The following is a 288,358-nucleotide window of genomic DNA, read 5'->3' on the forward strand; positions in this document are numbered from 1 at the left end:
GGGCTTGGAACTGGGGGCTAGGGACTGGGGGCTAGGGACTGGGGGCTAAGGGCTAGCGATTAAACAAAATCCAGACATTATCTCAGTTAGAAACCTCCAGGCAGCCAGTCTGACCAGTGATTATTAGTAATGTATCACACAGCCTTAGAAGACATCAAGAGGACCATGACAACCACAGGTGATGATATCACCAGATAAGTCCAAACACTGTGCCTACAGAGGGGTGCTCGCTCTGCTAATGACTAAAATGTGGTAAAGGCAGCTCCACACACACACACACACACACACGCACGCACACACACACACACACACACACACACACACACACACACACACACACACACACACACACACACACACACACACACACACACACACACACACACACACACCACACACACACACACCTCTTTAAGACTCAATGTGCCAACCACATGGTTCTACATGGTATAATGTGTTCCAGAGGCGGTGGGAGGTGTGTTTAGGGTCCCGGGAGGGAGCTTAGGACTCCTGATCTTCAACTGGGTCAGAATTTACAGGCAAATCCATGGGGTCTCCCACCTCTCACACTGGATAACCTGATGAACACTGGTCAACCATGGAGAAGCACAACAGTTTTGTAAATACCAATACAACACACACACATCTATACCTGTACATATTCTCACGGTACGCAGAATTCAGTTGAGACTGCATGTGAGTTCACAAATGATTGTCCAAAATGTTCCTGTAACACTGGCTATTTCCTATAGCCAGAAAAAAGTGACTTTTCACATAGGTAATAGTGAAATATGGATTGTTTTATGGACTCTGAGGGGTAGACATGAAAAATAAAGCATTTCTAGCAGGCCGTTGAGTCATGCGGAGTAGCAGTGTGTGAGCTTACTGGAGTGGCTGGTTACAGAGGAAAACATACATCAAGTTGGAGCAATTAGCTAATTACACCAACCTAGCCTCACCATGGTGCCCCATACTGTTCCACTATTACTGTAAGACAACAATGATTAGACCACTTAATGAACATGGCTAGTCCTGTACGGCTCCTTTCTATTCCGATCACGTTAGGGTGAGAAACCTGTAAACCTATGCCATAACCAGAATGGGGAAATAAAGCTATCCTATTCAAACATACAGTGCCTTGGGAAAGTATTCAGACCCCTTGACTTTTTCCACATTTTGTTCCATTACAGATTTATTCTAAAATGTATTAAATTGTTTTTTTCCCTCAAGCTACACACAATACCCAATTATGACAAAGCAAAAGCAGGTTTTTAGAATACATTTAAAAAACTGAAATATCACATTTACATAAATATTCAGACCCTTTACTCAATACTTTGTTGAAGCATCTTTGGCAGCGATTACAGCCTTGAGTCTTCTTGGGTATGAAGCTACAAGCTTGGCACACCTGGATTTGGGGATTTTCTCCCATTCTTCTCTGCAGATCCTCTCAAGCTCTGTCAGGTTGAATGGGGAGTATCGCTGCACCTTTCTTTTCAGGTCTCTCTAAAGATGTTTGATCGGGTTCAAGTCCAGGCTCTGGCTTGGCCATTCAGAGACTTGTCCCGACGCCACTCCTGTGTTGTCTTGGCTGTGTGCTTAGTGTCGTTGTCCTGTTGGAAGGTGAACCTTTGCCCCAGTCTGAGATCCTGAGTGCTCTGGAGCAGGTTTTCACCAAGGATCTCTCTGTACATTGCTCTGTTCATCTTTCCCTCAATCCTGACTAGTCTCCTAGTTGCTGCCGCTAAAAAACATCCCCACAACATGATGCTGCCACCACCATGCTTCACAGTAGGGATGTTGCCAAGGTTTCCTCCAGATGTGATGCTTGGCATTCAGGCCAAAGAGTTCGATCTTGGTTAATCAGACCATAGAATCTTGTTTCTCGTGGTCTGAGAGTCTTTAGGCGCCTGTTGGCAAACTCCAAGCGAGCTGTCATGTGCCTCTCTACCATAAAGGCCTGATTGGTGGAGTGCTGCAGAGATGGTTGTCCTTCTGGAAGGTTCTCCCATCTCCACATAGGATCTCTGGAGCTCTGTCAGAGTGGCCATTGGGTTCTTGGTCACCTCCCTGACCAAAGCCCTTCTCCCCGATTGCTCAGTTTGGCCAGGCTCTAGGAAGAGTCTTGGTGGTTCCGAACTTCTTCCATTTAAGGATGATGGAGGCCACTGTGTTCTTGGGGACCCTCAATGCTGCAGACATTTTTTAGTACCCTTCCCTCTAGGAACAATTCCTTCGACCTCATGGCTTGGTTTTTGCTCTGACATGCACTGTCAACTGTGGGACCTTATATAGACAGGTGTGTGCCTTTCCACATCATGCCCGATCAATTGAATTTACCACAGATGGAATCTAATAAAGTTTTAGAAACATCTCAAGGATGATAAATGGAAACATGATGCATCTGAGCTCAATTTCATGTCTCATAGCAAAGGGCCTGAATGCTTATGTAAATAAGGTATTTATGTTTTCACTTATGGGGTATTGTGTGTAGATTGATGAGGGGATAAGGCATTTAATCCATTTTAGAATAAGGCTTCAACGTAACAAAATGTGGAAAAAGTCCAGCAGTCTGAATACTTTCCAAATGCACTGTATACACCTATGCCCTCTGGGAAAATGAAGTTATTTATTTATCTATTCTATTATATTATATTATATACAACCAAAAGCTAGAAAATCTTGGCGATTTAATTGTTTATATCGGGCAACGTCTATTTTGAGTCCAGTGCAATGCAGTGCCATCCAGCATGTCAGTCAGCACAGCAGCCAGCAGCCAACGGCACTTACCTGTAAACCACAAGCCACCAAGGGGCTATGGCATCTCTGCCAAGTTATACACAAAGACATCCCTGGGCAACCACTAATTTCTAAATAAATGACCCCTGTCTATAAATTTGCCCAGGCCATAAACCTGTAATATAACACTGACCCTAACCAATAACCCTTATCCCTAACCCTAACCCCTAACCCTAACCAACAACCCCTAACCCTAACCCCTAATCCTAACCGATAACCCTTATCCCTAACCCTAACCCTTACCGATAAACCCTAACCCTAATCCCTAACCAATAACCCCTAACCCAAACCCCTAACCCTAACCGGTAACCCCTATCCCTAACCCCTAATCCTAACTGATAACCCCTAACCCTAACCCAAACCCCTAACCCTAACTGATAACCCCTAATCCTAACTGATAACCCCTAACCCAAACCCAAACCCCTAACCCTAACTGATAACCCCTAATCCTAACTGATAACCCCTAACCCAAACCCCTAATCCTAACTGATAACCCCTAACGCAAACCCCTAACCCTAACTGATAACCCCTAACCTTAATGATAACCCCTAACCCTAATCCAAACCCCTAACCCTTACCCAAACCCCAAACCCCTAACCCCTAACCCTAACGCAAACCCCTAACCCTAACTCAAACCCCTAACCCAAATCCCTAATCCTAAACCAAACCCTAAACCTAACCCAAATCCCTAATCCTAACCCAAACCCTAATCCTAACCCAAACCCCCAATCCTAACCAAAACCCATAAACCTAACCCAAATCCCTAATCCTAACCCAAACCCCTAATCCTAACCCAAACCCCTAATCCTAACCCAAACCCTAAGCCTAACCCAAACCCCTAATTCTAACCCAAACCCCTAATCCTAACCCAAACCCCTAATCCTAACCCAATCCCCTAATCCTAACCCAAACCCTAACCCTAACCCAAACCCCTAATCCCAACACAAACCCTTAATCCTAACCCAAACCCCTAATCCTAACCCAAACCCCTAATCCTAACCCAAACCCTAACCCAAACCCCTAATCCTAACCCAAATCCCTAATCCTAACCCAAACCCTAACCCAAACCCCTAATCCTAACCCAAACCCTAACCCAAACCCCTAATCCTAACCCAAATCCCTAATCCTAACCCAAACCGTAATCCTAACCCAAACCCCTAATCCTAACCCAAACCTCTAATCCTAACCCAAACCCTAACCCTAACCCAAATCCCTAATCCTAACCCAAACCCTAACCCTAACCCTGACCCTAACCCTAACCCAAACCCCTAACCCTAAAATAATATATTGTACAATATTGCATAGATCTTATATTGTAAATTGTTTTGTAAGACAATAAGACTAGATGGTAACACCGGTGAATACATACCAGGGCATCAAATCTAATCGAATCAAGCCTTATTTATTCAGACACATTTACAGGGAAAAAAACAAATAAAAAACATTGAAAATAAAAGCTGAAATATTTACAAACATAAGATAAAAAACAAAATAATGACACAAATTGAACAAGTTAAAAGCAACCTAAGGAAAAGCAAAGCAAAAAATGTGTTTTAAGATCTATTTAAAAAATGTCCACAGTTTCGGCACCGTCGAGTTCTCTGACAGGCTATTCCAAAGGCTGGGGTCATAGTAACTAAAGGCTGCCTACATGCCTCTTGGTCCTAGGCTTTGGGATTATTAAAAAGACTGTGCCAGAGGACCTGAGGGACCTACTGGGTACATAACTTAAAAGCATGTCTGACATGTATTGGGGTGCACAATCGTGGATTGATTTAAAAACCAATAGAAGACAAGTAATTCTAAAACTCACAGGCAGCCAGTGCAAACCCCTTCAAAGCGTGTAATCTGTGCTCCCCGCCTGGTCTTGGTCAGTACGCGCGCCGCAGCATTCTATATGTTTTGCAATTGTCCAATGGCTTTCTTGGGTAGACCAGACAGGAGAACATTACAGTAGTCAAGCCTGCTTGTAATAAAAGCAGGCTTGCAGGCTTGTAATAAAAGCAGTCTCTCTGTATAAGCCTGAGAGAGGAATGGCCACACCTTGGCAATGTTCCTTGGGGTATAAAGCTGTTTTTGTCACATTCCTAATGTGTGATTCGAAATTTTGTTCAGAATCTAAAATAACATCTAAGGTTTTTACCTGGTGTTTTATCTTTTTTGCCTGTGAATTCAATGTGCGGCTAGATTCTCTCTCTGTCCTTTGGCTCCAACAATAAGTACCTCGGTGTTGTCTTGATTTAGCTGGAGGAAGTTTTAAGCCATCCAAGTGTTTAAATCACTAATACAGTCTAATAATTTATTAGGGGAGCTAAAAATCCTCTGGTGACACAGAAATGTAACACGGAACCAAAACCGGCTGCGCGTGTGTGCCCTCGTGCGCCATCGTGCATAAATGTATTTTGTCCCACCACAACAAACGCGATCACGACACGCAGGTTAAAATATCAAAACAAACCAATTATATTAATTTGGGGACAGGTCGAAAAGCATTAAACATTTATGGCAATTTAGCTAGTTAGCTTGCACTTGCTAACTAATTTGTCCTATTTAGCTAGCTTGCTGTTGCTAGCTAATTTGTCCTGGGATATAAACATTGAGTTGTTATTTTACCTGAAATGCACAAGGTCCTCTACTCCGACAATTAATCCACACATAAAAAGGTCAAACGAATCGTTTCTAGTCATCTCTCCTCCTTCTAGGCTTTTTCTTCTCTTGACTTTATATTGCGATTAGCAACTTTCATAAATTAGGTGCATTACCGCCACTGACCTCGTTTGTCTTTCAGTCACCCACGTGGGTATAACCAATGAGGAGATGGCATGTGGGTACCTGCTTCTATAAACAAATGAGGAGATGGGAGAGGCAGGACTTGCAGCGCGATCTGCGTCAGAAATAGAACTGATTTCTATTTTAGCCCTTGGCAACGCAGACGCTTGTTGGTGTGCAGGAGCAGTGTGGGTGCAATAATTGAATAACATAGATTTCAAAATATATTTTCCAACGCTCGCGCACGAGAGGTGAGCGGTGTGGTCAGCCTATATGGTTGTGTATCGTCTACGTAGCAGTGGAAATCAATGCTGTGCATTCTGATAACGCTGCCAAGGGGTAACATATAAACTGAAAGTACCGGACCCAAAATTGAACTGCCACGTGATATGTATTTTCTATGAGTTATGTTCACCAAGGGTGACAAAAACCTCTAGCTACCAAAAAAGCTTCCAACACTCTACTCAGCAAACTGGATGCAGTCTATCACAGTGCCATCCGTTTTGTTACCAAATAACCTTATACCACCCACCACTGTGACCTGTATGCTCTAGTCGGCTGGCCCTCACTACATATTTGTCGCCAGACCCACTGGCTCCAGGTCATCTATAAGTCTATGCTAGGTAAATCTCCGCCTTATCTCAGTTCACTGGTCACAATAACAGCACCCACCCGTAGCACGCGTTCCAGCAGGTATATCTCACTGATCATCCCCAAAGCCAACACCTCATTTGGCCGCCTTTCCTTCCAGTTCTCTGCTGCCAGTGAATGGAACGAATTGTTGTCTGTGTCACACTGCTTTGCTTTATCTTGGCCAGGTCGCAGTTGCAAATGAGAACTTGCTCTCAACTAGTCTACCTGGTTAAATAAAGGTGAAATTAAAAAATACAAAATAAAAAAGATCCTAAACCTATTTAGAACTGGACCGGAGAGGCCAATCTACCTCTCCAGTCTGTCCAGAAGGACATCATGGTCAACAGTGTCGAATGCAGCACTTAAATCTAAGAGTACAAGGACAGAGAGCTGTTTGGCATCTGTGTTGGCTCTAAGATCATTTATCACCTTAACTAAGGGTGTCTCTGTGCTGTGGTGGGAATCTAGATTATTTTTCTTCAGAAGGGGTTTCACCATAGCAGTTTTTAGTGCAGTGGGGAAAGTGTCTGTGAACAGGGAGTGATTAACAATAGCTTGCACTTCTTCAGATATGCAGTTAAAAACTGCTTTGAGGAAGGTGGTGGGGATAGGATCGAGAAGGCAGGCAGAAGGCTTAAATTGTGATATTACTTTCCTGAGCAAGTCTGTGTCAACCAGGGAACATAAATCCATAGTGCCTTTGCGTGGTAGGCTAGGGCACACAATCATCAAACTTCTCATCATGTCTTGCTTGACTGATTTCCAGCCTAATGTTCCAGCCTAATCTTATCTCTGAAATATGCCACAAACTCATCAGATTCAGAAGTGGAGGAAATTTCACATAGGCTTGTGCTGGTAGGATTTATCAGGCCATCAATGGTTGTGAAGAGCACTCTCAAATTATTTGGAATAATAGTGATCAAGTTAGAAAAATGAGCCCGTCTGGCATTTCTAATTGCTGCGTTATTCAGTGCATTCGGAAAGTATTCAGTCCCCCCACAAAATAAAAAACATCAATACCTTATTTACATAAGTATTCAGACCCTTTGCTATGAAACTCGAAATTGAGTTCAGGTGCATCCTGTTTCCATTGATCACCCTTGAGATGTTTCTACAACTTGACTGGAGTCCATCTGTGGTAAATTCAATTGATTGGACATGATTTGGAAAGGCACACATCTGTCAATATAAGTTCCCACAGTTGACAGTGCATTTCAGAGCGAAAACCCAACCATGAGGTCGAAAGAATTGTCCTAGAGCTCAGAGACAGAATTGTGTCGAGGCACAGATCTGGGGAAGGGTACCAAAACATTTCTGCAGCATTGAAGGTCCCCAAGAACACAGTGAAAGAAGTTTGGAACCACCAAGACTCTTCCTGGACTTGGCCGCCTGGCCAAACTAAGCAATCGAGGGAAAAGGTTATTGGTCAGAGAGGTGACCAAGAACCCAATGGCCATTCTGACAGAGCTCCAAAGTTCCTCTGTGGAGATGGGAGAACCTTCCAGAAGGACAACTCCACCAATCAGGCCTTTATGGTACAGTGGCCAGACGAAAGCCACTCCTGAGTCAAAGGCACTTGACAGCCCGCTTGGAATTTGCCAAAAGGCACCTCAACAAGATTCTATGGTCTGATGAACCAAGATTGAACTCTTTGGCCTGAATGTCAAGCATCACGCCTGGAGGAAAACTGGCACCATCCCTACGGTGAAGCATGGTGGTGGCAGCATGCTGTGGGGATGTTTTTCAGCGGCAGGGACTGTGAGACTACTCAGGATCGAGGGAAAGATGAACGGAGCAAAGTACAGAGAGATCCTTGATGAAAACCTGATCTCCAAATACAGGTGTGCCAAGCTTGTAACATCCTACCCAATAAGACCCAAGGCTGGAATCTCTGCCAAAGGTGCTTCAACAAAGCACGGAGTAATGTGTATGAATACTTATGTAATTGTGATATTTCAGTTTTTTATTTTTAATACATTTGCTAAAATGTTTAAAAACCTGTTTTTTTTTTCATTATGGGGTATTGTGTGTAGATTGATGAGGGGGAAACTATTTAATCCATTTTAGAATAAGGCTGTAATGTAAAGAAAATGTGTAAAAAGTGAAGGGGTCTGAGTACTTTCCGAATGCACTGTATAGGCCAAGTTTCTTTCCCAGAATAATCATAATATAATATCACAACTTTGACTTTCTCCAATTCCGCTCTGCCTTACTGCATTTTCTCTTTAATTGATTCGTTTCCTCACACATCCAAGGGCCTCTCTGTTTGGATGTGGGCTTTTTCAACATTACTGGAACTATGGCATCAAGGGTTGCACTTCATTTTCTATTAAAGTTATCATCTAATTTTTTATATATTTTAAATGTATTTATTTCACCTTTATTTAACCAGGTAGTCCAGCTGAGAACAAGTTCACATTTACAACTGCGATCTGGCCAAGATAAAGCAAAGCAGTGCGACAAAAACAACTTAGAATAACACATGGTATAAACAAACGTAGTCAATAACACAATAGAAAAATGTATATACCGTGTGGGCAAATGTAGTAAGATTATGGAGGTAATGCAATAAATAGGCCATATTGGCGAAATAATTACAATTTAGCATTAACACTGGAGTGATAGATGTGCAGATGCAGATGATGATGATGATGATGACCACCTGGCCTGATGACTCCTTGCTGTCTCCAGTCCACCTGGCCGGGCTGCTGCTCCAGTTTCAACTGTTCTGCTTGCGGCTATGGAACCCTGAGCTGTTCACCGGACGTGCTACCTGTCCCAGACCTGCTGTTTTCAACTCTCTAGAGACAGTAGGAGCGGTAGAGATACTCTCAATGATCGGCTATGAAACGCCAACTGACATTTACTCCTGACCTGTCGCACCCTCGACAACCACTGTGATTATTATTATTTGACCCTGTTGGTCATCTATGAACATTTGAACGTCTTGGCCATGTTCTGTTATAATCTCCACCCGGCACAGCCAGAAGAGGACTGGCCACCCCTCACAGCCTGGTTCCTCTCTAGGTTTCTTCCCAGGTTTTGGCCTTTCTAAGGAGTTTTTCCTAGCCACCGTGCTTCTACACCTGCATTGCTTGCTGTTTGGGGTTTTAGGCTGAGTTTCTGTACAGCACTTTGAGATACCAGCTGATGTAAGAACGGCTTTATAAATCAAATCAAATCAAATGTATTTATATAGCCCTTCTTACATCAGCTGATATCTCAAAGTGCTGTACAGAAACCCAGCTAAAACCCCAAACAGCAAGCAATGCAGGTGTATAAATACATTTGATTTGATTTGATGTGCAAGTAGAGATACTGGGGTGCAAAAGAGCAATAATAAATAACAATATGGGGATGAGGTAGTTGGGTGGGCTATTTACAGATGGGCTGTGTACAGGTGAAATGATCGGTAAGCTGATCTGACAACTCATGCTTAAAGTTAGTGAGGGAGATATGAGTCTCCAGCTTCAGTGATTTTTGAAATTCGTTCCAGTCATTGGCAGCAGAGAACTGGAAGTAAAGGCGGCCAAACGAGGAGTTGGCTTTGGGGATGACCAGTGAAATATACCTGCTGGAACGGGTGCTACGGGTGGGTGTTGCTATGGTGACCAGTGAACTGAGATAAGGCGGGGCTTTACCTAGCAAAGACTTATAGATGACCTGGAGCTAGTGGGTTTGACAACGAATATGAAGCGATGGCCAGCCAACGACTGCATACAGGTCGCAGTGGTGGGTAGAGGCTTTTTTGCAAAATAGGAAGCCGATTCTAGATTTATTTTTGGATTGGAGATGCTTGATTTGAGTCTGGAAGGAGAGTTTACAGTCTAACCAGACACTTAGGTATTTGTAGTTGTCCACATATTCTAAGTCCGAACCTTCCAGAGTAGTGATGCTAGTCGGGCAGGCCGGTGCAGGCAGCGATCGGTTGAAGAGCATGCATTTAGTTTTACTTGCATTTAAGAGTTGGAGGCCACGGAGGCCACGGAAGGAGAGTTGTATGGCATTGAAGCTCGTCTGGGGGTTAGTTAACACAGTGTCCAAAGAAGGGCCATAAGTATACAGAAGGGTGTCGTCTGCGTAGAGGTGGATCAGAGAATCACCAGAAGCAAGAGCGACATCATTGATGTATACAGAGAAGAGTCGGTCCAAGAATTGAACCCTGTTGCACCCCCATAGAGACTGCCAGAGGTCCGGATAACAGGCCCTCTGATTTGACACACTGGACTCTATCTGAGAAGTAGTTGGTGAACCAGGCGAGGCAGTCAATTGAGAAACCTAGGCTATTGAGTGTGCCGATAAGAATGCGGTAATTGACAGAGTCGAAAGCCTTGGCAAGGTCGATGAAGACGGCTGCACAGTAATGTCTTTTATCGATGGTGGTTATGATATCGTTTAGAACCTTGAGCGTGGCTGAGGTTCACCCATGACCAGCTCAGAAACCAGATTGCATAGCGGAGAAGGTACGGTGTGATTTGAAATGGTGGTCGATATGTTTGTTAACTTGGTTTTCGAAGACTTTAGAAAGGCAGGGCAGGATAGATATAAGTCTGTAACAGTTTGGTTGAGAGTATCTCCCCCTTTGAAGAGGGGGATGACCGCGGCAGCATTCCAATCTTTAGGGATCTCAGACGATACGAAAGAGAGGTTGAACAGGCTCGTAATAGGGGTTGCAACAATTGTGGCGGATAGTTTTGGAAAGAGAGGGTCCAGATTGTCTAGCCCAGTTTATTTGTAGGGTTCCAGGTTTTGCAGCTCTTTCAGAACATCGGCTATCTGGATTTGAAGGAGAAGGAGAAGCAGGGGGGGTCTTAGGCAAGTTACTGTGGGGGGTGCAGACCTGTTGGCTGGGGTAGGGGTAGTCAGGTGGAAAGCATGGCCAGCCATAGAAAAATGCTTATTGAAATTATCAATTATCTGAGATTTATCGGTGGTGACAGTGTTTCCTAGCCTCAGTGCAGTGGGCAGCTGGGAGGAGGTGCTCTTATTCTCCATGGACTTTACAATGTCCCAAAACTTTTTAGAGTTTGTGCTACAGGATGCAAATTTCTGTTTGATAAAGCTAGCCTTAGCTTTCCTAACTGACTGTGTATATTGGTTCCTAACTTCCCAGAGAAGTTGCTTATCGCGGGGGCTATTCGATGCTAATGCAGTATGCCACAGGATGTTTTTGTGCTGGTCAAGGGCAGTCAAGTCTGGAGGGAACCAAGGGCTATATCTGTTCTTAGTTCAGAACAGAGCATGACAGAACTCTGCAGACTATCTCTGCAGTTGATCATCACAAGGGGAAGGCTGAATAGGTGGTGCAGTATTGTTCATACGCTCAACAAAATCTGTAGCAACTTCATGTAAGATAGTGTTTCTTTATAATGCGTTCAGTATTACCTTTGCTATGGGCAAGAAGGTAGTAAAAAAATCTGATAAAGCAACATCAACAATAGAGGATATGTCAATAAAAAGCCCCTTGGTTATAACCAGGTCCAGATTAGTGCTGCGGTTATGGGTGGGTCTAGTAACATGTTGGATAAAGTCCATAGAGCTCAAAAGAGTCCAATTCAGTGACCTTGGAGTCAGTCTCTTTGTCAACATGAATATTAAAATCACCCAACACAATGATTTTTGAATAGTTCAGGTAAATCAGTAAAGAAAGTGTGGCAGCGCTTTGGTGGCCTATACAGGGTTATGGCCAGCACTGGTGGCTGACATTTTAACAGTGTAGCATGACGCTCAAAAATGCCCAAAGTAGCCAAATGAAATGTCCTTACAGCTGAGAGCATCCCGCTATGAACTCACATCTTTTACAAAATGTATTTATCTAAACTATCCCATCAAGCAAGGACGACTGTCCTGTTGTGCCACAGATCCCAAGCAAGGAAATGTAAATGGTAAAAGAGACCAAAAGTTGCTGTACTTTTTATTTGGGGATTATTTATTTGGGGATGCTGTAATTAGCTCACCATTTGTTTCCTCTCAAACCCAAGAGGGGAGGGACTACAGGCCCCATATCTGATTGGCCCAATCCCATGTTATGTAGAAGGAAAAGCAGCAGCTCTCCTTCTCTTCTTCTCTTCCCACACATGCTATAAATGGATGGTACCCAAGCATGCCACGTGTTTCTGCCTTCAAACAAAGCACAGTATACTCTTATTAAGTGCAACAGAGTTTAGTCTTCAATCTGCACCTCAAACTATACAGTGCAGAGGGGGTAACAGACTCCGCTGCCAGGGCCTCATTCAATCTTTTTCCTCCCTCTGCTAGCCTTGGCCCTGTAGGTTGTTTTTCTCTGGAAGCCAAACTCTAACATTTGGACTGGCTCTCCAAAAGCGAAAGATTCAGACACGTTGAGCAGTAGGGAAAGAAGAAAGACAAAGGAAACAGAGAGAAGAGGATAGATGGTTATGATATTCAACTAGCATCTTTGAAAAAGTTCAATGCTATATTTATAGGGTGAGAAAGAGACCAAGGAAATCAATGAGAGAGAGGATAGAGAAAGAGAGAGAGGGGGAGAGAGAGAAAGAGAGAGAGAAAGAGAGAGGGAGGGAGGGAGGGAGGGAGGGAGGGAGGGAGGGAGGGAGGGAGGGAGGGAGGGAGGGAGGGAGGGAGGGAGGGAGGGAGGGAGGGAGGGAGGGAGGGAGGGAGGGAGGGAGGGAGGGAGGGAGGGAGGGAGAAAAGAAAAGAAAAGAAAAGAAAAGAGAAAATAAAGAGAAAGAAAGAGTGTGTATGAGGCAAATGATAGCAGTAACCCTACATGCACCCACAGCTTCAACCCTCAACACAAACCCTCCTCTTCCATCTGGCTTACAGGCTGGAAAAAATTACAGACACTGGTGGTAACTCCTCACAGACTTCACTTCAGAGACTCTTCAGAGACTCTGATACTCATAGACTACGTACAGCAATCCTTAAACAGCATTAACAGTATAGTAAAACACTGAAATCGAAAAAGCAGAACAAAATTTTTTTTATGCCCCACACAGTTTTTCTTCCAGCCCTATAGGTCAGGCCTCTTTTACAGATCTAAACTCATATACACCTCCTTATACAAATAAACTGTGCATTACATCTTGACTTTTAAAAGGCATTGTTGACGCTTGAACGTGTTTTTAAACACTACAGTACATAGTTTTCTTTCTAGGCCTGAAGATTTTGTTTGAATGCCTCTACACTTCCTCTCCAGTCGGAGAAAGAGAACAGAGACGTGAAGGATAAATAAAGAATCACATCCTTGACTGTGAAACCAAAACATTCAGACGAACCTGCAGGCGTAAAGACATACTGAGACAGACAGATGGGAGCTGAACTTCCTCCTCTATTGAAACAGATGCAGATACAACCACACATGCCAAGCTTGTCTTTGGGAACAGCACATTTTCAATGGAAGAAGATTCTTGTATCAAAGAAATGGGGTCACAATTACAAAGTGATCCAGTGACTTCGCAGTGTATGAAAGCTAATGACTGAGGAGGACAACGTTTGGGATTACATGTGGACAGATTTGATCTGAGTCAAATATATTTTTTCCATACTCGGTTTAGGTAGGAGCTTTAGCTATGTACCCTGTGGGTCAGTTTCCTGGACAGAGATTACTCCTGGAATCTCCATTGAATGTGGTTTTTAGTCGAGGACTAGGATTAATCTCTGTCCAGGAAACTGCCCCTGTATGTTTACCAATCATTTGGTTATCACTATCTTGACACCAACATACCTGTGCAAGGCATTTCTCATAAAAATATCAAACAGGTACAGTAGCTAAAAGAAAAGCTAACAACAACTTGCTAACAACAGTAGCAATGCTAACAACAATACACTATTAGAAAAAGGGTTCCAAAAGGGTTCTTCGACTGTCCCCATAGGTGAACCCTTTTTGGTTACAGGTAGAACCTTTTGGGGTTCCATGGTACTACACGTCTGCACTGGATCTGTCTAAGTGATAAGTTTATCACAAGCTCAGAGATGTTTAAAACCAGAGTGTCCTCAACAAGTGCCCTCACAGGTTTTATATAGCTAGCAGGTGAGGGTTTGATTTTAAACTGGCAGAAGATGTTGGAGCTTCTAGTTTCAGCCCATAACCCTGAAATGGAGGGTCAGATGCAATACAATTAGATGGTTAACTTAACCCAACTACACTCCATATGTCATAGTAATATAACAACAATTCGTCATACAATCACTACAGACCTGGGTTTCCCAAAACACCTGTGCCTGTTCCAGAGTGAGTGGTACTACCAGGGGTCTTTCCCGTTCATATGTCTCATTCTTGAGAGGCCATTTTCTTTCCCCCATCTCCGTCTGTAAAACTACTCACACAGAGAGAGAGGCCTGGAGGAGTCATTTTCTTTCTGGGATGTAGGTGGCTACAGCAGGAGGCTGGATCCTCACCCCTCGGGGAGGGATACACACAGACTGCAACAGGAAACCTGGGATTCTTAACATTAATAATAGTTAGAAAATATACATATAAAATAGATTGTGTTCAAACAAATCTATGTCTGAATTCCTTTAATTGGATAAATTGGTGAATTTGTGGTGATGTTGAATATCACTCTCAGCACTTTCAGATGGAGCTGGTGGAAAATAAGTAGAATTCTCTCAACTGTGGTCTTTCCAGTCTAAGCCACAAATTATACTTGACTTTTCTATAATGTTTCCTTTGGTAGAATAGGAGTGAAGGGTGATGTGCTCCGGTCCATTCCAATGAAATCAGATCGCAACAGACAATAGAGTTTCTTCTCTGAGGCCATTAATTATGCATGCAAAGTTTGCCATGCTGTTAGATTGTGGGACAATTGATTAAATTACATCTGAGTGAAAAGGAAGAATTTACTCTAGATGGGATTGGTTGTTCAACCAAGAGAAAGAGAGAGAGAAAAAGAAAGAGGGGGAAATAGAGAGAGAGAGGCAGGAAGAAAGCACAAGATGAGGGAGTTTATTTTAGGGTCTCCACAGTCTCCACGAACCCTTCAGTTGTGAACAGGAAGTTACAGAAGGGTGTTGGAACATGAGCTGATGCAGGGGTTTCTTGTTGTTGTTTTTTCTCATCTCTGACCTCCCCTCCATAACTCCTGATGGTGACCCACCCTCTCCAGCTGTTTACATCTGGGTGCAGAGAAGAGACCCTCTGTGGGGGTGGGGAGCAGATCTGGTGTGTTTGCGTGTGCATGCTTGCGTGTGTGTGAGTGTGTGTTGGGGAGTGAGAAAATATTAGGCTTTGAAAGGGGATGATCCTGAGACACCTCTCTGCTTTCAATTTTTTTCATGAAGGTACATTTTCACCATATTCCAACATTGTCTGAAGTAAATATGGGACAGCAGGTAGCCTAGTGGTTAGAGCGTTGGGCCAGTAACAGGAAGGTTGCTAGACCGATTCCCTGAGCTGACATGGTAAACATTTGGTGTCCTGCCCCTGAGCAAGGCATTTAACCAACTGTTCCCAGAGTGGTGAAGACGTGGATGTCAATTATGGCAACTGAAATGTGTCTTCTGCATTTAACCCAACCCCTCTGAATCAGAGGTGCCTGTGCAGAAAATACACTCAGTTGGACAACTGACTAGGTACCCCCCTTTCTCTAAAGGCTGAGTCTTTCCCTAAAGGGTCAGCAGCACTGCAGTTATAGTTGAAGTTGAGGAAAGGATATTATTGTGGTATGTGTCGCTGAGACGGCAACAACATTTTCCATATTGTAAAAAATAGAGGGGAAAACACTTCAACTCTTCAACTTCAACTGTTCAAATGAACAGACACACATTCCAGACACATGAAAAGAGAGCGGAGAAACCAAGGCAACCACTTAAAGGGGGAGGAGTTATCAAAGAGAATGAATATGAGGAGGCAAAGAGCAGGTTCTCAGATTCCCATCAACGTTAATATTAATGATGCCATCTTTCCCTCTCATGATGTTTTGCGTACAGACGAAGAAGGCGGAGCCTGATGGCAACCTCCCTTCTACCTTTTATAAAAGACAGCACAGTTGCTGTGACACAACCAATGAGAACAGGCCCTTATGACTCATCCTAACCCCCTTAACAACCTCACCAGCTATCACTACCGCCCACATAATATTGGATCACAAATGGATGTAATTTAGCAAGTTTATGGAGTTCAATACAGTATTAGTCACTCATTTACAACCATCTACTTCACTCTACTCTTCTATGTCTATTGGGCTTATCTTTTCAGCTCTAGATTATTTTTCATAAAAGCTGGTTACGGATAGAGCGCATTGTCTCTTCTCTCTCCTGTGTCTTCCAGCCCAGTTCAGACTGCCTTTCAGTCCATGTGTTTCTTGCCCCCTATTGCCAGTGAGAGAGTCCGTGATCCAAATGGCACCCTATGTAGTGCTATGGGTCCTGGTCAAAAGTAATGCACTACATAGTGAATAGGGTGCCATTTGAGACGCATTCAGAGAGACGCTCCAGACAGCTGGACTCACTTAAATCTGTTCCTCATGTGTGCCGTAATATGGAAAAAATGTCCGCGTTCGACTTCTCTCACACTGCCTTGGCTTGACTTAACCCTTTCATGGTACTGCAGACACACACCTATTCCATACCGAGGCCTATGTACAGTAAGTACATCCTACTGTAACCTACATTCATTTGACCATCCATTATAAATTGATTCATGAACAGACTCCTAATATTCTCAGAATTGCCAGTATTCCTCCAATAATTAACTATATTCCATATCCAAAAGTGATTTCCTCTCTGCCAGCTGGCTATATCATGTGTGTAGTAATTAATGGGAGACAACAACTGGTAGAATTGTTTGAGCTTTTTTTTTGTATAGCCTATATGAAGGTAAAAGGAGCAATTTGTTTCAAGCAGCAACGTTTTACATCAACTGTTCTGTGAACTTAAACTGTATCATTGACATGAACTTAAACCGCAACTTAAATGGTAAGCCAACAAGATCTCACGGTTTAACCAATTTGACTTCAGATCCAGACGTTTTTTACATGTTTATCCAAAAGTCACATTTTGAAGTTGCTGCAAATGTCAACATTTGAATTGTTTTAGACACGCTGGGTTGATGCTCTTGTTGCAGCTGTCCCCTGGGTTGCTGCCCTTGTTGCAGCTGCCCCCTGGGTTGCTGCCCTTGTTGCAGCTGCCCCCTGGGTTGCTGCTCTTGTTGCAGCTGCCCCCTGGGTTGCTGCTCTTGTTGCAGCTGCCCCCTGGGTTGCTGCTCTTGTTGCAGCTGCCCCCTGGGTTGCACCGCTTCTGTCACTCATTCCAAATGGTTGAGTCACTCATTCATTCCACCGCTCGTGGCTCCGCCAACTTCGTGGTGCCTCTGGTGCGGGGATCGTCGCTGGAAGCTCCGGACCGTGAATCATCGCCGGAGGGATCGAACCGTGGATCGTCGCCGGGGACTCCGGACCGTAGATTGTCGCCGGGGACTCCGGATCGTAGATTGTCGCCGGGGACTCCGGACCGTAGATCGTCGCAGATAGATCCGGACTGAGAACCATTGCTGGAGGCTACGGACTGGGGACCGTCGCTGGAGGCTCCGGACTGGGAACCCTCGCTGGAGGCTCCGGGCCGTGGATCATCATTGGAGGCTCCGGGCCATGGAACATCATTAGAGGCTCCGGGCCGTGGATTATCACTGGAGGCTCCAGGCCATGGATCATCACTGGAAGCTCCATGCCATGGATCATCACTGTAGGCTCCGGGCCATGGATCATCACTAGAGGCTCCGGGCCATGGATCATCATTAGAGGCTCCGGGCCATGGATCATCACTGGAGGCTCCGGGCCATGGATCATCACTGGAGGCTTCGGGCCATGGATCATCACTGAAGGCTACGTGCCATGGATCATCACTGAAGGCTTTGTGCGTGGAGCTGGCACAGGACGTACCAGGCTGGAGACACGCACTGGAGGCCGGGTACATGGAGCTGGCACAGGGTATACTGGACCGTGGAGGCGCACTGGAGGTCTGGAGCATAGAGCTGGCACAACACGTCCTGGACAAATGACCACCCTCGCACAGCAAGTGCGGGGAGGTAGCACAGGACGCACTGGGCTGTGAAGGCGCACTGGAGGCACAATACGTATGGCCGGTGCAGGATATGCTGGGCCGTGGAGGCGCACTAGAGGTCTAGAGTGTAGAGCTGGCACAACGCGTCCTGGACAAAGGACCACCTTCACACGGCAAGTGCGGGGAGCTGGCACAGAATGCACCGGGCTGTGGATGCGCACTGTAGACAGTGCGTATCACCGCAAAACATGGTGCCTGACCGTTCACACGCTCCCCACAGTGAGTACGGGGAGTTGGCTCTGGTTCAAACCCTGGCTCCACCAACCCCCCCCCCCCCATCCACAAAGCCCTAGCAAAACCAAAGCGTACTTGATGGTAATAGCACTCAATGTTTCCCCTAGTGGCCGGTTTTGAAGGCATCTCCCAAAGTCCTCGAGACATGGATGGACGTCCAATTTCGAAGTGAATCTTGAGCAACCTGGCTGAGGCTATAAGTGAGACTGACATGCTAATTTATGTTTTTGTGTCACGCCCTGACCTTAGTTATCTTTGTTTTCTTTATTATTTTGGTTAGGTCAGGGTGCGACGAGGGTGGTATGTGTGATTTTGTCTTGTCTAGGGTTTTTGTACATCTATTGGGTTTTGGTATGTCTAGGAAATGTAGGTCTATGGTGGCCTGAATTGGTTCCCAATCAGAGGCAGCTGTTTATCGTTGTCTCTTTTTGGGGATCCTATTTAGGTAGCCATTTCCATTTTGGTTTTGTTTGTTATTGTCTATGTGTAATTGCATGTCAGCACTCGTGTTATAGCTTCACGTTCGTGGCGTTATTTTGTTAGTTTGTTTAGAGTTCTTCGTTTAATAAAGAAGAATGTATTCATATCACGCTGCTCCTTGGTCTCATCAATACGACGAACGTGACATTTTGACTTAGACATTCTCACAACCTGTCAGAATTTGGATTGATAAAATTGTAACATTCTATCTAGTGCGGGCACAATCCAAGCAAACTTGCCCCAACTACCCTTATATCCAAAGAGTATGTGAACTTCATGTCTGTGGATGTACAGCAAGACAATAGTAAGGCTTTGAACCCTTGTAAAATCATTGACAGTCTTTGAACTTGAACTGGGACGCCCTTTTTGTATTTGTTCATGACCGCTAGACTTTTATAAATGCATCTCTTATTGGACAATCCCATTATGCGTTGCAGGTTTTCTCTCTGAAACCACAGACAGAGCTATCCACCAATTTGCCTGTTGCTCTGGACTCCAGTGACATTGTGTGGGGATATTTCTGTCACGTTTATTATGCCTTTGCTGACCAGACCATGAGTCATGTGGACACAGAGGAAGATAACTATGTGTTAGGCAGAACCAAGGGTGGTTCCCAACTTTGATTTTCTTTCACGACACACACGTTCTCTCACTAAAATTCAACTCTCACAGACAGGGATAGGGATAGTTAGCATTTTGTTGATGGATCACCATTGGATACCCTGGGTGATATTTTGCCCAATCAAAGTGAACGATTTTCTTTGACTGTGAGCTTACAGAAAAGCAAGCAAAGCAATGAGCAAAAAATCTGACAGCTGCAGGGATCCGAGAGCCCTTTTAACATTGGGGAGGAAAAACAACTGTGTTCTGAGCCTCCAACGGGACAATCAAGTGTTCCCAGTCTGCTCTCACCCATGTTTATGTATGTTGACTCATTTTTATACTCACAGGCCCTACCCCCACCTCATCCTACGGTAATAACTCCTCAATAACCCCAACCCCCCCACCCACTTAGAAACAGCGCTCTGAAGCATTTTAGAGAAATATGTTCCACTGGAACAGCCTGCAGATGTGGTAGCCACAAGCAGCAGAGAGAGGGAGAGGGAGAAAGAGAGGGGGAGGGAGAGAGAGGAGAGAGAGAGAGAATTGGGGAGGTAGAAGAGGCCACTTATGGACTTAGAGTTGTATAATTTGAAGCGTATAAAGTAAATGAGTGCTCTTTAAAATGTGTGGCGTTTTTTTAGTTTAGTTTTTAACCCTGGTTCCTTCCTTCCTGGTCTATGTAGGTAGAGCTGGGAACAGAATTCCAGTGGCCCCAGCATTCTGATATGCGCTCAGGCCTGTTGGTCTAATGCGTTGAATTCTTTGACAAACTGTTTGATGGTGCATGTGCCAGCAACCTCCTACAGTACAGTAGGTACGTTATCAGAGGACCTACCTTACTGAACGGATATCAAATGAATGCAGGGGAATATTGTACAGCTGATAATCTATTAATGACTTTTGGTCTATCTTGGGCAAAGGCAACAAATCATTTTTACAAAATGGTACAGTATAACTGTTAATATAGACTTAAGTACCTAAAGTTGCATCTTGTTGAAATGTCATGCATTCTACAGTGCATCCAAGTACTGCCAAAAAGGTGCTGCCAGAAGTACTGCCAAAAAGGTGCTGACAGAAGAAATTTGAATGAATATTGCTTCAATACACAGTTTCACAGTAGACGCTTCCTTGCAGATTCTTGTCTTCAATATATCATATTGAAAGTTTATCACTACAATGTCCAGAGCAGAGAAAGATAATATATGTCTTGGAGCATAGCCTGGCATTTATAAACCTCAGCTGCCCTGGTTGTTGTTTACTCTCTCTCTCTCTCTCTCTTTCTCTCTCTCTCTCTCTCTCTCTCTCTGTCTTTCTGTCTCTCTCTCTCTCTCTCTCTCTCTCTCTCTCCTGCTCTCTCTCTCTCTCTCTCTCCCTCTTGCTCTCTCTCTTTCTCTCCCTTTTGCTCTCTCTCTCTCTCTCTCTGTCTCTCTCTCTCTCTCTCTCTCTCTCTCTCTCTCTCTCTCTCTCTCTCTCCTGCTCTCTCTCTCTCTCTATTGCTCCAGTTCTCTCTCTCTCTCTCTCTCTATCTCTCTCTCTCTCCTGCTCTCTCTCTCTCTATTGCTCCAGTTCTCTCTCTCTCTCTCCTGCTCTCTCTCTCTCTCTCTCTCTCTCTCTCTCTCTCCCTCTTGCTCTCTCTCTTTCTCTCTCTCTCTATTGCTCCAGTTCTCTCTCTCTCTCTCTCCCTCTCAAGGCAGTGAAATAAGTCCATCATTATGGGTGTGTGCTCCTCCTCTTTAATCACTGACTCTCTCTCTGCCCTGTGTCTCTCTCATCCTTCTCCCCCTATTGCGAACTTCTTTTCAGGACCATAACTACATATGAGGTCCGGACCTCGGTAATAATAACAAAATGTTTTTAGGAACTCAGTCAGGGTCTCAACTTACTGTTGAGAATTAGAATAGTAGAATAAACATGGTACAATTTTGAAACTTAGTTTTGTAACAGCAGTTTTCCTCTTGTTACAGCCACTTAATTAGCCCATATCAATATGATTATTTTTTTTATGGTAAATTATGGTCCGATTCAATCAGATCCGCTTTAGCTGACATCTGCATAGGGGATGTTTTGATGGTGTCTGAGGTGGAACTGCGTTAGAGCTGTCAAATCCACAACCAGCTCCCGGCATTATATCTAAAGCGGAAATTGCCATTGGCTGCACTGAGACGCATTAAGAGAAATCACATGCAGCCTTGTTTACAAGTTCGAACATTGGAATGTGAGATGTAATCTACACCTCGATTAGGCTGATAGAAATCCTCAGTATTTAGTTAAATATTCTATTTGGGTGTTAATTCTACACAGCCTACACTTTCTTGTTCTGATTCTCTAATGTGAGTGGGGCGGGTGTGGCTTTGTGACAATGATCAAGAGAAACTTCTCACCGATTTGACAGCTCCAGCTCAGTTACACCTTCGACACCGCCAAAACATTAAACCCCATGGAAAAATGTGTAGAAATGTAGGAATTTAGCATTAAACTGCAAAAATGTATCCAAACCCCATGGCAAAATGTGTAGAATTGTAGGAAATTAACTGTAAACCTGCAACATCAACAAAAAAATCTGTCAAGCGAACTCATTTGTTTACTTGTTGTTAATATAATATATCTTTTTTGCTAACAGATCCTTCTGTACTGTAGGTATTAAATTATAGTGTTTAATCCCAGTTCTGAGTTAACGTAAGTTAATGTATATCAGCTAATGGTATAGCTAATAGGATGTGTGTTCGTCGATCAACTGAGGTAAATAAAGCTACAGAGGCCATTGTGATAATGACTGGGGTCGTTTTTGCGTTTCTCCAAATAGCATTTTAGAGGTTTTTTTTTGTATAGAAATGCAGTCGAGATTCAACTTTCTAAAAATCTCACAAAAACTCAGACCCTGGTTAGGGCCCTGCGCTGCACCTGTCTGCTGTTTGTGACCCTGACTTTGCCTACGTGCATCTACACATATAAAATCAAGAGCTTAAGACTAATAAGGTTATATCTGCAAAAAGAGGATTCTTGGATAATTGGCGTTAAAATTCCGAACCCTCATTGGTTTGAATGGTGCCAGCAATTGTTATCTTGTATTCTTTTGAACTTAACAACATCAATTGGGGATATTTAGAGTACTCTATGGGTAGAGAACATTGAACAGAACAAGGCTACGCCAATAACTACATTTTGACAGATATGCAGATAGAACCTTATAGTCTCAAGTTCTCGAAATGGCAAACAATGTGGGCTCAAATGAAGAAATCAATCACACAATCAAAATAACTTCATGCTTTCTTTCATCCATTTCTTTTGAACATTGTGTTCTATGCATCACACATTTCCCCCCAATGTGAAATTCTATTTCCCCCCAATGTGAAATCAATCTTAAACCAACATGATCTCACAAAGTCACTGCTATACACTCTTATCTAGAACCTAAAAGGGTTCTTCGGCTGTCCCCATAGGAGCACCCTTTGAAGAACCCTTTTTGGTTCCAGATAGAAACCTTTTGATTCCAGCTGCTCCTCTCTCAGACAGAGAGGAAGGGAGGGGCTGGGTGGGGTTATCTTGTTACCTTCCACAGGAAACAAAAACACAGTTTAACTGGTGTGTTTAAGACAGGCTACACTATTAGAAAAAATAGTTCCAAAAGGTTCCATATGAGAACCCTTTTTGGTTCCAGGTAGAACCCTATAGGGTTCCATGATGAAATCTTTCCCCAGAGGGTTCTACATGGAACACAAAAGAGTTCCGCCTGGAACCAAAAAGGGTTCTACCTGGAATCAAAAAGGGTTCTCATATGGAACTTTTTGGAACTATTTTTTCTAAGAGTGTAGCCTGTCTTAAACACACCAGTTAAACTGTGTTTTTGTTACCTGTGGAAGGTAACAAGATAACCCCACCCAGCCCCTCCCTTCCTATATGTCTGAGAGAGGAGCAGCTGAGCAGCGGAGAATGGTTCATGGGTTCATTAGGCATGCCTCCTTAGGGTGTGTCAATGAGTGTCAGCCCCAGTGCTTAGAGGAAGGAGTATACAGGGGATACCCCAGGCTAAATATTCACTCTAACAACACAGTCAGGTTCAGGAACTAAGAATCAGCTCTACTGGCAGTCTTAAATAGGCCCCCTGCAGGCATCCTTTGTGAGTATGTCTTATGTGTGTATGAAAACATATGGGTGTTTCTAAACACACTATTGTATCCATTGTCAAGCAGAATGTGCTTTAAAAAAGATCATAGGTTGATGCCTTGTTTCCTTTCCTTTTACTAATGAAAGTTTGAGGCTGCAGAAGAAATGTTCCTACTCAATTAACCAGGTTGTTTTAGTAGATGCATATCAACGAGTCCAATGTCTTGGCATCCAAGCTACATCATCTAAAACTGATGAAAGTCATGTCTTATAAGATTTTCTCTAGCTTCTTTCTCGTGTCCCAGCTGGCAGGTGTACAAACACCACTGACTTGGAGGTATTCATCCATCCCATAATCCTCAGCGCCTGCTTCTGGATCTGTGGGAAATATGAGACACCGTGATAGGGGCCAGCGAGACGAGAATGCTAGCCAATCAGAACACAGAACATCTGGAATCTGACTACAGGCAGTTCTGGCAAGCCTGACACAGAGATAGAGGTTGGAGGCAACTTTGGAAAAGAAAAAGAAACGTTTCAGCAAAACGTCCGACAGCAAGAAGAATAGAATGAGGGAATTCTCCATGTTAACTTATAGTAGGAGAGAATGTGGAGTTTAGCCTGGAACTCTTTAGCTAATCAATTACATTAAAGTGATCAATTATGTGCTACAAGGGGATGAAAATCAGAGGGAGTTTTTCACCCATTCAAATGAAAGGGCTAAATCTATACTTTACAATGTATCATTTATACTGTGGACATTCAATTCCCATCTGTGACCAACATGTACCACACCCAGGAATTAAACCCAAGGTTTAGTTTTCATGGGTCAGAGAAATCTTCACATACTCCTCAAACACAGACTGGACATATTTGAGTGATGACTGATTGTTGCATTAATGTTTGAAGGGAAACAGTTGGGAATCCTGGGGAGATCTTCAACTGTGTGATAAACTCTCTGGCCCTTAGGATACCTCACATTCCAGTGCTTTAGGCTGGACCAGACAGCCACTATCCACTATCCAATAGAGACCTGAATTCAAATTCTATTTCAAATAAATAAATAAAAATCTGCGTTTGCTTTGGCTGCCTGGATGTGCCAGATGGGTGGGGTTTAATATTTTGGGACTATTCTATTGGTCCATTAAGCCAGGAAAGCCCAGAAATGATTTGAAATAGTATTTGAACACAAGTCTTATCCACTAGTCCTCTGAGAAAGGCTTTTGTCTGAACAACTATCAAGACATGGTGACTCACTATTCGAATTTCACTATTGTTGAAAATTAATGTTAAGGTGCATTACCACCTATGGTGACTCATATACAGTACATTAGGTCTTGACTTAGTCCTTTATGAGCATCTCTTGATTCCACTACTGGATGCTGATGCTTGATGTTCAGACGGGTCAAACACTACACATAGATATCAACAGAACTCTTGTTCTAAGTACTACTCAAACGAGGAGTAATGTTTTTACACGTAGACCTGTAATTGTTGTCAACTGCGGTAGAGTCGTAGCCACCGTTGTTGTATGTGTCATAATGAAAAGATACTGGAGTCTTGCAGGCAGGGAGCATCTTTCATTTCATATTCATGGATGCAGGCTGGTCTCAAAGTAGTTCAAGATTTCCAGCGTCTCAGTCAGAGAACATGAGCCATGTTCAGCTGCAGTGCATTGGGCGTGCAGCCATCAACACATTTCATCCCAGCAGCACTCTCCCCTCCCCTCTCTGATCTCTCCGTTCACTCAGGGAGAGAGAGTTGAGTGTGGGTTGTCTGGCTATTCCAGTGATGACTCATTCTTTTCTGGCACTGCTCAGGGAGGAGAGGGGAGGCCAATGGAGGAGGCCCACGGAAAAAGAAGAGCAGCGCTTCGGGCATTTTGAGGCAGACTAGGCAACTTCACGAGCTAGATTAGGCCCCCAACACTCATACCCAGTTAATTTTCTCTGTTTTAAGACTGTTGGCACCATTATATTGCATGGTCCACATCTTCCTAAATTGTTAGCACTGCCTGGGCTCATTAGGGATAGCACAGATATCAGAGGAGGTATTCCTAATTGAAAATAGGGCATCCTGTAAATTATATCTGCTTTGTTGAAAAAATAACTGTGTTCTTGTTTGACTTCTGGTTGAATAACGGTTTAACTGCATGAATCAATACATGAACACAATGAATAAACCAGCACATGAAAATACAAGTGGAATATTGTCAGGTTGGAGAAAGGCCACGGATGTCATCAAGAGAGAGTCAGGATATGGGCCGACACTTGTAAAACATATAACTGCCAAACCGTTGGCAACTGTGGTTAGTTAGATCAAGTTAGAACATATGAGTATTTCTGATATGAGAATCTGAATAGATGTTACTGTAATCATTTTCCTCTCTGGTGAAGTTGAACACGACGGCCATACAAAGTATTCCCTCATTTCTCTAAGGGGACGTATGAAGTCGTATTGTAGGACTGTGTGTCTTTGGAGTGTCTGTGATGTGTGATTCACTCTTCTTCTCCGAGAGAACCGTCTTTATAGCCTACTTTTGATTCTTTCCAAACTACATTAAACTAAGTCTGTTTTACTTTACAGGGTATGCAGCTTCCATAAATGATATACATATGTAGACTTTCACAACTTGGATGTGGAAAGGACATGTCGGTCTTTATAGTAACCACGTATTTACTGTTCAATGTAAGATAATATCAACATCTTTAATGTGCTAAATCTTTAAAGAGGCCAAGTGACTGTGAGAGGTACAGATAGCAATATTGAGGTAGTAATGTGACTACTGACATGTCTGGTCATGTGGCCATCTGAAATTAGATCCCTCTCACCTGCCCTTTGTATACTCCCATCTAAGCTGTCGACTCCCTCCATTTCATTCCATAGCAATGCACAGGCTCTTCCTAAATACAGGGCTTAGTACCGGCTCCATCAACACCTGTGTTATAATGTATTAATTCATTAACAGATGTGTTATAATTTATAGCAGCAAAACTCATATACTCTACTGTAATGAATGTTGCTTGGGTGATCTGTCATTAAACGTGGGATTTTATTCATTCAGATAGACATGTCAAATGTTTGGAAACTAAATGCTATTCATACATTTTCTGTTTGAAATAGATGAAATTGCTTTATTTTAGGTAGGAGTAATTTAGACCATTTAGGGAAGCTTTACAATGTTGTCAGGCAGGGAGAGGCCTGTGTGTGAAGTCAGTTAAATGATTGTGCAAACAGTAAATAGTGATTATAATAAACAAAACATAATTTAATTAAATAAAGTGAATACAGACGGCTTTTGTAGAAAATAAGTCAAATATAAGCTAAATCCGCGGTAATGTACAACTTGAAGTACAAACAGACCACTTCGACATGAAATGAGTTATAAAGAAAGAAACATCTCTTGCATCCTCTCCCTGTATGGCATTTGCTTCTTTAAATCCTATTGAAAGAGATGCAAGGCCCCGATGCCCATGCATTCCTGCGCGCACCCCACTGGACATATTACGCACCAGACCCGAACCGGGCAATGCGCAAGGTGACAGTCGGATGCCCAACGCGCCCTCACTCAGCCGCGACGCACTGACTGAACTTCCATTTCCCTCTCGACTACACGTCCAGTGAGATGAACCACCTTACAAAAAGTCTGAAAAAATGCAGGTCTTGCTCCTTTTAAAACGTCTACATTGTCCACGTCCTCAAGAATGGATCTAATTAAACCGTTGCACTCGTCATCATCGCCGAAGCATTGCCAACGTTTCTGAGGGAAGGCTGGAGATGAAGGACCACATGACTTATTGGGGCTGGGATGGGATGGGAGTCATATGATTTCACTTCTCCTATTGGTCCAGGGGCTGACTCTTGACACGCAGACAAAGGAACCTCCTGCCATATAAATAGGACTGATTAGTCTTTATTATTCTAGCATCACGGCAGCAGGTTTCCAAGCTTGGAGTTATTCTAGTCACCACAACTGTATGCCTGCTTGAAGTAGTTAAAACAGGGCACTGCAGCACAAGGAGTCTGCATGTCTGCATAGACATGCTCAGCTTTGTGGATAACCGGATTCTGTTGCTGCTTGCAGTAACTTCATTGCTAGCATCATGCCAATGTAAGTTTGATATCTGCTTTTTGTCTTTTACCGAGGATTTTTGGTCCCGTTTTAAGAGTTCGGGAGGACTCTTATGCTTGGGTTTTTATTTGGAACTTACTTGGAAATCAACCCGAGGACAGCTAAAAGTTCTTTTGAGGGCTTCCCTCTGGCTATCCCATATAAAACCGATCGGATCCTGGTCATTTCGGTGGATTCTTCATTATTCTTCCGTGGATACAATTGTCAATTTGATTAGTCTCAGAGAGAGAGAGAGAGAGAAACGCCCTGATGAGAAAAAAACAGCCTTGAAGGAAGTTGTTAGTTTAGTGATTTTTGAATAGATTTTAGCACAGTGGAACTACCAACATTTAGACTACAAATGGAATTTATCTGTAAACTCCTAGTATGAAAAGTTTGGGGCGTTGTACATATTGTTTCAGGAGTCCAGGGAATGAACTTTTATTATAGGGAATTGAAAGGCCGCCCCCTAGTGGTCATATTGAATAGGATCCCTATTGGCATCAAGCCTCTTCGATTTATTTTCTATAGAAATACATACAGATCTTTACAAAAATATAGATTTTCGATCCCATAATTATTTCTACATATTATTGAAGTTATGTGCGAAGTATGGCTTATTTTCTGGGCATTGTGAAACATAAGGTTTTGCATAGTTAGGGTTAGGGCTAGGGCTATTTAGTTATTATCAGTATTATAAGAATATAATGCATTAGTTTCAAGCAATACATGACATTTCATTTATATTTACAAGTAATATAAATTGAAACAATATTTTCCATTATTATTTTATTTTTAGTGTCCAAAGGCGCCTCCTGGTGGTGAGGACCTGACACCGTAGTATTTCAGAGGAGGTGCAATGCCACTCCATCATCAGCAGGGCAGGACCAAATGTAGAATAAATAACCAGTTGTTATGCCACATCAGATTGAGGACACCACTGAGGCTTAGTCATTTATACCAAATTGAACTCCTAAAAATGAAGGTATTGTAAAAAAAGAAACTTCTATAGTAGTTGTGCATCCACATCTAAAAACACAATACTTTTTTCTGGTCTCTCCACCACAATGCCAAGTTGTTGTCCTTATGGGATGTGGCAGTACAGACCTGTGTTCACCTGACTGTTTGCTCGTTAGCTAGTGTTCGATTCACACCGAAATGAACAGTCAGTGGGATGTTGTGAACAATGCAGAAGATTCTAATGGTTTTTAGATACATTCCTGAGAGACAACTGCTGTTTAACTGTAGAAGCTAGTTTATTAGCAGTGTGTGTATTGAGCCAATGCTTACAGTACTATGGGCCCTAAAGAAAACTTCAGGCCTCCTGAAACCCAAATGTGTTGACTAACTGAATTAGCACATGTATGTGGCCAGCTTCGATATCACTTTCACTTCTTGTTTATTTTGTCAGATAGGGTTTTAGATCTAATGATAGGATTTTAGCATCTAATGTTAATCTTTATTCATACATTTTGATATAGGCTAATATCAGTTCCCTTGCATTTCATTGATTAGATCCAGTTCTGTGTATATTATACAGAATTCATAACAGTAATTTGCTCTGAAGGAAAAGAAGAGGGCAACTTGAATTGAACAAATGGTTGGAACATAGAAAGTGGATACAAATGTAGACTGCTACAAAAAAAACGATTGTACTTCAAATTTCAGACATTTGTTTTTCCTAAAGTTATCATGTTCTAACTGAGTATCCCTTTTTCCCCTCTCCTCCTCTTCCTCCTCTCCTCCTCCTCCTCTTCCTCCTTATTGCAACATGACAGCGGTTAGTACATGTGCATGATATTATCTATCAAGCAGCTTTTAGAAGATATTTTACCTTTTACATCTTGTCTGTTCCAAATTCCAGCTGATATTCGGCGAAAAGATCCCTCTGTTGACAATTTGAGCGATCTCAACTATAGCAGACTGTTACCGTTTCATTTTAGACTACCCCTTTTTTATTCACTTTCTGCCAATGAATAGGTGAGGGTCCTATTGGTCAGGGCTAGTGTCAGTGAAAGTTAAAACCGCCCGTGCTGGTGCTGCTTTACCCATGGGACCACTGGGCACAAGATGTCCTTTAATAGGATCAGGAAGAGGTTTGAAAGCTAAACATTGCAGATACATTCCAGGCCCGTATTCACTAGGTCTCAGAGAAGTGCTGATCTTGGGATCAGTTTATCCTTTTAAATCATAACAAAAAACATTATGTGGACAGGGGGGACCTGATCCTAGATCAGCACTCCTACTATGATAACTTTATTTTAGACATTTTTTTATGAAGGAAGTTTGGCCTGTTCAGAATTGCCTGGTATAGTTGAGATTGCTACAAATTGCTCACCTGGATATTGTATCTCAGCAGTTATATTGGCATTCTGATGTTTTAAAGGGGCAGTGGATCTATAAGGTGAATTGATTATGATAGATTAGGGTTGATTGATTGACTGATTGGACTATCCACCTGCATAGCCTACTGTCATCCAACATCAATCTGGATTTGGCATTCAGCCAGTTAAACCAGCTCCATAGAGTGCTCTTTTAAACATCTCTCTGCAATTGTGAATAAGATAACATTAGATCTGTATGTGGTGTTATGTGTTTGATATTTGTTGTAGTTATCTGCACGAGCATGTGGCTTATAATATACATGTATGCATGCAATAATGTTTTATGACACTGCAAACTAATATGCTTTGTTGGCAAATAAGAGGGATGAAAAAAGCTGATCTATAGTAGATATGGCCAACACGTTGAATGACATAAGAAATGTGGTGGAAAAGACTGAATAAATAAATCTTATATTTATTTATCTTATTTTCTATCCAGGGGGGACTCAAGGTGAGCAAACATGTTCTTATGTGTCATTTACTAGTATAGAAAAGTGTGGCATATCTGAACTTTGTGGCTCGGGCTCAAAGGTCAAAGATCAAATGTTGAGACCTAGTCAGCATGCACTGTTGACTCATACAGTAAAGTTCATGTGTGGATATGCTTGTCCTTAAACCGTAAGGTCAAGTTTATGTACACATTACGTACACATACGTACACATTATGACACATATTGTGATACTACCTTCAAATGCTATAAATGTATCAACATTGATGCAATCATTCATTTGAGATTAGGGTCTATGACTTGCTCTGCTAGAGGCACTGATAAGCTTTTAAAACATATATTTCAGTCATCTGTCTTGTATGTTTGTCTGATTGAGATATTTTCCCACCATTAGGGCCCAAGAGGAGCTAAGGGGCCTCGAGGTGACAGGGTAAGCAAATTAAACCCAGCTGTTTTGTGTGAACTTTAAAAATGCTTAGACATTTTCCTTGTTCAATAATTATTGTAATGTTCCATTGGTGTGTAGAGATTGTATGTTATGTGTCTGTAAGTCACTACACTTGTTTAAATGGACATTTCTGAGAGGGCTACCCCGTGTGGCCACACCCCTTGTTGTCATGGCACAGAGACCTAGATCCTCGATGTTGACAACAATATTATTGATGTATTTTTACCCAGCTATATTATGAACATATTAGCAATTACATATTATTTTATATGATTTTTTAAAAAGTATACATTATGTAAATCATAATTGTGTAATAATTTAGCTTATGTAATATGTTTTCCCATTTCTCCATAGTGTAGGAGTATAGCACTTACAGTATGTCGCAGGACAGTGCAATCACACCAGAAAACAAAAAATCAACAACAACAGAAATATGTATAGAATATAAAGTATTTTAGCTCAGACTTTCTTTAATAGTAAGTATTTCTTTCTGTCTGATAGGGTCCCCAAGGTCCTAATGGAAGAGATGGTAAAGCTGGACTCCCCGGCATTGCCGGCCCCCCTGGTCCCCCTGGACTTGGAGGAGTAAGTTCACCTATATTATTATTTTTACCACAAATGTCCATACTTTTCTCTAAATGACTGACAGTTCTGTTACTTTAAAAATGTCCCTAATTTTCCCTAATTGACTGACAGTTCTGTTACTCTGAAAATATCTGACAGATCTGTAACTGAAGATTACCCTCATTTTCTCACTCAAAAAATTACTGACAGTTCTGTAACTCAGAAAATGTCAACCATTTTTTCACTGGCTGTAATTTTTCCCTCAGAAGATGGCAGACATTTTTCACCCAACAACACCCATCTGCTCTGGTGTGTTTATCAGGCATGGCACTTGGTTCCTCTTTCAAATCAGCCATGTTAAGTGTTCAAAGTGTGCCTTACTCACTAGGGATGGGTTCAATTGGGTAGTCTTGACCCCATGACCTCATGCCCTGATGAACTCATACCCTGTTGACCTTTGACCCTGTGGCCTATGACCCTTTGACCCCACAATGACCCTGTGGCACAGTAAAACATAAACATAGCTGCCAGTGCTGTTGTTACATAGTTACTACCATGTTATTACACACAACATGGTGATTGTAGGTTCAGTGAGTTTATATTATGACATTATTTCGTTTTAGACCAAAAATACATGTTCAATACTGGTAGAGTTTGTCAATATTGTTCATTGTGGTTCATCATGCTTGACACTAAGGACTACTACTCTCATGTCTCAAGACCCTCAACCGAACATCTGGGATTAACCAATGGAATTTATGACTACTATGCAATTATTATTTGTCACAATACATGTATATTATCATAATTACCTAGACATGGCTTTTACTCCTTGTTAATTTGTGTGCTAATGATTTGTGTCCCTTTTTTTCTTTTGCCAGAACTTTGCTGCTCAGTTTGATGGAGGAAAGGGCAGTGACCCCGGACCTGGACCAATGGTGAGGCCCCAAATACAAGAGGGAGAGGGTGACCATGAATTAACCCCAAATTAAACCCTCACCCCTAACCCCTTGGCACTATCCTGTAGCCACCACCTACAAGGCACCAGCCCCTGGCACTGTCCCTATTTAGCCCATAGGCATATTCCCTTGGCGCTAGTCCTTGCCTAGCCCCTGGCCCCTAGGCACTTGTGTGGATCTGATAAGATGGATGTAAGCAAGTAATGTTGTGAAAATTCCACCTGGCCTATGAGAGGGCAAGGGAGAGTTATAACCGTAAGGCTTCTACCTATTCCCAATCTTCTCAGTGCCTATGGGTCTATATTGGAATTCAGCCAGAAACAACGTTGTGGAATAGATCATTGTAGATCATGCACTGTTATGCCACTGATCATAACCTCTTCATCGTCCTGCATGGAGCAGCTGCCAGAATATTACACCAAACTCTGGACATGATAGGTGCACTGCAGTTATTTCTTTATCTGCTGTGACCCCTCTCATAGCTAAGTGTTTACCAATAGATACATAGATAGCTAAGTGTTTACCAATAGATACATAGATAGCTAAGTGTTTACCAATAGAATACTAATTGGGTAACCAATTACCCTTGGGCAACCAATTACCCTTATATTCTCTTCAAATTGTATTCCCCTTCCTCCCAAATCCTTTAAGATTTCATTTCAGATAAGATCTCATACATTTCATTTCAGATAAGACCTCATACATTTCTCGATTTTTATAGGCATGCGTTCCCCGATTTTCTGCAAACGTTTTTGGGTTGCCATATTTCCATACACATATTTATATCTACATTGGATGTGCACTTTCATTGAACGGTATTGAAATGATGTAGGTGCTTTAGTTTGATCTTATTTGAATCTGATTTGTCTTTCTCTCCTCAGGGTTTAATGGGATCTAGAGGACCCAACGGACCTCCCGGATCCCCTGTAAGTAGTTCACTAATGTAATATGTCAAATGACTCAATGTTGTGTCTTTCTCTCATATAAACTCAACACAAAGGCCAGGAGGTCTTCTTGACTAAGTGACCTGGTCAGATCACATGGTCAGGATGGAATAACTCCTGGTTCTGCTCCTTACACCTAACTGATATCATTGTTTTATTTCTGTGTCATTTGGACAAAATGGCTCACTGATGTGTCTTCCCATCAACAGGGACCCCAAGGATTCACAGGACACGCTGGAGAGCCTGGAGAGCCCGGACAGACTGTAAGATGAAACTCTAACCTAAACTGGCACACCTAATTTCATTAGTCAACTAATCATCAAGCCTTTTACTAATTGACACTACTGCACAGAAAGGCAATTTATAACTTAGAACCTAGAACTTAGAATGTGAAAGTGACCTTAACTATGAACCCTGACCTCTGACCTGTGACCTCTCTCTCATCCAAGGGCTCCATTGGTGCTCGTGGACCCACTGGATCCGCTGGCAAACCTGGTGAGGATGTAAGTAAACAGTTAAAATCATCTGCATTATTTTGGTCTAACTTTTGAAATAATTAACTGTGGCACTACTTGCCTACTGGGGCGATAAGTGAATGTGGAAAATCTACAGACTACAAATGCTACAAATGCTTTCATGATTGTGGACCTACAGTATACACATCTAATGCAGCTTGTCTGTTCACTTGTAGGGTAACAACGGCAGACCTGGCAAGCCTGGTGACAGAGGTGGCCCCGGAACTCAGGTAAGGGCAATGTCCGGAGCTGACAGATTTGTAAACTAAATATACATTTGACACTAAATACACTAAATATGCATGAACCCACTAAGTGTTATCACTTAAAATTCTAACCTCTTCTCTCCCTCTGTAGGGTGCTCGTGGATTCCCCGGAACTCCAGGACTTCCTGGAATGAAGGGACACAGAGTGAGTATTTACATAAATACATGCTAGACCCTGCCACTCCTAATGTCTTCCCAACGCCTTCAGGTGGGTGCAATGCTCTGAAGGTTACAGATAGAGGTGACTTATATAGAGCTGATGTGATTCCCTATTCCACATGACAGAGAAGCGTGTCTATTCTACGTAATACATTTCTATCTGGATGTTCTGTGATGTTGCACCTCACTGAATGTGACCCTGTCATGTTCTGAAAAGATGTATCTCACGGTATCCCACACATCTCCACCTGCTTCCTCTTGCACACATATCCCTCATTTCAAATGACACCCTATTCCCTATTTAGAGCACTACTTCTGACCTATGTGGCTCCAGTCAAGGGCACTATGAAGGGAATAGCTTGTGATATGAAGGTAAAACTGTGGTGATTATGGGAAGTTAGGAGGAGTTGTATCCCATGAAGCTGAGCGAAAATGCATCCCATATCAAATAGAATGCAAGAAGCAGAGATCTCTAGATAATGATCAAACCAAAAACTCCCTCACCAGTTAATCAATATGCTCTGAATGATATGGGGGACAAAATATCATTTGATATACATATTTTACAGTTTTAATTGATTTTAGACTATAATAGTTGTGTATTGTCTCAGGATGCTAACCTGTTCTCGTTGTGCTCCAGGGTTACAATGGTCTGGATGGACGCAAGGGAGAGTCTGGTACCGCTGGTGCCAAGGTAACGTTGCAGCCACACCTTCCTCCATCACAGTGTATTCTCTTACCGCTGGCAAATCTAACATATTTCACAAGAGGTCTAATACAGAGGTGTAACAGAGATTTAGCTTTCATCTTTGTGGGCTGGTTTCCCAGACGCAGATTAGGCCTAGTCCAGAACTAGGAAACACTTTCAATGGAGAGATCCATTGTGCACACTTTTTATTCCACATATAGGATTAATCTGGGTCCAGGAAACAGGCCCTGTAACACCTAAAAGTAAAGTGAGTTTCACATACAGTAGCACACATTTAGTCTTGATCACTATACATTGATAGCAGTTACTCAAAGGTCAGTTCTTGTTTATCCACTAACATATATAGTACTACATATTTTTTCTAAATCTCAGAGAAAAAATTTTTTTAGGACACTCATGCTTACCAATCTAGATATGTCCCAGAGTTCAAACTCATCGTAACTTTCTACCTCCTATGAGTGCCTGTCATCTGAATACGTGTTCTTCTGCTTCTCACATAGGGTGAGACAGGTGCCCATGGAGCTAACGGAACCCCCGGACCAGCTGTAAGTTCACACACGACGTCACCCTTGTCTTTTCCCTCGTATTGTTCCCTAGAGCGAAATGTCAGCATCAGCATGTTGTCAGGTGCCAGGCAAGGCATATGTACATGTATCACGAATGAAACATGTCACCTGCATAGAGTCTGAATGTACCTCACGATGATTCTTTACCATTTGTCACATTCAAAAGACATTCACATAGCTGATTGCAAAGGACACACACAGTGGAGATGAGGATATCAATTGTACAACCAGGAATACATTATATACAACACATTCTCAGTACATACAGACACATTACAAAATCCCAGTGCACTTGTCCTCAACCATTCTCTCTTTCTCTCTCTCTCTCTCTCTCTCTCTCTCTCTCTCTCTCTCTCTCTCTCTCTCTCTCTCTCTCTCTCTCTCTTACCCTCGCCCCAGGGTTCTCGTGGTCTGAATGGTGAGAGAGGGCGTGCCGGCCCTGCTGGACCAGCTGGTGCCCGTGGTGCTGATGGAAGCACTGGACCCGCCGGCCCTGCTGTGAGTCCGGCTCCCCGTTTGACCCAATAACCTCTGACCCCTTAACCTAATGGATCACATGCATGTGACCCCTCTGTTGTGTAATATAATGCCAGATAGAAGTCACTGTGCCTTTAGGCCCACATCTGATCCCTCCCCTAATCATAACCTAAATCATTACAGGTGGAAATGCTAAAACTGAAGTTAAATCATCTGCTTCTAGGGGTAGCTTCATCTAACACCCTTTACTGTAACCCTTGACCTCTATTTAACTATGTCCTCTCTCTATTTCCTGTTTCACAGGGTCCTCTTGGAGCAGCTGGCCCCCCTGGTTTCCCTGGTGCCCCTGGCCCCAAGGTAAGTGTGATGTCATCATGGTCATCTCCAGAGCAGTTCTTCATTATCACAATCCTTAGTATATCATCCTTGGAACATCACCTGTAGAATGACATCTGTAGAATATCATAGCTGTTATTAGTGTGGACACCAAGGAAGATTCACAGATTCACAGTTCTGGGAACTGTAAAGGCACATCTAAGAACTTTTCTCCACACCCAAAACATCATAACTCTCTAATTGGTTATCACTATCCGGTAATCTGATTGGTTTACTGTAAAGGGGCCAATCACATTGACCAAACTACTGATTCCAAACATAGTATTCCCATGAAGATTTATATACCATAAAACATCTATACAACATCTATATAGCATCCTAAAACAGCCCACTGGATGGTGTGACTCTATTACAGGGAGAGATTGGAGGTGCTGGATCCAATGGCCCATCCGGACCTCAGGGAGGCAGAGGAGAGCCCGGTATCAATGGAGCTGTTGGCCCCGTCGGTCCCGTTGTAAGTATACACAGATACCAATAAACCACAACATTCTCACAGTGTGAAACATGTCTCATTGAAGGCTCTATCTTGTTTTCTGGTTATCTTTTCCTGATGTACTGTATGTAGCGTCATTATTTTGCACCATGGTTTCTTGTCGTCTTGGCACCTCCACACCCTTGTCAGCAACACTCTCTTTCCTTCTCCTCTCCTTGTAGGGTAACCCTGGTAACAATGGTATCAACGGTGCCAAGGGAGCTGCTGTAAGTATTCTGGCCATAGTTGCATTGTGGGTAGACTAGATTGACAGTTCAATGGTAATTTAGGGCCAGACAAGGGTCAAGATGTAAAATCTAGTTCACTTGAACTTGTACAGAGTTATGAATGTAGCACAACAGCAAATATCACTCAAATAACATCAACAATGAATCACTTTAGCTTTGGAATTCATGATGTACAGAACTTATTTCAGTTGTTCCCACATTACATACATGTGATATTAGCCATAAGTAACTGTTATAGTGAAACCATTGGATATTGGGTAATGTGATTAGGTAATGGTATGGTAATGTTTATGCAGTAGGTCCTTCAGCTGTCTCCTTACTCATCATTCCTTCCATTCTGTGTGTGTGTGTTCTAGGGTCTCCCCGGTGTTGCTGGAGCCCCTGGTTTCCCTGGCCCAAGAGGAGGTCCCGGCCCCCAGGGCCCCCAAGGATCCACTGGAGCTAGAGGCCTTGGTGTGAGTACTGCTGGACCTAAAAACCAATGCAACAACACTTAACTTTATTCACAGAACATTTACTTTATTCACACAATCGGTATGAATATTGAGTGATTTGATCATGTTTCTGTGTTTCTTTGAATGCAGGGTGACCCTGGACCCTCTGGACAAAAGGGAGATTCTGGTGCTAAGGGAGAGCCTGTGAGTATCCATACTACTGCTATTTAGCAGTATAGGTATGCTCTAGCATTATGTCAGTACATGGTGTGTGTTTGTGGCAGTCTCTAATGTCTCTGCTTTCTCCTTCAGGGTCACTCTGGTGTCCAGGGTGCCGCTGGTCCCGCTGGTGAGGAGGGCAAGAGAGGCTCAACTGGCGAGGCTGGTGCCACCGGGCCCGCTGGTCTGCGTGGAGCTAGAGTGAGTATATTATCCCAGACCCAGTTTACCAGACCCAGGCTAGGGAAATATTTTGTGGTGTGTTTGATATAAGTTGCAGATGAGTGGTTATAGTTGAATAATGTCTCTCTCTGTGTGTGTCGTAGGGAGGTGCTGGAACTCGTGGTCTGCCTGGTCTGGAGGGAAGAGGTGGTCCCATTGTAAGTTACCAAAAATATGATTTACCATGATGACAATTGTTCAAAGGCAGAAAAAAATTGACTTTTACCTTTTAATTTAGTGACTGTTTTGTACTCATGGGTTGCTCTTCCTCCTTCTCTCTCTGACAGGGTATGCCCGGAGCTCGTGGAGCCACCGGCCCTGGTGGTATCCGTGGAGCCCCTGGTGATGCCGGTCGTGCTGGCGAGTCTGGTCTGACTGGAGCCAGAGTAAGTGTCACACACACCTGTCAATCAAAATATTTGTATCAGATGTGTAATGGATTCTCTGATTGTCTAATCTCTGAACCAAATATAGCATGTGTTCTCTAGCTGTGATGCTGAATGACTAACAAGTTCTGTCTGTTTATAGGGCCTCCCTGGAAACTCTGGACAGGGTGGACCCCCAGGCAAAGAAGGCCCATCTGTAAGTGATCAAACATGTCATCTCCAATATTGATCCTTTCAAATGCTCTACATCATTTTAAAAAAAAGTATACAATAAAACTGGTGCCATGGTAATGGATTGGTTTAAAGTACTTAAATTGTGTTGGTGGTACCGTTACCCACCCCATCCACCACCAATGTTAACACCCACCTGGTGGTGGTGTGTCATATCTGATTCCCGTTGTTTTGTGTGTGTCCTCTTCCAGGGTGCTGCTGGTCTGGATGGCCGCACTGGTCCCCCTGGCCCAACTGGACCCAGAGGCCAGCCCGGTAACATCGGATTCCCCGGCCCCAAGGGACCTGGAGTAAGTAGAAACTGGAAGTAGAACCAGCAAGTAAAACCAGGAAGGAGATCTGCTAGAGGATGACTTGATAGCATGAGATTGGACCGTGAGAGGGACAGCTAGGGTCTTGTTGCACTTCGCTATGGACAGATTATGATCTAAAGAGTAAAAAAGAAGTGATATTGAAGGATAAAATAAAATATGGACAGAATGATTTTAGGAGTAGAAAGAGTTGTACTTATCTTGATGATGGTCTGTACATCAACATGATGTCCATCTGACATTTCCATGCTCTCTTCTTCCCTTTCACCCTCCAGGGTGAGGCTGGCAAGGGTGGTGATAAGGGACCTACTGGTGCAACTGGTCTGAGAGTAAGTATCCGACAACATTCATTACATTATCAACTCAACTGGTCTGAGAGTAAATACCCCCGCATCCGACAACATTCATTACATTATCAACTCTCTACTAGTCTGAGAGTCAGTACCCCCACATCAGACAACATTCATTACATTATCAACTCTCTACTGGTCTGAGAGTAAGTACCCCCGCATCAGACAACATTCATTACATGATCAACTCTCTACTGTAAAAGGGAATTAATTTACCATTATGGTAGATATCTCTCAAATTTGCGGTTGGTAACGCTGAGTATCCTAAATCTGTGACCTCGTAGGACTGACAGGACGCTAGCCAAACAGTCCAAACAAATGTATTACTTACTCTAGATTTATCGTCAGTCATTACAATAGAGTTGTGTTTCCTCAAATCATGAGTTCCAGGATAAACTCTGACCAAACTATCATGGATCATTGATCATTCACCTACCTCTCTCTTCCTGTCTCTGCTTAGGGCGGCCCCGGTGCTGATGGCAACAATGGAGCTCCCGGCCCAGCTGGAGTCGTTGTAAGTAGTCTGCACTATTTCATTTAAATACACACATGTAATAACTAGAATCTTATCTTACAGTGAACTGTATTTGATTTGATTGAACTTGATGCCATCCTCTTCTACAGGGTAACGCTGGTGAGAAGGGAGAGCAGGGACCCTCTGGTGCACCAGGTTTCCAGGGTCTACCCGGCCCTGCTGGACCTGCCGGTGAGGCAGGCAAAGCTGGCAACCAAGTGAGTAACCAAACCTAAAACCTGTAACACAAACCCAGTGTACATCAACAAACCTAGAACCTTGATCTGTAACACAAACCCAGTGTACATCAACAAACCTAGAACCTTGACCTGTAACATAAACCCAGTGTACATCCACAAACCTAGAACCTTGAACTGTAACACAAACCCAGTGTACATCCACAAACCTAGAACCTTGACCTGTAACACAAACCCAGTGTACATCCACAAACCTAGAACCTTGACCTGTAACACAAACCATGTGTACATCCACAAACCTTGACCTGTAACACAAACCCATTATACATCCACAAACCTAGTGTACATCAACAAACATAGAACCTTGACCTGTAACACAAACCCAGTGTACATCCACAAACCTAGAACCTTGAACTGTAACACAAACCCAGTGTACATCCACAAACCTAGAACCTTGACCTGTAACACAAACCCAGTGTTCATCCTCAAACCTTGACCTGTAACACAAACCCAGTGTACATCCACAAACCTTGACCTGTAACACAAACCATGTGTACATCCACAAACCTTGACCTGTAACACACACCCAGTGTACATCCACAAACCTTGACCTGTAACACAAACCCAGTGTACATCCACAAACCTTGACCTGTAACACAAACCATGTGTACATCTACAAACCTTGACCTGTAACACAAACCCAGTGTACATCCACAAACCTTGACCTGTAACACAAACCATGTGTACATCCACAAAGCCATAACAAACCAACATCCACAAATGCATATATATATTTCCACAATCACTAACAGCAAAATATGTTTTTGTTTATAGAAATGTTACCTCTTACTGTTTATTTCAGTATATTTTATTTTAATAGTATTCTCACTATGTAATATTTTGCACTAACAAAGCATTCATCTCTCAACAGGGTATGCCCGGAGACCAGGGACTCCCAGGACCCGCTGGTGTCAAGGTATATCCACTCATGAATCCCTCTCACAGAACATTAAGTATGATCTTCTAACAGCTGTTAGAAGATCAAACACAACCAAACACATGTTTCTGTTCACCCATTTACCTGTACTCTTAAGTAGGACGAAGGCCCTATATAGGCCTTAACTAGACCCTGTTTTTACAATTCACATCCACACACTTGTAATGTGTACATACTGTGGTGTGCCCATGACAGAGCCCTGGAGCTGACTGTTGCCCTCTCTCTCTATGTCTGTACCTAGGGAGAGCGTGGAAACTCTGGTCCTGCTGGTTCTGCCGGATCTCAGGGAGCCATCGGTGCTCGTGGACCTGCTGGAACTCCTGGCCCCGATGGTGGCAAGGTGAGCACAGCTCTATGAAGGGCTTAGTAAACAAGGCCCAGAGTTTGTCCTGTTCATCTGGTCAGGTCATGTGGTCTGGAAATCCTCCTGGCCCTACAGTCGGTATAAACAAAATATATGAACGATAGATCTGATAGTACTGGTGTATTCTGTATGAGAAATAGACCACTGTTCTTGTAAGCACTGTAGGCAGATGAAGCTCCTAACCACTCACGGGCTTGCTCCATGAGTTGGATAGCTTATAGGTGGAACCATTCTTCACCAATGTCTCTGTTTCAGGGAGAGCCTGGTTCTGTCGGCATTGTTGGTGCCGCCGGACACCAAGGACCCGGTGGTATGCCCGGTGAGCGCGGTGCTGGTGGTACTCCCGGACCCAAGGGTGAGAAGGTAAGTCCCCCCCAGAATATGCCGCCTGCAAACATATAAAAAAGTTACCTTTCACAAGAAAAACAGAAATCATGTGAAAAGTTGCATAAAAGCTATAATTGATGTCAATTATAATTTCTGATATGCTGATGTGAAATGCAGTGCTTGATAAAGTTGTCCTACAGTACAAACACTGGGAGAATTTGAAATACTGATTTTATCTGATAGACCTAGACTAAAAACAACTGTATATAATGGCTATTTTAAAGGAGTGACTGTAACATGTCTTTTCCCCCTTTCCAATCTAGGGTGAGGGCGGACACAGAGGACTTGAGGGTAACATGGGAAGAGACGGCGCCCGTGTAAGTTCCTCTCTCATTTAATGTGGTCACTTTCACAATGAAAACAACATCCAATTCATTGTTATTCTGTCTCTATTGGGTTTTAGTCTGACTTTACCTTGTATCTCTTTCTAGGGTGCCGCCGGACCAAGTGGACCCCCTGGACCTTCCGGTGCTAATGGTGAAAAGGTAAACAGCCTGAATATCGGCTCCTTTAACTTCAACACATGAAAGGATATCTAAGGATGAAGGAAATACGTTGGTTCGGATGATGAAAAATATTGTGGGGCTCACTTAGGGAAGATTTGTCAACGATTGTGCATTTCCAAGACATCCAAGATGGAGTAGGCCTAATGTTCACTGATCTTCAGAGGTGCAATGATGTCCATGGCCATTTCAAGACTCTTTGGCTTGACCTTCAGAGGAGCAGTGATGTCAATGGCCATTTCACTCTTTGGCTCTCCACAAGTGATCAAGATATGGACTGGACCATATTGTCGAGTGTGGTCATTCTGAATATTTGGACAACAACAAATGCCTGTCTACTCCAAACCAAAGAGAAGGACTATGAGCACACCACTTGCCACAGCTTGTGAAGCTAGAATCTCAACCTCGCCATCTGCTGGGCAGTTTGCAGTTGCACACTGCTGAGGTTACAGCAGCTGATGTCATCTCCAAAGGATGGAAACCAGGGTCATGTTCAGGAGGGTACACCATACCGCTCACCCATATTTTTTTTTACATTTTGCATCGGAAAACAGAAAGTACCATTTCTAATTGGACAATCACCACCCTGTTTCAAAACGTTTTTGCTGGACACTGCCTGGACACCTGCTCCATTATACATCATCATACTTCAAACTCATCTACCAGCATATGGCAGTTGATGATGGTAGTCATAGTAACAACTATTTTGCATTTTTTTGGAAACAAATAGTCAATACACTTAAATACTGGATATTCTGTGGAATTTGAAGGTCTAGGGTTGACTGATAAAAGTTATACACACTGGAATGATTCAGCCCACACATTCTCATCTTTGCTCTCTTTCAGGGTGAGTCTGGCTCCTTCGGCCCTGCCGGACCTGCTGGTCTTCGTGGACCCAGTGTAAGTACCTACAAACACTTATATAACACATTATCACACATCTATAACACATTATAACACGTCTGCTCATCACCCCTCATCAAAGGAATTAAGGACTAACATGATCTAATATTCAGAATGTCTACCCAATATAGACGCTATATCAGTCAACACTATCATGTTGTTAGGTTCTAAACAAACAGAGTAAAAACTCAAACAGACGACTAGAAAAATCTCATACCAAGTTCATTCAACCCACTGGGTGCTTCAGCAATAAACACAGCATACAAGTCGCACAAGCATATTTATGCCTTCTGACTAGGCGGAGTCACCTCCTGGTATGTCTAAGATAAACAATCTGTCTCTGTTGCTAGGCAGGAACTCAGCCTGTTCCTCTTACTGCTGTTGTCATAGCCGTGTGTGTGTGTGTGTGTGTGTGTGTGTGTGTGTGTGTGTGTGTGTGTGTGTGTGTGTGTGTGTGTGTGTGTGTGTGTGTGTGTGTGTGTGTGATAGGACTGTAGTTAGGTGGGCTTCGGGCCCCTTTGCCCCCCTCCCAGAGGTTTCTTCTCTCCAACTGTTGACCTTATCTTGAGTTGAGTTCCACATCTCTCCTTGTCCTAGTTCTACAGAAACTGGCCTGCCTTTATCAGGAACTGAGACTAGACTGTTGCTCTTTACCTCCTTCTGTAGAAATATTCATTTTTAGCAATAAAATGTTTAAACAGACGGAAACGTTCTGTACTGCCCCTTGTCTCACACAGTAACTTTCTGTACTGCCCCTTGTCTGACACAGTAACTTTCTGTACTGCCCCTTGTCTCACACAGTAACTTTCTGTACTGCCCCTTGTCTGACACAGTAACTTTCTGTACTGCCCCTTGTCTCACACAGTAACTTTCTGTACTGCCCCTTGTCTGACACAGTAACTTTCTGTACTGCCGCTTGTCTCACACAGTAACTTTCTGTACTGCCCCTTGTCTCACACAGTAACTTTCTCTACTGCCCCTTGTCTGACACTGTAACTTTCTGTACTGCCCCTTGTCTGACACAGTAACTTTCTGTACTGCCCCTTGTCTGACACAGTAACTTTCTGTACTGCCCCTTGTCTGACACAGTAACTTTCTGTACTGCCCCTTGTCTCACACAGTAACTTTCTGTACACAGAGTTCCTATTCACCCTTCATTGACCCCAACATATACATTTCTTATAGATGTAAAGTAATCAATACATTCTAGTATGGCGACAGGAATAAGTATATTTCAAGATAGTATCCAACAATGTCATGTTTTATCAGTGTCTAGTTGATGCTTGATTATCTGTCTGGATGGTTGGATGGATGGATGGATGGTTGGATAGATGATCGGATGGTTGGATGGATGTGTATATCTCTACTGTACATGGATGGGCTCCTCTGACCGTTTGTCTCTGTGTTCCTGTTCTGATTTAGGGAGAGCGTGGAGAGGGTGGACCTGCTGGGCCTCCCGGCTTCGCCGGACCCCCTGTAAGTACTCATTCGGTTGATACCCTGAAACCACACACAAACACGTCACATACATGTATGCATCAAAATATAGTGATGTTCTTTAACATGGAGACATACACACAAACTCATTCCTTCACTGACCGATGCATGGAAACACACACGCAAACACACACTAATTCACTGTCTGACAGACTAATACACACACATACACAAACTTGTGTGCACACACCTTTACACACATATACACACACTACCTTGTGTTTCTGCAGCCTTTGTTCTGTGGGCTCTGTTCTGACCCATGTCTGTGCATCCCATGCAGGGTTCTGATGGTCAGTCTGGCCCTAGAGGAGAGAAGGGACCCGCTGGTGGAAAGGGAGATGTCGGCCCCGCCGGCCCTGCTGGACCTTCTGGCCAATCTGGACCTTCTGTAAGTCACTTACTTAGTTGGTCCTCTTAATTCCAGTGTGCGACACACGGCCCATTCTTACCACCTACTTCAATGGGAATCAACTGAATCATTCACACAGACAATTATATGCAGTACATGGTCCTGTTTGGCTTAGGTGGTAGAGAATGGTGCTTGCACTGCCAGGGTTGTGGGTTTGATCCCGGGGCCACCAATATGTAAAATGTATGCAGGCATGACTAAGTCGCTTTGGATAAAAGCCTCTGCTAAGTGGCAAATGTTATTATTACAAGATGTACATCCTCACTGGGAATGATATCCTCTACTTGTGAAGATGATGTAAACTGACTTCCTGTGCTTGTCTAGGGTGCTAGCGGACCCGCTGGTCCTCCTGGTGGTCGTGGTGATGCTGGACCTTCTGTAAGTACTGTCACTGACATCACACACACACAACGACACTCCATATCTCTGTGACCTTGGCTGCTTTCTAACCTTTGACCTTTGTGTGGTCTTTCTCTTCAGGGTCTGACCGGTTTCCCTGGTGCTGCCGGTAGAGTTGGAGGCCCCGGTCCCGCTGTAAGTGCGGCAGTAGTGTTAACACACACACACAAACACACAGAGGTGCCATTTTGTACAGATGTAGGATCTTCATTTGATCACCCTGTTGCAGGATAACTTTTACACATTTAAAACGTGTGGTGTGTTTGAGGTTTAAAAAGGCTTCTTAAGTTTGTAATTTAGACTTTGACATTCCCTTACAAAGAAATTATCAACCTCTACAAAAATGTGCATTCATAATAATCCACATTTCCTGTTGCTGCAGGTTTATTTTCTTGCTATAGCAAATTGGCTCGAATTAATAGCCTACATCTGTACTTAGAAGCAATATCATGCTGTCTAGACATCATGTAGTTATTCAAACCCCTTGTGTTCATATTTCACTCATGTCAGTCTCTTATCAGTGATAACATCCTGGCTGATTCTGAACAAACATACACAGATATTCCTCCCACTTTATATTCTCATCGACCACCTGTCCTCTTCCCTACATACAGGGTATTGCTGGGCCCCCTGGCTCCGCTGGTCCCGCTGGCAAGGATGGCCCTCGTGGTCTCCGTGGTGATCCTGGCCCCGGTGGACCTCAGGGAGAGCAGGGAGTTGTTGGACCCGCTGGTATCACTGGAGACAAGGGACCCAGTGGAGAGAGCGGTCCTCCCGTAAGTCATCATAACTCCCATTGAGGCCTCTCAGTAAGCTTCTCCTCAATAAAGGATTTATGCAGTGGCTTTCACTAGCCTGGTTCCAGATCTGTTTGTGCTGTTTTGCCATAGGACCATAGGAGTTGGCAAAACAGCACAGAACCATTCTGGGACCAGGCTAGCTTTTCATTAGGTCTCAAAGCGTTTTACATTGTTTGGGCTGCATAACAAAACACCCCCATTCACCACTAAAGGCGATGACGGGGGAAAGTGATTGTGTTTCTTTCTCTGTTCTCTGCTTTTCTCCACTCTCACCTCCTGATCTCCTGTCCCTGTTCAGGGTGCTCCTGGTACCGCTGGACCCCAAGGTGTGCTCGGACCCTCTGGCTTCGTTGGTCTGCCTGGTTCCCGTGGTGACAAGGGTCTTCCTGGCGGTCCTGGTGCTGTGGTGAGAACATCACACCTTCTGTTTCAAAACATTATTCAAACTGCCCTAGCAGACACATCCGGCCACAGAACAAACAAGAGGGCTCTGTAAAAATAGCAATTTGTCATATTTTATGGGAATGATTTTGATCAAATGGGGCAAATCACAGTTCTATTCCAGACAGGTGGAGCCCAGACAACCAGATTTGTTTGCGCTGCGATCCATTGAGTTATGGATACAGTACATAGTTACTTACTATGGTATGTGTTTGTACTGTGTTGACCCTGTGATACTCTGTGCCATTCAGGGTGAGCCTGGTAGACTTGGACCCGCTGGTGCCTCTGGACCCCGTGGTCCCTCTGGTAACATTGGCATGCCCGGTATGACTGGTACTCAGGGAGAAGCTGGACGTGAGGTAAGGATTGATTGTTTGATGTGTTAAACAAGTACTCAGAGCCTGTATTCTAGACACATGGCCCAAATCCTACATTTTAGTTCACCCACAGTTCCCATGGCAACAAAATTAACATGCTATTGTGTCACCCCACAGGGTAACTCTGGCAACGATGGACCTCCCGGTCGTCCCGGAGCTGCTGGCTTCAAGGTACACTCTCTGTCAGTTATGCTGTAGGGTGAAGTTGCCCCTAGACGCTAATCTGGGGTCAGTTTAGCATTTTCCCCTCTAATGGTTAAGGTTATGATTGGTAGAGGGGAAGCTGATCCTAGATTGCTACCTTGGGAAAACTTCACCCCGGAGTGGAATTTATACCTCACAGTACTTAAGGCACCGTTCACATGAGCTGAATTCAGGACTAAATCCATTTTGTAGTGGAGTGTAAATGTTCCCTTGGGCTTCCATTTTACTAACTTCATCTCAGGAACATGTTAAGTTCATATGAATATCAGTTAAAACTATAATATCTTGAACTTTCAACTTTGAATCTTTAACTTTGCCCCCTTGCAGGGTGACCGTGGTGAGCCTGGTTCTCCTGGAGCCCTTGGAAGCTCTGGTCAACCTGGACCCAACGGACCCGCTGGCTCCGCTGGCAGACCTGGAAACCGTGGAGAGTCTGTAAGTGCCCCCCCCTACCCGATTTGGACCCCCTGAACAGAGTTGACGAAGGGCACGTTTTACCTGGTTTCTAGGAAGACGGTGGAGTCCATGTTAGCAATGTCATGGTGTTACAGTATTTCCGCAAGCTTTCCCATGAGAGGCTCCTTCTTCACATACCCATATAACCCCTGCAACTATTCCCCAGGTCATTACTGGAAATGAGAATGTGTTCTCAGTCAACTTACCTGGTAAAATTAGGGTTAAATAAATACTACAATAATTATAGAAAAAAATCATTCACATGAAACAGAAACATCACTTCTACTCTACACAGAAGAATGGTTCCTGTGTTTCTATCTCTAGCATGCTGATGTGGATATATCTTCTCCCTCTCTGCCTCTATAGGGCCCCACTGGAAATGGTGGTCCCGTCGGTGCTGCTGGTGCCCGTGGTGCCCCCGTGAGTACCCTGTCTAACCTCATCTTGACTCGGACTGCTGAATTAGAACTCCGCTAATCATTTCAACTATCTTAGTGCATCACCGTAGCCTAGTTGTGCCTATACTGTAGACTATACTGTAGCCATAGCCTAGTTGTGCCTATACTGTAGCCATAGCCTAGTTGTGTCTATACTGTAGACTATACTGTAGCCATAGCCTAGTTGTGCCTATACTGTAGACTATACTGTAGCCATAGCCTAGTTGTGCCTATACTGTAGACTATACTGTAGCCATAGCCTAGTTGTGCCTATACTAAATGTAAAATAACACACCTGTGTTATGGTTCTGTGTCTCTTTGGGTTGTAGGGCCCCGCTGGTCCCCGTGGAGAGAAGGGTGGCGCTGGAGAGAAGGGAGACAGAGGCATGAAGGGTCTGCGTGGACATGGTGGTCTCCAGGGAATGCCCGGACCTAATGTAAGTCATGATGACTGCTGTGACCATCCATTCTCCATCCATCAAGATCAATTCAATATGATCTAATCTCATATCCTTAAATATCCCACCCCATATGCCCAAGTTTGTATTGGCTTCACCATTTCATTTATAGACGCCTTGTAGCCACTTCACGTAAATATCTGAATAATTTGCAGTACGACAATGTTCTTATGCTGTAGCTACTCCTGAGCTAACCGTATCTCTCCGCTACAGGGACCAACTTCAGCTACCCCTTAGCTCTCCTGTCTAATCATATCTCTCCCCTACAGGGACCATCTGGTGAGACTGGCTCTGCTGGTATCACTGGACCTGCTGGACCCAGAGTAAGTAACTATTACTATCCACATCAAACACTTCCTCCATTGTATCTTCTTCCAACTAGACAGATAAATGTATTTGACACCTCTCCTTGTCTCTAGGGCCCCGCCGGACCCCATGGTCCCCCTGGTAAGGATGGTAGAGCTGGAGGTCATGGTGCTATCGGACCTGTTGGACACCGTGGTTCCCCTGGACATCTTGGACCTGCTGTGAGTATATCTAGTACTCACATAACTGCCTCAGTCAGCCAGTCAGCTAAATGCCACAGAATTGGTGACAAAGGGGACTGATTGTTTAAGGTGTGAAGGCAGACACTAGCTGTTAACCTAGCAACTCCCTTCTCTCGCCCACAGGGTCCCCCCGGCTCTCCTGGTCTTCCCGGACCCGCAGGTCCCGCTGGTGGTGGATACGACCAGTCTGGTGGATACGATGAGTACAGAGCCGACCAGCCCTCTCTCAGGGCCAAGGACTACGAGGTGGACGCCACCATCAAGTCCCTGAACTCCCAGATCGAGAACCTGCTCACCCCCGAGGGCTCCAAGAAGAACCCCGCCCGTACCTGCAGAGACATCCGCCTCAGCCACCCCGAATGGAGCAGCGGTGAGTTGGTGGCACAAACATCGGTCTTTCTCTTCATTGATAGTTTCACTCACCGAGTTGCCACAGAACCCTCACACTCTCTTTGTAAACTCTTAACCACTAAAATCTCTAGTTCATTCTAGTCTCAACACAGACTAACTTTCCATATCTTTATCTATCACCCTACATGTCACTATCAATACTCTCCTTGAGCGATCAAACCCATACAATAGACAGTATCATGTTGAATAGTAATAATAACCTGAAACTCAAAACACAAACAACACCTAAACACAGAAGTATTACTACTAGAAATAATAACATTATCAATGATAATCAATGTCATTCTTTCTTGTACTCTCCTGCAGGTTTCTACTGGATCGACCCCAACCAGGGCTGCATCGCTGACGCCATCAAGGCCTACTGCGACTTCTCCACCGGACACACCTGCATCCACCCTCACCCCGAGAGCATCGCCCGCAAGAACTGGTACAGGAGCTCTGAGAACAAGAAGCACGTCTGGTTCGGCGAGACCATTAACGGTGGTACTGAGGTGAGCGGACTGAACCTGCACTGATTCTAATGACAAAAGCAGACAGTTTGACCATCTGAGAGGAAGATACATTGATTTGATTGGTACACCAGTTTGATTCTAGGCATATTTTAGTAGTATTGTATAGACCCATGTTATTGGCTTAATTCATCTCCAGCACCATAAACCTGATTGCATTGGTTCCATTTGAAAGAGATCATCAGATCTCTGCTTCTTCACCTAGGTTTTTCTCTAAATGCTTGATACTGCACCTTGACAGTGATCCTGTCTTAACTCCTCCTATGTTGTTTCTCAGTTTGCTTACAACGACGAGACCCTGAGCCCTCAGAGCATGGCCACACAACTGGCCTTCATGCGTCTCCTGGCCAACCAGGCTACCCAGAACATCACATACCACTGCAAGAACAGCGTGGCGTACATGGACGGAGAGAACGGCAACCTGAAGAAGGCTGTGCTCCTGCAGGGTTCCAACGACGTGGAGCTGAGGGCCGAGGGCAACAGCCGCTTCACTTTCAACGTTCTGGAGGATGGCTGCACTGTAAGTCCCCTTTCTTTTACACTGCAATGACTGGAACAATAGCTTTGTTCATTCTCTCTCTGTGTTCACTCAAGTAGATACAGTGCATGGTAGAAGGGTGAACTCAGGCTCAGGGTAGTTTTCTGTAACTTCCTGGTTAGTGAAAGAGTTAGGAACCTGACTCTTTATTTAAAGTATCATAGGTTTCTACTGTAGGGTGTTATTGTACGTTTTCAAGATATGATATACTGAGTGCACTATTCTGATACATGGTTTCTCTTTTTGTCCTACCTCTGCAGAGACACACTGGCCAATGGAGCAAGACAGTCATTGAATACAGAACAAATAAACCATCTCGCCTGCCCATCCTCGACATTGCACCTTTGGACATTGGTGAAGCTGATCAAGAGTTTGGTTTGGACATTGGCCCAGTCTGTTTCAAATAAATAGACTCATGATAAATTAAAAAAAAGGGAGAAAGAAAGAAAAAAAGAATCTCTGCCCTTCTTTGTGTGTTTTTTTTTTTTATACTGAATGCTCATTTCCTCTGCGCATCCACTTGCTTAAGCTGGGCTCTATCGGAGAGAACCAATGGACTGAACGGAGCGTTGTGCAATGCAAATTAATACAGCAGCCCAAAGAGACGCGGGAAAACACCATGTTGTGGGACATGTCAACATTTTGTAAAAAATCTAAAAAGTGTAATAAAAACGCTGAAAGTATGCATCACTTTGTGGTCTCTGTATATCTTCCAAAGAGGAGGTTTAAAACCACAATTTTTTTTTTTTATAAAAAAAAAAAGGTTGAAGCTACCTCATGCCTGTGTTTTAGAAAATTCTATTGAGAAGCTGTCTGATCCACAACGTAGATGTTACGAACTCTACGGCTTCAAGCTCTGTCCTGTATCAAAGGTGCTGAATTACTTGAAGCAGAGATCTATGGTGCTAAACATGCAGCTGTGGAAAAGCAGGAAACCACTCATTCTCACTGTGTTACTTTGTATTGACTTTGATGAGTCTTGCACAGGTCCCCCTGATAAACCCCATTTTAAGCAGGTGGAATTTTCCTAAATCTGGTCTGATGTTTGTCTGGTTTTGACTTTGTTTCTGGTTTTTTAAATATTTTTTTTTTGTCTTGGAAGTTTTGTTTTCTTTTTTGTTCAGACATTTTACTCCTTCAATTCCCCCTATCAATGCAGTGTTCATGCTGACAGCACATTATTTGATCCATTTTTAATGGATTTTAGGCGGCCTCTCTCTCTCAAAACCACAAAGTTTATTGTACCTATTTTGTATATGTGAGATGTTTAAATAAAGTGTGAAAGTTCTGAAATAAAGCATGTCCAATGTTCCAAAACGACACCATTCAATGACTAAAGTGCTTTCATGTTTTACGATGATGATATTATTAAATGAGGTTGGAGTTGAAAGATTGTTTTGTGTTTTTGGTGATATATAGAACTTAACTCTTCCTTCCACATCATCTTCACGACCAAGAGGAGAATACAGAGACCCTGCCAGTATGCAAGTAGCTTCTTTAATCCTCATTATGTATTTTCTATCTGTAAACCAAACACCTTTTTTCAATAGATTAACAATCAAATAGCCCAACAAGTACATGAAAAAAGATGTCTGTTAACAAATGTAGCGTTCACCACAGCTAACACAGGCCTACAGTAGGCTACAACATTCACCATAGCTAAAACAGGCCTACATTAGGCTACAACATCCACCACAGCTAATACAGGCCTACAGTAGGCTACAACATTCACCATAGCTAAAACAGGCCTACATTAGGCTACAACATTCACCATAGCTAAAACAGGCCTACATTAGGCTACAACATTCACCATAGTTAAAACAGGCCTACATAAGTCTACAACAACCACCACAGCTAACACAGGCCTACATTAGGCTACAACATCCACCACAGCTAACACAGGTCTACATTAGGCTACAACATCCACCACAGCTAACACAGGCCTACAGTAGGCTACAACATTCACCATAGCTAACACAGGCCTACATTAGGCTACAACATCCACCACAGCTAACACAGGCCTACATTAGGCTACAACATCCACCACAGCTAACACAGGCCTACAGTAGGCTACAACATTCACCATAGCTAAAACAGGCCTACATTAGGCTACAACATTCACCATAGCTAAAACAGGCCTACATTAGGCTACAACATTCACCATAGCTAAAACAGGCCTACAGTAGGCTACAACATTCACCATAGCTAAAACAGGCCTACAGTAGGCTACAACATTCACCATAGCTAAAACAGGCCTACATTAGGCTACAACATCCACCACAGCTAACACAGGTCTACATTAGGCTATAACATCCACCACAGCTAACACAGGTCTACATTAGGCTACACCATCCACCACAGCTAACACAGGCCTACATTAGGCTACAACATCCACCACAGCTAACACAGGCCTACATTAGGCTACAACATCCACCACAGCTAACACAGGCCTACAGTAGGCTACAACATTCACCATAGCTAAAACAGGCCTACATTAGGCTACAACATCCACCACAGCTAACACAGGCATACAGTACTGTAGACTACAACATCCACCACTCTTAATACATGGCTACAGTAGGCTACAACATCCACCATAGCTAACACAGGCCTACAGTACTGTAGACTACAACATCCACCACTCTTAATACAGGCCTACAGTAGGCTACAACATCCACCACAGCTAACACAGGCATACTGTCTGTAGACTACAACATCCACCACTCTTAATACAGGCCTACAGTAGGCTACAACATCCACCACAACTAGCATAGGCCTACAGTAGGCTAAAACATCCACCATAGCTAACACAGGCCTACAGTACAATAGAATACAACATCCACCATAGCTAACACAGGCCTACAGTAGGCCACAACATCCACAACAAACACAGGCCTACATTAGGCCACAACATCCACCAGAGCTAACACAGGTCTACAGCTAACGCAGGCCAAAAACATCCACCACAGCTAACAGTAATATGGTTACAATGGATAATGATGATTATGTCATGGTTCCACCTGTCACCAGAGGGCGGCAGAGACCGTCCTAGAGACATTAACGACACTCGGGTGAATGCTGTTTTCTCATGATTTCCCTAAAAGAGGTGTGTTTTCTGTAGTCCTTTACAGAAGCTTGGTTGTTTCTTGAGTGAATTTTTGAGATGTGGGGTTTGTTGTTTTTCAAGTGTACTGTGATTCTGTGGCTACCGTTTCTCATTAAAGTATTACATTTATCCTTAACCACTGATTTCCTCGTCTGGTCTCTTCTCTGTACCTGGGTCCAACCTCACCACATCACAGACACATTAAAATGTCTGTGCTTTGCTCACAACACTAGAGTAGGGAATTGATAATACTTGGTCATGTTAATCCTTGTAAGAACAATTTTCTATAAATTTGTCAAAAATGTGTGCTTATGCTGCACTGTCTGGCGTGAGCAGGGCAGTGAGTTAAATGAGTGTCTTTTGGAGTCTGTTCCGAGTCTGTTATTGTTATTAATGTGACTATCTTGCATACACTCAGAAAAAAAGTGTTCTTTGGCTGTCCCCATAGCAGAGCACTTTTGGTTCCAGGTAGAATACTTTTTGGGTTCAGGTAGAACCATTTTGGGTTCTATGTTGAACCCTCTGTGGAAAGGGTTCTACATGGAACCCAAAGGGGCTATACCTGTGTCGTGTCTTTGGCTATGCCGGATTAAGTGATATGACATGCTATTCTATAAAATCATTAATATTAATTAATATTAATTAATATTAATTAATCATTAATATTACCTGATTAAGCTAATCATGTAAATGTAATTAACTGGAAAGTTGGGGCACCACGAAATAATGTTTATAGAGCTGTTATCTTCCGAATAAACTCTTAAAGACCTGGTAATCTTTTACATCAATAGCAGTCAATATTTAATCGTCGCCTTATTCAGTCTCATCTGAAAGTTGTAAATTCTTGGTTATCTTCACGAACCCTGGCTAACAAGTTGAATCAGCAATGCAAAATTTGGTTTAATTATTTATTTACTAAATACCTAAATAATCACACAGAATTACATCTACACAGAATAATTTTGCACGCCCAATTGTTCAGTTTTTGAAATGTTAAAAAAGTTTGAAATATCCAATAAATGTCGTTCCACTTCATGATTGTGTCCCACTTGTTGTTGATTCTTCACAAAATAATACAGTTTTATATCTTTATGTTTGAAGCCTGAAATGTGGCAAAAGGTCGCAAAGTTCAAGGGGGCCGAATACTTTCGCAAGGGACAGTACCTTCGCCCAAGATGGCCCTTTAAATACTGGAAGAGCAAATGGGCATGTGCTCAAATAGGTAGAGCCCTATCTGTGCACCACAGGAGGTTGGTGGCACCCGGGCTCGTGGTAATAGATGAAGCGACTGCTTATCTGCCACTGCTCTTCTCTTTCTATCACCAGGAAATTCCTATTACATTACACTACAACACCCACAACACCTGTGAACCTAGAACAACTTGTCAAAAGAGCCATGAAACAATACAGAGGACCCAGCAACACACAGAGGCAGAGCAGCTGAAAGGTCAAACTACATGTATATTTCAGGGTGATTAGTGTGCATTCGTTGGTTATGAACATGAATCAGCTGGGGGAAAAAAGAGCTGTGAAGCACATACTCAGTCATACATACAGCACCTTTAGTAGGCCTACAATAGAGGATGGAAGTGATTGTATATCATATTTTAACAAAACTGCAAGTGCTATGCTGTTGTGCAAATATGTGTGTACAAATGTAAAGCAAATCACCTAACCCTAATGTGGAGGAGTTAAAGGAGAAATCCACTCAAAAAAATCTATTTAGGAATTGTTTTCATTAGTCCACTGTTGATACAGTCCCAAAATGTTTTATATGTCAGCAGTCAAGTTTTCAGGATATAGTATTTTCAAGAAGCAAAGTGTCACTTGCCACATCAACATGATGGTGTGTTCTTTTTATAAAAAATAAACACAATATCACTTACAGTTTTGTTAATATATTATATACAATCATTTATTTGGGAAAGGAGTAAAAAAACGGCCAATTCTTCACACATAGGTCACTAAACCTAATTAATTGAATGAAACGCAGCAGAGTGCTCAATTGGCCTGCAGGCCGTCTGATCCAGACAATATTACTAGACCAAGTTGCACCACAAGTTTGACGGGAGTATTGATTAGGCCTACCGTCTCAGTGTATAACACAGGAGAAGCATTCAAGTTAAGTCACCCTCAAATGACTGTCCCTTTTTAGCAGCACTTGTCCTTCGGAAGGTAGACAGTTCGGTAGACAGTTCTTATTAAATCGGTATCGCTTACATCACCGAGCAGTGCACGAGAAAGAGTTGAATCATGATGACGTCATTGATCTTCAGGTCGTAGCTCTAGAAAGAGGCCCGTGTTTCTGACTTACAATTCCGAGTTGGATGACCGTTCAAAACGTATTTCCCTGCTGGAGCTCGTTTTTCCAGAATTCCCAGTTGTCTTGAACTCACTGAAGTCAAGTTTTTTGCAGTTCCGAGTTAACAGTAGTCTTGAGCGAGGCACAAATAATGCTTCATTGACAGCATGGCCCATGTTGAATGTTTCTCATTTTAAACTTGGAAAAGAGACACTTAATCCCAGATTTGGGACCACACAGCCACTCCACTGAATAGCAGTTTGGAGATTGCTTTGCAATGCTTGCAGTTAGCCACTCTCACTGGTTCCTTCCAAACCACTCATTGTTGACTTTGCAATTTCCAACTTGTGTAATGTTTATGTCCAATGGCCGATGAGCACCGATACATTTGACCTATTACCTAAGGTAACTGAGCTAAATGACTACCGCCCCGTAGCACTCACTTCCGTCATCATGAAGTGCTTTGAGAGACTAGTCAAGGACCATATCACCTCCACCCTACCTGAAATCCTAGACCCACTCCAATTTGCTTACCGCCCCAATATCAAATCAAATTTCAAATCAAATTTATTTATATAGCCCTTCGTACATCAGCTGATATCTCAAAGTGCTGTACAGAAACGCAGCCTAAAACCCCAAACAGCAAGCAATGCAGGTGTAGAAGCACGGTGGCTAGGAAAAACTCCCTAGAAAGGCCAATACCTAGGAAGAAACCTAGAGAGGAAACAGGCTATGTGGGGTGGCCAGTCCTCTTCTGGCTGTGCCGGGTGGAGATTATAACAGAACATGGCCAAGATGTTCAAATGTTCATAAATGACCAGCATGGTCGAATAATAATAAGGCAGAACAGTTGAAACTGGAGCAGCAGCACAGTCAGGTGGAAGTTGAAACTGGAGCAGCAGCATGGCCAGGTGGACTGGGGACAGCAAGGAGTCATCATGTCAGGTAGTCCTGGGGCATGGTCCTAGGGCTCAGGTCAGTTGAAACTGGAACAGCAGCATGGCCAGGTGGACTGGGGACAGCAAGGAGTCATCATGTCAGGTAGTCCTGGGGCATGGTCCTAGGGCTCAGGTCCTCCGAGAGAGAGAAAGAAAGAGAGAAGGAGAGAATTAGAGAACGCACACTTAGATTCACACAGGACACCGAATAGGACAGGAGAAGTACTCCAGATATAACAAACTGACCCCAGCCCCCCGACACATAAACTACTGCAGCATAAATACTGGAGGCTGAGACAGGAGGGGTCAGGAGACACTGTGGCCCCATCCGAGGACACCCCCGGACAGGGCCAAACAGGAAGGATATAACCCCACCCACTTTGCCAAAGCACAGCCCCCACACCACTAGAGGGATATCTTCAACCACCAACTTACCATCCTGAGACAAGGCTGAGTATAGCCCACAAAGATCTCCGCCACGGCACAACCCAAGAGGGGGGCGCCAACCCAGACAGGATGACCACAACAGTGAATCAACCCAATCAGGTGACGCACCCCCTCCAGGGACGGCATGAGAGAGCCCCAGCAAGCCAGTGACTCAGCCCCTGTAATAGGGTTAGAGGCAGAGAATCCCAGTGGAAAGAGGGGAACCGGCCAGGCAGAGACAGCAAGGGCGGTTCGTTGCTCCAGAGCCTTTCCGTTCACCTTTCCACTCCTGGGCCAGACTACACTCAATCATATGACCCACTGAAGAGATGAGTCTTCAGTAAAGACTTAAAGGTTGAGACCGAGTTTGCGTCTCTGACATGGGTAGGCAGACCGTTCCATAAAAATGGAGCTCTATAGGAGAAAGCCCTGCCTCCAGCTGTTTGCTTAGAAATTCTAAGGACAATTAGGAGGCCTGCGTCCTCTGACCGTAGCGTACGTGTAGGTATGTACGGCAGGACCAAATCAGAGAGATAGGTAGGAGCAAGCCCATGTAATGCTTTGTAGGTTAGCAGTAAAACCTTGAAATCAGCCCTTGCTTTGACAGGAAGCCAGTGTAGAGAGGCTAGCACTGGAGTAATATGATAATTTTTTGGGGTTCTAGTCAGGATTCTAGCAGCCGTATTTAGCACTAACTGAAGTTTATTTAGTGCTTTATCCGGGTAGCCGGAAAATAGAGCATTGCAGTAGTCTAACCTAGACAAAAGCATGGATTAATTTTTCTGCATCATTTTTGGACAGAAAGTTTCTGATTTTTGCAATGTTACGTAGATGGAAAAAAGCTGTCCTCGAAATGGTCTTGATATGTTCTTCAAAAGAGAGATCAGGGTCCAGAGTAACACCGAGGTCCTTCACAGTTTTATTTGAGACGACTGTACAACCATTAAGATTAATTGTCAGATTCAACAGAAGATCTCTTTGTTTCTTGGGACCTAGAACAAGCATCTCTGTTTTGTCTGAGTTTAATAGTAGAAAGTTTGCAGCCATCCACTTCCTTATGTCTGAAACACATGCTTCTAGCGAGGGCAATTTTGGGGCTTCACCATGTTTCATTGAAATGTACAGCTGTGTGTCATCCGCATAGCAGTGAAAGTTTACATTATGTTTTCGAATAACATCCCCAAGAGGTAAAATATATAGTGAAAACAATAGTGGTCCTAAAACGGAACCTTGAGGAACACCGAAATTTACAGTTGATTTGTCAGAGGACAAACCATTCACAGAGACAAACTGATATCTTTCCGACAGATAAGATCTAAACCAGGCCAGAACATGTCCGTGTAGACCAATTTGGGTTTCCAATCTCTCCAAAAGAATGTGGTGGTCGATGATATCAAAAGCAGCACTAAGGTCTAGAAGCACGAGGACAGATGCAGAGCCTCGGTCCGATGCCATTAAAATGTCATTTACCACCTTCACAGGTGCCGTCTCAGTGCTATGATGGGGTCTAAAACCAGACTGAAGCATTTCGTATACATTGTTTGTCTTCAGGAAGGCAGTGAGTTGCTGCGCAACAGCCTTCTCTAAAATTTTTGAGAGGAATGGAAGATTCGATATAGGCCGATAGTTTTTTATATTTTCTGGGTCAAGGTTTGGCTTTTTCAAGAGAGGCTTTATTACTGCCACTTTTAGTGAGTTTGGTACACATCCAGTGGATAGAGAGCCGTTTATTATGTTCAACATAGGAGGGCCAAGCACAGGAAGCAGCTCTTTCAGTAGTTTAGTTGGAATAGGGTCCAGTATGCAGCTTGAAGGTTTAGAGGCCATGATTATTTTCATCATTGTGTCAAGAGATATAGTACTAAAACACTTGAGCGTCTCTCTTGATCCTAGGTCCTGGCAGAGTTGTGCAGACTCAGGACAACTGAGGTTTGGAGGAATACGCAGGTTTAAAGAGGAGTCCGTAATTTGCTTTCTAATAATCATAATCTTTTCCTCAAAGAAGTTCATGAATTTATCACTGCTAAAGTGAAAGTCATCCTCTCTTGGGGAATGCTGCTTTTTAGTTAGCTTTGCGACAGTATCAAAAAGGAATTTCGGATTGTTCTTATTTTCCTCAATTAAGTTAGAAAAATAGGATGATCGAGCAGCAGTAAGGGCTCTACGGTACTGCACGGTACCATCCTTCCAAGCTAGTCGGAAGACTTCCAGTTTGGTGTGGCGCCATTTCCGTTCCAATTTTCTGGAAGCTTGCTTCAGAGCTCGGGTATTTTCTGTGTACCAGGGAGCTAGTTTCTTATGAGAATTTTTTTTAGTTTTTAGCGGTGCAACTGCATCTAGGGTATTGCGCAAGGTTAAATTGAGATCCTCAGTTAGGTGGTTAACTGATTTTTGTCCTCTGGCGTCCTTGGGTAGGCAGAGGGAGTCTGGAAGGGCATCAAGGAATCTTTGTGTTGTCTGTGAATTTATAGCACGACTTTTGATGTTCCTTGGTTGGGGTCTAAGCAGATTATTTGTTGCAATTGCAAACGTAATAAAATGGTGGTCCGATAGTCCAGGATTATGAGGAAAAACATTAAGATCCACCACATTTATTCCATGGGACAAAACTAGGTCCAGCGTATGACTGTGACAGTGAGTGGGTCCAGAGACATGTTGGACAAAACCCACTGAGTCGATGATGGCTCCGAAAGCCTTTTGGAGTGGGTCTGTGGACTTTTCCATGTGAATATTAAAGTCACCAAAGATTAGAATATTATCTGCTATGACTACAAGGTCCGATAGGAATTCAGGGAACTCAGTGAGAAACGCTGTATATGGCCCAGGAGGCCTGTAAACAGTAGCTATAAAAAGTGATTGAGTAGGCTGCATAGATTTCATGACTAGAAGCTCAAAAGACGAAAATGTCATTTTTTTTTTTGTAAATTGAAATTTGCTATCGTAAATGTTAGCAACACCTCCGCCTTTGCGGGATGCACGGGGGATATGGTCACTAGTGTAGCCAGGAGGTGAGGCCTCATTTAAAACAGTAAATTCATCAGGCTTAAGCCATGTTTCAGTCAGGCCAATCACATCAAGATTATGATCAGTGATTAGTTCATTGACTATAATTGCCTTTGAAGTAAGGGATCTAACATTAAGTAGCCCTATTTTGAGATGTGAGGTATCATGATCTCTTTCAGTAATGACAGGAATGGAGGTGGTCTTTATCCTAGTGAGATTGCTAAGGCGAACACCGCCATGTTTAGTTTTGCCCAACCTAGGTCGAGGCACAGACACGGTCTCAATGGTGATAGCTGAGCTGACTACACTGACTGTGCTAGTGGCAGACTCCACTATGCCAATAGGTCCACAGACGACGCAATCGCAATCGCAATCACACTGCACACTGCCCTAACCCATCTGGACAAGAGGAATACATATGTAAGAATTCTGTTCATCGATTACAGCTCAGCATTTAACACCATAGTACCCTCCAAACTCGTAATTTAACTCGAGACCCTGGGTCTCGACCCCGCCCTGTGCAACTGGGTCCTGGACTTCCTGACGGGCCGCCCCCTCCACTTCGCTGATCCTCAACACGTGGGCCCCACAAGGGTGCATGCTCAGCCCCCTCCTGTACTCCCTGTTCACCCATGACTGCATGGCCAAGCACTACTACAACTCAAGTTTGCAGACGACACAACAGTAGTAGGCTTGATTACCAACGATGACACAACAGCCTACAGGGAGGTCAGGGCTCTGGGTGTGTGGTGCCTGGAAAACACCTCTCACTCAACGTCAACAAAATGAAGGAGATGATCGTGGACTTCAGGAAACAGCAGAGGGTGCACCCCCCTATCTACATCAACAGGACTGCAGTGGAGAAGGTGGAAAGCTTCAAGTTCCTTGCCATACACATCACTGACAAACTGAAATGGACCACCCACACAGACAGTGTGGTGAAGAAGGTGCAACAGAGCCTCTTCAACCTCAGGAGGCTAAAGAAATGTGTCTTGTCACCTGAAACCCTCACAAATGTTTATAGATGCACAATCGGGCTGTATCACGGCAAGACAGTGGTGCGGTCTGCCCAACACATTACCGGGGGCAAACTACCTGCCCTCCAGGACACCTACAGCACCCGATGTCACAGGGAGACCAAAAAGATTATCAAGGACATCAACCACCTGAGCCACTGCCTGTTCACCCGCTATCATCCAGAAGGCAAAGTCAGTACAGGTGCATCAAAGCTGGGACAGAGAGACTGAAAGACAGCTTCTATCTCAAGGCCATCAGACTGTTAAACAGCCATCACTAGCACATTAGAGGCTGCTGCCAATAGGCATAGACTAGGAATCACTAGCCACTTTAAGGAATGGAACACTAGTCACTTTAATAATGTTTACGTATCTGTCATTACATTACATCTATCAACCAAGATGGCATAGCAGTTCAGACGTCTTTTTGTCCTCGTCTTGTCGTGTCCTGTATATACATATATTTACAACTTTTTTCACATACATTTTATTTTTATTTTCCATCAACTCATCTTCAAAACACTCTCCTGCAACCCGCCTCACCAATTTATATTTATAAAAAAGTATTATTTACCTCAAATCTGTAATCCTCCAAGAAGCTAGCCAGAAACTCCAAGAAGCTAGCCAGAAACTAGCCAGGAGCTAGCCAGAAGCTAGCCCAGAAGCTAATCCAGAAGCTAATCAGAAGCTAGTTCAGAAGCTAGTTAGCTTCTTTACTGGCAAATCGTTAGTATTCAGCTAACCACGGTTTGTGGTCATAAGCTATCCTTTAGCTCAAAAATCTATCGCCAGTTTTGTACGGCGCAGCGCGGCTCGGAACATACCGGACCAATTTTTCTCTCCATGTCCCTGGATTTCAACTGCTCTCTGGACATTCATACCCGGATCTCACAGCTAGCTAGCTGCTATCCGTGTGACTATCGGCTTTCGTCGATTCCGGAGCAAACATCAATTATTCCGGAGCTAGCCAGCTCCGTCAATCACTCCTGAGTTCCATCAATCACTCCTGGGCTGCAGTCACCTATCCAGACCCGTTTTACTGCCTACACAACTGGACTGCCGACGTTATCTACCCGAAGGAGATCCGGCTGGCTCCTCCGTCACGACGTTATCTGAACGCCCATCTGCGGCCTGCTAACCGTTAGCTGTCTTACCGGCTGCTATCTGAATAGACAATCGGACAATTTATTTATTTTTATTATTATGTTTTCTTCTTGGGCCTCTATAACTATATCTATAGTTTTTATTTTTGTTGTTGTTGTGTGATTTGGATTAATCCCCTCTACCACACGGAACCACACTAATCTACTGACGGAACGCAAGAGGTGGCTAACAACAGACCTCCATCCTATGCTAGCTTGCTACTGATGGCCTGGCTAGCTGTCTAAATCGCCGTGACCCCCAACCAACCTCTCCACTCACTGGACCCTTTTGATCACTCGACTAAGAATGCCTCTCCTTAATGTCAATATGTCTTGTCCATTGCTGTTCTGGTTAGTGTTTATTGGCTTATTTCACTGTAGAGCCTCTAGTCCTGCTCACTAAACCTTATCCAACCTATTAGTTCCACCACCCACACATGCAATGGCATCTCCTGGTTTCAATGATGTTTCTAGAGACAATGTCTCTCTCTTCATCACTCAATACCTAGGTTTACCTCCACTGTATTCACATCCTACCAAAGCTTTGTCTGTACATTATACCTTGATGCTATTTTATCGCCCCCAGAAACCTCCTTTTACTCTCTGTTCCAGACATTCTAGACGACCAATTCTTATTGCTTTTAGCCGCACCCTTATCCTACTCCTCCTATGTTCCTCTGGCGATGTAGAGGTGAATCCAGGCCCTGCAGTGCCTAGCTCCACTCCTATTCCCCAGGCGCTCTCTTTTGACGACTTCTGTAACCGTAATAGCCTTGGTTTCATGCATGTTAACATTAGAAGCCTCCTCCCTACGTTTGTTCTATTCACTGCTTTAGCACACTCTGCCAACCTGGATGTTCTAGCTGTGTCTGAATCCTGGCTTAGGAAGACCACCAAAAATTCTGAAGTTTTAATTCCAAACTACAACATTTTCAGACAAGATAGAACTGCCAAAGGGGGCGGTGTTGCAATCTACTGCAAAGATAGCCTGCAGAGTTCTGTCCTACTATCCAGGTCTGTACCCAAACAATTTGAACTTCTACTTTTAAAAATCCACCTCTCTAAAAACAAGTCTCTCACCGTTGCCGCCTGCTATAGACCACCCTCTGCCCCCAGCTGTGCTCTGGACACCATATGTGAACTGATTGCCCCCCATCTATCTTCAGAGCTCGTGCTGCTAGGCGACCTAAACTGGAACATGCTTAACACCCCAGCCATCCTACAATCTAAACTTGATGCCCTCAATCTCACACAAATTATCAATGAACCTACCAGGTACCTCCCCAAAGCCTTAAACACGGGCACCCTCATAGATATCATCCTAACCAACTTCCCCTCTAAATACACCTCTGTTGTCTTCAACCAAGATCTCAGTGATCACTGCCTCATTGCCTGCATCCGTAATGGGTCAGCGGTCAAACGACCTCCACTCATCACTGTAAAACGCTCCCTGAAACACTTCAGCGAGCAGGCCTTTCTAATCGACCTGGCTGGGGTATCCTGGAAGGATATTGATCTCATCCCGTCAGTAGAGGATGCCTGAATATTTTTTTTAAATGCCTTCCTAACCATCTTAAATAAACATGCCCCATTCAAGAAATTTAGAACCAGGAACAGATATAGCCCTTGGTTCTCCCCAGACCTGACTGCCCTTAACCAACACAAAAACATCCTATGGCGTTCTGCATTAGCATCGAACAGCCCCCGTGATATGCAGCTGTTCAGGGAAGCCAGAAACCATTATACACAGGCAGTTAGAAAAGCCAAGGCTAGCTTTTTCAAGCAGAAATTTGCTTCCTGCAACACTAACTCAAAAAAGTTCTGGGACACTGTAAAGTCCATGGAGAATAAGAACACCTCCTCCCAGCTGCCCACTGCACTGAAGATAGGAAACACTGTCACCACTGATAAATCCACCATAATTGAGAATTTCAATAAGCATTTTTCTACGGCTGGCCATGCTTTCCACCTGGCTACTCCTACCCCGGTCAACAGCACTGCACCCCCAACAGCAACTCGCCCAAGCCTTCCCCATTTCTCCTTCTCCCAAATCCATTCAGCTGATGTTCTGAAAGAGCTGCAAAATCTGGACCCCTACAAATCAGCCGGGCTAGACAATCTGGACCCTTTCTTTCTAAAATTATCTGCCGAAATTGTTGCCACCCCTATTACTAGCCTGTTCAACCTCTCTTTCGTGTCGTCTGAGATTCCCAAAGATTGGAAAGCAGCTGCGGTCATCCCCCTCTTCAAAGGGGGGGGGACACTCTTGACCCAAACTGCTACCGACCTATATCTATCCTACCATGCCTTTCTAAGGTCTTCGAAAGCCAAGTCAACAAACAGATTACCGACCATTTCGAATCTCACCATACCTTCTCTGCTATGCAATCTGGTTTCAGAGCTGGTCATGGGTGCACCTCAGCCACGCTCAAGGTCCTAAACGATATCTTAAACGCCATCGATAAGAAACATTACTGTGCAGCCGTATTCATTGATCTGGCCAAGGCTTTCGACTCTGTCAATCACCACATCCTCATCGGCAGACTCGACAGCCTTGGTTTCTCAAATGATTGCCTCGCCTGGTTCACCAACTACTTCTCTGATAGAGTTCAGTGTGTCAAATCGGAGGGTCTGCTGTCCGGACCTCTGGCAGTCTCTATGGGGGTGCCACAGGGTTCAATTCTTGGACCGACTCTCTTCTCTGTATACATCAATGAGGTCGCTCTTGCTGCTGGTGAGTCTCTGATCCACCTCTACGCAGACGACACCATTCTGTATACTTCCGGCCCTTCTTTGGACACTGTGTTAACAACCCTCCAGGCAAGCTTCAATGCCATACAACTCTCCATCCGTGGCCTCCAATTGCTCTTAAATACAAGTAAAACTAAATGCATGCTCTTCAACCGATCGCTACCTGCACCTACCCGCCTGTCCAACATCACTACTCTGGACGGCTCTGACTTAGAATACGTGGACAACTACAAATACTTAGGTGTCTGGTTAGACTGTAAACTCTCCTTCCAGACCCATATCAAACATCTCCAATCCAAAGTTAAATCTAGAATTGGCTTCCTATTTCGCAACAAAGCATCCTTCACTCATGCTGCCAAACATACCCTTGTAAAACTGACCATCCTACCAATCCTCGACTTTGGCGATGTCATTTACAAAATAGCCTCCAATACCCTACTCAACAAATTGGATGCAGTCTATCACAGTGCAATCCGTTTTGTCACCAAAGCCCCATATACTACCCACCATTGCGACCTGTACGCTCTCGTTGGCTGGCCCTCGCTTCATACTCGTCGCCAAACCCACTGGCTCCATGTCATCTACAAGACCCTGCTAGGTAAAGTCCCCCCTTATCTCAGCTCGCTGGTCACCATAGCATCTCCCACCTGTAGCACACACTCCAGAAGGTATATCTCTCTAGTCACCCCCAAAACCAATTCTTTCTTTGGCCGCCTCTCCTTCCAGTTCTCTGCTGCCAATGACTGGAACGAACTACAAAAATCTCTGAAACTGGAAACACTTGTCTCCCTCACTAGCTTTAAGCACCAACAGTCGGAGCAGCTCACAGATTACTGCACCTGTACATAGCCCACCTATAATTTAGCCCAAACAACTACCTCTTTCCCAACTGTATTTAATTTATTTATTTATTTTGCTCCTTTGCACCCCATTATTTTTATTTCTACTTTGCACATTCTTCCATTGCAAAACTACCATTCCAGTGTTTTACTTGCTATATTGTATTTACTTTGCCACCATGGCCTTTTTTGACTTTACCTCCCTTCTCACCTCATTTGCTCACATTGTATATAGACTTGTTTATACTGTATTATTGACTGTATGTTTGTTTTACTCCATGTGTAACTCTGTGTCGTTGTATCTGTCGAACTGCTTTGCTTTATCTTGGCCAGGTCGCAATTGTAAATGAGAACTTGTTCTCAACTTGCCTACCTGGTTAAATAAAGGTAAAATAAAATAAATAAATGACTCCTCTCATATGTATCTACTGTATTCTATACTATTCTACAGTATCTTAGTCACTTAATAATGTTTACATATCTTGCATTACTCATCTCATATGTATATACTGTATTCTATACTATTCTACAGTATCTTAGTCACTTAATGTTTACATATCTGGCATTACTCATCTCATGTGTATATACGGTTTTCTAGACTAATCTATGGTATCTCATTCACTTAATAATACTTACATATCTTGCATTACTCATCTCATATGTATATACTGTTTTTCTATACTATTCTACTGTATTTTAGTCTGTTCTGCTCTGACATCGCTCGTCCATATTTAATTAATTCCTACTTAGATTTGTGTGTATTGGGTATATGTTGTGTAATTTGTTAGATATTACTGCACTGTCAAGGCTAGAAGCACATGAATTTCACTACACCCCCAATAACACCCGCAATTTGATTTGATCTTCATTGCAGCCAATTGCTTTATGTGTCTTTCTGATCATTGTACCCTCAGTTGATATCAGTCTTTCAGATCATTGTACCCTCAGTTGATATCAGTCTTTCAGATCATTGTACCCTCAGTTGATATCAAAAAGCCATGGCAATCCAGAAAGTCAAATCACCACAATTTCTATAGTTCCAGGAACGGAATGATTTTAAAATTTAACTAGGCAAGTCCAGGAACAAATACTTATTTACAATGATGGCCTACCCCAGTCAAACCCGGACGACGCTGGGACAATTGTGCGCCACCCTATCCCTCTTGCACTGAGATGCAGTGTCTTAGACCGCTGCAGCACTCTGGAGCCCCTGATGACAACACAATGAATACAATTCAAACAACTGATACGATTTTGCAGCATACGTTTTCAGGATCCTTTAATTGCACTGTTGATTTATTTAAATCATGTTTGCATTGACGATGGAAGGTGAAAAGCAGATGCAGGTGTCTGGATCAACCGCAGGTTTAGTACAGCGTCGGAAATCGCGCACCGGCTATGGCCCACACAACAGTGCCAGACAGCGGATGCGTGGACGCGCGGGTGTACTCAGCCCCCAACCACCCCGCTGTATCCTATTTGTCTACTTGTTGTCATGGAGGAGCCAAGATGGCGGTCCTGGCCTATAGCCTAGGCAAACGGGAAATAAATCAGTATTTTTGCATTAAAAATGCTAAATTATTATCTCTCGTTGCCGTCATCCTACTCACCGTGTTTCACACAGTTTCTCGGTATTATGGAGGTAAGCGACTGGCTTAAATATGTTTGTTAGATAGCCAGGTAACGTTACGTTAGCTAACAGACACTTGACTCAACTGTGTTCGGGGAACTTGTAGCTAGCTAACGATAGCTTCCCTCTTTGCTCGCTGTTAGGGCGTTTACTAACACAATCTTACTAGTTACAACAATATGGTATTTGCAAATTGAGAAAACATAATAATAAAACCGCAAGGACTTAACTACAGCCAAGCAATTGCAAGGAAGCATGAATATACTTGCAGGAGCCTGACTTAACTACAGCCAAGCAATTGCAAGGAAGCATGAATATACTTGCAGGAGCCTGACTTAACTACCTAACGTTAGCTACATCGTTTTAGCACAGATAGAACAATGATATATAACATATTTGATGCATAGCTGTGATGCATTCAACCAAGAGACAGTCAAGCACAACGTGTAAAGTATCCTAGTCGCGAGCTAACCCATGTTTAATTACATCATTGTAGTAGCTAGCTAGTAACGTTAAGCTCTTACTGGCAAACTAGCCTACTGTATTAGCTGATTGCAACTAGCTTGTTAGTGAATATGTCTCTTATCTGTCATCAACCTAAGCAAACGTTAGTTAACTGGTCAGTTAACGTTAGCTAATGAGTTAACGTAAGTAACCTACTGCGCATGCGCATAACTAGCTAACGCTACTATAGAGCGTCATTTATTTTTTATTTTTATGGGAAGCTCAAATTTGACATTACTGTTGATTTGATAGTGGGGATAATAAATCCATAGCTAACTGTGTAATCTAATGTATGTCTTATGATTGTCAAGTATGCACATACAGCCACAGAGGAGGCAGGAGCCTAACTGGCCATTTATAAATTATTGTTTGTATCTGGCAGGCAAGCGCTCGCCTCCGGGATGATGGCTTGCATACAGTGATCTTTGTTTATGGAAGGCATAGGACACAGTGGGCTCTCTGTGTGTACACTGAGAACAGCTGCTGCTGTTGTCTGGCTGGTGTTGACATTGGCTGCTCTTGACGCCTTCTCTTGTCACCCCACATCTTTTGCTCGTTTGCATTGATTAATTGCCAGATGGTTCTATTCAATTAGAACACAAGTGAACGTCATGAGATGTGTGTGCTTTAGTGGAAAATGTCGATGGCTTAATTTGTACTGCAGGCTGCAATGGTGTCTTGGCTGAACCTTGCATTGCGCACACTGCTGCATTTGTAGTGTTGAAAACCGTGTAGAGGCAGCAGGTTTCATTGTGTGTGTTTTTTTGTTATGGCTTACTGGAATGTTCTCTCTGTCTTCCCCTCAGGCGGAGACACATGTGAGTGGTTGCTGTCCAGTGGTCGGTTCTTAGGAGAAAACGTATGGCAGCCCTATGGCTGTATGATGCACAAATATAAAAGCATGTGAGTCACACCAATGGGGGGAATCTATGTATGTTGTGTGTGTGTGTAAAATGCATTTTAACCAAGCCCAAAACTACACAATTACCAAATTGTTTGTCAGTTGTTGTTACTATGTGCGAGTGAATCATTAGTTGTTTTTTTCCCCACAGTGAAGCAAAGACTTGCCTTGCTGAGAAAAGGGTGGCCTTCATTGGCGATTCCAGAATACGGCAGCTATTTTATTCATACATACAAATAATCGATCCTACACAAAAAGAGAATGGAAGAAAGGTAAGCTAAATCCCCCTGGCATAAAGCACACACAAACCTGAATCTCTGAGCTTATGGCTGAATCTTAACTTGAGATCTCTGCCCTTAAGTGACTCTCAAAGCTCCCATTGACATCAATGCAGAATTCTTCAAAAGTCAGTTAAGCCAGGATTCACCTCTTAAGTGTGTAACTAATTACTCCTGGAGATTATTCTGGATAAGAGCGTATGCTGAATTGCTCAAATGTAAGTGTGTGTGTATATATACACACACACACACACACACACACACACACACACACACACACACACACACACACACACACACACACACACACACACACACACACACACACACACACACACACACACAGTGGGGCAAAAAAAGTTTAGTCAGCCACCAATTGTGCAAGTTCTCCCACTTAAAAAGATGAGAGGCCTGTAATTTTCATCATAGGTACACTTAGCTATGACAGCCAAAATTAGAAAAATCACATTGTAGGATTTTTAATGAATTTATTTGCAAATTATGGTGGAAAATTAAGTATTTGGTCATTAACAAAAGTTTATTTCAATACTTTGTTATATACCCTTTGTTGGCAATGACAGAGGTCAAACGTTTTCTGTAAGTCTTCACAAGGTTTTCACACGCTGTTGCCCGGGCGGTGTGTTTGGGATCATTGTCATGCTGAAAGACCCAGCCACGTTTAATTTTCAATGCCCTTGCTGATGGAAGGAGGTTTTCACTCAAAATCTCACGATACATGGCCCCATTCATTATTTCCTTTACGGATCAGTCGTCCTGGTCCCTTTGCAGAAAAACAGCCCCAAAGCATGATGTTTCCACCCCCATGCTTCACAGTAGGTATGGTGTTCTTTGGATGCAACTCAGCATTCTTTGTCCTCCAAACACAACGAGTTGAGTTTTTACCAAAAAGTTATATTTTGGTTTCATCTGACCCTATGACATTCTCCCAATCTTCTTCTGGATCATCCAAATGCTCTCTAGCAAACTTCAGACAGGCCTGGACATGTACTGGCTTAAGCAGGGGGACTGCAGGATTTGAATCCCTGGTGGCGTAGTGTGTTACTGATGGTAGGCTTTGTTACTTTGGTCCCAGCTCTCTGCAGGTCATTCACTAGGTCAACCCGTGTGGTTCTGGAATTTTTGCTCACCGTTCTTGTGATCATTTTGACCCCACGGGGTGAGATCTTGCGTGGAGCCCCAGATCGAGGGAGATTATCAGTGGTCCTGTATGTCTTCCATTTCCTAATAATTGCTCCCACAGTTGATTTCTTCAAACCAAGCTGCTTACCTATTGCAGATTCAGTCTTCCCAGCCTGGTGCAGGTCTACAATTTTGTTTCTGGTGTCCTTTGACAGCTCTTTGGTCTTGGCCATAGTGGAGTTTGGAGTGTGACTGTTTGAGGTTGTGGACAGGTGTCTTTTGTACTGATAACAAGTTCAAACAGGTGCCATTAATACAGGTAACGAGTGGAGGACAGAGGAGCCTCTTAAAGAAGAAGTTACAGGTCTGTGAGAGCCAGAAATCTTGTTTGTAGGTGACCAAATACTTATTTTCCACCATAATTTGCAAATAAATTCATAAAAAATGCTACAATGTGATTTTCTGGATTAGTTGAAGTGTACCTATGATGACAGGCCTCTCATCTTTTTAAGTGGGAGAACTTGCACAATTGGTGGCTGACAAAATATTTTTTCCCCCACTGTATATATATGATCTTTAGCCATGGTATTCCTAAAATAAGATGGGTAGTTGCTGCACTCAGTCAATGCTCTAATCTTGAGTAGAGAAATAGAGGGACAGTGACTGTTTTATCCCCTGTTGTGATGTCTGTCCACCAGCACGAGAACATTCCCTTCGAAGATAGGAGCTCTTCAGTCAATGTGGTGAGCTATTTGTGTATCTCTCTCTCTTCACATCTCCTCTGTCTCAGTCAACAATAACAATGTCAAAGCCCAACATTTCCTTTTTTTTATTTGGCGATGTAGATTCACCTCCCAATTATTTTTTTTCTTCCTTCAAGGCAAACAGCATGTTTATTTTGGGGATTGTCCTGATAAGATCGATTGTTTCCTGTTTTGTTGTTAGGACTTCCTGTGGTATGCAGAGGTGAATAACTCTCTGAAGGAGCGCTTGATGTCATGGACAGAGGTAAAGGCAAGCACATGTACTGTACTGTGCCTTGCAAAAGTATTTTTTCCTATTTTGTTGCATTACAACCTGTAATTCAAATAGATTTTTATTTAGATTTCATGTAATGGACATACACAAAATAGTAAATATTAGTGAAGTGAAATTAAATGAAAAAAATAACTTGTTTAAAAAAATTTAAAAAATGGAAAAGTGGTGCGTGCATATGTATTCACCCCCTTTGCTATGAAGTCCCTAAATAAGATCTGGTGCAACCAATTACCTTCAGAGGACACATAATTAGTTAGATTGCGCACAGGTAGACTTTATTTAAGTGTCTCATGAGCTGTCACATGATCTCAGTAGACAGTTTAAGTCAGAAGTTTACATACACCTTAGCCAAATACATTTAAACTCAGTTTTTCACAATTCCTGACATTTAATCCTAGTAAAAATTCCCTGTCTTAGGTTAGTTAGGATCACCACTTCATTTTAAGAATGTGAAATGTCAGAATAATAGTAGAGAGAATGTTTTATCACATTCCCAGTGGATCAGAAGTTTACATTCACTCAATTACTATTTGGTAGCATTGCCTTTAAATTGTTTAACTTGGGTCAAACGTTTCGGGTAGCCTTCCACAAGCTTCCCACAATAAGTTGGGTGAATTTTGGCCCATTCCTCCTGACAGAGCTGGTGTAACCAAGTCAGGTTTGTAGGCCTCCTTGCTCGCACACGCTTTTTCAGTTCTGCCCTCACATTTTCTATAGGATTGAGGTCAGGGCTTTGTGATGGCCACTCCAATACCCTGACTTTGTTGTCCTTAAGCCAAGTATTCTTAGGGTCATTGTCCATTTGGAAGATCCATTTGCGACCAAGCTTTAACTTCTTGAGAATGTAGGCCATGAAATACATCCACAGGTACACCTCTTGAGATGTTGCTTCAATATATCCACACAATTTTCCTACCTCATGATGTAATCTATTGTGTGAAGTGCACCAGCCCCCCGGCAGCAAAGCACCCCCACAACATGATGCTGCCACCATCGTGCTTCATTGTTGGGATGGTGTTCTTCGGCTTGCAAGCCTCCCCCTTTTTCCTCCAAACATAAAGATGGTCATTATGGCCAAACAGTTCTATTATTGTTTCATCAGACCAGAGGACATTTCTCCAAAAAGTATGATCATTGTCCCCATGTGCAGTTGCAAACCGTAATTTGGCTTTTTTATGTCCGTTTTGGAGCAGTGGCTTTTTCCTTGCTGAGCAGCCTTTCAGGTTATGTCGATATAGGACTCGTTTTACTGTGGTGATAGATACTTTTCTACCTGTTTCCTCCAGCATCTTCACAAGGTCCTTTGCTGCTGTTCTGGGATTGATTTGCACTTTTCGCACCAAAGTTCGTTCATCTCTAGGAGACCAAACACGTCTCCTTCCTGATGGCTGCGTGGTCCCATGGTGTTTATACTTGCATACTATTGTTTGTACAGATGAACGTGGTACCTTCAGGCGTTTGGACATTTCTCCCAAGGATGTACCAGACTTGTGGAGGTCTGAAATTTTGGTTCTGAGGTCTTGGCTGATTTCTTTTGATTTTCCCATGATGTCAAGCAAAGAGGCACTGAGTTTGAAGTTAGGCCTTGAAATGCATTCACATGTACACCTCCAATTGACTCAAATGATGTCAATTAGCCTATCAGAAGCTTCTAAAGCCATGACATAATTTTCTGGAATTTTCCAAGCTGTTTAAAGGCACAGTCAACTTAGTGACTGTGGAATTGTGATACAGTGAATTATAAGTGAAATAATCTGTCTGTAAACAATTGATGGAAATATGATTTGTCATATACTAACCGACTTGCCAAAACTATAGTTTGTTAACAAGAAATTTGTGGAGTGGTTGAAAAATGAGTTTTAATGACTCCGACCTAAGTGTATGTAAAATTCTGACTTAAACTGTATATACATCTGTTCTGAGTGGCCCCAGAGTCTGCAACACCACTTACCAAGGGGCACAACCAAGCAAGCAGCACCACTAAGACCAAGGAGCTCTCCAAACAGGTCAGGGACAAAGTTGTAGAGAAATGCAGATCAGGGATGGGTTATCAAAAAATATCAGAAACTTTGAACATCCCACGGAGCATCATTAAAAACCATTATTAAAAAATGTAACAAATATGGCACCACAACAAACCTGCCAAGAGACCCATTCAACTTGAAATAGCAGGCGCAGTTTTGCCTTGAAGAATGGGCAAAAATCCCAGTGGCTAGATGTGCCAAGCTTATAGAGACACCCCAAGAGACTTGCAGTTGCAAAAGATGGCTCTACAAAGTATTGACTTTTTTGGGGGGGGGGGAATAGTTTTGCACACTTGCTCTAAATTCATGTTTGTTCCATAATAAAAAACAAAAGAATTGCATCTCCAAAGTGGTAGACAGGTTTAGTAAATCAAATGATTAAAACCCCCCCCCAGGTTGTAAGGCAACAAAATAGGAAAAATGCCAAGGGGGGGTGAATACTTTCGCAAGCCACTGTATCTAACACGGGTTTGAGGTCAATTCAAAAAGTAAACTGAAATTCCAGTTTATTCATTTAAAAACAGACATCCATTTTCAATTACTTATCAACTACCAGCAATACTATACCTGCACCTGTCGACGACACAAGTTGTTCTGCTTCCACGAGCACATCCAATGCTAGCATCATTAATTCTACATTTGTTGTTAACCCAGCTAGCATGGACACTGACAGTTGTGAATATGATGCAGACGAAGAGTTACTGCTTACTTACCTGGGAAAGCACAGAACAACAGACAGGGACGTTGGACCATCGAAGAGGCGTAAATATGAGAACTACATTGATTTGGGGTTCACTTATATTGGGAGTAGTGCCTTTCCTCAGCCACAGTGCGTTTATGTGCAAAAGTACTTTCTCAGAACTCGATGAAACATTCCCTCTTGCGCAGACATTTAGAAACAAAACCTGCTAATTTGAAAAATAAGTGACATGGCAAGAGATGTTTTGAAACAATTACTGCTTCGCATACAAGCCAGTAAATTCTATGCGTTACAGCTGGATGAGTCAACAGACTTGGTGGGCCTGGTATATGTCCGTTACGTTTATGGGGAATCAATTAAGGAAGACATCCTCTTCTGGAATCCAGGACAACAGGATAGGATATTTTTAAAGTACTGGACAGCTTTGTAACATCAAATGGACTTTGGTGGTCAAGATGTGTTGGTATCTGTACTGATGGTGCAAAAGGGAGGCATCGTGGAGTGGTAATGCGCGTGCAAGCAGTTGCTCCCGACGCCACTTGGGTACACTGTAGCATCCACAAGAGGCTCTTGCTGCCAAGGGAATGCCTGACCGCTTGAAAGACGTTTTGGACACTACAGTGAAAATGGGTAACTTTGTTAAAGCATGGCCCCTGAACTCTCGTGTATTTTCTGCACTATGCAATTATATGGGCAGCGACCATGTAATGCTTTTACAACATACAGAAGTGCGCTGGTTATCAAGGGGCAAAGTATTGACACGTTGTTTTATATTGAGAGACGAGCTTAAAGTTTTCTTTACTGACCATCATTTTCACTTGTCTGACCGCTTGCATGATGTTGAGTTTCTCACACGACTGGCCTATCTGGGTGGTGTTTTTTCTTGCCTGAATGACCTGAATCTAGGATTTCAGGGACTATGCAACTATATTCAATGTGCTGGACAAAATTGAGGCTATGATTAAGAAGTTGGAGTTCTTCTCTGTCTGCATTAACAAGGACAGTCCTCCATGCCCGGCCTACAGTCCACTTACCGATATCTGAACAGGAGAGCCTCATCGAAATTGCAAACGGAATTTAATCAGAAGCCACTGCCAGATTTCTGGATTGGGCTGCGCTCAGAGTATCCTGCCTTGGCAAATCTCGCTGTTAAGACACTGATGCCCTCTGCAACCATGTACCTATGTGAGAGTGGTTTCTCGGCCCTCACTAGCATGACAACTAAATACAGGCACAGACTGTGTGTAGAAAATTATTTAAGACAGACTGTCCAATACAAACCAACATTGCAGTGTTATGGGCATCTTTTCAGGCACATCCTTCTCATTAACCTGTGATGAGTTAATCACCATTTTTGATGAACAAGTAAAGTTTTATATGTAATTATTGATTATTATTTGTGCCCTGGTCCTATAAGAGTTCTTTGTCACTTCCCACGAGCTGCGTTGTGACAAACTCCTACTCATTCTTATGTTTAATAAATGTATCGTACAATGTGTGTGTGGCAGGCTTACAATGATGGCAAAAAACTACATTTGAGAGTGCGCTGACCCTGGTCCTAGAGGGGGTACGTGGCTGGAGGTTGAATGTTTTGAAGGGGTACAGGACTATAAAAAGTTTGAAGCACTGATCTAATCCCACATAATCGTAATCACATCTTTGTTTACACCTCTTCTGTCCTCAACATCCTTATTCGTGAAAGTGTGTACTTAATGAGAGATTTTTACAATGTATTTTTTTGTTTGACAATGCATATGCAATATGCAAGAGATTAGATTTAAGTGCTACTGTATAAATACTGTGATTTATTTAGGTTTGATTGAATTGAGCCCTTGGAAGAGCCCTCAGCATTAGGCTATTTCTGTTGCCTGTAAGCAGACGATACATAGCAACAGTTTACTGCGATTTTAAAGATCATTCCCAAATAGTAACATGGCATGATTTAATGACTTCTTGACTGTGTTTCAGGATCCTTCTGTAAAACCAGATGTCGTCATCATCGGAGCTGCCACTGTTAGTGAAATATGCTCACTCTCAAATCGGTTTACCACATATTTATCACATTTCCTCCTGCATAGTTTAGATGGATTTCATCATAGAGATTTCAATCTTTCCCATAGTGGTCCATCAAGTTGCGTAGTGGCAGCAGCGAGGCGCTGCAGCAGTACAGGGCCAACCTTACAGCCATCTCCTTGCCTCTGGAACAACTGGCTGAGGATGGGGAGGTCTACTGGGTTTTACAGGGTTAGTTCTTTACTGTTCATCTACCAGTCAATCAAAAGGAGACATGTTGATGAGTGCTTTGAAAATGAGGAATTTATATTAATTAAGCATTTCTCTCTCTCCTCTCCGCTCCATCTTTCTTTATTTTCTCTCTTCTTCCATCTCTTTCCAATCTCACTGTCCTCCTCCCCCTCCATCGCTCTCTTTCAACCCCCCCCTCTCTCATGCCCCCTCTCACTCCCTTTCTCCTCCAGACCCTGTCCATGAGGAAGTTCTGAGTGATAACAGGAAGATGATTACTAACGAGCAGTTGGATCTGTACAACGAGGCGGCGCTCGGCACTCTGAACAGCAACAAGAAGAACGCCAAGGCCAGAGTCAGGTTCTTGGGCGCCTCGCGCCAGGCTGCCATGGAAACCATTGCCCAATCAGCTGATGGCCTGCACCTGCCCGAGAACACCCGGAACGTGGTAGGCTTTTAGGTGGTCTGTCTGGCCTGGCACCTCTACCTGCATCTGTATGATCAAATAACAGCTGGCTTAAGACTAAAATAGAAACAAAAATGAAATAAGTATGGTTTGAAACAGTTAGTGCTGAAAAATCGTCCGGCTTTATGACTCTCTTAACCAGCACCATGTCAAATTACACTGTCCATCCTGTATACCTTGCACTTTAATTCATTGAACATTTGACAGCTTCTATGTTCATCTGCATTTGCCTAGTTAGTAGATTGGTGTGCTCCCCTTTATAGTCTTTGAGGACAGGGTTCAAAGTACAAACAGAAATCAAATCCAAGTTTATTTGTCACCTGTGCCGAATTCAACCGGTGTAGACCTTACAGTGAAACGCCCTAACCAACAGTGTAAATTTTAAGTAAAAAAATTGGTATTAGGTGAACAATAGATAAGTAAGGAAATGAAATATATATATATACAGTAGTGAGGCTGTATACAGGCACCGGTTAGACGGGCTAATTGAGCTAGTATGTACATGTAGGTGTGGTTGAAGTAACTATGCATATATGGTTAACCGAGAGTAGCAGTAGTGTAAAAGAGGGGGTGGTGGGTGGCGGGACACAATGCAGATAGTCTGGGTTGCCAATGTGCGGGTGCACCAGTTAGTCGGGCTAATTGAGGTAGTATGTACATGTAGGTGTGGTTGAAGTGACTATGCGTATATGATAAACAGAGAGTAGCAGCAGTGTAAAAGAGGCGTTGTACACACAATGCAAATAGTCCGGGTAAAAGCTGTTGAAGCCTTTTGGTCCTAGACTTGGCACTCCGGTACCGCTTGCCATGTGGTAGTAGAGAGAACAGTCTATGACAGGGGTGGCTGGGGTCTTTGACACCTCCAGGTGAAGAGGTCCTGGATGGCAGGCAGCAGCTTAGCCCCAGTGATGTACTGGGCCGTACGTATAAGGTTACATACCTTAAGACTGCGGTAACCTGCGAGTCTGTTACAGCACGAGCCGCGCATGGCTCATTCTAACCTGCCCTGGGTATGAAGTTTCCCAAAGGTACAGGTCTAGGATCAGCTTCTCCTCCCCATAATCCTAACCGTTAGTGGGGAAAACGCAAAACTGACACAAGATCCATGTCTAAGGGCAACTTCACCCTATACCTGATAACCCTGTCACAGTAAACCTAACCTTTACCCTTAATCCGGAGCCAGGACAAGGCTTGCACTGTGCTGGAGTCTGGCGCTCTATAATAATGTCCCTCTCCCCTCCACCAGGGTGCCATGATCCTGATGAACGCTGTGTGCAACAAGGTCCTGCGGCCCATCCACGGCTCCTGCTGCCAGGCCCTGCCGGCCCCCAGCCTCCTCCAGAAACTGACGGCCTGTGTCTTCCTGGGCTCAACACTGGTATTCCTGGTGCTTCATGCTCTGGGCCACAACAGGTACACGCTCCCTTGTGGTTCATGGGTTCTATTCCCGCTCGGGCCACATATACTGAAATATATACACCCAGACTATTTTGTGTTGTTCAGATCCAGGGCTCTAAATGAAAACATTTCACTGGTGGTCCCAACGTAAATGATGTTAGGAGCACCCCATGAAATGTAGTAGCACCAGAAAGTGTTTTTATTGATTGAGATACAGCTTACATTGAGCCTATATGAATTCTAGCTGCTTTTGAAGCCCATGTTGTGCCCTCGAAAATATGTAACACTGTAAACACATGAGTTTATTATAAAAACTCAGTTGTTGATACGAATCCCTGTCATTAAAATTAAAGTAATTTGTAGAATATTAGGTTTCTACATTGTGTAAAAGCACTATTTTCCGATTGAGATGCATTACATTCAAATGTGTTCACTGTCTCTTTAAAAAAACGTCAGGTTTGTGATCGGGATGCACCGATATGACATTTTGGGCTGATACCGATATCCAATATTTGACTTGCCAATAACAACAGATACAGATAGCGATATTTAAAAATGTATCAGTCTTTTAAGCATTCTAGTACAGCTAAATAGTTGAAACAAGGCGTCGACTAGCAAATGCGAAATTTACAACACATCTCATCTTTCATTTAGGAAATTGTTATTTTTTACAAAAGAACAAAACTGCTTTGTTTTAAATTCAATAAAAACCTTGACCATACCAGCCATGAATGAACAACAGAAAAGCAACTGGGCTTAGTCAATTTTTTCCAGTGCCATTAGATGGCTGGGTTACAAAATGACTGCCCATTTACAATTTTAACATTTGGGGGAGGTTTTTCTTCGCAAAGAGGACCTGCTCAGCTTTGTCACGAGAGTCTGTTTCTTTTTTCGTCTACAATGTGTGAAGCTGCACTGAAAAAGCGCTCACTGTCCACACTAGTACAGGGAGCACCAAGATACTTGTGAACAGCTTTAGCTAGGATGGGGAAACAGTGCTTGTTACTTCTCCAGTATCCAAGTGCATCTTCATTCCTGGTAGGTTCTGTCAGGTATCCTAGGATCTGCAAATAATGGGAAAGGGGGGGTTAGTACATTTAATACACCATATTGCATTATTCTTGCATTCCAAAGGATCATTAGGCATAGATCAAATGTGGCAAATGTTGGCTGATGTAGTAACAGAAAATGAAAATACAACGCATCTCTCTCACAGAGACAGACACACACACTGACCAAAAAGTTATTTTGTTTGCATTTACGTATGTCCCCATTACTAGTAAAACATAGTCAAAACCTATTTCTTTCACTTACTTGCTGTGCTGTTTCGTTATTCATTTGTTGAGTCGTTTCATTCTCACAAAGGATTTCATCATACATGTCAAGCAGTGAAGTTGAAACATATTAACAGGCACTGGAAGTCCCGGCCCACTCCCCCCGACGTGGAGAGTGGCGAGGAGAAGCCGGCCACGGCGGCGTCGCCTCTCAGCCACAAGGCTCCGTTCCAGGCCATGTGTAAGATGGGCCTCATCATGGCTTACTTCTACCTGTGTGACCGGGCCGACGTCTTCATGAAGGAGCAGAAGTTCTACACCCACTCCACCTTCTTCATCCCCCTCGTCTATATGTTTGTTCTGGGAATCTTCTACAGCGAGAACAGCAAGGAGGTGAGACGGTTTGGGATGGAATGTTTAAGGGAGTTGGAAAAAGTGGTATGTTTCTTGGAGGTGGAAGCCTAGGCCTACATGAATTCAGAGAGGTTTCTGTTTTAAATGAGTTGTCGTTGACTGCTAAATTCAATTGTCCATGTGTGACCTGATAGAGCCTTCTATCTCAGTGATTTTCTATTTCCCACTCAGACCAAGCTGCTGAACAGAGAGCAGACTGACGAGTGGAAGGGCTGGATGCAGCTGGTCATCCTCATCTACCACATATCTGGAGCCAGCGCTGTGAGTTTTACCATTACCTTTATATTGATGTGTTAACTGTCGCTATGAATATAAACTCATTGACCACATGTATAATTGCATTAGAAAGCATTTACAGCCTCCCAGGTGGCGCAGTGGTCTAGGGCACTGCAGCGCTAGCTGAGACCATGTAACCTATTTAATTATTTTTTTACTGCGATGTGTGATCAAGTGAAGGGGGGTGTGTTTTAAAAGTCAATCTTCCTTCCCAGTTCATCCCGGTGTACATGCATGTTCGGGTCCTGGTGGCAGCATACCTCTTCCAGACAGGATATGGACACTTCTCCTTCTTCTGGCTCAAAGGGGACTTTGGACTCTACAGAGTGTGCCAGGTAACTAATAGGTTTTATTATAGTTAATAAAATGTTACTGTGATACTGATTCGAGCTGCTTAGACTAAATGTAACGTAAAATACACAACTGCTGACATGTCATTGTTTCTATGGCACCACATTTTTTAAATCAAAAACCAAAACATGGATAGTTAGCAACAATTTACATAAATAACATTCTTTTTTTAAGAAAGTTCCATGTCTGTTCTTTTAGAATACTTTGTTAAAAGTGAGAATGGCCATTTCCTGTTTCCTGTATCTGTATCTCCGGGGTGAAGATTCCCCTAGGTACAGAACAAGGATTAGCTTCCCCTCCCCCAATCCTAACCTTTACCATTAGTGGGGGAAATTATTGGACCAGGTCTCTCTTGGAAAAGAGATATTATCTCAATGAGGAAAAAAACTGTATAAATAAAGGTCAAATAAATCCATAAAAGATAAATGCAAAACTTACCACAGATCAGCGTTTAGGTGCAACTTCACAGTATTCCTGTCTGTTTCCAGGTCCTATTCCGTCTCAACTTCCTGGTCATAGTTTTGTGTCTGGTGATGGATCGGCCGTACCAGTTCTACTACTTTGTGCCTCTGGTCACTTTCTGGTTCGTCATAATCTACGCCACCATGGCCATGTGGCCCCAGATACTGCAGAAGAAAGCCAATGGTCCGTATGGGTCAGCCATTGTACTGGACAAGTAGTGGTAGAAGTAAAGATAGTAAATAAACCAGTGTTTTAAAAGCTAAGAAATGCTTTGATTTTAAAAGTGATTCATTCAGAAGTGATTCATACTAGTGTTGAATTGTGAAGAACTTCTGTCCAGCACAGTGAGTGTTTAGTCATTTGTCTTTTTACAGGTAGTGGGATGTGGCACATTGGAATTCTAGTGAAGCTGCTTGGGCTACTCCTGTTCATCTGCTTCTTTGCGTATTCACAGGTGAGTTCATCATCCGGTTTATTCACTCATTTAGAGCCTTTAACTCTCTTGAGATTTTGAATGGAACTAAAAAGTTCTCAACTGGTATGGGTCAATGTTTCATTCATAAATAAACTCATTAATTTAATGTTTATTCATAAAGCGTCTCAGAGCAGGAATAGTGATCTAGGATCAGGGCCCCCATGTCCATGTAATCTGATCTTATTTTATCGAAAAGGCTAAACTGATCCTAAATCAGAGGATGTTTAACTGTCTATCTCTTCCAGGGGTTGTTTGAGAACATTTTCTCAGTCTGGCCCGTCTCCAAGCTCTTTGAGCTGAACGGAAGCATTCACGAGTGGTGGTTTAGGTGGAAGCTGGATCGATTTGTAAGTAGATATTTGAACATATTTTTACACCCTTTAAGTTGCCAGGTCGCAATTGTAAATGAGAACTTGTTCTCAACTTGCCTACCTGGTTAAATAAAGGTAAAATAAAATAAATAAAATAAAGTGGCTCTCTCCTATCAAATGTTCTTGATAAGGTATCAAAACATCACAGTATCACATCTCTTTAGGAAGTTGCACCAATAACTTGTCAAATGTTTTTTATTGTCATATACACCTGATAGGTGCAGTGAAATGTGTTTTGTAGGGTCAGCCATAGTAGTACATTTCAACTTGGTGTTGCTGGTATTAGAACCAGCAAACTTTTGGTTACTGGCCCAACTCTCTAACCGCTAAGCTAACTGCCGCCCTAGATGAATCTGTTGGTTAATGTTTAATGTTGGTGATCTAGATGGTTCTATTGGTTGGTCAGTGTGAGTAAGTGGTACTGTGTGGTTGTCGGTAGAGCAGGGTGCTTGTAACATCAAGAGTGTGGGTTTGATTCCCACTGGAGACACCCATACAAAAATGAATACACACACTACTAAGTTGTTTAGCATAAAAGCATCTGTGAAATGGCATTTTTTTATTGTTATTATTGTATATATTTGTATCTGAATGTGTGTGTTTTGACTGTGTGTGTTTTTTACTGTGTGTGTGTGTGTCGTTCAGGCCATTATCCACGGGATGCTGTTTGCCTTTGTCTACCTGTTGCTGCAGAAGTGCCAGGTCCTCTCTGAAGGGAAAGGAGAGTCTCTCTTCTCCACAAGAATCTCCAACATCCTACTCCTCATCTCTGTGGTCTCATTCATGGTAAGAAGACCATTTTTGATGTACTTATTTAACCATTACTAATACTACACTCTAAAACCACCTCTCCTTGTACATTGATCCTTGAACAACACTTTCCTAACCTCTCCTTGTACATTGATCCTTGAACAACACTTTCCTAACCTCTCCTTGTACATTGATCCTTGAACAACACTTTCCTAACCTCTCCTTGTACATTGATCCTTGAACAACACTTTCCTAACCTCTCCTTGTACATTGTGATCCTTGAACAACACTTTCCTAACCTCTCCTTGTTTCATCTGTTCCAGAGCTACTCCATATGGGCCAGCAGCTGTAAAAACAAGACCGAGTGCAATGAGATGCATCCCTACATCTCAGGGCTCCAGGTAAATAGAGCAGGAAGTCAGGCCTTGCTTACTGTTGGTCTCACAGACAAAGCCATGCTCACAGTAGTTTTCCCATACACATTTAAGTTGTGTTACTTGTCAAGTAGTTACCCCGAAGCTAAGGAGTTAGTGAACATCAATAAACAGTTAATGCACACCTTCTACCTTTAAACAGTACGGAACGTACTGTAGTTGACACAGACATGGATTTCATTATTTTATAAATCATTAGCCCTTCTCTGAAGGCCCATTGTTCCCCACTGTGTTTGGGTTAGTAATCATTTGTAGAGGGGCTATATTTCCCCCCAGCATGCATTTATTCACTATTCTGAATGTCTAAAGAATCCAGATGTTGTTCTGAAATATGAACACAGAAATAATTAACATTTTCAAATCTTATGGTGGTGATTTGACAAAATTCCAATCATGGTCTTGAATTGGACTTGCATTCTTCTGGTCTCGGTCTTGACTCGGGTCTCCCTCCCGGTCTTGACTTGATTTGCTCTGGTATTGGGCTTGTTTTGGTCTCGCTTTAGGTGGTCTCGAACCCAACACTGTGATATAAACTCAGCAAAAAAAGAAATGTCAGTTTTTCAGGACCCTGTCTTTCAAAGATAATTCATAAAAATCTAAATAACTTCACAGATCTTCATTGTAAAGGGTTTAAACACTGTTTCCCATGAACCATAAACAATTAATGAACATGCACCTGTGGCACAATCGCTAAGACACTAACAGCTTACAGACGGTAAGCAAATAAGGTCACAGTAATGAAAACTTAGGACTCTAAAGAGGCCTTTCTACTGACTCTGAAAAACACCAAGAGAAAGATGCCCAGGGTCCCTGCTCATCTGGGTGAACGTGCCTTAGGCATGCTGCAAGGAGGCATGAGGACTGCAGATGTGGCCAGGGCAATAAAATAGATCAGGACACCTGATCATCCTCGCAGTGGCAGACCACGTGTAACAACACCTGCACAGGATCGGTACATCCGAACATCACATCTGCGGGACAAGTACAGGATGGCAACAACAACTGCCCGAGTTACACCAGGAACGCACTATCCCTCCATCAGTGCTCAGACTGTCCGTAATAGGCTGAGAGAGGCTGGACTGAGGGCTTGTAGGCCTGTTGTAAGGCAGGTCCTCACCAGACATCACCGGCAACAACGTTGCCTATGGGCACAAACCCATCGTCGCTGGACCAGACAGGACTGGCAAAAAGTGCTCTTCACTGGCGAGTCGCGGTTTTGTCTCAGCAGGGGTGATGTTCGGATTTGCGTTTATTGTCGAAGGAATGAGCGTTACACCGAGGCCTGTACTCTGGAGCGGGATCGATTTCGAGGTGGAGGGTTCATGGTCTGAGGCGGTGTGTCACAGCATCATCACACTGAGCTTGTTGTCATTGCAGGCAATCGCAACGCTGTGCATTACAGGGAAGACATCCTCCTCCCTCATGTGGTACCCTTCCTGCAGGCTCATCCTGACATGACCCTCCAGCATGACAATGCCACCAGCAATACTGCTTGTTCTGTGCATGATTTCCTGCAAGACAGGAATGTCAGTGTTCGGCCATGGCTAGCGAAGAGCCCGGATCTCAATCCTATTGAGCAGGTCTGGGATCTGTTGGATCGGAGGGTGAGGGCTTGGGCCATTCCCCCCAGAAATGTCCGGGAACTTGCAGGTGCCTTGGTGGAAGAGTGGGGTAACATCTCACAGCAAGAACAGGCACATCTGGTGCAGTCCATGAGGAGGAGATGCACTGCAGTACTTAATGCAGCTGGTGGCCACACCAGATACAGACTGTTACTTTTGATTTTGACCCCCCTTTGTTCAGGGACACATTATTCCATTTATGTTAGTCACATGTCTGTGGAACTTGTTCGTTTTTTGTCTCAGTTGTTGAATCTTGTTATGTTCTTGCAAATATTTACACATGTTAAGTTTGCTGAAAATAAACTCAGTTGACAGTGAGAGAATATATTATTTTTTGCTGAGTTTACGATACATAGCCTAAAATGTCTTTCTCCTCCTCCTCTCAGATCCTAGCCTTCATCCTAATCAGAAACATTCCCGGATACGCCCGCTCTCTATACAGCTCATTCTTCGCATGGTTCGGGAAGATCTCCCTAGAGGTAAGATGGATGCCACTTGCAGGGATGCTGCACTCACTGTTCATCAGCAGAATCTCTGTATGATACTTGTGAATTTCATTTATTGCATCGTACTCCCTCCCTTTCCCTCTCTTTCCGACCCCCAGCTGTTCATCTGCCAGTACCACATCTGGCTGGCGGCGGACACCAAGGGCATCCTGGTGCTGATCCCAGGCAACCCCTCGCTCAACATAATTCTCAGCACCTTCATCTTTGTGTGTGTGGCCCATGAGATCTCCCTGATCACCAACGACCTGGCCCAGGTGGCCATCCCCAAGGACGGGGCCGCCCTGCTCAAGAGGCTGCTGGCTGCCGGGGTCTTCACCTTGGGTCTACTTCTGATGTCCAAGAGCGCTGAAGGGAACCAGGGAGAAGGCCACTGAGATGAGGGGAGGGGGTACCACTGTGGGGGAGAGGTAGACTGATTTCTAGACTAATGAGAGTGACTGACTGGTTAGTCTTCCATGACCCCAGGGTCGTATTCATTTGGCACCAAACTGAAGAAAATTGATAGACCTTTTGCTATGGTTTGCATCAATGAATACGACGGAGTTGAACAGGCCAAATCAAGGATATGGCACTGCTGTCTGTCTCTCTTGACTGCTCTGCTCTGAGTACTGGGGTGAAAGTCATACACTGAAGAGGATGAGGTCCCAACTTGGGCCCACACATCACTGAACAGCACATTAATAAGGTACTGACTCCATACTATAGACGTTTACAATGGAAGACGGGTGAGGTGGGGGTGGAGGATCGGGGGTAATGGTGGGTTTGATGATGTGTGGATTTTTTAAACGAATTGCTCCCCAGATGACTCCCTATGCAGTGTACTAGCTTTGACTGGGCTCTGGTCTAAAGTAGTGCACTATATAGAGAAGGGTGCCATTTGGGATGCAGGTAGAAACAAATAAAGTTTGCCTTGTGCTGAAAAGTGAGGTCAGCAGTCACCTAGCTTTGAAATCTGTTTTATGCACATTATTTAATTATTTAAATGAAGCTTCTATTTTATACAGGGTTATTTTTGTTGTTGCTTTTGTTTTTCCATTTGTTGTGTGTGTGCCCATGACTGCTGTTTGTTTGTGAATGAAGTATTGCCTAGATATTTTCCGTTTATTTTGTCACCACCTCAGACCACAGCCAGGCCATGGAGAAGATGCAGTAATGAATTTTCATTGCAGAATCCTGTTGCATTCTGGGTCTGACACGAGCCTATCCTATCGGGGTGAACAACCACTGGTGTGTGTGTGCATCTGTTTGCGCAGGTTCAGTTTCACCAATTTCTACTAGTATGTTAAATGAGAAGTGTGGATGTTGTTTCTGTGTTAGTCATCTTAAAGCAGGCTTCTCAGAGCTACATTAGAACAGGCACTGCTTTGTAAATACATCTAACATACCGTGGCAGGACATCGTCAAAGCATACTTACCACTATAACGAAGCCACTGCTAATGAGTGGATGGATGATATGCACCTGACTTAATGCCTTCGTTCTACTCCCTACAGTTTTCTCTTCAGTTGCCACACGGCATCAGTGCCAAGTTTGAATTGAAATCTGACGCGTCGTGATCAAGGTTGGAACTTAAGGATTTTGGGCAGTGGCTTGCTGGGCTAGTAGACTGTAATTTCTACTATCCCGGTTGGTATTCTGTGCTATATTGTAAAACACCTAATTTCACTCGCCGCCGGGCTAGTTAAGCACATTTTCTACTAGCCCAGTCTGAAAAGTGCTAACATCGGGGCTAGCTTAATTTCCATCCTTGGTCGTGATACTTCATGATGTATTTTAAAAGGGGGGGGGGGGGGGGGGTGAATGAATGGGAATTATTGCTAAAGAATAAAAAGCAGTACTTCGTGTTGAGCCTGTCATTTACCTACAGATGGACAATATACACCAACCGTTAAGCCTTCTTTCAGCCAACGAGTCAAGCCCATGTTCTTTGTGTGTATTTTCCAATTCTGCCATGTAAGGTTTTTACAAGGGAAGGTTATTTAATTTGACATTTTAAATGGCATAGTAAAACTACGATTTTTGTATATCTGCTACTTCATCCATTTTGTACCTCACCTTGGCGGGAGCCTAAATACAACGGCCAAAATTGTATGGATTTAAGGAAACACTGAATCGCTTCATATCCAGTTGTTGAATCATTTAGATACCACTTTGATCCATTGGTTATAGTGCCCATTATTTAACACCCTTCACAATGTGTAAATCACCTGCTTAAAGCTGGATGTTAAGGCAACTTAGCAGATATTGTAAGTGTACATTAAGAAGACTGCAAATTAGTTAGTTATTTTAGTTTAATCGCATATGAATTTTATCTGTATATTTTCTGTGCCGTGGAAAGGTAACTGAATGGGGTGTACACTGTAGAATTATTACAGGTTGATGTAGCTTCTCAATTAAATTAATTCAATACCATAGATGGGTCTGACAGGTCTTGGCACTATTCAAAAGTCTGTATCCCAAATGGCACCCTATTCCGTATGTAATGCAAACCTCTTAAACCTGAGCCCATAGGGCTCTGATCAAAAGTAGTACACTTTGCAGGGAATAGGGTACCATTTGTTTGTTACGATTTGCTTGAAAGTCAAAACATTACACATTTTGATAATTGGATTGATCAAGGATTGGATTGATCAAGGAGATGACGAAATTGCACTGACTGTAAATGGACGGCAATTGTTCTGAATTTGGTTGTCAGGAAAATGGTTATCTACCTTGATTTAAAGTATCTTACAGTATGTTATTCACAATTTTAGATTTTTCTGTTTAAATTAGTTTTGGTCAAATTAAAAGAAGCAACAACTATATATATACCCAGAGAAGTTTTATGTAAATTATTTTGTGACGTCTTAAAAATGTGAAATGTACCCATTTTATTTATAAATGCCTTTATTCTGTTGTACATTGTCAATAATACATACCTTCATAAAAATATTGTCTGACTTCTTTGTCCCTTCCTTGTCAACACCGTGAGGTTAATCACTAGGCTTAATCTGTGTCCGGGAAGCCGGCCCCGAATGTTTCGTTTTTGGTCTTTATGTTAACACTACTAAAATTGCCCTCGGGTGGACACCAGCAAGAAAGTGGAAGCGAGGCAGACTAAAAACGCCATGGCAGCGGTGGCAGAGCTGGAAGAGACGGGTCTCTCTTAGAACGGGATAGTGGTGGCTGAGCTGGAAGAGACGGGTCTCTCTTAGAACGGGATAGTGGTGGCAGAGCTGGAAGAGACGGGTCTCTTAGAACGGGATAGTGGTGGCAGAGCTGGAAGAGACGGGTCTCTCTTAGAACGGGATAGTGGTGGCTGAGCTGGAAGAGACGGGTCTCTTAGAACGGGATAGTGGTGGCAGAGCTGGAAGAGACGGGTCTCTTAGAACGGGATAGTGGTGGCTGAGCTGGAAGAGATGGGTTTCTCTTAGAACGGGATAGTGGTGGCTGAGCTGGAAGAGACAGGTCTCTCTTAGAACGGGGTAGTGTTGGCTGAGCTGGAAGAGACGGGTCTCTCATAACAGGACACAAGCTGTGGCCAAAGACAGGCTCCAGTGCCTTATGTCCGACCCGGGACTAAGAGGATTAAGGAAGTACCTAATTCATACAACAAGCTGGAGAACGATGAAGAGGGAGTGGGTCCTCCTGGCCTGCCACAGGCCTGGTTCTACAATTGACACCAAACAGCAAATTTAAATAAAATGTATTTTTACTGTTATGTGACAGAAAATGAACAGTTACACATACATGGTCAGACATTAAACATAAAAGCATCTCTGTCTCTTCATCTAAAGAGTGCAAGGCCAGTAAAAATACAGATATATCGTTAATGGCATATCATTTCTAGAACAAAATATTTAAATAAAATCCTATAAACATAGCATTTTAATATTTATTATTAAGCTTGAATACACACATTCATAAACTCATCAACATGTATAGTTGACTACTGATAAATGCAACTGCTTGGTATTGTGGTGAAAGTGTGCACAAAAATATGTAGGGTCAAGTGCCTTATTCACGGGCACATCAACAGATGTTTCACCTTGACAGCTCAGGTATTTGACCCAGCAACCTTTCAGTTACTGGTCCCAACTCTCTAACTGATAGACTACCTGCTGCCCCAAAGAGCATATAGTGCAAGATCTGAAGTGTAATTGTTTTTTCAGGCCCAATCAATTGGTCATCTTTTTAACCAATACTACGTGCACTTATCAGGAGTCTACTGTACTCTGCAACACTCGCTCACATATATAAGTGCACACGGAAAGACAATAGCGTCGAGTATGAAAGCACTGCTTGGGCATGCAGATTGGCACAGATGTAGTGTTTGTTCCAAATGGCATCCTATTCCCTACATAGTGCACTACTCTATGGGCCCTGGTCAGAAGTGTGCACTATATAGGAAATAGTGTGCTATTTGGGACTTAGAAATAGAAAAACACTTGGCTAAAAAGGATAGAGACAGACAGACAGCAGCTCCAGCACTCTGGGGGTTTTCTCTCGTCACAAATTCACTGCTTCAGCCACATTCCTCTCCTCAGGAATACCATTTACCTAGAATGGAGAATAAAATACATGAATCAATATATTGCATAATATAATGTATTGGTATATAAGAGAAATATAGACTGTTTACAGGTTCTGAGAGGGAATATTGTAACTGCATGGGAATATGGTCACTATATTGTAACTGGAAAGATGAGGGCACTCAACCTACTTGAGTCGAGGTGCAACCCAAAAATGTGATCATTGAATGAAGGCCAGAACGTCCAAATCATAATAGTTGTTTAAGTAAAATAATATGATTTGAATGCTGAGCGAGCGTAGCACCTTCTCCTTTTCAACTGTTATATTAAGTGCAAAATAAAATATTCTCTCCTATAGTTGAGAGATTCCTTTAAACAAAACCAGACCAGTATACTTGCCTCCAGTCTCCGAAATGTCGACATACAATAATTCTCTCTATCTCCTTTGTTAGCAGTAAAAAGAACAACAGAGCAGTGATTTACACAAGAGTAGTGATTTAGACAGAGTAGTGATTAAGACAGAGCAGTGGTTTAGACAGAGTAGCTAGTTAGACAGAGCTGTTAGACAGAGCATTGATTTAGACAGAGCAGTTAGACAGAGCAGTTAGACAGAGCAGTGGTTTAGACAGAGCAGTTAGACAGAGCAGTGATTTAGACAGAGTAGCTAGTTAGACAGAGCAGTTAGACAGAGTAGTGATTTAGACAGAGCAGTGGTTTAGACAGTGTAGCTAGTTAGACAGAGCAGTTGTTTAGACAGAAGTGGTTTAGAAAGAGCAGTTATTTAGACAGCAGTGGTTTAGACAGAGTTGTTAGTTAGACAGAGCGATGATTTAGACAGAGCAGTTAGACAGAGCAGTTAGAGGGCCCTCTTGTAGTTCATTGACATGCACACAAGCGGGAGCCATATTCTAGTTAGACACAGTAACTACAGAACAGTAGGTGGGTGGAAGAATGTACAGTGCCTTGCGAAAGTATTCGGCCCCCTCGAACTTTGCGACCTTTTGACACATTTCAGGCTTCAAACATAAAGATATAAAACTGTATTTTTTTGTGAAGAATCAACAACAAGTGGGACACAATCATGAAGTGGAACGACATTTATTGGATATTTCAAACTTTTTTAACAAATCAAAAACTGAAAAATTGGGCGTGCAAAATTATTCAGTCCCCTTAAGTTAATACTTTGTAGCGCCACCTTTTGCTGCGATTACAGCTGTAAGTCGCTTGGGGTATGTCTCTATCAGTTTTGCACATCGAGAGACTGACATTTTTTCCCATTCCTCCTTGCAAAACAGCTCGAGCTCAGTGAGGTTGGATGGAGAGCATTTGTGAACAGCAGTTATCAGTTCTTTCCACAGATTCTCGATTGGATTCAGGTCTGGACTTTGACTTGGCCATTCTAACACCTGGATATGTTTATTTTTGAACCATTCCATTGTAGATTTTGCTTTATGTTTTGGATCATTGGAAGACAAATCTCCATCAGGTTTTCTTCCAGAATGGTCCTGTATTTGGCTCCATCCATCTTCCCATCAATTTTAACCATCTTCCCTGTCCCTGCTGAAGAAAAGCAGGCCCAAACCATGATGATGCCACCACCATGTTTGACAGTGGAGATGGTGTGTTCAGGGTGATGAGCTGTGTTGCTTTTACGCCAAACATAACGTTTCGCATTGTTGCCAAAAAGTTCAATTTTGTTTTCATCTGACCAGAGCACCTTCTTCCACATGTTTGGTGTGTCTCCCAGGTGGCTTGTGGCAAACTTTAAATGACACTTTTTATGGATATCTTTAAGAAATGGCTTTCTTCTTGCCACTCTTCCATAAAGGCCAGATTTGTGCAATATACGACTGATTGTTGTCCTATGGACAGAGTCTCCCACCTCAGCTGTAGATCTCTGCAGTTCATCCAGAGTGATCATGGGCCTCTTGGCTGCATCTCTGATCAGTCTTCTCCTTGTATGAGCTGAAAGTTTAGAGGGACGGCCAGGTCTTGGTATATTTGCAGTGGTCTGATACTCCTTCCATTTCAATATTATCGCTTGCACAGTGCTCCTTGGGATGTTTAAAGCTTGGGAAATCTTTATGTATCCAAATCCGGCTTTAAACTTCTTCACAACAGTATCTCGGACCTGCCTGGTGTGTTCCTTGTTCTTCATGATGCTCTCTGCGCTTTTATCGGACCTCTGAGACTATCACAGTGCAGGTGCATTTATACGGAGACTTGATTACACACAGGTGGATTGTATTTATTATCATTAGTCATTTAGGTCAACATTGGATCATTCAGAGATCCTCACTGAACTTCTGGAGAGAGTTTGCTGCACTGAAAGTAAAGGGGCTGAATAATTTTGCACGCCCAATTTTTCAGTTTTTGATTTGTTAAAAAAGTTTTAAATATCCAATAAATGTCGTTCCACTTCATGATTGTATCCCACTTGTTGTTGATTCTTCACAAAAAATACAGTTTTATATCTTTATGTTTGAAGCCTGAAATGTGGCAAAAGGTCGCAAAGTTCAAGGGGGCCGAATACTTTCGCAAGGTACTGTATTTGATTGAGGTGAATAAAAAGGAAAAATCAGGAAAGAAAACTATTGCAGTCAACATTAACTATGTTATCAGAAGTGAGCCTCCATGTTATTTAATCTAAAATGTGATAGGTTAGATGATTGAGGATGACCATGATTAATCTATGTCCAAGGTAGTTATGTTACTTAGTGAGGGCTTTACTGTATACATTTTCATTGGTCCATGAGATAATAGACCAATCGTACTAAAGCAGAACTCAATACTAACCTGATGGCTGTTGCTGTGGTATCTGAATCTGGTTCTGCAGGTTTCTGAAATTAGAGGTCAACAGATTATAAGGACATTTGCGCCAAGTCTAGGACCAAAAGGCTCCTTAACAGCTTCTACCCCCAAGCCATAAGACTGCTGAACAACTAGTCAAATGGCCACTGGACTATTTACATTGACGCCCCCCTCAATTGTTTTTACTTTAGGTTATTTGGTAAATATTTTCTTAACTCTTCTTGAACTGCACTGTTGGTTAAGTGCTTGTATGTAAGTAAGCATTTCACGGTAAGGTCTACAGTCGTGGCCAAAAGTTTCGAGAATGACACATTAATTTTCACAAAGTTTGCTGTTTCAGTGCCTAGATATTTTTGTCAGATGTTACTATGGAATACTGAAGTATAATTACAAGCATTTCTTAAGTGGCAAAGGCTTTTATTGACAATTACATGAAGTTGATGCAAATAGTCAATATTTGCAGTGTTGACCCTTCTTCTTCAAGACCTCTGCAATCCGCCCTGGCATGCTGTCAATTAACTTCTGGGCCACATCCTGACTGATGGCAGCCCATTCTTGCATAATCAATGCTTGGAGTTTGTCAGAATTTGTGGGGTTTTGTTTGTCCACCCGCCTCTTGAGGATTGACCACAAGTTCTCAATGGGATTCAGGTCTGGGGAGTTTTCTGGCCATGGATCCAAAATATTGATGTTTTGTTCCCCAAGCCACTTAGTTATCACTTTTGCTTTATGGCAAGGTGCTCCATCATGCTGGAAAAGGCATTGTTCGTCACCAAACTGTTCCTGGATGGTTGGGAGAAGTTGCTCTCTGAGAATGTGTTGGTACCATTATTTATTCATGGCTGTGTTCTTAGGCAAAATTGTGAGTGAGCCCACTCCCTTGGCTGAGAAGCAACCCCACACATGAGTGGTCTCAGGATGCTTTACTGTTGGCATGACACAGTCCTCTGATGGTAGCACTCACCTTGTCTTCTCTGGACAAACGTTTTTCCGGATGCCCAAACAATCGGAAAGGGGATTCATCAGAGAAAATTACTTTACCCCAGTCCTCAGCAGTCCAAACCCTGTACCTTTTTGCAGAATATCAGTCTGTCCCTGATGTTTTTCCTGGAGAGAAGTGGCTTCTTTGCTGCTCTTCTTGACACCAGGCCATCCTCCAAAAGTCTTCGCCTCACACCTGCTGCTGCCATTCCTGAGCAAGCTCTGTACTGGTGGTGCCCCGATCCCGCAGCTGAATCAATTTTAGGAGACGGTCCTGGTGCTTGCTGGACTTTGTTGGGCGCCCAGAAGCCTTCTTCACAACATTTGAACCGCTCTCCTTGAAGTTCTTGATGATCCGATAAATGGTTGATTTAGGTGCAATCTTACTGGCAGCAATATCCTTGCCTGTGAAGCCCTTTTTGTGCAAAGCAATGATGATGGCACGTGTTTCCTTGCAGGTAACCATGGTTGACAGAGGAAGAACAATGATTCCAAGCACCACCCTCCTTTTGAAGCTTCCAGTCTGTTATTCGAACTCAATCAGCATGACAGAGTGATCTCCAGCCTTGTCCTCGTCAACACTCACACCTGTGTTAACGAGAGAATCACTGACATGTTGTCAGCTGGTCCTTTTGTGGCAGGACTGAAATGCAGTGGAAATGTTTTTGGGGGATTCAGTTCATTTGCATGGTAAAGAGGGACTTTGCAATTAATTGCAATTCTTCTGATCACTCTTCATAACATTCTGGAGTATATGCAAATTGCCATCATACAAACTGAGGCAGCAGACTTTGTGAACATTCATATTTGTGTCATTCTCACAACTTTGGCCACAACTGTACACCTGTTGTATTCAGCGCATGTGACAAATAAAGTTTGATTTGATTTGTATAGCTTGTATAGAATGTGCGTTCTATAATTATCATAGGAAAGCATTTTTACTTGAAACTATTAACAGGACCCATTTGCTCTGGTTTTCCTGAGCCATGCCATACTAGAAATCATATGACAGATTTAGCGTTTAGAGTTTAAACCAGTTTTACTCGGAGCGCTTCGACAAAAGTCTCACTATGCTGGTTGTAAACATGGTATAGCTCAATACATACTGTATTAAACATTGTGAATGCATGTGTGTGTGTGCGCACGTGTATTGTTTGTGTGTGTGTGTGTGTGTGTGTGTGTGTGTGTGTGTGTGAGAGAGAGAGAGAGAGGTGCAGAGGAAATATAGTGTGTGTATCTGTCCTTGTATGTGAGTATTTCTACATGTTTCCCTGCATGTGTGTGTTTGGACACCCCAGCCACTCAGTGTGTTTGGACAACCCAGCCACTCGGTGTGTTTGGACAACCCAGCCACTCGGTGTGTTTGGACGGACACCCCAGCCACTCGGTGTGTTTGGACACCCCAGCCACTCAGTGTGTTTGGACAACCCAGCCACTCGGTGTGTTTGGACGGACACCCCAGCCACTCGGTGTGTTTGGACACCCCAGCCACTCAGTGTGTTTGGACACCCCAGCCACTCAGTGTGTTTGGACACCCCAGCCACTCAGTGTGTTTGGACACCCCAGCCACTCGGTGTGTTTGGACACCCCAGCCACTCGGTGTGTCTGGACACCCCAGCCACTCGGTGTGTTTGGACACCCCAGCCACTGGGTGTGTTTGGACGGACACCCCAGCCACTCGTTGTGTTTAGACACCCCAGACACTGGGTGTGTTTGGACGGACACCCCAGCCACTCGGTGTGTTTGGACACCCCAGCCACTCTGTGTGTTTGGACACCCCAGCCACTCTGTGTGTTTGGACACCCCAGACACTGGGTGTGTTTGGACGGACACCCCAGCCACTCTGTGTGTTTGGACACCCCAGCTACTCTGTGTGTTTGGACACCCCAGCCACTCGGTGTGTTTGGACACCCCAGCCACTCAGCCAGGACTCACGTCTGTGTCTGCATCAGGGGCATGCTTGTTGTCTCGTAGTTGTCTGGGTGTAGGGGGGGCACCACCTCTCCACTTTGGCTGAAGACAGGCAGGGTGGAGAGGGGCCAGGAGATCTCCCTGTTCTTAGACATGCTCCGCAGCTCCTTGGTCGACTTCTGGATGGAGCTGTGATGCACTAACTGGATACTGAGGAGAGAAGAGAAGGACAGAAAATAAATCAATCATATTTAAGTAATACAGAAATAGATCTTAAGTCTTAAAGTGGTACTTTAGCAGTCAGATGTAGTCATGGATACCATTTGTATGTCTTTGTGTCCAGTATGAAGGAAGTCAGAGGTAGTTTGTTAATGCAATGACTGGAAGTCTATGGGTATCTGATAGCATTCAGTAGGCACCCATATACTTCCAGTCTTTGTGCTAACACTAATTAGCATTGGCTTGCAAAACTACCTCTAACTATGAGACACAGAGACATACAAATGGTATCCATGAGTTCATCTGACCCTGGGGAAGTAGATATCCGGACTCATTGTATCCCTAACCTTGTTGTATCCTTAACATCGCAGTCAACACGCACACTCTAGTGTAATGTACACACATGCATTAAGGTATATATTATATAGGAAATATTTTGTAGACCAACAGCATAAAGAGTGTTTCTCTTTGACAGGAGGGAACTGTTTTGTTGTTACTATTGGTTATTTGGCTGCTGAGTCTAATGGAGTTTGTTTGAGAGTGTCTCCACTCCCTCTCATGCTGTCATACTCACTCTCTTTTCTCCCCCCTCTCTCTGTTTCTCTCTCCCCTCTCCCGATCTCTGTCTCTCTCCCTTCCCCCTTCTCTCTCCACCCTCACTATCTCTCTCCTCTTCTCTCTCCCCCTTTCCCCCTGTCTCTGTGTCTCTCCCGCTCTCTGTCTCTGCCTCCCTCACCTCCTCTCTGTCTCTGTAAACAACACTGGTCTGATATTTCTCTGCTTCAGGTACAGAACTATATAAGTTCTCCTTAACCACAGATGTAGGATAAGATTACTGTATCTCCCAATCCTCCCCCATTAGAGGTGGTGAGTCAATATCTGGCCCTGGATCAGTTAAGGTCTACTTCCATTCTAACACCTCCCTGCAGCTTTGAGCAGCTCATTGGATGACGGGATGTAAAACACACAGATGACAGTATGAATGGACATGAGGATGTCACCATGGCGATTGGAAAGCAAAAGGTGAAAGGGCAAATTATTTGAAGGGGAGATCCAAACTAAGAGGAACCAAAACTCAAAAGAAAAAAAACACAGGAGAGAATTAACACTTACTCTGGTGTTTGCATGTTTCTTTTATCCCTAGAAACAAAACAAAATGAATGAATTAAATACTAATATTAATAGTTAAAAGACATTCACACAGACGCGAATGGAGAGCACGTGATGTTGGATGGATGAATGGTGCGGGCGAAGGAACAAACAGTACTTCATGGACACACTGAGTGGTGGGTGGAGGGAAACAGTCTCTCTCAGCCTGTAAATGAGGGTTGGAGGAGCAATATAATGGTTGATTGACCATCAATGTCATAATGATTATGCTAATAACCATCAAGATGAATATGAGAAATCAAAGCTGAGACAGAACAGTGTAACGTATGGAGAACATACATCGACCATAAGACTGGATGGTCATTGACAAGCTGTGCTTCCAGAATATTAAACCTCTTGACGTCCATCTATAGTGACTAAGTAGCACAACTAAACATCCCTTAACTGACTGGGCCTGTGACACTGCACTCAGAGTAATCAGTCTATCCCTCAGAATCTGAGAACCCCTACGTGACAACTAGAAAGAACAGTGTCTGTGTGTGTCTGTTTCTGTCAGAAGAGAAAGCAGCACACTTACACCCCTTCCCGCCGGCAGCACATGGAGTAACCCAGGACGCTGAAGAGGACCATGGCCACGGCCGAGGGCACCGCCAACGTGATGAGGAAGTCGGCAAAGAAGTCCCTGCTCTTCAGAGACTCTGGCGGGGGGTTGTACCCCCCGATGTCAGGCAGGACCCCCGTCCCTGGGTCCGGACGATTACTGTGGATCATGATCATTTTAGTGATGTCCACCTGGAGAAGACAAGAGGTTCAATCAGCACTTCATTTACTATAGATATTAGGGTGGTAAATTCTGGTAATTTCCCCAAAATTGAGACGTTTTCCAGAAATCCCAGTTTGAGGATTCCCATTTCCTTCTTATTCCCTCCAGATTTCAGCCAAATACATGTTCAAATATACCTAAATGTAATTGTTCTTATGGCGAATGTGGAATGGCTTCTCCAAATACATGATGCTACTGTCAATGTAAAAAAGCACCTAGCTTGTGAACAACAATCAACAACACCTCAGAATCTCTGATCTATAAAAATGTGTGTGTGTGTTTTACATTGTTTGTCTGTTTGGCATAGTTTTGTGTGGGTTTGTGTGTGTGTGCATATGACACTACAAAAACACACTAACATTTTTGAAAGGCATGGTCAGAGAACAGGTCAAGAGGTCACACCATGGTTCCAGGGTCCTGTCCAGTCCTCACCAGATTGATCTTACACCAGTCGATGTCGAACTGGGCTCTGAACTTCTTGTCACAGCTGATGACAGGCTCCATCTCCTGGCTGCAGCGGAGCTGGTTCTGGGAGTTCTCCACCTCCCTCAGGCAGGAAGAGAACTGCACGTCAGCTCCCACCATCACATAGACACTGGAGAGGGAGGCAGTGACTTAGACACTGTCTTATAATACAGGTGGCTGGTGGCCCCTTAATTGAGGAGGACGGGTTCATTTTAATGGCTGGAACGGAATAAATTCAATGGTACCAAGCAAATCAAGAATGTGGTTTCCAGGTGTTTGAGAACATTCCATTGACTCCATTCCAGGTATTATTATAAGCCGTCCTATCCTCAGCAGCCTCCTGTGGTTTACAGGTATAATGACAGACAGACAGTTAGTGGTATATCTGATAATACAGGTAGAATGATAGACAGACAGACAGTTAGTGGTATATCTGATAATACAGGTAGAATGACAGACAGACAGACAGACAGTGGTATATCTGATAATACAGGTATAATGACAGACAGTGGTATATCTGATAATACAGGTATAATGACAGACAGTGGTATATCTGATAATACAGGTATAATGACAGACAGACGGTGGTATATCTGATAATACAGGTATAATTTTTTATTTTATTTTTTATTTAACCTTTATTTAACCAGGTAGGCAAGTTGAGAACAAGTTCTCATTTACAATTGCGACCTGGCCAAGATAAAGCAAAGCAGTTCGACAGATAAAACGACACAGAGTTACACATGGAGTAAAAACAAACATACAGTCAATAATGCAGTATAAACAAGTCTATATACAATGTGAGCAAATGAGGTGAGAAGGGAGGTAAAGGCAAAAAAAGGCCATGATGGCAAAGTAAATACAATATAGCAAGTAAAATACTGGAATGGTAGTTTTGCAATGGAAGAATGTGCAAAGTAGAAATAAAAAAATAATGGGGTGCAAAGGAGCAAAATAAATAAATAAATAAAAATTAAATACAGTTGGGAAAGAGGTAGTTGTTTGGGCTAAATTTTAGGTGGGCTATGTACAGGTGCAGTAATCTGTGAGCTGCTCTGACAGTTGGTGCTTAAAGCTAGTGAGGGAGATAAGTGTTTCCAGTTTCAGAGATTTTTGTAGTTCGTTCCAGTCATTGGCAGCAGAGAACTGGAAGGAGAGGCGGCCAAAGAAAGAATTGGTCTTGGGGGTGACTAGAGAGATATACCTGCTGGAGCGTGTGCTACAGGTGGGAGATGCTATGGTGACCAGCGAGCTGAGATAAGGGGGGACTTTACCTAGCAGGGTCTTGTAGATGACATGGAGCCAGTGGGTTTGGCGACGAGTATGAAGCGAGGGCCAGCCAACGAGAGCGTACAGGTCGCAATGGTGGGTAGTATATGGGGCTTTGGTGATAAAACGGATTGCACTGTGATAGACTGCATCCAATTTGTTGAGTAGGGTATTGGAGGCTATTTTGTAAATGACATCGCCAAAGTCGAGGATTGGTAGGATGGTCAGTTTTACAAGGGTATGTTTGGCAGCATGAGTGAAGGATGCTTTGTTGCGAAATAGGAAGCCAATTCTAGATTTAACTTTGGATTGGAGATGTTTGATATGGGTCTGGAAGGAGAGTTTACAGTCTAACCAGACACCTAAGTATTTGTAGTTGTCCACGTATTCTAAGTCAGAGCCGTCCAGAGTAGTGATGTTGGACAGGCGGGTAGGTGCAGGTAGCGATCGGTTGAAGAGCATGCATTTAGTTTTACTTGTATTTAAGAGCAATTGGAGGCCACGGAAGGAGAGTTGTATGGCATTGAAGCTTGCCTGGAGGGTTGTTAACACAGTGTCCAAAGAAGGGCCGGAAGTATACAGAATGGTGTCGTCTGCGTAGAGGTGGATCAGGGACTCACCAGCAGCAAGAGCGACCTCATTGATGTATACAGAGAAGAGAGTCGGTCCAAGAATTGAACCCTGTGGCACCCCCATAGAGACTGCCAGAGGTCCGGACAGCAGACCCTCCGACTTGACACACTGAACTCTATCAGAGAAGTAGTTGGTGAACCAGGCGAGGCAATCATTTGAGAAACCAAGGCTGTCGAGTCTGCCGATGAGGATATGGTGATTGACAGAGTCGAAAGCCTTGGCCAGATCAATGAATACGGCTGCACAGTAATGTTTCTTATCGATGGCGGTTAAGATATCGTTTAGGACCTTGAGCGTGGCTGAGGTGCACCCATGACCAGCTCTGAAACCAGATTGCATAGCAGAGAAGGTATGGTGAGATTCGAAATGGTCGGTAATCTGTTTGTTGACTTGGCTTTCGAAGACCTTAGAAAGGCACGGTAGGATAGATATAGGTCTGTAGCAGTTTGGGTCAAGAGTGTCCCCCCCTTTGAAGAGGGGGATGACCGCAGCTGCTTTCCAATCTTTGGGAATCTCAGACGACACGAAAGAGAGGTTGAACAGGCTAGTAATAGGGGTGGCAACAATTTCGGCAGATAATTTTAGAAAGAAAGGGTCCAGATTGTCTAGCCCGGCTGATTTGTAGGGGTCCAGATTTTGCAGCTCTTTCAGAACATCAGCTGAATGGATTTGGGAGAAGGAGAAATGGGGAAGGCTTGGGCGAGTTGCTGTTGGGGGTGCAGTGCTGTTGTCCGGGGTAGGAGTAGCCAGGTGGAAAGCATGGCCAGCCGTAGAAAAATGCTTATTGAAATTCTCAATTATGGTGGATTTATCAGTGGTGACAGTGTTTCCTATCTTCAGTGCAGTGGGCAGCTGGGAGGAGGTGTTCTTATTCTCCATGGACTTTACAGTGTCCCAGAACTTTTTTGAGTTAGTGTTGCAGGAAGCAAATTTCTGCTTGAAAAAGCTAGCCTTGGCTTTTCTAACTGCCTGTGTATAATGATTTCTAGCTTCCCTGAACAGCTGCATATCACGGGGGCTGTTCGATGCTAATGCAGAACGCCATAGGATGTTTTTGTGTTGGTTAAGGGCAGTCAGGTCTGGGGAGAACCAAGGGCTATATCTGTTCCTGGTTCTAAATTTCTTGAATGGGGCATGTTTATTTAAGATGGTTAGGAAGGCATTTAAAAAAAATATCCAGGCATCCTCTACTGACGGGATGAGATCAATATCCTTCCAGGATACCCCGGCCAGGTCGATTAGAAAGGCCTGCTCGCAGAAGTGTTTCAGGGAGCGTTTTACAGTGATGAGTGGAGGTCGTTTGACCGCTGACCCATTACGGATGCAGGCAATGAGGCAGTGATCGCTGAGATCTTGGTTGAAGACAGCAGAGGTGTATTTAGAGGGGAAGTTGGTTAGGATGATATCTATGAGGGTGCCCGTGTTTAAGGTTTTGGGGAGGTACCTGGTAGGTTCATTGATTATTTGTGTGAGATTGAGGGCATCAAGTTTGACAGACAGAGAGTGGTATATCTGATAATACAGGTATAATGACAGACAGAGAGTGGTATATCTGATAATACAGGTATAATGACAGACAGACAGTGGTATATCTGATAATACAGGTATAATGACAGACAGACAGACAGACAGTGGTATATCTGATAATACAGGTATAATGACAGACAGACAGTGGTATATCTGATAATACAGGTAAAATGACAGACAGACAGTGGTATATCTGATAATACAGGTATAATGACAGACAGACAGACAGTGGTATATCTGATAATACAGGTATAATGACAGACAGACAGACAGTGGTATATCTGATAATACAGGTATAATGACAGACAGACAGTGGTATATCTGATAATACAGGTATAATGACAGACAGACAGACAGTGGTATATCTGATAATACAGGTATAATGACAGACAGACAGACAGTGGTATATCTGATAATACAGGTATAATGACAGACAGTGGTATATCTGATAATACAGGTATAATGACAGACAGACAGTGGTATATCTGTTAACACAGGTATAATGACAGACAGACAGTTAGTGTTATATCTGATAATACAGGTATAATGACAGACAGACAGACAGTGGTATATCTGATAATACAGGTATAATGACAGACAGACAGTGGTCTATCTGATAATACAGGTATAATAACAGACAGACAGACAGTGGTCTATCTGATAATACAGGTATAATGACAGACAGACAGTTAGTGTTATATCTGATAATACAGGTATAATGACAGACAGACAGTGGTATATCTGATAATAAAGGTATAATGACAGACAGACAGACAGTGGTATATCTGATAATACAGGTAAAATGACAGACAGACAGTGGTCTATCTGATAATACAGGTAAAATGACAGACAGACAGACAGACAGTGGTATATCTGATAATACAGGTAAAATGACAGACAGACAGTGGTCTATCTGATAATAAAGGTATAATGACAGACAGACAGACAGTGGTATATCTGATAATACAGGTAAAATGACAGACAGACAGTGGTCTATCTGATAATACAGGTATAATGACAGACAGACAGTTAGTGTTATATCAGATAATACAGGTAAAATGACAGACAGGCAGTGGTCTATCTGATAATACAGGTATAATGACAGACAGACAGACAGACAGACAATGGTATATCTGATAATACAGGTATAATGACAGACAGACAGACAATGGTATATCTGATAATACAGGTATAATGACAGACAGACAGTGGTATATCTGATAATAGAGGTATAATGACAGACACACAGTGGTATATCTGATAATAGAGGTATAATGACAGACACACAGTGGTATATCTGATAATAAAGGTATAATGACAGACACACAGTGGTATATCTGATAATAAAGGTATAATGACAGACAGACAGTTAGTGTTTTATCTGATAATACAGGTATAATGACAGACACACAGTGGTATATCAGATAATACAGGTATAATGACAGACACACAGTGGTATATCTGATAATACAGGTAAAATGACAGACAGTTAGTGGTATATCTGATAATATTGTTATGACTAGGTGAATCTTAAGGCAAAGATGTAGATGTACAGTGCATGCACACTCACATGTGCACACACGTGCAGTCACACACACACACTGGGGAGGAAGGATTTGAACACCTTAATCTACACACAAACACGCAAGCGCATTAGAGGTAGATGAGAGGACAATTTAACAGCTAGGTTACACAGTCATATCTTGCTAACCACTCACATACACTTTCACAATCCCACTATGAACCACATAGTGTTTTGCCCCTCCTGTCTCAGTCAGCATGGAGAGCTTCCTGATATTGTACTGTCAGGGAACCTTAGTCTTCCTATGGGGCTCTCCTCTATCTTTATCTTCCCAAATGGGGGCCATGCATGTTACAATGTATGAACAACATGACAATTCATGTGGGGATTCATTCTCTCTGACTGTTACAAACAGCCTGCCAGTGTCTCTCTGAGGCTGTAATGTCTAATACACTCAGTGTGTTGATCTGGATCGCTCCCTCTGTCTCCCTCTTCCTCTCTCTCTCTGCCTCTCTTTGCCTCTCACTCTCCCTCTTTCACTCTCCCTCTCTGCCTCTCCCTCTCTCACTCTCCCTCTTTCACTCTCCCTCTCCCTCTCTGCCTCTCCCTCTCTCACTCTCCCTCTCTCCTCTCTCTCTCACACACACTCTCTGCATTCCAATTAAAGGAAACCTCAACAGGATGCGACAGTGAGACAGGCTGTAAAGTGAGAAGAAAGGACGGGAGGTCATGCATTGCATAAGCATATTTAAGTGCATGTTTGTGTTGCAACTGATGCACAAAATGTTATGAAGGTGCTTATTCAAAATACAAGACTTGACTGTAGACAAGATCATACAAGATCATGACTGTAGACAAGATCATACAAGATCATGACTGTAGACAAGCCATTCTAAAGCTGCTATAGTACTTTCTGAGGATGAATATTTAGGTAACAAACCATCCTGTTATGTCTTACATCTACCAGGCAATATTTAAATTCATCATCAACCTCTCTCTTGTTTCTGTAAGGGCTGAAGATAATGTACTTGAAGTCATCATCTGCTTTCAACTGAAGATACTTGAATGAATCATCCTCTATCAACTGAAGATACTTGAATGAATCATCCTCTACCAACTGAAGATACTTGAATGAATCATCCTCTATCAACTGAAGATACTTGAATGAATCATCCTCTATCAACTGAAGATACTTGAATGAATCATCCTCTACCAACTGAAGATACTTGAATGAATCATCCTCTATCAACTGAAGATACTTGAATGAATCATCCTCTATCAACTGAAGATGCTTGAATTCATCATCCTCTTTCAACTAAAGATACTTTAATTCATAAATTCATCAAACTATGTATCAAACTGCTCTGGTCCTGTAAGGGCTGCAGAGGGTGACCCTGTCCCTCACCACTCTGAGGTTGTTGATGGGCAGGGGAACGTGTCGGCCCCTGTCCAGGGCTGAGATGATGTTTATATGTAAATTTATCCTCATACTCGGTTAAACCATGTTTTGAACTGTGCTAAAGAGGGTCACTCTCACCCATAGAGAGATGTGTTTCTAATTCTATTTCTATGCCCTCACCCCTCTTTGAGGTTGTTTATGGGCAGGGGAACACGTCCGCCCCTGTCCAGGGCTGAGGTGATGTTGACGGCGTTGAGGCGTTCGGGCTGCCACACGTTCTTCACTGCCCCTAGGAAGTCTCCCAGAACCTCGCTTGCCAACATCTCCTCCACATTCATGTTCTTTATGTAGAACTCTGCCTGGTACGGCAGTGGGTACTCTGAGAGAGGGAGGGTGAGAGGGAGGGAGTAAGGGAGCGAGGGACGGAGGGAGACAGAGAGAGCGAGGGAGAGAGGGGAAGAGAGAGATTACAGATACAGAATCTGTTCATTTTCAAATGTGTGTTTATTAATTTACACAGATGTGAGTACCGCATTATAAGGTGTTAACTTGATTTAGAAATTGTCGGTTTGGTTGAGTGTGTTGTGTTGCCCTTTTAGGGGGATGTCATTGTGGATATGTGAATGATATTCAGCCACTCTTGAAAGGAGTGTTTACTAAAATGTAGATGTTAGACCCTGATATAGCTGTAGACTACACAAGTTAATTTAGCAGACAAGATTTGCCTAGAATTCCATGGCATTAATTTATAGTATGAAGAATACAATTGAACAGAGCTGAATAAAATAGAAAGAATATTTTCTCCAAATGATTTGAGGGAGTGTCACATGTGGCTATTCTGTGTTGAGTGGTTAACAAAGAAGCAGGTCCTCCTATATGCTTCATTTAGGGTTATTTATGCAACTTTAGTTGTGATACAAACGTTGGGCTGTATGTTTTGATTTTAACACATTCCAAGGCTGCATGATGTGACTCTAATGATGACTTGAAAACAGTTGCATGAAAGGCATGAGCTCTGCTTTGTTTCTTGTGCAGGCTGCACACACTTAAGGACTCACATTTCCCAGTGGCATCCCCTTTCTGTGGCCACAATGCCCCCTAAAATAATCCATGCCTTTTGAGGCCAGTAGCCGTTGTGCACTTTGGCTGAATATAATAATTATAATTCCCTTATCCCGGCTGCATGCCCCCGAAGCACTCACATGGCTCTCTCAGAAATCTGGGTCCTTCTCACAGGCTACAAGTGAAGACAGACATATCGGGGACGTGTGCGTCCTTATCGAATTCCGAGGTGCATATTGAAGATGTTGGAAGAACTGTCCACATTTACTTTTCGTCAGCCAACAAGATGAGTAAGCCTAACGAACAGCAAAAGCTTGAGCCTATGTCAATCTACTATCCCCCATAGTACAAAAGTTTACCTATTCTATTCTGTGCAATAAATAAATATTCCAAACATAGTCTGGGACAGTTGTGGGATGCGATAGATCCCAAATTAATACAACCACGAGCATAAAAAAACACCGGGTAAAATCAATTAGGTTGACGCAACAGGTCAGAACGTTTAGCTTAAAATTTTGCTAAACTATTAGGCTATTTCCTCACATTATAAGTGCAGCAATGCACACACGGCAGCAGGCTATAAGCACAAATGTGTCACGCCTTGGTCTTAGTGTTTTGTGTTTTCGTTATATATTTGGTCAGGCCGGGGTGTGACATGGGTTTATGTTATTGTATTTCGTATTGGGTTGTAGTATTTGGGATCGCGGCTGATTAGGGGTGTTGTATAGGCTTGGCTGCCTGAGGCGGTTCTCAATCAGCTGTCAGGTGATTCTCGTTGCCTCTGATTGGGAACCGTATTTAGGTAGCCTGAGTTTCGCTTTGTCTTTCGTGGGTGATTGTTCCTGTCTCTGTGTAGTGTTCACCAGATAGGCTGTATTAGGTTTCACGTTCCGTTTGTTGTTTTTGTATTTATTAGTTATTTTCATGTATCGCACTTTTCTTCATTAAAGACATGAGTAACCACCACGCTGCATTTCGGTCCGACTCTCTCTCAACAAACGAAGAACGCCGTTACAGAATCACCCACCACACACGGACCGAGCGGCGTGGTTACAGGCAGCGACCGCAGGAAAAGCGAAAGGAGGAATGGACATGGGAGGACGTTATGGACAGCAATTGCATGGAGTATACGACGTGGGAAGAAATCGACAGGTGGGCGGCCGACCCAGAGAGAGTGCAGGAGCCCGCATGGGATTCGCTTGAGCAGTGCGAAGAAGGCTATAGGCGAATGGAGTCGAAAAGGAAAACACGGCGGCGCAGAGCGAAACCCGAAAGTCACCCCAAAAAATGTATTGGGGGGGGGGGCTCAGGGAGAGAGTGGCTGAGTCGGGTGTCAGACCTGAGCCAACTCTCCCTGCTAATCGTGAAGAGCAGTTGCAGTGGGAGAGGCTGCATCACTTGGAGAATTGGACATGGGAGGAGGAACTGGACGGAAAAGGACCCTGGGCTCAGCCTGGAGAATATCGCCGTCCCAAGGAAGAACTAGAGGCGGCTAAAGCAGAGAGACGCTGGTATGAAGAGGCAGCACGGCGACGCGGATGGAAGCCTGAGAGTCGGCCCCAAAAATGTATTGGGGGGGGGGCTTACAGGGAGTATGGCTATGCCAGGTAGGAGACCTGCGCAAACTCCCTGTGCTTACCGGGGGGCTAAAGAGACCGGGCAGGCACCGTGTTATGCTAGTGAGCGCACGGTGTCTCCAGTGCGGGTGCATGGCCCGGTACGGTTCATACCAGCCCTTTGTATTGGCCGGGCTAGAGTGGGCATCGAGCCAGGTAAGCTTGGGCAGGCTCGGTGCTCAAGAGCTCCAGTGCGCCTTCACGGTCCGGTCTATCCAGAGCCACCTCCACACACCAGTCCTCCGGTAGCAGCTCCCCGCACCAGGCTTCCTGTGCGTGTCCTCGCTCCAGTATTACCAGTGCCCGCACCACGCATCAGGCCTACAGTGCGCCTCGCCTCTCCTGCTCTGTCGGAGTCTCCCGCCTGTTCAGCACAGCCAGAGCCTTCCTTCCCTCCTACGCTGTCGGAGTCTCCCGCCTGTTCAGCGCAGCCAGCGTTTTCCTCCTCTCCTGCGCTGTCGGAGTCTCCCGCCTGTTCAGCGCTATCAGAGCCTTTCTTCTCTACAGCGCTGCCGGAGCCTCCTGCCTGTTTGAAGCAGCCTGAGCTGCCAGTCTGCAGGGTGCTGTCAGCCTGCATGGAGCAGTTAGAGCTGTCAGTCTGCAAGGAGCTGTCAGTCTGCAGGGAGCTGCCAGTCTGCAAGGAGCTGCCACTCTGCAAGGAGCTGTCAGTCTGCAAGGAGCTGTCAGTCTGCAAGGAGCTGACAGTCTGCAAGGAGCTGCCAGTCTGCCAGGAGCTGTCAGTCTGCAAGGAGCTGTCAGCCTGCATGGAGCAGTCAGAGCTGTCAGTCTGCATGAAGCAGCCAGAGCTGCCAGTCTGCAAGGAGCTGCCAGTCTGCAAGGAGCTGCCAGTCTGCAAGGAGCTGTCAGTCTGCAAGGAGCTGTCAGCCTGCATGGAGCGGTCAGAGCTGTCAGTCTGCAAGGAGCTGCCAGTCTGCAAGGAGCTGTCAGCCTGCATGGAGCAGTCAGAGCTGTCAGTCTGCAAGGAGCTGCCAGTCTGCAGGGAGCTGTCAGTCTGCAAGGAGCTGTCAGCCTGCATGGAGCAGTCAGAGCTGTCAGTCTGCGAAGAGCTGCCAGTCTGCAAGGAGCTGTCAGCCTGCATGGAGCAGTCAGAGCTGTCAGTTTGCATAGAGCAACTAGATCCGCCAGTCAGCCATGATCTTCTAGATCTGCCAGTCAACCAGATTCTTCCAGATCAGCCTGTCAACCAGAATCTTCCAGATCTGCTAGTCAACCAGAATCTTCCAGATCTGCTAGTCAACTTGAATCTTCCAGATCCGCCAGCCAGCCAGGATCTACCGGAGCCTACTACCTACCTGAGCTTCATCTCAGTACTGGGCTTCCTCTCAGTACTGGGCTTCCTCTCAGTACTGGGCTTCCCCTCTGTTCCGGGCTGCCCCTCAGTTCCGGGCTGCCCCTCAGTTCCGGGCTGCCCCTCAGTTCCGGGCTGCCCCTCAGTTCCGGGCTGCCCCTCAGTCCCGAGCTGCCTCAGTCCCGAGCTGCCTCAGTCCCGAGCTGCCCCTCAGTCCCGAGCTGCCACTCAGTCCCGAGCTGCCCCTCAGTCCCGAGCTGCCCCTCAGTCCCGAGCTGCCCCTCAGTCCCGAGATGCCCCTCAGTCACGAGCTGCTCCTCAGTTCTGTGGGGTTCTGGATGAGGACTATTAGGCCATGGTCGGCGGCGAGGGTGGATTATCCCAGGACGCGAAGGGGAGGAACGAGGACATTAATGAAGTGGGGTCCACGTCCCGAGCCGGAGCCGCCACCAATGACAGACGCCCACCCGGACCCTCCCTTTGGTTTTGAGGTGCGTCCGGGAGTCCGCACCTTGGGGGGGGGGGGTTCTGTCACGCCTTGGTCTTAGTGTTTTGTGTTTTCGTTATATATTTGGTCAGGCCAGGGTGTGACATGGGTTTATGTTATTGTATTTCGTATTGGGTTGTAGTATTTGGGATCGCGGCTGATTAGGGGTGTTGTATAGGCTTGGCTGCCTGAGGCGGTTCTCAATCAGCTGTCAGGTTATTCTCGTTGCCTCTGATTGGGAACCGTATTTAGGTAGCCTGAGTTTCGCTTTGTCTTTCGTGGGTGATTGTTCCTGTCTCTGTGTAGTGTTCACCAGATAGGCTGTATTAGGTTTCACGTTCCGTTTGTTGTTTTTGTATTTATTTGTTATTTTCATGTATCGCACTTTTCTTCATTAAAGACATGAGTAACCACCACGCTGCATTTTGGTCCGACTCTCTCTCAACAAACGAAGAACGCCGTTACAAAATGTTCCAAAAGTGACCGCAAATCTGATTATGCATGTAATACTTTTATTAAAAAGGTGCATTTTTATGGTGAAAATGATCTTCACCAAACTAGAAACTCACGTGCTGCTTATGTATACCAGTTAGGCTCTACACTCGTTGTAAAGCGGATTAATGTGCTTAATTTTAAGATTTTTTGGGGTTGTGATACAAACCTTATCAAAACATATAGGCCTATTGGCTAGGCTACATGAGGTGTGCAACTATGGTAGCCTAGGCGGCAGGTAGCCTAGTGGTTAGAGCGTTGGACCAGTAACCGAAAGGTTTCTGTATTGAATCCCTGAGCTGACAAGGTAAAAATCTGTTCTGCTCCTGAGCAAGGCAGTTAACCCTCTGTCTGCCGAAGACGTGGATGTCGATTATGGCAGCCCCCATCACCTCCCTGATTCAGAGGGGTCGGGTTAAATGCGGAAGACACATTTCAGTTGAATGCATTCAGTTGTACAACTGACTAGGTATCCCCCTTTCCCTATGATGTGAAAAAGTTGTAAAAAAAAGGCATGCGATATTTCTTGCCTTACTGCACACAAGCTGGGCATCATTCACAAGTGATGAATTAATATTGTCACCCATCAGACTATTCTTGATATAATCTTGTCTTAACATATATTAAATAGTATATGTTTGAAATTTGTTTTGATTTAGAATGGACTGTTATCATGCACCAGTCTCTGAACAAGGACAGGGGAAAAAATACATGTTATCTATGCACTTAAATAGGGAATGGAGGACATTCATGCCAGCCAGGTAGGTTTATACTGCTGTTGTAAAGAGAAGCAACGTGCTTAATGTTAGGAAAGTTGAGAAATACATATAGTTGATCTAGCCTAAACAAAGCTGATGGGCTCCTCCTCTTTTTAATAGAGGCCATCGAAACTCTGTTTTTTGTCACGCAATTGCATAGCCTATAGAAATTTTGTACAACATGAATTCATGGCTCTAATGAAGTGTTTGATTAGATTTTTGATTATATTTCCATCGATGTCAGAGTGATTAGAGGGACAATAGAGTGCTGAGTACCAGGCAGTTAGCAAGTTTGGTAGGCTACTAATGACCATCAGCGGCATTAGAGCTTGGAGAAGCCTGATTACTGTGACTAAACGGTCACGTGGAATTTGACTGCCATCATGACTCGTGACCGCCGGTGTGGCAGTAATGCGGTCACCGTTAACAACCCTAATCAGGATTCATGGGGGTGTCATCATTGAAGGTGACCCTTTAGATTTCAATAAAGAACATCCTGCTTAATAATCTCCTCACTAAGCCTGTCCTTTGTCTCTCTCTCTCTTTCTTACCTTCTGTGGACATGATGTTTATGACCAAGTTGTGCCGGGCCGTTTCGAAAGTGCGTCTGTTATAGGCAATAATCTGGAACACATAAGGGGAAAAGTTTAAGCCCAGATCAGTGCAGCTTATGCCCCAGGCTGAGGCTCGCTGGCGAGGTCTGAGCCAGATGCAAACATATACCATAGTAGAAGGCTCAGAGGAAAGCGGGACTTGGGGTACTGCCATCCTATAGGAACATTCCTACAAGGAACATAAAGCCTTTGGGAATATGCTACAGTAGGTTAGGTACAGATAAGCCTGAAACACATAATGGTCGAAGCCTGCCTGTACCTTACAGACTAGACATGTCTAAAACCCTAGGAAAAAGCTATATCACAACCATATGACAGCTACTATGAGCAAAAAACACATTGTTCTACCTGCTGGACTATCTACTGTAAATAATAACTAACCACTACTATGATTATTACAGGTTGTGCCGACATACAGTACCAGTCAGAAGTTTGGACACACCTACTCATTCCAGGGTTTTTCTTTATTTTTACTATTTTCAGCATTGTAGAATAATAGTGAAGACATCAAAACTATGAAATAACACATATGGAATCATGTAGTAACCCAAAAAGTGTTAAACAAATCTAAATAAACGGACACTTTTCAGGACCCTGTCTTTCAAAGATAATTTGTAAAAATCCAAATAACTTTGTAAAGGGTTTAAACACTGTTCCCCATGCTTGTTCCCATACTTGTTCAATGAACCATAAACAATGAATGAACATGCACCTGTGGTCGTTAAGACACTAACAGCTTACAGACAGATGGCAGGCAATTAAGGCCACAGTTATGAAGACGTAGGACACTAAAGAGGCCTTTCTACTGACTCTGAAAAACACCAAAAGAAAGATGCCCAGGGTCCCTGCTCATCTGCGTGAACGTACCTTAGGCATGCTGTAAGGAGGCATGAGGACTGCAGATGTGGCCAGGGCAATAAATTGCAATGTCTGTACTGTGAGATGCCTAAGACAGCGCTACAGGGAGACAGGACGGACAGCTGATCGTTCTCGCAGTGGCAGACCACGTGTAACAACACCTGCACAGGATCGGTACATCTGAACATCACACCTGCGGGACAGGTACAGGATGGCGGCAACAACAACTGCCCGAGTTACCCCAGGAACGCACAATCCCTCCATCAGTGCTCAGACTGTCCGTAATAGGCTGAGAGAGGCTGGACTGAGGGCTTGTAGGCCTGTTGTAAGGCAGGTCCTCACAAGAAACCACCGGCAACAACGTCGCCTATGGGCACAAACCCACCGTCGCTGGACCAGACACAGGACTGGCAAAAAGTGCTCTTCACTGACGAGTCGCGGTTTTGTCTCACCAGGGGTGATGGTCGGATTCGCGTTTATCGTCAAAGGAATGAGCGTTACAGCGAGGCCTGTACTCTGGAGCGGGATCAATTTGGAGGTGAAGGGTCCGTCATGGTCTGGGGTGGTATCTCACAGCATCATTCGACTGAGCTTGTTGACATTGCAGGCAATCTTAACGCTGTGCGTTACAGGAAAGACATCCTCCTCCCTCATGTGGTACCCTTCCTGCAGGCTCATCCTGACATGACCCTCCAACATGACAATGCCACCGGCCATACTGCTCGCTCTGTGCATGACTTCCTACAAGACAGGAATGTCAGTGTTCTGCCATGGTTAACGAAGAGCCCGGATCTAAATCCAATTGAGCACATCAGGGGCCTGTTGGATCGGAGGGTGAGGGCTAGGGCCATTCCTCCCAGAAATGTCTGGGAATTTCCAGGTGCCTTGGTGGAAGAGTGGGATAACATCTCACAGCAATAACTGGCATATCTGCTGCAGTCCATGAGGAGGAGATGCACTGCAGTACTTAATGCAGCTGGTCGCCATACCAGATACTGACAGTAACTTTTGATTTTGAACCCCCCCTTTGTTCAAGGACACATTATTCAATTTCTGTTAGTCACATGTCTGTGGAACTTGTTCAGTTTATGTCTCAGTTGTTGAATCTTGTCATGTTCATACAAATATTGACACATGTTAAGTTTGCTGAAAATAAACACAGTTGACAGAGAGAGGACGTTTCTTTGTTTGCTAAGTTTATATTCTATATTTGATTCTCCAAAGTAGCCAACCTTTGCCTTGATGACAGCTTTGCGCACTCTTGGCATCATTACAACACTGTATATAGACATATTATTTGAAATGTCTTTATTCTTTTGGAATTTTTGACATTTTTGTAAGTGTAATGTTTACTGTACATTTTTAGTTGTTTATTTCACTTTTGTTTATTATCTATTTCACTCTCTTTGGCAATGTAAACATACAGTTGAAGTCGGAAGTGTACATACACCTTAGCCAAATACATTTAAACTCAGTTTTCACAATTCCTGACATTTAATCCTAGTAAAAATTCCCTGTATTAGGTTATAGTTAGGATCACCACTTTATTTTAAGAATGTGAAATGTCAGAATAATAGTAGAGAGAATGATTTATATGAGCTTTTATTTCTTTCATCACATTCCCAGTGGGTCAGAAGTTTACATACACTCAATTAGTATTTAGTAGCAATGCCTTTAAAATGTTTAACTTGGGTCAAAAATTTCAGGTAGCCTTCCACAAGCTTCCACAATAAGTTGGGTGAATTTTGGCCCATTCCTGACAGAGCTGGTGTAACTGAGTCAGGTTTGTAGGCCTCCCTGCTCGCACATGCTTTTTCAGTTCTGCCTACAAATGTTCTATAGGATTGAGGTCAGTTCTTTGTGATGGCCACTCCAAGACCTTGACTTTGTTGTCCTTAAGCCATTTTGCCACAACTTTGGAAGTATGCTTGGGGTCATTGTCCATTTGGAAGACCCATTTGTGACCAAGCTTTAACTTCCCGACTGATGTCTTGAGATGTTGCTTCAATATATCCTTATCATTTTCCCTCTTTATGATGCCATCTATTTTGTGAAGTGCACCAGTCCCTCTTGCATCAAAGTACCCCCACAACATGATGCTGCCACCCCCATGCTTCACGGTTGGGATGGTGTTCTTCAGTTTGCGAGCATCCCCCTTTTTCCTCCAAACATAACGATGGTCATTATGGCCAAACATTTCTATTTGTGATTCCTCAGACCAGAGGACATTTCTCCAAAAAGTACAATATTAGTCCCCATGTGCAGTTGCAAACCGTAGTCTAGCTTTTTTATGGCGGTTTTGGAGCAGTGGCTTCTTCCATGTTATTTATTTGTTTTACTGTGGTGATAGATACTTTTGTACCAGCATCTTCACAAGGTCATTTGCTGTTGTTCTGGGATTGATTTGCACTTTTCACACCAAAGTACTTTCATCTCTAGGAGACAGAGCACGTCTCCTTCCTGAGTGGTATGACGGCTGCGTGGTCCCATGGTGTTTATACTTGCGTCCTATTGTTTGTACAGATGAAGGCGTTTGAAAATTTCTCCCAAGGATGAAGCAGACTTGTGGAGGTCTACAATTTTGTTTCTGAGGTCTTGGCTGATTTCTTTTGGTTTTCCCATGATGTCAAGCAAAGAGGCATTGAGTTTTTTTTAAATGTACCTTTATTTAGCCAGGCAAGTCAGTTAAGAACAAATTCTTATTTTCAATGACGGCCTAGGAACAGTGGGTTAACTGCCCGTTCAGGGGCAGAACGACAGATTTGTACCTTGTCAGCTCCGGGGTTTGAACTTGCAACCTTCCGGTTACTAGTCCAACGCTCTAACCACCCCGCAGTTTGAAGGTTGGCCTTGAAATACATCCACAGGTACACCTCCAATTGACTCAAATGATGTCAATTAGCCTATCAGAAGCTTCTAAAGCCATGACACCATTTCTGGAATTTTCCAAGCTGTTTAAAGGCACAGTCAACTTAGTGTATGTAAACTTCTGACCCGCTGGAATTGAGATACAGTGAATTATTGTCACGCCTTGACCTTAGAAAGCCTGTTGATTTCTGTATTTGGTTAGGTCAAGGTGTGATTTGGGTGGGCATTCTAGTTTTCTATTTCTTTGTTGGCCGGGTAGGGTTCCCAATCAGAGGCAGCTGTCTATCGTTGTCTCTGATTGGGAATCATACTTAGGAAGCCTGTTTTCCACCCTAGTTTGTGGGAATTTGTTTTTGTATAGTTGCGGTTTAGCACTACAGAGCTTTACAGTCGTTTATATTTTGGTGTTCATTTAATGAAGTACGATGAACACTTTCCACGCTGCGCTTTGGTCTCACTCATTCAACGACGGACGTAACAATTATAAGTGAAATAATCTGTAAACAGTTATTGGAAAAACGGATTGTGTCATCCACAAAGTAACTGACTTGCCAAAACTATAGTTTGTTAACAAGAAACTTGTGGAGTGGTTTTAAAAAACGAGTTTTAATGACTTCAACTTAAGTCTATGTAAACTTCCGACTTCAACTGTATGTTTCCCATGCCAATACAGCCCCTTCAATTGAATTGGAATTGAGAGAGAGCTCTGCAGACAATATACTCCAGCTGCATTAGCAGTAAATGGAGCCACACACCTCTATGATGGTGGCCTTGCCCACGTGTTCGGCAGTGGGGGATCCGTAGAGCACCCCATCGCTGTGTGAGGTTCTCTGGATGTAACGCAGCCAGCCTGGCCGGTCTGGGTAGCCCATCAGGTTGGTGTTGAAGGTGATGGGGTCGTTGCTGGAATCCCCTGTACGGACAGACGTTGGTACATGTACAATAAACGCACCCAGCCTAGTAGTTAGTCAACTAGACCCTGATAGTGTGAGATGTAAATGCAACTCTGACACTGACATTTATGCATTTACTGTATTGTAGCTTAGCTAAATATATTTTATTACTGAATAGATGAGTATTTATTATTAGTATTAATAATAAATAGGTACTAGTAGTAATAGTAAAATGAGTCATCTGGTTATTATTGAATTGAGTGATCCAATGAGGAACACAGACCAGGTTTGGGATAGGGGGGAAACTCTCCTTTGAAGTGCTCTCTCTCCAGGACGTGGACAAACAGCACACCTGCAGACGGGTAAACGTTCCGGTCGGCGTGCAACGTCGACAGGATGGTGACCACTGTAGCACAGAGAGAGAGAGGACACCGAGGTAATTAGCTGGGGGTCCTGTGTGTGGGGGAGGCAATGCGTGTGTGTCATCATCATTACAGCCCCTACCAACGGCATTCAGGAGGGAGAAAATGTCCCTTTCCAAGGCGAAAATCTCCATCATGTGTACATTGTTCAAGTTCTTTGTTTCTGGCCATATTGAGCCTGTAATCAAACCCACAAATGCTGATGCTCCAGATACTCAACTAGTCTAAAGAAGGTCAGTTTTATTGGTTCTTTAATCATAACAACAGTTTTCAGCTGTGCTAACATAATTGCAAAAGGGTTGGCTCATGATCAATTAGCCTTTTAAAATTATAAACTTGGATTAGTTTACACAACGTGTCATTGGAACACAGGAGTGATGGTTGCTGATAATGGGCCTCTGTACGCCTATGTAGATATTCTATTAAAAATCAGCCATTTCCCTCTACAATAGTACTTTACAACATTAACAATGTCTACACTATATTTCTGATCAATTTGATGTTATTTTAATGGACAAAAAAAAAGTTTTCTTTCAATAACAAGGAAATGTCTAAGTGACCCCAAACCTTTGAACGGTAGTGTATGAGCTTAGTTCAACTGTCGTACCCCATCGGAACCCAAATTCTTGTCAACAATGTACATGATTAAAAGTATAATCTTAATGTAATGGATGGTCAGTCCTTTCATCCATACCTCTGTCTATTCATTTGAGAGTGGTTATATTTCACCAGCCCCATTCCTCAGCTTTTTTGTTGTTTCAACCTGATTCCCACTTTAATTGATCTAGAAATCTATTTGGAGGCTGCTGGCTAAATTGGGAGAGCTGGTACATTCGTTTTGTTTCCTTGCCAAACAAGGCCAGTAGTATATAGCCAGAGAAGTTTAAGCTATTCAGTCTGGTCTTTGATATAGGCTGAGCCTAGTGGTGATGTGCAGGAACAGTCAGCCAGGCTACAGTTGACCTGTCAGTAGTTATTAAAGGCCTATGATATCAGGAACCAGAGAGTCGGAGTGCCAGAGCAGTGAATGGTTGTCAACGGCAGTAGGGAGCTGCAGTACTGGGACTCAGTCAGCCTCTTAAAGATACAGTCTGGGATTCCAACAACCAAACAGCCGCCCCGCCTCTTATTTTGGTAAACAGCTGTCGGATGGGGGTTCTGAAAGGGTTAGACAGTTTTGCTCAGCTCATTTATAAGCTATGTTCCACAATAATGAATGGCTATATATAATGAATTTAAAAGTTTTAAAAAATGATCCCAATCCCAGACTGTTCTGGAACCTAGTGTACCTTCTTCTCTGTCTCATACTCCCTGACTCCATTATACCACAACCTACTGTTTAGACCCTCTCCACTTAGAACACAAACACACATATTCTTTATTCAGGAAGTGTTGCAGAGGCAAATGGAAGCTCTTAAGATGCAAGATAGAGCTAGAGGTGTTGTGTGCCATTACTCTCTTTCTCCCCCTCCTCTCTCCTCCCCCTCTTCTTCTCTGGTTTGACAGTGTTTCTCTTTCTCTACCTCTTCTACCTCCCCCTCTTCTTCTCTGGTTTGACAGAGTGTTTCTCTTTCTCTCTTTTTCCCCTCCCTCCTCCAGTGGAGCTACGTATTTTATCACTATGGGAAAGGGAGTGCGCTGGGAAGGGAGGGAGGGGGTAGAACTGCAGTACAGTGTGTGTGTGTGTGTGTGTATGTGTGTGCGTGTGTGTCAAAGAGAGAGACAGCTCCACTGTTCATGACTGCAGACAAATAACTTAAATTCCATTAGCAGGAAATGGAGCCCGGAAGAGATGAACATATACTACATGACCAAAGGTATGTGGACACCTGCTTGTCAAACATCTCATTCCAAAATCATGGGCATTAATATGGATTTGGTCCCTCACTTTGCTGCTATAACAGCCTTCACTCTTCTGAAGGCTTTCCACTAGATGTTGGAACATTGCTGCGGGGACTTGCTTACATTCAGCCACAAGAGCGTTAGTGAGGTCGGGCACTGATGTTGGGCGATTAGACCTGGCTCGCAGTCAACGTTCCAATTAAATTCAAATCAAATCAAATGTTATTTGTCACATACACATGGTTAGCAGATGTTAATGCGAGTGTAGCGAAATGCTTGTGCTTCTAGTTCCGACAATGCAGTAATAAACCAACAAGTAATCTAACCTAACAATTCCACAATAACTACCTTATACACACAAGTACAATATGTACATAAAATATATGAATGAGTGATGGTACAGAACAGCATAGGCAAGATGCAGTAGATGGTATAGAGTACAGTATATACATATGAGATGAGTAATGTAGGGTATGTAAACATTACATTAAGTGGAATTGTTTAAAGTGGCTAGTGATACATTTTTCCATACATTTTTCCATTATTAAAGTGGTTGGAGTTGAGTCAGTATGTTGGCAGCAGCCACTCAATCATAGTGGTGGCTGTTTAACAGTCTGATGGCCTTGAGATAGAAGCTGTTTTTCAGTCTCTTGGTCCCTGCTTTGATGCACCTGTACTGACCTTGCCTTCTGGATGATAGTGGGGTGTACAGGCAGTGGCTCGGGTGGTTGTTGTCCTTGATGATCTTTACGGCCTTCCTGTGACATCGGGTGGTGTAGGTGTCCTGGAGGGCAGGTAGTTTGCCCCCGGTGATGCGTTGTGCAGACCTCACTACCCTCTGGAGAGCCTTGCGGTTGTGGGCGGAGCAGTTGCCGTACCAGGCGGTTATACAGCCCGACAGGATGCTCTCGATTGTGCATCTGTAAAAGTTTGTCAGTGCTTTTGGTGACAAGCCGAATTTCTTCAGCCTCCTGAGGTTGAAGAGGCGCTGCGCCTTCTTCGCCATGCTGTCTGTGTGGGTGGACCAATTCAGTTTGTCTGTGATGTGTACGCCGAGGAACTTAAAACTTACTACCCTCTCCCCTACTGTCCCGTCGATGTGGATAGGGGGGTGCTCCCTCTGCTGTTGTTTGATGGAGTTGAGGTCAGGGCTCTGTGCAGGCCAGTCAAGTTCTTCCACACCGATCTCGACAAACCATTTCTGTATGGATCTCACTGTGTGCACGGGGGCATTGTCAAGCTGAAACTGGAAAGGGCCTTCCCCAAACTGTTTCCACAAAGTTGGAAGCAAAGAATCATCTAGAATGTCAATGTATTGTATGCTGTAGCATTATGATTTCCCTTCACTGGAACTAAGGGGCCTAGCCCGAACCATGAAAAACAGCCCCAGACCATTATTCCTCCTCCACCAAACTTTACAGTTGGCACTATGCATTCGGGCAAGTAGCGTTCTCCTGGCATCTGCCAATCCCAGATTCGTCCCTCGGACTGCCAGATGGTGAAGCATGATTCATCATTCCAGAGAACCCGTTTCCACTGCTCCAGAGTCCAATGGTGGCGAGATTTATGCCAAACCAGCCGATGCTTGACATTGTGCATGGTGATCTTAGTCTTGTGTGAGGCTGCTTTGCCATGGAAACCCATTTCATGACACTCCTGGCGAACAGTTATTGTGCTGACGTTGCTTTCAGAGGCAGTTTGGAACTTGGTAGAGAGTGTTGCAACCGAGGACAGATGATTTTTACGCGCTTCAGCACTTGCTTGACGGTCCCATTCTGTGAGCTTGTGTGGCCTACAACTTTGTGGCTGAGCCGTTGTTGCTCCTAGACGTTTCCACTTCACAATAACAGCACTTATAGTTGCCCGGGGAAGCTCTAGCAGGTAAGATATTTGACGAACTGACTTATGATGGTGCCATGTTATCCTATGATGGTGCCATGTTGAAAGTCACCGAGCTCTTCAGTGCAGGCCATTCTGCTGCCAATGTTTTCTATGGAGATTGCATGGCTGTGTGCTCGATTTTATATACAGTGGGGAGAACAAGTATTTGATACACTGCCGATTCAGCAGGTTTTCCTACTTACAAAGCATGTAGAGGTCTGTAATTTATATCATACGTACACTTCAACTGTGAGATACGGAATCTAAAACACATTTTTTTTTAAAGTAATTTTAAGTAAGATTTTTAAGTAATTCATTTGCATTTTATTGCATGACATAAGTATTTGATCAGATTTTGGTATTTGGTGAGAAGGCAACAACTGTTGGCGCAATTATTAGAAAATGGAAGAAGTTCAAGATGAGGGTCAATCATCCTCGGTCTGGGGCTCCATACAAGATCTCACCTCGTGGGGCATCAATGATCATGAGGAAGGTGAGGGATCAGCCCAGAACTACACGGCAGGACCTGGTCAATGACCTGAAGAGAGCTGGGACCACAGTCTCAAAGAAAACCATTAGTAACACACTATTCCGTCATGGATTAAAATCCTGCAGCGCGCGCAAGGTCCCCCTGCTCAAGCCAGCGCATGTCCAGGCCCGTCTGAAGTTTGCCAATGACCATCTGGATGATCCAGAGGAGGAATGGGAGAAGGTCATGTGGTCTGATGAGACAAAATTAGAGCTTTTTGGTCTAAACTCCACTCGCCGTGTTTGGAGGAAGAAGAATGATGAGTACAACCCCAAGAACACCATCCCAACCGTGAGGCACGGAGGTGGCAACATCATTCTTTGGGGATGCTTTTCTGCAAAGGGGACAGGACGACTGCACCCTATTGAGGGGAGGATGGATGGGGCCATGTATCACGAGATCTTGGCCAACAACCTCCTTCCCTCAGTAAGAGCATTGAAGATGGGTTGTGGCTTGGACTTCCAGCATGACAACGACCCGAAACACACAGCCAGGGCAACTAAAGAGTGGCTCCATAAGAAGAATCTCAAGGTCCTGGAGTGGCCTAGCCAGTCTCCAGACCTGAACCCAATAGAAAATCTTTGAAGAGGGCTGAAAGTCCGTATTGCCCAGCGACAGCCCTGAAACCTGCAGGATCTGGAGAAGGTCTGTATGGAGGAGTGGGCCAAAATCCCTGCCTCAGTGTGTGCAAACCTGGTCAAGAACTACAGGAAATGTATGATCTCTGTAATTTCAAACAAAAGTTTCCGTACCAAATATTAAGTTCTGCTTTTCTGATGTATCAAATACTTATGTCATGCAATAAAATGCAAATTAATTACTTAAAAATCATACAATGTGATTTTCTGGATATTTTTACATGTATTTGTAATATTGACAATTACAGCCATACTGAATGAACACTTATTTTAACTTAATATAATACATTAATACAAATCAATTTAGCCTCAAATAAATAATGAAACTTGTTCAATTTGGTTTAAATAATGCAAAAACAAAGTGTTGGAGAAGAAAGTAAAAGTGCAATATGCCGTGTAAAAAAGCTAACGTTTAAGTTCCTTGCTCAGAACATGAGAACATATGAAAGTTGGTGATTCCTTTTAACATGAGACTTCAATATTCCAAATTAAGAGGTTTTAGGTTATAGTTAATATAGTATTTATAGGACTATTTCTCTCTATACCATTTATATTTCATATACCTTTGACTATTGGATGTTCTTATAGGCACTTTAGTATTGCCAGTGTAACAGTATAGCTTCTGTCCCTCTCCTCCCCCCTACCTGGGCTTGAACCAGGAACACGTCGACAACAACCACCCTCGAAGCAGCGTTACCCATCGCTCCACAAAAGCAGAGCAAGGGGAACAACCACTCCAAGTCAAGGGCAACAACCACTCCAAGTCTCAGAGCGAGTGACGTTTGAAACACTATTAGCGCACACCCCGCTAACTAGCTAGCCATTTCACATCAGTTACACCAGCCTAATCTCAGGAGTTTATAGACTTGAAGTCATAAACAGCGCAATGCTTGAAGCACAGCGAAGAGCTGCTGGCAAAATGCACGAAAGTGCTGTTTGAATGAATGATTACGAGCCTGCTGCTGACACAATTTTACCTAGTTAATATTGCCTGCTAACCTGGATTTATTTTAGCTAAATATGCAGGTTTAAAAATATATACTTCTGTGTATTGATTTTAAGAAAGGCATTGGTGTTTATGGTTAGGTACAGTCGTGCAACGATTATGCTTTTTTCGCAAATGAGCTTTTGTTAAATCCTCCCCCTGCGTTGCATCGATTATATGCAACGCAGGCACGCTAGATAAACTAGTAATATCATCAACCATGTGTAGTTAACTAGTGATTATGATTGATTGTTTTTTATAAAATAAGTTTAATGCTAGCTAGCAACTTACCTTGGCTTCTACTGCATTCGTGTAACAGGCAGGCTCCTCGTGGAGTGCAATGAGAGGCAGGTGGTTAGACCGTTGGACTAGTTAACCGTAAGGTTGGAAGAATCCTGGAGCTGACAAGGTAAAAATCTGTCATTCTGCCCCTGAACAAGGCAGTTAACCCACCATTGCTAGGCCGTCATTGAATAGAAGAATGTGTTCTTAACTGACTTGCCTAGTTAAATAAAGGTGTAAAAAATAAAATAAAATACAAAATTGGTTTAAAAAAAATCTGTGTCCAAAAATACCGATTTCCTGTTGTTATGAAAACTTTAAATCGGCCCTAATTAATCGGCCATTCTGATTAATCGGTCGACCTCTAGTCCACATACTTATGTAAATATAGTGTAGGTCCCTACTCCCTACTGGAAAACATGTTACCATCATCATCTTCCTTCTTCATCATCGTTATTACATACTGGGAGATTTGGGCCGCTTTCCCGGACACAGATTAGGCCTAGTCCTAATTGGACTAAAAATCACTTTCAATGGAGAATGAACATACTTTCTAGTCCAGTACTAGACTTAATCTGAGTCTGGGAAACTGGAGAAAAATAAACACGAGTCCACATAAAGGGTTAAACCACTCTGGGACAGAAGAGATTAGACAGCACAGTCAGATTACGCTAGCCTACGTCCTATCCAGTACACACAGTTGTCTGAAGCCCATTCAAAATCAGACTGTGAACAAATGTCTCAATGGACTTTGACTACTTTAACCAAACAGATCTAGGATCCCCATCTGAATCAAAACACTAAACATTAAAGTGTCCCAGATATCCTTTGTCCCCGGGGACCTGGTCACAGAAAAAGGCGGTCAATGATCTAAATGGTTGTATAGATGTGAAATAATCACACGCTTGGGATCAGTGGACTGTGACGAAGACATAGAAATAGAACCGGCCCAGCAACCGCTAACCTGCCCGGCAACCACTACTGAACATTGAGCTATGATCTAGGCTACTCCTGTAGTTGGCTGAATGTTCCAATACACCAGTACACCATAAAACTAATGTTGCATCCCAAATGCCACCATATTCCTTACATAGTGCGCTGTCCCTATGGGCCCTGGTCAACAGTAGTTCATTATATAGGGTATAGGGTGACATTTTGGGAAGCAGCCCAGGTCTGTCAGTGACCCTCTCTTAAATCACACTTAAGTATATTATTCTATCAGGCGTCACACTACAAACCCCATGGTGGTCACAGCCGCAGCCACGGTCAAGCATCGACCCTTCCTTTCAGAGATGCTTGATGCGGTTTAATTAACACACATTGCACACAGACGTGTCAGCCCATAGAATGAGACTTACTAGAATGGAAATCCCCATTCAAGTCAACATTCCAAATTCTATTTCTATGTGTCAGCCCAGATGGCCTTTCCCAGGTCACCGTCAGTCTATTTCTTAGAGGCTCCAAGAGGGCTGCATCCTAACTTGAACCCTATTCCCTACATAATGCAATACACTCTTAGAAAAAAAGGTGCTATCTAGAACCTAAAAGGGTTCTTAGCTGTCCCCATAGGAGAACCATTTTTGTTCCATGTAGACCTGGAACCCAAAAGGATTCTACTTTGGGAACAGCCAAAGAACCATTTTGGAACCCTTATTTCTGAGAGAATACTTTTGACCAGAGCCACATGTGCCCCGGTAAAATGTAGTGCAGTAGCCTATATTGGTAATAGGGTGGCATTTGAAACGCATTTGAGAGACTCCAGCCAAAGAAAGCAGATATAATTTGCTAATTTAATGACAGGCCGTGCTAATAGCATCAGATCTGCTTACACCTGGATCTGTGGGCACAGCAAGGCCTTCTGGAGATGAAGAACCAACAGCCTACTCTAATACATCACCCATTAATGGTTAATGCTAAACTCCCTAACCACGGGATAATCCCGCGGGAGCCATCACACGCACACACATACAAACATACTAACACATACACACACACACTCACATGCATATAGGCTAGTGTACACACACACAAAACACACACACACCTTGCCATGTTCCCTTGCTGCAGATCACTAACAGAATGGATAACCCTTCTTTTATGCATTTATGGACCAACCCGACCTTGGGCACACAGCAGCCTCAGCCAAAAATAGTCTTTATTAATGTCATTGGCCACACAGAAAAAAGAGCTTGTCTCCTGAAAGGCTGGCTAGGCAGCAAGGGGATGTCCTCTGTCCTGTTATTCTTTCCAATCAGCAGTGTAAGGTGGAGGAAGGTGGATCAGTCTGTAATTTCCGGTCAGGGGGAATGCATGTGCATTTAGTTCTCATTAAAACTACACAGACTTATGGGAGCGCTATTAGATTTGATCTAGCCTTTGGTCTCTCTCTCTAGACTGGAGTGATCCTACATGGAAGTGAAACTGTGCTCTGTGTCTGCCTCTATAGGCAGTGATCCTACCTGGAAGTGAAACTGTGCTCTGTGTCTGCCTCTATAGGCAGTGGTTGCTAGCAGGGGAAACTGTGCTCTGTGTCTGCCTCTATAGGCCGTGGTCGCTAGCAGGGGAGGACCACAGCAAACTCAGATGTCCCTACTGTACCTAACCTGAACTTGGAGCACAACCATTCTGGACTAAGGTAACAATGAGCATATTTTTTCGTTCCAGGGAATGGGGTCTTTTGGAGAAGTTAAGAAAGAAGAAGTTGGCTGTTGTCTGGGATTTTCAAAATGTTATTATTTTCTTGGTCTCTCGATAGGCGGGCTCTATAGGTTGACAATATTGTTGCATTAAAAACTCAGTGAGCATCAACATTTTAACTATCAACTGAAAGTCTCTTAACAATACAAAGGTTATAGTAGTTAGGTAACCAAGCAAAGGCTAATTTACAGTAAACTCGAATTTACAGTAAACTTGAATTTACAGCCTCTCTAAATAATACAGTTATGGCTAGTCATGATTAGACTGTGACTCAAGAAATCGAAAACAACCGAAGAGAACAGATTACAAACAAAGCATAAGAGGTTACACCACAGTCTGTTACATTCAAGACAAATGTGTCCATTAATGGGGAACTATTTGAGCATATCTTCATGTTATGATGAGCGGCTGGGCTCAGTGGGGAGTCACAAGATATGCACCACTGCACATGCCCACTCACCGTCTTGAGGGCAGCTCTCAGCTTCAAACCCAGATTATCCTGTAGTTGGCTATTTCTTCCAATCACATCATAATAATGTGTGACACGGGAGACAAGCACAATGAAAACTTAATAGGCCAACAAACACAAACAAAAGTAATATTTGAAACCTTTTCTCAAACTGATTAGAATATGTTTGCAAAACAATTACTATTCACATTATATTAAAATATTATCATTTTAATTCAAACACTGAATGCCTCCCTCTAATGTCTAGCACATCTAGCTAGATACGATGCACAATTAATCAATTCCCAACGTTGCAGCTGTGATGAAATAATATTCACGTGGTGAGGAAAGATGTTTTCACACGTGATTACTATAGTATTCAATATGGCTTTTGTAGCCTAGGCTACATATAGCAGACTAAACTCCACTCCAGGCTACATGTCATGCAAAAATATAAGAAATGTATATGAGAAATATATGAGAAATGCAAGATGAAGAGTAACATCTTCTCATGAATTGCAGGACTGATGACATACTGTAGCACAGACGTACTAGGTGTAATAATATTGGTAGTTTATTATACATGTGTAACACCTGGGCTAAATAAGGTGATACGTTGTGTCAGTGAAACAGAATGTTGGAGGAACATGCTAACCAACAACACATCCTTGGAGAAATAGCAACATTGATGCAAAATAACGTTTAATGGTAAAATAGTTATATTGTAGCTACTAATAACTAACAATACCATATCCTAAATAGCTCGTTTGCTATCTAGATAAATACAAGTAGATTTAAACGACAAGGCACCTTTTTCCCTGAATAACTTGATAGCAAGCTAACGTTAGCTATTTGTTCCATGACAGTGTGAAGAAATGACGAGCCCACCAACCACATAGCTGTACCATGCTAGCTTGCTACTAGCTAACATTCATAACATGAAAAGGCGTGCATATTTATCAATATTTCCATTTTAAATCTATACATACCCATATAAATCCATACAGGAACAACCTTTGTGTCCATTTTTCATTGGAGTCGGGTGAATTTTACATGGAAAAATATGTTTTTCTCATCGCTAGTGGTTTGACAGCCATAACAAGCATCCCTGAAATTCCAGCCTCCGCCTCCTCCTTCCCGAGCGCTTTCATTGGTTGGAACATCTGGCGCAGAAACTGGAAAATAAAATGAGCAGTCAAACGATAATCTATAGCAAATTATGCAAATCAGTGGGGCAACTCCTATCATAAAAATGGGAATGATGCAATTTCATCTAAGTTAAAAAGCATCACAATTTCAATTTACATAATCGAGTCACTAAAACAACGATCTGTCCGTCTGTGTTTCTGACTGTCTGTCTCTCTCTCTCTCTCTCTCTCTCTTTCCCTCCCTCCCTCCCTCTCTCTCCCTCTCTCAATTCAATTTCAATTTAAGGGGCATGGGAAACATATGTTATTGGCATGGGAAACATATGTTTACATTGCCAACCAAGTTAAAATCATAATAAACAAAAGTGAAATAAACAATAAAAAATAACATTAAACATTACACTCTCAAAAGTTCAAAAATAATAAAGATATTTCAAGTGTCATATTATGTCTATATACAAATAGTTAAAGTACAAAAGGGAATAAACATACATTTCGGTTCTATTTACAATGGTTTTTGTTCTTCACTGGTGGCCCTTTTCTTGCGGCAACAGGTCACAAATCTTGCTGCTGTGATTTCACATTGTGGTATTTCAGCCAATAGATATGGAAGTTTATCAAAATTGGATTTGTTTTCTAATTCTTTGTGGGTCTGTGTAATCTGAGGGAAATATGTGTCTCTAATAGGGTCACACATTTAGCAGGAGGTTAGGAAGTGTAGCTCAGTTTCCACCTAATTTTGTGTGCAGTGGACAAAAAAAATGGTGGAAACTGAGCTGCACTTCCTAACTGCCTCCCTCGCTCTGTGTCTTGCTTCTAAAATGATGTTGATGTGATATTGACCCTGCGTGACCAACACAACCCCTCCATCCCTACCACCCCTCCTTGCAATGTGTAAGTCCAGCTGTAAAGAGGGCAGTGAGATGTCTGAGAAGTCTATTAAAATCTGTTCTCCCCCTGTGGTGAACCAGAGCAGACAGATGGCCATGCTCAGCCCCTCAGCCCCCTTTCCTCTTTGGGCTATTCAGCTCAGACAAGGGTCCTGAAGAAGGAAGAAAGGGTCAGTCACTCTTAAAGGCCCAGTACAGTTAAAGTTCCTGTTTTTCTGTGTTTTGGATCACATTGTGAAACAGCTGATGAAACTAACACTGTAAAAGTCTGAAAATATTTTATCCGTGTTATTTTCTGGTTGAAAATCCAATCTACACAGGACCGTCTAATTAGCAGGTTTTCATGGGCGGGGGTTTCGGCTATCCATGGTGACATCATCATGCAGTAAATTAGTTAATAGTCAAATAAAAAACGTAGTTCCAAACCTTTCTACCAATGACAGAACGTTTTCAGCCCCCCCCACTCAGATCACTCCCAGACAGTCCAACAAAATGATTTTTTGCCCATTTTAATGGAAATCTATTACAGTAAGGTACTTAATTGTTACCCAGAAATGATTTGATATTGATATAGAAACAGCTGCGTTGGGCCTTTAAGTCTCCATCTTGCTCCCTTGGAGTTTATTATGCTGGGCACAGATACAGCAGGACACACTGGTAATGCTTTTTCCACCACAAGTCTTTAGAAAGGTTCTGTTCCGGCATATGTGATCAACGAGTGTGATCAACGATACGGTAGTATATTAAATGTGTAGAGATTTTTTATAATGATTTTGATTGGGTGCATTCAATGCACTGTGAAGAATAGCATAGCATCTCCTGTTCTCTGTAGTTCCCGGATGTTTTTCTTTCTCAATTTCCAATAAAAAAAATGGTTGCTTAGCAACATGTAGAGATTTGAGGTGCTAGTAATTGTGGGTGGAGATGGTGAGTGTATTTCATAATATAGCCTATATACTGTAGTCTATATGGGGATTCCCATTCATTGGCCAGTTGAGGACTAAACACTGTAGTCAGTGGGGGAAACCATGTTGGTCAATACAAGCCTTCTAGAATTCGGCTGTATTAGCACATGCCTTTACTCTGCCCGGGATCTAATTTTCTAAACAGACAAGCCTTTGATCCAGGTGATCATCATGCCAATGTGAAATCTATTTATCTCATAATGAACTGCATTAAACCTGATCCTCTCCCCTTTCTTCATTGCATCCCCAATATGATCATGTCAAGTGAATAGTGTACTAAATACAAAATATGACTATAATAACTTGTTGTGATAGTGAAGTGTCCATGATGTTGATATTAGTAAAACGGCATCCCCACATTAAAAAAATGAATAATGAGCCCCTTTCAGATCCCAAAGATCCCTAGGTTCTTAATCACATGGCCCAGTCAGCTGCATATGCTATAAGCTGGCTCCTTTGACGCAATACTTTTATTCTAATATGTTGTGTTCTTAGATTCATATGGTGTGTGGTGGTACATGTAACCCATTAGGTACTGTAAATGGTAGGATAAGTAAGTTTAACCGAACACTAACCCTAACCTTAACCACACTGCTAACCTTAAGCTTAACCCTAACCTTAAATGAAGACCAAAAAGCACATTTTTGTTTTCATAAATTTTTATGATCAAGTCCATTTGGACTTTGTGGCTGTGGTAACTAATGACAACCATAGTAAAGCCAGTGAAGTTATTTGTGGTGGTATTTTTGCCAGACTGCACTTTACTGGACCGAACCATTACTGCGATAAGGTTAAACATCTGCCACATGTGTATGCCATTTGCAAAACATCATATTTCCTAAATGTAAAATGTGTTTTTGTAACTAGTTGATTAAGATATATAAGATGTTTTCACCTTAGAAAACATCCAGTTGCGCACCCTTCATTGAGATGGAATATTTAATAGCGTCGGCTCCCACATTGTGCACACGGCAGCATCACCCTTTGCCTGCAATGGCGTTGTTTAGCGGTGTTTAGACCACGGCTTGTGTGTCAAAGTGTCAATAGGGCGACATAATACTGGACTATCGACGGGCTTGAATGGAAATGTCGTATTGGAGGGGATTTATAACGATAGCAGAGTATTTCATGTGAATTTTTACTGGACTATTTTATGTCGCGGTCATTCATCACATGAATCAATGAACGAACGTAAGTCACTCTTTTGTTTTGTGCTTTGTGAAACATCGAGAGTAGCCAGGTGGAAACAGTTAACTTCTGCTTTTTCTATACATGATAAACAACACTATGCAGTAGCCCTATCGTTTTCCTTTACATGGGCTACTGAAATTAAATAATGTATTATAATATATAGAGTTCAAGTGGAGCTGACAACCATGCCTGTGTGGGTGATGCGCGTCTATCTGTTCGACGTAGGATACAGCTCGAGCGGGCGGAAACAATGTTACACGTTCGAGTTTTATCTTCTGCATCTAGAAGTTTACCATTTATGTCCGACGTTGATAAAATGGCTGGGCGGATAGGCTACTGCTTTCCGAAAAATATTCTAGCACGTTTATCTTGTTTATCATAGCAGCAACGGGTGCATTTGCAGAACGTTGCAATTGTGCATTTTTGTTGACCAGCTGATGATGAAAACATTTTGTCAAATTTATCCGATATCTTCTCACTTTGCAACATTTAAAAATGTATCTTTGTTCTCGTGTATCCTAGTGTTTTCCACCTGATACCCTACATAGCCCATGTGGGATTTTTTTTATTAGCAAATGTGAATTTCACAAACAGGGTGGTATGATGAAATTATATTAATATAATAGGAATAACACATACAAACACATTTGAAATAAGGGCATTTTATATTGAAATGAAAATTGCGTTGTTCATACTAAATTATATAAACATTATGACAAATGGAATGCACAGTGTATTTGGATCGTTTTTATCAATGGATTATATCACAGTTATGTGTGTGGGGTGTAAACAACTCCCCCTTGCACCCTTTCCCAAAAACCGCCCGTCTAGCCTGCATTTTTCTGCCTGCCTGTCTTTATGAGCTGAACTGTCCTTCAGTCCTTGACTTAATCGAGATGATCATGCAGAATGCCTCGGGCTGGGGCGGTGGGGAGACAGTAAACTACATGGTCAGACCTCAGGTTTAGGATAGGCTTCTATCCTGCACGGAAAATATTAACATTAGCTACATAATGGAGAGAAGGCCTGTCTCTTTCACACAAACATTGAATTTATGTTACAAGATGCTATAGTTCACATTTGTTCATGTATTCAACAATGTTCAAGATGTTTCATGTTTAGTTGAGTCTCTATCTTCAGATGGCCCACACATGATTTCAATCACCCATATTGATCAGTGCTTGTTTTAGCTTACACGTGAGGAAGTGAGTATTGATTAGATAAATGGGTCAACTCACTGCTTTCTAAACAGAGGCATCATTACCATCAGAATGGGTTTTAGTATTGATGGGTATAAATCCATACAGTTGAATATCGGGATATTATTTTTGACAATATTTCGTATTGTATCGTTTTGACAATATTGCAATATTTTTTTGGGCACTAGTAAAACTCCAGTACTTTTCCTTCATAGATTGTTCTCCATCTTCTTTTTAAATAGGGAGCCAATTTGTTTTCAGCACTTTTATTTCCATGACTGATCAAAAATAGTTTTCTCATGGCTCTCTCTTGTCCCTCTGCAGCAGACATATGGTGATCAATATGTTTGGACTACGGAATCGCAATAAAATCACAGTATTGAATCGCAATACATATAGAATCGTGATAATCTCAATACATATCGTATTGGCACCTAAGTATCACGATAATAACGTATCGTAAGGTCCCTGGCAATTCCCAGCCCTAGCAAATATAATTTATATTCAGTGCATTTCTTGTGCTAAGAGCTTTTAACAGATAAGGCATCGTCTATGATTACGTTGATTACGTTCATTCATGCTAGGAATGAATGGTGTTTATGAAATGTTCTAATGCTTGATTGCAATTGATCTTCACCTCATATTGTAGTGTAAAGCATAATTATGACAGTTTGGTTGGTATCTCTTGTATCTAACAGGCATCGCCTTTTCTCTCCCAGGTGTCCATGGCCCCTAATGAAGTGTGAAATCAAATCACAGTGATAATCACACAGGCAGGAAACTCGCTGGATACTACAGTAGTATATGTGAGATGAAGGCCCAGCGATGCTGCTGAGATCCCCTCCGCCTCCTCATCTCTGACGCCATCATGCTGAAGACGGAGGCCTCAGGGGAGAGGAGCAATCTCCGGAGCGCCTCTCCCCACCGCAACGCCTACAGGACAGAGTTCCAGGCCCTAAAGAAGGCCTTCGACCAGCCAACCCGACAGGACAGCAAGGAGCCCCAGCTCAAGGACACTGAGCGGGTCACCCAGCGCCGGGGACGACAGTATGGTGCCCACGTTAGCCGCATCAAGGACATGTTCATGCAGATGCAGGGCACAGAGAGCTCCAGTACTTCCACCAGGCGGGAAGACCCGTCGCCTCAGAAGATGACCAAGCCCACCAACTTCATCAACAAGGTTGATGGCTCAGTCATCAAGCTCACGCAGCACCCTATAGCGGACCGGACCAGCGCAGGGTCAAAGGTCGTAGAGGCCAGGAAGCTGTTTGAGCAGCAGTCACGTGATGCGTCCCAATCGCCTGTCTACTCCTATGGCCGGGAGAAGAGGGGTTCCCATGAGCACCTGGATGACTGGCGAGGGTCGCGCTCCAACAGGGGCAGCACAGACTCCCTGGACTCACAGTGTTCCAGGACGGAAGCCCAGTCGCCCACCGTGAGCCAGCTGAGCGCTGTGTTTGAGAACGTCGACCACCAGGGAGGGGGAGGAGGGGGCCCATTCCGGCGAGGACGGGCACTCTACTCCCCTGATAACTTCCACCGGCACGGCGACCTCAGCGAAGATGACTCGCGCCAATCCCCGGTGCGTGGTGGAGGGTACAGGAACCGCGTGGGCGGCAAACTTCCCGTGTCCTCATCCTCAGAAGACCTCCTCAGCCCTAGCCCGCTGTCGGAGACGGTGGAGCTAAAACCCTTCCTGCATGAGGAGGAGCCCCAGGAGAGAGAGGAGACAGCAGGGGAGTTAGGACAGAGGGACAGAGAGAGACATCCCGTAAGGGCCACCACCAACGGAGGGGAAGTGAACGGATCGTATGAGGAGAAGCAGGCGGAGGAAACCGACACCTCCAGAGAGACGTCGGGAGTCTGCACAGACTCCAGGCCCACAAATGATGCCACCGTCGGGGACAAGACTTCCGAGGACACCTATGATACCCCAGCTACCCCAGCCCAGGATGAAGCCCAGGATGAGGCAGAAGCCCGTGGGGAGGAGGTGGAGGTGGAGAATGCCTCCTCCAGGCCCAGGGTCTTTCCAGAGGACCAGGCAGAAGAGCCCAATGAGGAATACAGTGGGAACGAGAGGGTGATTTTTAACGCGGACGGAGACGCTTGCTACCAGGGATGGGGGGAGAGCTGTACTGACCCTGAGGATGACCTTTACGGTGATGATGACTTCATCTATGACCCTGGGAATGATCTTACTGAGATCCCTGGTCTACCAGAGGAAGAGAAGGAGGATATCCCTCCGAAGAGGAAACTACGATTCAGCACCAAACCCATGATGGTAAGTCTGTTTTTTCATGTTGTGGCCTTTGACCTTATCAGTGTTGGGTAATATTTCTGGGTGTAAGGTGCTGGGTCAGTTTCATATTTCCCCCACTATGCTTAAGGTTAGGATTGATGGAGGAAAATGTGACCCTAGATCTGTTAACATTTAATGTTTTTCGGGTCATATAATTATGATGATGTCCCAAAATACCATTTATAATACCATTAGTCAGGTAATACCGTCAGTCAGATGATACCATTAGTCAAGTGATACCATCAGTCAGGTGATACCATTAGTCAGGTGATACCATTAGTCAGGTGATACTATTAGTCAAGTGATACCATTAGTCAGGTGATACCATTAGTCAGGTGATACCATTAGTCAAGTGATACCATTAGTCAGGTGATACCATCAGTCAGGTGATACCATTAGTCAGGTGATACCATTAGTCAGGTGATACCATTAGTCAAGTGATACCATTAGTCAAATGATACCATTAGTCAGGTGATACCATTAGTCAGGTGATACCATTAGTCAGGAGATACCATTAGTCAGGTAATACCATTAGTCAGGTGATACCATTAGTTAGGTAATACCATTCGTCAGGTGATACCATTAGTCAGGTAACTTGTATTTGGAGATTTGAAAATAGAACACTCCTCAACCTACAGCACCAATGGTAGCTATGCCTCTCTGATGAAGAAGATGATGATGATGATGATGAGCAGTAATAGCCATAAACTTATTTAACTATCTAGACAAAGCCTGGGGGTCTGGTAGCAATGTGGTATTCGGGGCAATGTGGTATTCACTGCTGCCTTCTGGGTAATGTGTGCATGAAAAGCTAACCGTATATTCGTCATCATTCTGGCTCAGCGGCCAGTCGGTCTTCACACCGGTAGAGACCTTGAATGTGTTTTAACCTCCATTCCATGAGTCTGTCAGTCAGTTTATCAATGTTCTTGGTATTATTCACTAGCCACAAAACGGAAGCAAAGTGGCTGAAGTGGGCAGGGGCTACCTGAACTTGTTTTGGTTTAAGTTGTAAATGTTTTCCTACGGTGTGAACTAATGAATATGACCCAGGTCTCCAAGTGAGAAATGGTGTGGATTGATTGGGTAACATTGTGAGCTGTGCATTAGATGTGTGTATCCTGCTGAGTCATGTTAAGTACATTTCTCAGAATATGAAACAGGACAAGGAATTATGTTGATGTAGATTTTTAGAATATGTTTGCATCACATTTATCCATAGCAGGACAGATGAATTCAGCAAATGTATTCTGAATATATAAAACTCTTTATGTTATTACAGTTCTTTTTTCAAAGGATTACATCCAGTTTATAATGGGTGCGTCTCGATTCAAATTCCTCCAGTTGGTTTATTTCCTTGTTCTTGAAGATCTGTTAACTCTCGGGGAAACAATGACTTCCCTGTCTGTGTTATTGCTACTGATATGAACAATAACACTGATCAAGAACTGTGTGTGTGTGAGAGAAGGGAGTGTGTGTTGTGTGTTAGTGTGTGTGCGTGTGCGCGTGCTAGTGTGTGTGTGTGAAGGGAGTGTCTATCAAGATCAGAGGCTAGCTAAGACAAACATTCCACAGGTTTGGGATCGATCCTATTAACATGCTGTAACGGAGTAGAACAATTACCCCAGTTATATGTGATGTTGGACCGCTAATCTTCCTCACACACTTACACACACACACAGGAGCAGCCGGAACACACACACTCATGGAGGCACATAAACGCACACACCAGCACACACACATATATACACATGTGTGTGCTGTGGCCTTTCCCTTACCGAAGAGGATAGGATCAGCGAGGTTTACTTTTTCGTACAGTATGAAGTATATCATATTCTTTGAATACCATTATCAGATCACATCCCCACGCTACGCAAAAATGTTATTCTCAGATAAGCCAGATGATTGTAAAGGTGATTCTGTATATAGGTCTGCCAGCCGTGATGCCCAATGTATTATAATGATGCAAATAAACCATAACCAGCCATCACAATATGTAACAGTGACTGCTTTTAAAACATGAAGTTCAACCATTTCGTCCCACTGCTCCTATTAATATACAATATAAGAACTCAAAACATTTCCAAAGAGCTATAAAGAGGTTATTGTTCCAAGACAGTCTGTGTTTGTGCATGTGTGTGATACAATAATAGAATATACAAAAACTACACATTGTGGACCATTCAAATTGAGTTTTGAGACTCTAAAACCAATCATGGTCAAACGTGTGTGTGTGTGTGTGTGTGTGTGTGTGTGTGTGTGTGTGTGTGTGTGTGTGTGTGTGTGTGTGTGTGTGTGTGTGTGTGTGTGTGTGAGTTGAAATGTTAAGCAGCTCCAGACATCTGTTCTCCCAGAGAAGGTATTACCTCTTGCTCTTGAATCATATATAATATTAAACCGAGGCAGTGTTTCTTTCTCCTTCTCTCTCTTCCCTCTCCTCTCTCTCTCCCCTCTCCTTCTCTATCTCTCTCCCCTGTCTCTCTCCCATCTCCTTTTCTCTCTCTCCCCCAGCGAACAAACAGTGTTCTGTCTTTTGTTCCGGCTCATGAAAGAGACCGAGATATTTCTCCCTGAGCTTGGCCCTTCACTGGGGCTGACCACGCAGGAGACCCGCTTGACCCAGAGGCAGGCAAACTTACAATGAAGAACATTGAAAAGAATAGATGTAGTCAGTTAATCTTACTTAAAAAAATATATGTAATATGTCTTGGTGCCTCTCAAAGTGGATAAAATGATCTTGACATCCCGTTTCTAAACCTTAAAGGGACAATCTGCAGTTGCTACATTCATTTTTGGAGTTATAAATGAATTATATTTACCTATTGATTCTTGAAGAATTTTACTTATGAATAACTCATGAGTTTAAAGTACTACTTGATATTGGTATTTTGTTAGGATGCGAAAGCAGCAGCTATTCTTCCTGGGGTCCACACAATACATATCATACCTCATCAGAACCCAAAATGTTTACTCCAATGTTTGTAAACAAAGTAAATGTAAACACGCACTATATAGACTATAAACATGGTTAAAACTATAATCTTGATATAATGGATGGTCAGTTCTTTCATTCGCTCTCAGTCCTTTTCATGTCTATTCATTTGAGAGTGGTTACATTTATTGTGCTCCAGTCCTCAGCTTTTCTGTTGTTTCAACCTCTGATTCCTGCTTTAATAGATCTGAGAATCTATTTGGAGGCTGCTGGTGGCTTGGGGAAAACTGGTACATAAGCTTGTGGCGGCTGGCGATATAAAAACACACTTTGTTTATTCCTTTCTGCATGGATGCACACAGATGCAGAAATATCTATTTATGCCGATATACGTCTCTATACAAACAGAATGCTTGTTTAACTAACTGATTTTTATTGTATATATCTAGGCACCAGATGATCTCCATACACCCATTTATCTGTCAGTGTGTGGAGGGACATTGCTCGGCTCGTCTGAGGCAGAGCCAGCCTCTTCTCATGAAGGGTCTGGGTCTGACACATAGGACATCAGTCTTACTGGTCATTGGAGCCACTCAGCTTATCCTTGGCATCATGGCCTCCTCAGCCAGTCATTGCATCCAAAAAGGTTGCCTTTTGCCTACTTAGTGCACTACTTATGACCAGGGCCCATTGGGCTGTAAAGAGAATAGGGTGCCATTTAGGGCGCATACATGGCCAGGCTACGTCCCATCTCAAGACTCTGCTGTGCTGGTGTGTTACTGTGCAGCTCCCTCTGTAGCTACCAGGTTCTACAGTCACAGTTCATATCATATAGGATTAGAATGGTCAATCCAGAACATGAGAAATGGGATGCTTTAGGATTCTTTGATCTATATAGCTCACCCTTAATCCACATTGAATCATTCTGGGGAATAGCAGAATACTTACACAGAGAACTACAGTACTGTGTGCCTTTGCACCAAGGACTTTTTAACATTACCCTTAGTAACTAACTGTCTGTTCTAATTGAATGGTAATTTGCTCTTGTTCAGGATACTGGTAATCCAAACAAGGGCCTCTACCACCTCTTTCTGAGATTCTCTCCCTGTCACTGTCCCCTCTCCTCTTTATTGCCTTTAGTAAATACTGGCTCTTGTGACAGCTTCCTTGCCTGAGACCTAGAAACCTATGTGAGCTCTCCAAGCTATCACAGAGGCTTTAGCTCAATGGGCTACCACAGTCATGTGGTCTGAAGGAGACTCTGGTTCAAACCCAGTGGGTCACACCTACTGTTGTGCGGGACATATAGTCCCTCGCTTTCTCTGATTCCTTCCCTATCTTCCTCCACTTGAATGGTGTTTATAGCAGCTGTAATGAAATGTTTGTGTCTAATATGGAAAAGTTGTTTTTGCCTCAGCTGTGACATCTTGATTTCCTAATGGAATGAAGCACATGTGAAGGACTGACTGGTAGGCAGAGGCACTAGTGAATGAACATTGAAGTGATTGTGTAATTGTATCCTCTCTGTGCTGCACTTACATCAAATAGGCTAGCGTTTAGTCCGTTAGGGTTTTTGCTCACCGTTTAGCCTACTGTACTCAATCAGTTACATGCTGAGTAGTGAAGAATGTAGCTCTGAAGAACCAAAGGCATATTAAATCAATGTGGAGAGGAGTAGGTCTATTCTGAGAGGGGCTGAATTTATTGAACAGTCAGCATTACGGAGAAAGTATGGACAGTTTTATGTTGTACCTTTGTTTTCATTTGACTCTGATAAAGGGTTGGGATTGTCTAGTTCAGGGTGTTAGTGTGCATTCCTCTACAAATGAATCCAACCACTATCTCTCTTTCTCTCTACATGATTTGACAGTCCATGAAATAACATCATCATCTGAAAAGCCTTTTCCCCATGGTATGGTATGCAATTGGCAGTTACAGTCTTGTTCCATCGCTGCAACTCCCATATGGACTCAGGAGAGGTGAAGGTCAAGAGCTGTGCATCCTCCATAACACAACCAAGCCGCACTGCCCACATAACTCGGAAGGTAGCCGCATCAATGTGTCAGAGGAAACACCATATACCTGGCGACTGTGTCAGCATGCATTTCCCCTGGCCCACCACAGGAGTTGCTAGAGCGTGATGGCACAGGAACATCCCTGCCAGCCAAATCCTCCCCTAACCTGGATGATGCTGGGCCATTTGTGGGTCTCCCAGGAACAGACCGCTGCGACAGAGCCTGGACTCGAACCAGGATCTCTAGTGGCACAGCTAGCACTGCGAGGCAGTGCCTTAGACCACTGTTCCACTCGGGAGGCCACTTCACTTTAGCCTCCTCTAGCCTGGCTACAGATCTGTTTGTACTTGAGCCAACAATGCAGACTATCAAAGGTAGTCAGAGGATTAATAATTGTCTAAAGCACATCTGGACAAGGCTATAGCATAGGGGCTAAAGAGCCTCCGGAAGAGGCTGATATTCAGTGGGACAGAGAGACTGAGGATTTTGTTCGTATACAGTTGAGAGGTTGTTTTCCCTTCTAAATATTCAGAGAGAATTTGGTGGTATTCTTGTGTGAACAAAGCCATCGCACACAGGTCTATGACAATGTCTCTCTCTCCATCCCCACTCTCCCTCTGACTGAACTCAGTGAAGCAGTGTGACTCCCTCCCGTCAGACTGAACAATCTGTAATCTGTGTTGGGCTGTAATGAGACCGACCATTTAATCTGTGTTGGGCTGTAATGAGACCGACCATTTAATCTGTGTTGGGCTGTAATGAGACCGACCATGTAATCTGTGTTGGGCTGTAATGAGACCGACCATGTAATCTGTGTTGGTCTGTAATGAGACCGACCATGTAATCTGTGTTGGGCTGTAAATGAGACCGACCATGTAATCTGTGTTGGGCTGTAATGAGAATGAATATGTAATCAGTGATGGGCTGTAATGAGACCGATCATGAAATCTGTGTTGTGCTGTAATGAGGCTGAATTTGTAATATGTGTTGGGCTGTAATGTAATCTGTATTCTTCCACATTTTGTTACGTTACAGCCTTATTTTACAATGGATTAAATTAACAAATGATCCTCAGCAATCGACAAACAATACCCCTTAATGACAAAGCAAAAACAGATTTTTTGAAATTTTAGCAAATTTATCAAATATTTTAAACAGAAAGACCTTATTTGAATAACTATTCAGACCCTTTGCTATGAGACGCGAAATTGAGCTCAGATGCATCCTGTTTCCATTGATCGTCCTTGAGATGTTTCTACAACTTGACTGGAGTCCACCTGTGGTAAATTAAATTGATGTGGACATGATTTGTAAAGGCACACACCTGTCTATATAAGGTCCCACAGTTGACAGTGCATGTCAGAGCAAAAACCAAGCCATGGGATCAAAGGAATTTTCCGTAGAGCGCCGAGACAGGATTGTGTCAATGCACAGATCTGGTGAAGGGTACCAAATCTTTTTTTTCAGCATTGAAGGTGAACACGGTGGTCTCCATCATTCTTAAATGGAAGAAGCTTGGAACCACCAAACTTAGCAATCGGGGGAGAAGGGCCTTGGTCAGGGAGGTGACCAAGAACCCGATGGTCACTTTGATAGAGCTCTAGAGTTCCTCTGTGGAGATGGGAGAACCTTCCAGAAAGGTCCAACTCTGAAGCACAACACCAATCAGGCCTTTATGGTAGAGTGGCCAGACGGAAGGCACTCCTCAGTAAAAGGCACATGACAGCCTGCTTGGAGTTTGTCAAAATGCACCTAAAGACTCAGACCATGAGAAACAAGATTCTCTGGTATGATGAAACCAAGATTGAACTCTTGGCCTGAATGCCAAGCGTCACGTCTGGAGGAAACCTGGCACCATCCATACGGTGAAGCATGGTGTTGGCAGAATCTTGGGGATGTTTTTCAGTGGCAAGGACTGGGAGACTAGTCAGGATCGAGGCAAAGATGAACGGGTCAAAGTACAGAGAGATCCTTGATGAAAACCTGTTCCAGAGCGCTCAGGGTTCACCTTCCAACAGAAAAACAACCCTAAGCACACAGTCAAGACAACGCAAGAGTGGCTTCAGGACAAGTCTCTGAATTTCCTTGAGTGGCCCAGCCAGAGCCCAGACTTAAACCTGATTGATCATCTCTGGAGAGACCTGAAAATAGCTGTGCAGCAACGCTCCCCATCCAACCTGACAGAGCTTGAGAGGATCTCAGAGAGGAATGGGAGAAACTCCCCAAATACAGGTGTGCCAAGCTTTTAGCGTCATACCCAAGAAGACTTGAGGCTGTAATCACTGCCAAAGGTGCTTCAACAAAGTACTGAGTAAAGGGTCTGATACTTCTGTAAATGTTTTCTTTTTAAGAAATTAGCGGACATTTCTGAGGTATTGTGTGTAGATTGATGAGGGGAAAAAAATCTATTGAATAAGTTTCAGAATAAGGCAGTAACCTAACAAAATGAGGAAAAAGTCAAGGGGTCTGAATACTTTCCGACTGCACTGTTTATCCCTCTGTGTGTATTATTCATGATGTGGTGTTTTTTTTTGCTTGTTTCGGTGACACCCAACCGTCTGGGGTTACATTTGTAATGATCCAGGAAACCTGAGCCGAGGCCTGTGGTTATGGAGGCCTCCTGCCCAGTCCGTCGTCAGTTGTTGGTCGATGATGTGTAGAGAGGTCCGTGTCAGTCGCCTTTCGTCCCCTCCTGTGACTTCACTGTCCTCTCACAGAGGCAGAGCGCGTCGTATTGTCCCGATGCCCTGTTCTTACAGAATACCAGAGGAACATCCCAAATTGCACCCTATTCACTAGTGCACTACGTAGGGAATGGGGTGCTGTTTGGGACTGAACCTAGGAGGCCTCTTAACAGTGACACAGTGTTCAGTGTTGTGCAGAGCCACCCAGCCAAGAGTGTTACTGCCATCTCACGCCGTGCTCTCACCCGTTGTGGGTCAGACACTAATGCATCAGAGATTCTCTGAGGCCAACACGTGGAAAGTTAAAAACACATACAATACAGTATGTTACACTGTATACAATGTTCAAGTGAGCTACTGTCATCAACCGAGTGAAGGAATGATGGAATGGTTGAAATTCTCTATGACAGTTTCCATGATATTGTCAGTGTAGCTCACAATATATCAGGCAACCAACCCAGTCATTCTAACTAGCCTAATGAATAACATGGGATTTGAGAGGGCGTATGGATTGAAGAGACACATTATAGTAGTTAGTGCCTTAACAACCATGGTGCTTTTGTTAGCATGGAGAATGTATGCCCCTCCTGCCCACACATTGAATGCGTTCCAAATGGCACTCTATTCCCTATATTGAGCCCTATGGTCCCTGGTCAAAAGTATTGCACTACAAAGGGAATAGGGTGCCATTTGGGACGTTACCATTGTATATGAAGGAGGCGAATGCATGACATGAAGGAGACAATTATTGACTTCCCATTCAGGGTCTGTCATTCTTTCTTGGGCAGATAAGCTGCCAACAGGGTCAGCGATTTGGTTCATGTCAAGTAACAAGCCAAGCAAGGAAAAGTAACCTGGATGGATTTATAGGCCTGTATGCAAACATTTCTGGATGGGTTGTCTTTATAGAAATGTCTACCGCTGTGCTTGTCAAGCTGGAGATCTGTTGTTGTGCGTCCCAAATGGCACCCTATTCATGATGTAGTGTACTACTTTTGACCAGGGCCCATAGTTCTGACTCATCACATTCTCTCTCCACAACAACATGCTCTTTTCACAGAGGCCAATGTTACTCTGCTCTGCTCTGCCTGCAGGTTTTGGAAAAGACTGAGGAGGAAACATCTCCCTTCTCTTTCTCTCTTCCTTAGTTTCTCTCTCTCTCTCTCTCTCCATTCTCTGTTTCTCTCTAACCCCCCTTCTCTCTCTCTCTCTCTCTCTCTCTCGCTCTCTCTCACTCTCTCTCTCTAATGATGTAGGCCATCATTGTAAATAAGAATTAGCTCTTAACTGACTTGCCTTGTTAAAAAAGTTTAAATAAAAAATGAAAATAAATAAAATAACCCATCTTCTCTCTCTCTCTCTCTCTCTCTCTCTCTCTCTCTCTCTCTCTCTCTCTCTCTCTCTCTCTCTCTCTCTCTCTCTCTCTCTCTCTCTCTCTCTCTCTCTCTCTCTCTCTCTCTCTCTCTCTCTCTCTCTCTCTCTCTCTCTCTCTCTCTCTCTCTCTCTCTCTCTCTCTCAAATCAAAGGACTTTATTGTCATGGGAAACATATGTTTACATTGCCAAAGCAAGTGAAATAGATATAAACAAAAGTGAAATAAACAATACAAAATTAACAGAAAACATTACACTCACATATGTTCCAATGGAATAGACAAGAAAAAAAATCTAAATAAACAAGGGAAATATTAGTAAACATTAAACTCACAAAGGTTTTAAAAGAATATTGACATTTCAAATGTACAGTGTTGTATCAATGTGCAAATAGTTGGAGTATGATCAGATCAGTGTGATCTGTGGAAAATGTGTGTCTCTAATGTGGGTTACATTTGGCAGGAAGTTAGGAAGTGTAGCTTAGTTTCCACCTCAGTGAGAAGTGTGCATATACTGTAGCCTGTAATCTCTTGAGAGCCAGGTCTGCCTACGGTGGCCTACGGTGGCTCAATGGAAAGGCTATGTTCACTGAGTCTGTACATACAGTAGTCAAGGATTTTCTTAATTTAGGGTCAGTCACAGTGGTCAGGTATTCTGCCACTGTGTACTCTCTGTTTAGGGGCAAATAGCATTCCAATTTGCTCTGTTTTCTGGTTGATTCTTTCCACTGTGTTTTTGCTTTCTCATATTTTGGTTGGGTCTAATTGTGTTGCTATCCTGGGGCTCTGTGGGGTTTGTTTGTAGCCCCAGAACCAGCTGGCTGAAGGGACTCTTCTCTTGGTTCGTCTCTCTCTAGGTGAGGGCTTTGTGGTAGAATGTGTGGGCATTGCTTCCTTTTAGGTGGTTGTAGAATTGAACTACTCCTTTCTGGATTTTGATAACTAGTGGGTACATTTCTAATTATACACTGCATGCATTGTTAGGGGTTTTGCATTGTTCACAAAGTATATTTTTGCAGAATTTTGCATGCAGTCTTCATTTGGTGTTTGTTCCATTTTGTGAATTCTTGGTTGGTGAGTGGACACCAGACCTCACAACCATGGAGGGCAATGGGCTCTATGACTGATTCAAGTATTTTTAGCCAGATCCTAATTAGGATGTTGAGTTCAATGTTCCTTTTGATTGCATAGAAGACCCTTCTTGCCTTGTCTCTTAGATCGTTCACAGCCTTGTGGCTGTTACCTGTGGTGTTGATGTTTAGGCCGAGGTAGGTATTCTTTGTGTGCTCTAGGGCCACAGTGTCCTGGCTGACTGGCGGATCCTGGCAGACTGGCGGCTCTGGCGGCTCCTTGCAGACTGGCGGCTCCTTGCAGACTGGCGGCTCTGGCGGCTCCTTGCAGACTGGCGGCTCTGGCGGCTCCTTGCAGACTGGCGGCTCTGACTGGCGGCTCAGACTGGCGGCTCAGACTGGCGGCTCTGGTGGATCCTGGCTGAATGGCGGCTCTGGCGGATCCTGGCTGAATGGCGGCTCTGGCGGATTCTGGCTGACTGGCGGCTCTGGCGGATCCTGGCTGACTGGCGGCTCTGGCGGATCCTGGCGGCTCCTTGCAGACTGGCGGCTCTGGCGGCTCCTTGCAGACTGGCGGGAGACTCTAGCAGCTCTGGACAGGCGGGAGACTCTAGCAGCTCTGGACAGGTGAGGCCCACTGTAGGCCTGGTGCGTGGTGCCGGCACTGGTGGTACTGCGCCTAGGACATGCACCTCAGGACTAGTGCGGGGAGGAGAAACAGGGAGTACTGGGCTCTGGACATGCACAGGAAGCCTGGTGCGGGGTGCTGCCACCGGAGGACTGGTGCGTGTAGGTGGCACTGGACGTGCAGGGCCAGGGAGGTGCACAGGAGGCCTGGTGCGTGAGGCTGGCACAGTCTTCACCATACGACTAGCACGCTCCTCAGGACGAGTATGGAGAGCTGACCCAGGTGCCATCAAATCCTCTACACGCTCCGTCGGGCGAATGCCGTGCCTCATGCACCAACACAGCACCTCCCTCATAACTCTCTCTCCTCCAATTTCCCCATTAACTCCTTCACGGTCTCTGCTTCGCTCACCTCCAACACCAGCTCTGGTTCCATCCTTGGCTCCTCACGGTAAACAGGGGGAGTTGGCTCAGGTCTGACTCCTGACTCTCCCTGTGTCCCCCCCCCCAATACATTTTTGGGGCTGCCTCTCGGGCTTCCTACCACGCCGCCGTGCTCGTTTCGCCAACTCCATTCTCCTGTAACCCTCCTCGCACTGCTCCAGCAAATCCCAGGCAGGCTCAGGCCCACCTGTCTATCTCTTCCCAAGTTGTATAATCCAGATTCAGCTCCCATGTCCAGAAATCCTGACATCGCTGCCTCTCCTGCCCGTTACCACGCTGCTTGGTCCTGTTGAGGTGGGTGGTTCTGTAACGGTTTTCTTCCTGGGAAGGAGAGGAGGACCAAAATGCAGCGTAGTTCGTGTTCAACATATTTAATGAAAGACAATAACGTGAACACTACACAAATACAAAATAACAAATGTGGCAAAACCCGAAACAGTCCTATCTGGTGCAGAGAACACAAAGACAGGAAACAACCACCCACAAAGTACCCACAGAATATGGCTGCCTAAATATGGTTCCCAATCAGAGACAACGATAGACAGGTGCCTCTAATTGAGAACCAATCTAGGCAACCATAGACCTAGAAATTACCTAGAAATGAAACAGCCCCATAAACATACAAAAAACCCTAGACCAGACAAAACACATAAATCCCCCATGTCACACCCTGACCTAACCAAAATAATAAAGAAAACAAAGATAGCTAAGGCCAGGGCGTGACAGTTTGTTTGTCAATAAGGGTGTGCAGGGTGTATACATGGTCTGTCGGACGGTATTTTGGTAAGAAGCCAATTTGACATGTGCTCAGGACATTGTTTTCACAGAGGAAATGTTGGAGTCTGCTGTTGATGATACTGCAGAGGATTTTTCAGAGATTGTGCTGACTCATATGACTCTGTATTGGTTTCAAGTGGATTGGGGTGATCAGGCCTTGGTTCCAAATATTAGGAAGATGCCAGAGCTGAAGATGATGCTGAAGAGTTTAAAAATAGCCTATTTGTGGTCTGTGTATTTTATCATTTTGTTTAGAAAAACATCAACACCACAGGCCTTTTTGGGTTGGAGGGTTTGTATTTTGTAATTGGAGAATCCAGTGGGTTCTGGTAGGCTTTAATAGTTGATTCTAAGTTTAGTATATGATCATGGGTTTTTGCTTTTGGTTCTTTGTTAAATGGTCGAAAAGGTTGGAGAAGTGGTTTATCTGATTCTATGAATTCTTCAATCACAATGAGCTGTTTTCTGTCACGCTGTTCCTTCTTTTTTCTTAGTGTATTTCTGTATTGTTTTAGTGTTTCACCTACTGTAGGAGTTCCCTCGAAACCTACAATTGACTATTTACATACACCTTAGCCAAATACATTTAATACAGTTTTTCACAACTCCTGACACTTAATCCTAGTAAAAATTCCCTTTCTTAGGTCAGTTAGGATCACCACGTTATTTTAAGAATGTGAAATGTCAGAATAATAGTAGAGAGAATTATTTATTTCAGCTTTTATTTATTTCGTCACATTCCCAGTGGGTCAGAAGTTTACATGCACTCAATTAGTATTTGGTAGCAATGCCTTTAAATTGGTTAACTTTGGTCAAACGTTTCAGGTAGCCTTCCACAAGCTTCCCACAATAAGTTGGGTGAATTTTGGTCCATTCCTCCTGACAGAGCTGGTGCAACTGAGTCAGGTTTGTAGGCCTCCTTGCTTGCACATGCTTTTTCAGTTCCACAAATTTTGAATAGGATTGATTTCAGGGCTTTGTGATGGCCACTCCAATACCTTGACTTTGTTGTCCTTAAGCCATTTTGCCACAACTTTGGAAGTATGCTTGGGGTCATTGTCCATTTGGAAGACCCATTTGCGACCAAGCTTTAACTTCCTTACTGATGTTTTGAGATGTTGCTTCAATATATCCTTATCATTTTCCTGCCTCATGAAGCCATCTATTTTGTGAAGTGCACCAGTCCCTCCTGTAGCAAAGCACCCCCACAACATGATGCTGCCACCCCTGTGCTTCACGGTCGGGATGGTGTTCTTCGGCTTGCAAGCCTCCCCCTTTTTCCTCCAAAGATAATGATGGTCGTTATGACCATACAGTTCTATTTTTATTTCATCAGAGCAGAGGACATTTCTCCAAAAAGTACGATCTTTGTCCCCATGTGCAGTTGCAAACCGTAGTCTGGCTTTTTTATGGCAGTTTTGGAGCAGTGGCTTCTTCCTTGCTGAGCTGCCTTTCAGGTTATAAGTCGATATAGGACTAGTTTTTACTGTGGATACTTTACTGTGGATACTTTTGTACCTGTTTCCTCCAGCATCTTCACAAGGTTCTTTGCTGTTGTTCTGGGATTGATTTGCACCTTTTGCACCAAAGTACGTTCATCTCTAGGAGACAGAACACGTCTCCTTCCTGAGCGGTATGATGGCTGCGTAGTCCCATGGTGTTTATACTTGCGTACTATTGTTTGTACAGATGAACGTGGTACCTTCAGGCATTTGGAAATTGCTTCCAAGGATGAACCAGACTTGATGAGGTCTGCAATTTCTTTCTGAGGTCTTGGATGATTACTTTTGATTTTCCCATGATGTCAAGCAGAGAGGCACTGAGTTTGAAGGTAGGCCTTGAAATACATCCACAGGTACACCTCCAATTGACTCAAATGATGTCAATTAGCCTATCATAAGCTTCTAAAGCCTTGACATAATTTTCTGGAATTTTCCAAGCTGTTTAAAGGCATAGTCAACTTAGTGTATGTAAACTTCTGATCCACTGGAATTGTGATATAGTGAATTATAAGTGAAATAATCTGTCTGTAAACAATTGTTGGAAAAATGACTTGTGTCATGCACAAAGTAGATGTCCTAACCGACTTGCCAAAACGATAGTTTGTTAACAAGACATTTGTGGAGTGGTTGAAAAACTAGTTTTAATGACTCCAACCTAAGTGTATGTAAACTTCCGACTTCAACTGTACATACCCAGCGTGCGACAGAGCTGCAGGAGTTGCGACCTGTTTTTGTTGGTTATCTTGTCGTAATTGTGCCTAGGGGGGGGGGGGGGGTAGGTGTTTGGCCCCCTGTGTGCTGAGGGTGTCAGGTTCTTGTCCAGTTCTGGCATTTAGATCATCCCAGAATAGTACATGCCCCTCTGCCTGGAAATGATTGCTCTCCCCCTCTAGGATGGAGAAGCTGTTTTCATTAAAGTACTGTATGGGGATTCTAGTGGGGGTATATACAGTAGGTAGACCACAGGAGGACATGTTTCTCTGTTGAGATTATTTCCTTTTGAATTTCTAGCCAAATGTAAAATGTTCCTGTTTTGATGAATTTAATAGATTGAATTAGGTCTACCTTATACCAAATGAGCATACCCCCTGAGTCCCTTCCCTGTTTCACACCTGGTAGTTTGGTGGACGGGACTACCAGGCCTCTGTAACCTTGAGGGCAACCAGTGGGCCCATCACCTCTATACCATGTTTCTTGTAGGATGACAACGTCTGTATTTATTTTGTGAAGTCCAGGTTCCTGCTCTTTAGGCCAAAGGCAGATGACCTCAGGCCTCAAGATGAGATGGTGAAGGCTTGGTCTTCTATAAAGGGTCCAGTGTTGTTAGTGGTGTTGTTTGGCCTCAGACCAGTAAGTGTGAGTGGTGCCTGCTGAGCATCTGGTACATTCTATTGGCTTGGGCTAGTGTAAGAGTGGGGGTTTGGCATGTTTGCCTGCTCACGGCCTGGGCTTATGTGTAACTTTCATGTTGAGTCCCTTTTTGCAGGAGTTGGGAGCATGGAGTGGGCAGGAGGGGCAAATGTCAGATCTGAGGGGGCCTATATGGGGTGTGGGCATGGTTGGTTTGGGGGGAGGTATTGATTGGTGTGGATGGGGATGTGGCTGGTGGTGCTGTGTTCTGGGTTTACAGTAGGTCCTCTAGGTGTAGGTCTGTGTGTGTGGGGGGGGGGGGGGGGGTCTGGTGGTGCTGTGGTCTGGATATACAGCAGGTCCTCTAGGTGTAGGTCTGGGGGGGGGGGGGGGGGTCTGGTGGTGTTGTGGTCTGGTGGTGTTGTGGTCTGGATATACAGTAGGTCCTCTAGGTGTAGATCTGGGGGGGTCTGGTGGTGTTGTGGTCTGGATATACAGTAGGTCCTCTACGTGTAGGTCTGGGGGGGGGGGGTCTGGTGGTGTTGTGGTCTGAATGTACAGTAGGTTCTCTAGGTGTAGGTCTGGGGGGGGGTCTGGTGGTATTGTGGTCTGAATGTACAGTAGGTCCTCTAGGTGTAGGTCTGGTGGGGTGTGGTCTGGTGGTGTTGTGGTCTGGATGTACAGTGGGTTCTCTAGGTGTAGGTCTGGGGGGGATCTGGTGGTGCTGTGGTCTGGAGGCTGACCAAGTCCAGGGGGGAGTGGTGGGCACTGCTGCCTTGTATAGGTGGATCTGGTTGTAAAGGCTGACCAAGTCCAGGGGGGAGTGGGGGGCACTGCTGCCTTGTATAGGTGGATCAAATCAAATCAAATCAAATTTATTTATATAGCCCTTCGTACATCAGCTGATATCTCAAAGTGCTGTACAGAAACCCAGCCTAAAACCCCAAGCAGCAAGCAATGCAGGTGTAGAAGCACGGTGGCTAGGAAAAACTCCCTAGAAAGGCCAATACCTAGGAAGAAACCTAGAGAGGAACCAGGCTATGTGGGGTGGCCAGTCCTCTTCTGGCTGTGCCGGGTGGAGATTATAACAGAACATGGCCAAGATGTTCAAATGTTCATAAATGACCAGCATGGTCGAATAATAATAAGGCAGAACAGAAACTGGAGCAACAGAACAGTCAGGTGGAAGTTGAAACTGGAGCAGCAGCATGGCCAGGTGGACTGGGGACAGCAAGGAGTCATCATGTCAGGTAGTCCTGGGGCATGGTCCTAGGGCTCAGGTCAGTTGAAACTGGAACAGCAGCATGGCCAGGTGGACTGGGGACAGCAAGGAGTCATCATGTCAGGTAGTCCTGGGGCATGGTCCTAGGGCTCAGGTCCTCCGAGAGAAAGAAAGAGAGAAGGAGAGAATTAGAGAACGCACACTTAGATTCACACAGGACACCGAATAGGACAGGAGAAGTACTCCAGATATAACAAACTGACCCCAGCCCCCCGACACATAAACTACTGCAGCATAAATACTGGAGGCTGAGACAGGAGGGGTCAGGAGACACTGTGGCCCCATCCGAGGACACCCCCGGACAGGGCCAAACAGGAAGGATATAACCCCACCCACTTTGCCAAAGCACAGCCCCCACACCACTAGAGGGATATCTTCAACCACCAACTTACCATCCTGAGACAAGGCTGAGTATAGCCCACAAAGATCTCCGCCACGGCACAACCCAAGAGGGGGGCGCCAACCCAGACAGGATGACCACAACAGTGAATCAACCCACTCAGGTGACGCACCCCCTCCAGGGACGGCATGAGAGAGCCCCAGCAAGCCAGTGACTCAGCCCCTGTAATAGGGTTAGAGGCAGAGAATCCCAGTGGAAAGAGGGGAACCGGCCAGGCTGAGACAGCAAGGGCGGTTCGTTGCTCCAGAGCCTTTCCGTTCACCTTTCCACTCCTGGGCCAGACTACACTCAATCATATGACCCACTGAAGAGATGAGTCTTCAGTAAAGACTTAAAGGTTGAGACCGAGTTTGCGTCTCTGACATGGGTAGGCAGACCGTTCCATAAAAATGGAGCTCTATAGGAGAAAGCCCTGCCTCCAGCTGTTTGCTTAGAAATTCTAAGGACAATTAGGAGGCCTGCGTCCTCTGACCGTAGCGTACGTGTAGGTATGTACGGCAGGACCAAATCAGAGAGATAGGTAGGAGCAAGCCCATGTAATGCTTTGTAGGTTAGCAGTAAAACCTTGAAATCAGCCCTTGCTTTGACAGGAAGCCAGTGTAGAGAGGCTAGCACTGGAGTAATATGATAATTTTTTGGGGTTCTAGTCAGGATTCTAGCAGCCGTATTTAGCACTAACTGAAGTTTATTTAGTGCTTTATCCGGGTAGCCGGAAAATAGAGCATTGCAGTAGTCTAACCTAGAAGTGACAAAAGCATGGATTAATTTTTCTGCATCATTTTTGGACAGAAAGTTTCAGATTTTTGCAATGTTACGTAGATGGAAAAAAGCTGTCCTCGAAATGGTCTTGATATGTTCTTCAAAAGAGAGATCAGGGTCCAGAGTAACGCCGAGGTCCTTCACAGTTTTATTTGAGACGACTGTACAACCATTAAGATTAATTGTCAGATTCAACAGAAGATCTCTTTGTTTCTTGGGACCTAGAACAAGCATCTCTGTTTTGTCCGAGTTTAATAGTAGAAAGTTTGCAGCCATCCACTTCCTTATGTCTGAAACACATGCTTCTAGCGAGGGCAATTTTGGGGCTTCACCATGTTTCATTGAAATGTACAGCTGTGTGTCATCCGCATAGCAGTGAAAGTTTACATTATGTTTTCGAATAACATCCCCAAGAGGTAAAATATATAGTGAAAACAATAGTGGTCCTAAAACGGAACCTTGAGGAACACCGAAATTTACAGTTGATTTGTCAGAGGACAAACCATTCACAGAGACAAACTGATATCTTTCCGACAGATAAGATCTAAACCAGGCCAGAACATGGATCTGGTTGTAAAGGCTGACCAAGTCCAGGGGGGAGTGGTGGGCACTGCTGCCTTGTATAGGTGGATCTGGTTGTAAAGGCTGACCGAGTCCAGGGGGGAGTGGGGGCACTGCTTCCTTGTATAGGTGGATCTGGTTGTAAAGGCTGATCAAGTCCAGGGGGGAGTGGTGGGCCAGGTTGACATTTGGTTTTGAGGCACAGTCGCAAGGAATACTTGCTTTTACCCGCTGTATGGTGGCAATAACTACTTGTGATGTGGCCACTAGAGGTCGACCGTTTAATCGGAATGGCCGATTGATTAGGGCCGATTTCAAGTCTTCATAACATTCGGAGATCGGTATTTTTGGGCGCCGATTTGCCGATATATACATATATTTTTTTACACCTTTATTTAATCTTTATTTAACTAGGCAAGTCAGTTAAGGACACATTCTTATTTTCATTGACTGCCTACGAACGGTGGGTTAAAAACAGATTTTCACCTTGTCAGCTCGGGGGATCCAATCTTGCAAACTTACAGTTGACTAGTCCAACGCAATAACGACCTGCCTCTCTCTCGTTGCACTCCACAAGGAGACTGCCTGTTACGCAAATGCAGTAAGCCAAGGTAAGTTGCTAGCTAGCATTAAACTTATCTTATAAAAAACAATCAATCATAATCACTAGTTAACTTCACATGGTTGATGATATTACTAGAAATTATCTAGCTTGTCCTGTGTTGCATATAATCTGACTGAGCATACAAGCATACAAGTATCTAATTATCTGACTGAGCGGTGGTAGGCAGAAGCAGGCTCGTGAACATTCATTCAAACAGCACTTTAGTGCGTTTTGCCAGCAGCTCTTTGCAATGCTTCAAGCATTGTGCTGTTTATGACTTCACACCTATCAACTCCCGAGATGAGGCTGGTGTGACTGAAGTGAAATGGCTGGCTAGTTAGCGTGCATTAATAGCGTTTCAAACTTCACTCACTCTGAGCCTTGGGGTGGTTGTTTCCCTTGCTCTGCATGGGTAACTCTGCTTCGATGTGGTGGCTGTTGTCGTTGTGTTGCTGGTTCGAGCCCAGGGAGGAGCGAGGAGAGGGACGGAGGCTATACTGTTACACTGGCAATACTAAAGTGCCTATAAGAACATCCAATAGTCAAAGGTTCATGAAATACAAATGGTCTAGAGGGAAATAGTCCTATAATAACTACAACCTAAAAACTTCTTACCTGGGAATATTGAAGACTCATGTTAAAAGGAACCAAAAGGAACCACCAGCTTTCATATGTTCTCATGTTCTGAACTGAACCATGAACTGAAACGTTAGCTTTCTTACATAGCACATATTGCACTTTTACGTTCTTCTCCAACACTTTTTGTTTTTGCATTATTTAAACCAAATTGAACGTTTCATTATCTACTTGAGGCTAAATTGATTTTATTGATATATTATATTAAGTTAAAATAAGTGTTCATTCAGTATTGTTGTAATTGTCATTATTACAAATACATTTTTTTTTTTATTTTTTAATCGGACGATTAATCGGTATCGACTTTTTTGGTCCTCCAATAATCGGTATCGGCGTTGAAAAATCATAATCGGTCGACCTCTAGTGGCCACCCTTTGAGTGCTGTGGCCACCCTTTCCTGCTGTGCTCTCAGGTTGTTTGTGCCTACAGCGGGGCAAAAAAGTATTTAGTCAGCCACCAATTGTGCAAGTTCTCCCACTTAAAAAGATGAGAGAGGCCTGTAATTTTCATCATAGGTACACTTCAACTATGACAGACAAAATGAGAAAAAAAAATCCAGAAAATCACATTGTAGGATTTTTAAGGAATTTATTTGCAAATTATGGTGGAAAATAAGTATTTGGTCAATAACAAAAGTTTATCTCAATACTTTGTCATTGCCAACAAAGAGTATGTAACAGAGGTCAAACATTTTCTGTAAGTCTTCACAAGGTTTTCACACACTGTTGCTGGTATTTTGGCCCATTCCTCCATGCAGATCTCATCTAGAGCAGTGATGTTTTGGGGCTGTTGCTGGGAAACACGGACTTTCAACTCCCTCCAAAGATTTTCTAAGGGGTTGAGATCTGGAGACTGGCTAGGCCAGTTTTTGTTATTTCTGGACCTTTTTTGGAATATCATTATATTTGTTTTTTTTAGGTTAACGGTCAGAGCCCAGGTCTGTGAAGATGATCTAGATGCTGCTGTAACCCTTCTTTAGTGGGAGACAGCAGCACCAGGTCATCTGCGTACAGCAGACACTTGATTTCAGTGTCGTGTAGGGTGATACCAGGTGCTGCCGATTCTTCTAATGTTTTTGCCAATTCATTAATGTAAATGTTAAATAGTGTTGGACTTATTGGCCACCCCTGTTTCACTCCCCGTCCCTGAGAGAAGTAGTCTGTTTGCTTGTTGCCAATTTTAACCGCACATTTGTTTTTAGTGTACATTGATTTAATAAAATCATATGTTTTCCCTCCAATACCACTTTCTATTAGTTTATTTAAAAAACTTTGTGCCAAATTGAATCAAATGCTTTCTTGAAATCTACAAAACACGAGTAGATTTTGCCTTTGTTTTGGTTTACTTGTTTATCAATTAGAGTGTGGAGGGTGTAAATGTCGTCTGTTGTACGATAATGTTTTAGAAATCCAATCTGGCTTCTGCTCAGGATGTTGTGTTCGTCAAGGAAATGATGTAGTCTGCTATTTATAATACTGCAGAGAATTTTCCCAAGTTGCTGTTAACGCAAAATCCTCTGTAATTATTTGGGTCAAATTTGACTCTATTTTTATAGATTGGTGTGATCAATCCCTGGTTCCAAATATTGGGGAAAATACCTGTAGTGAGGATAATGTTGAAGAGTTTGAGTATAGCCAATTTGAATTTGTGGCCTGTATATTTGATCATTTCATTTAAAATACCATCAGCACCACAGGCCTTTTTGGGTTGGAGAGTGCATAGTTTTTCCAATAAGTCTTCTTCTGTAATTGGGGTATCCACAGTATAGTGATAGTCTTCGACTGCTGATTCAAGGATTTGTCATTTTTATTGTATATCTTTTTGTTCTGGGCTCTTTGTTATATTGCTGTAGAGGTTTGCAAAGTGATTTCTCCACACAGCCCCATTTTGGTTAGCCAATTCCTCATGATGAGGTTTGTTTAATTTATTCCAATTCTCCCAGAAGTGGTTTGATTCTATGGATTCCTCAATTCCATCCAGCTGATTTTTAATGTGCTATTCCTCTGTTCTTAGGGTGTGTTTGTATTGCTTCAGTGTTTCCCCATATTGAAGGCCTATATTTTTGTTGTCTGGTTCTCTGTGTTTTTGATTAGATATATTTCTCAATTACTTTCTTAGATTTTTGCAATCAGTATCAAACCACTTTTCATTATCTGTTATTTCTGGTTTGCTCTTATGCTTCTTTAAATTAGCCAAGGAGGCTAATTTGTCAAATATAAAGTTTATGTTCCAAACAGCCAAATTTACACCTTCATTGCTGTAGGAGAATGTTAAGGCTTAAAAAGTTGTCAAGGAGAGATTGTATTTTTTGGCTACTGCTTTTTGGTAGATGTCTGTACTGTTTGCACTCCATCTATAGGCCTGTTTAGTACCATGTAATTTATTGGGCCGTGATGCTTCATGGTTGGATTCTGCTCTTCTCAGATGCACTGAGATTTTAATGTGGTCTGAGAGAGGTGTTAGTGGGCTGACTGTGAAGGCTCTGAGAGAGGTGTTAGTGGGCTGACTGTGAAGGCTCTGAGAGAGGTGTTAGTGGGCTGACTGTGAAGGCTCTGAGAGACTCTGGGTTTAGGTCGGTGAGGAAGTCTACAGTGCTGCTGCCAAGGGATGAGCTGTAGGTGTACCTACCAAAAGAGTCCCCTCTCAGCCTACCATTGACTATGTACAGACCCAGTGTTCGACAGAGCTTCACGAGCTGTACTCCGTTTTTGTTTTTCACTTTGCCATAGTTTCTGTGGGGGTATGTGGGCAGGGAAAGGTTGTTGCTTCCTGGTAGGTGTTTATCCCCATGACTGTTAATAGTGTCTTGTTCTTCTGCTGTTCTAGCATTCAGGTCTCCACAGACCAGTACGTTGCCTTGGGCCTGAAAGTGACTAATTCCCCCCTCTAGAATGGAGAAACTCTCTTCATTGAAGTAGGGTGACTCTGAGGGGGGAAGGTATGTGGCACAGAGGAAGACGTTTTTATCTGTCAAGATAGTCTCCTTGTTGATTTTTAACCATGCAAAGAATTCTCCTCTTTTGATCAATTCGATTGAATGAATTAGTTCAGATTTATACCATATTAGCATTCTCCCTGAGTCTCTGCCCTGTTTGATTCCTTTTAATTTAGTGGATGGTATGATTATCTCACTATAACCTTTTTATTTTATTTTTTATTTCACCTTTATTAAACCAGGTAGGCTAGTTGAGAACAAGTTCTCATTTACAACTGCGACCTGGCCAAGATAAAGCATAGCAGTGTGAACAGACAACAACACAAAGTTACACATGGAGTAAACAATAAACAAGTCAATAACACAGTAGAAAAAAGTAAAAGAATTGTCTATATACATTGTGTGCAAAAGGCATGAGGAGATAGGTGAATAATTACAATTTAGCAGATTAACACTGGAGTGATAAATGATCAAATGGTCATGTGCAGGTAGAGATACTGGTGTGCAAAAGAGCAGAAAAGTAAATAGATAAAAACAGTATGGGGATGAGGTAGGTAAATTGGGTGGGCTATTTACCGATGGACTATGTACAGCTGCAGCGATCGGTTACCTGCTCAGATAGCAGATGTTTGAAGTTGGTGAGGGAGATAAAAGTCTCCAACTTCAGCAATTTTTGCAATTCGTTCCAGTCACAGGCAGCAGAGAACTGAAAGGAAAGGCGGCCAAATGAGGTGTTGGCTTTAGGGATGGTCAGTGAGATACACCTGCTGGAGCGCGTGCTACGGTTGGGTGTTGCCATCGTGACCAGTGAACATGAGATAAGGCGGAGCTTTACCTAGCATGGACTTGTAGATGACCTGGAGCCAGTGGGTCTGGCGACGAATATGTAGCGAGGACCAGCCGACTAGAGCATACAGGTCGTAGTGGTGGGTGGTATAAGGTGCTTTAGTAACAAAACGGATGGCACTCTGATAAACTGCATCCAGTTTGCTGAGTAGAGTATTGGAAGCTATTTTGTAGATGACATCGCCGAAGTAGACAATCGGTAGGATAGTCAGTTTTACTAGGGTAAGTTTGGCGGCGTGAGTGAAGGAGGCTTTGTTGCGGAATAGAAAGCCGACTCTAGATTTGATTTTAGATTGGAGATGTTTGATATGAGTCTGGAATGAGAGTTTGCAGTCTAGCCAGACACCTAGGTACTTATAGATGTCCACATATTCTAGGTCAGAACCATCCAGGGTGGTGATGCTAGTCGGGCGTGCGGGTGCAGGCAGCGAACGGTTGAAAAGCATGCATTTGGTTTTACTAGCGTTTAAGAGCAGTTGGAGGCCACGGAAGGAGTGTTGTATGGCATTGAAGCTCGTTTGGAGGTTAGATAGCACAGTGTCCAAGGAAGGGCCAGAAGTATACAGAATGGTGTCATCTGCGTAGAGGTGGATCAGGGAATCGCCCGCAGCAAGAGCAACATCATTGATATATACAGAGAAAAGAGTCGGCCCCGAGAATTGAACCCTGTGGCACCCCAATAGAGACTGCCAGAGGACCGGAAAACATGCCCTCCGATTTGACACACTGAACTCTGTCTGCAAAGTAGTTGGTGAACCAGGCAAGGCAGTCATTAGAAAAACCGAGGCTACTGAGTCTGCCGATAAGAATATGGTGATTGACAGAGTCGAAAGCCTTGGCCAGGTCGATGAAGACGGCTGCACAGTACTGTCTTTTATCAACCTAGTGGAAAGCCAGTGGAAACACTGCACCATGTTTCCTGTAGTACTACAATATCAACATCATCAATTTCTTTCAGGAAGTCTGGGTTTCTGCTCTTTAGTCCAAAAGCAGAGGACTTCAACCCTTGTAAATTCCTACATGCAAAGTAAAAATATTTCATCACTTTTTTTTCTTTCTTTACCTTCAAAATGAGACAAACACTCACAATCCAACAAGAACTATTAAAATAGGATTTTTCAATTAAAGTAAACTCTTATTATGCAACTGTGATTTGTTTATCATTTAAGATTTGTGTCATGCCACTTGGGTGGGTGTAGTGTGAGGATGGTGGAGTTCTTGTGCTCATCTTACCAGGACCCTCGGCCTATCACATGTGAGCATAGTAGACTCAGCATTTGTTTAATGTCACTCATTTGGTTGGTGGGGGCTGGGCCAGTTGCTCCTCTCACAGTCTGTGCGTAGCTCTGCCTGCTGGGCTGTGGCTCCTCCAAGTGTGGGTCTGCGGTGGGGGGCAGGGGGGTGGGAGGCCTCGTCAGTGTGGCTCTGAAGCTGGTCTGGGGTGGTCAGTGCTGCGCTGGCTGTGGTGGGCATTGAGGTTGGTGGTGCTGTGGTCGTGGCTGGGGGTTTCCAGGGTGCTGGTCCCGGGTGTTGTCTCAGTGATCTTGGCGGGGTGGAGATTGCTCCGCTGTTCCTGGGTGGAGAGGTCGGACTGCGGTTTAAAGCGACGTCCTTGAGTCTTGGCAAGAATGGGGACTGTCTCCCTGTACAAGTGAACATGGTCATAGAGACAGTCCAGATCGAGGGTGGGCCAGGTGTACATTGGGTCGCAGGGCACAGTCCCGGGAGAGGCTGGCGTTTATTCTTTGGATTGTGGCAGGGTGGAAGTCCTTCCTCTGTAGAAGGGTTGACACCACGATTCTTGATTTGGGGAAGATGGCGGAGGCCTTCTCAATCACTCCCCGTAGTGAAGTCGCCACCCTCTCCTGCTGAGCACGCAGGTCGTTGCTTCCGGTATGTATGTATGATTATGTGGCTTGGCGACCCGAGATGGCCATATCAAGCAGCTCCATGGCACTCTGCGTTGTTGGGCACCACACCTTTCTCGTTTTGTGTCTAGGGAAAAGTTTCTTCTCCTGAACAAACTCTCTCTCACTATCTCTCTCTCTATCTATCTCTCTCTCTCTCTTTCTCTCTCATTCAATTCAATTCAATGCAAGGTGTCACGTTCTGACCTTAATTGTTTTGTTATGTCTTTGTTTTAGTATGGTCAGGGCGTGAGTTGGGTGGGTAGTCTATGTTCTTTTTTCTATGTTGTGGTTTTGTGTTTGGCCTGGTATGGTTCTCAATCAGAGGCAGTTGTCGTTCGTTGTCTCTGATTGAGAATCATACTTAGGTAGCCTTTTCCCACCTGTGTGGGGTGGGTTATTGTTTTCTGTTATGTGTATGTCACCTTACAGAACTGTTTCGTTTCTCCTTTGTTATTTTGTTCTCGGTTTAATAAATATAATGATGAACACTTACCACGCTGCGCTTTGGTCCTCACCTCATTCCAACGACGAGCGTTACACAAGGGGCTTTATTGGCATGGGAAACATGTGTTAACATTGCCAAAGCAAGTGAGGTAGATAATGTACAAAAGTTAAATAAACAATAAAAATTAACAGTAAACATTACATTTCAAAACAATGAAGACATTACAAATGTCATGATGTATATATACAGTGTTGTAACAATGTACAATTGTTGAAAATAGATAAGCATAAATATGGGTTGTATTTACAATGGTGTTTGTTCTTCACTGGTGGCCCTTTTCTTGTGGCAACAGGTCACAAATAAATGGCGTGATGGCGCACTGTGGTATTTCACCCAGTAGATATGGGAGTTTATCAAAATTGGATTTGTTTTCTAATTCTTTGTGGATCTGTGTAATCTGAGGGAAATATGTCTCTCTAATATGGTCATACATTGGGCAGGAGGTTAGGAAGTGCAGCTCAGTTTCCACCTCATTTTGTGGGCAGTGAGCCTGTCTTCTCTTGAGAGCCATGTCTGTCTACGGCGGCCTTTCTCAATAGCAAGGATATGCTCACTAAGTCTGTACATAGTCAAAGCTTTCCTTTTTACATAGTCAAAGTTTGGATCAGTCACAGTGGTCAGGTATTCTGCCACTGTGTACTCTCTGTTTAGGGCCAAATAGCATTCTAGTTTGCTCTGTTTTTTGTTAATTCTTTCCAATGTGTCAAGTAATTATCTTTTTGTTTTCTCATGATTTGGTTGGGTCTAATTGTGCTGCTGTCCTGGGGCTCTGTGGGGTGTGTTTGTGAACAGAGCCCCAGGACCAGCTTGCTTAGTTAAGGGACTCTTCTCCAGGTTCATCTCTCTGTAGGTGATGGCTTTGTTATGGAAGGTTTGGGAATCGCTTCCTTTTAGGTGGTTGTAGAATTTAATGGCTCTTTTCTGGATTTTGATAATTAGTGGGTATCGGCCTAATTCTGCTCTGCATGCATTATTTGGTGTTCTACGTTGTACACTGAGGATATTTTTGCAGAATTCTGCATGCAGAGTCTCAATTTGGTGTTTGTCCCATTTTGTGAAGTCTTGGTTGGTCAGCGGACCCCAGACCTCACAACCATAAAGGGCAATGGGCTCTATGACCGATTCAAGTATTTTTAGCCAGATCCTAATTGGTATGTTGAAATTTATGTTCCTTTTGATGGCATGCCCTTCCTTGCCTTGTGTCTCAGATGTTCCCTTTGATGGCACAGAAGGCACTTCTTGCATTGTCTCAGATCGTTCACAGCTTTGTGGAAGTTACCTGTGGCGCTGATGTTTAGGCCGAGGTATGTATAGGTTTTTGTGTGCTCTAGGGCAACAGTGTCTAGATGGAATTTGTATTTGTGGTCCTGGCGACTGGACCTTTTTTGGAACACCATTATTTTGGTCTTACTGAGATTTACTGTCAGGGCCCAGGTCTGACAGAATCTGTGCAGAATATCTAGGTGCTGCTGTAAACCCTCCTTGGTTGGTGACAGAAGCACCAGATCATCAGCAAACAGTAGACATTTGACTTTGGATTGTAGTAGGGTGAGGCCGGGTACTGCCGACTTTTCTAGTGCCCGCGCCAATTCTCTCTCTCAGACACGTATAGTTACTGTTTGTAATGCAGTGTCCCCTGAGCCGCCCTCCTTCTCATCACTAGTCAGCAGTAGTGGTGGTGGGGCTGTGTGTGTGTGTGTGTGTGTTAGTTGTGGTGTGTGAATGTGTGCAGTGTTGGTGGTGTGTGCAATGTGTGTGTGTGTGTGTGTGTGTGTGTGTGTGTGTATGGTGTGTATGTGTGGTGTGTGTGCATAGCCACAGGTAGCTGTAATGGAATGCTAATGTGCTGAGCTGAACTTGTCTCTGCAGTGTTACTACACAACAGAACAGACAGGGACATGGTGCGTTGCGTTGCCACGGCTAATCTGCTACTGCAAGGCCTTCTGGGTGTGTGCCATGGCCCTCTCCTCTCTCTTGGTAGACTGGACTGGGCCTCTGTCCCAAATGGCACCCTATTCCCTTTATAGTTTGACCCATAAGGCTTTGGTCAAAAGTAGTGGACTATAAAGGGAATAGGGGGCCATTTGGGACATAACCTCAGTCTGGTCTGGGTCTAACCTGGGTCTGGTCTGGATCTGGTCTGGGTCTAACCTGAGTCTGGTCTGGATCTGGTCTGGGTCTAACCTGAGTCTGGTCTGGATCTGGTCTGGGTCTAACCTGGGTCTGGTCTGGATCTGGTCTGGGTCTAACCTGAGTCTGGTCTGGATCTGGTCTGGGTCTAACCTGAGTCTGGTCTGGATCTGGTCTGGGTCTAACCTGGGTCTGGTCTGGATCTGGTCTGGGTCTAACCTGGGTCTGGTCTGGATCTGGTCTGGGTCTAACCTGAGTCTGGTCTGGATCTGGTCTGGGTCTAACCTGAGTCTGGTCTGGATCTGGTCTGGGTCTAACCTGGGTCTGGTCTGGATCTGGTCTGGGTCTAAACTGGGTCTGGTCTGGATCTGGTCTGGGTCTAACCTGAGTCTGGTCTGGATCTGGTCTTGTTCTAACCTGGGTCGAACCTGGGTCTGGTCTGGGTCGAACCTGGGTCTGGTCTGGGTCTAACCTGGGTTTGGTATGGATCTGGTCTTGTTCTAACCTGGGTCTGGTCTGGTCTGGGTCTAACCTGGGTCTGGTCTGGGTCTAACCTGGGTCTGGTCTGGGTCTAACCTGAGTCTGGTCTGGTTCTAACCTGGGACTGGTCTGGTCTGGGTCTAACCTGGGTCAGCTCTGGATCTAGTCTTGGTCTAACCTGGGTCTGGTCTGGGTTCTAACCTGGCAGGATCCACCCATCTTCTGGCTGGGTGGCTAGTTGGCACTGTGTGGTCTGGCCGGGCTGCGAGCGCCATGCAATGCCATCTTGGGCAACGACTCAAATGGCCCCAGAGCGAACAGAATATAACCCCTCCTCTCCTCCCTCTCTTCCTCTTCCATCTGATAACCCATCCTTCCTTCTTTCCCTCCTCCTTTTCATCCCTCCCTTGCTGCTTAGCGCCCCCCAGGCTAATCGCTCGACTGTGCCCTGGAGAAAAGGCAGTCTGACACAATTTGACTAAGAGGCTGTCGGCCTGGTCCCCTGTAGATGAATACTGAGCAGGCGAGACTCCAACACCCAATATCTCTCTCTTTCTTTCTCTCTTCTTTCTTTCTTTCTTTCTTTCTTTCTTTCTTTCTTTCTTTCTTTCTTTCTTTCTTTCTTTCTTTCTTTCTTTCTTTCTTTCTTTCTTTCTTTCTTTCTTTCTTTCTTTCTTTCTTTCTTTCTTTCTTTCTTTCTTTCTTTCTTTCTTTCTTTCTTTCTTTCTTTCTTTCTTTCTTTCTTTCTTTCTTTCTCTCTCTCTCTCTCTCTCTTTCTCTGTTACTGGAATGAGATGAGAAGTGGACGGTGAATAGTGGGATGAAATCACATGCGCTGAATACAACAGGTTTACAGTGAAATGTTGACTTACGAGCCCCTAACCGACAGTGCAGTTTCAAAAAATACGGATAAGAATAAGAGATAAAAGTAACAAGTAATTAAAGAGCAGCAGTAAAATAACAATAGTGAGACTATATACAGCGGGGGTACCGATACCGAGTCAATGTGCTGGGGCACCGGTTAGTTGAGGTAGTATGTACATGTAGGTAGAGTTATTAAAGTGACTAGCGATAGATGAAAACAGAGAGTAGCAGTGGTGTAAAGAGGAGGGGCACGGCAAATAGCCTGGGTAGCCATTTGACTAGATGTTCAGGAGTCTTATGGCTTAGAAGCCTCTTGGCCTTAGACTTGGTCGCTCCGGTACCGCTTGCCATGCGGAAGCAGAGAGAACAGTCTATGACGAGGGTGGCTGGAGTCATTGGCAAATTTTAGGGCCTTCCTCTGACACCGCCTGGTATAGAGGTCCTGGATGGCAGGAAGCTTGGCCTCAGTGATGTACTGGGGCCAGTGATGTACTTGTGTGTGTGTGTGTGTGTGTGTGTGTGTGTGTGTGTGTGTGTGTGTGTGTGTGTGTGTGTGTGGTGTGTGTGTGTGTGTGTGTGTGTGTGTGTGTGTGTGTGTGTGTGTGTGTGTGTGATCGTTCAGCCACGACTCCGTGAAGCATAAGATGTTACAGTTTTTAATGTCCCGTTGGTAGGTAGTTTAATCTTCCGCGTAACTCTGCGATGTTATTGTCCAAAGATTGCACGTTTGCAACTAGAATGGAGGCAAGTGGGGGTTTATTCGATCGTCTACGACTTCTCGGCCTCTCTTTTTCCGCCTCTTCTTCAACCAGATCACGGGGATTGGGGCCTGTTCCCGAGGAAGCAGTGTATCCTTCGCATCGGGCTCATCAGAGTCGTGAAAGGGAAAAAAGGATTCTGCCAGTCTGTGGTGAGTAATCGCAGTCCTGATGTCTAGAAGTCCACCCTCGTCATAAGAGACGGTTAGCGGCAACATTATGTACAAAATAAGTTAAAAAACTAGTTACAAAAAATGCAAATAAACAAACAAAAAACACAATTGGCTGGGGGCACGTAAAACGTCGGCCATCTTCTCCGGCGCCATCTTAAATCAGAGGCGAGAGGAAGATGGGGAGATTGTGATGGAGGTGTTATTTGTCCTACAAGCCCCATCGCCATCCAGTAGAGTAACATCATTCCTCCTTAAACAGACACACATAGGTAAATACACACACATCTGCATACACTCACACACCAGTAGAAGAAGTGAGCTGGGATATGAGAATCATAAAGAGATGGAGGATCCATGAGCAGCAGATGAAATGTAATTTCCAATATGAAAAGCCATCCTCCAACAACCTTGGACTTTCATGTAGAACAGAACAGCACTGTGAACTTACATCCAACAGCAGCAGTAGTAACAGCTATAGGTCTGCAATAGGACGTCTGCAAGAGGACGTGGCCTTAAACATCCCATTTTGATTCCTCTCTACGCTCTTAGAAAAAAAGGTGTTATCTAGAACCTTAAAGGTTCTTCGGCTGTCCCTATAGGAGAACCCTTTGAAGAACCCTTTATGGTTGCAGGTAGAACCCTTTTTGTTTCAGGTAGAACCCTTTTGGGTTCCATGAAGAACCATTTCTACAGAGGGTTCTATATTGTACCCAAAAGAGTTCTACCTGGAGCCAAAAAGGGTTCTACCTGGAACCAAAAAAGGCTCTCCTATGGGAACAGTGGAAGAAAAACTTTTGGAATCCCTTTTTTCTAAGAGTGTACACTATTACAGAATACAGGCTAGCTTTATCTGGGGTAAAAGAAGGCTGGTTTATGAGGGAAACTTGGTAAGACAAAAGTGCTGTGCTGCATTGTGTTGTGTGGGGTGTCGCCTGACAGTTCTGTTGACTGGAGGATCCTGTGTTTGGATGAGAGATGGATAGCAGTGAGAGAGTGGAGGAAGAGGAAGCCGGACTGATAGAGCAAGAGAAGATGAAGAGAGAAACAATGAGAAAGGGAGCCATGCTGTTTCTGTTTTCCATCAGCACGCACACACACACACACACACACACACACACACATACACACACACACACACAATGAGCTCTGAGAGGCTTGTCTTGTTGAGGAGTAGTGAAAGTGTCTGAGTTTTTGTACAGATCCAATGATAGAGTACATAACTATACTTGTACCAGTTTGTCGCTCTTAAGTGTGATCATTATTTCCCCATAGGTCCTTTTCAAATAAAGCAGCATGGGTTGTCCTTGAAAGTGTGTGGGTCAGGGCAGACACCTGTGTTATGACCAGGACATAGACTTAGAAGTGATTACAGTTTTATTACGTAGAAAAAATATATACTTTACAGTATGTAGGTCTTTTATAGGGGTTGACCAAGGGGCAGAGAGAGAGAGCATCAACTCTCTGTCCTTGTCTTGTGTTAATATTGTTCTTTATGTAGCTGTTGTTTTTAACAACTGTTTCATGTACAGTACCAGTCAAACGTTTAGACACACCTACTCATTCAAGGGTTTTTCTTCATTTGATTCTATTTTCTACATTGTACAATAATAGTGAAGACGTCAAAACTATGAATTAACATATGGAATCATGTAGTAACCAAAAAAGTGTTAAGCAAATCAAAATATATTTTATATGAGATTCTTCAAAGTAGCCACCTTTTGCCTTGATGACAGCTTTGCACACTCTTGGCATTCTCTCAACCAGCTTCATGAGGTAGTTACCTGGAATGCATTTCAATTAACAGGTGTGCCTTGTTAAGTTCATTTGTGGAATTTCTTTCCTTCTTAATGCGTTAAGAATCCATTTTGAAAATATATATTTTGATTTGTTTAATACTTTTTGTGTTACTACATGATTCCATATGTCTTATTTCATAGTTTTGATGCATCCAAACTTTTGACTTGTACTGTAGGTATTTTCCCTGTAAAGATGGATGAATACAGCTGTAGAGCTGAAGAGTTTGTAGACAGCAGGTACACTGAAGAAGCAGGCACCAGACACCAGGCACCAGACATCAGACACCAGACATCAGACACCAGGCACCAGACCTCAGACACCAGATGCTTCTCTACCACTGTAGTGCTCACCTTTGAGAATTCCTCCACATGCGCGTGCGTGTGCACACACACACACACACACACACACACACACAAAGCTCCTCTCTCTCTCCCTGCCACTTTCACCGCTTTTGTGCTTTCTGCTGTCTCACGCTCTCTCTGCCTGCCCATTCCTTTCTCTCTTTAGCTCCATCCATTTCTCTTTCTATGGTATATTATATATCTATCTGGTCTGCCTTAGCCTAGGTCCCACGGACATAGTGCTTCTACTGTATGGCATCTTATTGTGCTAGTCCTCATGGACCTCTCAAAGCTTTGTCAAACACACAGCAAGCTGAGCAGGAGTTTATTAGGCTGAAAACAACAGGACACATTCAGGTTTGGCCATGTTTCATATCCCAATGATACACTGCTGTGCTCTGGCCTGGCCTCTGTCAAGGTTAAACAACACACTCATTCACAGTCTCTCTCTCTGTCTCTCTCTCTCTCTCTGTCTCTCTCTCTCTCTCTCTCACTCTCTGTCTCTCCTCTCACTCTACATTTATCGCTCTCTAGCTCTTTTGCTCCTCTCTCCTTTTGATCTCTTTCTCTATTTCTCTCCCTCTCTCCTTCTCCCTCTGTTCCTCCTCTCTCCCTGTTTGTTCCCCCCTCCTCTTCTGCCTCTAGTTATGTTGATGTTTTTCCATCCTCTCTCTTCCCACCTGTCCTTTCCCACTCCCTCTCTCTCCCTCCCTCTATCCCTCCTTCTCACTCCCTTCTACCGTGCCCTAGTCAGGTTGATGTGTGAATACAGAGGGTGACTGTGGAGAGGCCATTATGCGTTGTTACTGCCAGTCAGCTGTCCTGGCGTCTGACCAGTGGCGTGACCGTACACTTTAATAATGCAAGGCTGTTGATCACTCTAAATGATTGATGATGGAGAGGTCTCAGTGATAACACACACCGCAGAACACAACACTACTCATAGTATCACTCAACTTTTTTTTCTCTCTCATGCTTTCATCCTCTTTTAAACGCTTTCCGCTCCACTCTCTCTTTGGTTTGATATCATCTTGCCAGTGAACTGTTGTGTGGTTGTGTGTAATGCACTGTAATATAGTCTACTGGACACACATCCAAACATGGCATAGGAGCTGGATAAGAAAGGTATACAGATGTGTCTCACTCTGTCTCTCTATCTCTCTGTGTGGTGTCATCCTGCCGGTCAACCTTTGTGTGGTTGTGTTTATTGGTCTAAAACGATGGAAAGAGTAGCCTATATGTGCACTGGCAGGCCTGATAAAAGACGACGATGACACTGCCTATAGGGAGGAGGTCAAAGACCTGGCAGTGTGGCGCCAGAACAACAACTTCTCCCTCAACGTCAGCAAGACAAAAGAGCTGATCGTGGACTACAGGAAACGGAGTAGCCAAGCACGCCCCCATTCAAGCTGTAGTAGAGCTGGTCGGAAGCTTCAAGTTCCTCGGTGTCCACATCACTAAGGATCTATCATGGTCCACACACACCAACACAGTTGTGAAAAAGGCACGACAATGCCTCTTCCCCTTCAGGAGGCTGAAAAGATTTGGTATGGGCCCTCAGATCCTCAAGAACTTCTATAGCTGCACCATTAAGAGCATCTTGACTGGCTGTATCATCGCTTGATGTGGCAACTGCTTGGCATCCGACCAAAAGGCGCTACAGAGGGTAGTGCGCACGGCCCAGTACATCACTGGGGCTGAGCTCCCTGCCATCCAGGACTTCTATAGCAGGCGGTGTCAGAGGAATACCCCAAAAATTACTCCAGCCACCCAAGTCACAGACTGTTCTCTCTGCTACAGCACTGCAAGCAGTACCGATGCACCAAGTCTGGAACCAACAGGACCCTGAACAGCTTCTAACCCCAATGCATAACACTGCTAAATAGTTTGTTAAATAGTTAATCAAATAGCTTCCCGTACTGTCTGCATTGACCCTTTTTTACTGTTTTGACTCATCACATACGCTGCTACTACTGTTTATTATCTATCCTGTTGCCTAGTCATTTTGTTCCTAGTAATATGTACATATCTACCTCATTACCTCGTACCTCAGCACATCGACTCGGTACAGGTAACTTGTGTATATAGCCAAGTTATTACCTCGTACCTCAGCACATCGACTCGGTACAGGTAACTCGTGTATATAGCCAAGTTATTACCTCGTACCTCAGCACATCGACTCGGTACAGGTACCTTGTGTATATAGCAAGTTATTACCTCGTACCCCAGCACATCGACTCGGGAACAGGTCACTCGTGTATATAACCAAGTTATTACCTCGTACCCCAGCACATCGACTCGGTACAGGTACCTCGTGTATATAGCCAAGTTATTACCTCGTACCCCTGCACATCGACTCGGTACAGGTACCTCGTGTATATAGCCAAGTTATTACCTCGTACCCCAGCACATCGACTCGGTACAGGTACCTCGTGTATATAGCCAAGTTATTACCTCGTACCCCAGCACATCAACTCGGTACAGGTACCTCGTGTATATAGCCAAGTTATTACCTCGTACCCCAGCACATCGACTCGGTACAGGTACCTCGTGTATATAGCCAAGTTATTACCTCGTACCCCAGCACATAGACTCGGTACAGGTACCTCGTGTATATAGCCAAGTTATTACCTCGTACCCCAGCACATCGCCTCGTACAGGTGCCTCGTATATATAGCCAAGTTATTACCTCGTACCCCAGCACATCGACTCGGTACAGGTACCTCGTGTATATAGCCAAGTTATTACCTCGTACCCCAGCACATCGACTCGGTACAGGTACCTCGTGTATATAGCCAAGTTATTACCTCGTACCCCAGCACATCGCCTCGTACAGGTACCTCGTATATATAGCCAAGTTATTACCTCGTACCCCAGCACATCGACTCGGTACAGGTACCTCGTGTATATAGCCAAGTTATTACCTCGTACCCCAGCACATCGACTCGGTACAGGTACCTCGTGTATATAGCCAAGTTATTACCTCGTACCCCAGCACATCGCCTCGTACAGGTACCTCGTATATATAGCCAAGTTATTACCTCGTACCCCAGCACATCGCCTCGTACAGGTACCTCGTATATATAGCCAAGTTATTGTTTGTCATTTGTGTATCTATTATTACATGTTTTACTTTTCTTCTTCTATTATTTCTCTATTTTCTCTCTGCAATGTTGAGAATGGCCTGTAGGTAGGCCTTTCACTGTTATTCTCCACTAGGGCTGTGGCAGTCATGACATTTTGTCAGCTGGGGATTGTCAACCGAATAACTGCCAAGCAAATAACTGCCGGTCTCACAGTAATTGAACTTTAATTAGCATAAACACGTTTTGCATCTCCTTGCTTCCACGCATAGCCTACAAGCCACTGATGAAGACCTTTGGAGCATCTATATTTTTAAATGTCGAATAAATCCGTTTCATACAGCCTACACCATCACAATAAATATGTTATTTATTCTAGACAGGTCTAAAAAAACATGATATAAAGAAAATGTATTTCAGAAGAACATAATAGCATACTCTGAGTTGTCCTTATGTTAGGCCCAGATATGGCAATGACATATTGCTGTGGGCTACACTAGTTCACTTAACAGACAAGATTTGCTTAGAATTCTGTTGCATTATATATTATTATTTTTATAGTATGAAGAAAATTGAACATAGCTTAATGCTTAATAAAATAGAAAGGATATTTTATCCAAACGATTTCAAAGGAAGTGCGCACATGTGGCTATTCTGTGGCTATATGTGGCTATATGTTTTGATGTTCAATACATTCTAAGGCTGCATGATTGGACTCTAAAGAGGATTTGAAAAAAGTAGCAAGCTGCATACACTTCATCAGTCTCTCATTCACAATTTGACAAGCAATTGATAATATTCTCTCCAGGCCTCAAATTTCCCGGCGACATCCCCCTTGTGTGGCCGTAATACCCCCTAAAAAATCCATGCCTTTTGCAGCCAAAGTGACTGTTGTGCCCTTGGGCTGAATATAATAGGCTAATTATAATTCCCTTCTCCCGGCTGACGTGCTCCAAAGCACCTCTCACTCACATGGCTCTCTCAGATGTAGCCAATGCCCATCACGTGATTGGGTCCTTCTCACAGGCATTTCAGCTAAGTAGGCTACAAGTGAATGAAGACAGACACATTGGGGATGCAACTGCATGCATCCCTGTGATGGAATTCCCAGGCGCATATTAAAGATGTTAGAACTGTCCACATTCAGCCTACTTTATTTCAGCCAACAGCGCAACTCTAGCATATGTCAATCTATTATGTCCTATAGTACTCTGGGACTGTTGTGGGATGCAATAGATCCGAAATTAATACAAAAACATTTTAAAGCAACGAGGCTGATCCTTTAGCCTGTAATGTTGATAAACTATTAGGGAATTTCTTGACATTATACATTATAGCACAGCAATGCGCACATGGCCGTAGGCTATAAGTGTGAATGTTCCAAAATGCAATCAATTATCGGGGAAACAGTGTTCTTGAAAGTGACGACAAATGTGATTATGCATGTATGGTGCTTTTTTAGGGTGAAAATGATCTTCCCTAAACTTTAAACTTACTCGCAGCCTATGTTTGCCATTTAGGCTCTACACCAGTTGTTAAGCAGATTAATGTGCTTAATTTTAACCTCTACAGGATCGTGGGTTTCCCGCGGGATGGTTGAGCTAAAGTAGGCTAATGTGATTAGCATGAGATTGTAAGTAACAAGAAAATAGACATATCTGATATTGGCAGAAAGCTTATATTCTTGCAAATCTAACTGCACTGTCCACTGTACAGTAGCTATTACAGTGAAAGAAAACATGCTATAGTTTGAGGAGAGTGCACAGTTATGAACTTGAAAATGTATTAATAAACCAATTAGGCACATTTGGGCAGTCTTGATACAACCTTTTGAACAGAAATGCAATGGTTCATTGGATCAGTCAAAACTTTGCACATTTAATTTTTGAATTTAATTTTTATTTCACCTTTATTTAACCAGGTAGACAAGTTGGGAACAAGTTCTCATTTACAACTGCGACCTGGCCAAGATAAAGCAAAGCAGTTCGACACATATAACAACACAGAGTTACACATGGAGTAAAACAAAACAAAAACATAAAAAAACATACAGTCAATAAAAATAAGTCTATATACAATGTGAGCAAATGAGGTGAGATAAGGGAGGTAAAGGCAATAAATAGACCATGGTGGCGAAGTGAATACAATATAGCAATTTAAACACTGGAATGGTAGATTTGACAGTAGATGAGTGTGCAAAGTAGAAATACTGGGGTCTAGCCTGTAGAAAGCTGATGGGATCCTCCTCTTTTTAATAGAGGCCATCAAAACTCTGTTTTCTTACACAATCGCATAGCCTATAAAAATGTAGCGCAACATGATCTCATGGGCACTAATGAAGTGTTTGATTATATTTTAAATTAAATTTGCTTTGATGTCAGAGTGATTAGAGGGACAATAGAGTGCTAAGTACCAGGCATTTAGCAAGTTTGGTAGGCTGCTAATGACCATCAGCAGCATCAGAGCTTGGAGAAGCCTAATTACTGTGACTAAACATTGGACAGGAGCTGTCGTGGCAGTCATCATGTTTGTTTGCGTACTGGGAGCAGCAGAGAATGTGTGGACATTACTCTTACTTTAGTCTGTCATAAACTATTTCCTATTTGGTGAGCTGACCACGTATGTATTGTTATGGCCTGTCATGCTCATAGACTATATCTTAGACTTTATCATACTCATAGACCATATCATACTCATAAACTATATCATAGACTATATCATACTCATAGACTATATCATACTCATAGACTATATCATAGACTATATCATACGCATAAACTATATCATACTCATAGACTATATCATAGACTATATCATACTCATAGACTATATCATAGATTATATCATACTCATAGACTATATCATACTCATAAACTATATCATAGACTAGATCATGCTCGTAGGCTATATCATAGACTATATAATACTCATAGACTATATCATACTCATAGACTATATCATAGACTATATCATACTCATAGATTATATCATAGACTATATCATACTCGTAGACTATATCATACTCATAAACTATATCATAGACTATATAATACTGATAGACTATATCATAGACTATATCATACTCATAGACTATATCATACTAGTAGACTATGTCATACTAGTAGACTATATCATACTCATAGACTATATCATAGAATATATCATACTCATAGACCATATCATAGACTATATCATACTCATAGACTATATCATACTAGTAGACTATATCATAGACTATATCATACTCATAGACTATATCATACTCATAGATTATATCATAGACTATATCATACTCATATATTATATCATACTCATGGACTATATCATAGACTATATCATACTCATAAACTATATCATAGACTATATAATACTGATAGACTATATCATAGACTATGTCATACTCATAGACTATATTATACTCATAGACTATATCATACTTACAGACTATATCATACTCATAGACTATATCATACTTACAGACTATATCATACTTATGGACTATATCATACTCATAGACTATATCATACTAGTAGGCTATATCATACTCATAGACTATATCATACTCAAAAACCAGGGTTCTCCAACTCCAAATATGGCCCGCCATCAATATTACTTGTCCCCTCAAATCCCCTCAAATGAATTATGAATATTCTTTTCATAAAAAAAATATATAATCCAAGAAAATCTCAAACCCGAGATGCAAAAACTCCCAAATGCAATTTCCCAATAAGGAAGTTCCCCTACCTAAATAATGCAAAAGTTACATGTTAACTTCATTCATGAAGAGAGAGAATACAGGAGACAGTCATATAATAAAGCAGGCAGCGGACCATTTTGTGGTGCTGAAATGTAAAGCTGCAGCCACAGTGCAATCAATAGGAGGTGAACAGTCCCTGGTGCTGAAAATATAGCTAACTTGTTATGCAAGTGTTGCACAGCAACAGATGGATAAAACCTATACCAGTCGAGTAATTCATTTCAACAATAATCTTCATTTTAATTTGACTTTACAAATAACAAGAGGGCTTTATTGGAGTCTATTTTTCCGAGCCTAGGCCTATATAAAATAACTTAACTGGCTGAGGTAGGCTATGAGGCTTAACAGCATCTTTTACAATAAAAAATATTTGTCCTAATATAAGTGTGATACTTCCATATAGGCCACTAAGTGATTTACTCAATGGGGTAAAGTTGCATTTCCCCTCGGACATGATCTTTTAGATGTCGCGTGAGATGGGTGTGATTTTGAATGCACAGGCTGTCCTCAGAGGACTTATGTAAAAAGACAGTTGCTGTCGTCAATCTACACTGCGTTCATAGAGGAAAATGCTGGGGTCTAGCCTGTAGAAAGCTGATGGGATCCTCCTCTTTTTAATAGAGGCCATCAAAACTCTGTTTTCTTACACAATCGCATAGCCTATAAAAATGTAGCGTTACATGATCTCATGGGCACTAATGAAGTGTTTGATTATATTTTAAATTAAATTTGCTTTGATGTCAGAGTGATTAGAGGGACAATAGAGTGCTAAGTACCAGGCATTTAGCAAGTTTGGTAGGCTGCTAATGACCATCAGCAGCATCAGAGCTTGGAGAAGCCTAATTACTGTGACTAAACATTGGACAGGAGCTGTCGTGGCAGTCATCATGTTTGTTTGCGTACTGGGAGCAGCAGAGAATGTGTGGACATTACTCTTACTTTAGTCTGTCATAAACTATTTCCTATTTGGTGAGCTGACCACGTATGTATTGTTATGGCCTGTCATGCTCATAGACTATATCTTAGACTTTATCATACTCATAGACCATATCATACTCATAAACTATATCATAGACTATATCATACTCATAGACTATATCATACTCATAGACTATATCATAGACTATATCATACGCATAAACTATATCATACTCATAGACTATATCATAGACTATATCATACTCATAGACTATATCATAGATTATATCATACTCATAGACTATATCATACTCATAAACTATATCATAGACTAGATCATGCTCGTAGGCTATATCATAGACTATATAATACTCATAGACTATATCATACTCATAGACTATATCATAGACTATATCATACTCATAGAGGAAAATGCGGACTCGCAGGTGTAAGTCGATCCAAACAATGTTAGTACATGAAATGCAAGATTCTTTATTGTGCTGTATTTCTCTGAACATGCCACCCAAAACGCACACAAGGACTCGGCACTCCTGAGTACATCCCTGAGATGACTCGATGTCTGGAATTCAATCAGCTCAGTTTGAATTATGGCCTCATCCAGTGAGGGTATCGTTTTCTTAACACGGGAGGAGACTTCTCCACCTGGGCAGACTGTGAAAGGTTTACATACAAACACAATGGTATCCTTGTGCGTGCTGTAGTCTTCAAATCTGGTGGAGAAGATGTCTGGTCCCTCTGTCTGTCGTTTTTCAGTGTGCTGAAGTGCAGTAGCCTTCCAGATGGCATGTCCAAATCGGGACAACTCAAGCTTCCTAGTGAAGGCCTTTTTCCACCATGTTTTCCCTCTTCCTTGTAACTGCAGATTTAACCCATTTAAGTGACAGAAGCTGTGTGTGTAGCTTGCAGTTAACGCCTCTGTCTGGGGCGGGAAGGCCACTTTTAAAGTTTCATGCTTAGATTCATAATGATGTCTGAGATTAAATTATTTGCAGACAGCAACATTTTTTTTTGCAAATAAGACACACTGGCTTGGCATTGGGAAACGATGGTAAGATGAACTTACTTTTGATACTTTTTGAAAGCAACATTTTGTCTTGCTATCAAGCTAATTATTTTTTGGGGTGGATGGTAGCCTAGTGGTTAGCGCGGCGGACTAGTAACCGAAAGGTTACAAGTTCAAATCCCCGAGTTGACAAGGTAAAAAACATCTGTCTTTCTTCCCCTGAACAAGGCAGTTAATCTAGGTTGTCATTGAAAATAAGAATTTGTTCTTAATTGACTTGCCTAGTTAAATAACAAATGTTGAAAACAATAGTATAGGCTACATATACCTGTTTTCCCCCATCAATCAATGCACAGAGAAATAGAAAAAAAAAGTAATTGAATGTAGATGTTGATTTTATGAGTGTATTCAGATCGAATTTATTATGTTATTGTCACTGTTTATTATGTACTAATCTGATGTGTTAAAATGTTACATTTTAGTGTAGGCCAATTAATTGTGCTAATATTATACACTAATTATGTTCTGGCCCGCCGACTATTAGCTCAGATTTTTTTGGCCTAAGGCTAAACCTAGTTGACGAACCCTGTCATAGACTATATCATACTCATAGACTATATCATAGTCATAGACTATATCATAGAATATATCATACTCATAGACTATATCATAGACCTCATCATACTCATAGACTATATCATACTCATAGACTATATCATACTCAGACTATATCATAGACTATATCATAGAATATATCATACTCATAGACTATATCATAGACCTCATCATACTCATAGACTATATCATACTCATAGACTATATCATACTCATAGACTATATCATAGACTATATCAAACTCAGACTATATCATAGACTATATCATACTCATAGACTATATCATAGACTATATCATACTCATAGACTATATCATAGACCTCATCATACTCATAGACTATATCATAGACCTCATCATACTCATAGACTATATCATACTCATAGACTATATCATAGACTATATCAAACTCAGACTATATCATAGACTATATCATACTCATAGACTATATCATAGACCATATCATACTCATAGACTATATCATTGACTATATCATACTCAGACTATATCATACTGATAGACTATATCATACTCATAGATTGTATCCCACAGGGAATATGTTTTTGTGAGACAGACAGACATACTATCACGTTTCAGGAAGGACCCAGATGCAGACAGTGTCAAAGAAACAAAAGTTTAATTCTAAAACAGAGTCGGGCAAATGACAGATCAAAGGGAGGCAGGGGTCAATAACCCAGAGAGGGTGTAAAGGGTCCAGAACGGCAGGCTCAGGGTCAGGTCAGGCAGGGGTCAATAACCCAGAGAGGGTGTAAAGGGTCCAGAACAGCAGGCAGTGTCAGGGCAGGCAGGGGTGGGTGGGTCAGGGTATAGAATGGCAGGCAGTCTCAGGGTCAGGGCAGGCAGGGTCAATAACCCAGAGAGGGTGTAAAGGGTCCAGAGCGGCAGTCTCAGGGTCAGGGCAGGCAGGGTCAATAACCCAGAGAGGGTGTAAAGGGTCCAGAACGGCAGTCTCAGGGTCAGGGCAGGCAGGGGTCAATAATCCAGTGAGGTGGGTCAGGGTATAGAACAGCAGGCTCAGGGTCAGGGCAGGCAGAACGGTCAAAACCGTGAAGGACTAGAAAACAGGAGCAAGAAACCGGCAGGATCAGGGGAACAAATGCTGGTAGGTTTCTCAAACAAAACATACTGGCAACAGACAAACAGAGAACACGGGTGTAAATACACAGGGGATAATGGGGAAGATGGGCGGCACCTGGACGGGGGTAGAGACAAGCACAAAGACAGGTGAAACAGATCAGGGTGTGACACAGACAGCATCTTTCTGTTATTGTAGTTTTCTGTTAATGGCTGTCTTCATCAGCCACTTCTGTTCTGTTCTGATGAATGTGTTCTTCACAGATGAGATATTCTGGAATATTAATCATGACATATTATCATTAATCATGACGCGTTGTCATTCTCCTGATGTTGCTTATTATGGAGAGTCGAAGACTGACACAGAGACACAGACTCGGATGAATCTGCTAAATCTGACATGTCTTGTCACTGCTTGTCTGCAAACAAATGACAACAATCAGCACACAACACCTGTAACCTGTTCTGCAGAAGCCGGGGCACTTGGATGAAGCCAGGTGTGTGTTCAGTTAGAAATGCGTTATGTAGAACAGATATGACTGTCTGTCGTGTTGAATAGGGGATCCTGTGAGGCTATTTCCACTGTTCCTTTCACCTTACTGGTTAACCCTACTGAAGTTTGTCACCAGGATGGGTGTTGTCAGTGCAGAGCTCAGAGTAGGAATGCTGACCTAGGATCAGTTTAGCCTTTTAGATAATAATGAATAAGATTACATAGGCGGGCACTCCTACTCTGAGAAGCTGTGTGGGCCTAGGTGTGTGTTTGTCATCCGGCTGGGTGTTGGCGGTTCAGAACTGAGCTGACACAGAGACCTTGTATCAGTCTGGGATGTGGTCCGCGGTCAGTGACAGGAGTGCGTGCATCAGCCCCTTCACACCAGAGTGAGCAACAGAATCTCTCAGGCTGAAGGGGAGTGGAAGTGACTGGTAGTGTTACAGAAGATGAGCATCACTATGCCCACGCTCAAGGACGAAAACTCTGCCCCTTTTCTCCTCTGTCTCTATGGACCTCATACTCCTCCAGGGTGATGATGTGTTAGTGCTAATGTAATATATCATATATATAATAATAGTAGAATTAAGCAATAAGGCCCTAGGGGGCGTGGTATATGGCCAATATACCACTGCTATGCACTGTTTCACTGCACGACGCAACGCGGAGTGCCTGGATACAGCTCTTAGCCGTGGTATATTGGCCATATACCACAAACCCCTGAGGTACATTATTGCTATCATAAACTGGTTACCAATGTAATAGGAAGAGTAGGAAGAATAAAAAATAAATGTTTTGTCATACTCGTGGTATACGGTCTGATATACCACGGCTGTCAGCCAATCAGCATTCAACGCTCGAACATGCCGGTTTCTAATAACATATATGACATTAAAGTAGATACACCAGTAGTTATGTAGCCTATACTCCTAAACTACCTGGTACAACACGGCCAGGAATCAGTATACTGAACTGCACATATCCACCAAAGCTCTTCACTGGACTGGATGACAATATCATCTTTATTAACATATTTCAAACACTTGTAGTACCACTCATCTAAAGACATGTGGTCTTGCACAATATACTTATACTACTGTATATGTCTTGTTACCAACTACAAAATATGATTCCCCCAAACATAGCTTGTGTAAAAAGTGTAAACTCGGTGTGGTAGCTAACAAGTGTGTTTCTATGTGTCTGCAGGTGTTCAACACCTACTGTAACGAGGACTATGACAGGAGGAATGAGGAGGTGGACCCGGTGGCCTCGTCAGCAGAGTACGAGCTGGAGAAGAGGGTGGAGAAACTGGAGCTGTTCCCTGTAGAGCTGGAGAAAGGTACATAGACCTGGGGCCGATCCCAAATAACCATATCCTCTAAGCACTATCTCTTCACTCCCTACCCCCTACACACTTCATGTACAGTGCTTTCAGAAAGTATTCACACCCCTTGACTTTATTCACAGTTTGTTCAGTTACAGCCTGAATTTAAAATGGATGAAATGTAGATTTTTTTGTCACTGGCCAACACACAACACCCCGTAATGTCAAAGTGGAATTGTTTTTAGGCATTTTTACCAAGTAATACAAAATTAAAAGCTAAAATGTCTTCAGTCAGTAAGTATTCAACCCCTTTGTAAGCCTAAATAAGTTCAGTAGTGGAAATGTGCTTGACAAGTCACATAATAAGTTGCATGGACTTACTCTGTGTGCAATAATAGTGTTTAACATGATGTTTTAATGGCTACCTCATCTCTGTACCCCACACATACACTTATCTGTAATGTCCCTCAATCAAGCAGTGAATTTCAAGCACAGATTCAACTACAAAGACCAGGGAGTTTTTCCGATGCCTAGTAACGAAGGACACCGATTGGTCGATGGGCCAAAAGAAAAAAGCAGACAGCGGCTGTGATAGGAGAAAACTGACGATGGATCAACAACATTGTAGTTACTCCACAATACCAACCTAAATGACAGAGTGAAAAGAAGGAAGCCTGTACAACATTTTTTTCTCTCCAAAACATGCATCCTGTTTGCAATAAGGCACTGCAAAAACTGCAAAAGATTTGGCAAAGAAATTAACTTCATGGCCTGAATACAAAACGTTATGTTTGGAGCAAATCCAACTCTTTACTAATTACCTCTCTTCATATTTTCAAGCATGGTGGTGGCTGCATCATCTTATGGGTACGCTTGTCATCAGCAAGGACTAGGGAGTTTTTTAGGATAAAAATTAATGGAATAGAGCTATTTTGCACAGGCAAAATCCTAGACGAAAACCTGGTTCAGTCTGCTTTCTACCAGACACTGAGAGACAAATTCACTTTTCAGCAAGACAAAAAACACAAGGTCAAATCTACACTGGAGTTGCTTACCAAGATGACATTCCTAAGTGGCCTAGTTACAGTTTTGACTTAAATCAGCTTGAAAATGTATGTCAAGGCTTGAAAATGACAGTCTGGCAATGATCAACAACCAATTTGAAGAATTTTGTACAATCCAGGTGTGCAAAGCTCTTAGCAACTTACCCACAACTGTTATCACTTCCAGAGGTGATTGTAACATGTACTGATTCAGGGTGTTGAATACTTATCAAATAAAGATCAATATTTTTTTCATATTTTTATTGCACTTTAAAATACAATTAAATTCAAATCACATTGTATTTGTCACATGCGCCGAATACAACAGGTGTAGACCTTACTGTGAAATGCTTACTTACAAGCCCTTAACCAACAATGCCGTTTTAAGAAAAATAAGAGTTAAGAAAAATATTTATTAAATGAACTAAAGTACAAAATTAAAGAGCAACAATAAAATAACAATAATGAGGCTATATACAGGGGTACAGGTACCGAGTTAATGTGCTGGGGGTACAGGTTAGTTGAGGTAATTGAGGTAATATATACATGTAGGTAGGGGTAGAGTGATTATGCATAGATAATAGATAATAAACAGCGAGTAGCTGTCAATGTAAATAGTCCGAGTAGCCATTTGATAAATTTTTCATCAGTCTTATAGCTTGTGGGTAGAAGCTGTTAATTCTTGGTGACAGGGGGCAGTATTTTCACGTCCGGATGAAATGCATGCCCAAATGCAACTGCCTGCTACTCATCCCCAGAAGATAAGAAGACATCTTATTAGTAGATTTGGATAGAAAACACTCTGAAGTTTCTAAAACTGTTTGAATCATGTCTGTGAGTATAACAGAACTTACCTAGTAGGCGAAACCCAGAGGACAAACCATTCTGTTGTTTTTTGAGGTCACTCTCTTTTCAATGGGGTTTCATTGGGAATCCAGATTTCTAAGGTACCTTCTTGCAGTTCCTACCGCTTCCACTGGATGTCAATAGTCTTTAGAAATTGGTTGAGGTTTTTCCTTTGTGTAATGAAGAAGTAGCACTGTTCAGAACGAGGGTAACTTGTAGTGTACTGTTAGATAGAGGCGCGTGACCAGAAAGCTAGCTGCAGTTTGTTTTCCTCCTGTATTGAACACAGATCATCCCGTCTTCAATTTTATCGATTATTTACGCAAAACAAATACCTAAAGTTGTATTACAAAAGTAGTTTGAAATGTTTTGGCAAAGTTTACAGGTAACTTGAGATATTTTGTAGTCATGTTGCGCAAGTTGGAACCGGTGTTTTTCTGGATCAAACGCACCAAATAAATGGACATTTTGGAAATATATAGACGGAATTAATCGAACAAAAGGACCATTTGTGATGTTTATGGGACATATTGGAGTGCCCACAAAAGAAGCTCGTCAAAGGTAAGGCATTAATTATATTTTTATTTCTGCGTTTTGTGTCGCGCCTGCAGGGTTGAAATATGCTTCTCTCTCTTTGTTTACTGGGGTGCTGTCCTCAGATAATAGCATATTTTGCTTTCGCCGAAAAGCCATTTTGAAATCTGACATGTTGGCTGGATTCACAAGTGTAGCTTTAATTTGCTATCTTGCATGTGTGATTTAATGAAAGTTAGATTTTTATAGTAATTTATTTGAATTTGGCGCTCTGCATTTTCCCTGGCTTCCCTGGCTTTTGGCAAGGTCCCACATATCCCAGAGAGGTTAAGGAGCCTTTTGGACCTAGATTTGGCGCTCCGGTACCGCTTGCTGTGTGGTAGCAGAGAGAACAGTCTATGACTAGTGGCTTGAGTCTTTGTTAATTTTTAGGGCCTTCCTCTGACACCGCCTGGTATAGTGGTCCTGGATGGCAGGAAGCTTGGCCCCAGTGATGCACTGGGCCGTACGCACTACCCTCTGTAGCGCCTTGTGGTCGGAGGCAGAGCAGTTGCCATACCAGGCGGTGATGCAACCATGCTCTCGATGTCGCAGCTGTAGAACTTTTTGAGGATCCTGGAACCCAAGCTAAATCTTTTCAGTCTCCTGAGGGGGAATAGGCATTGTAGTGCCCTCTTCACGACTGTCTTGGTGTGTTTGAACCATGATAGTTTGTTGGTGATGTGGACACCAAGGAACTTGAAGCTCTCAACTTGCTCCACTACAGCTCCGTCGATTAGAATGGGGGCGTGCTCGGCCCTCCTTTTCCTGTAGTCCATGATCATCTCCTTTGTCTTAATCACATTGAGATAGAGGTTGTTGTCCTGGCACCACACTTCCAGGTCTCTGACCTCCTCCCTATAGGCTGTGTCATTGTTGTCGGTGATCAGGCCTACCACCGTTGTGTCGTCTGCAAACTTAATGATGGAGTTGGAGTCATGCTTGGCCACGCGGTCATGGAGTAACAGGGAGTACAGGAAGGGACTAAGCATGCACCTCTGAGGTGCCCCCGTGTTGAGGACTAGCATGGCAGAGTACATGTCCTGGTAATCCATCTGTCCCTGCAGCCTTGTGAAGGTTGACCTGTTTAAAGGTCTTACCCACATCGGCTACGGTGAGTGTGATCACACAGTCGTCCGGGAACAGCTTGTGCTCTCATGCACGCTTCAGTGTTGCTTGCCTCGAAGCGCGCGTGGAAGTAATTTAGCTCGTCTGGTAGGCTTGTGTCACTGGGCAGCTCGCGGCTGGGCTTCCCTTTGTACTCCGTAATAGTTTGCAAGCCCTGCCACATCTGACGAGTGTCGAAGCCGGTGAAGTAGGATTCAATCTTAGTCCTGTAGTTACGATTTGCCTGTTTAATGATTTGTCTGAGGGCATAGTGGGATTTCTTATAAGCATCCGGGTTAGAGTCCTGCTCTTTGAAAGCGGCAGCTCTACCCTTTAGCTCAGTGCGGATGTTGCCTGTACGCACGGTCACTGTGGGGACAACGTCATTGATGCAGTTATTGATGAAGCTGGGGACGGATGTGGTATGCTTCTCAATGCCATCGGATGAGTCCCGGAACATAGTCCAGTCTATGCTAGCAATACTGTCCTGTAGCTTAGCATCTGCGTCATCTGACCACTTCCGCATTGAGCGAGTCACTGGTGCTTCCTGATTTAGTTTTTGCTTGTAAGCAGGAATCAGAAGGATAGTATTATGGTCAGATTTGCCAAATGGAGGGCGAGGGAGAGCTTTGTACACGTCTCTGTGTGTGGATTAAAGGTGGTCTAGAGTTTGTATTCCTCTTTTTGCACATGTAACATGCTGGTAGATTAATAGATATCCATCTATCCATCCATCCCTCGCCTCCTACCCACAGTCAGAGGGCTGACATTAAGGATGGTATTGACTGAAACACACACAGGGCACCCTCCCCCCTCTCTCTATGACACAAACACATACACACTTGCCATTGTATAACCCCTGTCTCTTCTCTGCCCAGATGACGATGGCCTTGGTATCAGTATCATAGGAATGGGAGTGGGTGCTGACGCCGGTCTGGAGAAACTTGGCATCTTCGTCAAGACTGTCATCGAGGGCGGGGCAGCTGAGAGAGATGACAGGTAAGAGCTCCCTGCTTCCTGAGAAGGTGCCAATTCAATCCCTGTACACACACACACATGCACACACACACACACACTAGTCCTCATGGCCCAGAGAGATTTAGCCGCAGGGGTCTGGGATTACAGTGAGGAGGGAGGCACGGCCTGAAATTTCAGCAACAGCTCTGGGATGTTATCACACTCTGCAGCTGCAGGAAACAGTGTGTGCATGTGTGTGCGTGGGTGGGTGCGTGGGTTAGTGTGCACGCATAATATAATATAACATAATATACTTCACGGGCATATCAAAGTTCCAGGGATCTCTGCGAGTGTTAAAGTTATGGCCCGTTTTATAAAGAGAAATTGGGATAGTAGACAATGTAACCAATCACAGCGCTCCTCTTACTTGTAACATTGCACATCCTGCAAGTCACCAGCAGAGAACGACCATTTTGAATCCATTTTCACATTCAGTCTGTTGGTAAGGCTTAAAAATTGGATCATAACTCTAAAAGTAGCAGAGATCCCAATCTGGAAATTTCATATGCACATAAACTATATTATGTTCAACAATGTATTTAAAAAAAATAATATTCATGTTTATATTTATTTTTAAACGAATATAAAACTATTAAACAAAATTATCAAAATACTACTCATATTACAGAGCAAGCGGTAAAGCTTCATATGACACCAATGTTTGCTTTGTAGCACCTACAGATGAAACACTATGGAGTCTTAAAGGAGGACTGGGTAAGGCCAAAATGTCCTAAATATGCCAACTTTGACCAATTATTTCTCAACTATGCTTTTAGATACACATGTCAAATATGTCCACAATCCTTCCTCCAAAGGACTCTTCTATGGATTACATTTCGTGAAGATCCCCCAAATCATGTTCTTTTTTGTCTGGGTTTCGTGAGGAATCACTCAACACAGAGATCAGGTTTCATAGTCACACATACACGGACGCATGCAGACACAGGGAGAGAGAGAAAACCCCTCTGCATCATCTTCCACTGAGCCTCTCAGTCTCACCCCACACCTCGCTTAAATCTGAGGGTTAATCGGAATGTGGTCTTGGTGAGAGATTTAATGTGAGACAGAGAGACCTGTGTGTGTGTGTCAAATCAAATCAATAAATCAAATCAAATTGTATTTGTCACGTACTTTGTAAACAACAGGTGTAGACTAACAGTGAAATGCTTACTTACGGGGCCATTCCTAACAATGCGGAGAGAAATAACATGTAACAATAAAAGTAATAATGAATGCACAATGAGTAACGATAACATGGCTATATACACGGGGTACCAGTACTGATTCGATGTGCTGGGGTATGAGGAAATGAGGTAGATATGTACATATAACTTGGAATAAATTGACTAGGCAACAGGATAAATAATAAACAGTAACAGCAGCGTATGTGTTGAGTCAAAAGGTTTATGCGTAAAGGGTCAATGCAGATAGTACGGGTAGCTATTGGTGAACTATTTAACTATTTTACTTCTACCCCCAACTATGGCTTGGTGGTAGAAGCTGTTCAGGGTCCTGTTGGTTCCAGACTTGGGGCATTGTTACCGCTTACCATGCGGTAGCAGAGAGAACAGTCTATGACTTGGGTGGCTGGCTACCGCCGGGTATAGTAGTCCTGGATGGCACTACCCTCTGTAGTGCCTTGCAGTCGGATGCCAAGCAGTTGTCATACCAAGCGGTGATACAGCCAGTCAAGATGTTCTCAATGGTGTAGCTGTATATCTTTTTGAGGATCTGAGGCCCCATGGGAAGAGGCATTGATGTGCCCTCTTCATGACTGTGTTGGTGTGTGTGGACCATGATAGATCCTTAGTGATGTGAACACAAGGAACTTGAAGCTCTCGACCTGCTCCACTACAACCTGGTTGATGTGAATGGGGGCATGCTCGGCCCCCATTCACATCAGTTATTTTTGTCTGACTTTGAGGAAGATGTTGTCCTGGCACCAGACTGCCAGGTCTCTGACCTCCCTATAAGCTGTCTCATCGTCATCGGTGATCAGGCCTACCACTGTTGTGTCGTCAGCAAACTTAATGATGGTGTTGGAGTCGTGCGTGGCCACGCAATTGTGGGTGAACAGGGAGTACAGGAGGGAACTAAGCACGCACCCTTGAGGGGCCCCCATGTTGAGGGTCAGCGTGGCGGATGTCTTGTTGCCTACCCTCACCACCTGGGGACGGGCCGTCAGGAAATCCAGGATCCAGTTGCAGAGGGAGGTGTTCAGTCTCAGGATCCTTAGCTCAGTGATGCGCTTGGAGGGCACTATGGTGTTGAACGCTGAGCTTTAGTAAGTGAACAGCATTCTCACATTGGTGTTCCTCTTGTCCAGGTTAGAGAGGGCAGTGTTGAGTGCATTAGAGATTGCATCACCTGTGGATCCATTGGGGCGGTATGTAAATTGGAGTGGGTCCAGGGTGTCTGGGATAGAGTTGATGTGAGCCAGGATCAGCCTTTCAAAGCATTTCATGGCTACAGATATGAGTGCTATGGAGCGATAGTCATTTTGTCAGGTGACCTTGGCTTTCTTGGGCACAGGGACTATGGTGGTCTACTTAAAACATGTAGGTATTACAGACTGGGTCAGGGAGAGGTTCAAAATATCAGTGAAGACACTTGCCAGCTGGTCAGTGTGTGCGCTGAGTACACATCCTGGTAATCCGTCTGGCCCTGCGCCCTTGTGAATGTTAACCTGTTTAAAGATCTTCCTCATACCGGCTGCAGAGAGAGTGCTCACACAGTCGTCCAGAACAGCTGGTGCTCTCATGCATGGTTCCGTGTTGCTTGCCTCGAAGCAAGCATAGAAGTCATTTAGCTCGTCTGGTAGGTATGTGTGTGTATATGTGTGTGCTTGCGTGCGTGCATGCGTGCACAGTGCTTAATAGTCTGGTCTCGCTCTGACAGGAAGGCACTGCTTCGGCCTACAGAGGTCTGTCTGGGGAGCCAATGTCTTCTCCGCCGGGGTCAGAGTCAGGATCAATTCCATTTAAATTCAGTCAATTCAGAAAAGTAAACTTATTTATGACTGAATTGACCCCAACCGTGTCCGGGCTTTGATGATTACTGTTGTCCTAGGCCCTGTATGAAAGAAAAGCCCTTAAAAGTGTCATATGCAACCACTCAATGTCACGTGAAGTGGTTGACAGTGTTGCAATGCTGATGGTTAGTCTGTCTGTCTGTGTTAGGTGCTTTGTATTCTGTCTGTCTGTCTTAAGTGGTTTGCATTCAGTCTGGCTGTCCCGACACCATACAGTATGTCAGTAATCATATCTGTGTTTGTCCACTGAGTTGTGGATGTGATGCCACAGTGATTCAGACTGTAAACTGCTGTTAGGTCAGACATTGTTAGGTTTGACACGTTTTAAGGGTACGTTTAAATTCTCAGAATAGCTTGGACATCCACTGTATTGATGCTTTGTTACATGGGTATTATAATGTTATTGTGACCATAGACGATCTATGAATAGAAAAGTGGGACTTATGAAAAAAAATGCCCTGGACTTTCACGCTAATGTTATCTAAATTAATTATTATATTTGAATTGTTAAATCAAAATGGAATTTTAAAATAGGCAGCCAATTCATTATTGTTTTGTTAAAGAACTGTCACCACAACAGCCTTGTCACAGGCTGTGAATGCGTCCCAAATGGCACAGTGTTCTCTATGGGCCCTGGTCAAATGTAGTGCACTAAATAGGGAATAGGGTGCCATTTGGTGATACAAACATTCTGATAACCTTGTTTCCTCTGTTGACCAAATTGGTGTTGGCTCACAAGCCCTGGGCGCTATCAAGCAGCGATAGCTACACATCCTGTCATGTCCAAGCTAACTCCACAGTGTGAATGTAATGCTTTCTGTCTGTTCGGCAGTAGTGCTGCTCCACTCTTGTAATGGAGAATGGTTGCCTCAAGACATGTCTAGCTGTACTATATTCAGTAGTTTGATAATTAGCTATTGCACCATTTTGCACCACTGAACACTCAGCTCACATCATGTGATAATACATTTTCAAAAGCAGATTATGAAATCTGACTTTGATTAGATATTTTCTAAGCATCCCTTACTCAACATTGACTTTTTTTTGTATCACTTTGCAAAGCACCACATCAGTGCATAGTCTACTACTGCACAGTGGATCATTTTATATATGTATATACACTACCGTTCAAAAGTTTGGGGTCACTTAGAGATGTCCTTGTTTTTGAAAGAAAAGCACATTTTTTGTCCATTGAAATAACATCAAATTGATCAAAAATACAGTATAAACATTGCTAATGTTGTAAATGACTATTATATCTGGAAATGGCCAATTTGTTATGGAATATCTACATAGGCGCACAGAGGCCCATTATCATCAATCATCATTCCTGTGTTCCAATGGCACATTGTGTTAGCTGATCCAAGTTTATCATTTTTAAAGGCAAATTGATCATTAGAAAACCCTTTTGCAATTATGTTAGCACAGCTGAAAACGGTTGTTCTGATTAAAGAAGCATTAAAACTGGCCTTCTTTAGACTAGTTGAGTGTCTGGAGCATCAGCATTTGTGAGTTCGATTACAGGATCAAAATGGCCAGAAGAAAATCACTTTCTTCTGAAACTTGTCAGTCTATTCTTGTTCTGAGAACTGAAGGCTATTCCATGTGAGAAATTGCCAAGAAACTGAAGTTCTTGTACAGTGCTATGTACTACTCCCTTCACAGAACAGCCTAACCAGAATAGAAAGAGGAGTGGGAGGCCCGGATGCACAACTGAGCAAGAAGACAAGTACATTAGAGTGTCTTTTGGCCCATTCCCCCTGACAGAGCTGGTGTAACTGAGTCAGGTTTGTCGGCCTCCTTGCTCGCACACACTTTTTCAGTTCTGTCCACAAATTCTCTATAGGAATGAGGTCAGGGCTTTGTGATGGCCAAATTTGGAAGTATGCTTGGGATCATTGTCAATTTGGAAGACCCATTTGCGACCAAGCTTTAACTTCCTGACTGATGTCTTGAGATGTTGCTTCAATATAACCACATACTTTTCCTTCCTCATGGTGCCATTTATTTTATGAAGTGTACCAGTCCCTCCTGCAGCAAAGCACTCCAACAACATGATGCTGCCACCCCCGTGCTTCACAGTTGGGATGATGTTCTTCGGCTTGTTTTCATATACATTTTTTCTCCATAGATCATAACAGATAGAGAGAGAATGACAAGTAGTTGGCCTGATTCAAACCGATGCCGCAGACATGTGTACCAGAGGCTACGGCTTTACCACTAGACCAGCCAAGCCACAGCTCAGTAGATCCTACAGTAACCTGTGTCTCTTACCTGTGTGTGACCTTTCTGTGACCTCAGTATGTTGTGTCGTAGGATCAAGGTGAACGACCAGATCGTGGAGGTGGACGGCACCAGTCTGGTGGGGGTGACACAGAGCTTCGCTGCCTCCGTCCTGAGGAACACCCAGGGAGTGGTTAGGTAAGATCAACTGCCACATCCGTGACATTTTATTTTCATTTATTTATACAGATGAGTCCACGGTACCATAAAGTGGCATAAACCACAGCCATCATGGGCATCAGCCATGGTCTGTTTAGTTAAAACGGCATTGTTAGGGGGGATAACTCAATGTGTACTGCTACACTTTATATAGTAGTCTGCCAGATAGTCAACCTTTCTGCACATGAGAAATAATGCATGGGTCATCCTTTTGCGTGGATTTGATATTTTAAGTAGAGATTGTGTGCCGATATTGAATAAAAGCCTCTTCTATTAAATGAAGTTCCCTTTAATACAGACCACGTGGAGAAATCAATAAATCCGATTTTTAATATGAATAAAGGCTTTAAACTTAAACCAATTTACTGTTAATGTTTTCAAACTGCAGACCACCAAAACCGCTACACGAACACACAACATAGCCTGCATGTGAAAACTGTTTTGGCAGACCCCCATTCATGCATTCATTAGCATAATATCAATAGTGTGGAAATGTATCATTGTAAGAGAGTAGCAGTGGACAGCAGGCCTCCACTCTACAGAGCAGAACAGTCAATATAGGAGCACAGCATGGAAGAGACACAGACATGGTCAGAGGAGAAGCCGTATCTACTTACTGGTGTGATTGGTGCTCAGGAGATGAGGGCTGGAGAGGAAGGACATGTCAAACTTTATTGCAGCATATTGTTCCCATGAACACATGGCTGTTTGATGAGCAAATATGGATCGAAGTATGGACAGCAGCAGCAAAGAGATTTGGCTGGCTATAAGAGAATGTGATATTAAACACTGCCATTTCTCTGCTGTTCTGTCCTCTTCTCTTCTATCCTCTCCTCTCTATCGCTCCTTTTTCATTCACTTTCTCCTTCCTCCTGTCCAGTAAATCCCTCTCTCTCTCTCTCCTACCTGGTTTTGATCACCCTGTGCCCCAGATTCGCCATTTCAACTAAATTTAACCCTGACTTACGACGTTATCCAGGTCTCTGAAACCACACAAGTGCAAGTTCACTGGTCCCCCAGCATAAGGCTAAAAAAATAAAGCGTATCTTTGCCACCAAATTTACAGTTGAAATCAGAAGTTTACATACACCTTAGCCAAATACATTTAAACTGAGTTTTTCACAATTCCTGACATTTAATCCTAGTAAAAATTCCCGGTTAGTTAGGATCACCACTTTATTTTAAGAATGTGAAATGTCAGAATAATAGTAAAGAGAATGATTTATTTCAGCTTTTATTTCTTTCATCACATTCCCAGTGGGTCAGAAGTTTACATACACTCAATTAGTATTTGGTAGCATTGCCTTTAAATTGTTTAACTTGGGTCAAACATTTCGGGTAGCCTTCCACAAGCTTCCCACAATGTGTGCTCGCACACACTTTTTCAGTTCTGCTCACAAATGTTCTATTGGATTGAGGTCAGGGCTTTGTGATGGCCACTCCAATACCTTGACTTTGTTGTCCTTAAGGTATTTTCCCACAGCTTTGGAAGTATGCTTGGGATCTTTGTCAATTTGGAATACCCATTTGCGACCAAGCTTTAACTGATATCTTGAGATGTTGCTTCAGTATAACCACATAATTTTCCTTCCTCATGATGCCATTTATTTTATGAAGTGTACCAGTCCCTCCCGCAGCAAAGCACCCCAACAACATGATGCTGCCACCCCCGTGCTTCACAGTTGGGATGGTGTTCTTCGGCTTGCAAGCCTCCTCCTTTTTCCTCCAAACATAACAATAGTCATTATGGCCAAACAGTTCTATTTTTGTTTCATCAGACCAGAGGACATTTCTCCAAAAAGTACGATCTTTGTCCCCATGTGCAGTTGCAACCCGTAGTCTGGCTTTTTTATGGAGGTTTTGGAACAGTGGCATCTTCCTTGCTGAGCAGCCTTTCAGGTTATGTCGATATTGGACTCGTTTTACTGTGGATATAGTGTATTGGATCTCATCGTCCTCTTCTGAGGAGGAGTAGCGAGAAGGATCGGAGGACCAATGCGCGGCGTGGTAAGTGTCCATAATGTTTCATCAAAACACAACAGAACACTGGAACAAAACAATAAACGTGAATAAACGAAACAGTCCCGTGTGGCAACAAGCACTGACACGGAAGACAAACACCCACAACTCAACAGTGAAACCAGGCTACCTAAGTATGATTCTCAATCAGGGACAACGATTGACAGCTGCCTCTGATTGAGAATCATACTTAGGTAGCCTGGTTTCACTTTTGAGTTGTGGGTGTTTATTTTCTGTTCTGTGTTTTGCGAGAGGGACCGGGCAGGCACCGTGGTATGCGATGGAGCGCACAGTGTTCCCAGTACGCGTGCTTAGCCTGGTGCGGTACATTGCATTGTTGATGTCCTAACCGACTTGCCAAAACTATAGTTTGTTAACAAGAAATTTGTGGAGTGGTTGAAAAACAAGTTTTAATGACTCCAACCTAAGTGTATGTAAACTTCAACTGTATAACCGACTTCAACTGTATAAACCAGATATTAAAAGACAGCACAATTAAACAACATCCCACGTGGTTGACTAAGTGAGGGCGGACATCCCTGACATCCCTAACCCCAGTGCCCTGTGCGTCCCAAATGGCACCTTATTCCCTATATAGTGCACTACCTTTGATCAGAGCCCTATGTGCCCTTGTCAAATAAGTACATTATATAGCAGGGTTTCCCAAACTCGGTCCTCGGGACCGTCAGGGGTGCGCGGTTTCATTTTTTGCCCTTACACTACACAGCTGATTAAAATATTAAACTTCTAGCTTTGATCATTTGAATCAGCTGTGTAGTGTTAGGGCAAAAAACGAAACATGCACCCGAGGACCGAGATTCGGAAACGCTGCTATATAGGGAATAGGGTGCCATTTGGGACTCAGACCCAGTATGTTTGTCAGCATACTGTAGCAGCTCCTAATGGACAACACATGACGGTATTATGGCTGTTGTTCCCAGAAGCAGGGTAGGCCCCCCCCTGCATGTTGCTTTGCCGGGAAAGAGGAAACTGTTTCCAGGTCAGCTGCTAGATGGAGAGAGCTCCTTGATTCTGATTTCTCTCAGTTGTTAATTCAGATGTAGATCAAAGTTAACTCTAGAATGTAGCCAGCCTAGCTCTGTAATCAGCATGCCCACTCCGGGTGATTGGAGACACAGTCAAATATGCTCTCCCACTGAGATAGAGGGATCCATCTTGGAGTAAACCAGAGAGAAACCAGAGAAACATTTGTTTTTACCTCCTGTATACTGGGTATTTTATTTTGTATTTTTTTTATTTAACCTTTATTTAACTAGACAAGTCAGTTAAGAACAAATTATAAATTACAATGATGGCCTACCCCATCATTGTATGCTGGGTGGTAGAGAGGGAACATGAGGGAAGAAAGCCTGCCCCTATCTTTCTCTCTCTCTCTCTCTCTCTCTCTCTCTCTCTCTTTATCGCTCTCTCTCTCCATTTCTCTCTCTCTCTTTGTTTCTCTCTCTCTGTTTCACCCTTTATCAAATTCAAATGGCTTTATTGGCATGGAAAGTGTTACCGCATACATTGCCAAAGGAAACATATATTGTAGACCCATGATGACGCAGATAGATATTAATAGGAAAAATAATACTACTCAATGAGTAACAATTAACAGGACACTACAATTAAAAAAAAAATATATATATATATATATATATATTTCACCTTTATTTAACCAGGTAGGCCAGTTGAGAACAAGTTCTCATTTACAACTGCGACCTGGTCAAGATAAAGCAAAGCAGTGCGACAAAAACAACAACACAGAGTTACACACGGACTAAACAAACATACAGTCAATAATACAATAGAAAATATATATACAGTGTGTGTAAATGAAGTAAGGAGGTAAGGCAATAAATAGACCATATTGACGAAGTAATTACAATTTAGCAAATTAACACTGGAGTGATAGATGAGGATGTGCAAGTAGAAATACTGGTGTGCAAAAGTACAGAAAAAAGCAAAAACAAATACAGGATGAGGTAGGTAGTTGGTTGGGTGGGCTATTTACAGATGGGCTGTGTACAGCTGCAGCGATCGGTAAGCTGCTCTGACAGCCGATGCTTAAAGTTAGTGAGGGAGATATCTCTCCAACATCAGTGATTTTTACAATTCGTTCCAGTCATTGGCAGCAGAGAACTGGAAGGAAAGGCGGCTAAAAAGGTGTTGGCTTTGGGGATGACCAGTGAGATATACCTGCTGGAGCCCGTGCTACTGGTGGGTGTTGTTATCGTCACCAGTGAGCTGAGATAAGGCAGAGCTTTACCTAGCAAAGACTTATAGATGACCTGGAGCCAGAGGGTTTGGTGACAAATATGTAGCGAGGACCAGCCAACGAGAGCATACAGGTCGCAGTGGTGGGTAGTATATGGGGCTTTGGTGACAAAACGGATGGCACTGTAATAGACTGCATCCAATTTGCTGAGTAGAGTGTTGGAGGCTATTTTGTAAATGACATCGCCGAAGTCAAGGATCGGTAGGATAGTCAGTTTTACGAGGGTATGTTTGGCAGCTTGAGTGAAGGAGGCTTTGTTGTGAACTAGGAAGCCGATTATAGATTTCATTTCAGATTGGAGATGCTTAATAAGACATGAATGAAGTCCGTTATTGTAAATAAGAATTTGTTCTTAACTGACTTGCCTAGTTAAATAAAGGTTAAATAAATAAAATAAATGCTCAAAATAGACAATAATGAAATGGTGAGAAGGACACATGTAGAAATGGTATTGTTCTGGTTGTTTGTTCTCTCTATCTCTCTCTCCCCCTTTCTTTCTCTCTCTCCCTCTCCGTCTCTCCCTTTCTTTCTCTCTCTCCCTCTCCATCTCTCCCTTTCTTTCTCTCTCTCTCTCCCTCTCTCTCTCTCCCTCTCTCTCTCCCTCTCTCTCTCCCTCTCTGTCTCCCTCTCTCTCTATCCGTCTATCAACATGGAACTCCTTGGCTCTGTAGGGTAGGGTGTGAGAGAACGGCTGGTACAGCTGTAGCCCAGAGTCTGTGCCAATGTGCCTGTGCCAGTGCCCGATGTGCATATTCCAACCTGGACGGCTGCATGCCATTGTCACATTATTGTGTTAGCGCTGAAAGCCCCATCCCCCTCCCTCTCCCCCTCCACTCCCCTATAATCAGATCCTGCTATTGAGTCCCTGCGAATCACACAGACTGCCTGTTACAGCCTCAATCACACAAACAAATAAACATACATAGTGGAAATTGGCACCTTTTCTAGTACACAAATTAAAAGGAGGAAGTTCTGTCATGTTTTAGTTCAGCTGAAAATATCTCAGGAAAAAGTATATTGAAGTGAAGCCCGAATTCATCATTGAACCAACATGCACAGTGGTTCAAAGCATATTGTAAAGTCACCCCTTGAGTGAAATGCAACTGATTGGCTGTGTTGCTGTCCGTTTCCAGGTTTGTGATTGGTCGAGAGCGTCCGGGTCAGGTGAGCGAGGTGGCTGCTCTGATCCAACAGACTCTGGAGCAGGAGAGGAGACAGAGAGAGTTGCTGGAGCAGCAGTATGCCCAGTATGACGCTGATGACGATGAGGTGGGTAGCCTACTGCCCCGCTGTCTCACCCTCCTACTGATACACCTATAAGTGTGGCCAATCAAATCCTATACAGTTTTATTAACTCATTCATAGGAGCTAGTAACCTACAACAACGTCTAACTTACCAACCCACTAGTACTCTCCTCTACTTATCAGGTATTCACAAAGCATCTCAGAGTTCCTTTTCGATTATAATGAATATACAGTATATGGACAGGGGGGATCTGATCCTAGATCAGCCAGTAGCGGTGCATGGGTAAAATCACTGGGGAAGCCAAGCCAGAAAAAAAATCCATATTGCAACCAATATGTTGTGATAATTGTTGTTTTCTCTATAACCTGTTAGTTCTTATGCCTTGTGACCATAATATATAGGCCAAAGGTCGAGAAAATAAGAAGAATAAATTCAGCCACACATTTGTTTCATCACAAAACCGGAGAGCAACATCTGTTCGGTGAAGTCCACAAAGCATTTAGCATGTAACAAGCAGTTACATTACCTACAGCAAGTTGATTTAGAACCACAGAGAGTTACTGCAAGTCACAAGGAAAACAGTAGCTGCCTCCACTATTCCAGCACCATTTCAACTTCAACATTTCAACATCTAATCACCTCTGCTTAGTCTAATACAGTGACAACTAAAAGATTGGTGTCCAATTGTTTTAGTAGCTACTATCTTGTCTCATCGCTACAACTCCCATACGGGCTCGGGAGAGACGAAGGTTGAAAGTCATTCGTCCTCCAATACAGAACCCAACCAAGCCGCACTGCTTCTTAACACAGCGCCATCCAACCCGGAAGCCAACCGCACCAATGTGCACCTTGGTTAGCGATGAGATAAGGATTTCCCTACCGGCCAAACCCTAACCTGGACGACGCTAGGCCAATTGTGCGTCGCCCTATGGACCTCCCGGTCACGGACGGTTATGACAGAGCCTGGGCGCGAACCCAGAGTCTCTGGTGGCGTAGCTGGCGTTGCAGTACAGCGCCCTTAACCACCCGGGAGGCCTTTGTTGTCCTAGTTTTTGTTGCACGCTAGCCTAACTTCCTTTCATGGGCAATGATTAGCCAGCTAGTTAACATTAGCCTACTACATATAGCTTCCATCCTCTAAGGCCAGAGGCATAATGTATGAATTCATGGTCGGATCAGAATCACCGTTATAATCATTGTACGGAAAATTAAGTAAAACCAGTCCAAATCAATATATCCGTCCATGCCTAATTTAGGAAAGGGACCATTTTAGCTAGCTAGCCACCGGAGGACAACAACACAACGCGATGCAGCAATTCAAGTTTTTTCTGTCAAATGACATTTGGCATGATGTAATGTGATTGGTGTGAAGCCATATCCAAACTGGCTTGACACTTTTTTTTGGTGCGTCAGGACCATTCACAGTTGAGCTTACTCAGTTTAGCTCAGTGCTGAATGGCTATTATTCTTTTTACAAAATTTTATCAAGGAAATACAATTGCTCGCTGGCTTCCCTTGCATTCAATTATACGTGCGGCAGCAATATCATCCTCTTTTTGGCTAGACAGCATCAGATAAATGGATTACACATACAGAGACACAGGGGCGCTGTTTCGCTCACTCAGATGCTTTCTCCAGTCAGATACATTCAGCCTCTTGTGAATTGAAGGAAAATTATGAAACACAGAGAAACGAAAGATATGTTTTTGTATTTTATAATTTTATTGGAACATTTTTTGGGGAAGCTTGGCTTCCCTTGGCATCCATGAGTACACTCCACTGAGATCAACACTCCTACTCTGAGAAGCTTTATACATACGGCCCAGATATGTTTCACCATACTAACGACAGACCTGTGTGGTCACACTGCACTCCAATCTTCTACAACAGGTCAATCTTGGTCATGAGTTGTTATTATGTCATTATGTCATGTCAAATCAGGCGTTGCTAAACATAGTTCAAGAATAAAAGGGCTGTTGGGCTGTTTTCCTCTAGGGCTGTTTTCCTGTGTTTGAGGGACTGCCAACATGTTTTCCTGCCTGTGTTTGTTCTAGCACACACTAAAGTACCATACACTCATCATTAGTGGGTCAGGAGGCTGGAGGACAATAAAGCCACCATTTCCATAATGGCGCGTTGCCATGGCTGCGAGGCTGAGGGTCTATATTTAAGCCCCATTTAGAGGCGGAGGTGGGAGACGCCGGGTTAATCACCATGTATCTAAGTGGAGTGATGCACATCCTATAGGCTCAGGTCTGGTGATATATGTATGAAATATGTATGGTAATATACTGTATATGTCTGATATGTATGGTAATATACTGTATATGTCTGATATATGTATTTTAATATACTGTATATATCTGATATATGTATGGTAATATACTGTATATATCTGATATGTATGGTAATATACTGTATATATCTGATATGTATGGTAATATACTGTATATATCTGATATATGTATGGTAATATACTGTATATATCTGATATATGTATGGTAATATACTGTATATATCTGATATATGTATGGTAATATACTGTATATGTCTGATATATGTATGGTAATATACTGTATATATCTGATATGTATGGTAATATACTGTATATATCTGATATGTATGGTAATATACTGTATATGTCTGATATATGTATGTAACCCCGCCTTCCAGCACATCATGATTAGATAGATAGAAAATCAGAGAGGAATTTACAATGACATTTGGCAGTGTTGTGAAGTAGTATCACGTTTCAGGTGAGACCCAGGTGCAGATAACATCAAATTAACAACAGTTTATTAATCCAACAGGGGCAGACAAAAGAGAAGTCAAGGCAGACAGGGGTCAGTAATCCTGATAGGTGATGCAAAGGTACAGGTCGGCAGGCAGGCTCGGGGTCAGGGTAGGCAGAGGTCAGTAATCCAGATAGGTGGAGCAAAGGTAAAGGACGGCAGGTAAAAACCGAGAAACTAGAAAACAGGAACAATCGCGTGACATGAACAGAGGGATAACAAAACGAACTGGCAACAGACAAACAGAGAACACAGGTATAAATACACAGGGGATAATGGGGAATATGGGCGACACCTGGAGGGGCGTGGAGACAATCACAAAGACAGGTGAAACAGATCAGGGTGTGACAAGTAGGTTCTTGGTGTGTGTTTGTGTGTGTGTGTGTCAGACCTGGGATAGCTATAGTTTTAACTATGCTTTGTGTAAAGCATGGGTTGGAACAAAAACATTTCCCAATCGTTTCGTTCTGAACAGAACCAGTATGTTCTGCGTTCCGTTCAACTGTTCCGAGCAGCAAAATAAAGTTATGGTTCCAACAAAGACATTTATATTTTCTGTTCCTTTTTAAACCTGTCTGGACATGTCTGGTATGTATGCAGGCCATGGAAGAACTGGGACATTTTCAGCTTCCAGGAATTGTGTACAGATCCTTGCGATCCATGCTGAAACATGAGGTGATGGCGGCAGATGAATGGCACGACAATGGACCTCAGGATCTTGTCACTGTATCTCTGTGCATTTATACTGCCTTAGATAAAATTCAATTATGTTCGTTGTCTATAGCTTATGCCTGCCCTTACCATAGCCCCACCCCCACGGGCATTCTGTTCACAACGTTGACATCAGCAAACCGCTCAGCCACACGACACCATACACGGGGTCTGCGGTTGTGATGCCAGTTGGACGTACTGCCTAATTCTCTAAAATTACATTGGAGGCGGCTTATGAGAAATTAACATTAAATTCTCTGGCAACAGCTCTGGTGGACCTTCCTGCAGTCAGCATGCCAATTGCATGCTCCTTCAAAACTTGATAAACTTGAAAAGGATCGATGCTGGAGATGAGAAGCAAGTACAGAGTGAACATTTACTGGAAAACAGACATCAAACCAAAACAAGAACATTGTCTGGACAGGGGGAACAAATTGACATAAGGACAATAATGCTGACACAGGGCACCAACTGAGGAACATACAGATATAGAAGGGCAATCAACAAAGTAATGGAGTCTAGGTGATTCCAATATTGCGCCGCTGCGCGTAATGATGGTGACAGGTGTGCATAATGAAGGGCAGCCTGGCGCCCTCGAGCGCCAGAGAGGGGGAACGGGAGCAGACATGACAGCACCCCCCTCTAGGGGCGCCACCCAGCTTCCCACCTGGGCGAGCCTGACAGGCCGGCCAAGGCATGGGAGCTGGACAGCTGGTTGAGGCGTAGAAGCCCGACTAGCCGGCAGAGGCATGGGAGCCTGACGAGCCGGCTGAGGCGTAGAAGCCCGACTAGCTGGCAGAGGCGTAGGAGCCCGACGAACCGGCTGAGGCGTGGGAGCCTGATGAACCGGCTGAGGCGTGGGAGCCTGACGAACCGGCTGAGACGTGGGAGCCTGACGAACCGGCTGAGGCGTGGGAGCCTGACGAACCGGCTGAGGCGTGGGATCCGGCTGAGGCGTGGAAGCCTGGTGGGCCGGGTGAAGCATGACGTGGGGTGGGCATCTGCCGAGCCAACCGGGGCAAGAAGACCTCTCAAGCCAGCTAAGGTGTGGAAGCCCGACGGGCTAGCTGAGGCGCCCCTGGTTCTATCGGCGACGGAACCCAGACCCGACATCACCAACCAAAACAAAAACCAAAATCTCCCCGATGCTTCCTTTAGTGGTGTCAGCATTCTATAAGGCTCGACCCTGAAGACCAGAAGCAAGTACAGGGAGTGAACATTAATGGAAAATGGCCATAAAACCAAAACAAGAGCAGTGTCTGGACACGGGGAACAAAATGACATAAGGATAATAATGCTGACACGGGGAACCAACTGAGGAACAGACAGATATAGAAGGGCAATCAACAAAGTAATGGAGTCCAGGTAAGTCCAATATTGGGCAGATGCATGTAATGAAGGTGACAGGTGTGCGTAATGAAGGGCAGCCTGGTGCCCTCGAGCGCCAGAGAGGGGAGTGGAAGCAGGCGTGACAGAGCCTTTTATTGTCCTCAGCATAAGGTGCACATATGTAATGATCATGCTGTTTAATCAGCTTCTTGATATGCCACACCTGTCAGGTGGATGGATCTGGGATTTTTTATTTCAGCTCATGAAACATGGGACCAACACTTTATATGTTGCGTTTATATTTTTGTTCAGGGTATTCTTCAAGGAGAACAAATAATTACTTTGAAGGGTGATTACAACTATTTGAATACAGATCCCCAAAAAGTAAAACTTTTAAAAACGATTTGAATGTTGCTATTGTAATAAATCACAAAGTTACTACAACTTGATGTTGTCACGGCCGTCGTAGGGAGGAGACCAAGGCGCAGCGTGGTACGCTTACATTCTCTTTACTATAAGAATGAACACTGAACAAACTAACATAAAAACAACAAACCGAACCGTGACGCTATATAAACAAGTGCTGACAGGCAACTACACATAGACAAGTACCCACAAAACCAAAAGGGAAAATGGCAACCTAAATAGGATCATCACTATTATACTGTGTGCTGTCAGACTGTAAGACTTAATGGCACCCTATCCCCTATATAGTGCACTACTTTCGACGAGAGAGAGACCCCCCCCACACATGGAAAACACACAGGGTTAAATCTCTGACTGGTCAGCCCTGAGTAAGTCAGCTAGGCTTTAGATGTCTGTCCAGATCGTCAGCAATGTAAACACACACACACACTATAAATGCACTATAGCAGATATGTGTTGAGAGCAGCAGGAGAGAAATCTTCTGCTGTACCATGACAAAGCAAGCACCAGATGTTTCTAGTAATGTGTGTGTATGTTTGTTTGCTCGCCATCTCTGTAAGCTCCAGCACCAGTGTCTCTGAGGTGTCAATCACCCAGTGTGATTCTGGCAGGAGGACCAGAGAGAGGACGCCAGGATGGGTCATTCGATCCTGGGTAGAGCAGGCCCTGGGTCTGCTTGGCTCTCCCTGCCTGGCTCTCTGCAACCAGATCTGAGGCTGCTGCAGGCTGCAGCAGAGCGGAACTCCTCTTTATAAGCATGTCTGTCTGGATCACTTTAGTGAGGCTGCCAGGCTGTAGGGAAGAGAAGCACATAGATTATCCTGCTGTGGCTGTGTTCTAGACCACACATACTGCACAATCATCCCTCTTCCTTACTTACCCCCCTGTAACCCTAACTCTGACCCTCTCATACCCCATCCCTCAATGATCCCCCGTCCTCACCTTACCTCATCCCCCAGCTTTACCTACACCCCCCTAACCCTGACCCTCTCCTCAACCCCCATCCCTCAATCATCCCTCTTCCTCACCTTATCCCCCAGCTTTACCCCCCCCCCCCCCCCCAACCTTGACCCTCTCCTCAACTCCCCATCCCTCAATCATCCCTGTCCCTCTCACTTTGACAGGACCCCTGTCATTCTGTACCCAGACAGGACAACTGGTCTCTCGCTCACTCTCGCTAAGTCTCTTTCTCTCTCTCTCCTTTCCTCATATTAACACAGCCACCTCTCTAATTAGTTATGGAAAAACATCATTTATGAACTTAACCATCCTCTCAGTGCTGTTGAGTTTTGGAGCCATTATTGTGAGCTTACAGAGCCTCTGCCTTCCCCCTCCATCCTGAGAAAGAGCGCTGAATTTACAACCTTGGCTGAGAGAAAGCTTACACTGGTGTACTTGTTGTCCTCACTGTAAAAAATATTCATCGTTTTCATTATCAAATGCAACATTGGAGTGGCAGGCAGCGCTTCTTAAAATAGGAAGGGATAACTCAATGAAAGTTAGACCAAGTCAGAACAACGAAAGAGAAGAGGAAAACAGTAAACGAGCTTTAGATACATAACACTGTGTTCCCAGTGACATGTACGACTAGTTATGGAATGTGTTCTCATTTCTCATGTTGTGTATGTGTCTGTGTGTGTCCTCAGACTGGGGAGTACGCCACTGATGAGGAGGCAGGGCCGGCCGCAGACGGTGGGGGGGAAGAGGAAGGTGACGGGGAGAAGAGCATCGAGGTGTTCGATTTGCCAGAAACAGATGACATCATTTCCCCCTCAGAGTTGGACGCTACCAAACTCTACCAGACATTCAGAGAGGTCACTCGAACACCCCTTTCAGTTGTCTGTTGTATTTATTCTATTCTTCTGTCTATTTCATTAGTCTAAGTATTCCAGCACTCTAAAAAATACAGAAGTTCCAACAAAAACGTCTTGTGTATTTTCCTCACACTAATATCACTAATACTGTGGCCCGGAACTTTGTTCAACAACTCTTTCTCCTTCCTGATTGCAACAAAGTCAAAGAGTAACAAATGACTAAAATGTCGTTTTTGGCCATTACTTTCTTCTAGAGCCCATTTTCCTTTTTAAAGGACCCAACCTGCTAGTAATATTGATTGAAACGCCTCACTAGCACTGCTGGCACCAGAACTTTTTATCCCTCACTCCACACTTGTGTGACACATTTAACAAATTGCCTGAGCTGCACTGCGGTGTTCTGGATATTGAGTGAGAAATCATGTAATCTCTACTGTCCCAAGACCTCTACTCTCTCTCTCACTGGGACTCTCTCTCTCTCTCTCTCTCTTCACTTTCCTCAACTGCCTCTCTTTCTTCACTACTCTCTTACTATAGCAGATATGTCGTTCCTATATCCCTTTCACTTTCTGTCAATCACTCTCCACGTTTATCTCTGCCTACTGACTCCCTCTATTTTGGACCTTTCTCTCTCTCCCTCTCTACTTTAGACCTTTCTCTCTCTCCCTCTCTACTTTGTACCTTTCTCTCTCTCCCTCTCTACTTTAGACCTTTCTCTCTCTCCCTCTCTACTTTGTACCTTTCTCTCTCTCCCTCTCTACTTTAGACCTTTCTCTCTCTCCCTCTCTACTTTGTACCTTTCTCTCTCTCCCTCTCTACTTTGTATCTTTCTCTCTCTCCCTCTCTACTTTGTATCTTTCTCTCTCTCCCTCTCTACTTTGTACCCTTCTCTCTCCCTCTCTACTTTGTACCTTTCTTTCTCTCCCTCTCTACTTTGTACCTTTCTTTCTCTCCCTCTCTACTTTGTACCTTTCTTTCTCTCCCTCTCTACTTTGTACCTTTCTCTCTCTCTCTCTCTACTTTGTACATTTCTCTCTCTCCCTCTCTACTTTGTACATTTCTCTCTCTCCCTCTCTACTTTGTACCCTTCTCTCTCCCTCTCTACTTTGTACCTTTCTCTCTCTCCCTCTCTACTTTGGACCTTTCTCTCTCTCCCTCTCTCCCTCTCTCCCTCTCTACTTTGTACCTTTCTCTCTCTCCCTCTCTACTTTGTACCTTTCTCTCTCTCCCTCTCTACTTTGTACCTTTCTCTCTCTCCCTCTCTACTTTGTACCTTTCTCTCTCTCCCTCTCTACTTTGTATCTTTCTCTCTCTCCCTCTCTACTTTGTACCCTTCTCTCTCCCTCTCTACTTTGTACCTTTCTTTCTCTCCCTCTCTACTTTGTACCTTTCTTTCTCTCCCTCTCTACTTTGTACCTTTCTCTCTCTCCCTCTCTACTTTGTACCTTTCTCTCTCTCCCTCTCTACTTTGTACATTTCTCTCTCTCCCTCTCTACTTTGTACATTTCTCTCTCTCCCTCTCTACTTTGTACCCTTCTCTCTCCCTCTCTACTTTGTACCTTTCTCTCTCTCCCTCTCTACTTTGGACCTTTCTCTCTCTCCCTCTCTCCCTCTCTCCCTCTCTACTTTGTACCTTTCTCTCTCTCCCTCTCTACTTTGTACCTTTCTCTCTCTCCCTCTCTACTTTGTACCTTTCTCTCTCTCCCTCTCTACTTTGAACCTTTCTCTCTCTCCTTCTTGGTCTCCTGTTCTGTGAGTCTCTCCCTGTCAGTGTTGTCATGCATGGGCTGGGCTGTGTGGCTCTTCTCAGTGGTTGTGTGTGTGCACGAGGCTAGCCCAGAACAGAGGCTGCGCAGCCAAGGGTTTGATCATCAGATCGACCTCTTCCCTTTCTACTCCCTCAGCTGCAGATCAAGCACACTGTCACCGAGGCAGAGATACAGAAGCTCAAAAACAAGGTAAGAAATGTCCCCTGCTGTCATCTCTAAGATGAATGGTATAAAAGGCAAATTAAGTGCAATATACGCATGAGAAATAGACATATGTTTGGAAACAGGACGTCATTGGACAGTGCAGGGTATAATAGTTTCTATTTTAAGGTATTAATGAATAGTTAAGGCAATTGCATGTATATTTGATCAGTTTAGCTTCACTGCAGAGTTGCCTCTTGCAGTTTCATGTCCAAGGTGTCTGGGCAGTGAGAGTGACATGCAAGCAGGCACAGCATTCTAAAAGTTTCTTCTTCATCCTCCCTCTGCATCCTCACGAGGACAGCTTAGCTCAAACTGCAGGAAATGATTTAGAGATATTAACTGAATTCAATGAGTGGATTTAGTGAAATTGAAAGATAAGCTTGTTGGTGTAATACTCTGAGCATGAGCTGCTCTGGTGGTCCTTGGGAGAGGGTTGCTTTAGAAGTTTGCCCTGAGGAGTAGAAGGATTTAATACAATAACAATGTTTAGAAGGAGGTCACACCAATAAACTAAGCTCAACGAAGGGCTTGTCAGGACATGGTCTGTTAGTTTCTCTCCGTTGTGAAGTCTGGATTAGCCTTAAATCAAGTATATTATGGTGCTATGTGTTTTATGTTATGTGTATGTTATGTGTTTAACCCATAGCACAGTCTCTTTTTTAGTGTTGACTATCATACTGTACCTGAGGTTCCATGGCAAAAAGACAAACACAAAGCAGACTCAAGTCTTTGTTTCTTTAAAACCTACTTTTGTCAAATATTGTGTGCTACAGCTTAAAACATTTACAAATGTTTCTTCCAACATTAGGACTATTTCCAAAGAAATGTTGTCATCTTCATGTTTTGTTTGCTTTGCTTAGTTGCTTCCTCGTATCAAAGTACTGGTATCGTGACAACACGTAATACCACAGTGTGTCTAGTCAGTCAGCTGGCTTGTACATTACAGTATTTGGAAATCTGTCAATACTGTATTTGTGTTCCACTGTTTGTTTTTAATGATGTACCTAGTGGTGGGTGTAGGCCGTGTTGGTGTGTGAGTGTAATACCATGCTTATCTGTGCTTGTCTATCCCAGCTTGCTGTGGTGGAGAGGGAGAAGGCGCGCTGGGAGAAGGAGAAGAGCCAGCTGAAGGCCAGCATGGAGGAGAACAAGGAGAGGATGCTGAAGCTGGAGAGTTACTGGATCGAGGCCCAGACCCTGTGCCACACGGTCAACGAGCACCTGAAGGAGGCCCAGTGCCAGTACACCACCCTAGAGAAGAAGTACAACAAGGCCAAGAAACTCATCAAAGACTTCCAGCAGAAGTGAGTCAAAGTCTGGTACTAAACTGCTCTAAATTAGACAATACACTGGTTCAATATACTGTGACATTCTTAGCCTTGGTACGGCTGTTATGTTACGAACCCAGGTTCTATCCCCTATTCGGGAGTTACTCATCCCCAGATATGTTGCTCTGGTCTAGTCAGTACCTAGCCACACACTCCAGACGTGTTGCTCTTGTCTAGTCAGTACCTAGCCACACACTCTAGACGTGTTGCTCTGGTCTAGTCAGTACCTAGCCACACACTCCAGACGTGTTGCTCTGGTCTGGTCAGTACCTAGACACACACTCCAGACGTGTTGCTCTGGTCTATTCAGTACCTACCCACACACTCCAGACGTGTTGCTCTGGTCTAGTCAGTACCTAGACACACACTCCAGGCGTGTTGCTCTGGTCTAGTCAGTACCTAGCCACACACTCCAGACGTGTTGCTCTGGTCTAGTCAGTACCTAGCCACACACTCCAGACGTGTTGCTCTGGTCTGGTCAGTACCTAGCCACACACTCCAGATGTGTTGCTCTGGTCTATTCAGTACCTAGCCACACACTCCAGACGTGTTGCTCTGGTCTATTCAGTACCTAGCCACACACTCCAGACGTGTTGCTCTGGTCTGGTCAGTACCTAGCCACACACTCCAGATGTGTTGCTCTGGTCTAGTCAGTACCTAGCCACACACTCCAGACGTGTTGCTCTGGTCTAGTCAGTACCGAGCCACACACTCCAGACGTGTTGCTCTGGTCTGGTCAGTACCTAGCCACACACTCCAGACGTGTTGCTCTGGTCTAGTCAGTACCTAGCCACACACTCCAGACGTGTTGCTCTGGTCTAGTCAGTACCTAGCCACACACTCCAGACGTGTTGCTCTGGTCTAGTCAGTACCTACCCACACACTCCAGATGTGTTGCTCTGGTCTAGTCAGTACCTACCCACACACTCCAGACGTGTTGCTCTGGTCTAGTCAGTACCTAGCCACACACTCCAGACGTGTTGCTCTGGTCTAGGTTGTAACTAACCACACATTTCAGATCTGTTGCTCTGGTCTAGTAACTAGCCACTCAGATGTGACCATGTCATCTGTTGCTATGAGTGTTAAACTGGTTGTTTACGACTGAAAACCTGAAAATGTATTACTACATTATTCAGACTACTTTAGTTCATATGGATATGTCAAACCTTATTAATGTAGCTTTGTTTTTTAATTCAAGTCCAAGTTTAGAGGCCATTTCAAATGGTTGCTTATTTTAGGTAATACACTCACTATATGTTATTCAAACCCTGTTATTTTCCTATAGTATGTTTATCCAACAATTTCACAAACAAATTCCACCCATTAGTCTGGAGGACATTTTAACCAAGTGGCACTCAGTTGAAGGATTGCTTTAGAGAGAGAGGGAGCTGTGTTGACTTCCTTCCTGTGCAGCTCTCCTCCACACCGCAGCCTCTTTCTCAGCAGTGAGTTGATCTCGATGGTCATTCTCATCAGAACCTCTTTGTCCCTCTCCGCTCTGAATGCCTTTAATTGCCCTTGATGCGACATGTCCGTATTGGGTTTGATATGCTTGTGTGTGTGTGTGTGTGTGTGTGTGTGTGTGTGTGTGTGTGTGTGTGTGTGTGTGTGTGTGTGTGTGTGTGTGTGTGTGCGTGTGTGTGTGCGTGTGAGGGAGCCTTGCGTCCTTCAGCCCTGCTGAAGAGAGAGGCAGGTCTGTGTCTGACTGTCTCTCTGACTTAAGTTCACTGAGCTCCTATTCTCCCTGGGATACTCTCCTTTTACCATCACACACACACACACACACACACACACACACACACTGCACCCTTTCCCTTTCCCTTACCCCTGTACACTCCTGTTAAAGGAGACAACACAGAGATGAGCTCTACCCATCCGTTCACATCCTTGTCCCCAACCACCTAACACTCTGTCCCTGTCGTCACCCCTCTGAGAGGAGCTGTCCCCAACCATCCAACCACCTAACACTCTGTCCGTGTCCTCACCCCTCTGAGAGGAGCTGTCCCCAACCACCTAAAACTCTGTCCCTGTCCTCACCCCTCTGAGAGGAGCTGTCCCCAACCACCTAACACTCTGTCCCTGTCCTCACCCCTCTGAGAGGAGCTGTCCCCAACCACCTAAAACTCTGTCCCTGTCCTCACCACTCTGAGAGGAGTTGTCCCCAACCATCCAACCACCTAACACTCTGTCCCTGTCCTCACCCCTCTGAGAGGAGCTGTCCCCAACTTCCTAAAACTCTGTCCCTGTCCTCACCCCTCTGAGAGGAGCTGTCCCCAACCATCCAACCACCTAACACTCTATCCCTGTCCTCACCCCTGTCAGAGGGCCACCAACATACCCTTCTAACCCCACCCCTGTCAGAGGAACACCAACACACCCTTCTAACCCCACCCCTGTCAGAGGGCCACCAACACACCCTTCTAACCCCACCCCTGTCAGAGGGCCACCAACACACCCTTCTAACCCCACCCCTGTCAGAGGGCCACCAACACACCCTTCTAACCCCACCCCTGTCAGAGGGCCACCAACACACCCTTCTAACCCCACCCCTGTCAGAGGGCCACCAACACACCCTTCTAACCCCACCCCTGTCAGAGGGCCACCAACACACCCTTCTAACCCCACCCCTGTCAGAGGGCCACCAACACACCCTTCTAACCCCACCCCTGTCAGAGGGCCACCAACACACCCTTCTAACCCCACCCCTCTGTTTCTTCCAGAGAGGTGGAGTTTGTCCAGAAGGAGGAAGCAGAGAGGAAGAGGCTGGAGGATACAGAGAAGGCCCACCTGGAGGAGATCCAGGGACTGCAAGTCAGGGTAACTATACTTTCTCTGTATATTCCTTCTCCCATTTTCTCAATGCCGCTGATTGCACCCATTCCTTTTTAGGTGAGCAGTCAGCACATACTTGCCACAGTACATGGCTTTGATGTACATGTATACACTTACAATGCTGACTGTGTACAGTGCAAAGCTGTCTAAGTACAAGATAAATCCCTTATGTAATTACCCCAGTTCAACATTAGTCCACTGCCTTGATTAGACATTTCCCCTGCTGGTACATGTTGCCAGTGGAGGGAGCCACTGGACAGCCACACTGAGTGGGTCGCTAAGCCTGAAACTCATTTGAAACGGTTTCTACGCAGATTGCAGCCCTGGAGTCTGAGCTGATGCAACTGATGAAACAAAATGGCATCCAGATGAACAACAACAACAACAGCGCCCAACAGCAGAGTCCTGGGATGGCCGGCCCTGCAAGAGGTGAGTCTCAGGGAGATGGAGAGATCCAGAAATACAGTGGTCATATTCTAGTCTAGCTCCCTCCCTAGGCAGTAATACCCACAATGTGGAAATAGAATACACATTACTGGTTATGCTCAGATGATTGACCCTGAATCTTCCATCCATTCTAATTGTACATTTTTTGTCATTTAGCAGACGTTCTTATCCAGAGCAACTTACAGGAGCAATTAGGGTTAAGTACCTTGCTCAAGGGCACATTGACAGACTTGTCATCTAGTCGGCTTGGGGATTCAATCCAGCAACCTTTCAGTTATTGGCCCAATGCTCTTAACCGCTCATCCCCCACTTCTCACTTCTCTTCCCTATGGGCCCTGGTCAAAAGTAGTGCACTATATATGGATAGGGTACCATTTGGGATGAACCTACTCTGTAGATGATGCATTGTTTAAGCTTGTACTGTGAGAAAGATTCAGTACACTGTTTCCATAACACGCCAGTTTGTAGTCCTAAAACCCGGAAACAAGTTACCTCTGGTTCGTTCAGCCATCCCTATAGGGAAATGAATGAGGAAATAATGGGGTTCTGGGATAAACGCTGAAAATAAGGTCAGAGGTTAACACATGCTTAGGAGATTTTAATTATTTTGTTCTGTGAGATAATATCAGTCAGTTAACATGACCTTTAAAGAGTCATTAAATGACCTTTTTATTATTTCTCAAATTCTTCAAAATTCACAAAGTGCCATTAGCTGATGAAGGTTATCTCATAGAACAAAACATATAAGATCTCCTAAGCCTGTGTTTCCCACAGCCCTTATTTTTGCAGTTTATCCAAAACGCCATTAATTTTCCTCATAGGCTTTGTCCAATGAACCATGGCGGAGTTAGTGATGACAAAAAGACACCATTACTATTTCTATCTATTGCCAATTAAACAAGGACAGCTTGTCCCCCCCATCACCGTATCCCTGTCTTAGCTATAAGTCTCTATCAGGGTATTTCCATACAGGGCAATGGAGGCTGTAGAGAGAAATGACACATCTTTAGGAGGGGTTGATGTGTCAGTGTCACTCAAACCCTGAGATACACCCTACATCTGTCCTATCAGCTCCTTTCCTATTTCCTTTGCCCTCAAACTCTGCTGTTATTACCTTATTAGGGATATGGAGGGGCAAACAAGGACTGTGTCTCACTCCAAATGGCATCCGATTGGTTCTGGTCAAAAGTAGTGCACTATGTAGGGATTCGGGAATAGGGTGTCATTTGGGAAGCGGCTTGTATTAATGCATACTGTCATCACTAGCTCTAAGACTAACAGTACCCAAAGGCTTGAGATGTGTCCTTGTATTAATGCATACTGTCATCACTAGCTCTAAGACTAACAGTACCCAAAGGCTTGAGATGTGTCCTTATATTAATGCATACTGTCATCACTAGCTCTAAGACTAACAGTACCCAAAGGCTTGAGATGTGTCCTTGTATTAATGCATAGTGTCATCACTAGCTCTGAGACTAACAGTACCCAAAGGCTTGAGATGTGTCCTTGTATTAATGCATACTGTCATCACTAGCTCTGAGACTAACAGTACCCAAAGGCTTGAGATGTGTCCTTGTATTAATGCATACTGTCATCACTAGCTCTAAGACTAACAGTACCCAAAGGCTTGAGATGTGTCCTTGTATTAATGCATACTGTCATCACTAGCTCTGAGACTAACAGTACCCAAAGGCTTGAGATGTGTCCTTGTATTAATGCATACTGTCATCACTAGCTCTAAGACTAACAGTACCCAAAGGCTTGAGATGTGTCCTTGTATTAATGCATACTGTCATCACTAGCTCTGAGACTAACAGTACCCAAAGGCTTGAGATGTGTCCTTGTATTAATGCATACTGTCATCACTAGCTCTAAGACTAACAGTACCCAAAGGCTTGAGATGTGTCCTTGTATTAATGCATACTGTCATCACTAGCTCTAAGACTAACAGTACCCAAATGCTTGAGATGTGTCCTTGTATTAATGCATACTGTCATCACTAGCTCTGAGACTAACAGTACCCAAAGGCTTGAGATGTGTCCTTGTATTAAAGATTGTTTTGCTTGATGCTTCTCTTTTGCAAATCCCTCTTATTCTGTTTTTTCACCCACCGTGCATTACCTCTGAATGCACTTTGAACTTTGACCTTGTAATCCAATGCCACTTCAGTAAAAAAAAAAACAGTAAACCATTGCAAACTAAATCTGTACTTCAGACGTAAACACATGGTTTGGGTCCCAAATAACACCCTACTTCCTATTTAGTGCACTATGTAGGAAATAGGATTCCATTTGGGATCCATACTATCACTGGCCTTTTTTTCTGGGCTCCTCTGGCTTCTTCCAGTCCATTATAATGGATGCAGTGACCCTTGATCTGCCATCTCCGGGATCCATAAAAGACCTGATGAGGGGACAGTGGGCAGTCTCCGAATACTGATCCAGATCTGGAGAGACTGAATGAGGCAGTTGATTAAGCAATATCAGGGAGCGAGAGAGAGGGAGGGAGGTAGAGCGAGGCGGAGGCAGGGGGAGAGAGGCGGAGGGAGGGGGAGAGAGGCGGAGGGAGGGAAAGAGAGGGAGGGAGGGAGGTAGAGCGAGGCGGAGGCAGGGGGAGAGAGGCGGAGGGAGGGGGAGAGAGGCGGAGGGAGGGAAAGAGAGAGCGGGAGAGAGAGGGAGGGAGGAGAGCGAGAGGGAGGGGTGGGAGGGAAGGAAAGAGAGAGCGGGAGAGAGAGGGAGGGAGGAGAGCGAGAGAGAGGGGTGGGAGGGAAGGAAAGGGAGGAGGGAGAGAGAGGGGTGGAGGGAGGGACCCTTCTGTGATTAGGCCTGTTCTGTGAATAGTGGTGTGTGATTTGATTTGGATGTTTGTGTATTTACATATCGTTCATCCAGTCCTGTAAATCTGTCCATAGTGAAGTAAGTAGCCTTGGCTTGTGGGACGCAGAACGGCTCATAGGAGCAGGAGCCTATCTCCTGTTTCTGTAGCGGGAGGCAGCTTGATGTACAAGGACATCCCCTAGACAGGACGCTAGTCTAAGGAGATTGATTGGGGATAAAGGCCTGCGATAGATCTACACATGTATGGTACCTAATGACCAACAGCCTCTCTTTTATCACAGATTTCATCTATACAGTATGTTCATGTAATTCTATAGCAAGAGGACCTTTGTTAGCCTGGTCCCAGATCTGTTTGTACTATAATGTCAACTCCTTGTCATGCCAAAAATGATAGCACAAACCGATCTGAAATCAGTGTTGTGTTGTGTGTTTTTCCAGAGCTGAGTGAGGTGGTTCCCCACGCTGGAAGTAGACAGAGACTCTCCAGAGGACTACTACAGGACAGCATCAGCTCTACAGAGGGAGAGGTTAGAATGGACACTCACACACGCACACACAGCACCAGTTCTGTTGACTCACACCATTTTAATATATACAACAGACTTTAGTCTCATTGATGATATCATCAGTCTGCTATAACCACTACTAGATCTTGAATCAACATTACTCATTGAAAATGAATTTAACTGTTTTTATACTTCTATGATTTATTGAAGTTAATCAGTGTGAGTGTGTGTGGTTAGTCCTGTCTGTCCTCTGCCCTTATATAATTAAGCAATAAGGCACGAGGAGGTGTGGTATATGGCCAATATACTACGGCTAAGGGCTGTTCTTGCGGAGTGCCTGGATACAGCCGTTAGCCGTGGTATATATATATATATACCACAAACTCCTGAGGAGCTTCATTGCTATTATAAACTGGTTACCAACGTAATTAGAGCAGTAAAAATAAATGTTTTGTCGGTCTGATATACCACGGCTGTCAGCCAATCAGCATTCAGGGTTCGGTACTCAGCAATAATATTGAGCAGGGCTTCGCCCCAAATGCCACCCTGTTGACCAGGGCCCTTTTGACCGGGGCCCATAGGACTCTGCACTATACAGGAAATAGGGTGCCATTTGGGACGCAGCCTCCGACTACAGTATAGAGGCTTAGAAAAGCAGGAAGACAGACAGTCACCAGCGACTACACTGAGGACAGACAGTCACCAGCCACTATACAGAGGACAGACATTCACCAGACACTATACTGAGGACAGACATTCACCAGACACTATATTGAAGACAGACAGTCACCAGACACTATATTGAAGACAGACAGTCACCAGACACTATACTGAAGACAGACATTCACCAGACACTATACTGACGACAAACAGTCACCAGCCACTATACTGAAGACAGACAGTTACCAGCCACTATATTGAAGACAGACAGTCACCAGACACTATACTGAGGACAGACATTCACCAGACACTATACTGACGACAAACAGTCACCAGCCACTATACTGAAGACAGACAGTTACCAGCCACTATATTGAAGACAGACAGTCACCAGCCACTATACTGAAGACAGACAGTCACCAGCCACTATACTGAAGATTGACAGTCATCAGCCACTATATTGAAGACAGACAGTCACCAGACACTATACTGAAGACAGACAGTCACCAGCCACTATACTGAAGACAGACAGTCACCAGCCACTATACTGAGGACAGACATTCACCAGACACTATACTGAGGACAGACATTCACCAGACACTATACTGAGGACAGACAGTCACCAGCCACTATACTGAAGACAGACAGTCACCAGCCACTATACTGAAGACAGACAGTCACCAGCCACTATACTGAAGACAGACAGTCACCAGCCACTATACTGAAGATTGACAGTCATCAGCCACTATATTGAAGACAGACAGTCACCAGCCACTATACTGAAGACAGACAGTCACCAGCCACTATACAGAGGACAGACAGTCACCAGCCACTATACTGAAGACAGACAGTCACCAGCCACTATACTGAAGACAGACAGTCACCAGCCACTATACTGAAGATTGACAGTCATCAGCCACTATATTGAAGACAGACAGTCACCAGCCACAAACTGAAGACAGACAGTCACCAGCCACTATACAGAGGACAGACAGTCACCAGCCACTATACTGAAGACAGACAGTCACCAGCCACTATACTGAAGACAGACAGTCACCAGCCACTATACTGAAGATTGACAGTCATCAGCCACTATATTGAAGACAGACAGTCACCAGCCACTATACTGAAGATAGACAGTTACCAGCCACTATACTGAAGACAAACAGTCACCAGCCACTATACTGAAGATAGACAGTTACCAGCCACTATACTGAAGACAAACAGTCACCAGCCACTATACTGAGGACAGACAGTCACCAGCCACTATACTGAAGACAGACAGTCACCAGCCACTATACTGAAGACAGACAGTCACCAGCCACTATACTGAAGACAGACAGTCACCAGCCACTATACAGTCCAGGCCAAGTTTTGAGAATGACACAAATATAAAATTTTACAAAGTCTGCTGCCTCAGTGTCTTTAGATATTTTTGTCAGATGTTACTATGGAATACTGAAGTATAATTACAAGCATTTCATAAGTGTCAAAGGCTTTTATTGACAATTACATGAAGTTGATGCAAAGAGTCAATATTTGCAGACCTCTGCAATCTGCCCTGGCATGCTGTCAATTAACTTCTGGGCCACATCCTCACTGAAGGCAGCCCATTCTTGCATAATCAATGCTTGGAGTTTGTCAGAATTTGTGTGCTTTTGTTTGTCCACCCGCCTCTTGAGGATTGACCACAAGTTCTCAATGGGATTAAGGTCTCGGGTGTTTCCTGGCCATGGACCCAAAATATGGATGTTTTTTTCCCTGGGACACTTAGTTATCACTCTTCCCTTATGGCAAGGTGCTCCATCATGTTGGAAAAGGCATTGTTCGTCACCAAACTGTTCCTGGATGGTTGGGAGAAGTTGCTCTCGGAGGATATGTTGGTACCATTCTTTATTCATGGCTGTGTTCTTAGGCAAAATTGTGAGTGAGCCCACTCCCTTGGCTGAGAAGCAACCCCACACATGAATGGTCTCAGGAGGCTTTACTGTTGGCATGACACAGGACTGATGGTAGCGCTCACCTTGTCTTCTCCGGACAAGCTTTTTTCCGGATGCCCCAAACAATCGGAAAGGGGATTCATCAGAGAAAATTACTTTACCCCAGTCCTCAGCAGTCCAATCCCTGTACCTTTTGCAGAATATCAGTCTGTCCCTGATGTTTTTCCTGGAGAGAAGTGGCTTCTTTGCTGCTCTTCTTGACACCAGGCCATCCTCCAAAAGTCTTCGCCTCACACCTGCCTGCTGCCATTCCTGAGCAAGCTCTGTACTGGTGGTGCCCCGATCCCGCAGCTGAATCCATTTTAGGAGACAGTCCTGGTGCTTGCTGGACTTTGTTGCGCACCCTGAAGCCTTCTTCACAACAATTGAACCGCACTCCTTGAAGTTCTTGATGATCCGATAAATGGTTGATTTAGGTGCAATCTTACTGGCAGCAATAGTCTTGCCTGTGAAGCACTTTTCGTGCAAAGCAATGATGACGATACGTGTTTCCTTGCAGGTAACCAGAGGAAGAACAATGATTCCAAGCACCACCCTCCTTTTGAAGCTTCTAGTCTGTTATTCAAACTCAATCAGCATGACAGAATCATCTCCAGTCTTGTCCTCGTCAACACTCACACCTGTGTTAACCAAAAAATAATTGACATGATGTCAGCTGGTCCATTTGTGGCAGGGCTGAAATGCAGTGGAAATGTTTTTATGGGATTTGCATGGCAAAGAGGGACTTTGCAATTCATCTGATCACTCTTAATAACATTCTGGAGTATATGCAAATTGCCATCATACAAAGTGAGGCAGCAGATGTGAAAATTAATATTTGTGTCATTCTCAAAACTTTTGGCCATGATTGTACAGAGGACGGACAGTCACCAGCCACTATACAGAGGACAGACAGTCACCAGACACTATACAGAGGACAGTCAGTCACCAGACACTATACAGAGGACAGACAGTCACCAGACACTATACAGAGGACAGACAGTCACCAGACACTATACAGAGGACAGACATTCACCAGACACTATACAGAGGACAGACAGTCACCAGCCACTATCCAGAGGACAGACAGTCACCAGCCACTATCCAGAGGACAGACAGTCACCAGCCACTATACAGAGGACAGACATTCACCAGCCACTATACAGAGGACAGACAGTCACCAGACACTATACAGAGGACAGACAGTCACCAGACACTATACAGAGGACAGACATTCACCAGACACTATACAGAGGACAGACAGTCACCAGCCACTATCCAGAGGACAGACAGTCACCAGCCACTATCCAGAGGACAGACAGTCACCAGCCACTATACAGAGGACAGACATTCACCAGACACTATACAGAGGACAGACAGTCACCAGCCACTATACAGAGGACAGACAGTCACCAGACACTATACAGAGGACAGACAGTCACCAGACACTATACAGAGGACAGACATTCACCAGACACTATACAGAGGACAGACATTCACCAGACACTATATAGAGGACAGACAGTCACCAGCCACTATCCAGAGGACAGACAGTCACCAGCCACTATACAGAGGACAGACATTCACCAGCCACTATACAGAGAACAGACAGTCACCAGCCACTATACAGAGGACAGACAGTCACCAGACACTATACAGAGGACAGACAGTCACCAGACACTATACAGAGGACAGACATTCACCAGACACTATACAGAGGACAGACAGTCACCAGCCACTATCCAGAGGACAGACAGTCACCAGCCACTATCCAGAGGACAGACAGTCACCAGCCACTATACAGAGGACAGACATTCACCAGCCACTATACAGAGAACAGACAGTCACCAGCCACTATACAGAGGACAGACATTCACCAGCCACTATACAGAGGACAGACAGTCACCAGCCACTATACAGAGGACAGACAGTCACCAGCCACTATACAGAGGACAGACATTCACCAGACACTATCCAGAGGACAGACAGTCACCAGACACTATACAGAGGACAGACATTCACCAGACACTATACAGAGGACAGACAGTCACCAGACACTATACTGAGGACAGACAGTCACCAGCCACTATCCAGAGGACAGACAGTCACCAGCCACTATCCAGAGGACAGACAGTCACCAGCCACTATACAGAGGACAGACATTCACCAGCCACTATACAGAGAACAGACAGTCACCAGCCACTATACAGAGGACAGACATTCACCAGCCACTATACAGAGGACAGACAGTCACCAGCCACTATACAGAGGACAGACAGTCACCAGCCACTATACAGAGGACAGACATTCACCAGACACTATCCAGAGGACAGACAGTCACCAGACACTATACAGAGGACAGACATTCACCAGACACTATACAGAGGACAGACAGTCACCAGACACTATACTGAGGACAGACAGTCACCAGCCACTATACTGAAGACAAACAGTCACCAGCCACTATACAGAGGACAGACATTCACCAGACACTATCCAGAGGACAGACAGTCACCAGACACTATACAGAGGACAGACATTCACCAGGCACTATACAGAGGACAGACAGTCACCAGCCACTATACTGAAGACAGACAGTCACCAGCCACCAGACAGACAGTCTTCAGTATAGTCCTCAGATTTTTGATAGCATTGTTAAAGTAAATCTCTCTTTCTCTGTGTTCATCTTTCTGTCTTTCTTTCTATCTCTCCTTCTATCTTTCCCCTTCTTTATTGATCCCTCCCTCCCTCCCTCCTTACTTCGTCCCTCCTTCTCCTTTCCCCTCTCTCTGCGTCTCCTCTCTCTCTCTCTGCCTCCCCTTCTTCTCGCTCTGTCTCTCTGTCTCTCTCGCTCTCCAGGCATCAGAGGGCCCTGGCAATACTTGTTCATCCATGTGGAGTGCAGCCTCCAGTACTGTGGATGAATGCAGAGCCTCCAGGGCCCCTGGCAGTGCTGAGGGCTCCCCCAGACACACCCTCCTCCAGCAGGCAGCAGACAACACCGGTCAGTGTAGAACCACATAATAAACCATTATACTTAGTGTTACCCACAACAATAAAGGATAGGTAACTCATATTTGAGTATTTTGTTCATTAGACCCGTGTTAATATAATCTCCCCAAAATGGTACATGCCTTAGGTCCAGTTTTCAAGAAAGAGCGCTTTCAGTACAGAGCAAAAACTGTAATGATGATGTGGGCAGCATCTTACGAATATGAATGCAGAACATACATTGTCTTCAAAGATGACTTCAGAGAAAGTCAAGTCCTTGATCACAATGTAGTGATGTTAATACTTGTTTCTGGAGGTTTGCATCTATTTCTTGAACCTTTCTGATGATGTGTGCAGGGTCTCAGTCTCCTGTGGTGTCCAGCCCCTCTCTCAGCCTGGACGAGAAGATCACCAGGAGCGGTCTGGACCCACTGACACGAAGCAAAGGGAAGGACCCCAGAAGCTCACCAGGAAACAGGTACTAACCACCTCTCTGCCACTGTGTTCCTCTGGCTATGGGGTGACATTTCCCCTATGTACAGATCTGTGTGTGTCTGTGTCTGCACTCTTTGAAAAAAAGGTGATATCTAGAACATAAAAGGGTTCTTTGGCTGTCCCCATAGGAGAACACTTTGAAGAACCCTTTTTGGTTTGCGGTAGAACACTTTCGAGTTCCATGTAGAACCCTTTCCACAGAGGGTTCTACATGAAAGCCAAAAGAGTTCTACCTGGAACCACAAAGGGTTCTGTTATGGGGTGTTCATCTAAATCCCCACTGTGGCTGGCAGCCGCTGCTGTGACTGCAGACAACAACACAGCTGGGTCTCCTACACAACGCACAGAGATCACCTCTCCCACCCCTAAAACTCACCCGTCCATCCCACCAAACCCACTCCTCCATCCCACCCAAACCCACCCATCCATCCCACCAAACCCACTCCTCCATCCCACCCAAACCCACCCATCCATCCCACCCACCAAACCCACCCCTCCATCCCACCAAACCCACTCCTCCATCCCACCCAAACCCACCCATCCATCCCGCCAAACCCACTCCTCCATCCCACCCATCCATCCCACCAAACACACCCCTCCATCCCACCCAAACCCACCCATCCATCCCACCAAACCCACCCACCCATCCATCCCACCCAAACCCACCCATCCATCCCACCAAACCCAACTGTCCATCCCGCCAAACCCACCCCTCCACCCCTCCATCCCACCAAAACCACACCTCCATCCCACCAAAACCACCCCTCCATCCCACCAAACCCACCCCTCCAGCCCACCAAACCCCATCCTCCATCCCACCAAAATCACCCCTCCAGCCCACAAAACCACCCCTCCATCCCACCAAAACCCACCCCTCCATTCCACCAAAATCACCCCTCCATCCCACCAAAATCACCCCTCCATCCCACCAAACCCACCCCTCCATCCCACCAAAACCACCCCTCCATCCCACCAGAACCACCCCTCCATCCCACCCCTCCATCCCACCAAAACCCCTGAGGTTCAGGGGTTTTACTGGTATGATTCTCTGTAGGTTCAGGGGTTTTACTGGTGTGATTCTCTCTAGGGGTTCAGGGGTTTTACTGATGTGATTCTCTGGAGGTTCAGGGGTTTTACTGGTGTGATTCTCTCTGGGGGTTCAGGGGTTTTACTGGTGTGATTCTCTCTGGGGGAACAGGGCTTTACTGGTGTGATTCTCTCTGGGGGTACAGGGTTTTACTGGTGTGATTCTCTCTGGAGGTACAGGGTTTTACTGGTGTGATTCTCTCTGGAGGTACAGGGTTTTACTGGTGTGATTCTCTCTGGAGGTACAGGGTTTTTACTGGTGTGAATCTCTCTGGAGGTACAGGGTTTTGCTGGTGTGATTCTCTCTGGGGGTACAGGGTTTTACTGGTGTGATTCTCTCTGGAGGTTCAGGGGTTTTTCCTGGTGTGATTCTCTCTGGAGGTTCAGCGGTTTTACTGGTGTGATTCTCTCTGGGGGTTCAGAGGTTTTACTGGTGTGTTTCTCTCTGGAGGTACAGGGTTTTACTGGTGTGATTCTCTCTGGGGGTACAAGGTTTTACTGGTGTGATTCTCTCTGGGGGTTCAGGGGTTTTACTGGTGTGATTCTCTCTGGAGGTTTAGGGGTTTTACTGGTGTGATTCTCTCTGGAGGTACAGGGTTTTACTGGTGTGATTCTCTCTGGGGGTACAAGGTTTTACTGGTGTGATTCTCTCTGAGGGTACAGGGGTTTTACTGGTGTGATTCTCTCTGAGGGTACAGGGGTTTTACTGGTGTGATTCTCTCTGAGGGTACAGGGGTTTTACTGGTGTGATTCTCTCTGGGGGTTCAGGGGTTTTACTGGTGTGATTCTCTCTGGAGGTTTAGGGGTTTTACTGGTGTGATTCTCTCTGAGGGTACAGGGGTTTAGTAACTCTGGCACTCTGTTTGTAGTTGTTTGTCCCAGTCTGTTGTTCCCAACCTATTTTCACACTGTTTTTATATCTCAAATGTTTGATGTGTGTTTTCTCTACTAACCCATGTCTCTTTTCCCTAGTTCTACAGAGCCCTCCGCTGAGAATAGCCCAGAGAGGCTCAAGGCCAAGGTATGTGTGTGAAGAGAAACCCAAACTGTGTGTCTGTAGTGGTACTAGACTAGCCAGGTCCCATGATGTACATACAGTAACTCTTCTGTCGTTGTGTAGCTGATAGGCTGATGTTTGGCTTCAGCACAGACAGTATGGTTACCAGGCTAGTACTGGACCATGTGAGTTTAAACTAGTGACATTGATTAAATACTGTAGACTCTGGTTGTGTCCAAAATTGCACCCTCTCCCCTACATAGTGCCCTGGTCAAACGTAGTGTACTATGTAGGGGAGAGGGTGCTATTTGGGAAACCAACATTGATTCAAAACTGTTGGCACGGTGATCAGAAACAGGGCATCTACATGATAATATGTATTGACAGTGCTCACTGATGTGTTCTAATGCATATAATACCTAAAGGCTATTTATTGTGTTGCATATTGTTTGTTCATGTTGCATTGATTTAACCTGTGTCTGGTTTTGATGCGTTTAACAGAAATCTCTTACTTGGCCCCACTTCTTCTCCTATTCATATGACTTGGTATTGTATTTATTCTTGTTTGCTCCAATCATACCCAATCAAACAGAATACGAACAAGTACTGTACATAGCAGGGCATGACACGGTCTAATTAGCATATTCATATTGTACTTCATCAAAGTTAATTTCAGTAATTTACACAAATATAGAGGCATGTTGGATTAGACTGAAGTTCATTAAATCAAATGGAAATCGGAACAGTAATGAATCATTCATAATTTCTTCAAGAATGTGAATCAGCATTTATTTGGTTATTTTCATTTCAGAGGTTGGGTTTTTGCGTAACAGCATTTCTCTTTCAATCACTGGCTGTTTGATTTGTCCATAATAATGGGGAAATCACTTCAATGGGTACACTTGAATAGTACCTAATATAGTTTTTTGCATAGTATCTAGTCTTTCATCCTTGATACATAACCTTAAGGCAGAGCTCGGCAACAGTCGGCCCGTGGGCCAAAACCGTCCCGCAAGTGATTTTGTTTTGCCCCCCTAAGTTTATAGTAAAATAAATACTTTAAAATCAGCTGGAATTCAGCTTAAAATGTGTTTCATTTAGGAAATCTGTTCCCAAGTATTCACACAAATAAAAGAAGAGACACAATTGTGTCTCAATGTAATCAAGGTATGAGATTATTGTTATTTTTGAAATACAATCTCTTTCTGGGCTTAGTTGTGGTCAATTTGTAGTGAACAAATTGTTATAATTATTTCCTGGCCATCCCCACCAACAAAAGTCATCCCGGGGCTGAATCTAGCTGCCTACTGCTCCCCTAAGGTGAGGTTCAAGTGATGTATCTCTCTCTCTTCTCACAAACCTCAAGGTTGCACAACAGGGAATCACTAATGGATGGTGTGCATCTGGCTCAAGCTTTTCACCCCAAAAAAGAAGCTAGTTACCGAGCTCAGTGGATCCAATCTGGCCACAGACAAGAGAATCAGACAGACTTACAGTACCTCAAATCACAAGGAGGGTTATGTTTGTGCAGACATCTAATGAAGGCTAACGCTGACACCATGTTGACTAAGGAAAGCCCACCTTGGGCGGTAGGTAGGTCTGGCCAGCTGTAAGCTTCAGAGATTAAGATGCCCCCAGTCTGTCTGCCAGACAGAGTTTATTATTGTTATCACTGGGGACAGGGAGAACTACTGAGGTCTCGCAGGTAAACACACACATAAACACACATGCATGCGCACATGCCTGTTCGTCACACACACACACACACACACACACACACATGCACATACACATTCACAGACCGACATATGCGCATACACACACACTCACCCACACTCTCTCTCACACACACTGCTGAGAGAAGATGACTCAGTTCAGCTACAGATCCCCAAATAACAACTCAAACCACAGTAAAATTGCTTAATTATGCAGTATAATATCAAAGTTATATTTCATTAAGTCACATCATTGAATGATACAATATGTCTCTGAATTAGCGATCCACAGAATATGTATGTAACAGTCCATCCTGTCTAGTCCATCTATTCATTTTGTAATCAGCAGCAAATTACATCAACGATGGAATTTAGTTGCTTTGGATTAAAAACATCACACAACAAAAATGAATTTCTGTGTGTTGAGAGGGGAATACAATATGTGAGATGGGCTCCCGAGTGGTGCAGCGGTCTAAGGCACTGCATCTCAATGCTAGAGGCGTCACTACAGACTTTGGTTCGATTCCAGGCTGTATCACAACCGGACGTGAATGGGAGTCCCATAGGGCGGCGCCCAGGTTTGGCCGGGGTAGGCCGTCATTGTAAATAAGAATTTGTTGTTAACTGACTTGCCTAGTTAAATAAAGGTAAAAACAAGAAGTCTGGGCATGAAATGGCACACAAACTTTTGACCAGGGCCCATAGGGCACTAAATAGGGCATAGAATGCCATTTTGGATGTAAACAATGTTTTGACTAAGGACTAATAGACTTCTGCATGGTGTTGTTCTCCATAGGTTCCTGTGGTGAAGGATGATCTGAGTGTCAGCAGTAGCAGCTCAGTGGAGGTCAGTGGTCTGCTGACTGAAGCCAAGATGTCCGGTTGCTCACACACCCTGGTGCTCTCCTCAGACGAGGTGAGAAACAAAGATTTGATCTCACATAAAGTATCAACCCAGTATCAACAAGCAGTAGTTATTGAACTATATTTTAAGTGCCTATATTTCACCACATAGTGCTCCTGCCATGCCAAGTGTCCGGACTGTGTAACAATGGTGTTCGAATGACCTGTTTCCTGTTTAATTCCTTACAACTTATATTACATTTAACTAACTTTGATGTAAGCAACGGTAGGTTCACTATTCAGCCATTTTGTATCTTGTATGTACCCTGTAGCAGGGTTTCCCAAACTCGGTCCTGGGACCCCTCCTGGGTACACGTTTTGTTTCTTTCCTAGCTCTAGACAGCTGATTCAAATAATCAAAGCTTGATGACTAGTTGGTCATTTGAATCAGCTGTGTGGTGCTCGGACAAAAACCAAAACATGCACCCAGTGGGCCCTGGACAGAGTTTGGCAGACTGTAGGCCTGTAAAGGGCACCATTGCGTGCTACTGTGTTTTTGTATTGACTGGCCTCTCCTGTCCCGTTGTCCCCCGTGCTGCCATGTTCAGAGTCTGGATATGATAGATGAGGAGGTAGGATCTGGCTCTGAACGGCTAAAAGGAAATGTGTTTACATCACACGCCTCCATCCATCAATAATTCTCATATTGTTTTAACATACCGGTAGATACTCCAAAACCTTGGGACTGCATGTTTCTTATGTGATGTTCAGTCTTCAGCATGCTGTCAACACCTATTCTAAACATTTAGAAATTATTCATTTGAAATCACCCATCACTATGTGTTCGCTCTCGTCACTTCATGTGGAGAGAGAAATAATGGTTTAAGAAAGCTTGGATCTCTGTATACCTCCAACCGTGTGTGTGTGTGTGTGTGTATCTAGATCCTAGATGGGGGCCAGTGCCCCAAGCAGCACCAGTGGCAGAACCTCATTGTGACAGAGTGGACCTCCCAGCAGGTGTCCCGCTGGCTCATGGGACTAAACCTGGAGCAGTACATCCCAGATTTCATGGCCAAGAACGTAGACGGAGACCAGCTACTGCAGCTGGACAGTACTGAGCTCAAGGTAAAGAGCTGAAACCTGTGTTAATGTGCATATCCAGCTGTGTTAGTTACTTTGGGATTCAATCTGAGGTGCGCTATAGGGCACCACACTATACAGTTGACCCTGAAGCTTTGGGCCAAAGATATTAAGTGTAAATAAACAGGCTAAAATTGTTACAGCTCGTGATGTATTTTATTAGACCCTAGCTGTTGTGTTCAATTCCCTGCATTCCCTGCATGTGCATCTCTTCACTCACATCCCCCCCGATCTCTGACCCTTGCCCTGTGTGTGTGTGTTGGTGTACAGACCCTTGGCGTTGCCTCCTCCCAGGACCGGGCTCTGATCAAGAAGAAGGCAAAGGACCTCAAGGTCCTGATGGAGAAGGCTCGGAGGAACCGGGAGAAACTGGACAAACAGCGAGAGAAGCTCCGTAAGAAAGAGCTGGAGCAGCAACAGAAACAGGCCCACAAACCCAGCAGCAAGGGCCACTCCGAGACAGCTGAAGGCGCAGCAAAGTAACCCACGGCTTTAAGACCTACCTCTCCTTGTCTGTCTACCAACAACCACTACAAAGTAGCATCTCCAGGGATAGAAACAGTCACCAGAACCACTGAGCTAAAATACCAGATGTATTATGTGATATGTCAATTGATATAACCAGAGATACTTTTAAGGAGGAGATGGGGAAACTCCAATGGAATCGTATTAATGCTCATTGTGTACGTTGCCCATGTGTCGTCAATGGGCCCGCGGTGCATTCTCGGGGCGATTCTGGGACAAGGAGAGCTCAATTGGGTGCTGGGTCAAAAACCCAACATTACAAATCTTTTCCCGAGATGTGAGATAATTAACTTGTTCTGTGTAATATCGTATAGCTTTGGAATCGTGACATTACCTACTTTTGAGGAAGATAGGCAGGTTTCTCGATTCATACCCTGACTTTGAGAATTGCGTGACGATTTGCTTAGCAACAGCGTGATGCAGCATGACAACGTGAATGCGATTGGTTAACAGTCTGCTGTTATACATTCCTCCATTCATAGCCCAATGCGATTCCCATCTCCTCCTTTCTGTAATATCTCTAGTATAACACCTAACAGGGCTTGAGTTCAGGCTGTGGAGTTCAGTGCACTACTATTGGAGGCTGTAGCGCTGGAGGCCGTCACGCTACTGTACCACCGAACAAATACCAAAATGACCAGACAGTTGGATAGTAAAGATGCTGCCCACCCACCTGCCTACCTTTCATCTCATTGTACATCCTCGTAGTGCAGCGTTTCCCAAACTCAGTCCTACGGATCCCACGGTGTGCACGTTTTGGTTTTTGCCCTAACACTACACAGCAGATTCCAATGATCAAAGCTTGATGATTAGTTGAAACCAAAACGTGCACCCCTTGGGGTCCTGAGGACCATGTTTTGGAAACCCTGTCATAGTGTTTCCAAACCTCCACCTCCATGACATATTATTTATTTTGCTGTAATTCAGGTTTATTTATTCATTCAGAAAACAGAAACCCCCAAATATATCAGCTTCACACCCGTCTGTGTTCCTCCTCTTTTATGATGTGTTATATAAAACACCTTTAGAAATCATGACAATGTACATATATGATCATATAGAGAAGTCTAATGTGCCATTTTTTATCAAATGAACATGTGTATTCTGTGCAGATAGATTGATGGATTTTTGGAATCTGAATCATAGTTCTGATGAAGCACATACTCTACAAATGACCTGTGTAGGGGATAGTGAATGCAATATCCAGATCTCACCACTAGGTGGGGCAACCAACACCTAGATCTCACCGCTAGGGGTCAGGGCTGTGTGGTGGATGATGGGGCAATTCCCAGATCGTAACACTTGGTGGGGCAATACCTAGATCTCAACACTAGGGGTCAGGGCTGTGTGTCGGATGGTGGGGCAATACCCAGATCTAACCACTAGGTGGGGCAATACCTCGATCAAACCACTAGGGGTCAGGGCTGTGTGGTGGATGGTGGGGGCAATACCCAGATTTAACCACTAGGTGGGGCAATACCTAGATCTCACCATTAGGGGTCAGGTCTGTGTAGTGGATGGTGGGGCAATATCCAGATCTCACCACTCTAGGGGTCAGGCCTGCTCCTTGACTCCTACTATTTGAGAATAATGGCAACACTGGAGCTACTCAAGAGGAACTGAAGTCTATTGAATAGACGAGTTTTACTGGAATAAGAACCAAGTTTGTGGGAGGAAAAAGTATTTATACTCCTTACTGGAACTACAATGGAGATCTCACCACTGGAATTCCAACTACTGTATGAACTAAACTCTTTAGTTTGCTAACAGTAAACTGGCCTCTGCATCGCATTAGAGCACTTCACACTATGAATGACTAAGGACTTAGTGAGTGGACTGATTCCTCTTAGTGTGAAGTGAATAGTTCCATGAATTTGTAACATACCAGACCCTGCTCCAAAAACAGGACGATGACATTTCAAAGAGAACATAGTTTCATCAACCTGTTTTCAACCTCTTTCTGATACTCTCTAAATCGGGTTCTCAAAGTGGGGTTGCGGAGGTACAGTAAGGTTTAAGAGGACAGATCTAAAATATATACAGTACCTGTCAAAAGTTTGGACACACCTACTCATTCGAGGATTTTTCTTTATTTTTACTATTTTCTACATTGTAGAATAATAGTGAAGACATCAAAACTATGAAATAATTCCACATATGGAATCATAACCAAAAAAGTGTCCAAATATATATATATCCAAATATATTTTATATTCTAAAAAAGTAGCCACCCTTTGCCTTGATGACAGCTTTGCAAACTCAACCAGCTTCACCTGGAATTCTTTTCCAACAGTCTTGAAGGAGTTCCCACATATGCTGAGCACTTGTCTTGAAGGAATTCCCACATATGCTGAGCACCAGTTCCATCATAACGCTTGATGGTTTTTGCGACTGCACTTGTAAGAAACTTTTTCTTCGTTCTTGACATTTTCCTCATTGACTGACCTTCATGTCTTAAAGTAATGATGGACTGTTTCTCTTTGCTTATTTTAGCTGTTCTTGCCATAATATGGACTTGGTCTTTTACCAAATAGGGCTATATTCTGTATACCCCCCTACAAATGTCCCAAAACAACTGATTGGCTTAAACGCATGAAGAAGGAAAGATATTCCACAAATGATCTTTTAACAAGGCAACCTGTTAATTGAAATGCATTCCAGGTGACTACCTCGTGAAGCTGTTTGAGAGAATGCCAAGAGTGTGCGAAGCTGTTATTAATTAAGGCGAAGGGTGGCTACTTTGAAGAATCTCAAATATAACATATATTTTGATTTGTTTAACACTTTTTTAACACATGGGCATGTGAGGCTCACAGAGATATTGGTATCCACAGTACTCTACCAATGATACATTTTTCAACTCTTTACTATTCCCCCAAACTGTTTTATTTAAAACCTAAATGCACTGTAATTGAAGCTTTAAAACTGCTAAGTTTTCTCTCTGACTCATGGCAAATTGTGTAGACTTGCAGGATATTAGCTTGAAAACTGCAAAAAAAAATTATATCGCTGCCTCATGGCAAAATGTGTAGAATTGCAGGAAATTAGCTTGAAAACTGCAAAAAAAAATCTCTCAGATGAGAAGAGGTGGGCCTTTGAAATGTTATTTCCCATGGTGCTTTCAAGACAACTGGGAACTCTGAAAAAAACTAGGTCAAATCGTGACGTCATTGATCTTCAGATCGGAAAGTCAGAGCTCTAGGAGGCCCGAGTTTTTTTCAGAGTTCCCAGATGTCTTGAACGCACTGAAGTCTGAGGTCGGAGATTTCCGAGTATAGAGTTCTGAGCTCCCAGTTGTCTTGAATGCAGCATTTGTTCATCCAGCCATGGAGACTACTGCAGATGTCTCTGATGAATTTGCTAACACAAAAGGGGTCCCCGACCCCAAAAAGTATGTGAACCCCTACTCTAAATAACTAAAGTAAAACCCACCCGCTGCCTAGATTTTCGCAACCCTACCAGCTTCTACCCGATTGTCTCAAAGCTGGCAAATAATATGGCCATATCTTTTCAGATGATTCTGTTTGTGTTTTATGCCCTGTGATTACGAAATGGCTCGTTTTCCATGATTGGAAAATTGATCCCACTACCTGTGTACACTGAAACATGTGAAGAAAGATACAGAATCTGAAAGAGAGGATTACATTTGTGTGCAGGTTCATCATTGACTCAGTTTCGCCACAGTACATACACAATTACTGAGATTACAAACGTTCCACTAGAACAGATACATACACGCAATACAGTCCAACCGTTTTGGATTGAATATTTCTGTTTCACAGATACCTTTACATCAGTTTTTTTTAAAGGACATTGACATACAGTACCAGTCAGAAGTTTGGACACACCTACTCATTCCAGGGTTTTTCTTTATTTTTACTCATTTCTACATTGTAGAATAATAGTGAAAATATCAGAACTATGAAATAACACATATGGAATCATGTAGTAACCAAAAGAGTGTTAAACAAATCAAAAAATAAAAGTAGCCACCCTTTGCCTTGATGAAAGCTTTGAGCACTTTTGGAATTCTCTCAACCAGCTTCATGAGGAATGCTTTTCCAACAGTCTTGAAGGAGTTCCTACATATGCTGAGGACTTATTGGCTGCTTTCCCTTCACTCTGCGGTCCAACTCATCCAAAACCATCTCAATTGGGTTGATATCAGGTGATTGTGGAGGCCAGGTCATCTGATGCAGCACTCCATCACTGTCCTTGGTCAAATAGCCCTTACACAGCCTGGAGGTGTGTTGGGTCATTGTCCTGTTGAAAAACAAATGATAGTCCTACTAAGCGCAAACCAGATGGGATGGCGTATCGCTGCAGAATGCTGTGGTAGCCATGCTGGTTAATTGTTCCTTGAATTGACCGTGAAGGCCTGATTGTTTCCTCTGAAGAGTTGATGTTGAGATGTGTCTGTTACTTGAACTCTGTGAATCATTTATTTGGGCTGCAATCTGAGGTGCACTTAACTCTAATTAACTTATTCTCTGCAGCAGAGGTAACTCTGGGTCTTATTTTTCTGTTGCGGTCCTCATGAGAGCCAGTTTCATCATAGCGCTGGATGGTTTTTGCGACTGCACTTGAAGAAACTTTCTTTACATTCTCCGCATTGACTGACCTTCATGTCTTAAAGTAATGATGAACTGTTGTTTCTCTTTGCTTAATTGAGCTGTTCTTGCAATAATATGGACTTGGTCTTTTACCAAATAGGGCTATCTTCTGTATACCACCCTTCCTTGTCACAACACAACTGATTGGCTCAAACACACTCCAAATGTACTTTTAACAAGGCACAACTGTTAATTGAAATGCATTCCAGGTGACTACACCATGAAGCTGGTTGAGAGAATGCCAAGAGCGTGCAAAGCTGTCATCAAGGCAAAGGGTGGCTACTTTGAAGGATCTCAAATATAAAATATATTTTGATTTGTCTAACACCTTTTTGGTTACTACATGATTCCATATGTATTATGTCAAAGTTTTGATGTCTTCAATATTATTCTACAATGTAAAAATTACTAAAAAGAAAAACCCTGGAATGAGTAGGTGTGTCCAAACTTCAACTGATACTGTTGTAATTACATTTTATGCAATATGTGTTTTGAATATATTTTAAGCTCATTTGAGTCATTATGTTCCATTATCTTACCCAGGAATCATAATTTGTTCATGTTTACATACATTGTATAGCCATTGAAATGTCTCCATGATGGTGATGCTGCTGTTGTAATGGAGTAGGTGCAACATAAGACAAAACAATTACAAGGCTTTGAGTGAGAGGACTAACCGGTGTCTCCAAGTTGACACACACCTCTCTGAAGTGTTCACAGTTCCTAAGTAATTCCAATGCACTTTTATGACTCAAAAAGTCTTCAACTATAAGGTAGGGTGTTCAGCCACTCTGCCCAGAAAACGTGCTTTGGTGATGAAACGTCACTTCCTTATGTTACATAATACATATGTACCAAGACAAATATGATTATTCATGTTCTGAATCTTTCAGTGGGGTCTTTCTCTAACATATCAAAGAAGTTGGATTTCATAACCTAATACATCTGTCAATAAACACCGAGCTCTGTTGACACAGCGGTGCAGGTTTCTCATAACTTTTTACGATTTTACATTTTGTGGTTGTCTTCGTCAAAGTTGTTTCTGCGGGTTGCAAAAAGTTAAATTGGCGTGACACGAACTGAATTAAATGTAAAATAAAAGCTTGATGTATGCTCGGCGCTCCGTTGACATTTCAAAGATATACGATTGTTTTTTAGAGAAATCTACTAAGACCAAGAATTAATATGAAAAGTCTATAATAAAATATGAAAATACTACATGTTATGTCTCAAAATCGATATCCATCTTACTTCTATATTGTTTTATGTCCCGTGGTTTCGAGAAGAAAGATGAGTTCAACGGGAAAGTGAGCTTGTCAAGTAGACAGTAGCCTTAATTTTTGCACAGAATTCAGCCGAGCTGATGTGATGCAATTTTCCAGATTTTGTAAAACGTTTTTTCTCTGGGCTCCATTGATTGAGTCACCGCAATTCTGGACATCCTACGTGGGTAAAAACTCCAATAACTTCTTAGAGGATTATCTATACGTTTACATTTACACATTATATATCCATTGTTCAAAATATGCCTTTTTAATTGGACACCTTATATAACGTTCTTTGTTTTGCTCTCCTACCTGTGCTAGAGGAACTAGAGCAAGCACACTTGTTTCGTTTGGAACATATCCCTGCTTCCGGCCCTCGCAGAATTACTCTTTACGCAATCCAAAAACGGTCCATAAATCGCAATCTGGGTCAAGTGGGCATAATTTGAAAGCCTGTTCTATTGCCAGCATGACTAGCTAAATTATGAAATGCGACATTACAGTGTTAGGCTTTCACAATGCAATTCAGGGACACAGATCAGCATTTTGATGCACATAGAAAGGGGGTCGTGTGCATTCAGGTGGCTGTGCTGCGGTACATTTACTTCACAACAGACAAACAGGTTCATTCTGTTCAGGACAACCCAGTGTATAACGCCATGTCATCTTGTAACTGTACATCAAACATAGTGATCATAAACATTGACACTGTATCTGACATGAGTTTTAGGATATGGAAATGTGAAGTGCACATTTGGACTCTGGTGTTTGGCTTGCTTGTTTGACATCAAGGCAGTATTTATAATCCTCAATGTCTCATCTTTCAGAATACATAGATTTCTCTTCATTTACAGCATTTCCCTCTCTCGGACAACAAAAACGTTGCCCAATTAGCTGCAGGGGCACGAGTTAGGACACCTGTCAGTCGAAACCCATACAGAGCTGTGAAGTATAGAGCCGGAGGTCTGACATCATGTATAGCATGTTACTGTACAACCACTGCGTTCCAATTTAGGCATTTATCAGCACCCAAATCTGCCATTTTCAACCCATATGAGGGTTAAAAGTATAGTTCACTCTCCCCAAAAAATACATAATCATCATCACGGTTTTTTCTCTTTACTGAAAGTGCTCCATCTTAACTTGACTGCTGAGTGAACTATCCTTTTAAAGGCAAGTGTGTTGTGGATGGGATAAGAGCCAGAAATATGATACCTCCATGCAGTGCCACTTAGATCACACTGGTATTCATGTTTATATGGTAGTATTTATTATTTTATGTGAAAAACAAAGCATCTTGTATATCGTTTCTAATAACTTATGCAACATTAGTGTATTAACGCATCATTATAATATCAAGTAATTGTATGATTACCCTTTTGCCAAAAAGTTCTAAAAACAAATGTTCATAAAATGTTGTAAAAAGGAAAATGCTGATCATCAAATCGAGTGATTACCAATGATTGAAGTTTGTATATGAACCTGATTTTAAATTGCATAACCTGAGCAAATCTCCCTCCTCTTCCATTGTTATTGTAGTTGCGGCATCCTTTCTCTCAATTTAGTCCAGTACTACTCTTATAACAGAGCGTCTGGGCTTATGACGAAACACTACTCCAACCTATTCCCAACGCTCACCTGCCCAGTCTACCGTTGGACAGCACTCTATGACTTTTGTATGTACAGTAAAAGTTGAAAGCAATATGCTGTATTAACCCTGAAGAAGCCTTGTTTTCTACTGAGTCAGTATGCAGCTTGTGTACAGTTTGTGTGGGGCTGAGGGGGTGTTGATCTGTCCGTGAGAATGTTCTGAGAGATAATCATGACTGCTAGGCTAGCTGCATTAGTTCACAAAAAAAGGCTGTGCTTCTTTTTCCCCTCTTTTTTTCAAATTTTCTTTGCTCTCCCTCTTTTGCATTTTGAAAAGTTGAATGGGCAGCTATCTGTCACACTGAATAAAATGGAACAGAGTCACTGTCATTGTTCTATCTTTTTCCATTTCCTCATTTTTACTGTGTTTAAACAACATGTTGAAGGTAAAGCTTTTACATTTTTTTCTCATGTCCCTTCCTAGCTCTGGTCCAGGGCGATAGTGCACGTTCCTCTAGTCTAGTACACTCGGAGGCAACTCGTCGTTGTTGTCATAGCGTGATGGACCAGAGCTAGTCCTGTAGCTGTATGAAGAACCCCAGGATGTCTGTGTAAGCCTACTACGATGCACCATTTATGACATCATCAGAAGGTGCCTCCATGCCTTGGTGAGGGCAGTAGTAACACCAGGAGAAGAGAAGGGACAGTGAGGAGCTGCTGACCCACAGACGGCAGACTGTTAGGAGGATCAAGGCTGTTTCTTGGAGGCCCTACAGACCAACAACAAAGTGGAGGTCCTGGAGATACTCTACACTGCTGCTGGAGGTGGAGGACAAACACATGGTCCTGGCCTCATACAAGCAAGGCAGGGTTGTGGTTGTGCTAGCTTATGGTTGTCCTAGTCAGTTTTGATTCCAGACTAAGGTTGTGCATGGTAGGAGTATGCAGGAACTAAGGTAAAGGCATGGTTGTGATCAAATTCACGCATGGTAAAGGTGTATCCTACTGACACTGTTGACTGACTAATGTAGGCCTCCATGTGTGGTTGGTTGAGGATTTGATAGATCACACATATCAGCTTGTAAATGGTAGGGGCATTGTGTTAACTCTAGCACAGGAGGCTGGTCGCACCTCATTGGGGAGAACGGGCTCTGGTAATGACGGGTGGTGTTCAGGTGTTTGATGCCATTCCATTTGCTCCATTCCGGCCCTCCTTCTTTTATTATTTCACCTTTATTTAACCAGGTAGGCCAGGTGAGAACAAGTTGTCATTTACAACTGCGGCCTGGCCAAGATAAAGGCCATCCTCCCCTCAGCAGCCTTCTGTGAACTCTATACACACCTAGTGAACAGTCTCCAACTGCTACATCTGATACTCAGGGCATTGGTAGCAGCCTTGTTCTTTGCATTTGTTTAGATAGGGTGTGGTGGGTTATTTAACTGTCAACAGTGCTTACACAGGCAGAGACGAGTACTGTAGGATACCACCCACTGGAGGGCGCTAGACCTCCATCAGACCCACTTAGAGTACACTGAGTAGGATGCTTTTACAGAGATATAAACTGTGAACAGGGAGAGTTTATAGAGTTGGAAAGGGATGTAAAGATGATAGACTTCTTGTTGTCATTCTCCTCATGCATGCAGGTATATTCACTCCTGCGCTTTGTGCCACCTTATATAACAATGTAAAGGAACATACAGTTGAAGTCGGAAGTTTATATGCACCTTAGCCAAATACATTTAAACTCAGGTTGTCACAATTCCTGACATTTAATCTGAGTAAAAATTCCCTGTTTTAGGTCAGTTAGGATCACCACTTTATTTTAATAATGTGAAATGTCAGAATAATAGTAGAGAGAATGATTTATTTCAGCTTTTATTTCTTTCATCACATTCCCAGTGGTTCAGAAGTTTACATACACTCAATTAGTATTTGGTAGCAATGCCTTTAAATTGTTGAACTTGGGTCAAATGTTTCAGGAATTCCTTCCACAAGCTTCCCACAATAAGTTGGGTGAATTTTGGCCCATTCCTCCTGACAGAGCTGGTGTAACTGAGTCAGGTTTGTAGGCCTCCTTGCACACACACGCTTTTTCAGTTTTGCCCACACATTTTCTATAGGATTGAGGTCAGGGCTTTGTGATGGCCACTCCAATACCTTGACTTTGTTGTCCTTAAGCCATTTTGCAACAACTTTGGAAGTATGCTTGGGGTCATTGTCCATTTGGAAGACCCATTTGCGACCAAGCTTTAACTTCCTGACAGATGTCTTGAGATGTTGCTTTAATATATCCACATTTTATGAATTGTACCAGTCCCTCTTGCAGCAAAGCACCCCCACAAAATGATGCTGCCACACCTGTACTTCACAGTTGGGATGGGGTTCTTCGGCTTGCAAGCCTCCCCCTTTTTCCTCCAAACATAACAATGGTCATTATGGCCAAACAGTTCTATTTTTGTTTCATCAGACCAGAGGACATTTCTCCAAAAAGTATGATCTTTGTGGCTTTTTTATGGTGGTTTTGGAGCAGTGGCTTCTTCCTTGCTGAGCGGTCTTTCAGGTTATGCCAATATAGGACTCGTTTTACTGTGGATATAGATACTTTTGTACCTGTTTCCTCCAGCATCTTCACAATGTCCTTTGCTGTTGTTCTGGGATTGAGTTGCACTTTTTGCACCAAAGTACGTTCATCTCTAGGAGACAGAACACGTCTCCTTCCTGAGTGGTATGACGGCTGTGTGGTCCCATTGTGTTTATACTTGTGTACTATTGTTTATACAGATGAATGTTGTACCTTCATGCGTTTGGAAATTGCTCCCAAGAATGAACCAGACTTGTGGAGGTCTACAATTTTCTTTCTGAGGTCTTGGCTGATTCTTTTGATTTTCCCATGATGTCAAGCAAAGAGGCACTGAGTTTGAAGGTAGGCCTTGAAATACATCCACAGGTACACCTCCAATTGACTCAAATGATGTCAATTAGCCTATCAGAAGCTTCTAAAGCCATGACATCATTTTCTGGAATTTTCCAAGTTGTTTAAAGGCACAGTCAACTTAGTGTATGTAGACTTCTGACCCACTGGAATTGTGATACAGTGAATTATAAGTGAAATAATCTGTCTGTAAACAATTGTTGGAAAAATTACTTGTGTCATGCACAAAGTAGATGTCCTAACCTACTTACCAAAACTATAGTTTGTTAACAAGAAATTTGTGGAGTGGTTGAAAAATGAGTTTTAATGACTCCAACCTAAGTGTATGTAAACTTCCGACTTCAATTGTACATACTCCTGCTATTAGGCAGTGTAAATGCATGTGCAAGAGACATTCAGACACTCTGCTGGAGTGTTCATTAGTGATGGCCTTTCCCTGTGTGATGTACAACTCACTGGAGAAAGCCCTGGTGCTGCTCCAATAACAGGAAGGATAACAGGAAGCCCAATGGGAAGACCCAGCTTCACGTGGCCCGTATGGTCGCTCACTTCCACTGTGTGGCCCTGTAATTGAGGGTCAACAGCCTGTCTCTGAGTGGACACACACCACTACTGTACTGTCCCACTGGGCACACACTGGTTGAATCAATGTTGTTTCCACGTCATTTCAATGAAATTACGTTGAACCAACATGGAATAGAATGAAGCATACTAGTGTTCAGTGCAGGTCAAATCGTGTTATGTTCAGGTTGCCATGTCTTTGGATAATGCAAAATCAGATGATTATGAAGGCATTTTCTACTTCCCTGCCTCCCTCCCTCCCTCCCTCACTCCAGGGGTCAATGTGAACAAGCCCAGTCAGAGCAAAGACGGGGACACACCTTTACACATGGCAACGCGCCTGGGTATCCCTGAGCTGGTGGTTCTCTACATTTCCAACGGGGCCCAGGTGGACGCGGTCAACTCCCTCCAGGAGATTCCCCTGATCACTGCAGCCTTCTGGGCCCTGGACTGTCCACCACCAGGTCTGTGGAACCTGGACAGTCCTACTGTGAGGACTGCCACCTGGTCTGTGGAACCTGGACAGTCCTACTGTGAGGACCGCCACCTGGTCTGTGGAACCTGGACAATCCTACTGTGAGGACCGCCACCTGGTCTGTAGAACCTGGACAGTCCTACTGTGAGGACCGCCACCTGGTCTGTGGAACCTGGACAGACCTACTGTGAGGACCGCCACCTGGTCTGTGGAACCTGGACAGACCTCCTGTGAGGACCGCCACCTGGTATGTGGAACCTGGACAGACCTACTGTGAGGACCGCCACCTGGTCTGTGGAACCTGGACAGACCTACTGTGAGGACCGCCACCTGGTCTGTGGAACCTGGACAGTCCTCCTGTGAGGACCGCCACCTGGTCTGTGGAACCTGGACAGTCCTACTGTGAGGACCGCCACCTGGTCTGTGGAACCTGGACAGTCCTACTGTGAGGACCGCCACCTGGTCTGTGGAACCTGGACAGACCTCCTGTGAGGACCGCCACCTGGTATGTGGAACCTGGACAGTCCTACTGTGAGGACCGCCACCTGGTCTGTGGAACCTGGACAGTCCTACTGTGAGGACCGCCACCTGGTCTGCCACGTGCTGCTGGATCATGGAGCAGGTGAAAGGGAATTGGGTGTTCTGACCAGGTCACCCCTGACGGATGAGGTTTGGGACCGTATCAAGCGTCTGAGTCCTGATCCAGTATCAGATCTCCCCTGTCCTTGTTACCTTATTGATTGTGATCTTAAAGGCAAAACTGATCCTAAAGCAGCACTACACTCGGAGACGCTTGACACATACGGCCCCTCATATGAGGCTTGGATTCATATGATTGTTCACCCAGTTGAATATGATCTGATTGAAAGGTTGAAATTGCAGGATGGTTCACCTTGTCGGATGCATTGTCATTAGGATGCAAATTGCTTTGTTTTGCTGTGTCTCATCTAAGGTTGCAAAGGTAGGGTATTACTGGAAACTCGAAGTTAACCAGTAAACTACCAGAATTTTGGTAATTTTTTATATTTTTTATTCTATAAAATGACATCTAGTGGCAGGCATGCCATGAGTGTCCCAGTGCTGTGTAAATCAGGACAAGCACATCAAACCACCAACCAGTGGAAATCATCCATTCCTGAAGCCTTCTACAAGGTAACCCACAAAATACAGTATCAAATCCTTATTGTCGGATTATACAGTATTAAACCAATCGAAATTATGCTAACTTTGTTGCACACAAATCAGGCACCATGTATCAGGACCAGTCTGAGATATATATATTTTTTTAAGGATTCAAGATGATATCATCACTCTCAAAGGGATTATGCACTGACATTCATTTATCCTCCATATTATAGCGAATTGGAACACGGATCCGTGACTGTTACGCCAAGAGATCCGAACATTTTAACGAGATCGCTATGTGTTGGGTTAAGGTCGCTAAAATATGTAGCCTAGCAGTTAGCCTGGTGTGCTCCTTCTTCAGTCTATTGTATTGATCTCAGTAGCATACCACTGCCTTGCAGTCGAGGTTAGCACTGGGTAAAACACACTAACTGGATATCCTGATCTTAGACTGGTGAGTCTATGACATATGAGGGCGTTGGTCTTCTTTGGCCCCACATGGTGGATTGTCACAGTCTGACAGCAGAAGCCTCAACAGAGCCTCTCCACTGCCATAGCCCTCACCAGAGCCTCTCCACTACCATAGCACTCACCAGAGCCTCTCCACTGCCATAGCCCTCACCAGAGCCTCTACACTACCATAGCACTCACCAGAGCCTCTCCACTACCATAGCACTCACCAGAGCCTCTCCACTACCATAACCCTCACCAGAGCCTCTCCACTACCATAACCCTCACCAGAGCCTCTCCACTACCATAGCCCACACCAGAGCCTCCACACTACCATAGCCCTGACTAGAGCCTCTACACTACCATAGCCCTGACTAGAGCCTCTACACTACCATAGCCCTGACTAGAGCCTCTATACTACCAAAGCCCTGACTAGAGCCTCTACACTACCATAGCCCTGACCAGAGCCTCTACACTACCATAGCCCTGACTAGAGCCTCTACACTACCAAAGCCCTGACTAGAGCCTCTACACTACCATAGCCCTGACAAGAGCCTCTATACTACCATAGCCCTGACCAGAGCCTCTACACTACCATAGCCTCTACACTACCATAGCCCTGACCATAGTCTCTCCACTACCATAGCCCTGACAAGAGCCTCTATACTAACCATAGCCCTGACCAGAGCCTCTCCACTACCATAGCCCTCACCAGAGCCTCTCCACTACCATAGCCCTCACCAGAGCCTCTACACTACCATAGACTCTACACTACCATAGCCCTGACCAGAGCCTTTACACTACCATAGCCCACACCAGAGCCTCTACACTACCATAGCCCTGACCAGAGCCTCTCCACTACCATAGCCCTGACTAGAGCCTCTCCACTACCATAACCCTGACCAGAGCCTCTCCACTACCATAACCCTGACCAGAGCCTCTCCACTACCATAGCCCTGACTAGAGCCTCTCCACTACCATAACCCTGACCAGAGCCTCTCCACTACCATAGCCCTGACTAGAGCCTCTCCACTACCATAACCCTGACCAGAGCCTCTCCACTACCATAACCCTGACCAGAGCCTCTCCACTACCATAGCCCTGACCAGAGCCTCTCCACTACCATAGCCCTGACCAGAGCCTCTCCACTACCATAGCCCTGACCAGAGCCTCTCCACTACCATAACCCTGACCAGAGCCTCTCCACTACCATAGCCCTGACCAGAGCCTCTCCACTACCATAGCCCTGACCAGAGCCTCTATACTACCATAGCCCTGACCAGAGCCTCTCCACTACCATAGCCCTGACCAGAGCCTCTCCACTACCATAGGGGAAATAGACTGGGTGGATTCTGTACTTCCCCAAAGCAACTATCAGTGATGTGTGTACTGTGCTTGTGTGTGTGTTTAAAATTATATACTCCCCCTCAGCAACAGTCACTGAATATGCAGGTCGGTGTGTGTGTGGCAAAGGAGGCTGGTGGGAGGAGCTATAGGAAGACTGGCTCATTGTAATGGTTGGAATTTAATAAAATGAATAGTATTAATGGATGTCTCAGTCTGACAACTGGATTAATGGATGTCTCAGTCTGACAGCTGGATGAATGGATGTCTCAGTCTGACAGCTGGATTAATGGATGTCTCAGTCTGACAGCTGGATTAATGGATGTCTCAGTCTGACAGCTGGATGAATGGATGTCTCAGTCTGACAGCTGGATGAATGGATGTCTCAGTCTGACAGCTGGATGAATGGATGTCTCAGTCTGACAGCTGGATTAATTAATGTCTCAGTCTGACAGCTGGATGAATGGATGTCTCAGTCTGACAGTTGAAGCCTCTTTCAGACATTAATACTGGATGTCCTGGCCTATGATCTCACCTGTTATTGTGACAGAAAGGATTCACTGCAGCTTCAGACTCTCCCTCTCTCCCTCTCTCCTTCCCTCCCTCCCTGGGTAACCATGACTCACCACTGCAGTTTCTTTTAAGAGGTTTGGATTTCACCCAGCAACTAGCACATGCTCTTATCAAAAGGACAACTACTTGGCAGTTCAATCAACAAGACATTTCTGTGTGTTTCCACTTGATTGTGAAGTGTTGCACAGACATCATCACAGGAACTTGCTATCTTTAGTTATAAGAATACTCTGATAATGACTGCGTTATCTAAGATTGTTTTATTTAGTATTATTTTTGTATCTAATTTAGGCTACTGCAATCTGTGTTTACATTTCCCCATAGATAGACAGTAGAACATTTTGGTGGGAATGTATGAGTCCTTGAGTCCTGTCAGTCACGGTAAGAGAGTCAAATTAGCATAAATGTGCAGTATCCTAGAGCATGCACTTGGACACTTACATACGCTGCCTTCAGAAAGTATCCACACGACTTGACTTTTTCCACATTTTGTTGTGTTACAGCCTGAATATAAAATGTTGATTTTGTGTCACTGGTCTACACGCAAAATAAAAAAGGCAGACATTGAATATCCCTTTGAGCATGGTGAAGTTATTAATGACACTTTGGATGGTGTATCAATACACCCAGTCGCTACAAAGATACAGGTGTCCTTCCTAACTCAGTTGCTGGAGAGGAAGGAAACCGCTCAGGGATTTCACCATGAAGCCAATGGTGACTTTAGAACAGTTTAATGGCTGTGATAGGAGAAAACTGAGGATGGATCAACAACATTGTATATATAGTTACTCCACAATACCAACCTAAATAACAGAGTAAAAAGAAGGAAGCCTGTACAGAATACCAATATTCCAAAACATACATCCTGTTTGTAATAAGGCACTGATGTAAAACTTGTCTAGGGGTGGCACTTAACTGTGTCTAAAGGTCCTCTAGGGTGGGTACTAGACTGTGTTGAAAGGTCCTCTAGGGTGGGTACTAGACTGTGTTGAAAGGTCCTCTAGGGTGGGTACTAAGACTGTGTTTTAATGTTGTCTAGGCGTGGCACTTAACTGTGTCTAAAGGTCCTCTAGGGTGGGTACTAGACTGTGTTTAAAGGTACTCTAGGGTGGGCAGTAGACTGTGTTTAAAAGGTCCTCTAGGATGGGCACTAGACTGTGTTTAAAGGTGCTCTAGTTGTAGGGTGGGTACTAGACTGGGCAGGGTGTCCCATATCCCATCGTCTATTTTAAAGCTTATTGGGCATTTGACATCTGACTTGTCCCTGTGGGCCCACTGCACTCACAAAAACTATAGAAGTTACTAAAAGGGCTTATCAAGAAAAACATACTCCTCCTGCCTCAAATTATTAGTCCTTTTGTATGTTTTTGTTGGTGAGCCCTTTTGTTGAATTTCTGTCATTGTTGTAGAGCACCCCTCCCCCTGGTGGTTAAGTTCAGGATTGGGGTAGGATAATATGATCCTGGATCTGTTGTTCTCTATGAGGAGCTTCTATCTCAAGTATTCATCAGTTGGGTGTTCTAGTTACGTACTGTTATATCTTATAGCACATGATGTCTTTCTGATGGAGTAATTGCAGGGGATTGAAATTGTAATTTTCTTGTCACATGTGAGTTTGGAGTGTCTCGTAGCTAGCTACCGTTCTCCACCCACCCACGCACACACACACACGCACGCGCGCACACACACACTCGCGCACACACACACACACAAACATATCCGGTTCTTTCCCACCCCCTGTGTCATCTGGGAGTAATGATTCTCCCAGGCCTGCCGCCCATATTTCCACTCGTTATCATCAGGCACTGAAACAGAGAACAATACCCATGAACACATAACCTTCACCACAGCCTCTCCACTACCATAACCCTTATCACTACCATAGCCCTCATCACTACCATAGCCTTCATCACTACCATAGCCCTCATCACTACCATAGCCCTCATCACCACCATAGCCCTCATCACCACCATAGCCCTCACCACTACCGTAGCCCTGAACCACTAGCATAGTCCTCACCACTACCATAACCCTCATCACTACCATAGCCCTCATCACTACCATAGCCCTCATCACCACCATAGCCCTCATCACTACCATAGCCCTCATCACCACCATAGCCCTCATCACCACCATAGCCCTCACCACTACCGTAGCCCTGAACCACTACCATAACCCTCATCACCACCACCATAGCCCTCATCACCACCATAGCCCTCACCACTACCGTAGCCCTGAACCACTAGCATAGTCCTCACCACTACCATAACCCTCATCACCACCATAGCCCTCATCACTACCATAGCCCTCATCACTACCATAGCCCTCATCACTACCATAGCCCTCATCACTACCATAGCCCTCATCACCACCATAGCCCTCATCACTACCATAGCCCTCATCACCACCATAGCCCTCACCACTACCGTAGCCCTGAACCACTACCATAGCCCTCATCACCACCATAGCCCTCATCACCACCATAGCCCTCACCACTACCGTAGCCCTGAACCACTAGCATAGTCCTCACCACTACCATAACCCTCATCACCACCATAGCCCTCATCACTACCATAGCCCTCATCACTACCATTGCCCTCATCACCACCATAGCCCTCATCACTACCATAGCCCTCATCACTACCATAGCCCTCATCACCACCATAGCCCTCATCACCACCATAGCCCTCATCACCACCATAGCCCTCATCACCACCATAGCCCTCATCACTACCATAGCCCTCACCACTACCATAGCCCTCACCACTACCATAGTCCTCACCACTACCATAGCCCTCACCACTACCATAGTCCTCACCACTACATTAGTCCTCACCACTACCATAGCCCTCACCACTACCATAGCCCTCACCACTACCATAGTCCTCACCACTACCATAGCCCTCACAGTCCTCACCACTACCATAGCCCTCACCATAGCCCTCACCACTACATTAGCCCTCACCACTACCATAGTCCTCACCACTAACATAGCCCTCACCACTACCATAGCCCTCACCACTACCATAGCCCTCACCACTATCATAGTCCTCACCACTACCATAGCCCTCACCACTACCATAGTCCTCACCACTACCATAGCCCTCACCACTACCATAGTCCTCACCACTACCATAGCCCTCACCACTACCATAGTCCTCACCACTACCATAGCCCTCACCACTACCATAGTCCTCACCACTACCATAGCCCTCACCACTACCATAGTCCTCACCACTACCATAGCCCTCACCACTACCATAGTCCTCACCACTACCATAGCCCTCACCACTACATTAGTCCTCACCACTACATTAGTCCTCACCACTACCATAGCCCTCACCACTACCATAGCCCTCACCACTACTGAAAGATTAGTGGAATCTGTGTGGGTAGCTGGACAGGTAGGATGACTGACAGTGAAGGTGAACAGGTGGTCACCATAAAGTGGTATATTTACTGAGTAGTCTGTGGTGGATTCATGGACGCACAGAACTTCTGGATCAGATGGAGTTAAGGAAGAGAAAGCAGCGAGATCAGGCGATGGCAATTTCCTCCTTTTATGGAGTTGAGATCTGTCGGACATTTCCACCTAACCTAATTAAAGCGCCCCTGGCCCAGCTGAGTAAATGGCAATGAATTAAAGGATTATTCCACCAACTCCATGGGCCTTTTCTACAGCCACCCCGGAAATTTGTTAAATTCCACACTCCTCAAAAAAGGCTCATTGCTCCCCGTCCACTGTCATCTCAGGGAGAGGTATTACTCGGGCAACTGGCCGGATATATGTCCGGTTCTTCACCTGGATCTCCACTGATCTAACACGACCATCGGTCCCAGGCATGGTCTTAGTTATACGGCCCACTGGCCAGGAGGCTCGAGGCAGCTGAGGGTCCACCATCATTACTACTTGGTCAGTTTCCAGGCTGGTCATTTCTCTCCGCCATTTCCCTCTGTGCTGTAGACTTGGTAGGTAATCCCGAATGAATCGGGCCCAAAAATGGTCAGCTAAGATTTGGCTATGTCGCCACCGGCGTCTGCCTACGAGGTTGGTATCAGCATACATGGCTTGAGGAAGTGACGCATCTCGGCGTCCCATCATGAGCATATTCGGTGTAACCGGATCGGGATCAGCGATGTCTGCAGAGAGATATCCCAACGGTTTGGAGTTCAGAATCCCTTCCACCTCTATCAGGACGGTCCTCAAGACAGTTTCAGTGACAGTTTGGTCCCCCAGGACGACTCGTAAGGCCGTCTTTACAGATTTGATCTCTCGCTCCCATGTTCCTCCAAAATGAGGAGCGCCTGGAGGGTTAAATTTGAATGAGATTTGTTGGTCCATCAGCTCATCCTGGAGGCTGGGTTCCATGGCTTGGAAGGCTTGCTCCAACCTGGCTTCTCCTGCCTTGAAGTTCGTACCTCTGTCAGCCAGGATCTCGTAGGGTTTCCCCCATCGGGAGATAAACCGCCGTAGGGCCATGAGGAAGGTTTCCGTATCCAGGTGGACACATCTGGTTGTCAAACACTTGAATAGAATGCCCCAGCGCTTTTCCACACGACGACCTAACTTGATCATCAAGGGGCCAAAGCAATCTACTCCTGTTGACCAGAAGGGTGGTTTAAGGAGACGCAAGCGAGCAGGGGGTAAATCTGCCATTTTGGGCACCGTAGCTTCGGCCCGCCATCTCTGACATTCTACGCAGGCGTATTGGTGCTTACGAATGGCTCCTCGACCTCCAATTATCCAGTACTTCCGCCTCATCTCCCCATAGACCCTCTCTGGCCCTGGGTGGAGAAGCCGCTCATCATAACTCTTGATGAGGAGCCTGGTAAGAGGGTGTCTGGAGTCAAGGATAATTGGGTGGATAGCATCTGGGTCCAAAACCTCTGCTTGGCGCAGCCTCCCTCCGACTCTGATCACTCCAAGGATTGGATCATATTCTGGGGCAAGAGAGAGAAGACGGCTGTCCTTAGCCACTTCCCTACCGGCTTTCAGAGCTTTTAACTCCTCAGGGAAGCTAACTGCTTGTGCTTGCTGGAGGAGTAGTGTCTTTGCCGCGAGGGAGGTAGGTATAGAAGCCACCCCATCTGAGGTCTGGTTTGTGGCGGTGATCAGATCCGGCAGTGTTTGGGATTGTGTTAGGTCAGGGAGAACCGTTGTTGGTTCCGTAGAAATGCTGTAGCATTGGGCAGGTCCTCACCAGACATCACCGGCAACAACATCGACTATGGGCACAAACCCACCGTCGCTGGACCAGACAGGACTGTCAAAAAGTGCTCTTCACTGACGGGTCGCGGTTTTGTCTCACCAGGGGTGATGGTCGGATTCGCATTTATCGTCGAAGGAATGAGCGTTACACCGAGGCCTGTACTCTGGAGTGGGATTGATTTGGAGGTGGACATGACATGACCCTCCAGCATGACAATGCCAACAGCCATACTGCTTGTTCTGTGCATGATTTCCTGCAAGACAGGAATGTCAGTGTTCTGCCATGGACAGGAAAGAGCCCTGAGCACGTCAGGGATCTGTTGGATCGGAGGGTGAGTGCTAGGGCCATCCCCCCCAGAAATGTCCGGGAACTTGCAGGTGCCTTGGTGGAAGAGTGGGTAACATCTCACAGCAAGAACTGGCAAATCTGGTGTAGTCCATGAGGAGGAGATGCACATGTACTTAATGCAGCTGTTACTTTTGATTCCCCCCCCCCCCCCCCCCCCATTTGTTCAGGGACACATTATTCAATTTTTGTTAGTCACATGTCTGTGGAACTTGTTCAGTTTATGTCTCAGTTGTTGAATCTTATGTACAAATATTTAAACAAGTTTTCTGAAAATAAACACAGTTGACAGTGAGAGGATGTTTCTTTTTATGCTAAGGTTAGATCAACTGATTGCACTCTGTGAAATGTAAGCAAAAGGTTTGTGTGTGTTGTCAACACTCTCAGACACACATGGGAAGCGGGTAGCCTGGCAGTACAGCACTGGAGAGGCCTTTAGGATGAGGCTTGGTCAAGGTACCAGAGGTCAAGTTCACTACTGACTGTCAGTAAGAGGAGACTAGGAGGTTAGTTACAGAATGTCAGAACAGGAGTTAGTCCAATAATAACAAGTGAAAGTGTTTTAAATGTTTTTTATTATACTGTGTTCAGCGATGGTAGTTGTGACAGTTGGTAGTTCTTATCAGTTATCCACATGGTAAACTTGACTGTACTGTCAGAACCTTCCCCTCTGATTCAGTTTGTAACAAATCGGCCTTGACAACATGATAGGATCAAATAATAGCGATGAGGGAAAACATTGATCATCAACCCTTAAAAATCAGGTCCTTTTTTAATGAAAAACAAATCTAAAAAACAAATGTATACAGGAGTGAATCAATACTGTAGTTAGTAGATAGAAATTGTTGTTACCATAATCACTTTGACTGAAGCACTTGCAAAGGCTGCTAAATGGAAGCACTGCAGGCACATACAGCACATTCAGAAAGTATTCATACCCCTTGACTTATTCCACATTATGTTGTTACAGGCTGAATTGAAAATGAATCTAAATATGTTTCTCATTCATCTACACACAATACGCCATAATGATGAAGTAAAAACATGTTTTTATACATTTTGGGGAAATTTATTGAAAATGAAATATAGAAATATCAAATTTACACCCCTTTGCACACACTCCAAATTGAGCTCAGGTGCATCCAAATGTCCTTCCATCATCCTTGAGATGTCACTACAACTTGATTGGAGTCCACCTGTGGCCAATCCATTTGTTTGGACATGATTTAGAAAGAAACACACCTGTCTATAGAAGTCCCACAGTTGACAGGGCATGTCAGAGCAGAAACTATACCATGAAGTCCAAGGAACTGTAGGATCGCTGAGATTGAGCTTACTGTATGCCTAAAAACTAAGTATTGAGATAATGAAATATTTGTGGTTTTGGCTCTGTACTCCAGCACTTTGGATTTGAAATGATACAATGACTATGGAGGTTAAAGTGCCGACTGTAATTTGAGGGTATTTTCATCCATAGGGTGAACCGTTTATAAATTACATCACTTTTTGTACATGTTCCCCCAATTCTAGGGGACCAAAAGTATTGGGACAAATTCACTTGTGTATTAAATAGTCAAAAGTTTAGTATTTGGTCCCATATTCCAAGCATGCACAAATATCATACCCCCAACACATGCTAACCTTTCACCATTACAATATCAGGGGAGGTAAAACATGTTAGGATGTTTAGAAACATATTCTATTCTTATTTAAAATAAAAGTGACTCCAAATGACACAATACATTTACCATTATTTTCCAATGGGCACAAGATAATCAAACAACTAAAACAAATAGCAAATGCATCCAGCCAGTTTGTAGAGCTTGATGTAGTCATTGCATGCTATGAATATGGGACGGTTCACCATATGTAGATCAAAATACCTTCAAATTAAACCTGACAGTCTGCACAGAGCCAAAACAACAAAATGAAGCTCACTGTATATCTGGTGAAGGGTATAAAACTATTTCTAGCGTGTTGAAAGTTTTCAAGAACACAGTGGTCTCCATCATTGGAAAATAGTTCCATATTTTATTCCATCTAGACTAGAGCTGACCAAACTAATCAACTGGGCAAGAAGGACCTTGGTCAGACAGCACTTCAGAGTTCAATGGCTGTGATGGGAGAGCCTGCCACCAGGACAACAGTCTCTACATCACTTCACCAAGCTGGGCTTTATGGGAGAGTGGCCAGACGGAAGCCACTCCTGAGAAAAAGGCATACGACAGCACGTGAAAGACAGGTCATAAGGCTGAAGGATGATGTGGTCTGATGAGACACATTTATTATTTGGCCTGAATGCAAAGTGCTATGTGTAAAAGAAAACCATCCCTATTGTGAAGCATGGTGGTGGCAGCATCATGCTATGGGGGATGCTTTTCAGTGGCAGGGACTGGGAGACTTAAGGATATACAGGGAACAATGAATGGAGCAAAATACAGTCAAATCATTAAGAACCTGCTTCAGAGTGCAAACAACAGACTGGGGCGAAGATTTACGTACCAACAGGACAACGACCTCAAGCATAGAGCCAAAGCAACGCTGCAATGGCTTCAGAACAAGAATGTGAAAGTCCTTGAGTAGGCCAGCCAAAGCCCAGACTTGAATCCTATTGAAAATCTGTGGAAAGACTTGAAGATTTCTGTTCACCGCCTAACTTAACAGTTTGAGAAAATCTGTAAGGAAGAATGGGAGAAAATCCCCAAATCCAGATGTGCAAAGCTGATACAGACATACCCAAGACGACTCAAAGCTGATACAGACATACCCAAGACGACTCAAAGCTGATACAGACATACCCAAGACGACTCAAAGCTTATACAGACATACCCAAGACGACTCAAAGCTGAAATCGCCGCCAAATGTGCTTCTACAATGTATTGAAACATGGGTGTGAATACCTGTGTAAATGAGATTTTCCTGTATTTCATTTTAAATACATTTGCTAAACTTTCTACAAACATGTTTTCACTGTTATCATGGGGTATTGTGTGTAGATGGGTGAGATGTTTTATTTATTTAATACATTTTGAATGCAGGCTGTAACTCAACAAAATGTGGAATACGTCAAGGGGTATGAATACTTTCTGAAGGCACTGGCAGAGGGACAAAAGGCAGAGTGAGCACTACATAAAGAGCTGCATTTTATTGAACAACCTAAAGATGCTTAAAATAAGCAGATAACCACTATTGTTATTCAGTTAGAATTCAATTAGACTGAAATCCTGACATTAGATGGTTGCCCATAACCCAAATAATGTATATTGGTAAATCATCTATTCACGGCAACAATAATAAATTATGTGCAATAATCTCAAATTAGGACTCCGCCCACCGTGTGAGGTCCAATCAGCAACTTCCATTGATAGATAGCTCCTCCCAGGTCGGTTTAATATGACATCACAGCACTTACGGTGATATGAAATGCCTTCAACATCCCGAGATCGTGTGATTTAAAACCATACATGTTAAAAACCAGAAAGAGAGAAATAAAATTTGGCACTTCAGTGTTAGTCTCAAACTATTTTTGTTTTGTTTCAATACACATACAAATATTGACTAGTTACAAATACTTAGCTGTTATTGGATTAAATGTTAGTAAGTGTACATAGTCTTTTATGTGATTTCTTATTGCTAAGGAGTGTAATAATAGTGACTATTTAGTGTATACAGGAAATGAAATGGTGTAATGACTGCCCCAGTTAACACATCAAAGAATACCCACACTGGGCACCAGTCAAACATTTGATTCAACTCAGTCTTACCGTGTCCCTAATCACAGAAATGTGATAATACTCCCATTTTGCTCTCTGGCACACAACGTTATTCAATAAATACTTCATGTATAAAAGACCTTTCCGGCCTCTAAAATGCAATCATTTTAGTCATTGAAAAATATAACAGAATGATAGAAAATGTATCTCAATATTCACATAACTTATACTTAAACTCAGTTGGACTTGGTTTAGAGTAAATGTACTAGATACCTCAATGTCTTTAATATCTATTTTCTGTCTTCATAGGAAACCTTGAATGAATGACCTTTGTTTGAGCTCTTGTCTTATTCAACAAGTGAGGGTGGAACATAAAAATCAGTCACCAAGATTTACAGTTGATTCTACTAAATTCCTTTTAGGCCGCAAAAACCATTGGAGATAAACGTCTGTCTAATATTTGTAAGCGGTAAAAAACAAAAAGGTGAAATGCTCAGAGTTGAAACTATATGGAGTCTACATAGTATGTTGAAAATAACATTTGTTGACCACTATGTACCCATAGAACATCCTGTAGTAGAAGGGTAACCAGAGAAAACCCATCGACTGACAGCATGGCCTTGACATGTCTCTGACTGACACACTATATCTATCTGCGTCCATGGAGCTCAGTGTTCTAGCTGGATACTGTAGCCGTAAGTGAAGAGTTTAGAGAACACTAGATACAAAATCTAAAATGTAGTATCACAGACAATACTACTGTGATAGTGCAGCTTTTTATTTATTTAACCTTTATTTAACTAGGCAAGTCAGTTAAGAACAAATTCTTATTTTCAATGACGGCCTAGTGGGTTAACTGCCTGTTCAGGGGCAGAACGACAGATTTGTACCTTGTCAGCTCGGGGGTATGAACTTTCAACCTTTCGATTACTAGTCAAACGTTCTAACCACTAGGCTACCCTGCCGCTTATATCACTGTATAACCAAATTCAGGCGTTTAATAAATTAAATGATCAGTTACAAACTAAAATACACCTTTTAAACAAAATGCTAGTTTTTTTTACACTGCTTCAGTGTCATAATGTTACAATAAGTGAGTGAAATGAATACCTGAAACGTGTGGCTAAATGAAACCAAAACGTGAGATGTGATTGTGAGTAGTTTATGGCCCTGTTTCTGACTGTAACATTCACAGTCACTTATTGAATAGAGATCCTGGTATTGAATAGAGATCCTGGTATTGAATAGAGATCCTGGTATTGAATAGAGATCTTGGTTTTGAATAGAGATCCTGGTATTGAATAGAGATCCTGGTAGAGATCCTGGTTTTGAATAGAGATCCTGGTATTGCCATTGAAACGCCTCCAACCTGAATGTGTTTCTCCACTTCAAGTGCTGGATGAGAATCTCCATTGCGAAGAATCCAGATATCTCACACACGCGCACATACACAGTACAACTGGGTACCTTCTGTCAGTTTCTGATTATGAATCATCCTTCCATTCCTCCTTTCAGTCAACCCCCTTCTTCTTCTTTCTTTCCTCCTGCTCCTCATGTTATCTGAGCTCTCTCTCTCCATCTGTTTGGTTAACTTCTCCTCTCATACTTCCCCAGCTTCTTGGGATCCTTGCTGGGCATGCACCAGTCATCTGCCTCATTGCTTGTCTGGTAATGCCTTATGGCTGACTGGTTGTAAACAGGAAGTCTTTCCACAGACTCTGAGGACAAGGCCTGTTAATGGAGCACAGAGTGGAGTGGTAGGTTAGGTTATATAAGTACAAGGCCTGTTAATGGAGCACCGAATAGAGTGGTAGGTTAGGTTATATGAGTACAAGGCCTGTTAATGGAGCACAGAGTGAAGTGGTAGGTTAGGTTATATAAGTACAAGGCCTGGTAATGGAGCACAGAGTGGAGTGGTAAATTAGATGATGAGGATATAGCTCTATCACAAGCTGGTCACATGATGAGTCTTCCACCATGACCCACATTCAGATGCATCAGATGGAAGTTATTTAAGTGGGTAATGGAATTACATGAGCATTGGGTACTAGGTAACCATGTTTAACATAATGGTATGTTTTGAATGAATAGGACAGAGTGAGCTTACATTATAACTCTGTGAGCCATACTGTTGCACGTGATCCAATATTGAAAATGAACCTACATACTTCAAAAACACCATCATTGTTTAGATGTAGAACACGACAACAAGTTACTGTTGAACTAATAAATTCCATGCGTAGAAGTGTTACCTTCAGGTAGATGACAGCTGACGTCCCATATCCCTCCATGGAGTAGAGCTGCAGGTCTCCCTGGAAGTACTTGGCATAGAGACGGGAGATGGGAAGACCATAGCCAAAACCAGCCTACAGAGAACCAGAGCCAGGGACACAAAGAGTTAAACTCACTCTGAACAATCACAGTACAGTAGTAGACAAGAACTCAGTTACACTTTTAACCCAGGGCAATGAATGAACAGTCCAGTCCATTTTGTAATTCTGATTATTTACAACCGTGTTCACTACTGTTGGCTCACAGATGACATTTTAGTCAGTATAGACTCGGTTGCGGTTTACATTTTAGCTGAGATAAAATAAACAGCAGGCGCTTGATTCAATTGAAAAATAAATTTCTCTCTAACATGTGACCAAACTGCCAAAGTCATAGGCTTAAATCAAGTTATACGGTCTGTTAAACTACACTGCCAGTAGTTTAGGTTAATTGTATACATTATATAGTATACATTGTATACAGTGCATTCGGAAAGTATTCAAACCCCTTCCCCTACACATTTTGTTACGTTAAATAAATAAATGTACTCATCAATCTACACACAATAATAATGACAAAGCGAACCGTTTTTTTGAAATAAAAAACAGAAATACCTTATTTACATAAGTATTCAGACCCTTTGCTATGAGACTCAAAATTGAGCTCCGGTGCATCCTGTTTCCATTGATCATCCTTTATATGTTTCTACAACTTGATTGGAGTTCACCTGGGGTAGATTCAATTGATTGGACCTGATTTGGAAAGGCAAACACCTGTCTGTCTATATAAGGTCCCATAGTTGAAAGTGCATGTCAGAGCAAAAAGGAAGCAATGAGAATTGTCCGTAGAGCTCCGAGACAGGATTGTGTCGAGGCACAGATCTGGGGAAGAGTACCAAAACATTTCTGCAGCATTGAAGGTCCCCAAGAACACAGTGGCCTCTATCATTCTTAAATGGAAGAAGTTTGGAACCACCAAGACTCTTCCTAGAGCTAGCCGCCTGGCCAAACTGAGCAATCAGGGAGGTGACCAAGAACCTGATAGTCACTCTGACAGAGCTCCAGAGTTCCTCTGTGGAGATGGGAGAACCTTCCAGAAGGACAACCAGCTCTGCAGCCCTCCAACAATCAGGCCTTTATGGTAGTTGCCATACGGAAGCCACTCCTCAGTAAAAGGTACATGACAGCCCGCTTGGAGTTTTCCAAAAGCAACCTCAGACCATGAGAAACAAGATTTTCTGGTCTGATGAAACCAAGATTGAACTCTTTGGCGGTGAAGCATGGTGGTGGCAGCATCCATGCTTTGGAGATATTTCTCAGCAACAGGGACTGGGATACTAGTCAGGATCAAGAGAAAGATGAACGAAGCAAAGTAGAGCGAGATCCTTGATGAAAACCTGCTCCACAGCGCTCAGGACATCAGACTGGGGAGAAGACAATGTAGGATCTGTTTCGGGACAAGTCTCTGAATGTCCTTGAGTGGCCTGAAAATAGCTGTGCAGCGATACTCCCCATCCAACCTGGCAGAGCATGAGAGGATCTGCAGAGAAGAATGGGAGAAAATCCCCAAATACAGGTGTGCTAAGCTCATAGGGCCATACCCAAGAAGACTCGAGGCTGTAATCGCTGCCAAAGGTGGTTCAACAAAGGACTGAGTAAAGGGTCTGGAGTGGTAGGTTAGGTTATATGACTGTGTATTCCATGTGTAACACTGTGTTGTTGTTTGTGTCGCACTGCTTTGCTTCATCTTGGCCAGGTCGCAGTTGTAAATGAGAACTTGTTCTCAACTAGCCTACCTGGTTAAAAAACCTGTTAAAGATAGGGCTGACTACTGCCCCCTTTGGAGGAATTGCGTGCCCATAGTAAACAAAAAAAATCTGTCAAAAATTGCTAATATATGCATATAATAATAATTATTGAATTGAAAACACTCTAAAGCTTCTAAAACCGTTCAAATTATGTCTGTATGTAAAGCAGAACTCTCAGGGCAGCCATTCTCCCAAACTCTCTCTTGCCATCATGAAAGTTGGGCCAACTTTGACGTCATCGCCCCCACCCTTCCCAACCAGCTACGGATCTGGGAACAGTTCCTATCTCTTCAGCGCGATGTCTCCTTTCAGTGGGGCCTCTCATTGTGAGAATCGCGCGCTCCCTCGAGTTTTGGCGGGCTGAAACCTCCGGGTCACGCGAAATACATGTACTTTCATGCGCGCGTCGGGTCCGGAGCTCTCTTTCTTCCAGGATTGACCAAACGATTTCGGTTTGTCTGTTCGAGCTAAGGATTGTTTTGCATGTTTAGAACATGCTAAAGCTTGATTCTGCACTTAGTTTGACCAGTTTAGTCGACATATAATATGTAATTTTGAAGTTTAGATGCGCATCCACTAGAATTTTGGCTGCATTTCAACCGGAATTTGTCGCGTTTGATAACCTAAAGACACAGACTTGAAAACCAAACGCAGTTTTTGGTAAGTATAACTCCTTCCACGTCTTCTGATCGAAGAACATCAAAGGTAAGGGAATATTTATGTGTTAATTATGGGTTTCTGTGGACTCCCGAGATAGAGGAGACATAATGCTAATTTCTGAGCGCCGTCTCATATTATAGCCCAGTGAACGAATTCTGTAACGTTAAAAATAAATGTAACACAGCGGTTGCATTAAGAAGAAGTGTATCTTTCTATCTATATGTAGAACATGTATATTTAGTCAAAGTTTATGATGTGTATTGCTTGTTATCTGCCGGAGCTATCATCATTTCTCCGGACATTTGAGTAGCATTTTGTGAACATGGCGTCATTGTAAACAGAGATTTCTGGATATAAATAGCATATTATTGAAAAAAACATAAATGTACTGTGTAACATGTCCTATTACTGTCATCTGATGAAGATTTTCAAAAGGTTAGTGAAATATTTTTCTTTTAATCCTGCGTTTGTTGATTGCATTTTTTGGCTATTCAAATTAGCTGTGTCTTTGGTGGTGGTTTGACATAAATATGTGCTATGTTTTCGCCGTAAAACATTTTAGAAATCTGACTTGCTGGCTAGATGAACAAGGTGTTTATCTTTCATTTGAGCTATTGGACTTGTTAATGTGTGGAGGTTAAATATTTCTAAGAATATTTTTGCATTCCGTGCGCCACCGTTCCAGCTGAACGTGGGAGGGGTCGTTCCCAAAAGGGAACCTACCCCGTCAACAGGCTAAATAAAGGTGAAATAAAAAATACATAAAAAAATGCCTGTTGATGGACCACAGAGTGGAGTAGTAAGCTAGGTTATGAGGACTGGGCTCTATCACAAGCTGGTCACATGATGAGTCTTCCCACATTCAGATGCATCAGATGGATGTTATTTAAGTGTGTATCATGTGTAGATTGATGACGGAAAAAATGATTTAATACATTTTAGAATAAGCCTGTAACGTAACAAAATGTGGAAAAAGTCAAGCTCTGAATACTTTCCGAATGCACTATTCAACTATATAGTTTAAATGGCACCAGGACAGGGTGTTACCAGTGGTGCATTGCGGCTGTTGTCAATATCGACGGGGCTGGGGGCGGTGGAGTACATGTAACTGAACAAACGCTCTATCTTCCTCAGGGGAACTCCGCCTCCTCGATCTGATATCTAGAAACAACAACAACAACGTTACAGATCTGATCCACTCTCGGTTCCAGCCGATCTTCCTGTTGTCTCCCCAAATATCATATTAGGACCTAGGAGGAAATCTATAGTAATACTGTACGTACTCATAGACAAATATACACATTCAACTGTACACATTAGGCGTCTATGTCCCATGGTATTATTTCCAACCTGCATGTGTGGAAGGATGTTGGATGTGCATGCACTACCTTTTGTATGCTGGTAATGTAATGTGTCATGTCTCATTGTGATGGTGGACAGTTAATACTCTCTGAGCCTTTGTTTACCTTGATTGTTAGGTCCTCACTGCCCAGTGAGACTCGGACTTTGACCGGCGGGAGATGCAGGGCCATTTCATGAGTCTCCACTGTTGCTCTCATGGCGTTCTGGAAACAAAACAACCATTGCTTGAGAAAATGACAAAGTAATATGAATCAAATTGAGGTCATATAAATAAAAGTGACATAGTAAGGACATGTTTGGTGTACCTTGAAGAGCTCAAACAGCATGTGGTAGAGATGGGAAGGAACATAGACAATACGAAGAGGCTGGTCAGGACCTTTGGCTGAGGAACACTGAGCATTACTCCAAATGACTCCAAAGCAAACATGACTTAAGACTTATTGAAAATGTATAACATACACAACTGAGAATAGAAGTTAATAGAAACCAAAAGCAACTTTCACATCTTATTGCAAATGCATAACATGCACAACTCAACTCAATAACCACTATCAAATTCAGAATTTACTCTTCTGCCAACCTAATCTCGTTACCAGCCACTTCTGATAGCCAGGGCCCAGTTTTTTTTAAAGTTATCGTCTATATCGGATAGGATTCAATGCATATAAATATAATGGGAGTCCCCATTCAAGTCAACAATTTGTTCCTTCTATTTTTATGCATTGAATCCTATTCGATAGGGGAAATCCAGACAGATGCCTTGGAAAAACTGGGCCCTGGGGACAAGGCTACTACCAACCAAGACCATGAACAGACCTTGTTTTCCTGTTTTTATGGCTCATTTAACATGGTGACTATTAAATAGCTGAATTTGGGTGAACTGAGGTTTATTATTAAGAGTTGGACTTGGACGCTTCCCTGAGAGAAATCTTCCCGGTGACAAGACTGAGCATGTAGCTTGTTGCTGTTCTGTTCCACTGCTGCTGACTGGAGACAGATAAACTGGTGGGGATTGATTTGGTGCACATTGACCAAAGGCAAGCTATGATGAATCATTCATTCTAATGTGACTGTTCAACATCCCAATGTAATGTATTAGATGTAGGTGATGCTATTTTATGGCTGGGATGTATGTTTGGGCACCAAATGACATCTGGATTTGATCTAGTTTAGGCAAAGATGATTATTTGTCATGGTTAGACTTTTGAAGTGGTGCTATTGGCTATTATCCTGTTCATGCGACACATATAACCTACACAGGGGCGATACACAGATATACATTCAATATTTATTGACTTCTATGTAACTGACATGTATGAATGAATGGTTCTCTGTAGACATGGCTGCCTGTGGTTCAAAGTCTGTGTGCCTCAGATACAGAAAACACAATCTCTGAACACCACTAAATATCTCTGAACAACACTTACACAGTCTAGCCTGTGCAAACAAACACACACACTTAGCAAATTGCGCCCCAAATTGAGTAGACAAAGAGGAATTGAATGCGAGATCAAGAATACCCAACCCACTCGCAGATAAATAAACTTAACTGAAACCTGGCCAAACCTCAAATGACAATGCAAATATGACCTTGCAGATTGTTTCTGTAAACCTAATCTTACATTTAAGATGTAAGCTGCTCCAGTTTCAACTTCCACCTGACTGTGCTGCTGCTCCAGTTTCAACTGTTCTGCCTTATTATTATTCGACCATGCTGGTCATTTATGAACATTTGAACATCTTGGCCATGTTCTGTTATAATCTCTACCCGGCACAGCCAGAAGAGGACTGGCCACCCCACATAGCCTGGTTCCTCTCTAGGTTTCTTCCTAGGTATTGGCCTTTCTAGGGAGTTTTTCCTAGCCACCGTGCTTCTACACCTGCATTGCTTGCTGTTTGGGGTTTTAGGCTGGGTTTCTGTACAGCACTTTGAGATATCAGCTGATGTACGAAGGGCTATATAAATCAATTTGATTTGATTTGATTTAATTGTTGGTCATTTAGCAGACTCTCTTATCCAGAGCAATTTACAGGAGCAATTAGGGTTAAATGCCTTGCTCAAGAGCACATCAACAGATTTTTCACCTAGTTGGCTTGGGGATTCGGACCATTGACCTTTAGGTTACTGGTCCGACGCTCTTAACTGCTAGGCTACCAACCCCCACTTGCTTCCCAAATTTTACTATTTTGGAAATAGGAGAACTAGAAACAGCTTCAAGATTCTCTGGCCATTCTCCTTTCGATTGGCACAATACAACATGTGACTGCATAATGTTGTATCAAACAGACCTGACTCCAAATAGTATTTGAAAGATTTCAAATACTTTGTGCATTTGATTGAGCCCATCAGCAGTGCCAGCTGGGCTGGTTTATACTTCTGGGACTATTCTATTGGATCAATTGAGCCAAGCAAGCTCAATCAAGAGCAGCTACTACAGCTCAATCAAGAGCAGCTAAAGTATTTGAAGGGAAACAAATATGACCTGAACCAAGGTCTGTAACCCTGTATAGAATGTGATTTACCGTTGACTTGTGTGAGGTCAATCTCTGGCGAGGTCAGGTAGTACTGTTCACAGAGCATCTTGGAGCTATCAAAGGCATCTGGGAACAGACAGACAAAACAAGACTAGGACTGTAGTACACTGACATTCAATCTAGTTACCATAACAACTAAATGTAATAACCGTTACAAAAGTAGAATAATAAACTAGACAAAATGACATGTAGCAACAGGGACAGGTGGAGAACCGTCTGTCTCTGTATCCATTTAAAAATTATTACGTTTACACACATCTTCTACTGTGTTTAAAATTACAGGAGAATTTATATTCTGTGCAGATCTCAAGGTGAAAAGGTTGCCTGGCTACCAATCCACATCGCTCTGGCCCAACGCCACGCCCACTAAAGTTTTCCTCTCCAAGAGGAGTCTGGATTTGCCTCCCTCCTTTGCAGCTTCTTCTTCAAACCGTTTCTGATTGGTCACAGAAACTGATGGGTTGGGCCAGAGCCGGCCTACACTAATCAAGAATTATGTTATTTTGATGTCAGCTCAAACAACTTCTAGGATGACATGTTCAGACATGTTCACAACCACCTACTGTAGCAGTGAGAAAGATGGTGAGATTACTCCTGTAAATCAAGCTTGTTATCTAGGGACTAAGTATAGTGTGTGTTTGTGTGGCATGTTGTAGCTGATGAGGGACAGCACCTTTTACCACCTCCGTCACGGCGCAGTCAGGGTCGATGGTGCCAATGTGCTTGGGATGGGCGGGGTTGGCGCTTCCATCAAAGATGAGAGCTGAATAGGTACATGAAACTCATGTGGTAATAACCACACCTGGATGCCGATTCAAAAACACGTCACAATGGTACTTTTGAGTATGGTATACAGTGCATTCGGGAAGTATTCAGACCCCTTCACATTTTCCACATTTTGTTAGGTTACAGACGTATTCTAAAATTGCTTAAAAAAATATATATATATATATATATATATATAAAAATCTAAATAAATACCCCATAATGACAAAGCGAAAACAAATGCATTGCATAAGTGTCATGGTTCCGCCGGGTACCAGAGGGCGGCAGAGACGCCCCTAGAGACTTTGTTTGTTACCCAGGTGTTTCTTTTTATTTCATTATTGCTTCCCCTTTAAGAGAGGTGTTTTCTGTTCCCTTTTGTTAGCTCATGGATTTAGTTTCTTGTATGTCTCCCCCGTGTAGATTGAGTACTAGTGTTTATTGTTTTGGTTTTTGAGTTTCCTGTATTGTTCTGTTTATTTTTTCCAAGTAAAGTCTTTACGTTTTCTCAGGTCGCCGTTTCCTGGTCTGGTTCATTCTCTGTTCTTGGGTTCAACATTACCACGTTACAATAAGTATTGAGACCCTTTGCTATGAGACTCGAAATTGAGCTCAGGGGCATCCTGTTTCCATTGATCATCCTTGAGATGTTTCTACAACTTGATTGGAGTCCACCTGTGCTAAATTCAATTGATGTGACATGATTTGGAAAGACAGACACAGTTGAGGTCGAAGGAATTGTCCGTATGGCTCCGAAACAGGATTGTGCCGAGGCACAGATCTGGGGAAGGGTACCAAAAATTGTCTACAGCATTAAGGTCCCCAAGAACACAGTGGCCTCTATCATTCTTAAGTGGAAGAAGTTTGAAACCACCAAGACTCTTCCTAGAGCTAGCCGCCTGGCCAAACTGAGCAATTAGGGGAGAAGGGCCTTGTTCAGGGAGGTGACCGAGAACCCGATGGTCACTCTGACAGAGCTCCAGACTTCTTCTGTGGAGATGGGAGTACCTTCCAGAAGGACAACTATCTCTGCAACACACTACCAATCAGGTCTTTAAGGTAGAGTGGCCAGATGGAATCCACTCCTCGCTGAAAGGCACGACAGCCCGCTTGGAATTTGCCAAAAGGCACCGAAAGGACTCTCAGACCGTGAGAAACAAGATTCTCTGGTCTGATGAAACTAATATTGAACTCTTTGGCCTGAATACCAAGCGTCACATCTGGAGGAAACCTGGCACCATCCCTACGGTGAGGCATGGTGGTGGCAGCATCATGCTGTGGGGATGTTTTTCAGCAGCAGGGACTGGGAGACTAGTCAAGATCGAGGAAAAGAGCAACATAGAGAAAGATACTTGATGAAAACCTGCTCCAGAGCGCTCAGGACCCAAGACAACAACCCTAAGCACACAGCCAAGTCAACGCAGGATTGGCTTCGGGACAAGTCTCTTAATGTCTTTGAGTGGCCTAACCAGAGCCCGGACTTGAACCCGATTGAACATCTCTGGAGAGACCTGAAAATAGCTGTGCAGTGATGGTCCCCATCCAACCTGACAGAGGATCTGCAGAGAAGAATGGGAGAGAAACTCCAAATACAGGCGTGCCAGGAAGACTCGAGGCTGTAATCGCTGAGTAAAGGGTCTGAATAATTAAGTAAATGTGATATTTCATTATTACATTTTTTATTTATTTTTTTATTTCTAAAAACCTGTTTTTGCTTTGGCATTATTTGGTATTGTGTGTAGATTTACGAGGGGAAAAAACAATTTAACCCATTTTAGAATAAGGCTGTAACATAAAAAGTCAAGGGGTCTGAATACTTTACGAATGCACTGTATATTAATATATTATTATAGTAGTATGGTATACACTGAGTGTACAAAACATTACACCTGCTCTTTCCATGACTAAGACTGATCAGGTGAAAGCTATGATCCTTTATTGATGTCACTTGATAAATCCACTTCAATCAGTATAGATGAAGGGGAGGAGACAGGTTAAAGGAGGACTCTTAAGCCTTGAGACAATTGAGACATGGATTGCATATGTGTGCCATTCAGAGGATGAATGGGCAAGACAAAAGATTTAAGTGCCTTTGAATGGGGTATGCCTGGCGCACCGGTTTGAGTGTGTCAAGAACACTGCTGGGTTTTTCACACTCAACAGTTTCCCGTGTGTATCAAGATAATCCACCACCCAAAGGCCATCCAGCCAACTTGACATATTGGAGTCAGCATCCCTGTGGAAGGCTTTCAACACCTTGTAGAGTCCATACCTCAGCTAATTGAAGCTGTTCTGAGGGCAAAAGGGGGGGGGGGGGGGGTGCAACTCAATATTAGGGAGATGTTCCAAATGCTTGGTACCCTCAGTGTATATTTAGTATTGTATACTGACAGTGCTGGTTCATGATCATGCGTGTGGAGATGCGGCTCATGTAGAAGCGATCCAAGAAATACTGGACGTTCTGATTGGTCACAGGGTCGGAGCCAAAGGCATCCTTGTATTCCACCACCCCCTGTGCCATGGTGGTAACCACGTTGTTGTGGCGGTTCCTGATGTTCACCAGCGTCTCAGTGAACCTGAGGGGAGACAGGACAGGAAAGGGGTTTTAATGCTGGGTCTTAGGTTCACAACTCGGCACATTCCAACACGCTACCATGAAAGGAACCTAAGATACGTAGCTGGGTAGATAGATGTCAAACTTCATTCATTCATCATCCAGCCATCCGTTCATCCAGTCATTCACTAACACCTGCAAGGTTGCTACCAACTCAAAACCATCTTTTGCAAAAGCCTGTAAATCATTCTATTCTGTATGCAGTACAGCCAGAGTTATGGTTGAAGTGTTTATCCATCAGATCATGTCCATTCCAGATTAAGATTACAGATAATAATCAATATATTATTCAGTTAAAGGAAGTAGCTATTAATGGGCTGAGCTTAGAGAAAGACTATCTTTCCTTTCCTGAATGAACTATGACTCAGTTATCTAATGAGACGTGCAAGACCTATCTGCTGGATGTGACTGTGTAATTGACATACTTCTTCAGGATCTTTTTATCATCGGGCTCTTTCTCCAGGAAGCCCACTATCTCCATCAGACTTGTTGCATACCTGTAGGAATACAACACAGAAGACTGGTTAGTTTACACAGGGAAACACTAATACATCAGGCTTTATAGGGCATTCATACAGCGTATTCTTAAAGCAGCCTCCAGTATCTATGTTGCAATAGTCTATGTGCTGGGGGGCTAGGGTCAGTCTGTTATATCTGGGGTAATTCTCCTTTCTTACCTGGTGACCTGTGTGAATTTATGTATGCTCCCTCTATCTCCCTCTTCCTTCCCTCCGGAGGACCTGAGCCCTAGGACCATGCCTCAGGACTACCTGGCCTGATGACTCCTGGCTGTCCCCAGTCCACCTGGTCATGCTGCTGCTCCAGTTTCAACTGTTCTGCCTTCGGCTATGGAACCCTGACCTGTTCACCGGACGTGCTACCTTGTCCCAGACCTGCTGTTTTCAACTCTCTCTCTCTCTACCGGACCTGCTGTCACGACCTCTGAATGTTTGGCTATGAAAAGCCAACTGACATTTATTCCTGACCTGTTGCACCCTCTACAACCAGTGATTATCATTTGACACTACTGGTCATCTATGTATTCTTATCATCTCCACCCATCACAGTCAGAAGAGGACTGGCCACCCCTCAGTTCCTCTCTAGGTTTTTTCCTAAGTTCCTGCCTTTCTATGGAGTTTTTCCTAGCCACCGTGCTTCTACATCTGCATTGCTTGCTGTTTGGGGTTTAAGGATGGGTTTCTGTATAAGCACTTTGTGACATCTGATGTAAAAAGAGCTTTATAAATACATTTGATTTGATAGAGCAATCATTAAGCATTTATAAGAAATGTGCTTGGAAGTGTAGCAAGACATTTTCTTATGAATGAATGATTTCTGAAGTATCTACAAGCATAATAAAAGGTTATATTAATGCTTCATTAAACTTTTAAAGTTTCTTTCAAAGTGGGGCCAAAATAAAGGTCTCCATTGAATTCTGCCCTGAGAATGTGGCCAATAGAAGCCAAAAACCAGGGCACTTCTTTCCTTCAGCTAATCACTTTGGACTGTTCCATTCTTCGTTGACTCCTGGAGTTCCTCGTTGACTCCTGGAGTTCCACGGTTGGAAATCTCAGAATTCTATTTGGGAACGGCCTCTGACTCTCTTGTAGTGACCATGGAAACCACGGGGTGTGTTTATACATGCTATAATAACTAGGGCTACTTGTGACTGGAGATAGGGTGCCATTTGGGACACGCAGACTAGGCCTATTCCCTATATAGTGCACTACTTTTGACAAGAGCCATATGGGCCCTGGTAAAAAATAGTAGTGCACTAAATAGGGAATAGGGTGCCATTTGGGCCATTATGTTCCCTCCGATGTAAAAACATTCCTCACAATTTTCATCCTCTCAAAACCTGAATATTCTCTCTGTACAGCAAACCCTAAATACTTCTGACCTAGTGGAAGAAGGCCTCCTAAGTTAAACCAGTAAGCATTTTAGTAGCCTACTTATCAGCCGACTAGTTTGGTCAGAGGAGTCACTATTAAGGCCTGGTTAAGAGGCTGTGAAGCTGTAAGTTAAATTGTACTGACTTCAGTGACTTGCAGATAGTCAGGAAGGTAGGTGAGAGATCAGAGTGGCTGACTGTTTTCAAACCCTCTGTCCACCAATTGACCTTGAACCCTCCCACTCTACTAACACAGCTGTTGCATTGGCTACATACTTTAACAGATACATTAAACTAACTATCTTGAATTACAAAGTTTACCTGTAACATTTGTTGATGCCAGTCACCACTACCCAAGCGAAATAAACGCCAAATCAATATTGTTGATGGAAAAAGCCACAGCCTGGATATGAAAATAGCCTCAATAGAGTAGCGATGACGTAGACAGCTACATTTAGACCCAGTTTATAAATATCTGCCGTACCATGACATTGCCAATAACGTCGGCACATACAGTATGGTTCTGTACTGGTCATCTATCACAGCGGTAGTGTCCCAAATGTTACCCTATTCCCAATATAGTGCACTACTTTCGACAAGGGCCTATAAGGCAATGGTCAAAAGTAGTGCACTATGTAGGGAATAGGGTGCAATTTGGGACTAACTTTAGAGGTAGACAGATTATGATTTTTCAATGCCGATTTTTTTAATTTTTTTATTTTAACTTTATTTAACCAGGTAGGCAAGTTGAGAACAAGTTCTCATTTACAATTGCGACCTGGCCAAGATAAAGTAAAGCAGTTCGACAGATAAAACGACACAGAGTTACACATGGAGTAAAAACAAACATACAGTCAATAATGCAGTATAAACAAGTCTATATACAATGTGAGCAAATGAGGTGAGAAGGGAGGTAAAGGCAAAAAAGGCCATGATGGCAAAGTAAATACAATATAGCAAGTAAAATACTGGAATGGTAGTTTTGCAATGGAAGAATGTGCAAAGTAGAAATAAAAAATAATGGGGTGCAAAGGAGCAAAATAAATAAATAAATTAAAATTAAATACAGTTGGGAAAGAGGTAGTTGTTTGGGCTAAATTATAGGTGGGCTATGTACAGGTGCAGTAATCTGTGAGCCGATACCGATTATTGGAGGACCAAAAAAAGCCGATACTCTTTAAATCGGCCAATTGTTTTTATTTATTTGTAATAATGACAATTACAACAATACTGAATGAACATTTATTTCAACTTAATATAATACATCAATAAAATCAACTTAGCCTCAAATAAATAATGAAACATGTTCAATTTGGTTTAAATAATGCAAAAACTAAGTGTTGGAGAGGAAAGTAAAAGTGCAATATGTGCGATGTAAGAAAGTCCCTTGCTCAGAACATGAGAACATATGAAAGCTGGTGGTTCCTTTTAACATGAGTCTTCAATATTCCCAGGTAAGAAGTTTTAGGTTGTACTTATTATAGGAATTATAGGACTATTTCTCTCTATACCAATTGTATTTCATTAACCTTTGACTATTGGATGTTCTTATAGGCACTTTAGTATTGCCAGTGTAACAGTATAGCTTCCGTCCCTCTCCTCGCTCCTACCTGGGCTCGAACCAGGAACACATCGACAACAGCCACCCTTGAAGCAGCGTTACCCATGCAGAGCAAGGGGAACAACCACTCCAACTCCACTCAGAGCGAGTGACGTTTGAAACGCTATTAGCACGCACCCCGCTAACTAGCTAGCCATTTCACATCGGTTACACCAGCCTAATCTCGAGAGTTGATAGGCTTGAAGTCATAAACAGCGCAATGCTTGAAGCACAACGAAGAGCTGCTGGTAAAACACACAAAAGTGCTGTTTGAATGAATGCTTACGAGCCTGCTGCTGCCTACCACCGCTCAGTCAGACTGCTCTATCAAATCATAGAATTAGTTATAACATAATAATACACAGAAATACGAGCCTTAGGTCATTAATATGGTCCAATCCAGAAACTATTATCTCGAAAACAAGACGTTTATTCTTTCAGTGAAATACGGAACCTTTCTGTATTTTATCTAACGGGTGGCATCCATAAGTCTAAATATTCCTGTTACATTGCACAACCTTCAATGTTAAGTCATAATTACGTAAAATTCTGGCAAATTAGCCGGCCCAAACTGTTGCATATACCCTGACTCTGCGTGCAATGAACACAAGAGAAGTGACACAATTTCACAAGGTTAATATTGCCTGTTAACCTGGAGTTCTTTTAGCTAAATATGCAGGTTTAAAAAATATACTTCTGTGTATTGATTTTAAGAAAGGCATATCGATGTTTATGGTTAGGTACACATTGGAGCAATGATACGCACTGCATCGATTATATGCAACGCAGGACACGCTAGATAAACTAGTAATATCATCAACCATGTGTAGTTAACTAGTGATTATGATTGATTGATTGTTTTTTTATAAGATAAGTTTAATGCTAGCTAGCAACTTACCTTGGCTTACTGCATTCGCGTAACAGGCAGGCTCCTCGTGGAGTGCAATGTAATCAGGTGGTTAGAGCGTTGGACTAGTTAACTGGAAGGTTGCAAGATTGAATTCCCAAGCTGACAAGGTAAAAATCTGTCGTTCTGCCCCTGAACGAGGCGGTTAACCCACCGTTCCTAGGCCGTCATTGAAAATAACTGACCTGCCTAGTTAAATAAAGATTAAATAAAAGGCGTAAAAAATAAATACTTTTTTTTTTTTTTATCGGCCAAATCGGTGTCCAAAAATACCGATTTCCGATTGTTAATCGGCCATTCCGATTAATCGGTCGACCTCTACTAACAATAAGTTATTGCCCTATTTCAGAGGTTCAACTGACATGCCATTACATAGTAGTTATCTGATGGTTTTACCCATCTAGGAAATAGACAAATTAATTTCTCGAAAATGGTGAAGTAACATATCATAGATATCACTAGCACCATTTATTTTAGGAAAGTATGTTGTTTCAATAAGAGAACACAATTGCAAGTAACCATTTTTCCAAATGACAAATCCCTCTGACTGTCACTCACTCACTAATACAGACGATGCACATTGTCCATCATCCCAGAAAACCTAGACCCACTCCAATTTGCATACCGCCCCAACTTAGCCACAGATGACGCAATCTCTATTGCACTCCACAAAACCCTTTCCCACCTGGACAAAAGGAACACCTACGTGAGAATGCTGTTCATTGACTACAGCTCAGCGTTCAACACCATAGTGCCCTCAAAGATCATCACTAAGCCCGGGACCCTGGGACAAAATACCTCCCTGTGCAACTGGATCCTGGACTTCCCGACAGGCTGCCCCCCAGGTGGTAAGGGTAGGCAACAAGACATCTGCCACGCTGATCCTCAACACGGGGGCCCCTCAGGGGTGGGTGCTTAGTCCCCTTCTGTACTCCCTGTTCACCCATGACTGCGTGGCCAAGCATGACTCCAACACCATCATTAAGTTTGCTGACGACACAAAGGTGGTAGGCCTTATCACTGACAACGATGCAACAGCCTATTGGGAGGAGGTCAGAAACCTGGCAGTGTAAGGCCAGGACAACAACCTCTCCCTCAATGTGATCAAGAGAAAGGAGATGTTCGTGGATGTTCGCATGCCATTTTTCATGGCGGCTATATTTCTGATGACTCTGTCTCACACGGCCCCCTGTTCCACTGTGATGACATGACAATGTTCCAGGCCACATTGTCTCTCTGTACACATGTGCAGCCTAACTGACAGACAGAGATCTGAGACACAGACAGCTGGCACCCTGCCTTGTAGGCTGCAGGCTATGCACTCATACCTCTCACTGGGCCAGAGTAGTTCAGTAAGATAGTCTACATGCTGGTGTGCCCGGCAGGATAATAACATCCTACAGAGTCTGTTGGAATAGGCAATATCACCTACAGTATATGGTTGTTCAAGATAAGGCATTTATCATATATATTTCAGACTAGCACAGAGAGTAGTGCTTGAATTGGGAAGGAGCTCACCGGAACCTCAAATGTTCTACAGCTTGAGTTCCTGCACCACTTAAAGAATATTAGCTCAAAAGTATTGTGGAGTTCCTTTACCTAAATAAAAACTGTACCGTCACCCAAAATGGGTACCGGCACCTATTTAAGTCCAATTCAAGCACTGGTAGAGAGCAATGATCAAGTTCAATAATCAATATCAACAAAGGTGAGGTGAAAGGAGTCTAGCTAGCTGATGAATACTTCAACCCATTCGAACCATTTCCTCTGGCACAACAAACAGTGAACATCAACACCATACCATCTTAATCTCTAGCCTGCAGCTCAACTCCAAGGTAAGCTAGACTGGTCCCAGATCTACAGATAATGGACATGAGGGACACAAAGTATATTGAAAGCAGGTGCTTCCACACAGGTGTGGTTCCTGAATTAATAAAGCAATTAACATCCCATCATGCTTGGGGTCATGTATAAAAATGCTGGGCAGGCCATTGGGCACTGAATAGTTTGATGAGCATGAAAATGATGTAAACCATATGGCATGGCTGTCTCAGTCAGATCTCAACCCAACTGAACACTTATGGGAGATTCTGGAGTGGCGCCTGAGACAGCTTTCTCCACCACCATCAACAAAACACCAAATGATGAGATTTATCTTGGAAAAATGGTGTCCTATCCCTCCAATAGAGTTCCAGACACTTGTAGAATATAATAGCTAATGTACTAGCTCTGTAGTAACTGTAGTGAGGGGTGGTATAACATTACTGTACCTGCTCTGTAGTAACTGTAGTGAGGGGTGTTATAACGTTACTGTACCTGCTCTGTAGTAACTGTAGTGAGGGGTGTTATAACGTCACTGTACCAGCTCTGTAGTAACTGTAGTGAGGGGTGTTATAACGTTACTGTACCTGCTCTGTAATAACTGTAGTGAGGGGTGATATAACATTACTGTACCTGCTCTGTAGTAACTGTAGTGAGGGGTGTTATAACGTTACTGTACCTGCTCTGTAGTAACTGTAGTGAGGGGTGTTATAACGTCACTGTACCAGCTCTGTAGTAACTGTAGTGAGGGGTGTTATAACGTCACTGTACCAGCTCTGTAGTAACTGTAGTGAGGGGTGGTATAACGTCACTGTACCTGCTCTGTAGTAACTGTAGTGAGGGGTGATATAACATTACTGTACCAGCTCTGTAGTAACTGTAGTGAGGGGTGTTATAACGTTACTGTACCAGCTCTGTAGTAACTGTAGTGAAGGGGTGTTATAACGTTACTGTACCAGCTCTGTAGTAACTGTAGTGAGGGGTGTTATAACGTTACTGTACCAGCTCTGTAGTAACTGTAGTGAAGGGGTGTTATAACGTTACTGTACCAGCTCTGTAGTAACTGTAGTGAGGGGTGTTATAACGTTACTGTACCAGCTCTGTAGTAACTGTAGTGAGGGGTGTTATAACGTTACTGTACCAGCTCTGTAGTAACTGTAGTGAGGGGTGTTATAACGTTACTGTACCAGCTCTGTAGTAACTGTAGTGAAGGGGTGTTATAACGTTACTGTACCAGCTCTGTAGTAACTGTAGTGAGGGGTGTTATAACGTTACTGTACCTGCTCTGTAGTAACTGTAGTGAGGGGTGTTATAACGTTACTGTACCAGCTCTGTAGTAACTGTAGTGAGGGGTGTTATAACGTTACTGTACCAGCTCTGTAGTAACTGTAGTGAGGGGTGTTATAACGTTACTGTACCAGCTCTGTAGTAACTGTAGTGAGGGGTGTTATAACGTTACTGTACCAGCTCTGTAGTAACTGTAGTGAAGGGGTGCTGAGAAGCTTGTCAGGGAGGAAGTCAATCTCCTTCATGATGTTGGCCAGCCGGACAGGAAGCTCCTGACGAAGGAACACAAAGGACGTCTTCTCACAGGCATTGGCCGAGCCTGTAGTCACATGACAACACATCTGCGTTGTACTAATTGGGGGTATACCGTAGCAAAATGTTATGCAATGGAAAACAAGCGTTGGTTTCTCATTGGACCAGTTCAGGTAGTCCCTCCCCGTTTCAGTCCCAGAGATATCACAAGACAGGAGGTCATCCAGTACATATACTGTTGTGTAAATGTTTAAGACAATGTCAAGATCTTGAAATGATTTGTTTTGGCAGCTGTATTATGTCATGTTTTCACCCAAGAACATGGGTCAAGTGCCATCTAAGAGTAAAGCATGAACCGGGTATTTATTTCTCCTTGCTTTAATCCAAACCATCCCATCATTAGGTGTTTGATACAATTTCAAAGTATGTACATTTTGAACTACTGTACTGCAGTCATTCTCTAATTTCAGGCGTCATGATAGAAGGGAAATATAATGGGAATCCCAGTCTGGTTAGGCAGCTACATCCATTTACAGCAGTAACATGATAAGGAAGAATAGAGCTGGAAGAATGTTAATCAAAGCTTCAGCAGAGAGTTCATCTGTGATCAGGGAGCACATACTGTACAGTACACTGGTCAGTGACAGCAGTGAATGCACAACAACAAACATTCTAGCTACTTTGATAAATGCAACCAGTGGTACTTGTTGTTCTATGGATTCAGAATAAACGTGGACAGTATTATTGTTTAGCCGTGTTATTGACAGGACAGGGATGAAAACTTACCAAAGTCTATGAATTGTTTCATTGACAGCGGCGAGGGGGAGAACTTGGAAAACCGATCCACTAGTGCTTGTTTAGGTATGGAGCTGTTCCTTAGCAAAAATTGCGTGAACTTCATGGTTGCAACAAATTCAAATAGAAGTCCCGAGACAGTCGGATTGTTGTGTCAGGCCAGGGTGCCCTTTCTTGTCACCAGCAGCAAGCTCCAGTCTCGCAGACGTTGAAGAAGCTTGCTAACGTTAGCTAGTTGACCAATGCTAGCCACCAAGGACAATATTAAGGCGTTAAATTGACATATTCAAAACCATTTACAATGAAACACAATACATTTCCCGAACAGTGCCCAATGTATGTTCATCTCATAAACGTTCAATAAACTACTTACAATATTTCAGAAATCACGAACGCTCCTCCCAAGACCGACCTCTATATTGTTAATGAAGTTTGGATTTGATTGGCATTGGCTTTGACCAATGAAAGAGCACTACGCTAGTTTTGGGGCGGGATTTTATCGGTTTTGATCTTAAATAATTGCCCCCAACGCATCTCAGAAATAAATAAGCATTTGCGAACAGAAAAAACATCAAATCCAATTTACGTATTATTTATGATATTATATACCGGTATATATAAAAAAATATATTGGCAATAAATCTAAATCTGATACCCCAGCAGTGTCGCCGTACACTTCTCTAAATGGCCTGTAGATGACGACATTGTAACAGCTAAAGTTAATTCAAAGCGACACATTGCACTGATAGGTGGAATTTCCTCCTCTCTTCCTGAGGGATGCTGCATCATGCACATGTTTTATCTTTTATTTAGGTCATCTGGCGCAATTATTCTTGATTTTAGCCAATGACAGTAATATCATCTGAACTGAAACGACCTCTTTTCACCATACATCCGAGGTTTGTTGGTTAAATATCATTAGAGGAGGATAAATAATGTGGTGATTTGCCGGGGGTGTAGCAGCCGTGATACAGCATCTTTCTTTGCAAGTGACACATCATCATCAGCATCCATAGGGAAAGAGAGATCAGGTATGACAAGTCTTTACGAGGAAATATAATGATTTATTGCATACATTTGTAGCCTGTGTATCATTTGTGTTCGTGTAATTGCTATTTTGCTGGGTGTTTCTCTGTATGGCTTTGGATCGTGGGAAGAAGAGGCGCATTGAAAAATGACGTAACGTTAATTGCTAATAATACCCCATTTATAATTACCTATACGTGGTGTGTTTAAGGGGAAAACGCAATTTTCTCCACTCCTAATGGGTACAGTAGTGGCATCTTCTGCATCTTCTGCATTGCCAATTGCTACCAACTGCGTCTGTTCCTTTGAATTGTATTGTTTTGTGTGTATTTCAATAAAGCGTTTCTTTATTTTATCCTCCACTTTTGTTCATTACCTATTTTATTCGGCTGTATTCCCTCCTGTCTGCTTAGCCCAGCAGGATTCTCAATGATGCTATTTACGTCACACAACTGTACTACAAAAAATACAGTTGGAAGTGTTTCAAATCCAAATCTGGCAGTTGTGGGAGACTAAACTTGATACAATGCCTTCCTTATGGTGTCATTGTCCTTTTACTACAATTCAATATTCAGATCTTGAATTGTTACCAAATTATCAAACCCTTGCCCTTGGTGATGCCTTCAAGTGAAGTATGATTATGTTGTATTGACCCTACCACAATACATTGATAGGGAGATGTAGGTAGATGATGGACTTATTTATTCCCTGAATTGTTATGGATTATGGATCATGTTACAGGCCAAACAGGAAGGAACTTAATGACCCAGGGCCACACCCAGTAGCAGTTCTCTAGTGTTGAAGGTGCATTGCATCCTTGTGTGACATTCCTTTTTTCCCAGCTCAATAGGAAACAATGGCAGACAAAAGTGACATAAAAGCCGAGCTAGAGCGCAAAAAGCAGCGCCTAGCTCAGATCAGGGAGGAGAAGAAGAGGAAGGAGGAGGAAAGGAAAAAGAAAGAGGTAAGATAGGAAAAAAGTGAGTAGACACACTGTCATGCTCATCCCTGTCTGTCCGACTTGACCTGAGCCATAGACCTCATGCTAATATCCTATTACAAAGCTAATATACTGTGTGTGTGTGTGTGTGTGTGTGTGTGTGTGTGTGTGTGTGTGTGTGTGTGTGTGTGTGTGTGTGTGTGTGTGTGTGTGTGTGTGTGTGTGTGTGTGTGTGTGTGTGTGTGTGTGTGTGTGTGTGTGGTTAGCGCATTGGACTAGTAACTGAAAGGTTGCAAAATCAAATCCCCGAGCTGACAAGGTAAAAATCTGTCATTCAGCCCCTGAACAAGGCAGTTAACCCACTGTTCCTAGGCCGTCATTGAAAATATGAATTTATTCTTAACTGCCTTTCCTAGTTAAATAAAGGTCAAATAAAAATATACACCACCTGCTCTTTCCATGACAGACTGACCAGGTGAATCCAGGTAAAAGCTATGAACCCTTATTGATGTCACTTGTTAAATCCACTTCAATCAGTGTAGATGAAGGGGAGGAGACAGGTTCAATAATGATTTTTAAGCCTTGAGACAATTATGACATGGATTGTGTATGTGTACCATTCAGAGGGTGAATGGGTGAGACAATAGACTTAAGTGCCTTTGATAGGGGTATGGTAGTAGGTGCCAGGTGTTTGTGTCAAGAACTGCAATGCTGCTGGGTTTTTCACGCTCAACAGTTTCTCGTTTCTATCAAGAATGGTCCATCCCCCAAAGGACATCCAGCCAACTTGACACAAATGTGGGAAGCATTGGAGGCAACATGGGCCAGCATCCCTGTGGAACGCTTTCGACACCTTGTAGAGTCTATGCCCTGACGAATCGAGGCTGTTCTGAGGGAAAAAAGGGTGTGTGTAACTCAATATTAGGAAGGTGTTCCTAATGTTTGGTATAGTCAAGAGTATGTGTGTGTGTGTGTGTACAGACAGAGACGCAGCAGAAGGCTGAAACTGCCCCAGTGGACTCCGACTTGGACCGGAAGCGCAGAGAGACTGAGGCCCTTCTACAGAGCATCGGCATCTCCCCAGAACCCCCACTAGGTACACAGACACACACACTGCACAACTCAAATTAGTTAGGGATGAGCTCCTCAAACAAAGCTACAGTTAGCGTTTCTGTGGGGCAGAAACCATAGAAATGAGAATGAATAGAAAGGGCATCTCCATTCAAGTCAATGATGGCATAATTGGTAGACTGGCAGCCATTTTGAGTGTACCCATGCCAGGAAGTAAAATCAAGATGTTTACCCTTCAATCTGTGCTGTGATTGGTTGAGTCAACTCAACTGAAATGACAAAAAATACATTCCATTTCATGAGCCACATTAGTTAGCATCATTTGAATGAACATTCTACATTACCATGGCAATCCAGCATCAGTTGATGCAGTATAACATTCCAAAAATTATTGGAAATGTTATACTGTGGAAATGATTCCGTCACAATACCAATACCAGGCAGCCATTTCGAGTGTATCCATGAATTTACGAGTCAATTACCAGCGTTAGAGCTTCCAAGTCCATTCTATTCATTCTTATTTCTATGGCAGAAACTGTCATCATATAAACTCAGCAAAAAAAGAATTCATAATAATCCAAATAACTTCACAGATCTTCATAGTAAAGGGTTTAAACACTGTTTCCCATGCTTGTTCAATGAACCGTAAACAATGAATGAACATGCACCTGTGGAACGGTCATTAAGACACTAACAGCTTACAGACAGTTGGCAATTAAGGTCTCAGTTATGAAAGGACACTTAGGACACTAAAGAGGCCTTTCTACTGACTCTGAAAAACACCAAAAGAAAGATGCCCAGGGTTCCTGCTCATCTGCGTGAACGTGCCTTAGGCATGTTGCAAGGAGGCATGAGGACTGAAGATGTTCCAGGGCAATAAATTGCAATGTCCGTACTGTGGGGGGTTTGTAGGCCTGTTGTAAGGCAGGTCCTCACTAGACATCACCGACAACAACGTCGCCTATGGGCACAAACCCACCGTCGCTGGACCAGACAGGACAGGCAAAAAGTGCTCTTCACTGACGAGTTGTGGTTTTGTCTCACCGGGGGTGATGGTCAGATTTGCGTTTATCGTCGAAGAAATGAGCTTTACACCGAGGCCTATACTCTGGAGCAGGATCGATTTGAAGGTGGAGGGTCCATCATGGTCTGGGGCGGTATGTCACAGCATCATCGGACTAAGCTTGTTGTCATTGCAGGCAATCTCAAAGCTGTGCGTTACAGGGAAGACATCCTCCTCCCTCATGTGGTACCCTTCCTGCAGGCTCATCCTGACATTACCCTCCAGCATGACAATGCCACCAGCCATACTGCTCGTTCTGTGCGTGATTTCCTGCCAGACAGGAATGTCAGTGTTCTTCCATAGCCAGGTTAGAGCCCGGATCTAAATCCCATTGAGCACGTCTGGGACCTGTTGGATCGGAGGGTGAAGGCTAAGGCCATTCCCCCCAGAAATGTCTGGGAACTTGCAGGTGCCTTGGTGGAAGAATGGGCTAACATCTCACAGCAAGAACTGGCAAATCTGTTGCAGTCCATGAGGAAGAGATGCGCTGCAGTACTTAATGCAGCTGGTGGCCACGCCAGATACTGACGGTTGCTTTTGATTTTGACCCCCCCTTTGTTCAGAGACACATTATTCCATTTCTGTTAGTCACATGTCTGTGGAACTTGTTCGGTTTATGTCTCAGTTGTTGAATCTTGTTATGTTCGTACAAATATTTACACATGTTAAGTTTGCTGAAAATAAACACAGTTGACAGTGAGAGGACCGTTCTTTTTTTGCTGAGTTTATATGGTGAGCTGTAATGGAACAAACATACACTACCGTTCAAAAGTTTGGGGTCACTTAGAAATGTCCTTGTTTTTGAAAGAAAAGCACATTTTTTGTCCATTAAAATAACATAAAATTGATCAGAAATACAGTATAGACATTGTGAATGTTGTAAATTATTATTGTAGCTGGAAACGGCAGATTTTTTAAATGGATTATCTACATAGGCGTACAGAGGCCCATTATCAGCAACCATCACTCCTGTGTTCCAATGGCACGTTGTGTTAGCTAATCCAAGTTTATAATTTTAAAAGGCTAATTGATCATTAGAAAACCATTTTGCAATTATGTTATCACAGCTGAAAACTGTTTTTCGAATTAAAGAAGCAATAAAACTGGCCTTCTTTAGACTAGTTGAGAATCTGGAGCATCAGCGTTTGTGGGTTTGATTACAGGCTCAAAATGGCCAGAAACCAAAGACCTTCCTTCTGAAACTCGTCCATCTATTCTTGTTCTGAGAAGTGAAGGCTATTCCATGCGGGAAATTTCCAAGAAACTGAATATCTCGTACAACGCTGTGTACAACTCCCTTCACGAACAGTACAAACTGTCTCTAACCAGAATAGAAAGAGGAGTGGGAGGCCTTGGTGCACAACTGAGCAAATAGGGCAAGTACATTAGAGTGTCTAGTTTGAGAAACATACACCTCACAAGTCATCAGCTGGCAGCTTCGTTAAATAGTACCCGCAAAACACCATTCTCAACGTCAACAGTGAAGAGGCGAATCCGGGATACTGGCCTTCTAGGTAGAGTTGCAAAGAAAACGCCATATCTCAGACTGGCCAATAAAAATAAAAGATGGGTAACGGAACACAGACACTGGACAGAGGAAGATTGGAAAAAAGTGTTATGGACAGACGAACCGTAAGTTTTAGGTGTTTGGATCACAAAGAAGAACATTCGTGAGATGCAGACATTTTTTTAAGATGCTGGGGGAGTGCTTGACACTATCTGTCAAGCATGGTGGAGGCATTGTGATGGTCTGGGGGTGTCCCAGACCATCACAATCATACCATCATACGTACCCACCCTAGTCACACCCTGACGTAACCAAAATATAACGAAAACAGAGATATCTCAGGTCAGGGCGTGACAGGGGTGCTTTGGTGGTGGTAAAGTGGGAGATTTGTACAGGGTAAAAGGGATCTTGAAGGAAGGCTATCACTCCATTTTGCAACGCCATGCCATACCCTGTGTACGGCACTTAATTGGAGCCAATTTCTTCCTACAACAGGACAATGACCCAAAGCACAGCTCCAAACTATGCAATAACTATGTAGGGAAGAAGCAGTCAGCTAGTATTAGGTCTATAATGGAATGGCCAGCACAGTCACCGGATCTCAACCCTATTGAATTGCTATGGGAGCAGCTTGACCGTACTGTAGGTAAGAGGTGCCCATCATGCCAATCCAACTTGTGGGAGGTGCTTCAGGAAGCATGGGGTGAAATCTCTTCAGATTACCTCAACAAATTGACAACTAGAATGCCAAAGGTCTGCAAGGCTGTAATTGCTGCAAATGGAGGATTCTTTGATGAAAGCAAAGTTTGAAGGACACAATTATTGTTTCAATTAAAAATCATTATTTATAACCTTTGCCTTGCAAAAGTATTCATCCAGCAGAGCTGGGCTTTACGGAAGAGTGTCCAGAAAAAAGCCATTGCTTAAAGAAGAAAAAAGCAAACACCTTTGGTGTTCACCTAAAGGCATGTGTGAGACTCCCCAAACATATGGAAGAAGGTACTCTGGTCAGATGAGACTAAAATTGAGCTTTTTGGCCATCAAGGAAAATGCTATGTCTGGCGCAACCCAACACCTCTCATCACCCCGAGAAAATCATCCCCACAGTGAAGCATGGTGGTGGCAGCATCATGCTGTGGGGATGTTTTTCATTGGCAGGGACTTTGAAACTGGTCAGAATTGAAGGAATGATGGATGGTGCTAAATACAGGGGAATTCTTGAGGGAAACCTGTTTCAGTCTTCCAGAGATTTGAGACTGGGATGGAGTTTCACCTTCCAGCAGGACAATAACCCTAAGCATACTGGTAAAGCAACACTCAAGTGGTTTAAGGGGAAACATTTCAATGTCTTGGAATGGCCTAGTCAAAGCCCAGACCTCAATCCATTTGAGAATCTGTAGTATGACTTAAAGATTGCTTTACACTAGCGGAACCCATCCAACTTGAAGGAGCTGGAGCAGTTTTGCCTTGAAGAATGGGCAAAAATCCCAGTGGCTAGATGTGCCAAGCTTATAGCGACATACCACAAGAGACTTGCAGCTGTAATTGCTGCAAAAGGTGGCTCTACAATGTATTTGCTTTGGGGGGGGAATAGTTATGCACGTATGCAAGTTTACTGTTTTTTGTCTTATTTCTTGTTTGCTTCACAATAAAACATATTTTGCATCTTCAAAGTGGTAGGCATGTTGTGTAAAACAAATGATACATTTTAATTCCAGGTTGTAAGGCAACAAATAGGAAAAATGCCAAGGGGGTGAATACTTTCACAAACCACTGTAATTCCTATTCATTTTGCAACTCATTTCATGTAAGTTTTCATGGAAACAAGGACATTTCTAAGTGACCCCAAACCTTTGAACACTAGTGTATGTTCTGTTATTTTATCTACATTATGTGTGCTTGCAGTATGTGTGCTTGCTACTGTTGCATGTAACAGGTGTGTGAATTTGCTGTTTTACTTTTACACATCTTAAATATCAAGTGTTTTTTTGTGTGTTTGTTTTTTTATACATGATCATTACTTGTTTCTCATTATTTGTTTCTCCAATCCAATTTCCTCACAATGTCTATTGCAAAATAAATTGAAATATTTTTGAATTCACATGTGAGAAAATCTTAAAATGTCATACCATTCATAATTTCATTCATAATTTCTGTGACATTTCACACTCAATCATGTTATTCATATTCTCTCAAATATTATTTCTAACAATTTCATACCTTTCCCATTTCATCTGAACTTTACCATGTTTTTGGTTTAATGTATTTCCTCATCTGTGGTACTACATGTGTCTTGAACCTAAATGGGTTCTTTGGCTGACCCCATAAGATAATCCTTTGAATAACCTTTTTTGGTTCCAGGTAGAACTCTTTCCACAGAGGGTTCTACATGGAACCCAAAAGGGTTCTACCTGGAACCAAGAAGGGTTCTCCTTTGGGGACAGCCGAGTAACCTTTTGGAATCCTTCTTTCTAAGAGTGTAGTATTTTATGAGCCCTTTATCTATGCACAGGAGTTTCCACAAAACAATGATATTGAGGTGGAGTTGTTGTATGCAAATATATGTGAACATCCACATTTTCACATTGAAATTATGGGCTTAATAACAACAGTTGAAAACATACTGTATCTCACTACCAACATACTGTACGTTTACGTTTGTCACTGTTCTCTAGTGGTACAATATTGTAACAACACCCTGATCGCAACATGACCTTGTGGTTGTTGTACAACAGTGGCTTTTGCAATGAAACCTTCCAATGACCAATGAAAGCCATGATTGCTTTGACTTGAATGGTAAATGAGGAATCCATTTGACTTTCTGTCCCCTTTGTGTTTTCATTTGATCATTCTTTTTTATCACTCATTTGCTTTCAACCATTTCACCCTGTTTTTTCTTTCGGCCACCCTCTGCCTCTGGCATTGCTTGGGTTGACCAGTCCATCCGCTGCAGCCTTTAATGTTGGATACGTGTTATTTTCATTATTTAGTCCCGAACCCCATGTCCCCATCCAAATCAGTGAGCCGACACAGCACCCCCAGTGAGACGGGAAGTCAGGACTCAGCCGAAGGGGCTGCAGCCGGCAGGTAGGCAGCCATTTTGTTTACATGACTGTTATTATACTTTATTATAACATATGGTTGAGTTGGAGTTACTGACCCAGAGTAAGACCAGGGCAAGAGCAACTGGAAAATTGCTGAGATGATAATGTAATGAGTATGATGCTTATCATCCAATACATCAGGGATGTTCTCTGAAATATTATCATTGACTGTTTAGATTCAGTAGTAATACATTTGTAATGAAAAGCGCTATATCAAATCAATATATTATTATTACTGTAGTATTACTGTAGTATTACTATAGTATTCCTGTAGTATTCTAGTGGCCCTTTGGCTATGTCCCCTGGCTTAAAGGAGTGCTACATGAAAAATGCATCATATGATGCATCAAGGCAAGTCTTTGCTCAACTAAAAGTGCTTTACCTTGACTGCTGGCATGCACCATTTTGGGAGATTTTATTTGAACTAATGGTCAAACATTTGTTAGAGTAATATTCCTTTAATGAAATGGTGGTTGTAGTTAAGTGACAAAACACTAAGCATACAGTTTATCTATGCTTCTATCTCTCTCACATATCTCTCTTTGTCTCTTTGTATGGGATCTGCAGGTATAGGTAAGGACCAATGTCAGTGAGGGTTGTTGTTGGATGTTGTGTCTTGTAGCTGTGGGTTTTTATACACTCTGTGTACTGTCATTTATCTCATTCTATCATGACATAAGCACAACTCGCAAAATAACATTTAATCTCTAAACTGTGTGATGTGAATATCAATCAGACTCAGATTTGATTTACCATATCAAAACTCTCCCAACTTACTTTAGTTTTAAGGTATTTTAAGCCCAAATCCTCATTTTTGGGGAAAGATAGTTCTTTAAATGGATCCTTGGTGAGCCACAAAATGTCCTGTACATGCTAGAATGCTCTGTAGATATCAACTTGATGCACATAATTCAACTCTCACTTCTCTGAAGAACATAGCCTCCAGGCTAACATAGCCTCCAGGCTATGTTCCCAGGCGTCATGCTGTGGCACTGCTGCAACCCATGTGTCATACATGCTTATGTGTCATCATACAGTAGCTGACGTTCATCTCATTCTCACACACCAAACCAGCACCGATGACTAAATGCGACTGTGTGTTATCTGTCAGATATCTGACACTGAGAAGGACCCCCAGAACCGCAATAGAGTACAATCCCCCTCAAGAATTGAACTCTATTGTCCCCATCAGGCATGATGTGTTGGTCATCGACGGTGTCCCATGTTGAGTGTGTTCATTTATGACTGTGTCCCCTCTCAGGTCAGGGTTGTCTGGCGTTAGTAAGCATCAGACACAGGCTCAGAGCGACAGGTAAGCATTTTCTACTCAGAGCAAGGAATGCTCAAGCCCAAGTTTTTTGCCTACAGACAGGACACACAAACAGACAGACAGACACAGTGATACAGATAGACAGTGAATGTTATGGCAGGTGTGTTTCTGTCAGGCATAAAAAGACAGACAGTAAAGCAGACAGACAGACAGACAGACAGACAGACACAGTGATACAGATAGACAGTGAATGTTATGGCAGGTGTGTTTCTGTCAGGCATAAAAAGACAGACAGTAAAGCAGACAGACAGACAGACAGACACAGTGATACAGATAGACAGTGAATGTTATGGCAGGTGTGTTTCTGTCAGGCATAAAAAGACAGACAGACACAGTGATACAGATAGACAGTGAATGTTATGGCAGGTGTGTTTCTGTCAGGCATAAAAAGACAGACAGACAGACACAGTGATACAGATAGACAGTGAATGTTATGGCAGGTGTGTTTCTGTCAGGCATAAAAAGACAGACAGTAAAACAGACAGACAGACAGACAGACAGACACAGTGATACAGATAGACAGTGAATGTTATGGCAGGTGTGTTTCTGTCAGGCATAAAAAGACAGACAGTAAAACAGACAGACAGACACAGTGATACAGATAGACAGTGAATGTTATGGCAGGTGTGTTTCTGTCAGGCATAAAAAGACAGACAGACAGACACAGTGATACAGATAGACAGTGAATGTTATGGCAGGTGTGTTTCTGTCAGGCATAAAAAGACAGACAGTAAAACAGACAGACAGACAGACACAGTGATACAGATAGACAGTGAATGTTATGGCAGGTGTGTTTCTGTCAGGCATAAAAAGACAGACAGACAGACACAGTGATACAGATAGACAGTGAATGTTATGGCAGGTGTGTTTCTGTCAGGCATAAAAAGACAGACAGTAAAACAGACAGACAGACAGACAGACACAGTGATACAGATAGACAGTGAATGTTATGGCAGGTGTGTTTCTGTCAGGCATAAAAAGACAGACAGACAGACACAGTGATACAGATAGACAGTGAATGTTATGGCAGGTGTGTTTCTGTCAGGCATAAAAAGACAGACAGACAGACACAGTGATACAGATAGACAGTGAATGTTATGGCAGGTGTGTTTCTGTCAGGCATAAAAAGCTACAAAAGGTTGTTCTTTCCCTCCTGGGTGACTGCTGCCTGACACCTGCTGTTTCCCTAAACCACTGGCTTGAAAGATTTCCACTCGCATGAGTCAATAGAAGTCATTTCACTGTGACAGATCTGACAAAACAGTCTTTTAGGGTGTCATCCCAGTTAAGACAGTCGGGTCGAGTGACGCGGTTGACGCTTTACCGCGCTCTACTAGCATTGTGCATCTGTTAAAGTGGTAATGGGCATGTTCACCATTCCTGAAAGGTACCATTGAGAAGTGGTACGCCGGTCAAAAATGCTAGCTACCCTGTCACAATTTGCACTTTGGGAGATGACTTTAGAGAAAGCTCCAGTTTGTTTATAAGCCACCCTGAATGATTGCCCCACAAACAAAAGAAAGCACAGCTTTATCACTAAGCATATACTGTATAAACAGAATATATTCTTAATACGTGACATATGGGTGTTCTATATGTCATACAACTGCTTTCATACAGTATACTGAATGTGATTGTGTACATGTATTGTGACTTGTGTATACTGTATGTGAAGATGCATACATTGTGTGCTGGTTCAATGTCCTGTATTGTTGGCACAAACTGGCATATATGAAATATGTAAATACAACATATCTGTTTGTAAAGCTATATACAGTAACAGTCAAAAGTTTGGACACACCTAGTCATTCAAGGGTTTTTCTTTATTTGTACCTTTACATTGTAGAATAATAGTGAAGAAGACATCAAAACTATGAAATAACATGTAGTAACCAAAAAAGTGTTAAACAAATCCAAATATATTTCAGATTTTAGATTCTTCAAAGGAAACACCCTTTGCCTTGATGACAGCTTTGCACACTCTTGGCATTCTCTCAACCAGCTTCACTTGAAATGCTTTTCTGACAGTCTTCAAGAGTTACCACGTATGCTGAGCACTTGTTGGCTGCTTTTCCTTCACTCTGCGGTCCAACTCATCCCAAACCATCTCAATTGGGTTGAGGTCGGGTGATTGTGGAGGCCAGGTCATCTGATGCCGCACTCAGTCTGGAGGTGTGTTGGGTCGTTGTCCTGTTAAAAAACAAATGATAGTCCCACTAAGCGCAAACCAGATGGTATGGCGTATCGCTGCAGAATGCTGTGGTAGCCATGCTGGTTAAGTGTGCCCTGAATTCTAAATAACTCTCAGACAGTGTCACCAGCACGCACTCCCACACCATCACACCTCCTCCTCCATGCTTCACGGTGGGAACCACACATGCAGAGATCATCCGTTCACCTACTCGAGACACAGCGTATGGAACCAAATATCTCAAATTTGGACTCGTCAGATCAAAAGACAGATTTCCACCGGTCTAATGTCCATTGCTCGTGTTTCTTGGCCCAAACAAGTCTCTTCGTCTTAGTGGTCTCCTTTAGTAATGGTTTCGTTGCCGCAATTCGACCATGAAGGCCTGATTCACACAGTCATTTATTTTCGCTGCAATTTCTGAGGCTCGTAACTCTAATGAACTTGTCCTCTGCAGCAGAGGTAACACAGGGTCTTAATTTCCTGTGTCGGTCCTCATGAGAGCCAGTTTCATCATAGCACTGGATGGTTTTTGCGACTGCACTTGAAGAAACTTTCAAAGTTCTTGAAATGTTCCGTATTGACCGACCTTCATGTCTTAAAGTAATGATGGACTGTCGTTTCTCTTTGCTTATTTGAGCTGTTCTTGCCATAATATGAACTTGGTCTGTTAACAAATAGGGCTATCTTCTGTATACCACCCTTACCTTGTCACAACACAAGTGATTGGCTCAAACGCATTAAGAAGGTAAGAAATTCCACAAATTAACTTTTAACCAGGAACACTTGTTAATTGAAATGCATTCCAGGTGACTACCTCATGATGCTGGTTGAGAGAATGCCAAGAGTGTGCAAAGCTGTCATCAAGACAAAGGGTGGCTATTTTGAAGAATCTTAAATATAAAATATATTTTGATTTGTTTAACACTTTTTTGGTTACTACATGATTCCAAATGTGTTATTTCATAGTTGTTATGTATTCACTATTCTACAAGGTAGAAAATAGTAAAGTAAAGAACAACCCTGGAATGAGTAGGTGTGTCCAAACTTCTGACTGGTAGTGAATATGAAAGACGGAAATACAACATATCTGCTTGTAAAGCTTCTGCACTGTTGCATTATGTTGCATTATGTTGCATTTTGCCCAACTTAAGAGAGATCATTTTATATTTGTCCAACCATTTGGATTTTGAAGAACAGATAAATCATATTTATATTATTCTATACATAGTTATTAAACCATTTTCATATTACCATGACATTTTGTACAAATATTGTACATTGTCCCACCATAATTTCATATTCATCAAATAGATATTCTGATATTTGACCAAGAATCTATAACAGGGAGATAGATAGAATCATGTTAAAACCTAAACATTTTCCCCATTGAATTACCCAACTGTCATGTCCCCAATAAGTGATTATGTTTGTCCTGTATGTCTCAGTGCCCTTGCATGTGTATTTCTGTCTAATGTTATTCTGTTAGACATGTGTGTGCATGTGTATTTCTGTCTAATGTTATTCTGTTAGACATGTGTGTGCATGTGTGTGCATGTGTGTGCATGTGTGTGCATGTGTATTTCTGTCTAATGTTATTCTGTTAGACATGTGTGTGCATGTGTGTGCATGTGTGTGCATGTGTATGCGAAGGTGTGGTTAGTTTCAATTCTGTTCCAATTCAGTCAATCAAGGAATCAATTAAAATTACAAATCAAGAATGGAAAAATCCTCATTGAAAAGAGGATTTGGAATCTCAAGTAATCTCCTGATTCAACCGAATTGATTTGAACTGAAATGTACTCCAACCCAGCTCAGTATGTGTTGATCTGTGGGTTACTGCTGTGGCTCACCTAACCTGGCATGTGTTTTCCCTCCCTCTATTGCGCCCCCTGCTGCCCACCCGAGGACCCTGCAGTGGGACACTGACCCCTCTGTTCTGCAGCTGCAGGATGACTCTGAGCTAGGGTACATACCAGTTCCTCTCCTCTATCTCCTTCCCTTTTTCGTTCTCTCTATGCGCTTCCCTTTTTCGTTCTCTCTATGCGTACTCCTCTTGGGGAGGTGTGTGGTTCAATCGGAGAAGGGCTGTCTGAACACCAGGGGTGTATTCAGAGATGTGAAACAAGCAGATAGAAATACCATGAATAAAGCTGACTTGAGTCCTTACTCATGTCAAATTGGCATGGCTGTTCTATGCAATATATTTCTATCTGAATGTTCCACAACATTATTCCCTACTGAATTAAGCCCTGATGAGGTACTGCAGACGCGAAGGACTGAATCACTATATTTAATGTCTCAGTGTTTTATGCATGAATGTACCAGTGTGTGTGTGTGTGTTGGTCAGCAGTGCTGAAGTGTGTAGCATGATGTACTACAGTACCCATAGTGCTCTGTGACCCACTACTTCCTGTCTCACTCCATCCAGGCGCAGGATGCATAGACTGGGGGCGTCTAAGATCACACAGGTGGACTTCCTACCCAGAGAGGTGGTGTCGTATTGCAAAGAGACTCAGACGCCCATCACTGGCACTACCCATCTGTCTGAGGGTGAGTGTGTAAGGTGTGCATGCGTGCGTGTGTGTGTGTGTGAGTATTTTATAATCGACATAACACAGCACTCGATTGCTCCCTCTTTACAGCATACCCTCTAAAAAAAACTATAAAAACAACACATACTCTACAGTTGAACCCTTTTCATATTTTTTATGATTACATTAAATCCATGTGAAAACAGAGAAGTCCACATTGATCTGATTGCCATTACTGTCAGATGGGCTGTAGTCCTTACTGCCTGGCTTGATCCACAGCCTGTAAACCTGTAGTGATTTATTTCCATTTGACCGACACAGCCCTTCATTTGCTGAGAGAGGGAAGGAGAAGAAAATGAGAAAGAGCAGAGAGTGAATGAAAGACAAGGAGAGAGAGAGAGAGCAGGAGGAGGCTTTTTTTTAAAGAGATGCCTGCCTGCTTGTCTTTACTCTGGCTGCCTGGAATCAGAGAGAACAGACACTGCATTGACTCCCAGCTCTAAGTAGATGCAGAGTGACTGTCTGGGGGTAATACAAGATGGCTGCCGCTGTCAGAGGAGAGGAGCATCACCTGGAATGGTGGCTGTATCTGTCTCTCTCTATGTCTCTGTCTCATCAGACTAACTTAGAACTGAGACACTACATTTGGATTCTGTTTCATCTGGATTTGGTTTGAAAGAAAATGTTTTGGAATATTTGATACATTTAATGTGAAATTGGTCAATTTAATTTAATTATACTTGTTTGATAAAGTGTTAGCCTTTTACTGCGGTGGGCTAATTCAGGGCCACACAGAGTGATTCTTGGTAGTCTTAAACAAATCTACTTTGAAACAAATTATACACCTCACACACATGGGTATGGGCTTAAAAAAAAGAAGACACCTGTACCATGTCAGATATAGAGTTGAAATGTATTACATTTAGATTTTCTATCCCAATATTACACTTTATATACATCACAGAAGACTGAAATATAACAAAACTGCTTGACATAGAAACACTGGATTTTCAGCGTTTTTTTAACATAATGTTTATTAATTATGAAATTATGAAAAATATGAATAACATTCCACCCATGAGGCCAAAGAGGGGGCTTTTTGTCATTGACTGCAGGAAAGGCCTACTTTGTTATAGATATCATTTTTCATCATTCTATCATTTTTATCATTAATGTGGCTAGGGATTCAGGAAATGATTGGCTTCCACATAATTCCACATTCACAACTAAAGAAGTTGGTTTAGCTAATGCTTTGTTTCCCTTAGTGTGTTCCAGCTTCTACTTTACCGTTTTTATTAACATGTGCTGGGATATAATACTTAACCAAATCATTATTTTATTTTTATATATGGAGTCCAAAGGAGGAGTCCAAAAAACTATTTAAAATGCAGATGGTTGGAGAGAAAGTGACAGAGCGAAGGAAAGAGGAGTGAGAGAGAAAGTGACAGAGCGAAGGAAAGAGGAGTGAGAGAGAAAGTGACAGAGCGAAGGAAAGAGGAGTGAGAGAGAAAGTGACAGAGCGAAGGAAAGAGGAGTGAGAGAGAAAGTGACAGAGCGAAGGAGAGAGGAGTGAGAGAGAAAGTGACAGAGCGAAGGAAAGAGGAGTGAGAGAGAAAGTGACAGAGCGAAGGAAAGAGGAGTGAGAGAGAAAGTGACAGAGCGAAGGAAAGAGGAGTGAGAGAGAAAGTGACAGAGCGAAGGAAAGAGGAGTGAGAGAGAAAGTGACAGAGCGAAGGAAAGAGGAGTGAGAGAGAAAGTGACAGAGCGAAGGAAAGAGGAGTGAGAGAGAAAGTGACAGAGCGAAGGAGAGAGGAGTGAGAGAGAAAGTGACAGAGCGAAGGAGAGAGGAGTGAGAGAGAAAGTGACAGAGCGAAGGAGAGAGGAGTGAGAGAGAAAGTGACAGAGCGAAGGAGAGAGGAGTGAGAGAGAAAGTGACAGAGAGAAGGAGAGAGGAGTGAGAGAGAAAGTGACAGAGAGAAGGAGAGAGGAGTGAGAGAGCAAAGGAGAGAGGAGTGAGAGAGAGAAGGAGAGAGGAGTGAGAGGGAAAGTGACAGAGCGAAGGAGAGAGGAGTGAGAGAGAAAGTGACAGAGAGAAGGAGAGAGGAGTGAGAGAGAAAGTGACAGAGAGAAGGAGAGAGGAGTGAGAGAGAAAGTGACAGAGAGAAGGAGAGAGGAGTAAGAGAGCGAAGGAGAGAGGAGTGAGAGAGAGAAGGAGAAAGGAGTGAGAGAGAAAGTGACAGAGCGAAGGAGAGAGGAGTGAGAGAGAAAGTGGGAGAGAGAAAGAGACAGAGTGAGATAGAGATACTGTAGAAAGAGAGAGAGATAAAGAGATTGAGAGAGAGCACCAAACATATCCATTTGGACCAAGCCAATAACAATGCCAGCATAGTATTTGCATAACACTGTGTGGTAGCTAGCCATAATGTACAGCATCCATTCTATCCCACTTATTTGCTCTGTTCTGGTCCTCCTTACCATCAAGCACTTGGGTCTGTACAGAAATGACAGTTACTGTAAGTGTAGTATTGTCTCACAAAATGGAACCTCATGTCATTCCCTGCATGGAATCTGAGAGTGTTCTTTTTTCTCTCCTCCTTCCTCTTCCCCCCCCCCTTCCTTCCTTTCCCCCTCTCCCACCATCTTCTCCTGGCTCCTTGATCCCTCTGTTGGCTCCAGCTGGTGACCATGTGATCTCAGACTTCCTGTCATTATAATTGATGTGTTTTTATTCTTTCCACTTCCTTGAAGCCTGATCAGAATTAAAATGGCTGTTTGGAATTTCCTGTCAAAGGCGGGGTCATTTATTCAGCAAGTGCAACCACTGACAACCCCTTTGATTGGCCGTTGCCCTTAGCGATGCAAGCTCCATGCAGTTTGTTTTCTTCTCCTCTCTTCTCCAACCCCCCCTGACCCCCAACTCCCCACCTCTGGTCCAAGAACTGGTTTGAGAAAGGAGGAGATGTGTGTGTGTATGTATACTGAACAAAAATATAATGGAAACTTGCAACAATTTCAAAGATTTGACTTAGTTACAGTTCATTTAAGGAAATCGAATCTACTGATTTCACTTGACTGAGAATACTGATAGGCAATGCATCTGTTGGTCACAGATACCTTATCATGGTGAAACATGATGAATGGAGGCAGATTAATGGCACGACAATGGGCCTCGGGATCTCCTCATGGTATCTGTGCATAAAATGCAATTGTGTTTGTTGTCAGTAGCTTATGCCTGGTCATACCATAACCCCACCGCCACCATGGGGCTCTCTGTTCACAGCACACGTGGCCTGTGGTTGTGAGGCCGGTTGGTTGTACTGCCAAATTCTCTAAAACGATATTGGAGGCGGCTTATGGTAGAGAAATTATAATTCAATTATCTGGCAACAGCTGGTGGACATTCCTGCAGTCAGCATGCCAACTGCATGCTCCCTCAAAACTTGAGACATTTGTGGCATTGTGTTGTGTGACAAAAATGCACCTTTTAGAGTGGCCTTTTATTGTCCCCAGAACATGGTGCACCTGTGTAACGATCATGCTGTTTAATCAGCTTCTTGATATGCCACACCTGTCAGATGGCTGGATTATCTTGGCAAAGGAGAAATGCTCACTAACAGGGATGTAAACACATTTGTGCGCAAAATTTGAGTGAAATAAGCTTTTTGTGCTTATGGAACATTTCTGGGATCTTATATTTCAGCTCATGAAACATGGGAACAACACTTTACATGTTGCATTTATATTTCTGTCCTGTGTGTGTGTGTGTGTGCGTGCGTGCGTGCGTGTGAACTAGCGTAGGTTGTCTGTGTGGAGGTGACCTCGGCCTTACTAGACCATGCAGGAGATGTGGGAGGGGTGATGATCTGAATCGGTTTCTCTGGCCACCTGCTACATAACATGCCTCCTGACTGTGTGTTTGTTCAGGCAAAGCCAGGAGCTCCTCCCTCTGATTGGTGAACCTTAATAGACGCAGCACATGTTTGCTGCGTTCTCTGTGGTTAGAACCAGGGTCAGACAGATGCAGCTGGCTCTTGGAACTGGGTTCTGATGTTCTAGGTACGGCAGGGTGGACTACAGGAACATTTTCAGAATTTTAAAATTATGACTTGACCCCTGGTGCCAAACAGTGGTCGTTCCGAACCATTGCACTGACAGATTAGGCAGGGCTGTCGTTAAGTGTTTTCAGAGCTAGCATACGGTAACGTCTCCCCAAGGAGAATTACAGTGTAAGGGTCCTCATGCTGGTGGGTAAAGTATGATCTGGTCTGGTGGTGCAGAAATTCATGGTTAAGATATTATGCATTAATGCAAAGATGTTTTGGCATATTTCCCTCTCTCTCTCTCTCTCTCTCTCTCTCTCTCTCTCTCTGCATCTATCTCCCTCTCTCTCTCTCTCTCTCTCTCTCTCTCACTCTCTCTCTCTCTCTCTCTCTCTCTCTCTCTCTCTCTCTGCATCCATCTCCCTCCCCCACCCCCCTCTCTCCCTCTCTCCCTCTCTCTCTCTCTCACTCTCTCTCTCTCTCTCTCTCTCCCTCTCTCTCTCTCTGCATCCATCTCCCTCCCCCACCCCCCTCTCTCCCTCTCTCTCACTCTCTCTCTCTCTCTCTCTCTCACTCTCTCTCTCTCACTCTCTCTCTCTCTCTCTCTCCCTCTCTCTCTCTCTCTCTCTCTTTCAATTCAATGTAAGTGCTTTATTGGCATATAAAACATATGTTTACATTGCTAACGCAAGTGAAATAGATAATAAACAAAAGTGAAATAATCAACAAAAAGGAACAGTAAACATTACACTCACAAAAGTTCCAAAATAATAAAGACATTTCAAATGTCATATTATGTGCAAATAGTTAAAGTACAAAAGGGAAAATAAATAACCATAAACATGAGTTGTATTTACAATGGCGTTTGTTCTTCACTTCCCTTTTCTTGAGAAAGTATCCACTCCCTTGGCATTGTGTTGCCTTACAACCTGGAATTAAAATAGATTTTTTGGGGGGGTTCGTATCATTTGATTTACACAACATGCCTACCACTTTAAAAGTGTTAAAATAAGACAAAAAAAACTGAAAACCCCCCCAAAAGTCAATACTTTGTAGAGACACCTTTTGCAGCAATTACAGCTGCTAGTCTCTTGGGATATATCTCTATAAGCTTGGCACATCTAGCTGGGATATTTCCCATTCTTCAAGGCAAAACTGCTCCAACTCCTTCAAGTTGGATGGGTTCCGCTGGTGTACCACAATCTGCAAGTCATACCACAGATTCTCAATTGGATTGAGGTCTGGGCTTTGACTAGGCCATTCCAAGATATTTAAATGTTTCCCCTTAAACCATTCAATTGTTCCTTTAGCAGTATGCTTAGGGTCATTGTCCTGCTGGAAGGTGAACTTCCGTCCCAGTCTCAAATCTCTGGAAGACTGAAACAGGTTTCCCTCAAGAATTTCCCTGTATTTAGCGCCATCCATCATTCGTTAAATTCTGACCAGTTTCCCAGTCCCTGCTGATGAAAAACAAATAACCATAAACACAATTTGTTTATAATGGATTTAATGGTGCTCCGCGGGATGTTCAAAGTCTTTCCTTGAAGGCCAAAAAGCTAAATGTTGGTCTCATCTGACCAGAGTACCTTCTTCCATATGTTTGTGGAGTCTCCCACATGCCTTTTGGCGAACACCAAACGTGTTTGCTTATTTTCTTCTTTAAGAAATTGCTTTTTTTCTGGACACTCTTCCGTAGTAAAGCCCAGCTCTGTGGAGTGTACAGCTTAAAGTGGTCCTATGGACAGATTCTCCAACCTCCGCTATGGAGCTTTGCAGCTCCTTCAGGGTTATCTTTGGTCTCTTTGTTGCTGTTACGGCTTTCTTCCGTTGAAGGAGAGTCGGACCAAAATGCAGCGTGGTTAAATCGAGACATCTTTAATGACGATAAATATGAAACATACAAAAACAACAAACGGAATGTGAAAACCTATACAGCCTGTCTGGTGAACACTAACACAGAGACAGGAACAATCACCCACAAAAACACAGTGAAACCCAGGCTACCTAAATATGGTTCCCAATCAGAGACAACGAGAATCACCTGACTCTGATTGAGAACCTCAGGCAGCCATAGACTATGCTAGACACCCCTACTCTGCCACAATCCCTATACCTACTAAAACCCCCAATACCACAACACAACACAAAATAACCCCATGTCACACCCTGGCCTGACCAAATAAATATATAAACACAAAATACTAAGACCAGGGCGTGACAGTTGCCTCCCTGATTAATGCCCTCCTTGCCTGGTCCGTGAGTTTTGGTGGGCAGCCCGCCCTCTCTTGGCAGGTTTATTGTGGTGCCAATTTTTTTATAATGGATTTAATGGTGCTCCGCGGGATGTTCAAAGTCTCTGATATTTTTTTATAACCCAACCCTGATCTGTACTTCTCCACAACTTTGTCCCTGACCTGTTTGGAGAGCTCCTTGCTCTTCATGGTGCAGCTTGCTTGGTGTTGTTACAGACTGGGGCCTTTCAGAACAGGTGTATACAGTTGAAGTCAGAAGTTTACATACACCGTAGCCAAATACATTTAA

At 43.5% G+C, this 288,358-nt stretch overlaps 6 protein-coding genes across 23 annotated transcripts in view; 4 read left to right on the top strand and 2 right to left on the bottom strand.

Moving 5' to 3' along the window:
• The first annotated feature begins 27,570 nt into the window (after positions 1 to 27,570).
• col1a2 (collagen, type I, alpha 2) lies at positions 27,571 to 52,217 on the top strand. Of its 3 annotated transcripts, XM_020500049.2 has the most exons (50): positions 27,603 to 27,769; positions 29,548 to 29,549; positions 30,593 to 30,604; positions 30,997 to 31,032; positions 31,552 to 31,635; positions 32,496 to 32,552; positions 33,455 to 33,499; positions 33,727 to 33,780; positions 33,967 to 34,020; positions 34,209 to 34,262; positions 34,390 to 34,443; positions 35,098 to 35,151; positions 35,667 to 35,711; positions 36,132 to 36,230; positions 36,513 to 36,566; positions 36,961 to 37,059; positions 37,260 to 37,304; positions 37,682 to 37,780; positions 37,910 to 37,963; positions 38,072 to 38,179; positions 38,305 to 38,358; positions 38,488 to 38,586; positions 38,729 to 38,782; positions 39,009 to 39,107; positions 39,404 to 39,457; positions 39,939 to 39,992; positions 40,103 to 40,210; positions 41,121 to 41,165; positions 41,428 to 41,526; positions 41,806 to 41,913; positions 42,201 to 42,254; positions 42,369 to 42,422; positions 43,287 to 43,340; positions 44,766 to 44,819; positions 45,121 to 45,228; positions 45,574 to 45,627; positions 45,730 to 45,783; positions 46,263 to 46,424; positions 46,747 to 46,854; positions 47,141 to 47,248; positions 47,384 to 47,437; positions 47,798 to 47,905; positions 48,293 to 48,346; positions 48,693 to 48,800; positions 49,091 to 49,144; positions 49,241 to 49,348; positions 49,493 to 49,739; positions 50,087 to 50,271; positions 50,567 to 50,809; positions 51,088 to 52,217. In XM_020500049.2, the coding sequence occupies exons 1-50, from the start codon at positions 27,700 to 27,702 to the stop codon at positions 51,232 to 51,234; spliced, it is 4,071 nt and encodes a 1,356-aa protein (XP_020355638.1). In that variant the 5' UTR covers positions 27,603 to 27,699; the 3' UTR covers positions 51,235 to 52,217. The 3 variants fall into 3 exon arrangements, with proteins under 3 accessions (XP_031644762.1, XP_020355639.1, XP_020355638.1); XM_031788902.1 differs by lacking the exon at positions 45,574 to 45,627 and having other exon boundaries at positions 27,571 to 27,769; positions 51,088 to 52,152; XM_020500050.2 differs by lacking the exon at positions 30,593 to 30,604 and having other exon boundaries at positions 27,571 to 27,769; positions 51,088 to 52,152.
• Positions 52,218 to 67,755: 15,538 nt separating this feature from the next.
• casd1 (CAS1 domain sialic acid O acetyltransferase 1) lies at positions 67,756 to 88,547 on the top strand. The gene is made up of 19 exons (XM_020500052.2): positions 67,756 to 67,992; positions 69,291 to 69,387; positions 69,537 to 69,657; positions 71,502 to 71,546; positions 71,749 to 71,811; positions 76,534 to 76,578; positions 76,686 to 76,809; positions 77,043 to 77,257; positions 78,522 to 78,688; positions 80,085 to 80,340; positions 80,533 to 80,622; positions 80,853 to 80,972; positions 81,477 to 81,633; positions 81,825 to 81,904; positions 82,171 to 82,272; positions 82,942 to 83,082; positions 83,370 to 83,447; positions 85,489 to 85,581; positions 85,707 to 88,547. Exons 1-19 carry the CDS (start codon positions 67,860 to 67,862, stop codon positions 85,980 to 85,982), a joined length of 2,403 nt encoding a protein of 800 aa, XP_020355641.1. The 5' UTR covers positions 67,756 to 67,859; the 3' UTR covers positions 85,983 to 88,547.
• Positions 88,548 to 89,280: 733 nt separating this feature from the next.
• LOC109903384 (epsilon-sarcoglycan-like) lies at positions 89,281 to 126,825 on the bottom strand. 4 transcript variants are annotated; one of them, XM_020500053.2, is made up of 12 exons: positions 126,459 to 126,825; positions 116,029 to 116,151; positions 115,608 to 115,765; positions 111,064 to 111,136; positions 104,969 to 105,167; positions 98,406 to 98,568; positions 97,728 to 97,942; positions 97,154 to 97,180; positions 95,846 to 96,031; positions 92,915 to 92,958; positions 90,518 to 90,561; positions 89,281 to 90,146 (listed from the first exon to the last, which is right to left on the bottom strand). In XM_020500053.2, the coding sequence occupies exons 1-12, from the start codon at positions 126,493 to 126,495 to the stop codon at positions 90,096 to 90,098; spliced, it is 1,320 nt and encodes a 439-aa protein (XP_020355642.1). In that variant the 5' UTR covers positions 126,496 to 126,825; the 3' UTR covers positions 89,281 to 90,095. The 4 variants fall into 4 exon arrangements, with proteins under 4 accessions (XP_020355642.1, XP_020355643.1, XP_020355644.1 ...); XM_020500054.2 differs by lacking the exon at positions 97,154 to 97,180; XM_020500055.2 differs by lacking the exon at positions 90,518 to 90,561.
• Positions 124,635 to 223,231, top strand: LOC109903382 (neurabin-1-like). Of its 4 annotated transcripts, none has more exons than XM_031788904.1 (19): positions 124,635 to 124,959; positions 131,582 to 133,143; positions 177,105 to 177,237; positions 181,670 to 181,790; positions 187,156 to 187,260; positions 192,712 to 192,847; positions 199,729 to 199,896; positions 201,801 to 201,854; positions 202,944 to 203,173; positions 205,918 to 206,014; positions 206,344 to 206,458; positions 209,752 to 209,840; positions 215,318 to 215,462; positions 215,807 to 215,927; positions 218,003 to 218,051; positions 220,539 to 220,658; positions 221,194 to 221,217; positions 221,528 to 221,710; positions 221,996 to 223,231. In XM_031788904.1, the coding sequence occupies exons 2-19, from the start codon at positions 131,731 to 131,733 to the stop codon at positions 222,206 to 222,208; spliced, it is 3,516 nt and encodes a 1,171-aa protein (XP_031644764.1). In that variant the 5' UTR covers positions 124,635 to 124,959; positions 131,582 to 131,730; the 3' UTR covers positions 222,209 to 223,231. The 4 variants fall into 4 exon arrangements, with proteins under 4 accessions (XP_031644764.1, XP_031644763.1, XP_031644765.1 ...); XM_031788903.1 differs by lacking the exon at positions 124,635 to 124,959 and adding an exon at positions 129,443 to 129,663; XM_031788905.1 differs by lacking the exons at positions 124,635 to 124,959; positions 221,194 to 221,217 and adding an exon at positions 129,443 to 129,663.
• Positions 223,232 to 243,291: 20,060 nt separating this feature from the next.
• On the bottom strand, positions 243,292 to 267,467 carry LOC109903379 (pyruvate dehydrogenase (acetyl-transferring) kinase isozyme 2, mitochondrial-like). 6 transcript variants are annotated; one of them, XM_020500045.2, is made up of 12 exons: positions 267,388 to 267,467; positions 267,006 to 267,259; positions 266,145 to 266,286; positions 258,887 to 258,958; positions 258,239 to 258,423; positions 255,756 to 255,845; positions 255,071 to 255,148; positions 252,853 to 252,929; positions 252,652 to 252,750; positions 252,233 to 252,346; positions 248,700 to 248,813; positions 243,292 to 248,178 (listed from the first exon to the last, which is right to left on the bottom strand). In XM_020500045.2, exons 2-12 carry the CDS (start codon positions 267,118 to 267,120, stop codon positions 248,035 to 248,037), a joined length of 1,230 nt encoding a protein of 409 aa, XP_020355634.1. In that variant the 5' UTR covers positions 267,121 to 267,259; positions 267,388 to 267,467; the 3' UTR covers positions 243,292 to 248,034. The 6 variants fall into 6 exon arrangements, 4 of the variants coding, with proteins under 4 accessions (XP_020355634.1, XP_020355636.1, XP_020355635.1 ...); XM_020500047.2 differs by lacking the exon at positions 255,756 to 255,845; XM_020500046.2 differs by having other exon boundaries at positions 267,006 to 267,441.
• Positions 267,468 to 267,735: 268 nt separating this feature from the next.
• Positions 267,736 to 288,358, top strand: part of LOC109904393 (cytoplasmic dynein 1 intermediate chain 1-like) — a 129,455-nt gene continuing 108,832 nt past the window's right edge. Inside the window, exons 1-8 of one of the 5 annotated variants that reach the window (XM_031788911.1) lie at positions 267,736 to 268,045; positions 268,883 to 269,004; positions 269,962 to 270,076; positions 275,612 to 275,708; positions 276,293 to 276,298; positions 276,987 to 277,037; positions 281,152 to 281,211; positions 281,675 to 281,796. In XM_031788911.1, coding sequence (XP_031644771.1) covers positions 268,897 to 269,004; positions 269,962 to 270,076; positions 275,612 to 275,708; positions 276,293 to 276,298; positions 276,987 to 277,037; positions 281,152 to 281,211; positions 281,675 to 281,796 — 559 coding nt within the window. In that variant the 5' untranslated portion in view covers positions 267,736 to 268,045; positions 268,883 to 268,896. Of the gene's footprint in view, positions 268,046 to 268,882; positions 269,005 to 269,961; positions 270,077 to 275,560; positions 275,709 to 276,292; positions 276,299 to 276,986; positions 277,038 to 281,151; positions 281,212 to 281,674; positions 281,797 to 288,358 lie in introns of all 5 variants that reach the window. The other 4 variants (XM_031788909.1, XM_031788913.1, XM_031788912.1 and 1 more) reach the window with 4 other exon arrangements.

This window comes from Oncorhynchus kisutch, linkage group LG14, assembly GCF_002021735.2.
Source record: "Oncorhynchus kisutch isolate 150728-3 linkage group LG14, Okis_V2, whole genome shotgun sequence".
NCBI classification, from domain to species: Eukaryota; Metazoa; Chordata; class Actinopteri; order Salmoniformes; family Salmonidae; genus Oncorhynchus; species Oncorhynchus kisutch.

Excerpts from the sequence above, each read along its gene's own strand:
- col1a2 (XM_020500049.2), top strand. The coding sequence starts at position 27,700 with ATGCTCAGCTTTGTGGATAACCGGATTCTGTTGCTGCTTGCAGTAACT. Across the intron at positions 33,500-33,726 it reads ACGGACCTCCCGGATCCCCT|GGACCCCAAGGATTCACAGG; the intron begins GTAAGTAGTTCA and ends TCCCATCAACAG. Across the intron at positions 39,458-39,938 it reads CTGGTGCAACTGGTCTGAGA|GGCGGCCCCGGTGCTGATGG; the intron begins GTAAGTATCCGA and ends GTCTCTGCTTAG.
- casd1 (XM_020500052.2), top strand. The coding sequence starts at position 67,860 with ATGGCGGTCCTGGCCTATAGCCTAGGCAAACGGGAAATAAATCAGTAT. Across the intron at positions 76,810-77,042 it reads GGTCTACTGGGTTTTACAGG|ACCCTGTCCATGAGGAAGTT; the intron begins GTTAGTTCTTTA and ends TTTCTCCTCCAG. Across the intron at positions 83,448-85,488 it reads CCTACATCTCAGGGCTCCAG|ATCCTAGCCTTCATCCTAAT; the intron begins GTAAATAGAGCA and ends TCCTCCTCTCAG.
- LOC109903384 (XM_020500053.2), bottom strand. The coding sequence starts at position 126,495 with ATGGACACAAAGGTTGTTCCTGTATGGATTTATATGG. Across the intron at positions 111,137-115,607 it reads GCAAGGCCACCATCATAGAG|ATTATTGCCTATAACAGACG; the intron begins GTGTGTGGCTCC and ends TATGTGTTCCAG. Across the intron at positions 92,959-95,845 it reads CCCCTGATGCAGACACAGAC|AAACCTGCAGAACCAGATTC; the intron begins GTGAGTCCTGGC and ends CTCTAATTTCAG.
- LOC109903382 (XM_031788904.1), top strand. The coding sequence starts at position 131,731 with ATGCTGAAGACGGAGGCCTCAGGGGAGAGGAGCAATCTCCGGAGCGCC. Across the intron at positions 177,238-181,669 it reads CCCTGTAGAGCTGGAGAAAG|ATGACGATGGCCTTGGTATC; the intron begins GTACATAGACCT and ends TTCTCTGCCCAG. Across the intron at positions 220,659-221,193 it reads TGGTGCTCTCCTCAGACGAG|AGTCTGGATATGATAGATGA; the intron begins GTGAGAAACAAA and ends TGCCATGTTCAG.
- LOC109903379 (XM_020500045.2), bottom strand. The coding sequence starts at position 267,120 with ATGAAGTTCACGCAATTTTTGCTAAGGAACAGCTCCATACCTAAACAA. Across the intron at positions 255,846-258,238 it reads CATGATCATGAACCAGCACT|CTCTCATCTTTGATGGAAGC; the intron begins GTCAGTATACAA and ends GTACCTATTCAG. Across the intron at positions 248,814-252,232 it reads ACAGCCGCAATGCACCACTG|GCTGGTTTTGGCTATGGTCT; the intron begins GTAACACCCTGT and ends GGTTCTCTGTAG.